This window comes from Colias eurytheme, chromosome 3 (genome assembly GCF_061535395.1).
Source record: "Colias eurytheme isolate Ceu_HAF_F1 chromosome 3, ilColEury1 Martin Lab GWU primary, whole genome shotgun sequence".
Classification (NCBI taxonomy): domain Eukaryota; kingdom Metazoa; phylum Arthropoda; class Insecta; order Lepidoptera; family Pieridae; genus Colias; species Colias eurytheme.
Genome location: NC_142982.1, coordinates 197,118 through 432,853, shown reverse-complemented (window position 1 = coordinate 432,853; position 235,736 = coordinate 197,118). Strand labels below are relative to the sequence as shown.

The 235,736-nt window shown below is 35.2% G+C and overlaps 16 protein-coding genes, 1 long non-coding RNA gene, 1 other non-coding gene and 1 pseudogene across 25 annotated transcripts; 7 read left to right on the top strand and 12 right to left on the bottom strand.

The window, feature by feature from the left end:
* Positions 1–8,058: 8,058 nt before the first annotated feature.
* Positions 8,059–9,415, top strand: LOC149909278 (ADP-ribosylation factor-like protein 16). Of its 2 annotated transcripts, XM_090117208.1 has the most exons (3): positions 8,059–8,423; positions 8,560–8,658; positions 9,091–9,415. In XM_090117208.1, the coding sequence occupies exons 1-3, from the start codon at positions 8,172–8,174 to the stop codon at positions 9,292–9,294; spliced, it is 555 nt and encodes a 184-aa protein (XP_089973334.1). In that variant the 5' UTR covers positions 8,059–8,171; the 3' UTR covers positions 9,295–9,415. The 2 variants fall into 2 exon arrangements, 1 of the variants encoding a protein (XP_089973334.1); XR_016458277.1 differs by lacking the exon at positions 8,059–8,423 and having other exon boundaries at positions 8,558–8,658; positions 9,101–9,210.
* A 344-nt stretch (positions 9,416–9,759) lies between these two features.
* Positions 9,760–13,433, top strand: LOC149909277 (uncharacterized). The gene is made up of 6 exons (XM_090117201.1): positions 9,760–9,941; positions 10,167–10,608; positions 11,034–11,202; positions 11,673–11,767; positions 12,416–12,591; positions 13,249–13,433. The coding sequence occupies exons 1-6, from the start codon at positions 9,834–9,836 to the stop codon at positions 13,408–13,410; spliced, it is 1,152 nt and encodes a 383-aa protein (XP_089973327.1). The 5' UTR covers positions 9,760–9,833; the 3' UTR covers positions 13,411–13,433.
* Positions 13,434–24,438: 11,005 nt separating this feature from the next.
* On the bottom strand, positions 24,439–27,847 carry LOC149909276 (dual specificity protein phosphatase MPK-4-like). Its single transcript, XM_090117190.1, has 7 exons — positions 27,730–27,847; positions 27,325–27,456; positions 26,931–27,030; positions 26,402–26,637; positions 25,758–26,083; positions 25,111–25,303; positions 24,439–24,565 (listed from the first exon to the last, which is right to left on the bottom strand). The coding sequence occupies exons 1-7, from the start codon at positions 27,833–27,835 to the stop codon at positions 24,462–24,464; spliced, it is 1,197 nt and encodes a 398-aa protein (XP_089973316.1). The 5' UTR covers positions 27,836–27,847; the 3' UTR covers positions 24,439–24,461.
* Positions 27,848–40,414: 12,567 nt separating this feature from the next.
* LOC149909274 (nose resistant to fluoxetine protein 6-like) lies at positions 40,415–78,464 on the top strand. 4 transcript variants are annotated; one of them, XM_090118870.1, is made up of 15 exons: positions 40,415–41,087; positions 66,485–66,604; positions 69,286–69,419; positions 70,246–70,418; positions 70,932–71,050; positions 72,280–72,384; positions 72,803–72,981; positions 73,177–73,277; positions 73,689–73,820; positions 74,223–74,388; positions 74,787–74,866; positions 75,343–75,568; positions 76,042–76,216; positions 76,867–77,009; positions 77,546–78,464. In XM_090118870.1, the coding sequence occupies exons 1-15, from the start codon at positions 40,502–40,504 to the stop codon at positions 77,672–77,674; spliced, it is 2,568 nt and encodes an 855-aa protein (XP_089974996.1). In that variant the 5' UTR covers positions 40,415–40,501; the 3' UTR covers positions 77,675–78,464. The 4 variants fall into 4 exon arrangements, with proteins under 4 accessions (XP_089974996.1, XP_089975004.1, XP_089974976.1 ...); XM_090118878.1 differs by having other exon boundaries at positions 72,821–72,981; positions 77,546–78,463; XM_090118850.1 differs by having other exon boundaries at positions 70,932–71,092; positions 77,546–78,463.
* LOC149909275 (uncharacterized) lies at positions 62,731–63,370 on the bottom strand. The gene is made up of 3 exons (XR_016458433.1): positions 63,055–63,370; positions 62,866–62,927; positions 62,731–62,791 (listed from the first exon to the last, which is right to left on the bottom strand). It is a non-coding gene; the product is annotated as an uncharacterized LOC149909275 (long non-coding RNA).
* Positions 78,465–80,631: 2,167 nt separating the features above from the next.
* LOC149909273 (nose resistant to fluoxetine protein 6-like) lies at positions 80,632–90,578 on the bottom strand (annotated as a pseudogene). Its single transcript, XR_016458470.1, has 13 exons — positions 90,231–90,578; positions 87,337–87,422; positions 86,850–86,952; positions 86,168–86,307; positions 85,196–85,946; positions 85,035–85,122; positions 84,591–84,719; positions 84,138–84,294; positions 82,773–82,982; positions 82,214–82,306; positions 81,769–81,949; positions 81,357–81,496; positions 80,632–80,829 (listed from the first exon to the last, which is right to left on the bottom strand). The product of XR_016458470.1 is annotated as a nose resistant to fluoxetine protein 6-like (transcript).
* Positions 90,579–90,958: 380 nt separating this feature from the next.
* LOC149909272 (uncharacterized) lies at positions 90,959–99,545 on the bottom strand. The gene is made up of 9 exons (XM_090118818.1): positions 99,391–99,545; positions 98,681–99,044; positions 98,399–98,486; positions 96,552–96,738; positions 95,821–95,960; positions 95,466–95,502; positions 95,292–95,393; positions 94,851–94,954; positions 90,959–91,163 (listed from the first exon to the last, which is right to left on the bottom strand). The coding sequence occupies exons 2-9, from the start codon at positions 99,028–99,030 to the stop codon at positions 91,107–91,109; spliced, it is 1,065 nt and encodes a 354-aa protein (XP_089974944.1). The 5' UTR covers positions 99,031–99,044; positions 99,391–99,545; the 3' UTR covers positions 90,959–91,106.
* A 200-nt stretch (positions 99,546–99,745) lies between these two features.
* Positions 99,746–102,972, top strand: LOC149909271 (uncharacterized). The gene is made up of 4 exons (XM_090118809.1): positions 99,746–101,169; positions 101,484–101,571; positions 101,842–101,942; positions 102,682–102,972. The coding sequence occupies exons 1-4, from the start codon at positions 99,890–99,892 to the stop codon at positions 102,761–102,763; spliced, it is 1,551 nt and encodes a 516-aa protein (XP_089974935.1). The 5' UTR covers positions 99,746–99,889; the 3' UTR covers positions 102,764–102,972.
* A 312-nt stretch (positions 102,973–103,284) lies between these two features.
* TRNAV-AAC (transfer RNA valine (anticodon AAC)) lies at positions 103,285–103,357 on the bottom strand. The gene has a single exon. It is a non-coding gene; the product is annotated as a tRNA-Val (tRNA).
* A 2,810-nt stretch (positions 103,358–106,167) lies between these two features.
* On the bottom strand, positions 106,168–107,854 carry LOC149909269 (thrombin-like enzyme contortrixobin). Its single transcript, XM_090118792.1, has 2 exons — positions 106,890–107,854; positions 106,168–106,540 (listed from the first exon to the last, which is right to left on the bottom strand). Exons 1-2 carry the CDS (start codon positions 107,708–107,710, stop codon positions 106,195–106,197), a joined length of 1,167 nt encoding a protein of 388 aa, XP_089974918.1. The 5' UTR covers positions 107,711–107,854; the 3' UTR covers positions 106,168–106,194.
* A 33-nt stretch (positions 107,855–107,887) lies between these two features.
* On the bottom strand, positions 107,888–109,247 carry LOC149909268 (U11/U12 small nuclear ribonucleoprotein 35 kDa protein-like). Its single transcript, XM_090118799.1, has 3 exons — positions 108,945–109,247; positions 108,717–108,847; positions 107,888–108,362 (listed from the first exon to the last, which is right to left on the bottom strand). The coding sequence occupies exons 1-3, from the start codon at positions 109,018–109,020 to the stop codon at positions 108,015–108,017; spliced, it is 555 nt and encodes a 184-aa protein (XP_089974925.1). The 5' UTR covers positions 109,021–109,247; the 3' UTR covers positions 107,888–108,014.
* Positions 109,248–109,785: 538 nt separating this feature from the next.
* Positions 109,786–134,886, top strand: Raf (serine/threonine kinase raf oncogene). Its single transcript, XM_090118782.1, has 9 exons — positions 109,786–110,433; positions 114,064–114,255; positions 114,480–114,580; positions 115,850–115,967; positions 116,418–116,516; positions 117,326–117,467; positions 117,718–117,830; positions 132,961–133,775; positions 134,120–134,886. The coding sequence occupies exons 1-9, from the start codon at positions 109,855–109,857 to the stop codon at positions 134,148–134,150; spliced, it is 2,190 nt and encodes a 729-aa protein (XP_089974908.1). The 5' UTR covers positions 109,786–109,854; the 3' UTR covers positions 134,151–134,886.
* Positions 134,887–140,074: 5,188 nt separating this feature from the next.
* Sec16 (endoplasmic reticulum export factor secretory 16) lies at positions 140,075–163,438 on the bottom strand. The gene is made up of 26 exons (XM_090118829.1): positions 163,074–163,438; positions 160,031–162,864; positions 159,599–159,822; positions 156,371–156,508; positions 155,886–156,056; positions 155,492–155,588; positions 154,668–154,727; positions 153,727–153,826; positions 152,832–152,985; positions 152,328–152,470; positions 151,832–151,913; positions 151,623–151,697; positions 151,403–151,507; positions 151,089–151,258; positions 150,541–150,643; positions 149,973–150,235; positions 149,433–149,581; positions 148,878–149,028; positions 148,451–148,522; positions 147,855–148,154; positions 143,864–143,968; positions 143,344–143,520; positions 141,917–142,011; positions 141,477–141,577; positions 141,133–141,269; positions 140,075–140,372 (listed from the first exon to the last, which is right to left on the bottom strand). The coding sequence occupies exons 1-26, from the start codon at positions 163,146–163,148 to the stop codon at positions 140,322–140,324; spliced, it is 6,132 nt and encodes a 2,043-aa protein (XP_089974955.1). The 5' UTR covers positions 163,149–163,438; the 3' UTR covers positions 140,075–140,321.
* Positions 163,439–163,976: 538 nt separating this feature from the next.
* Positions 163,977–165,469, top strand: LOC149909265 (apoptosis regulatory protein Siva-like). 2 transcript variants are annotated; one of them, XM_090118761.1, is made up of 4 exons: positions 163,977–164,300; positions 164,375–164,520; positions 164,745–164,890; positions 165,042–165,469. In XM_090118761.1, exons 1-4 carry the CDS (start codon positions 164,192–164,194, stop codon positions 165,079–165,081), a joined length of 441 nt encoding a protein of 146 aa, XP_089974887.1. In that variant the 5' UTR covers positions 163,977–164,191; the 3' UTR covers positions 165,082–165,469. The 2 variants fall into 2 exon arrangements, with proteins under 2 accessions (XP_089974887.1, XP_089974881.1); XM_090118755.1 differs by having other exon boundaries at positions 164,375–164,529.
* Positions 165,463–191,483, bottom strand: LOC149909264 (cytochrome b5-like). The gene is made up of 5 exons (XM_090118771.1): positions 191,211–191,483; positions 181,126–181,214; positions 179,990–180,100; positions 168,149–169,868; positions 165,463–166,090 (listed from the first exon to the last, which is right to left on the bottom strand). Exons 1-4 carry the CDS (start codon positions 191,328–191,330, stop codon positions 169,793–169,795), a joined length of 396 nt encoding a protein of 131 aa, XP_089974897.1. The 5' UTR covers positions 191,331–191,483; the 3' UTR covers positions 165,463–166,090; positions 168,149–169,792.
* Positions 191,484–205,287: 13,804 nt separating this feature from the next.
* On the bottom strand, positions 205,288–206,441 carry LOC149909263 (uncharacterized). Of its 2 annotated transcripts, none has more exons than XM_090117173.1 (4): positions 206,354–206,441; positions 206,178–206,268; positions 205,599–205,825; positions 205,288–205,521 (listed from the first exon to the last, which is right to left on the bottom strand). In XM_090117173.1, the coding sequence occupies exons 2-4, from the start codon at positions 206,226–206,228 to the stop codon at positions 205,389–205,391; spliced, it is 411 nt and encodes a 136-aa protein (XP_089973299.1). In that variant the 5' UTR covers positions 206,229–206,268; positions 206,354–206,441; the 3' UTR covers positions 205,288–205,388. The 2 variants fall into 2 exon arrangements, with proteins under 2 accessions (XP_089973299.1, XP_089973306.1); XM_090117180.1 differs by having other exon boundaries at positions 206,178–206,261; positions 206,354–206,435.
* Positions 206,442–207,045: 604 nt separating this feature from the next.
* On the top strand, positions 207,046–215,057 carry LOC149909262 (non-specific serine/threonine protein kinase Cdc7-like). Its single transcript, XM_090118742.1, has 10 exons — positions 207,046–207,321; positions 207,403–207,628; positions 207,703–207,796; positions 208,053–208,195; positions 209,690–209,789; positions 210,104–210,232; positions 210,483–210,736; positions 212,154–212,251; positions 212,563–212,798; positions 213,256–215,057. The coding sequence occupies exons 1-10, from the start codon at positions 207,180–207,182 to the stop codon at positions 213,400–213,402; spliced, it is 1,569 nt and encodes a 522-aa protein (XP_089974868.1). The 5' UTR covers positions 207,046–207,179; the 3' UTR covers positions 213,403–215,057.
* A 369-nt stretch (positions 215,058–215,426) lies between these two features.
* On the bottom strand, positions 215,427–216,629 carry LOC149909261 (protein OPI10 homolog). The gene is made up of 4 exons (XM_090118747.1): positions 216,444–216,629; positions 216,108–216,360; positions 215,919–216,028; positions 215,427–215,779 (listed from the first exon to the last, which is right to left on the bottom strand). The coding sequence occupies exons 1-4, from the start codon at positions 216,480–216,482 to the stop codon at positions 215,579–215,581; spliced, it is 603 nt and encodes a 200-aa protein (XP_089974873.1). The 5' UTR covers positions 216,483–216,629; the 3' UTR covers positions 215,427–215,578.
* A 6,992-nt stretch (positions 216,630–223,621) lies between these two features.
* Positions 223,622–226,466, bottom strand: P5CDh1 (delta-1-Pyrroline-5-carboxylate dehydrogenase 1). The gene has a single exon (XM_090118732.1). The coding sequence runs from the start codon at positions 225,981–225,983 to the stop codon at positions 224,280–224,282; it is 1,704 nt and encodes a 567-aa protein (XP_089974858.1). The 5' UTR covers positions 225,984–226,466; the 3' UTR covers positions 223,622–224,279.
* Between the last annotated feature and the right edge of the window lie 9,270 nt (positions 226,467–235,736).

Sequence of the window (235,736 nt, the reverse complement as noted above, 5' to 3'; positions counted from 1 at the left end):
ATACAACTTATATGAAAAACGATATTCACTGAAAAGTGTTTAGACTTTAGAGCAAGCAAGAATGGCAAGAACTAAATGTGATCAAAAATAAAAACAAATATTAAGTAATTATTATTAATTATGAACAAATCTATTTAAATAAATTATATTAGATTTAACACCAACTTAAAAAAGTATAACTTCACATGCTGAGCCCTTTTTAAATAAAACACCATATACCTACAAAGATTGCAATTGATGATGAAAAACCTTTAAAATAAGTTACGTATACATCAACAAGCTCTATGAACTGTACATTTTTTTTTCTTATTTATCTGTGAGATCAAAATACCTTAGATAAGAAAAGAATTTTGATTATAACCATATCGTTCTTGAAGCGTTCCAAGTGAAGCTAGGACATGACAAACGCACAAAAAAAAATACTAAAACGATTTACATGTTTTTCTGTGTGTTTGTCAACATAGTTTCTCTAGTCAATTATAATTTCCCTTCTCCTAAAAGCTAAATTTAGCACACAGGTAAAAGTGTTAAAAAAAATTACATAAGAACACTGACATATTTTCCAAGATTTTCAAAATAAAAGTCTTTAGATTAGCTTGAATTGTACCATTGAAATCGTAACTAGGATTCAATTAATTAATTCCCCTGGCAACCCTTAATACTTTCCTATTCCCAGAATCGTTCCTATCCAAATGCCAATTCACGAGAAGGTATAAAAACAGGACTTTCATTTAATCAATTGCATTACTTTTTATTTACTTTGTACTAATTTCTCGATGAATAGTTTATTATTGTTTTAAGATTTTAAAATCAAACCTACGTGCTTTTTTATTTGCACACCGGAGAGGTAGAGCTCTATTGTCACCAAAAAAAAATCAAGATCCGCTCATCTTAAATAATTTCCACCAACTTTATATAGCACTTATATAACAAAAAAGTACACCAATAGCAAGAGGATATTCCATTTAATAATTCTGGTGTAGTTGTAAGATTATTTTTTCTATTATCATTAAATAATTTGAATCTCTTGCTGAAAAATGAAAGAATTTTCCCATAAATCTAAAAGTGCTTAACAAGCTATCAAACCATTAAAGTCGAGTTTTGCCAAAATCTTCCTTAATAATTTCTAAACACACACCCACAATAACCTCTGTACCAAATGTCATGTCTATAAGTCAAGTAGATTTGCGAGATTTCGTAATTTCTGATTGAAGATCCTTTCACTTTGTAATCGAATAATAAGTTATTGATTGTAATGGTATTCGCAGCTAAAATCGATACCTACATAATAACATACCATCTTATAAAATTTTATTGACAGGGCCGGTTTAACGGGGGCCAGACAAGATAGGGCGACGGCTCCGGGACGCCAAATTTAAGAAAGCACACTACACTGTCATTAGGCTTGTGATTTCTTGCACACAACAGATTGGATTCAGTGTTCAAACAGCATTAATAATAATAAATAAATAAATAATAAAAAAGTCTTATTTCCTTACAATATTTTACAATTTGTGTTAGTTATCAGTTATTTACATAAAGTGAGACTTAAATTATTGTTAGTAGTGTTACCGTTAACTTATACTATATTTTGTTGTGATGGATCCCACGTTGGGTGAAGGCCTCCTCCATCTTCCTCCACTTATGTGTCTTTGCCACCGGATACCCATTAAAAATAGGATACAATAAAATACTCTATTTATTTGCGCGATACATAGGCAGTCGAGGCAGTAGATTTTAATCGAAACGTCTGTTCGGTTGTTTGCCAGTAGCGTAACTACCCAGTGGCTAGGTGGGGCAGTGCCCCAGGGCCTTCTAGATTGTCCCCCTCAAGTCTTACCTAAAAATCTCGTTCGAACTGAATTTTTTTTAAACGTTGATGGTTGATGTTCCGCAGGGCCTATGGGCCTTGATTACCTAGCTGCACGCCTACACCCCTTTCGATTGCCTGATATTTTATAAAATAGTTTTAGTCGTCAATTATACCACTCATGCAGTACCACCACGCATGCCGGACGAACTGTGGGCCAAGATAACCACTTTGTGGAGCCCAGGAACAGATAGAAGACGTCACGGCAGGCCGAAGAAGAGATGGCGAGATGAACTTGATCAATTTAAAAATGACCGGTTTTCTATAGGACAAGACCGCGATTCGTGGAAGCGACTTGGAGAGGCCTTTGCTCAGCATTGGGAAACGACAGGCTGTTACAATACAATACAACAATATACCACTGATTAATATAAATAAGAAATCTATGATTACGAACCTACCACGCCAGTCAAACCGCGCCCTAAACATGACAATTTGAAAAACATGACGGAAAATTTTTGAACGCGTGCAGAATCATAAGGTGCCACGTTTTCATAACTATTACCATAACATTATCATTGATGTTTGCTCATTTTGAATTTCATTTGTGGTATTTGTGCGTATTTAGAAGGAACAGAGTTGATGGTAATTTGATACTCGCGACTTTCCATCGTAGTCTGGAAATATTTCGTTTTGATGTGGTTTTGATGACTCCTTCTAGATAAAAAGGATTAGAAACAAAATATTACAATAGTTGTATTAGATAGATAACTGCTAAGTAAATCAATGAGTGCTTATGAAATCAGTTGGAAGCTGTGGTTTTAATCATCTACAAAACCATATAGAATGTCCAAAAATACCAATCAATAATATCCAATCCAATAAAAAACTTATAACAACTAAGGAGGTTTGATCTGCGACAGATTCTATTGCCTGAATAACTAGGTACTTATCTACATACTGAATCGAATTTGTTCTGTGATACAGATGTTTCATGCATCTAAGACACATCTAAGATAATGATTAGGTAAGCACTTAATGGACAAAATATTTATTATTCTAATTTACGTTTTAGTTGATTACCATGACGGTTAAAGTGGAAATATTCAATTAAAACAAAAATTAAACCATAACATTCCTTGTCAGAAATACAATAAAATTGTTAGTAACAAGATAGAGATTTTTATAAGTATGTTATTTATTTAACACTAGGGTTCCGCTTGCGGCTTCGCCCGCGCAATCAAAGAAAAACCCGCATAGTTCCCGTTCCCGTGGGATTTCCGGGATTACATCATTTTCCCGGGATAAAAAGTAGCCTATGTCCTTTCTCGGGTATCAAAATATCTCCATACCAAATTTCATGAAAATTGGTTCAGTAGTTTAGGCGTGATTGAGTAACAAACAGACAGACTGAATTACTTTCGCATTTGTAATATTAGTATGGATTGATTAAAAAATAATTAATTTCGCTCAAAGCTGTTATAACCATCCTTTCTTCTGAACCATCAAAATAATAATTATAATCTTATCTTCTTTATATATAAAAATGAATCGCAAAATGTGTTGGTAAGCGCATAACTCGAGAACGGCTGAACCGATTTCGATAATTCTTTTTTTATTATATTCCTTGAAGTACGAGGATGGTTTTTATGTAGAGAAAACGTAAATATATGTACCACGGGCGAAGCCGGGGCGGACCGCTAGTATGTATATAAAAATGAATCGCAAAATGTGTTGGTAAGCGCATAGCTCGAGAACGGCTGAACCGATTTCGATAATTCTTTTTTTATTATATTCCTTGAAGTACGAAGATGGTTCTTATGTAGAGAAAACGTAAACATGTACCACGGGCGAAGCCGGGGCGGACCGCTAGTATGTATTAAATTCCTTTCCCTTTTATTTTGTATTTTAGGCAAGTGTTCACTACTTTCGTAGACAGACTTGTCTAAACAGACTTCACTAATTTCGTTTACAAAGTATTCAGTTATATACTCAGCTACATATCGAAACATTTAAATAATTTATTAATTTATCGCCCTACTTACATATCAATTCGCTTGTATTTTATTTTCCATTTTAAAACAGCATTACACACTTAAACGGTAATTACTGCGTAATTCGTTACAATTCTCAATAATCTAAGCAGAGATTAATATAATTAGCAAAATGCACGTAAAGCCAGGTGAATAACCGCTGCTTTCACCACGCGCGGCGCCGCGTGACAGAAAGTGACAGTGTGACGTCACGTGACGTCATTGTTGCATGAATTAAGGTGAATGTAGCCTCGATGATGTAGCCAATTTATAGTAGAAGTAGGTACTTTTTTAAATGAATAATGCGTTTACCATACCCAAGGCAATCGGAAAGGACCCTGGGTAAGTAGACCCTCTCTGAAAACAGGGGCCTACTGACTAAAATCGAAACCCAGGGGTAAAAGGAAGTTTTTCTTTAGAGTATAGTTTAGGAGCTATACTGACGCAAAAGCTGCATCACTGCTATCATCAAAATCTGATCAGTGGTTTTCGCTTGAAAGAGTAACAAACACACAACTATACGTTCTTACAAACTATAGCATAAAATATGAGTAGGATTACTTACTTAATAATAGAAAATTAACAAGTATAATATTATAGTTCCTACAATTATAAATTTTAAGGAAAAGGTGACATGTCAAGTGGAAAGATATTAAGAACAATATCCAATCAAAACGCATTCATTTGTTACCTTGATTATATTTCTAATGATGAACAGCCCCTGTAGATACGTTTGTCTACAGCCTACGTCAATCTCATACATTCGTAGTCTATTCTATTGAACGCTACGCTAACAGAAAGCCACTTGACTAGGGGGGCAGGTTGATGAAGTGCCTATTTGGTGTTTTATGTAAGTTTTCTTCTTATTTATTGGGAAATTGCACATTATATTTAAATAATTAAGTCATAACAATTATTATAATTCATTCATACCTACTTTCCTGCCTAAATAAAAAAGTGGTTCTGATATTTTCAGAAATCCCACTCTGGAAAAATGATTATTTAGTCCATTGAAATGTTACATTTTTTTAGGCCTAACCTTACGTTTTTTAGAGGACGCAATTTTATTTTTTCGATGTGTAGGGTCAGTGTAAAGCTGCTGCTGGGAGCACCACCCTTGTCCCACGGCCGCCATCTTGAAAATAGCGATTGACATGGTTTTTACGGTATATCTCTTAAACTATATAACTGATAAAAAAAATGTTCACATTATTTATTTCAAATTAAATTCTGTACAACTTTGGTCCAGTAACATTTTGTCGTCAAACTATAAATAAAAAAGTTACAAGTGAAAATGTTCAGAAATTCGAGATATTTATATTTTTCAATTTAACTTTTTTTACCATTTTACGAAAAATGACATCAGCCACTTTTGTATTATTGTTTAATTAAATCAAGGACAATGGCTTGTGTTGCTACATTAAAAAAAATTGCAAGAAAAATGATAAGTAGTAGAATCGCAATTTTAGTGTTTCTTCGATTCAAATCTCAGATAAGAAAAGCGATAAATAATTAAAGATAACAAATTCACAAGCAAAATAACAAAGCTTACAGAATTAAGCTCATTGTAACATATACTTCAGTTATCGCACAATTAAATTTAATTACGTTTATGTATGATATAACGTAAAATAAAACAATAGGGAGGTCATGGATTTTCATTGTTATTGTTAAATTGTAATTGTTTTCATTTATAAGCCAAGGTTAGACCACGTTATACGCACCCTCAGAATGCCGAACGCTAAAACAAACGACTAAATATGTCTTGAAACATTAAAGTTACATTAAAACAGCGAAAAACCTACACACCTACTAAATTTAACATTAGCCACTGAAGGTCAATATGATAACTAATATAGGTAGGCCAGGCACGCCCCAATAGTCAAAAACTAGATTACGAAGAAGGACCTAATAATAAAAATTAATTTTTATTGAGAATTTCATAAGTACATACTAGGTCCACAGTTGATGATTGTGTCATGTGATTTTAATTTTTTTTATAAAATAAAAGTACTGAAGCAAAATTTCCTTTACCCATTATAAAAATGTCACCCTGACAGCTGACGTGGCGGGAAAATTGAAAATGTAGTGCACCAAGATGGCTGCGATGAGTCGACGTTGCGTAAATATGCAAACGTAAAGTTTCGCCCGGTGTATTATTTATTGATTGTTGAAAAACAATGGCGGGCGCGCTTGCTGGCAGTGAGTCAGTGGGTCAAGGGTGAGCTGTCCTACTTACGCGGCTCGCGCCGAAATTCGCGGGCCGGCTAACCTCATTGAGTAGGGAGGGGCGAGTTTATCGACTATAAAAAATATGAATATTTTATGAGAAGCTAAAAATATAAATTTAGTTTAAATATATATGCTGTCTTGTTCTATATAGCTAGTTAATACAAAGCTATTTTAATAATAAACTATTGTAATGACCTTGACCGTATTCAAGTTTCTACCAAGAAAAACTAAAATATACTTACAACGTATGTCCAAAATTAAAATTAATATACTAGGTACTATATAATATACGTCTTTAAACCGGTTTTTATAATATAGCAAATACGTAGATCACAAATTAGAAGCTTATTTTCATAAATTTAAACTCTGAACCATTCCAACCTTACAATTAACTTACATTACCTACTTATTGCCTTTACCTTTCGCATCACACGTGACATCTTCCGCCAGGTGCTCAAAATTTCATCGACAGCACACATCACTAGCGCATCTTAAAGAGCATTAGGCTAAGTTACGTAAGGCAAGTTTAAGGCCACAGCACTATGGACACACGGTGAATGCTGTCAACTCGCACGCAAGGTTGTAGTCATGGTGAACTTTTTATTACTTTTATACAGGTTTTATTACTTGAGGCTATATTCGTGGGCGATATATTGAGTTAATCATTTCGGACATTCAATGAATAAGTTTTTCGTGTACAATTCGAGGTGTCTTACGTTTGAACTGCTTTGAGTCGCCGCGGTAGATTGTGCTGCCAGAACACCAGAACAAGAGTTTTTAATTAATATTTTGTAAAAGTAAAACTTTTATAATTTATTACATCGGCTCTAACTTTTTGATCAGTATTGCATGTCGTTTGACGTTCCGCCGCAGAGTAGCGGATATCAGAGATTTGTTTAAATCCTGAATGAAATATAATACCATTTTTTTTTAGATAAATGTCTATACCTAATGTGAAAAAGTTTTACTTTTACCATGATTTCATAAAACCATACAATACTTTTTTATTTTTTGACATTTGATTTAAAATTAAGTATGTAGTTATTATAATTTTAAATAGAGAAACTCATACTAGAAAATACAACATTAATTAATATAGTATGAATTTGCCGGTTTTAAGAAAAATAATTAAACAAAGGTGTGAAATATTATTCTTAAAAAAATATATTTCTCCTTCTCTTGAGCATTTTGATAGAGTATGGGCACTGTTGTAAATCTGTTTATATTATTATTTTCATGATGATGAAAAAGGGTGGCAAATGTAAATCGAAAATATTTGAAAAAGGCGCCAAATAGAGACTTCTGAAAACTTCAAAAAAAATATGTAATATATTTTCTACCCTTAATATTGTAGATTAATTATCTATGGTAAACATTGCGATTTGCGATGTGCACAAAGAAGTGAAGAAAGAAGACCTTTTAAAAATACTTCGAGGTCGTTTTTGTTGCAACTTCTGTGTATGAATCTAACAAGTAATGATTAGAAGAAGTCTCTTTTGTTGTGAACTCTTTGTTCATTATATGCGTTTCATATATGTAAATAATTCTAAGTAAACAGTCTAGTCATAATGGGAGAGTTATGTATGTTACATGTTCCCGAGTAAACTGAATAAATTTTTAATAAATTTCGTCATCTTAGAGAAGGATGGAGGAAAGAAGAACCTATGAAAATGAAAGCGATGGCGATGATATCGTACTGGCAAATAGCCATATTACATAAGCTTTTATTTTAAATAATAATAAAATAAAATAAATCGCTGGTTATTTAGTTAGCTAAGTGTTTTTAGAATAAATAAGTGTGGCGTGCGTGTTTTTTAAAACTTTCTATTATCTTAATATTATGCACCTTCCATTTCAATTCGGTTTCGTAATCGCTTTTCATGATTTGTACGTTGTTTAATAAATTAAAAATGCAATAAATGAAAATTGACTAATTATATTAATTAATCTTTTAGTCTTGTATGATTATTTTACGCTAAAAGCAGATTTTGGTCCAACGCCATCTATTGGCGAGTGGCCGAACAATGTGTTTCTATGGCGCATTGATAAAACTTTACCTTGCACAAAGTGTAAAATTATAGTGATTCCTTCTAAATATGGACGATCCAGAAAATAAAATAACTATTCTATGCCTCGGACCGAAAGGGTCTGGAAAAACAACTTTGCTGAAGAAACTACAAGACGCAGAGGGCATAGACTATACTTACAGCCCCGTACCCACCATGGGGACTAATATTTACGATCTACATTACCTAAATAAACATGGTAAGAAGCAGATATTGACTATACGGGAGATTGGAGGCGAAATGGCCCAATTATGGAACAGTTACTTGGACGGTATTGAAAAGGTATCATGCTTGTATCATGAATAAATATTAAATACACCCGATTTCGTTAATTCTTTTATTGAGAGGTTCTTATGGAGAGGAAACACCGCTAGTGTCCAATATAATAATATTATCTAAACAAATCCTATTATTTTAGGTAATATTTGTGGTAGATACGTCGAATTTATGCCAAATATCTGCCGCAGCTGTCATGTTCTACACACTGGTAGCTGAACCAAAACTTCGAAGAACAAAGGTACCTATCACCTGCTAGATTGTGTAATTCTTATTACTTATATGACCCTAATTTATAAGGGACCCTAGTTTGCCATACGGACATCTGAGTCGCTTTTACTCCTGAAGACAATGATATTTTTTTAAATATACTTAGGTATAAAATTTGCGGATTGCCTGAAATAGTGCGACATTGTTTTTCAATAGACTTTTACTTATTTTATACTGCAATGTTAATAAATTATTAATGACAATAGTATTTAAATTATTGTGATGTGGGTCCCTGCGTTTTTTTTAATCATTATTTATTTATGTCACAATATTCACTTGTGGATTTTGTAATGTTTTGTAATGAGCTCTTTTTATTTCTATTTGTTACGTAAAGATGAATTCTGTTAGGTCAAATAGTTTTTCTCTCTTATAAAATATATTATCCAATTAATATTTCTTCTAGTTCATTTTAGTTTTAAGCAAGATGGACGCAGCATATCGCCAGATGAGGAATGAAGCCTTACTGATGTTGCAGTTTGCGAGATTAAGTAGTGAACTACCAAACCCACCGGTTTTGCTAGAAGCCTCTCCGTTAACTGGCGAAGGCTTGGACACCCTGAAAGAACATCTCATAGATACTAAACGTTCCCATGTACATAATAAATAAATTTAACCTTCATTTTTAACAACATTGACCCACTAATTTCATGCAAATTCACGTGTTTAATGAGAGATGGATAGATATGTGAATTATGTAGCAAATTGTGAAATGCCTAACAAGTGCAATAAATTAAGCCTTTGTTAATTTCTAAACATGCATAGTAACATGATAGTAATTAGTTTTGTATTATAACACAATTTACTATTTAGTATATTATTTTGTTATTGCTTATTACTTTCCTTCATTAATAATTTAATAAATGAAACTTTATCACCTGGTATGCTGTATAATTGACATGAATAAATATTCTGGCTAATTTTAGTGTTTTAATTATTATCTTGATATAACTTTTACCCTTTCGTAAAATGAAACGCAATTCGGGTAAATTTATAATTTGTTGTTTTGTCAATGTCAAATCCTATTTGACAATAATTTGACATGTTATTATAATTATTGTGTTCTTATTAAAATTTTGATGTTTAACTTTTATTTTATTATTTCACTACACAGTATATTATTATTAATAAAACAGTAATTCATTTATTATGGAAACTTCAAATTTGTGTCGCGGTTGTATGAAAGAAGTCAATATTTCAGAAGTAAACACGGACAAAAATACATTGGATATGTTTTGTTATTGTACAAATATTAAGGTATTTTTGCACCAATACTCAAGATATTGTAGTTTTTTTAATGATTTGACTATACTATATTCTCGTTTAACTTTGAGACTAGAAGGTAGAACATGAAGAACATGTTTTAGTTTAGTTAAATTTTACTTAAATATTAAACCAGCAATGGCTATTCAGGATAACTATCCTAGTAAGAGAGTAATGTTAAACTAAAATGGAATAACTAAAATAAAGTTTAATTTCCAGATTACTGAAGATGACATATTATCAAAACAATTCTGCCATGATTGTGAACTAAGCATACAGTTTTCATACAATTTCATAAAAAGAGCTCAACATGTAAATATAACTCTAAGAAATATATCATTAAGACAGTCAGCTAGTGTAATTGTTATACCAAATAAAACCAAAGATGTAAAAGAAATCTTATTACATGAAAATAGAATACAAGATTCTTTATCAATTATTGAAAGTTGCAATGAAATAGATACTAATAATTATAAAATTGAAGCTATTGAAAAAGAAATAAGTACAAATGAAACAGAATTAGTTGAAAGCGATATTAAATCAGAAACAAAGAACACATGTCCAGAATGTAAGAAAAGTTTTCTATCTATAGCTTGGTTTAACAAGCACATGGAAAATGAATGTTCCGGACGTAATTTTGAGTGTAAAATTTGTAATAAAAGTAAGTAACTTTTAATAAATATCAAAAAGTATAGTATTGCTGTAAATAATGCCTATAGATCTGAGGTTTATAGATTATTAATGTAGGAAGTCAAATGAAAATCTGAATTAAATGAATATGTTGTGTGTAACATTTATGCTTCAAACTAGCTGCGCTCCGCGGTTTCACCCGCGTGGCTCAGCTTCTGGTGATCTTAGCGTGATGATAGATAGCCTATAGTTTTCCTCCATAAATGGGCTATCCAACACTGAAAGAATTTTTCAAATTGGACAAGTAGTTCTTGAGATTAGCTCATTCAAACAAACAAACTCTTCTTTGCTTTATAATATTAGTTTAGATAAAGTAACAATATATGTTATGAATTTAGGTACTTAATAGACTAACATAAATAATTTCTTAAAATTCTCTACATCACAAATTTTCAGAGTTCCCAAAGAAATCGAAGCTAGCAGAACACACCACCATCCACTCGGAGCAACGACAGTACGTCTGCAACACGTGCGGCCGGCAGTTCCAGCGGCGCAAGCAGCTGACGTCACACCTTATATCACACTCCTCGGAAAGACCGTATACTTGCGAGAAATGCTCAAAAAGGTATTCCTATGTGTATGAGTGGGGATTAAAAAAAATGAGTTAGTTCTAATCTGCTAGATTGTATGTTCTTAAGAATGTTGGACACAATTTTTTTACTACATACAAAATATATATAAAACTAGCTTTCCGCCCGCGACTTCGCCCGCGTTTTCAGAGAAAACCCTGCATAGTTCCCTTTCCCGTGGGATTTCCGGGATAAAACCTATACTATCTCTCAAGTTGGATCGAACTGCACATGGTGTGCGAATTTTATTATAATCGGTTAAGTGGTTTAGGAGTCCATTCAGGACAAACATTGTGACACGAGATTTATATATATTAAGATTTAACTAAAATTTTCATTGAAATATAGTTTGTCTTAAATTAAAGTAACAAACAAATAATCTCTCCCCTTTAATATTATTATACATAGATATAGCTAATCAAAATTATCTATGAAGTTAAAATAATAAATGTTTCCTTTATTTCAGCTTTAAATTAAAGAGAATACTCATAGGTCACATGAAGATACATGATGATGTGAAGCAGTATTTGTGCTCGTTTTGTGGATGGAGCACATCACAAGGTGAGTTTTTATTATAAAAGATCTAATAAACAACTATTAAATCATTAGAAATAAAGCTTTTTAGAAACACCTAAAACTTAATACATGATGAAAATAAAAACACCTATAATTTTAAACTTAGCAAATGTGTTTTACGTTTTAAAGTTTCCTCAAATATGAGAATTTTAAATCATCTGCATGCGTTTAAAAATTGATATTTAGATCTGTTAGCTAGTTCATACTTAATTTACAAACAAAATTAAAAGCACAGGCCCTAAACGAGATCCCTGGGGAACTCTTGCTGGAATCAAATATTCCATAGACATTTATTACCCGCGAATCTTAACAAGTTGAGTACGATTTTGGCTATACGACGTGCACCATGACTTGTGTATTTATTATTATTTCAGATATCTTTCTTAGCAAAAATGTATGGTCCAGTAAATCAAACGCCTAGCTAAAGTCTGTAGTTATTTTATTGAAGTTTGATGTTACATTATGTTCAAATCTCATAAATGTTATTCACGCTTTGGTTTCGTTACGAAATCATGATGATATTTCGTGATTTTTGTCGAATCCTCTTCCCCTTTTGAACTTCACGTGGACCCCATGAATGATAATCACAATGTGTGACATATAGATGCCTACACGCTGCGTTATATTCCTCAGCGAACAACCTGCAAGTGCACCAGCGTTCGCACACGGGCTCGAAGCCGTTCGCATGCGAGTGCGGGTTCCGTACAGCGACCCGGTCGTCGCTGCGCCGGCACCGCCTGCGGCACTCGCAGCGGCGCGCGCACGCGTGCTCGCACTGCGGGAAGGCGTTCTACGACGTGAGCGCGCTGGTGAGAGCGGGACGCAAGACACGTAGCAGCTATAGAACAATGTCATGTTTCTGGATAACTGTGATAAAGGGGAAAATCGAAAAATAAAAAAAGACGTGTGGCACTCGGGGACTGCCGCGGTAAAACTATTGCATAGCATGCCTTCAAGCCACACCGAGCCCGTCGGAGTGGAGAGCGTGAGGTTCGCGCTCAAGGCCCGCGATAGAAGCTATGCAATAGCTTAAAAATGTATATCTATATGTAGCTCTGCTATAAAAATAGCGTATATGCCGTGCCGTATATGCAAACGGGTCAGAAGTGAAACTTCTTAAGATACAAAGATACCAAAATCGTCGCATTATTCCATGACGCGGCGGTGTTGCCATAACCTATGCCACGTATATAGAAGTTTCACTTGCTAAAATATTGAAAATTAGTTTTATTGCCTTACCTTGCCTTTCACTGCAAAACATCAAGAACAGCTTTGCCAAGAAATGTTTACCAAGCTTACGGGACGAAGACGAAGGGACGACGGACGAAGTTCCGTCATGCATCATTTTTTAAACTTTTTTTTTCAATAACACATAAAACATCTCCATTTATCCACAACACAACCACAGAAATAAACATCTCCACTTATCTATAATCCATTATCTAAAATCATTATTCCTCCCATAGGCGCGTCACCGCCGCACGCACACGGGCGAGCTGCCGTACGCGTGCACGCGGTGCGCACGCTCGTTCGCTGACAGCTGGAAACGGAAGAACCACCTTATGCGTGCGCATGGACTCGGGCTGAATGATATACCACGCATGCGCAAGGATGGGCAGCAGTATTGATGGAATTGTGCTGTACATAATAAATGTTGAAAAATTTACTGTTGTTTTCTTTAACCTTCAAATACTTTATTAATAAGTCTGTTTGTGTTTGCACTAGGATGGCAAGCAGTATTGATGCAATAAATGTTAGAAAAGTTCATTGACCTTTTATTATGTGTTCAAAGTGCGTGCGCGTTCGCCGACAGCTGGAAGAGAAAGAACCATTTCATGCGTCCGCATGGACTCGGGCTCAATGATATACCACGCATGCGCAAGGATGGGCAGCAGTATTGATGTGATTTGTGTTGTAATAAATGTTAGAAAATTTACTGTTGTTTTCTTTAACCTTCAAATACTTTATTAATAACAGTCTGTTTGTGTGTGCACTAGGATGGCCAGCAGTATTGATGTGATTTGCGATAAATGTTAAACGGTGTGTGTTGTACATAATAAATTTTAGGGAATTTTCGTATTTTTTTCATTCCCGGATAGGTTATGAAATTTAAATAACTTCGCCCGTGTTGACCGGGGATAAAGTACCTAGCCTATAATAATGAATAAAATTAATTTGGTACAGTTATTCATTTGTTGAGATACATATTTTAATATATTAATTGTACTTTTAAGGTAAATAAAAAAGCAATACTTTATACATAACTTTAATAAACATGAAACAAGTAACAAAAACATGATTTGAGAACATTCATAAGAGAGTACACTTCACGAAGACTAGTTATTGTCTTACAATAATAAAATACATTTACTGAGTATGGAATAACATCTATGGAGAATGAAGTCAACAATTAAAATATTTTAAATGTTTTAATATATGTATTGCAAATATGTACTATTAATTCTACAAAACCACAAACATTTTTATAATATATAAATACCTATCAGCAATAACAACACGAATAATGGAATAAAAGTAAACTGTAAAGTCATAATGTATGGACTACAGGTAAATTAGCTTGGAGAAATTTTTGCATATGTAGTGGTGTGTATATTACTCAGATCTTAGAGCGCGTTTCCACTATATCGTTCTGGCCTATACAAAAATGTTTCGATATCCTAACATTACTATTTAATTTTATACTTATTCCTAGCAACACTTTTGTTTCCAATAAAAACAAGTTTTTATTTGAAAGATAATGGTTTTGACTTTATAAAAAAAAATATATCATTCAATTTTACGTCCTTGAGCAAACGACAAGGCGACTACCGTGAAACAATAAAATATCGTGTCCATAATAATTTGTTTCATAATTAATATTTGACCATAATAATTACGAAACAAAACAAATAAATAAATCGTCACTTGATAGTGGAAAGTGGAAACACGCACAAAACCAGAATAAACCAGTTTACGCTGTCCGCAGGTGCCACGTGCAGTCGTTTGGTAGCGTTAGAAAGCACACATTTCATTCAAAAATTATAATTATTATGTACGTAGTTTAATTGATAAATTTTGTATTTGTTGATTGTTGTTATTATTTGTTATTATTGTTATAATATTTGTTGAAGTGAATTACATGTCCCGCAGCCGGAGGCCCCAAATGAAAACTCAGATGTACTTAAAAACTACATTTAATAGCTAAAATGAGACTTTTACACCCATGTCTGCACGATGCAGACCGGAGTTAAAGAATGAATTTATACAGTTTAATAATTATAAAGACGTAAGCTTGGATGCTAACTAAGGGAAATCGCATCCACATTCTATTCCCGTGCGAACGGCGTATTCAGCAGTTTTGTATGAAGGCAGGGCCATAACTAGTGTTTAATTTGTGTGTAAGTGTTGTAACTTTATATTGTTAATTCAATATGGCTCCAGTGTTAAAACATGGTCGAGGCAAGCCTTTGACTTCTCAAACTAAAGAATTAAACTTTAAATGTCGTTTCTTTTTCAGGTTAGTAAATTTTTCATTTTAGTAACATTGTTAATGTAAAAGTTATATGTATGTTAAATGTGCAAATATTAAAATAAAGTCTCATCTTTTTCAGAGGAGAAACACATATAGTTTAATTTAAAATCCCTTATATATATAAAATAAAAACTAAAAATAAAATGTTGTTTTATTTTATTTGCTGACCATACACTACTACAAACGCAAAAATTTCTCCAAGCTAATTTACCTGTATGTGTGGGTAGATGTCGCAGCCAATTCATTAATAGCCTAGGCTCTTTATTAAACGACCACATATTTGATTATAACTTATAACTATACAGTGCATTAAACAGTACTTAAAAATTAGCAAGTAATCCAACAATTATAATATTTAAACTAGGAAGAGCATAAGAAACATTCAAAAGACTAAAGAAATTGAAATACCAATAATTGTAAAACACACGGAAGATCAGTAAGGAAGTTTAACTATTGACCAATAGGAAATAATTTGGCAGCTCACCGCTCACGTATTTCAGCGCAAGTATTCTAACAATAAATATGTTATTGATATTAGATACATATAGATTTGTACTATTCGAAACATATAACACATATTAACTTTCATCATACGTTGACGAGATCCTTCGTGGCACACTGGGGGGATCTTTAGGATCACTTTGTTGTCCGTGTGTCAACACCCTTTTTGTTTGTCAAGAACGCGTGGAGGTATCAAGCTGAAATTTATATTGAATACTCCGGTCTACGGTCCCTTGATGCTGTGCAAAAATCAAACGTATAAGTGAACGCAATCAAAAGATAACGCAGTGAATGCTGAAATTTTTCGCAAATTTCGACATTCTCAAGAAAATCAAATCCAAATATCTAAGATTTGATCTTGTTGTGGTTTTATGTAGGGTCAGGTGGGGTAATTGCAATAACGGGGTATTAGCAATAGGGTGTGTTTACGGCCTAACTCCTAGAGAAAACTGGTGCTGCCATCTCTGATGTGTGTAAGGTACTTTTGGAACTTCGTGCCGATCAATTCGAAAGAGAGTTTGACAGATCGATGAGTGAATGAAACGTCATTAGTTGAGTGACGTCGATGCCGCGTGTTGCACACAAGTTGCACACTTTGTTAACGTAACCTTCAATCGGTTTTCATCTTTGAAAGAAACGTAAGTTTTTTAATTTATTTGTATTAGTATGTTAATATTCTGTGTTGGGAATTAATATAAATTCAAATTTTTACTTATCTGGTGAAGGTTGTTTTTTTATGGCTATTATTGCATTTACCTCATCAAATTTTGGTGTTGGGGCAATTGTAATAACATGGTAAGGGGAAAATGTAAAGTTTTATTACAATTACCCTTGTCTTTCCAGATGGTGCGAAATTATCTGAAAAAAAGGACCACCCAAATACTCTGAGGAAAAATTACAAAGAGCTCTTGATGAAATAAAAGCCGGTACGCTTACCATACACAAGGCGTCCGTTCTTTACGGAGGTCCATTTGCAACGTTGTATTGTCGTAACAAGGGAACTCGAGGAGCTATAAAAAAATGTAAAGGACGCAGAACTGCACTTCCCGAGAATGTTGAAAACGTTTTGGCAACATCTGTTAAAACACTGGCTAAATGGGGCTTTGGTCTTACTCGAAAGGAAATTATAGAGCTCGAAAGGAAATTATAGTAGGCCAGTACGTTAACGTGAATAAAATTGAAACCCCATTTAAGGGAGGCATACCAGGGGAAGACTTGTTCCTTAATTTCAAAAAACGCCATCATTTGTCAATTCGAAAGCCAGAACCATTGGAGTATGCGAGAAAAAAGGCTGCCACGGATCCATTCATCATCTATGGCTATTTTGACCTTTTAAAAAAAGTTTTGACGGATCTAAACTTAGAAGACAAGCCCAAACAAATATGGAATTTGGACTAAATCAGTCTCAGTATAGACCCGTCGAAATCCAGAATAGTAGGAGAAAGAGGTGAAAGCTCATCCAGAGTTATCATTCACTGTTCTTTATACGGTTAGTGACGTTATCACCAATACACGGACACACAAACAGTGTTGAACTGTTAAAATTTACTTTGGATTACACTGTAATGTAATTTGAGCACTTGTTCGACTTCCTGATGCCAAAAAACTTGCTGGAATGAAACGATTTTACTTGAGAAATGTGATCAGTATCAGAAGAAATATTGCGATATAATTGGACCCAATTTCTCGCTCCAATTTCTTAATGTATATCGTCTGATTCTCCCTCAATTGATGGAGACGTGGTCTATTCGCCAGCTTTGCAAAGAAATTATAACAAAATTGGGCGTGCTCGAATGTGACCTTACGGAAGTGTATACAGCGATGCTACTGTTTCATACAATTCCTGTTACTTCCGCGGCAGCAGAAAGATCTTTCAGTAAACTGAAGATTATAAAAAATTATTTAAGAAATAGCATTCGACAAGATCGCCTCCGACATTTATCGTTAATTGCAATAGAAAATGAGGCGGTATCAAACTTGGATTTGAGTGAAATTATAGACGAATTCACAAAAATTAAAGCGCGCAAGAGAGTGTGAATTGGGGGGGGAATTCTGTTAAAAATCGTTTTTTTCCATTAATTAATCTCATCTGTATAATAAATATTCTATATTGTCATGTGCGTCGTTGTTTATTTATTCCCTTTTTCTTCTATTAAACACATGGAGATTCTAATAGAGACGACGTATGGATTTAGCTTACTAGGGATAAGTTCACTTACTATTATCTATTCTTATTCTTATCAATAATTTTGAAGGCAAATATAAGTTTAAACTACGCGGAAAGAGGGGAGGAGGAGGGCCCGATTATTTCCCTATGCACCAGGGCCCTTGTCCCCCTAGCTACGCCTAGCGATGCAAACGATACATAGATGTTTTAAATGTTGGGGTCACCATTCACTTTTTAGAAGGATTGAAACTTAAAAGTGGTACATTGGGAGTTTTCGAATTGTTCGAAAGACATACTGCAGAATATGTACAACGAAGGCTTACAGAGATTCTAAATGAATGGTGTGTTTCAACTGATAAAGTTACTGCTGTTGTCACTGACAATGACAGCACGGTTATGAAAGTAAACAGAGATATGTTTGGTGAAAAAAAAATAATACCGTGCTTCGCTCATACAGTGAACTTAGCTATAGATAATCCGCTGACGAAAACCGCTGAAACCGCATCTCAGATTGTAGGCAAAGTACGCGAAATTGTTAAGTTTATTAAACGCAGTGTCAATGCGAGCGATGAGTTGCGTAAAAAACAAAGACATGACGGCTTAAAAGAAGGACAAACAAAGAAGCTGATTCTAGATGTACGTACTCGTTGGAATTCCACGTTTTATATGCTAGAACATTTCTTGGAATTAGCTACGACTATTGATGCAATATTGTTGTGCCGTTCAGATGCTCCGCCAATGCTGACATCTAGTGAAATAGGCTGTCTGCGTGAAATCGTCCATCTGATACAATACAACCTTTTGAAAGACTGACAAAGGAGATTTGTGGACAGGAATATGTCACCGTGAGCAAGGTCATCCCACTCATTAGCTGTTTGCGAGGAATGTTGGAAAACTTTTCTCCGACTTGAAGCTGCTATTTCTTTAAAGACAGAAATTCAGAAGGAGGTGATTAAGCGATTTGATAAGCTAGAACTTAGGAACTGCACTGGATCCGCGCTTTAAACTCATTCATTTTAAAGATGCAGTGGCAAAATCTAAAGTCTTGAATTATGCGAACACCTATATAAAAAATATGCAAACTATGAATTTACCCACAGAGTCTTCTGACGAATCAGAAAAAGAAGAAAAGACAGAACGTGAATTTGATATATGGAGTTACCACAAACAATTGTCACACGATAACATGAAAAATAAAACCACGGACACAAAGAAAGTGGAATCAGAATTTCACATGTTTGTATCTTCACCTGTTACCCCAATAAAAGGAGATCCGATAGAAATCTGGAACGATATGAAAACTTTATTTCTATATTTATATAAACTGGCTATGAAACATTTGCCAATAGTAGCAACTTCAGTCCCCAGTGAACGGTTATTTTCCGAAGCTGGAGCTGTTATTACTCGAGAAAGAAACCGATTGCTTGGCAGTAGATTATCGAAATTATTATTTTTGAATTCTGTATTGAAAAAGAAATAGGTTGTTGTTCGCAGCCACGTGGAGGAATGAGTGGAAAGCCATAGCCAGCACATCGAAGCACCAGACAGGCAATTACGGTATCACTACGGGCTCACTACAACAAGCCGCGCCGCCGGCACCAGATTCGATACATCAGTTGGCTTCCGCAATAAGGGACCTCACCACCGCAAGCTGCAGCAACATGGCGAATTTCTACATCACAACCAACACTGTGCTAACACTAATCACCGTAAAAAAAGAAGTACCGATGATTGGCAAATTATTGGCTCAGATACGTGATGACTCAGATGGATGGATATTGATTCAGATGGGTATGATGGAAGTCGTGAGCATTTGCGAAAACTCTTAAAAAAGATTGGATTTCGCTATACAAAAAGTAAATCCAATAGGCAGGTTCTGCTTGAAAAACCCATTATAGCACACAAAAGAGAGATGTATCTGCAAGCTATAATGGATCAGGACGGTTGCGTCACGCTTCTTTGTCCGATGGTATGAAGCACCCTATAATCATTCCGCACAAGTCACACTTTACTTACCTGCTTATACACGATGCTCATGAAAGGACTCTTCACGGTGGTCCGTGGTCTGGGGAATACTTGACGCAATTGCAGCATAGATACAAATGGAGCGCAAGTACTCCTGAACCGGAGATTGGGAGTGTGGTGTTAGTAAAGGAGGATGATTTGCCCCCAACCAGGTGGTCTTTTGGTCTTGTCGTAGACAAGCACCCAGGGCTAGACAAGCTTACACGTGTGGTCACACTTAAGTATAAAGGAAATTTGATCAAACGACCGTTATCCAAATTAATTTTATTACCTGTAAAAGATTAATTTTAAGCTTGAGTTATTTTTTTTTAAGTTGTTTTATTTGTTGTTATTTTGGCTGGACTACGTCCATGGCGGCCGGTATGTTAAATCCTAAGTTAAGTTAAAATGTAAAGTCACAATGTTCACCAATAGATGGCGTCACTAGTTATTTAGATGCCGCTATCGAATTGTTTTATTAAACCGTAATATAACATTATAGTTGTTGACAATATACGATTGATACGCCGCCGGAGATCAACCGCTACCGACGACACAGGGCGTCACCACCGCTGCCACTTCAAAGAAGGACAAATACCCACCAATAGTAGTGGACGAGCTACCGAATTGGGCATCCCATTTCAAGGAGTTAAAGAAATTATTAGGAAGGAACCCCAGTGCCCGCCCCTACGGGAAAGGCATTAGATTCATGCCCGAAGACGGAGATGAGTTTAGATGCATCCAGAAGTACTTAGGCGGGCTGAGCGATATAGCGTGGCACGCCTACACACCACCGCAAGAAAGGAGCCTGAAGATCGCAATACGCGGCCTTCCCAGTCAGACGACTCCGGAGGAGATCATAGATGCATTTAGCGAATTGGGACATAAGGCGGAATATGCACGCCAAATAAGGGCAAGGAAGGGCCGGCCCGGCTGCATATTCTTCGCAATCATAAAACGAGAAGCAGACACCACCCCGGCTATATACAGCATCAATGAAATGCTGTGTATGCCGGGGGTCAAAATAGAAGCCTGGCGAGCGAAGAAGGGGCCGGCGCAATGCCACCGGTGCCAAAAGTATCGCCACTCCTCGCACAATTGTCATCGACAAATCAAGTGCGTAAGATGCGGGGAGGCGCACGCGGCGAGAGAGTGCAGCCGCCCTAAGGATATACCGGCGACCTGCGCCAACTGCGGAGGGCCGCACCCGGCTAACAATGCCTCCTGCCCAGTTTTTAAACGAGAGGCTAGGAACAGGAAGGCCGTCCCACGGCCACTACGAGACCGCCGAAGGGGAAACCCAAGGACCCCCCCGCCCTGACGACCGTAGAACCCGTCCCACTAGGGGAACAGACGGGCGCTTCATTGATGGCCGTGGCAAACATGCCCAAAGCGGTAGCGGCGGCCACACAGGGGAAAAAGAAGAAGCCCAAGAAGAAGAAGAAGAAGAATGAAGCGCCGCCATCCAATGTAGAACCCAATGATGAGCCGCAAGCCCCCCAAATAGTCGGTCGTGCTGCAGCAGCAGCCGAAGACAAACAAAAGAAACCGAGAGCAAGAGAGTTCCCACGCCAAGCGAGACACGACCCGCCCCGTCAGAGGGAGGAGGTGGCCGTACTGGTAAAAATACTAATAGATGTCCTAGATGCGATCCAAAAGGACGAAAGCCCAGTGACGGCGGTCGTCCAGGGACTCTCCAAGATTCTTGAGCTCCACAATGGAAGATAGAGAGCTAGCGCGACTGATGCGTAGCCCTGCCCGCGCGACTTGGCCCGGGACGAAGGGGACGCGTCGCCACCACGCATGGTCGCTGATCCGCACTTGCTGGCCCTCCCGTAAGGGTCTCACCCGGTGGGGCGGATCGCCCAGCCAGCGGAAATGCGGACCCCGAGTCGCCGTGGGCATGGGCGTAGGTTGCCTGGGTGGGGGACTGCGTAGAGCTGCCTAAACCAACGCGCACATGCGGCAAAGTGAGCAAATAACAACCCCATAGATTGGGGTTAACCCAGGGACCCTCCCGTATTGGCGGGAGGCGAGAGACACCAGAGTGGGGGGGCCTAGCCCCGGTACTCTTTCCCCACATCAGTCGATGGTGTGAGCGAAGGCTCCGAAGGCGGATTGATACGCCCTCTAGTGTTTTATTTCAAAACTCTTATTGTGGCATTTTTGGGATTTATACAATAAGTTTGCCAGAAGAAATTCAGAAGGAAATCATTTACTTGGATGTAAGTTATATACATTCAAGGTATAAAGTTAAAAAATGTTGGCAGTCAATAGATACAGAAGGTGTGACTACAGACATTTCTAAAGGAAAGAGATGGATATTACATGCTGGAAGTGAAAAAGGCTTTGTGCCTAATGCTCTTTTAATCTTTAGTGGTTTAAATAAACAAGAAGATTATCACTCTGAGATGAACCAGACAAACTTCCAAAAATGGGGTTACTGAAAAACTAATACCAAATATAAGAGAATCCTCAATCATTGTTATGGACAATGCTCCCCACCGCTCAGTGGTAAAAAATAAATGTCCAACATCAGCCAACGAGGTTGATGAAATAAAAATGTGGTTAATATTCCCTTTTATCTACACCTAAGGAAACCTTCTCTTGTTCAGCTGGCAAAGAAACATAAACCAGATCCAGTATATGAAATTGATGAATTATTGGGGCAACACGGTCACCCAGTGGTAAGGTTACCGCCTTATCACTGTGACCTTAATCCAATAGAATTGATTTGGGCACAAGCAAAAAGAAAGATCACTTTGCAAAATGTTGGAGCAATAAATATTAAAGAATTGGCTTTAGATGCATTCAACTTCATTACAAGTGAAGATTGGAAAAATTGTTGTGACCATGTAAAAAAAATAGAAAAGGAAACTATAGGGGCAAAACCCTGTACGATGAAGATAAATTGATTATTCACGTTGGTGATGAGAGCAGTGAAGATGACTCAGATAGCTGTTATAGTGCTGAAGAACCAAATGATTGCGGTATGCGGTGTTTATTTTAGATTATAGTATATAGATTATTTTAGATTTTTATTCTATAGTATCAAGATCGCTTGCGTCGCAGTATCAGTGTTGCTATATGAGCGACGGTGGCGCCCTCATTTTTTGTCATCTCTTTTGTGTCGCACTGTAAGTTTCTTCAAAAACATTGTGTCATGTAGGAGAAAAAAATTAATAAATTGCATATAGCTTTTGATGCGTTATAATGAATAATATGGCATCATATTATTCATTATAACGCACGTGTTGCGCATGCAAAAGATATGATAAAAAAATTCGAGAGTTCTACTTACGAAACGATGTGTGTCGGGCTAGTGCGGGAAAAGAGGATGTTAAAGCACTACACAAAGTTCAAATGCAAAAAATTATATTTATTACAAAGACTGAGAAATTTGCACAAAAATTATGTAAATGAAATAGGCAATCAGCGTCAGCACATTCAAAAAGTACCGGCTCTTTCATGTTGTGCGTCCGGAAATCAAAAATCTTGAGGTGTGCTTGTGCGAAGCACGAAAACATGCAGTTTATGGCTAACAAATTAAAATTACTTCATTTGATACACACAGACGATTAAGACGAAATAATTTCAACATTAGTGTACGACAAATATTTCAAAACCTGCATGTATAGGAACTGTGAGATGTGTATGGATAGTAAAATACAAGAAAAGGAGAATTTTCCAGCAAAATTAAAATGGTCTGCATGGATATTACTAAATCATGAATAGAAACATTAAAAAAACCAAAAAAAAAAATACAAAGACACAGAAAGTAGGTAGTGCGAAAGATTTAATTGATACCTTCAACAAAGAATCAGCAAATTTTAATAGACATTATTATAACATCCACCACCAATATACACAATATAGGCACTGCATAGAAAATCTAAAAGAAAATGATATTCTAATACACATTGATTTCTCTGAAAATTGGACATGCAAATACTTTGAAGATAAATTAACGATTTAAACGCGATTTATTCATTATATTATTTTCCCGACGTTTCGAACATATTATTTAAACCTACAAAAACGTCGACAAGGACCCAACAAACAAGGCAATGAAACAAACAACTGACCTTATAGAAAAAAAACGACATTAAATTTTGACACTAAGTATCTTATTCCATCTTGCGTGAATCCTCCTAAAATGTATGGCTTACCGAAAATAAACAAAACGAATACTCAATTGAGACTTATTTGAGTCAAATTGATACACCCACTCAAAAACTATCACAACACATGTCTAGGGCGTCCGAGATTGAAAAGCCCGGTTATCGATAATTTAATGGCACGCGCAACCCTAATGCGAGACGTCACTGGCGCGTTTTACAACTCTGCGTGCCACGAACGTTCTCGTCGACTATAAAATACATCTTTACAATAAATGTCATATTGTTTTCATTGCAAATACCACATTTTCAAGTCAAATCATTATACAATTCATGTACATAAAGTTAAAATCTGTTCTAAACCGTAACTTGTACATTCTGTACGATGTTCGACCACTCCACTTTGGAAGGCACCAAGTAGAATGCTGGGGCCACCTTTTGACCGCATGGGCATTTGCAACCTGAAATTTGAAGTAATTAAATTTATTATTAACTAATATTTTTCTTCCGTCGATTTTAATGTTGTCAGTAGGTTATCAACCATTTTTCAACTTTATAGTTTACCAATCGGTACAATGGTTGAATACCTACTGACGACATTTTGCTGAATAGGCAACTAATATATTAGAAATTAGAAAGACACATTCTGAGTATAGCTTACCCAGCTTACTACAGCACGCAGCGCTTGGGGCATTTCAACATGCCTTATGAAATCTGCCCCATCCTCACGTACATATTAGCCAGCTGAAGCTGCCCAGTTTCATGAGGCAGTTGGGGCAGACCAACACGCACTATATCTGCCCTACATAGTGCCCGTAGTACATTTACATGTAATGTAATATTGACATGATTTTAAAAGAGCTACGGAGTTATTGCTGGTTCTTCTCCATAGATACTGCTTTCCGAATCTGTGGTACTTACGCCGATAAAACTAATCGGTAAAACTATGATAAGGTGACTTAAAACTGCTTCTAGAAGAATTGAATAAACAAATGTTTGCCCGTACCCATAAGCCAGCTGAAGCTGCCCAGCTTGGTGCGGCACTTGGGGCAGTTGAGCCTGCCCTGCGGCGCCTGCCCCACGTCCTCCATCCAGCGCATCGGCTCCACGAACCACATGAGACGGCACACTGTGGGCAGATCTGCCCGGGCTGCTATGCTTGATTCTACTAGGTTCGTTTCATGGTAGCCGTCGAGTACCTGGATATTCAAAAATTAAAAAATAATTCTGTATGAGGAGAACTTAGTTTAGCTTATAAGCTATTATATATTATATATTTTATAAAAGTATCATTTATTTATAAATAAATAAAGATACAATGCTTTTTGAGCATAGAAGAACTGCGATTAACTGAATTGTCAATTATGTTACTTGATTCTAAGCATAATATAAAAAGTAAAAACCAAGTTATTTTTTTATCAAGTTAGAAATCACTGTAGTGTAGGTATATTTCAATTGTATTTGTTTTATTTATGTACCTCTGTTATGGTATCTAGTATTGTGTTTGATAAACTTAAAAAGGTATCTGAATCGACTCCGGTGGTCCCTATATTATAATTTATTCGGATAATGTGTGTTCTACTGCATACTGTAACTTCACCCACATTAACAAATACAAATTGGATTACGTCTTAGTCTAAGGTAAAATCTCACCTGACTAGTTCCCTCGTCACCATCCTGCACCGTTACCCCACACTCATCTCCATCCATGATCTGACAGGCCAAGCTCTTCAACTTCTCAATTAACAACTGGCCATTCTCCGCACAAGTCAACCCCGTTAGCTTACTGGGCGGAGGCCTGATGCCTTTCTTGGCTAGTTCGATCTTCACTTGCTTAGGAATGTGGGGTATTATGTTACTCTGACTGGCGACGATGCGACGGCATTTCTTGCAACGGTATACTATTGGGTCTGGTCGCTCTCTGATTAAACCTGGGTCTGGTTTTATTAAGTCCGCGAATAGTTGTGGGAGGATTTTCACTGTAACAAAAATTAAATTATTTTGTCAAGTCAAATTAAAAAATTCTTACCTCTGTTCATTATAAAATAAATTTCAACACTGTATAATTCATGATATTCAGGTGAATTCATAAATAAAAATGCATGCAAAACAGAACAAAACTATGAACATTGCTATTGAAACCTACAGCCAGATAATAAACAAGAACATTTAAAATAACCAAAATATGGAAACCTTAGCCATTTTTAAATAGAACAACATAACATTACTTTAATAATAATTTGCTGATTCCCTAAGTTTTTACCAACATATAAAAAAATCAGTAAAACATGCCTTACCTTGTTTCAACTTCTGCCCAGCCATTTTCAACCTAAACTGCTTGTACCTAGGGTCCTCTCTATTTATCAAGTACCCCATATGTCCAAACAGCTTGAGTTGGGCCACAAACCCCACGTTGGGACCAATAAACCGTCTCTTACTCTTCACAAGGACAAACGCTTCTTCGTAACAAAGACCATATTTTTCCATTATATATGCTATTACTACTGCCGCTGATCTTGATACACCAAAGTAACTGTTGAGGAAATAGAAAAACTATTAATACCTGTAGAAATTTTAAGAGAAAATTAAGTTTTAAACTAAAACAAGGAAGTAAAATATTGCATTAGACCTAATTTCAGCTTTTTCATAATGAACAATATTAAAATCAAGGCACAAATTGTTTATCGATTCCAATAAGTATGTAAAAGATTTCTTTTGTTAGGAGCAGTAACTATTTTTGCTAAGATAATGATTACCTACAACTATTATATTATTTTCAATTTTAATGCTTTATATTATTATAAGAATTTGAAAGTATTATATTACCAATGGACCAGCACAGTGCCTCCACTAGCAATAGCTTGCTTGATGAACTCATTGCAATCTGGAAGTTGACTAATTAAATCCTCTTTTGGTATATCAGCCACTGAAAACAAGATGAAATGCAAATAAATCGAAATTCAATCAAATAAGTAGTCAATTTGAAGAGTATTGTATAAAATAATTGAGGTTAGTGTTAAAAATGATGATTCAAAAGTGCTTCTAGAAGAAGGCTAATTGAATAAATAAATGTTTGAGTTAGATGTGGAATTATTTTCTGGGCTTAAGTGCCCATAAGTGCTGTTTTATGTGTCTATAATAATAAAAAATTCATCAGAATCATTCATCGTCATCAAATTCCTTGAAAGAGTTATATAAATAAAAATGATCAATAACTCACATTTGACGAATTTAAAGATAAGTTTACTGCAATCCAAGACAGTTCTTGGTAGTGGTACCAGGTCGATTGTCAGCACATGTGTCACTTTGAGACGTTCTAGCGTTTTGTGGTCTCTGGCACATGCTAGGTTACCTGAAAGTAATACACACTATGTAGAATAAACAATATCTATTTGACTAATCAATAGTAATTGTTTAATTTTGAACTGTAAAACTTTATAACCCGATTTGGCCCTATATAAAAATTTTTATTGTACATTTAAAACTGCGTTTTAATATGCCTACATTAAATTACCAGCAAAGAAAGTATCAAGCATGCCTTCCAAATTATATTAGATTTATGGATTGCAAGCCTTACAGGCTCACAGTAAATCTCACTGCACACAAGTAATAGAAAAATCTTTACCTAAATAAAGTCCGTCGTCTATAAGATCAACACTGATGTCCAAATTCTCATCATCATCGGCAGTCTCGGCCGCGTGAATTTCAACTTCTGCTAGTTGTTTAGCCATTAATAATATGTAAGAGTTCCTAAATAATCAGTTACTTACTATGAAACAATCTTGACCAAATAAAATCAATAAAACGAACACTAAAAATTATTTTTTATGTTAATAAATTATTGATTGCACCGTTCAAGTTATCAGATTTAGATTATTTCGAAATTTAAAACCAAAAGGTACTTATAAAAAATACGGTTGATACGGCACCAATTACAGTTTTTAAATCAATCTTATAATATAAAAATGAATCCCAAAATGTGTTGGTAAGCGCATAACTTGAGAACGGCTGAACCGATTTCGATAATTCTTTTTTTATTATATTCCTTGAAGTACGAGGATGGTTCTTATGTAGAGAAAACTTAAATATGTACCACGGGCGAAGCCGGGGCGGACCGCTTGTTAAAAATAAAAAGATTCCAATTCGCGGGAAATTAACAAACATTCAACAAAAATTTCAATTTTTTAACACAACTGTCAACAACAGATCTCCAACTGTCAATTTTGAAATGTCAAGTCCACAGATAATAATTATTATAGTACATTTAAACTAGTGCAGCACATTTTTAACTTCTTTTAACGTAAATTGATGATTTGATTTTGCTAAAGTAAATGTTAAGCTTTTATTATAATAATAAAACATCGAACTTCAAAGTATAAAAAAAAATTGTATTCACTCTAGCATACGAAATGTTATAAGCCAGTTTTTCCCAACTTTTTACTATAATCCGCAGACCCCCAAAAAACATATTATTCTTATAAGTCAAATCTATATTATTTAAAAATAGATTGATTTCTTGCAGTTTTTGTATGAAATAGCTTAGCCACCCGTCACGTGACAGATTATTCCATCTCAAAACTGAAATATACAAAGTCCGGCCGTTGGAATAGGCTTTCGTAATTTTCTTGATGTGTCTGCGGACCCCCTGGGATATGCTTGCGGACGCGCGGTTCGCGCACCCCATGTTGGGAAACGCTGTTCTAAGCTGTTGTCGTTCACCAGATGGCGCTTAGGTCTTTGCTATTCCAACTGCACAGGTAAACAGTTCATGAGCTTTTGACTAGGTATATCAGTTTTGAATTAAATGTTTTTTATCAGAGATTTCCAACCTTAAACAGTTCGTATGTTGTAAAGATTGTTGAACTACGTTAATTATTATGAGCAACGCCATAATTTGGAGAATTATTCGATCTTATGAAATATAATGAAAACTGTACAATGTACAACATACCTACCTCAATTTATTTTGAATGCTCTAAGTATTTAAAAAGGTTATCTAAAAATAATCGAAAAGCACAGAATAATAATGCGAATTTATGTTTATAGTATTGCATAACTTCTGGGGATGTAAATATAAATTCACTTCATGAGTTCAGCATAATGGCTAAAGTAAATAACAGCATTTTAAATTTCTCCGTGATTTTCACTTTCAAATAACAATTGTATGACGTGCAAAATTATATGTATTTGTGTTAAAAAAGTTATATACATACTTTCTAATATCTTAACTCGGGCGCATGTGATTCGACGTACGTTGCAAAATTATTGCGTATATTATGCACTGGGGTTTTCTGATTACCTAAATACCTACATAGAGTAAGTAATATTATTTAGGATTTACATTTATATTTCTGGTATTATTCTGTGTTTTAATGTTTGTAATTCGTACTAAGATTGTGGAATAACCACCCTATAAGCATGTAAAACTCCGACTGCGTAAAAGTGGTAAGAGGTAGGTCTGATACTTAATCTACTCTTCTTGGATTTAAACTTTTCAAATATGTACATAATTAAATTAAATTAGTTAAATTAGTTCATTCTAAATTGAGATATCTAGAACTAGACTAAAAGTAAGCACCTAGAAAATATCGAGTTTCTGAGAAGTTGCGAAATCAGCGATACCTAATATCTGAATCAAATAAAAATGACGAAGCATCTCAAACGTGTTCATCCTACATTGCAACAATTTAATACATGACGAAGCTTCACAAATCATACGTTTTTCGCAACAGTGACCCAAGTTATGACACCGGTTAATCTTTTGTCATCGTGACTTGCGATTTTTAAAACGAAAGTATTTTCACGAAACCGGTATGTTGTTACAAACACATGTGGGCATTTATAGTACTCTAGATTGGGTATTTACCATAGTATTACTATTGAACGCGAGGAAAATACTTCATAGGGGTGATTTTTTCAAATCTAGGCATACAGTCCATTCTTTGACTAACTATGCGGGCGACCGACGAAGCCGCTGGCGGAAAGCAAGTACCTAGGTAATTTATATATCAGTTAAAAAAACTCGTGCTATAAAAAGTCATGAAATTATTGTATTTACCACTCACCCATCCCTACGCATCCTTGATCAGAACAAATTTTAAATTAAATCTGTCAAAATGAAGTCGGTTACATGCAAAGCTACAGGTGAAGCTAATAAAAGCGTGTGTGGTTTGCTGAATAATAATCTATCACATTATAATCAACTACGTCCTGTCTAGGTACTTATCAATTAAAAAATGAGCTAGCTCATTAATATTGCAATTAAAAACGGCTTTATTAGCCTCTAAAATCATTAAAAACACACCTACGTATTGCAATTTGTATAGGTAGGTAGTTATGTGTTTACTTTTTCTTGTTTAGCAAGAGCCTTTTTTTACCTCATTTTCGCAATGGTTTATAATTCTTCTCTCGTTATACAATATTTCCCATTTTCAATTTTCCAATATATTTTGCATAATTTCAATGAAGATACTTAATATAAAAGAAATTTGATGTTATAAATTTTTAAAGCTTTCCGCGGGGTCGAATCCCGCCTAATTGTGATCGAATTTTTCGTATTCTTTAAAAATGTATAAGTAGGGTAGGTATTATTTAAAGCATTATTTTGAATGCTATAAAACACCAAAAATATCAAATTCTAACTCGATTGCCTTTTTTATTTTCTTCGTGAACTTGTGAATATCTAGTGTATCCAGTGCACTGCGGTTTTCCTTCGTAATGTTATGAATCTGCCAAGTTTTCCAATGCACTATGTCAATGATTGGATACCTAAATATTAAATTGTGATTATGATAGATATTATGAATAAAGCCAACGTGTTCTGCGTGACTTCTTTGCCAAAAATATTCAAATTAAAAAATCATGTTTTATTAATAATTCCTTGATTACGTAACCATAAAATACTTTCCAAGCATACGTTAAAATTAAATAAGGAAAAAATTATTCTTGGGTCGATCGAAATCTGGGTTATTTCATCGTAAAACTTACATAAAACTTGTGAAACCGTTTACGGACACGCGTGCGTCCCACTAAGTTACTATCAAACAAACAAAATATTTTTATATGTGCAGATTTTGGAAATATGTTACCGTGACCATTGAGTTACTGTGACCTACAAAACTGAATTTGCGATAGTTAACAGAAATTATCATTGATAATAGAGGAAACTTTAGATTTATAAAGAGGACAGTATGTTCTTTGCGTTTTTTTCACACGAAACTTAAACATAACACCTTTTATTAATTACCTAACTAGAAGCAATTACGTTTATGGGCTTATAATCTGCTAAAAATTCCTTGTGTTCTAGAAATACAAAATCAAACAACCAATAACTTTGTTCGTATTAGCGAAACCGCTATTCAAATACCCTTGACATTTCTCGTTATATAATATTTATATTAGACTAGGTTTCCACCCGCGGCTTCGCCCGCGCAGTCAAAGAAAAACCCACATAGTTCCCGTTCCCGTGGGATTTCCGGGATTGCGTCATTTTCCCGGAATAAAAAGTAGCCTATGTCCTTTCTCGGGTATCAAAATATCTCTATACCAAATTTCATCCAAATTGGTTCAGTAGTTAAGGCGTGATTGAGTAACAGACAGACAGACAGACAGAGTTACTTTCGCATTTATAATATTAGTATGGATTTGAAAGGGCTACACCTGTTTGCCCCAATATAGGGACAAGGTTGTTTATTTGTAAAAACACATAAATTTAAAACACAACATTGTTTGAACTTAGTTATTTTCTGTAAGCTTTGAAACCGCGAAATAATACTAAGGTACATATTTTTTTAATAAACGTACCTTAATAATGAATAACAGCGATTTTCGCTGTATTAAAATAACAGAAAAACAATTTGTTTAGTAGATTTCTTTCTTATTTTTCTATACACTTAGGTTAAAACTACAAACAATATTAATTTTAAGAACGTAGGTAGCCTGGGTAGGTTACATATCTACCTATCCTATCAACCTTTCAGTGTTGCTGGAAAAAGTTCAAAACAACGAAAACATACATAACTACTAATATCACAGTAATTTTATAACGAAATGAATCTAATTAATTATTATTTAAAATAATAATTATAACATAATATAAATTAGACAATACATAAACAAATTCCAAAGATATAATAGATTAAGTATAACTTCTGTTTGCGAAACTAATTTCGTCAAATAGTTTTACATAGCGTTTGATCGTATCAGTTAAATTCGGCCAAACAATTATTGCATTGTCTTAGCTAACAGTACGAAATCGTATGTATTGCGATATCTAAACATCTCGACCGTAACTTTAGTTATTAATTAGAAAATTTTTTCTTTATTGTATGACAGGGAAGCCCTTGACCACGATCTCGCCTGATGGTAAGCTGATATGTGGCCTAAGATGGAGCGCGCTTCCCTAGAAGGTTGTTCCCTCTTTTCTTTAGGACCTCCATATTGTACTCGTCGGGGACGAGGGAACAGAAGTAACTCATCTGAGTGGTCGAAAACAAAGCTAAAAAGCTAGTTAAAAACGAAAATTAGTCTCAAAAGCGTTTGCATGTATATCGTACAAGTAAGTACATAAGTATGCTTTCCTATTTCGTTGATATATTATTATTTTAATTTATACTGTAATATTATAAAGCTGAACAGTTTGTTTGTTTGTTTGAACGCACTAATCTCAGGAAGTTCGATTTTAAAAATTCCTGCGTTGTTAGATAGCTCATTTATCGAGAAAGGTTATAGGCTCATCACGCTATTAAGACCAACAGGAGCTGAGCAATGCGGGTAAAACCGCGGGGCACTAGTTGATAAATATTGCCTTTCCTGTATCCTTCATAGTGATTAACATGATTATCTCTGCTCATTGAATCTTCCAATTGAGTGCAAAATTTATTATGCCCATTAAATATTTAATACATACTACAAGTATAGGTTACCAAAAGCTCTTTAATACCAAGGGTCATACGGGGTCAACAGGAACTGCCAAAAATATATTGTGCTTTAGTTGCTCAATTAAAAACATCCTCAGTCTCATTACAAGTATATATTTACTGTAATCTGTTAACCTGCACATAAACTTGACATTTACCTTTTCAGATAAGTTTTGTCTGCTGGATGATAAAATTAGTTTTTTTTGTAAAGTATGTACCGCCAATTTGTGTGTTTATTACATACTAGCGGTCCATCCCGATTTCGCCCGTCGTACATACATACGTTTTCTCTCCATGATAACTATCCTCGTTCTTCAAGGAATATTATAAAAAAAACCATTAGATGTTCTCGAGATATGCGCATCATAGGTACAGCAACAAGTAGGTATAATCACATCGAAGACATGGCAAGCGTCACGTAGGATTATATTTTGAAAAGAAAACTAACTTGTAGTGCAATCTTACTGAGACATACAAAAGTTTTTAAAAACCTGAAAAGTTTGAACAATGACCAAATGTTTTACAATTAGCTAAGCTTAACAGGAAATGTTCCAAATATTTAGTTAACTATTTATGAAAGTAGGACTTTTAAGGCTATGAAGATCCAAGATTAAGATCTCAACGCTCAAAATTCGACCTTCTCATTCTAACGCCGCTCACACCGCCACTGCACTTATCGCGATGAAACAAATAAAAACATACACACAACAAATCCGCATTGTAATACGAATAACACATAGGTACCTTTAGATGTAATGCGATATTTAAATCACTGATAGATCAAATCAAAACTCTATTGTAGGCTCTATCAGAAAAGCAACATGCGATCACATCGCTTACGGCTTGGTATTTATTATCTGTGCTACTGCTAAAGCAGCGGAATCTCATCCAGGCAACCATGCTTTACCATGTTGTCTTAAAGCAGTGTTATAGTATTATTATTTCCAGTTTGGGAAAGTGATGGTTGACGACTTAAGTATATAGTTCTAACATTTTTGACGTGACAACGTCTTATAATTTGATAAAGCCGGCTGCACGCACGAAAAAACATGACTCATGCGGCGTTACCTCGCTCTGAGGCGTTCCATGTAAGGCTTTTGAAGTGCAAGCGAGACCGCGGAACGAGCGACAAAGAAGCACAATCGGACGTTGTCACGTTCAACTATCGCTAGTAAACCGACTTTGCAGACAACCAATTTTTTCACACTGGTATTAGTACTACTTTAATACATATGGGTAACCCTTGTTTATCTTAGTTCAAAGAGAAGAGTAATATCTAAAGGGTTTCCAGGTAAGTCGGGAACAGGAAGGCACCGACCCTATTCGGTAGAGTGCACACTGCAGTGTCACACGAGATCCTTACGCAACTTGCAACGCAATCTCGATCGATAATACACGCTTCCTTGTATGCAACGGCCCTTACTGGTGGAACTCGATTCGAAAATCAAATATTTAAATATCTCGATTTTTAACATAAGGAAGGTTTTGTATCTATACATATAATAAATCTGTAGTCTATACATATAATAAATCTGTAGAAGGGTCAATTCTGTACATTGAAATGAAATGAAATGAAATGAAATGAAATGAAATTATTTATTTTGCAAGAAATGTGGTAGATTTACAGATGTTGCATAATTCATTGTTCAGCACAAATCGCCAATTGATTGGCATGCAAAAATTAACAAGAGAATGTCAATTATACATAAATATCATTTTTATAATAATTATATATGTCAACTATTATGTACCCTTTTTCACTTACAATTATATAATATATATGTCAATATGTCAATTATTACGCTTTTTACTATTAAATGTCCATTTCTACAAATACAATTTAATTTATATAAATAAGTAATTACAATATTATAATATTATGTCATATTTTGATTTTTTGAAAAAATTCTTTTAAGTCATAATAACATTTTTCAATTAGCCAGGCTTTTAAACGCTTTTTAAAAATATTAAATGGCAATTCCCTCAAAGATTTGGGAATTTCATTGAATATATTTATACACATAACAGATGCATTTTTATGGTATAAGGCCGTACGGCATTTAGGCATCAGCAGCCTTGTAGGGTCTCTATTGCCAAGTTGATGAAAATATTGAAAAAATAAATAGCAGGGGGTGTTACTGGATCGATACCAAACCCAAATATTTGATTAAAAAAATTTTTGTCTGTCTGTCTGTATGTGAAGACATCACGTGAAAACTAACGGTTCGATTTCGATGAAACTTGGTATAATTATACCTTATTATCCTGGGCGTAAAATAGGATACTTTTTACCCTGAAAAAATACGTAGAAAAAAAATAATCTTAATTTTTCAGTTTTATCCATAGACGTTGTTCTGTAGAACCGCGAACACACGTTGGGTATTATTAGCCTAGCCGTATTTGGGTCCAATAGATATTTATAAGATGTTATTGTCAGAGTTACTCAAAATGGAGAAATAAACCATCCACGCGAAGACCGACATCCGCGCGGACGGATTCGGGGGCGGAAGCTAGTTGAAAATAAATTTGTGGAAAACTGGTGTGACTAGTAAGTACCATTAGTGTAAGATAATCAGTTTCTATTGTGTAATACTAAATACCTACCCTGTGAGCATTATACGTCTTTTTAAATATATTTCAGAAAATTGTAAAATAGTGTACACACCTTATTATAGCAGGTGGTATGAACGCAGCCCAGCCTAACTATAAAACATATTATAAAATAATTGTTTATTTACCAATTGGAACATATAGATTGTAGCTTTATTTCCGCCAATTATATCATGCTGTTATATAGAAATAACATGTATTTTAAATCATGTTACACACAAAATCTGCAATTAGTTCTCCTCAAATGATACCATAAACCCACACTTCCAACTTAAAATGTCCATTTAAACTGTTACAAATAATTCCCACGGCTGTTAAATACAGATCGTACGTGTGATATTGTTCGAGAAAGTTATGTGAGTATTACAGAACATATAGTAGGGGATATCATTGTTTTCCCTAATTGCTAAGCAAAGGTTTGCCTCACATTAATGGTATAGTACTCTAAAACACAATGTATCATTGAGCATTTTGTGAAAGCGATGTAATGGTAGCAAGGAACTAAGTACACAGTGTAATGAAATAGGTAGAATATAACTCATTTAGTTTCCTTACATTTCTAGCACGTTTTGATAGTAAACTCAAATAAAGAAGTAAATGCGATTCAGATGATTTATTATTGTGAATTTAAATCGAGTACCTTTAATTATAACCCTATGTTTCAAGATATTGTAGAGCTTTTAATGCATACTATTTACGCGTTGTTCGTTACATTATATCTGAAGTTAATCTCTATGCTTTCATATTGTACAGTGCTTAGTGCTTTTAATTAATGGTTACACACATTTTTAGTGCTTAATTTATTCATCTAAATTCTAGTGTATTATGAGTTATTTACTTTAAAACATTTAAAACATAAATGTAAACAAAGATCTGCGATCATTATATCATACTAATACCGATCTGAGCATATTAAAATCGAAATCAATATCCTTCATAATAATCCGATACTCCTCGGTATAAGCACAATATACAGATACATACAGTAAGGAAACTTCATACAAAATGTTCGAAATGGCTCCCCCCCCCCATCAAGCGTGTTTACAAGGGTATTGAGGGGGATCGATAGTAGCGGGTGACACATCCACAGATTTTGAATATAGTATGGAAAAAAGTTTAAAGTGATGTCAATTCACATTAAATAAATATCGATTGTTTCACTTTGTAGCCCTTTCAATAAATATATTTGTAAATACCATATCTGACTACAAGTTAAAAAGAAACTATTTTTTAATTTCTATAGATATGGCAGTATGAGTTTTATATTATGTTGACATATTTTCTATCAAAATGATAGCTACAAATAGTACCTATTAGGAGTCCAGTCTGTTTAAAGATCGCATCTATTTTTTACGCAATCTAGAAGAGCACGAAAATATAAAAAAAGGAAACCTTAAAAAAATCTTGTTTAAATTTATGTGCATAATTACGTAAATATTAGGGAAGAAAAAGATAGATATTATAATTATTGTATTTTTATCGATACGTGGCGTCTCCACTTTGTCAAGCACTAAGCCTGTCAAACTATTTTCTTTTTCTTCCTAAAACAAAAAGGTAGAGGTTCTATGCTCGTATAATAATAATTTTAATTTATTTTTGCATATTTTGTGTTTTTAATTTAATTTAATTTATCGTTTTAAAAATAATTTAGTAGGTATACCTACATACAAGTATTGTAAATTCTGGTTTAAAATAATTATTGAATATATGTATAATACAAATATCAAGCATTATAAATAATTTAGGTACATTAAATAGCCTTCGGAGTTCGGCGTCCATAACAAAACTAGATTTCGAAATATAGCACTGATAAAAACGTATTTACTTTTACAAGCTGTATTAATTCGGATTGTTTCTTCTTGTAAATTCATATTTAGGCTACACCATTTTTGTATTTTAATGGGTTTTAATCTCCAAATTACCACAAAATCAACTGTGAAAAAAAGCAAACAGAAATATACAGGCCGAATTGATAACCTTCTCCGTGATTTTTCAAGTCGGTTAAATATCAAAAAGTAACAGCCCTATAGCTATACATCATAATTTCCTTTATAATTTCATGGGGGGGGGGCTTAGTTTCCTAACTGTATGTACGTAGTATATATCTGTCAACTGTGGTATAAGTTACAAGAAAGTCATAGCACCACAGACAATGATTATTACATAACGTAATTAAACACGTTATATAACGTCTTGTCATTTAGTGGCGAAGAAATGGGGTCTTTGGTGCGCTCTGTGGAGCACCAATGTGAGAATATTACATACCTACTATAGCATCATAAAACAAGAAAATACAATACATTTATTGTTTTCTTGGATTATCCCACCTATACTAATATGATACCTGAAGAGTTTGTTTATTTGTTTGCTTGAACGCGCTTATCTTAGGAACTTATGGTCCAATAAGAAAAAATCAATCAGTGTTAGATAGCCCATTTATCGGGATGGTCTATATTATGATTTATATCATCACGTTTAGACCAATAGAAACGGAACAATACGGGGAAAACCGCGAAGCACAACAAGTCAACTATACATATTAATGGTCATACGACCATTAAATTGTGAGTTGTATAGTCTGTCTTAATTCAATTAATGGAGCGTTTTAATAGAATACAATATGGTCATTGGTCATCATTGGTCTTATTTCCTTTAAAGCCACAATCACAGACCTTTCTAAAGTCCGTTTGATTGCGAAGTGCCAAGGCGCTAAGCCCATCAAGAAGTTGACTGCGCTTCCATGTACTTAACCTCAGATAAACAACCAGCCATCAAGTGTCACTTCTAATGACTCCTAAAGAAGCACTTTTGAATCACATTATATAACAATTAGGTATTACCGGCTGAGGAAAAGTTTCTACAAAGAGATAAATAATTTGGAAAATCCAAAAGTGCACGCCTCATAATTTTTTTTTAATAAATATTTATTAATTATTATTTTTGTTTATTTAATAACAATTAAACCACATCGAATCAGACCCTGAAAAATGAAAGGGTTCTATTCCTGAGCATACTCAAGCGTAAGAGAAAAAAAAAGACTCGATTAGTAAAGTATTTCGGTCGCTATCGTGTTAACAAGAAAAAGGATCCGCACATACAGACACACGGACGTCCAAGACAGAACTTTTTTAAACTGTTTTTTAACTAGTTTAAATAACAAAAATGACATCAAAAATATCATGAACGTTAAAAATAGTGTTTTTTCTTAATATGTGTGTGTATGTATTATCTTACAAGTGCAATGTATGATACATAAAGACATTTTAAGTTTGAAAAATCAGATGTTTTGCGCGAAGTGACAGTAGTACCCACCTCAACGCTTCGCTTAAGAGGCGTGCAATAAAATCTATTAATTATTTATGAAACCCATCAAAGCAACTTTTAGCAAATGTAATGAATAGATACAATGTATTAATTACTTTTAATAAAATGTCAAAATTACATAAAATCATCTGCCGTCTTTAATTCACAGCACAACACGAAACAATATGTCTTTATAGCAATATTTTCTACATATAATAGGCGGTTAAATGTTTAATTGTTTACGTGAAAAAAATGATTAAGAAAATTCATAAAATAGAATGTTACATACCCTGGGAAAAGCATACATAATCACCATGCATTGTTTTAAAGAAAACCTCTCGACGTGGGAATTTGATGACTATATCTTATTCGTTTGAACTGTAACGTGCGAAGTTAGGAAAAAAGCTTGTGGCAGTTGAGAAATGCTATGAAAAACAGAGCTATTTTCCCTTTGAAAAATGTAGCTACACAAAACTCATAAATATTTTATAAATCCTAGTAACTTATAGTTAGTCTCATTATTTCATATTTCACACAATGTTTTTTATACCCTTTAGAAATATTCTTAAAAATGTAATTAAATACATAAATTAGATTCAAACAGAAAATAATAGAAGTGATACAACTTAAAAATTTAGGATACATATTCAAAAATTTCATTAAAAATAATACAGCCTGGTTGAAAAATAATTTTAAATTTTTTTTCCTAATTCCCTATAGTTAAATAAAAATAAAAAATTCAGGAAATTATAACAAAGAAATATATTCAAATAACTGGCTTTTTGACCGCGATTCGAATCTGCGAATATTAAGTAATTGCTTGTTTAAGCTCAACGCAACATCCGTGTCATGAAATCGTAACAGATACCTTTGAGACAAAATAAAATACAAAAATTAAGAATGTTTGACATTAATGCAAAATTTAAGTCGTTTTAAATTTAGCTAACATGACATAGCATTTATAGCAATTTTAAACCAAATAATATATTTTGTTTTACAGAATAATATATCAAGTTCAAATCTTAAAAAAGCTTTATTATGAAAGCTTGAATACATAACTTTCTTACATACTTAAATAATTAGGAGAGCAACTATATTTCGAAGTATGATGCCTTCACATAAATAACGCACCTAGCAAGTTACTTAGATATAATTGTTAGATAAATATTATATTCTTGTACATTTAACACCAAACTACAAAAATCAAATAATTAACACACCTTTCAATTGGTTTAAAAAAATTTATATATAAGCTCAAAAAACAATAACAATACCCATTCATAATATCACTAACCAACACTAATCAAGTCATAATATTCAATCAACGCAACCACAATGAGCGTCAAATAAGGACGCTAAGCATCTTAACTTTCGACAGGCCACGTGTTAGAGACAAGTGGAGCATCAGCGGCCCTGCAAGGATGGCCGCGGACAGTGAAAGTGTACCGCCGTAACTCTTATGTCACTGCCCACATTTTCGTCTCCACGCCGCCAGTCAGCAAGACTATGCCGTCGCGCGCGCACCATTAACCCGCGTCCGAATAACATGTGCGTATAAGCCTCACTATGTCTCGTTTAGTGATCGTACTAGTTCTGAGTGCAGCCTGCGTTTTCTGTAACGAAGCAAACGACAAAGGAAGTGCCCGCGAAGAGAAACTACGGAGCGCTCTGATAGACGCTTTCCAGAATATCAAGAAAGCGTCCGACGGCCTGGAGGACGACCTCATCGGCTCCGTCAACCCTAATTCGAGTCGAAACGAAAAAGTCAAAGAGGATTCATTCGATCTGTTTGCCGATGAAGACGGATTGAGCTTCAGCGAAGGATTCGAGAAGGAAAGTCGAACGACATCGAGCACGGAGAAGTCGCACAATGTGCAGCATATTAAAACAATTAAAGCGGAGAAAACGACGCTAATTCCGAAAGATAAAAGTGAGCCGATTAGGCCCAAGAATGAGACCAGAATACCAATGAAGTTGGAGATTTCGAACGACACGGATCTCGTAGGATTGGAGAGTATGCTCCGGATCATAGACGGGGAGATACTCGTGGCCCAGTGGGGTACCCTGCGGGACACCGTGCGGGGGCAGTGCCGGGACGATCTGCAGGAGTATGTCGAAGGATTAAAGGACAGGACCCTTTGGGCGTTGAAAAGTAAGTGTATTTAGAATTTAATAAACTACAGTTTATGCTTATTACAATTTTACAGTTGAAAGCCAAACTTTCAAATATTTATATAAATTTTATGCGTGTATATTTTAAATTAGGAATTTAAATTCAATAAATTTGTTTTTTTTTGCACACTTAGTATCTAATAACAAGATGAATATACTTAATACAATGTCTTTCGAAAATATAATACAATATAATTTATTATGCACTTTATATTAAACAAAAATATAGGTATATTGAAATCAATATTGACACCTACTTTGGTTCCAAAAGCTCCACTTCCAAACATTACCCAGTCCAGTTCCATCAAGCGAGACCTTTCAAACGCTTACCCAATACCGTTATTTCAACGTAAAACAACATACCCGCTCAAAATTAAACATTACCGAGATTACGTTCCGTTCGAAGATCGTTAATTCTCGTTTATGACATAATGCCTTTCACGGCTCTTCCGTAATACGTGTTGCATAACGCCATCCACATTAACCTTGTTGTAGCTTTCTACCCCGCGGCTGTTCAAATACGTTTTTTATCCGTTTTATTTCCTACAGGACGCGAGCGAGGTTTTTACGAAGCTCGTGATGAATAAAAAATTATAAAATATACTCTACGTAATTTGGATACGGTAAAATAGTAGTACGTTATTGGAATTATTTTTAAAACACATTAACACTTAATTCTATTAATATTATCGCAATATATGAAAAAGCTTTCGTCAGAAAGCTTTGTAACTTGCATGTTTACGACGACCGTGCAAACATTTTTCCTAAGTATCTATATTTTATACAAATTGTATTTTCACGATAAGAATTATCCTGTCTTTGAATTTTTATCCGACAAAATAATTCAAAAACATAAATGTATTGTTAAAACTTTAGAACCAAATAAATATTATACCTTAGCTTCATTCCTATTAACCTCGATTCTATCGTTATTTTCTCAACTAGGCTGCTTCTTTCAAAAGCTATTTTGTATCTACAAATTCTTGCTGATTATTAATACTTAAAAACCTAGGTTATTAGATTTTATGAAAAGAAAATTGAATATAGCATTGTATGTACATAATTTTATAGTGATCAATTACAGGACACAGAGTTTATCTTATTATGAAATTAATTAAGACCTTGAAAACCTTGATAAGAATAGATATTACTATAACTTTAGTTTAAATTTTAAAAATTATACATGAAAATAATATTTTAAAGATAAAAGACGTGGTTATCACGTTTCAGCTAAAATACATCTAATTTCAAAATTATTTTAATTAAAAATATAATAAAAGTAAATCTACAGACATGTTTTATTTATTACATCTTTATTTCAAGGTGGAGTAATAGTCTACTTGATAAGTTGAAAATGGCGTAAACTAGAGATAAGGCTCTTAAAAATACGTGCGATAGCTCATTTGATTCGGAATGACGTCTAGAAAAATGTATCGGAAATGTTTATTAGCACACAAAAAATTGCAAAAGTTATAGGCAAATTAAGTTTCAAAAAAGTAGGTATTTCGTTTATTGTTAATAACTCCGAAATTATTAACATTTCAGAAATTTTGAAAAAAGATTCTTAAAGAGGAGGAAATTTCCAACGAAAATCTCCCGACTCCCGGAATTCTATCTCCATTATTTATAATTTTAATTTAACGCTGAAAATAGCCCTCCGCGCGGCATTTTTAGTTAGCGCGCGCGGCTTCAAAACCGAGCACGTCACACTAATTATTTTTTTTAAGGTATTAAATATTAATTTAAAAATTAAAAAAAATTATGGTGTATTCCGAACACTTCAAAGAATTTGCTCCCGTTGGAAATTTTACTTAAAGTTAATTTTTCAACAAATTAGACAAATGTTAACTAACGAAATTTTTTTGAACTTCCGTCCTTATTGCACATTAAAAAAAATGTTTAAATAATTGTCGGTAAAATTTTTCACTTCGTGGAGACCTTCATATAAATATCCTTAACAAGATCGCGCCATAAAAGTTTAAAAAATTTTATTACTTTGTTTATAATAATTTTTTCAAGTTAACGTAACGGCACCAGTCTTGTACAGATTAAGGAAAAAATTGAAGTTTTTTGCAAATTTCTCGTAAGTTTTTTAACTTTATTGGATATTGTTTAGTTATACCTTTAGTTCAATGTTAGTTTAACGTAACCAATGTTAGAAAAAAGATTACAATGCATAATTAATAATGAAGTTATTTATAAATTAAAAAACCACTTTTTTGCACCAGTGTTGGACAGTGAAAAATCTAATGATGGACACCCAGTTTTGGACAACATCCAGTTATGAACACCCATTTATGGACTGTACCTAATGTTGTTTCTCCAGTTATTTACACTTGGAGAAGACTTATAGTTATCAATAGAATCTTGAAAATGATGATTGGAATACAATAAATCGGGGATGTATTTATAAAATATAGTACTTATTAATTATTTTGCATACTTATAATATTTAAAACAGTCTTAATTTCCATTTTCTATGCAAAAATTGGACAAATGCATCGTTAAATACGAGTTATGTCCGTTAAGAAACACCAATATGGTTTTTTTTCTCAATAAGTCAGGGATGAAAAATATAACTAAAAAAAGTACTGCCATTCCATCCATTTTGGGACTTCTTCTTCTTCGTCATATCACTCTAGGGGGGTAGATGTTACCCGCTTTACGATGTTCCGCCATATCTCTCTGTTTCCTGGCATTCCGCTACACTCGTGAAGTGAATCGCCAATCTGAATCCGCCAGCAGCCTTAATCTGATCGGTCCATCGATATGGATCCCAAATTGTAGCACGAGGCAAAAAGCTTTTTTTAAACTGTTGTCAAGATGGTGTGGATGAATTTTAAGCGTGTGTGCTATATGGTGGTGAAATTTAGCAGCAGACAACGATCCAAACAGTTCATCAGAGAACTCTCTATGATAGATGCGTTACAATACGCATAAGTATGCGACTTTTCTACGCAGTGATAGAGAATGAAGCCGAGAACGAGTCGCACAGCACATACTTAATGACCCATTGTTCTAAAATATATTCTTCATGTTTAGATAGATATTATGTTGTTGGACCCATTAGTGTAATTTTAACAAAAAATATCAATGTCCATTATAGGAACCAAAGCAAATCCAGTCATGGACAATTGTTGTTCAATATTGGAACCCTTTGTTTGAAATGGTCGTGATAGGTATATTATTAATCAGAAAGAAAAGACAATACAGAAAAGCGCATGTAATTAATACCTTTAAAAAAAGTTTATTTTCGACATATGTCCATAAATGGATATATCCATAGAATTAAATCCAGTTATGGACACTGATGAATTTTATTTAAACAACATAACCTATCATGATACTAAATCGTGTAATATTTCGTACACTTAACTACTATAAATAAAAGTAATATCAAATTTTGCTGACATTTATACAAAAATTCTTATAACCAAAATTGTATCCTCACTTCCTTAAGGATTTTCTTAGTAAAAACGGATTTCTTCGAAACGAGTCGCAGCAACTAAACATAACGTTCTGCCATCTTCAAACGTTTTGGCCGAATAAGATGAAATGTCGTATTTTGATAGCTTATGAACCAAACTTTTATTTTAAGTATTGCCAAATTATATAACGTTAATTTTGGTCTTAATATTTAAATTTAATATTTATTTTGTCCATTACTGGATGCTTGTCCACGACTGGTGCCGTTACCTTAAGTAATTTGAACAAAAAACTAGAAATTTCTAGTTTTTTGTTAACTTGAAAAAATTATTATAAACAAAGTATTAACATTTTTTAAACTTTTATGGCGCGATCTTGTTAAGGATATTTATATGAAGGGCTCCACTAAGTGAAAAATTTTACCGACAATTATTTAAACATTTTTTTTAATGTGCAATAAGGACGGAAGTTCAAAAAAATTTCGTTAGTTAACATTTGTCTAATTTGTTGAAAAATTAACTTTAAGTAAAATTTCCAACGGGAGCAAATTCTTTGAAGTGTTCGGAATACACCATAATTTTTTTAAATTTTTAAATTAATATTTAATACCTTAAAAAAAATAATTAGTGTGACGTGCTCGGTTTTGAAGCCGCGCGCGCTAACTAAAAATGCCGCGCGGAGGGCTATTTTCAGCGTTAAATTAAAATTATAAATAATGGAGATAGAATTCCGGGAGTCGGGAGATTTTCTTTGGAAATTTCCTCCTCTTTAAGAATCTTATTTCAAAATTTCTGAAATGTTAATAATTTCGGAGTTATTAACAATAAACGAAATACCTACTTTTTTGAAACTTAATTTGCCTATAACTTTTGCAATTTTTTGTGTGCTAATAAACATTTCCGATACATTTTTCTAGACGTCATTCCGAATCAAATGAGCTATCGCACGTATTTTTAAGAGCCTTATCTCTAGTTTACGCCATTTTCAACTTATCAAGTAGACTATAAGTTTATATTACTTGAGAAATACAAAAATAAAAAATGTAAAACTTTGATATTGCATTACATTTTTTCACTACTATTTAAAACGATTTCAACAGATTCAAGTATTTTGAGGACGCCTTTTACATTATTCAGAACTATAATACTAAATTAATTTTAACTATTTAATTGAAATCAAATGTTTATTTTCATTTATATTTCATACCTACTAGCGGTCCGCCCCGGCTTCGCCCGTGGTACATGTTTACGTTTTCTCTACATAAGAACCATCCTCGTACTTCAAGGAATATAATAAAAAAAGAATTATCGAAATCGGTTCAGCCGTTCTCGAGTTATGCGCTTACCAACACATTTTGCGATTCATTTTTATATATAAAGAAGATTATCAATAAATACTTATCAAATTATAAAACACGAAACAAAGAACATTACATAAATTAATATAGATTCACTTAACAATCTTAATTTTATTAAATATTTAATTAGAATCGTGGTTTTAATTGGCATATCGATTTAAATATTTTTCTTAAATATCCAATAGCTCTCATTATGTCAGTTAGTTTCTATATCTATTATCTAAACAGCTGTTATGTAATGTTTTGCGAAAAAATTCAGGTCAGGTCGTTTCTTGGTTTCAGATTGTTTTATAATTCGAATATTTGCATATTTATTTTATAATATTAGTGTGGTAGGTATAATAGATAAATTAGTAGCAAAAGAGCTTATTTATTAATAAAAAAAAATACTTGTGGCACTCGAGGACTGCCGCGGTAAAGCTATTGCATAGCATCGCATCGCTGTGCCGGTTGGAGTGGGGGTGTTAGGTTTTTTCTTTACGGAATTTTTGCATTCGGTCGCCGCGCTCAAAGTCTGAGATAAAAGCTAGGCAAAAGCTTAAAAGTTTTTTGTGGGACAAACAAGGCCGATCACTTAGTAGTCCGAATAATGATTACCAATGAAACTGTTTCTAATCATAATTCGATAAGCGGTTAGCCGGTAACTTTAGTGAACACTGCACAATATAGATTAATAGTTATTATGTACCTATTGTATCTGGTCTATGTAATTTCTAGGATTGCAATACAGCTTATTAATATTGCAATTTAAGATGGCTGGCCGTGGTCTACATGAAACTAGAGCTTAGAGCTTTTTGTTGCATTCATTTTCTATTACAATATTCAACCGTATCGTGTTGTTGTTTGCAACAGACTTGAATGATGATAAATGTTACTGTATTTTAACTTTAGTTGTATAGTAAAGTAGAAAATGTGAATAGCTCTCGCTCAGTTTTACTATTGAATATAGAGTTAATATGTTTTTTTGTTTGCTTGGTTTTTCTTTTGTCAGGCAACATATAATTTTCTTTAGCTATCCCTTATTAAACATGCCAAATAAGTACATATATTGTATTAAATGGAAGATAATATGAAAAATAAGTGCGTATTATTGATGTTATTCCCTCATAAAGGAACGTCATTATCGATGCTTCGCAACACAGATAAATAAAAAAAAAACAAAGAGCACCATAAACCAAGGTGTAAATTATCACACCTATTCATAAATATGTTTTATAAAACGACCTCGGCACATTCTTTCATGAACAACTATTTACCGATCAAATAGAGCGTATTTGATCTGTGATATTTATTTTTAACAAGATGGCATAAGATTAACATAATTGGCAAATCGTTTGAAGTATTCATATATAGTTATTTATGGAGTGTTTCTGTGGTAACAAGCGATTTCGCAGTTAAAATATCAATAAACAAAAAAGAGCGTGTGTGCCGAGTACACGTGTCAGAAGAGAAACTTCTTTTTCATGATTCAAAGAATACCAAAATCGTCACATTACTCCATGACGTGACGGTATTAGGTACCATGACGCGGCCTTGAAATTATACTCTCAACGCGCCTAAAGAAGTTTATAGACTTTTACTGTTAGGTAGATAATTAGCACTTGACATCGTTTTTGACTCGATTTTTAACTTCTACAAACGTATTCAAATTCAAATTCATTTATTAACAGAACATCATAGGTCCACTTGGTAGTCATTTCTTAATTACTATGTTAGTACAGTATTACAAATTCTGGACCTCCAATAAAAGTAACCGACTATCAAGGAATATTGATAAAACAAACAACGGGATATTTTTAATAGAGCTAATGGTCGAATATTTGGATTGCGAATTTTCACACCGGAAGTATGAAGTTACTTTAAATAAGCTTTTGTATATTATCATAAATGTAACGTGTATATGAGAAACATACAATACTATTTACAAATATTAGACATAGTTATTTAAAGTAAATAAGCCTATAACAAATGTTATTTTGAAATCGTATCTATTGTGTGCATATAAAATTGATAACTGAGTTTATCAAGTTTTTCTATGAAAGAGCTTTAGCTACTCTACATTTTTTTACTAGAGTTAGAATTTTTAACATAAGTGGGATATTATATTGCTTATTAAGTCCAGTCTACAGCGTATCTTATTACATTTTTATAATTATTTATCACAATTATTTTAAATTGACGACTACAAAATGCATATCTACTGGTTTTGCAGAACATCTTAATTTACATAAAAATAAAGGTTTTCGTATACACACACCCAACCAAACTAAATTAATCAGTCTGTAATAGTTTCCAAAAATCTAAAGCAAAGCACTATTAATCGGTCATCAATCAACTACAACATAAATAGGTACACCGATTTTTCAATTCCATCTGTCCCATATTATGTTAAGTTTCATCATTTGATCGATACGATTGATTTCTTCACAAGGGCGTGGATCACAACATGGCTGACCTTCAAGCGAATTTCTAACTGTTTCCTAACAACGCTTCCAAAACCTTATGTAACCACTGTCCATAGACACCCATGAACACCCATGGGTAAATGAATATGTTAAAGAGCATTTAGAAATTAAAGACTTTTTAACGGATTTTAAACGCGATTTATTCATTCTATTATTTTCCCGACGTTTTAATTTCTAAATGTATAATACTCGCGTAAAATCAAACATCAGAAAATACTATGTTAAAGAGCACTTTACCCAATAAAGAGGTTTCGTACTGATTGATTATTTACCTAATATTGTTTAAGCTGTAAAATGTTCAAACAAACGTGGAATTGTTTAAAATACAAAACTAAATACTTATAACTAAATAATAGTATTATAATTATTATGTATAGATAATTTTCATCCCATCATACTTGATCATGACGACAACCTTTTATCATTATAAAGCTTTTAGTTAAAATTGACTGACTCTACAATTTTATTAAGCTATTGCATAGCTTCTATCGCGGGCCTTGAGCGCGGGGACCGAATCGAGAAATTCCGTAACGAAAAACCTCACGCTCCCCACTCCGACGGGCTCGGAGGTGTGGCTTGAAGGCATGCTATGCTTTACCGCGGCAGTCCCCGAGTGCCACACGTCTTTTTTTTATTTATTGATATTTCTCTTTTATATTCCTTCACATAGGACAAATAGATAGAATTACCAACCACATTGAGAACATCATCAATACACAATACAATCAATCATATCTTATGTACAAATATTGTGTGCATTTAATTCATAAAAGAAAGACTACTGCATGCTTTTCGGAACATCAAATAAACAAAACAATGCGACTCCACGTCACTTTTGTTCTTGTTATAACAACTAACCGGAAGGAAACGTTGATACAATGGTCGTTCGTAATATAATTACGTCACAAGATATTTTATTCACCGCAAAGTAGTGTCCCCTTTTAGGGAAAGGTTCTTATTATACTAGCTGCTGGCACTGGCTTTGTCCGAGAAAGTATTTAAACCAATTAATATAGCTAACTAAAGTCACAGACAGTTAAAAGTATCGGTTTTATAATTTTTTAGTGAATCCGTCCATGAAAATCCATGATAAAATAAAATTGCTTACATAGATTTTTACTATTGAACTACACAGCTTCTTAGTTGATATGTGTTTGATTAAATACTACTTATATTATAGTGCTTTTTTATAGACGCATATTTTCTTTTTGAAAACACTATAATTTTTCTGAAAGAATTCTATAATTGTCAAAAAAAGCTTTGCCAATTTTCACCAATTTATTAACTGTAGCTTTTTGAGCTTTTTAATAAATAACCATTAAAGCTTACATTTGTAGATATGAAAACATCTTTTTTCCCTGGTACCGGTATACACGGAACAAATATGGTCAATATTTATCTTCTCAGTTATCAACGCATCAAATATCATGCAAGATTAATTTACCTCATAATTTGCTTACAACACAGCCAAACAAGTCTGTTATATAATGTTTGAGCAAAACAGTTTCGCGAATCGGGGTTATAATAACATGAAGCTCACCTACTTGCTGAGTTTTCGGCACTCAAATGGCATATATTTGATTATTGGAGGTGGAACAGGCAAGAAAACAAAAGAAAATTTTACTGAACACAAAAAAGGAAAAACAGATGTATGAAAAGCTTCCTTATTACTAAAAAGAAGATAAAATCTTTCCGACCACCTGGTAACGAAGTTTTTAAAATAATGTCTCTTGCTTGGTAACGCAAGTTGAAACAAAAGTCTGCCCAATGATATTATATAAAGAAACAATTGAGTCTGCCCATAAAATGTTTTCACACATTTCATATATTGCTTAAGTCTTTATTAATATATGGGGCTATTGACATTTAACAAACAAAGCCGGCCTTACAAATTACAGGAAGAGTCAAAAGAGGTCACGTTACCTCGGTACTAAGATGAATAAAATCGCTTGAGAGTGCAAATTATGCCTTTTTCGAGAACCTTAATGTATAGCAACACCATGCGATTTATTAAATTAATCGTAGGCTGGTACTTGACAAGAATTGGTGTTTAATAGCATCCTTGAATGCAAAGATGTTCACCCATTATGGTATTTTTGATGTATTGCTAGAGGCAAGGAATAATCTTTCCTTACAAAAATAAGATATATAATTAGTTTTTATAACTAGGTAGACTTCTTTTGAGGTTGATTTAAGCATTATTTAACAGATTAATCTAGATAAACAAAATCTGCATTGTTAATTGCTTCACAACCTAACCTAAAAATGTAAAAGTCGGCCAACCTAAGTTTATGAAAGCCACCTAAATGTGGCTACTTGAATAAATACAGTTTTAAATTTCTTATCCAACTATGAATCACAAAGTTTCATCATACTAATTAGTGTACATTCGTCATGTGTTTTACGTCACTTTATTTTTACGTAAGATATTACGTTTTGGCGAAATTTTGCAAATCGCATGCGTTGTTTTAGTTATGGTGAAGGTTTTAAAATGATATGTTTATTGCATTTTGCGTACAGCGTATCTCACGCAACATGTGTGCTAAATATCACGAAGTTCTATAGCTGTAATAGATATTGCTTATGAACAAGTGGTAAATGAGTATTCTTCCGAGTACGATACTACTAAACCGGTAGCATTTGAAAGAATTAGGTAGTAAGACTTAATTTCGATATCTTCGAATAGTTCCATATATTTTTAATTTCTCATCATTTTATAACAAATGTCAAATATCTTGAACATTAGATTCCATATCAAAGGGTGGGCTTGACTTTGAACACTGAGTAACGTCAGCAAAACATTATTTAGTACCGTAAGCACGTATCCATTGCAACATGCGCTCTTGGTGTGTGTTGCCCAACTATATGCACTGTGAATATTATCCCGAGCTAGGATGTTGCGGCATATCTAGAAAAATATTTAAGGATATTGCAATACGAGGGCGTGTCTAAGAACCTAGCGGAAAGGACTGTGCTTTCAAAGTTTCGCGTTTCCTTACAGTTTGTCCAAAGCCATTCGAAGTGGATAAATTGATTATTGAAGTTTGTTGGTTACCAAATAAGTTTACCTATATTATAAAGGTTCATACATATATAAAGGTTCATTTTATTTTATCATTGAGTATAGAGTCATGATATAGTCCATTTTACTAAAAAATATATATTCGGTACCCACACATACACTTTTTATGTATGTACATAAAAAGTGTATGTCTGGGTACCGTGTGGGTAAGTGCAACAACCTATGGCAACAACTATCGGAAAATGTACATACATTTTCCGATAGTTGTTGCCATATATATGTACATACATTTTCCGATAGTTGTTCCGATAGTTGTTGATAGTTAGTTGCAGTTGCGTTCGTTGCAACGTACCATATCGGAAACTCGTAAATTGATAGCAAAGGTTTTGAATATTCTCCGTTAATAAATATTCAAGAGACTATCACGTGATATCTTTTTTTTTTAAACAATTACCCCAGGAACACTAGCCATAGACATTTATGGAGACCTAGACCGTACCCTTGTAATACACACAGGATGTCGCGAAACCAGACGCTCGTTTCACTTTCCTTTTTAGTTATCAGCTTGTTCACTAACTCTGACGCCATATTTTAATGTATTGCTAATCGCGGTTCTTATTGCCCAAGCTATGGTGTAGGGTCTAACTGAAATAGAGGTTTTGAAATGACCCAGACCGGTTTTTACGTATTTTCTACGTTGCAAGAGCGAAATTCCTACGCCCTTCACTTAAAAATATATGTTCATATATTTTGATTATTGATCGTCCTTCCGTAAATACAGGGTGTCCCAAAAAGTAGTGATGAACGAAAGCTGGGAGGTAGAGGACCTAGAGGGCTATCCGAATCACCCCCATGTATGTTATGCGATTTTTCGTATTTTCGGAGTTATGACGTTTTTTTCAATTTTTCACCGATCGCCGAGTACTATGATATTTTCACTCATGGTGACGTCAATTATTGCGGAAGATGCTTGATTTTTTTTGTGTGCTAAGCTGAAAGATAGGCCAATTCAGTATGGTAACATTTACTATCGTTAGATCTTTGAATGGAATAAAAAAAAGAATGAAATGCCAAGAAAGATAAAATTACTTAGTATGTTCACCACTTCAAGGGCCCGTAAAAAAATAAAACCACATAAAAAATGTTTTCTGTTTGGCTTTTAAAAACTTGCTCTATCTATCAGGAAGCTACCCTGAAAATTTCATTTTATTATTCAGAAGGCTTCAATCGAAAAATTGAAATCTAAATTTGGTAAGTGCAAAAATTGAATTAACATGATGATTAATAAAAACAAATTAAAACCAATAACAAGGTGTTTTATTACCAGAAATTTTTAAAATGACCCCGCGGTTGCTCAGTGCAAGTGCGACATCACCGTAAAAAGTTGTCTTTTAAATGTCTGTATGCCCTTTTATCATTTTTAATGGTTTCTTCTGCTACTATGAATTTCCCGGCTATTTCGTCCAAATTGTGGCAGTCTCTCGTCTTTGTAGTATCCCCGCGGAAAAAATCAATAGGGTTTATGTCCGGGGACCGTGGAGGCCAGGCTAAAGGGCAAAGATACCCTGAAAGATGGATTGGTCGTTGCAGCCTGCGCATGCGCCGGTGACGCCTGCCTTAAAGCCCGGCCTCCACGGTCCCTCGACCTAAACCCCATTGATTTGTTTCAATGGGGATACTAAAAATACCTCGGCTACTTAAGAGAATGCCACAATTTGGACGAAATAGCCGGGAAATTCATAGTAGCAGAAGAAACCATTAAAAATGATAAAAGGGCATACAGACATTTAAAAGACAACTTTTTACGGTGATGTCGCACTTGCACTGAGCAACCGCGGGGTCATTTTAAAAATTTTTGGTAATAAAACACCTTGTTATTGGTTTTAATTTGTTTTTATTAATCATAATGTTAATTCAATTTTTGCACTTACCAAATTTAGATTTCAATTTTTCGATTAAAGCCTTCTGAATAATAAAATGAAATTTTCAGGGTAGCTTCCTGATAGATAGAGCAAGTTTTTAAAAGCCAAACAGAAAACATTTTTTATGTGATTTTATTTTTTTACGGGCCCTTGAAGTGGTGAACATACTGGGTAATTTTATCTTTCTTGGCATTTCATTCTTTTTTTTATTCCATTCAAAGATCTAACGATAGTAAATGTTACCATACTAAATTGGCCTATCTTTCAGCTTAGCACACAAAAAAAATCAAGCATCTTCCGCAATAATTTACGTCACCATGAGTGAAAATATCATAGTACTCGGCGATCGGTGAAAAATTGAAAAAAAACGTCATAACTCCGAAAATACGAAAAATCGCATAACATACATGGGGGTGATTCGGATAGCCCTCTAGGTCCTCTACCTCCCAGCTTTCGTTCATCACTACTTTTTGGGACACCCTGTATAAGGTTATCAATTTACACAATATATCCTTGACACAGACTACTCGTTTGTATATAACTGAGTAATAAACTTCCTAAAAACACTATCAAAATATATCTAATAACAAAATACATTGGGAAGTATTACGATGTCTCACTTTTATTTTCAAATAAAATTTGTCGGTTGTCAAATTCCACATAAAAAGGCATAGGAAAATACTTAGCTTGCACGCGAAGGTAACATATTTAATGTAATAATATCCAATCGTGTGGCCTCAACCCCTGTAATGTGGGAACGGACGGACGGATGAGGAGTTGCACTATTGTTTTATGTAATTACCCGTATGTATGATGGTATACATGTGAATTATGGAAACTGCAGCTTATATACAATTGAATATTTCTTAATTATAAAAGAAAATGTAAATATTTATGTTTTGGATGTTTGCAAGGAATTATCCAGCGATAAGGGTCTTCCAGTGTAGAGTAAACCTTCTAGGGAAACGCATACCATGTTAGACCACATCTCAACTTAACATCAGGTGAGAATGTGGCCAAGAGCTTCCATAATCACAATAAAAATGATAAAATCCAGTAAACAGTACTATACTTATATGATTAATCTTAACAAACACACATAGTTACCTTAAAAATACTTGTAAAGGTGTAAAACATGCATGACGATGCATTTTCATATCCCCACTATTTATTACGCAATTATTCGCTTTTACAAAATGATGAATAGGACTCCGGGCTACACTTTATTCCCATAACACGAAAATGCATACAAATTAGTACAGGTAGTGAAATGGTTTCACTTTACATCGCACGAGTTCGATGCAACGTGACCACGGTCACATTGATAAATAATAATATTATAAGACACTAATTGGACGCTATTAATAGTGGTCTAAACTCTAAAGAATTAATACCACTACATAGCTGCTAGAAGAAACTTAGTATCTTAGCTTTTAGTTGGTCATAAAGGAGTAGGTTCTTAATAGAGCTTAGAGTAGACGTAGAGGTAGGTAATCTTAGAAAATTCTAAAACTGAAGAGATTGTTTGACTGTTTGCTAGAACGCGATAATCTTAGGAAGCATAGTTCCGATTAGAAAAATTATTTCCCTGTTAGGTAGTCCATAAAGAAGAAGCCCGTCATCAGTCATCACGCTATGACCAAAAGTTCGGAGCCATGCGATAAAACCGCGGAGCACAGATAGTAATGGTATAATTATACAAAATGCAACATAAATGACATGTCATTTCACAATATTCGTATAATTTAAAGAGTTACAATTATGGGAGAGACGTAAATTATACATTTAATACGCCATAGATGCCGCAATAAAGAGTTGCAAGATTGGATTCAACTCTTTCATAAGCATAGGAATGTTTAATTATCTTTTATAAACATTTTACGACTGAAATACCGTCTTCACGATTGCAACGATGAAATGTATTATATAAATTTTATTGCATATTTCTGACCTAAAATGTATTGTATAATTATATCTTTCTTAATAGATATAATAGCTCTACTTCTTTAAAATACAACGAATACACACAATTCTAAATCGTTTAGACTTTAGTATAACATGAGTATAACAAATATGTATATAAAAAATATATTCAGCCAATATTATTTCTTGAAGATCTTCCTGTTACTGAGGATTTTATTATAATTTATTCCATTTCAGATTTTTTTATAAGTAAATATAAATTGATAATATAATATAATTTTCATGGCAAAGGACAACCTCGTTAAGGTTTATTAAAAAATTAGGTCAATGTATTTTACTCTTTCGATATTATTTCATATTTTTATCTGCACGCTTTCAATATTTAATCGAAAATGTTTTTAGTAACATTGCTAAAATCAAAAGTATATTATTTTTCAAAATCAATTAAATTTTTTACTTTATTCAATCCCTTAGTTTTTCCCGCAAAAAAAGTACAAGAGAATTAATAAAGGACAGAGTACTTTATTCAATAGTATATTTTCCCGCCAAAAAAATAAGAAAATTATCAAAGGACAGAGTATAAATTCAAATATTGCCATAACAACAAGCCAGTTGCCAGTCACTTGCATAAAAGTTTAGAAAGTCAGGCTGCAAATTGATGCTAATAACAAAAATAAAATGTTAAAGGAATATAGGCATTTGTTCGGTTGTTATAAGAATTGTTATAGAATTACACAATATATTACAGGACAGAGACCCCGCTTTCACCCAGTCATAGTTATCAAACACTTGATTGTAATAAATGCACTTCAATAAATAACTTTGTGCCTTTTACCGTCACTAAGTTTTATGTGTGCTTTTAGCTCTTGATTTTTGGCCCAATATTTATTGTCATAAGACTCTCATTTCACATAATTTGATATAGTGGACATATTTAAGCATGGAAAATAGTCTTCACTTTTGTTTATTTAAAATTTAATTGCAATTTGCGTATATTGTGATGGTCATACCTGTAACTCAAGAAAAATTATCTAAAAATACTATTGACTTAAAACATAAATGTAGGCTTCTTCCGATGAATTGTATGAAATCTGCGTATGAAATATTCAATTGGCGTAGGTTCTCCCTTTAAATGTTAAAATAAAGTATACCTTTGTGCCTTTGTCATTGTTTAATTCTAAGGATATGGAATAGGTTTAATTTCATTTATAAATTGCTGAAACTGGTATTTTTAAGAACACAGGCAAGGGCACAGGTAAAAATATTAACTAATACCTACATGTGTAGTTGTTTATAAATAAGTATTGTCTGTGTAAAGACAAAGGTTTCTGATATAATGACAATGTATTCACATAGAATAACGTAAAAACATTATTGGATCGCAGATTACCTTTGACATCTCTGATTAATGATTATAAAAACTTGAAGAACAGTATTATTGTGGTATTATATTCGTAGGTAAAGTAAATTCCATAAGATATTTTGGTTTTGCTTGCATTATTGATTTTTACAGAAGCGGTGGTGATACATAAATACTAAATAGCCTATAGTACTCAGGAAACACGTATCTACATATCCAACGGTGAAAGAATTTTGGAAATTGGTCCGTTACTGAGATTAACTTGTTCAAGCAAATTAAAAATTAGCAGCAGCTTTATATTCTGAACCCAAAGCTTTTTCATTTGTCACCAATACAAAATAATAATGAATTAACAACCACAACCCGTTAAAATTGTCAATAGAGCCTCTACATGTGGGCTCTATATTCCCACGCAAGTCTTTAAAAAAATACCGTGTATCTTCCTAAGTATTATGAATTAAAGAATATGAAATTAATAATTATTTATTTTCTTGTTGTATATTTACAACCTACATTGCAACATTTACTACAGCTTATTTCGTATATTAATAACAAAGTTTAATTTTAAACTGCATCCATTATTGAGTACAATAAATACTATTTTGTTCATTCCTTCAAAAAACAATAAACCCTTTCCGAATCTTCTGCCAATCAGTGTCAACACTACGTATTGGTTCTTGGCAAAGTAGTGACCCACATAAAAGTATGCTAAACATAAGGTTGCGTTAGTGGTCAGTGAAAGTGCGCTTACGCAACACCCGCAAGTGATCAGCTGATAGCGGTCAATGTCATTTATATAAGCTTCTGGTGCTATTGATAAGGGTTGACCTTACAAACCTGTACGTAGAGACTAGATGTTTAATGTTTATGAGTTCTTGCTTTTACTATAAAATAGGTAAGAAGTTTATAGAAGTAATCAAAATTTTCTTGGAAGAAGATAGAGAAGGGAATAGAAAAGACAAGCTCATGATATGAAAATTCAAGCCGCTGTTTACATGCAAAAAAAAATGTAATCATCATTAGATGATTACATTTTTAAAAGTATCAAACACTTGATTGAATCTTTAAAATTCATGGCACATTGCAAAAAAACTTGAGGGGTGTCAAGGGACACCCGGATGGAATGAAGTTTTAAGTTAGAGAAAGGCAGAGAAACACGCGCACGCCGCACGGTTTACAAAAAGTGTCGTTTTAATTTTTTTCAACATTTTAACAACATTTCGTCTTAATTTTTTCCGTCTAGCCCCCTTTCGCAACGCGCGATAAAGAACTTCGTTCTTTATATTTATTTAATTACTTATTAACTTTACTTCAATATATAATATTAAATTAACATTCCACAAAACTATAAAAAAAGGTTTATTAGTAAAATATAAGTTATCTATTACAAATCGCTTGAACGCATGCCTTGTACCAAACTGACAACAATTTTATCTCGGTATGGCTACAACTTGTTACCGGCGTCGATATGGTTAGTGAAACCTTTATTATATTTTATTTGATTCGATTGTCACTTCAGAAATACAAAGTATAAATTATATTCAATTTGTTTATGTGCTTAATCTTAGCGGATTTATTAAATGCTTTTTTTACAACGCCTCGTGTATTTTTTTAAATATAGAATTTATTCCGGGTTCTGTGCCATGAAAAAATATAGTAAAGTAAGTGTCGAGGAATGACTTGTATTTTTTTTTTCAACATTTTTCCATTTCAGCATGCTAATAATCTTAATGAAACACGTATGTGTCTTGCATAATTTTATGCGTAAACTTTGCATGACGTAGCATAACTGGCATAACTCGTATTGATATTTATATTCACTTACAATAGAAATATAATATTATTTGTATTGATAAATAAATATTGGTTTAGTACCGTTTCCGGACTAATAACATCAAGGTTGCAAAACTTGAATGATTGCAAAAAAATGTTTTACCCCTTTGCATAATGTATTAGTACAAATATTGATAAATAACTTAAATTATTCAATTATTTTTTTATAATGGTAATTTTAGATACGCTTAAAAATAAACCATAAAAGTTCATTATCGTCATTAATCTCTCTCATTTCACATAATTTGATATAGTGGACATATTTAAGCATGGACAATAAATAGTCTTCACTTTTGTTTATTTAAAATTTAATTGGGATTTGCGTAAATTGTCATGATCATAAGCTTAAAAATAAACCATAAAAGTTCATTATCGTCATTAATAATTGTTTTATCGATTTACTATATGTTTTATTATATGTATATGATATACCATGGAATTCCATGGGCCGTATTTTATCGTAATACGTGAATTGCAAAAATACAAAGATGTGCACAAAGTACCTGCATCACCACATGTTCATAATATTATCTACTCATCATTACTAACAAAGAAGTCTGCAAGGCTATTTGTCCCACTATTATATTCCATTGACACTGACCTCGTCATATTGATATCATATCCTTTAGGTATAATCTGGAGTAACGGATAAAGGCTGTTTTTATCCCAGCTTGACATGGGCACCCTTAAAAAATACTTCTGTGTTATCCGGAGCTTCGCTTTCAAGAATCGTTTGTCACTGTTGGTTCAACCTAATCAAGTTCTTGTTTCTCTTTAATATGTAATCTATATTTTATCCTGTTTTCATCTGTACAAATAAGTATCTAATTTTTTAATATATTTTTTAAAGAATAGAAAAAATTGGATCACGAGGCCGGTTCTGTCAAAATATCTTTATTTTAAGACATAAAAGCTACCATTATAACCTCTTGCCATTTCTCAAAACACCGCTTTTGTAATAAACAACAATATTGCACATTGTTTTATAGTTTCTTGGTCAATTTTATATCGAAACAGGACTTCTAGTATCGCAATTGTTGTTACTATTCAAGCTAGGTACAGTTAGCACACCTAATGCCATTGTAATGATGTTACCCAACAAGACGTGGACATGTAGGCTAATGGTATATATTTGCAATATTATTTATAAATAATATTGTAAACGCTTGTTAATCTGACCGTTGAAATTTTCATAACCAAGTTTAGCAAATTTAGCTCTAAGAGTGGCTCATTTTTATGCGTAAACTTTTTAAATTAAGTAGATAGCCCTCATTAGCCCGATAGCGATTAGCCACTTTAAAGAAAAATCTTTATTAAAATTGTTTAATTTTAATGACCCATACTTTCCTTAAAATATACTGAATTCATCTGCAAATAGAGAATACAATAAAAATGAAGGCATCACACGTCTTTAAAATAAATATATCACTATACCAATATACATGTCACGCAGTTTGAACAATCAAGGCTGAAAAATCAGATTACTGAGGTCACAGAGACAATATAAATATATTGAACAAATAAATTAAATAAATAAAACAATGTTGGGTCAATATTGCTGACACCTTCGTACATAATGAGAGGAAATGCTTTGTTTTCGATGTGTTAATTTGATGAGCAGTTCAGTGGTTAAAAGTCTGCCTTTGATCAGAAAGGCTCGGGGATTGGCGACGTAAGGCTTCTTGATTAGCTAAATGGCCTAATCGTGCCTAAATCTTCAATCCAAAAAAAAAAAGATAATTATCTATAATAATAAATAGATTAGGAGTAAGTATCATAAGATAACAAGTTATTAAAGAAATAAAAGCATTTTCTCTTTAGTTCCTTCAAAACATGGTAGGTAATAAGTATGTAGTTACTTTTAGATAGCAAATTAATTATGATTTACTTCATACGACGTTTAACCCAAACCTGTTCAGTAATTTTTGGTCTTTGTTTGATCGATCATACTCATACATATTGTCGCTATGTACATTCGTTAGTACGTACATACATATATGTAGGTAAGGTCAGAGACCTTTTGACCTCACCTTGCGAAATTCAGTGGTAAATTATTGTAAGACGGAAATAACCAAGGTAGAGTTCAGTTAATCTCTTTAAACTTATAGTAATGGTCATCGTAGTTTTAAAACTGTTCAATTTTCCATATTCTAGAGTCTAGAATCTAGACAGTCTTGATAGTTTTAAGTAACCATTTAATTTTGTGTATTTTTTATTCTTGTAAGAAGCGCCTGTTGATAATTAAAATTAATAAAGTGAAACTTTTATTACATCGTCTCAAACTTTTTGGTCTGTGTAGCGCATGTCGCGTGTATCGCGACCGTCACCGACCGTCACGCGACATGCGCTACACAAAGCAGTGTTCGGAACCGTTCGAACAGTTTCACTTTTACCGTGGTTTCATAAAACCACACAACGTTTTTTATATTCATTCGGACCAATAAAAAGAGTGTAAAACAAAAAAAATTATAGCAATTTATTGTGGGAAATTATGACTTACTAGTATTATATTTATTTTGATAAATCAATAACCTTATAACTTTTCAATCTTGCGCACAGGCCTAATTCATTTACCTATAATTAAATAATAATAATTTACATATAATAAGTACCCTTCAATTACAACCATGGCCTCCAAATATTTGCACGAGAGAACCAGTTATTATAATAATTATTGATTTATTTTAATATATTTAATAAATTATGATGAATTATTAATATGATTTAATATGTGCCACGCCCACATACGCATGACGTATTTATAATTAGGCTTATTGACTCTTATAAATTTAAATTTATAAATATAAATTTATAAAGACTTTAATTTATTGACTCTTGTTATACTGCTCCTAGACATTGAAGCAACATATAAAATAAATTTTCATACTTCTGGTATTGTGTAAGTGAATACATAAAGAATTATGGAAATCAGCAGTATTAAGACGATACACAAAAAAAAATCCACTGCTTGGCGGGCGGAGTCTAATAGCTCGCTATCGCGAACGCGGGTGTGCGCGAAGTCATTCTTGCATACTCGCCGCGCTGCCGCTGGCCGACTCGGGACAAACATGTATGGAGTCGTCATACAGTTATAATATTGTCATACATTTATTTAATTGTTGATTTATTGGTTTTATTTTCTTGCTTATAAACAAATAATCTTCTTTTTAACAACTACTTAGACATTATTAATAATTATTATCATTTCGTAATGTTTACTTTATTACAAAATAATACAGGTTATAAATAATCTTTAAAATAACAAAAAATATTGTTACTCTGAAAAAATGAAATGGTACTCAATAACGCGGACTACTGAATTGATTTAGATAGAATTTGATGCTGACGTAGATATTACATCATGCCCAGAAATGAAAGGTACTATTTCTGAAAGAAGTTATAAACCCTAATTCTTCTCAGTCAAAGTCAAGAGTGGAAGATATCACTAATACAGTAACACTGATGCGAAACTTTGGATGTTAATTTGTATATTTTTTTGTTAGTTGTTACTTAATCACGTCAAGACTACATTACCAATTTTGATAAAATATAGCTAATTGCCTGGATTTATACATAGGATACTTTTTATCCGAACTGAACACTTCTGTGGGATAAAACAGGATTCACGATATAACCTAATTCCACGCGGGCAAAGCCGCGGTCGGAATGATATTTTTTTAACTAAAAAAATTGTTTAAAAAAACACAAAATATATTGACGCATGTATTTATTTTTTGCACTCTATTATAATTGTAATTATTCATTACAAATAATCAAAATAAAATAGCCAGCACAAAGTTAGGCCCTGGTAGGGTAGGTAAGCAGGTACAGCAATGTGAGACGAACACTGGCTTATTTATACCAATAATAATGTATTATAAACATTAAATTAAGTTTACAACAAAAATACATAATATTAGCTAATGTGAAAACGAATCAACCAATCATCCCACAACAATGAAATGTGCACACAAATATTCATCCAAATCGGTTCATGTGATTAGGAGGAGTGACTGCAGCGCCATCTTCCGGGCCCAATTGTGTTTCCAGATCACCCAGGAACTCAATTTAATATACTTACACAAAATTTTTCGAAATGAAAACTCACATTACTATGTAAATATGAATATAAACCTGTTTTAGTACTAAGCAATTTCCCGCACAGGTGTAGTAAGTATAAATGAAATAAATATCGACATCAAATTCTTTATACAACATACTTATCTACCACCTACTAAGAAATGTAATTCTTGAAATTTTTTCGTATTATTTTAAATATAATACTACTCCAATGAGCTCCTGTTCCATATTACGGCCACCATACTTCCACTAAGTTCACCATGACTTTTTATTTCTTGGCACTTTGTTGCTTTTTGCTAAAAATGGAATCATGCGATAAAACCAGTAGAGCGTTGATAACATACATTTTTGACTGAATAAAGGTACTTACGAAGGAGTGGGTTCACATTGTGAACAATCAGTGGGTTTATTTTCCTTCTGGATTCCGGATTTCTGAAAAGATTATCTATGCTATAAATGAAAAAAATCTTACACATTCGTTATGTACTTAAAACAGGGGTACATATCAAACATCGTCTATAATACAATTATCATCAAATTTAAAATAAAACCAACTTACTTCATTAATTTGTTCCAATTGTAAGCATTCTTTTTCCTCCAACCTTTATGTTTCTTCTTCTTATTTTCTTTATTGTCCCCATTTGTCTTATTGTGTTGTCACCCTTTTTTACGATGGCGCGAGCGACACAAGTTCCCCGTGTGACGGCCGTAGCGGGAATGACTCGTGCAGCGATCGGGGTAGGAAGGTACAGGGCGGCTCTCGCTATATTGGCTGGTCGCGCGCTAATTTCAAGTATTTCTTGTTTATTTCAAAACCATCGCATATTTCAAAATTCTAAAACGGTAGACGTATAGGTTGTATATTTTATAGTTAATATCCAAAAAGTCGTAACTTTACGTTTGTTATTTTGAAGATGCCAGAGATTAAAAAAAAATAACAATGAGAACTTTGTATTTTTTTTCTATCGAGTAAATATCATGGAATCATGTTTCTAAAACGGTAGACGTATTGTGTTACTATTGAACTTTCTTGTCAAGAATTTTCATCACGACAACTTTAATAATATAAAAATTACGAAGGTTTAAAAAGGGCCGTAAATGTTAGAAAAATTAATTCATCACCTTAATTGGGCGGGAAACTCCGCGTTGAAGCTTTCAGTCCAGCTTTTCCAAACAAATCTCATTAGTTTAAAGCTGGGTATCGACTTCGCGCTCCTGGCGCGCGCGCCATGAATGACCGCGCCGAGAGTGCGCTCCGCGGAGCGCGTTCCAAATAATTGAAGTATATCAACTAAGCGCGCCTGGCGCGCGTGGCAACTGTTCCAGTGTTTGACCGTTCATCATGGAAGCGTCGTGTACGAGCAGCAGCAGCTATTGTAATTATTATACACAGCATAATAAAAAAGAAAAAAACAGAAACGTCAAGTGCGTTGGTGGATAAAAGAGCTGTACCGAAAAAAAAAGCAGTATGGAGTGACACTTATAAGAGACATGCAGTTCGAAGTGATAGAAGACACAATAAAAAACTTCAAAAGAATGTCTACAGAAGATTTTTATTACTTGCATAACTTGATAGAGCCAAAGGTGAAAAAAATGGACACCCAGTTTCGCGAAGCTATTACAGTGACTGAAAGGCTAGAGACAAGCTTGCAATACCTGTTCAGAGTTTCAAAGCAGTCTATATTATCAAGGATAGTCCCAGAATTATTATTCGGAGCGCAACAAACACAAAAAATACGACAAACCCGTCTCCATTGGCGCGCGCGCCACGTTTGATGCGCGGTAAAAAACCGACACCCGACGGAACGGACCGCTCCGCGTTCGACCGCTCCAACGAACATTTTGGCGCGCGTTCCAAACTGGTATCCATTTCACGCGGCTGGAGCGCGCGCCAATGTTCGACCTCTTGGAGCGCGAAGTCGATACTCAGCTTTAGAGTTGAACCAATGTTTATAAAGGTTTCCTATTTCACATTTTTAGAGGTCAAAGGAAATTGTGTACGAATAATAGTTTTATTATACCCACGTACATATGTAAGTTTGTCTTGGAGTCTCTCTTTGACACCAATATAATTTACTAGCTTTCCGCCCGCGGCTTCGCCCGCGTTTTCAAAGAAAAACCCGTTCCCGTGGGATTTCCGGGATAAAACCTATCCTATGTGTTAATCCAAGTTACCCTCTATATGTGTGCTTAATTTCATTGTAATTGGTTCAGTAGTATTTGCGTGAAAGAGTAACAAACATCCATACAAACTTTCGCCTTTATAATAGTATTAGGATTGTGCTGTGATTGTGTCATTGTCCACGTGTAGGATATGCCAAAGGCGATTTATGTTTTTATAGTGCCAAAAGTATGAAGATGATGTTAATTGTTATATAAAAATATTATATAATGCTGTATAATTTATGATACACGTGAACAAAGGTTTTGTTAATGATCACTTCTAACTACCTACTGAGTCATTTCCCGAAACAAACTAACTCTTTCTAATTTCATTTGAACCAGTCAATCTCAAAAATGACTGGTTCAAATGGTGATGGACGGTTGGATTGTTAAGAAAAGCGATATTATTTACGTGTTAAAAGTTATAACATCCCGCAATTATATAAGTAGTTACCTATTTTTATACTTCTAAAGTTTAAGTGATAGGCAGGCTCTGGAGTCTGGGCGGAAAAACTTTTAACAGGGCAACTTGTGTAATTCATAATTCATAATTCTTTATTTACGATAAACAAGCTATAAAGATGTTACATTTGTTTTAGTTACAGTTAGTCAACATGTTTAGCCGTTATTAAAAAAAAAGCATGCAAATGCAATATAGTAATGAAACCACAAATGAAACTATACTTTCAGAATGGCATTATGCATTTAAATTATAAAAAAACTATACGATATTCCCACAGGATATTCCTATCACCCGAGCTATCACCACACCTTTCTTTTTCTTTTTGTCTATGGTCAGGGAAAATGTCACCACAATGAAAGTGACAGTGAATCCAAGATGGCTAATGTCGGCGACAGGAGGAAGTAGTTACGCATAATGCTTCCTTCTACCATATCCACTGCGGAAACTCATTTTGTCAATCGCGTTTTAATCCTATGCTATCCTACTGATAATATACATCCATGTGAAAGTTTATGTATTTGAATGTTTGGTCCAAGATAAAACTAGTTGATTCTTTTTAACTTTAGATGAAAATAATTTGTATTTTTGTACATAGGTATTTTGGTTACATTAAAAAATTGTTAGTTGTAAAATTATGATGATTAAAATATTGCTTAAAATGCTAGTTACATATTTAAAAATACTGTTTAGATGTTCTTTATTAATTTAAATATTCATTTTAATATTTTTAGCAGCGCATTTTGAAAGATCACGTACAAAGTGTGATCATTAGCATTAGTTTGTCAAAAACATAATAATTTTATTATACATATAAGAAAAATTAAAAGTTACGTTATTTAATTATCTCGTAAAATTTATTGCCTTCCGCCATTAAAATATACATTCCTTTATCTTTCGAATGTACATGATATATTACTTTTATGTTACAAGGCTTCAAATTAATATAAATAAAAAAATTATTCGTTAATTTGCAAGTTTATCTCATTAATAATAATTTTATTGAATCAATTAATCTTTAAATCATCTAAAAAACTTGTTAATTTATTAAAAGCGTGACCAGTTATAGCTTTTTTCAACTAATATTTTTAGCGACGACTAATATGTGCAATGATTAATGTCTCTGGTCTATCTAGGTTCAAACCCTGTTATATAATTATTAATGATTTTTTTCATGTTTGATTTTTATTCATTTATTTGTTTTCTATCATATATGAATTATAAAAAATTATCACGAATGCTTGATAATTTAATCTTCAAAAGCTTCATCTTAAGAGCTTTCGTTGCATTGCAACTCCGACTTAGGTACTAAATAAACTAATTCTGTTTATTGCCTTAAATTAATATCCAAATTATTTATTTCCAGTGGAGGACGCAAGCGGGAGATATACCTCTATGTTTTACTGGGGTAACAACTACTGGACCGGCTCCGCTGAACTCTGCCAGATCCTCAACGAACAGCATGCCCCACGGTCTAATAGCAACCGTAAGTTTTTTTATCTACTTATAGCACAGAAAATACAGTCAAACCAAAGTCAAACTCAAACATAATAATATATTCAACTATACTTCGTTTAGAAGCGCTTTTTAATCGTCAAAATACAGATAACAACTTTACAAAGACGGATAGGTAAGTAATAAAATTCTATAGCTTATGACTTATGTAGTTAACTATTAATAAAGTTTGTGTAAATGTATTTAAATGCAAATCGACAATAAAACCCGTTAATAATTTGGAAAATCCAAAAGTGCACGCCTCATAATTTTTTTTTAATAAATATTTATTAATTATTATTTTTGTTTATTTAATAACAATTAAACCACATCGAATCAGACCCTGAAAAATGAAAGGGTTCTATTCCTGAGCATACTCAAGCGTAAGAGAAAAAAAAAGACTCGATTAGTAAAGTATTTCGGTCGCTATCGTGTTAACAAGAAAAAGGATCCGCACATACAGACACACGGACGTCCAAGACAGAACTTTTTTAAACTGTTTTTTAACTAGTTTAAATAACAAAAATGACATCAAAAATATCATGAACGTTAAAAATAGTGTTTTTTCTTAATATGTGTGTGTATGTATTATCTTACAAGTGCAATGTATGATACATAAAGACATTTTAAGTTTGAAAAATCAGATGTTTTGCGCGAAGTGACAGTAGTACCCACCTCAACGCTTCGCTTATGAGGCGTGCAAAAGCTTCTAAAAGTTATAGACCAGCGAAAGTAAGGAACAAGGAAGTAAGCGAAAAATCTTAGATAATTAATTACAAATTAATGTAATCATATTGCCACAGATCATAATATAATACTATAGGTCAACTATAGGTACTAATATTACCATAATATTAGACGTCAATCAAGCTTCAACACCTAATTGCTCGCCTAATTGGATTTGAATAAACAGCTAGCTGGTATCTGTTCTATTTTTTTTTTATTATTTATTCATAGAAACTCTAGGTATATTCTTAAATAGGCTGTAAGCTAAACTGACAAACATGAAATTGAATCCTTTTGGCTTTGAATAATTACTACAATTCTTTGTTTTGATTGTAACACGATACAAAATACAATCACTTGTCCATCTAACAGCTTAAAGCCTTGGCCGGTGATTGTCTCCATTTAGGTTAATATACAACGAGCGTATCGCTAAAGAAATCTTTACTGTGATCGATATTGCTCAACACTTTTTGCTCTTGGAAAGGTCGTTGATCTACAGTTTTGTTTAATTAAGAACAAATAACAAACAAAAGAAAAAAGCTCTTATAGTGTTAGGAAACTTATACACCATCTGTACCTAGTTTTAAATTTAATAAATAAAGGAATATAATTTATATACACTCACATTAAATATTTTTATTAAAGTTCAAATTAATAAATGACAATAAAAATTAAAATAAAATCACAAAAAATATTCAATTTGCTTATTTGAATAAAAAATCTGTAAGTATGACATTTTATTAAAAGAATTTTTGACATGTAATTATTTAACTTTGTTCACCCTTGAACTACAGAAACGATGACATGCTATTTATAAAACTTGCGCGACCTTTAAGCTTCCAAAATAATTTGATATATCATCATTAATTAAATTATTATAATCGTGTAGCCATTTTTTATTTTATAAATTATCTATGCAAGTGTCAGAAAGCGCGCGCTTTTTATGACGTAATGGACAGATTACAAATGCTGTAACATTTCTTAACGTCTGTGCAATGCGTACATTCCCTCGTGGGCGCGCCGCGCGACTTTGTAAATTTTCCTCAACCATTTCTAAATCACACCTTAATTATTTACGGATATGGTGATTCATTAGTATTTTGCAAAAATATCAACCTAAACAATCCATCCTATAAATCCTAATAAAAGATGCAAACAACATTGGCTATATTTATTGGCGCGCAGCAATGACCATGCATTTGCCTAGATGAAATTATTATAAATGAATATTGAAATAATGAAAACCGTTTATCTCGAAAATAGCAACTTATTTTGGAATTTTTGTTTAAATACTTTATGCACGAATATGCTTAAACCTTATTGTGCTACATAACTTATAATATTTTTTCTGAATATTATTACAATAATTCATCTTAATTGGCGGTTATCAAACACAAGGAAATCAACAATAAATAAGTTTTCAATTTTATTATAGAAATTTAATCACAAATCTGCAGTCATTCATGCATTGAATATTATACTGGTGGCCGCAGAAATTTCGATTTCACAATATGACTAATAAACTTTTACGTAATTTACGAATATTTGGAGCGTGGAGAGACGAAACAAGTGCTTGAGAGTAATTGTTAATTACTCATTTCATTAATATTTAATTTGCTGTTCTGTCAAGGTTGTATTTCACAACTTATGAATGGAGAGATTTTTAATTTGTCTATTTAGATTTATAATGGAATATTTTTCAAGATACTACAAATGCATTCACTTCTTACAATTCTTCATAATTAACATTCACGTTCTAATAATATAATAGGCATTTCTTTTTATTAAAAGTACGATATAAATTCGTAATAATGTACCATACATCAAGTTAGGCTAAATGTTTAGTAAACTAAGGCTACAGTTAAGACAACATTAATTAAATAAGCTTCGTTGATTTCATTCCAATTTCAAATAAACTTTTATAAACAGACACATGTTATGTTTCAGGCAGTAGCGGTTCACAGATATTCAACGACTGGCGCCAAGATGTATCGATGTCAGGTCTGGGCCCGCCCTTTGACACCGCCTTCTACAACGTGCGGATGGCCGTTACTACTGACCTGCACGATATTATTAAAACTGTAAGATTTTTTGTAATGTTGATAAAATTTAGGAATAAAAATAGCTACAATTCAACACACTCAAAAACCTATCTATTTAAGGGCTGGCACTGCCTCATATTTAGATTGTTATTAAGTACGTACAATCTTAATATTTTAAATGACAGACTTAATTAAGTAATTTTTCGTATGAAAATTAACTTTATTTGCTATTCAATTGTGAACTTAATTCATCAAATAAACACAAATATCCCATCAAACTGATCTACGCTAGATTAATAAGTTACCTATTTTTCAACACCATTGGGCAAAATTGCTAACCACACTAATTCCAAACACCATATACCAACATTCAAACCATATTGCACGCCTCATAAGCGAAGCGTTGAGGTGGGTACTACTGTCACTTCGCGCAAAACATCTGATTTTTCAAACTTAAAATGTCTTTATGTATCATACATTGCACTTGTAAGATAATACATACACACACATATTAAGAAAAAACACTATTTTTAACGTTCATGATATTTTTGATGTCATTTTTGTTATTTAAACTAGTTAAAAAACAGTTTAAAAAAGTTCTGTCTTGGACGTCCGTGTGTCTGTATGTGCGGATCCTTTTTCTTGTTAACACGATAGCGACCGAAATACTTTACTAATCGAGTCTTTTTTTTTTCTCTTACGCTTGAGTATGCTCAGGAATAGAACCCTTTCATTTTTCAGGGTCTGATTCGATGTGGTTTAATTGTTATTAAATAAACAAAAAAAATAATTAATAAATATTTATTAAAAAAAAATTATGAGGCGTGCACTTTTGGATTTTCCAAATTATTTTCTATTATTCCAGCGTCGCACAATCCACCTCGGCCTCTGCCTCCCGCGCGCCTGCACGCGTGAACAAATAGCCGACCTGGTGGGTGGAGTACACGCACCCCTCCTGCACCATACCGTGGTCGCTGTCCGATCTCCAGAACATGGTGGCTACTCGTATATAAACGATCCCACCTTCCAGATCTTACTGTGAGTGCTAGTGGTTAACAACGTCTTGGAAGACTATGAAATCATCTAAATAGGGTAGATTGTTTGTGTATTAGAAGATGACTTAATTTTAAGAGTGGTATTTCTCAGTGTAAGAACCATAGATGTGGAATAAAATTTAATGCTTTGTGCAACATGTGGTACAGAAAATGTATACATATATACACTAAACAGCTGTGCAGTCCTGAGCTATTGATATTTGGATATAATATGATAAGGCGAAATCGAAAAGAATGCTTATCCCACCAAAAAAGTTCATTTCCATGGTTATCACTCAAATCAATGAAGAAGCTACGTGTTCTTTGATTAATCCCCCCTTTGATTAATCTTGCCCTTATCTACCATCCTAACAACAATTTTACTATATCTATTGTAGCGATAATCGAGTATACTGGTCGGGAAATCTACCTTTCTTCCTCCACATCTATAAATAAGCATTTTATTGACATACTAATTTTTATAATAAAGATAATTAATATACATTTTTCTGTACAGCGGAGTATCCTGCCTAGTCACCATACTACTCATCACAGCCACAATCTACGACGTGATGATCGCGCGGGAAGTCCGCGCGCGCCGCCGCCGCGTCAACAACATGGCCGCCGTCGAGAACGGTAACACGCTGACCGGACTTGACGCTATTACTGTCGCTAAAGGTATCCGACCAACTACTGACAAACTACTAGTTACTACTACTAATCTGGAATGTTACTTTCGTAGATAGGTGTGGTTTGGAAGACTAATTTACCGTCCTAAAAGTTCATAGTAAAAGATTTTAGTAGACGGCCTTATCAAGTACTTAACTATCTGCGAACATGGACGTATAAAAAAAGACGGACGGTATATCGCCTAAATATTGAGTGAAGCCTAGTAATGGCGGCGAAACATCCATGCGTGTGTGCCAAGTTGCCATGTTGCCATGGCAACAGCTGTGTTGATGACAATGGCGGCTGTATTTTTTTCTATAAATTTTGCCGTAATAATTTTGTCATTAAAACATAAAAGAAATAACTTGCTTCCCTGTGGAATGTAATCCCTTGTGTTTTGTTATTTAAAATTGTACTGTTGCGACACCATCCACGCAAGACGGCATTTTAAATATTTTTTGTGAAACAGTGACGCAGTTAATCAGTCGGTAGTTCACGACGTAATGGCGGCCGACTAGCTTACTATGGTGAGAGTGTGTGCGTGTTTATTGTCTTTACGCGATCGCTAGCTTACTATGGTGGCTTCACGTTGTTTGTTCGTAATACGGCGTCCGTCTTTTTTTATACGTCCATGTCTGCGAAAATAAAAATAAGTTATGAAAAATTTAAAATTTAGTATGAGCTATAAAAGCCCAAATGGCATTGATTGATAGAATATGGTTTCTTATTTACTAAGTATGAGTCGTTAGCTGCAAGAAAATCATGAATTGATAGGGCAAAAGATGCTGCCTACAAATCTTGTCGTCTATATTTTGCTTTTCCCTTTGTGAGGCCCGACTAACTCAAGTAGCTTCATGAAATAACAGCATGACTGACTGTTTTACTAACATGGACTTGTGGTGACATTTGATTTAAAAAAAACTTACACAGTAGAACTTTTACTTAATTAATTATTTGAAGGTAAGTATTTTTTTTTTTTACTTTTTTTTTATTCAATTTTTATACATCTGTAATCAATGTATGTATACTATGTACCTACTATGTAATAACTACTTTTTTAATTCTAGGCAGACTAAGAAACAAATTTATTTATACAGATTTTCAAATAAAGTTCAAAACAAAATAACTAGTTAATAATAAATAAATAATAAATAACTAATAATATACCTACATAACTTTAATGATTATCTCCTCAGGCAAATCAATGTACAACGTGAACAACAACATTGCAATAAACAGCAACAACTCTGAAGAGCGACTCACCGCAGAAACCGCGTCTACAGATGAAGAAATCAAACTCAGTAAGTTCATAATCATACTTTACTATCAATGTTTGCACCTTTGTATTAAATACTTACTTTGATTGCACCATTCCGCTTAATTTCACAATTAATTGCACTGTTCTTTACGTAAATATTTTTTTTTATAAATTTATTATTGAAGTATATGCACTTTTATAATAGACCCAATGCCATCTAGTAAGCTTTTCATAATTTTACGACTGTATTAGTACAACATAGTTAATTGGTCACATTGTAGTTGCATTTTAATGTTACACCCTTTACACTGCAATATCTATAAGTACTAACAAAATATTCTCCATAATTATTATAAATGTTTAATTGGTCTAGTTTAAAAGATGACAACAGCTCTATGACTTTAAAATTCCTAGCCAACAATTTTCCAATGAAAGAAAAATCCAAAAATAATAATAAATAGATGTGATTCCCTCCCCAGGCGTCTGGTCGGAGCTGCTCCTCTCCTTCTCTATGAAAGCGAACGTCCTGCAGATCTTCGACCAATCGGTGGGGTCTGATACTGTGCCCGTTGTGCACGGTTTGAGATCATTGTCTATGGTCTGGGTCATTTTTGGACACACCTGCATCGTTGTTTTTAAGGTGAGTGTGCATAAATTTACAGTGCGCTTTAGATACGTCACTGTCTTGCCTTTGCGAATATTTCATAAGGAATCTTGCTTCAGAAGTTTTTGAATAAAGTATAGAAAAAAATACATTATCATTAATTTTGCAATCAAATTCGACTATATTACGTTTCAGTGTATATTTTTAATAATTTTTGGTTACTAATTTCAGTATGCTGACAACACTGCGCTCCGAGCCATTCTGGAGAAGAGCTTCTGGTTCCAGCTGATCATCAGCGCGGTCTACAGCGTCGACACTTTCTTCTGTCTTGGGTATTTCATTAGAAACAATAATAAACGATTATTCGTTTAAGTTACGTAGCTTTGTATTTATAACTAAAGGTAATATTTTGTTATTCGATTTTCTGCAAAACAAGAACAAAGATATGGAATGAAGGCAATTTTATTTGTCTGAGAGAATATATTATCTCGTTGTCTTTTATCAATTGTAATGTGATAGAATTGACTCACTCATTTTTAAAGCTAAATTAATTATATTTTTTGTTGAAGCATAACATTTGTAAGATTTAAGTTTTAACTTTCCCAATACGAATCAGAGCTGACACAAAATCTTATACATTTTAAACATAACTCACAAAACTTTTTTCACAATTTCTAAACTCATCAAAATAACTCACAAAACTTTGCTCACAATTCCCAAACTCACAGTACTATGTCCAACAGTGGCATGCTGGTCACGTTCCTGTACTTCCGAACTAACGCAAAGGGCAAGCTGGACCGACTCACGAAGGGACGAAGGAAGCTCACTGCAGGGCTCCTGCAGTTCTTTGGTCTGCTGGGATATAGATTCGCTAGGTAAGATTCTGGTTGCAGCTTTTCGAGTTAATAATTGATATATTTAAAAAAAATTGTAAAACACGTTTAAACTCATGAAATTATTATATTTTCTCCTACCCCTGATAAGTGTGCGAAGTTTGAAGTAAATCTGTCCGTTTAAAATCTAAAGTAGTCGTTTACATACAAACATGTTGGTTCCATACAAACAAATACAAAAGCGTGTCAAAACTTGTTTAGTTATAAACTTCTTTAAAAATTTTCAAGTTACAAAGAAGAAAGATACCACCGGTTCCTATAGGTAAAACAGATGTTTTGGTAGTGCTATGAGAATTTTAGAAAGCTTTACAAAAAATATAGAGCTTTTTGTTCAAGATAATATAGACGATTCACGACACTAATATACAAACCCTAAACAAACAGACTGACCGCACCGTACCTGTTCATGCTGGGCGTGGTGGAGGTGACGATGAAGTGGTTCGCGCACAACGCGGTGTTCGAGCCGCCCGCGCTCGACCACGAGACGTGCCCGCGCTACTGGTGGCGCAACCTGCTCTACATCAACACGCTCTTCCCCGTTGATCAGATGGTGAGAACTATGATAATTAATAACCCCGCAAAAACGACGGGTCACTTATCGCATAACTCATGATTTTTTTATCAGCCCCCGACGCAAAACGACGGAATGTAGTTTCTATTAGTGTTTAAACTTAATTTCAAAAGGTATTTGAAAGAAAACTTAGTTTGAATGAAGATTCGTATCACGTACACAGTACATATTAGGTACAATGAATATACATATATTGTAATACTGTGTTCGTATCCTATCCAATAGGTAATTCTTAATTTGTTGATTCGTATGTTTTAAGCAGTAAAGTTTTTTGATTAACTGAATGTATATTTCAATATAATTATTTAATACATATTATTTTAGAAGTGAATATATTGGTAAACAGTAGAATCTAAAATGATATTATTGCTTTCCAGTGCATGTTATGGAGTTGGTACCTCTCAGACGACACCCAATTCTACGCAGTTAGTGCGATCTTACTTATCCTAGCAACCAGGTAAGTCTTTCTTACTCTGTATTTATTATTAATCATTTATTAGTAGCGCGAACATTACATTTAATTATACTGTTGTAATTAATAAATGTGCGGTAGGACCTGCTTCTTTTGCACGCACTATAATAATAATCAATTCCATGTCCATTTTGAAACAAGAGTCATCTTTTCGATCGATTTCTTTATGAACAGGGGCCTTAGACAAAGTAACAATTAAAAAACGATAACGAAGTTAGAAAAGGCAAAAATGTATGGGATTGACATACGCCGCGTTAGATCACGTGGTCTATCTAATGTCAATCCCATACATTTTTCCTTTTCTAACTTCGTTATCGTTTTTTAATTGTTACTTTGTCTAAGGCCCCAGGTAATTGAAAAAGGCATCATGTTTTGCTAAACTCGTATCAAATCTCCACACTACAACAAATCTGAACAAACGACACGATCATATAATACCAAAAACAACTTTTATTTTCTAGCCACTTCAAACTCTCAGTGATCCTGACCGGCGTTTTCTTCGTATCATCTCTATTCACAACTGGCTACGTATCATGGAGCAGTGAACACATTCCTAACAGTGAAGACCCGTTCACGCAGTTTGACAAGATTTACGACAAGCCCTGGACTCGACTGGGACCTTATCTCGTTGGCATGGCAACCGGCTGGATCTTGTTCAAGACTAACTTGAAGATTAGGATGGGCAGAGTGAGTAAAAGTTTAAAAAATCGTTTTCAAAAATATTACGCAGTTCTATTTCTTTTTATGAATAAAGTAATGTTTCCGTTTAGCAAAATTTTATTTTTCCAGTATTTCAGGTAATTATTCTAAAGGGCCATTCCAACTTTCCATCCTAAATATTATACAATACCCTACATACCTTACTCGTTGTCAATCATCACACACACTTGGTACGCTACGGCTTTCAACTCTACATACCTGCTAATAGAGTATACATTGCTCTTCCTCTGACCACAACTTACGACTATCAACTCTACCTACCAACTATTAGAGTCCAAATTCCAGATATGGGTCCCGGTAGGTTGGGTAGCTTATACGAGCCCGCTCATCTCCTCCTACACCTCATCTTCGGAACAATTTATACATGATTATCAATTTACATACACCATTTTTTTTCTTTCTCTTTTACCCTATACACCTAATAAAGTCCATTACCCCAGATATGGGCGACAGTGGGCTGGGTGGCATGTACCAGCACGTTACTGCTGCTAATCTTCGGTCTGTACCGCGCGGAGCTGAGCGCGGCGAGCGCGGCCGCGTACAGCGCGCTGTCGCACTCGCTGTGGGCGGCCTGTATCGGGTGGATCATTATAGCGTGCTCTACTGGTTATGGAGGTGCGTACATAATTTTTTTTCTAAATATACGTAGCTCTACTAGTTACAAAAGTATAGGTATATGGACATGCGTATTTTGAATCTTAATCTTAATACTATTATAAAGGCGAAAGTTTGTATGGATGTATGGATGTATGGATGTATGGATGTATGGATGTATGGATGTATGGATGTATGGATGTATGGATGTTTGTTACTCTTTCACGTAAAAACTACTGAACCGATTACAATGAAATTTAGCACACATATAGAGGGTAACTTGGATTAACACATAGGATAGGTTTTATCCCGGAAATCCCACGGGAACGGGAACTATGCGGGTTTTCCTTTGAAAACGCGGGCGAAGCCGCGGGCGGAAATCTAGTAAATAATATAATTTAAGATGTGACAACTTTCTCCTATCGTACAGACGTAACCTGTTTCAAAGTACATAACTAGTACTACCAAGTTGCCTATCCATTTAACATCACAGCTAATGTAATAATTATTTTGGATTACCGCAAGCTATTGTTTTTCGATATATATTCAAAACGTACATCACAAAATCAAGCAACACGTTAAAAGAAAAAGAAACAATACATGCCACTTTATTTCATAGCATCACTTCAATGAGTAATAGGTATAAATAAAAACTAACACCTCCATTGCAGGCTGGGTACGACCGCTCCTCTCCGCGCCCGTGCTGTACCCGTTCTCCCGCGTGACGTACTGCGCGTACCTCGTGCACCCCGTCGTGCTGCGCTACGTCGCCATGCACCTCACGCACCCCATACACTTGGGCGAGATGCTCGTGGTGAGTGCACACACATACACACACATACACACACAATCACATATACACAATATTTAGCAGTATTTTCCCCTCTATAAATAAAAAACACACACAAACGCAAACACACAATATGAACATAAACAAACACACACACAATACACATTACACAAGCGAGCATACATACTCTGAATACAGAAAACAACACATAACTATATATTAACACACATACGTTTGCTGCTCACTTTACATCATATACAGTCACAAATCATAATACACTGCACATATTATACAGAAACAAAATAAAAAATACAACCACACATACACGTACATTGCCCAATTTACAATGCATACACATATTACATGTACATGGACGCACACACGCGCACACCGTACCGAACTTACAAATATGAAAACAGTACAACAGTACACACATTAAAAACAAGAAATTCCAGTACATTTACACATATTGCATACAGTACCTACAAATATAACTTGTAACAATTTTTTTTTGTATATTTCAACAATACTTATTAATTTCCTCTCCATTTCATTTCCAGTTTGTACTATTCCTGGGACTGACTGTGATATCCTACTTCCTTGCGTTCATCATCTCAGTGGCTTTCGAAGCGCCGATCGTCACCATGCTAAAAATTGTATCGCCGTCGAAGAAACCCCACAGAGTGTAGTCACAAATACTTTAAAATACATTGCTTTGTATGTTAGAAAATCATGTTCTAATGTAGATTTGTAACTTACATGTGAAGCAATGTATTGTTTAATCCAAAATAGTCGACTAAAGTCGAAAAGTCTTAATTTTTTATCGTGTGATTAGAATAAGTTAAGTTAAGAGAGAATTGACTCGTGTATATGAAAGATGTGTGACGTTGTTTTTTATATTTATATGTTATTACAAAACTTTAAAATGTTTAAAGTTAGCCCAAGTGCACGCATGTCGCTTTTCAATGCACTGAAATGAGTCTCAAAAAATAATTTTTTGCAAAAATAATATGCAGTTCAGAAATTTTGTCACTTTCAAACTGCACACTTTCTGCGGATTTTATATCTTGAGGATTAATGAAATTTACATACTTTGTAAATTAAATAAATTACTTCATATTTTGATTGATTTAAAAAAGGGAGATCCCATATTTCATTTTTGTCACTTGCCTACTTGACTTGATTTTTCCTGATGTGTGCAAAATATTAGTAATGTAATACTCGATAGAGTCGTCTCATGTGTTAAATTAAATTATAAAAATAAAACTTAGATTGTAAATACATATACATATGTACAAATATTATAATTATTGTACAATATAAATCTGTATAGTTTCTTAAGTTTCAAGAAATCAGAATCTAGTTGACAATGTGTTGAATTTTTTAATCTATGGAAAAATGTGTAATCGAACAACAAAACAAAAAGATAAATAGTAATTAATGAAACATTCCTATGTATATTATACATATACACTTATAACAAGTAATTGTTAATTTGGTAATTTGTTTATATAAATATTATTACATAATTCCAAAGACAAACGGACATAAGATTATGTATTCTTCCGAAATTATCTGCATGAATTGGATAAAAAGTATGCTTTCTTTCAAAAAAGAATATGTTTTGCTCAAATTACTGTTTTTTAATTATTATATAAGTACTTGTGTTCACTGTTTATTGAATGACAATTATTATTATTTTAGTTATAAGTTCCAAAAATGTAAATAGGTTACCGCTATGTAAATATGCTGTAAATATTATCTAGTGTAAGGTTTGTACGATTTGTAATAAAACACAATTTTATTATTATTTCGTTTTATTTTGAGGTAACAATTGATTCTTACAAATAAATAAATAGGAATACTTATTCTAATAGCAAAAGCTATTATACCTATATTAAGAAGAGCTGGAACGTCAACACATTTACACATTGCACATGTTAGGCCGGGAGATACTGACATAAAATTTCGGGTCATTTGTAACAGGATGGCGGTCTAGAGGGGTCTGTACGCAATGACAAAAAGAAAAATGATGGTCAGAACGCTGGTACCGGTGGACTAGTCGCGTGGGCGTTAGTCACACTCGTGGGATAAATAGCGAAAGTCCAACGATTTGTAACACAAAAATTTTAGGATTTACCGATAGCCCTTAAAAAAGATGTAGGCGGTAGTGTCATGCCATACTTTTACCATGTGACTTACAGTCCGCCTTACCGACGTGAATGCGTTGATTTAAAAAAACAATTCAACCATTTGTACCGGGCTAACTTTTGCACAGGTAACCATCGTCGTGCAGCCATTTACTAAAATCGCCATGCCATACTTTTCGGACGATTCCAAATAGTCGCCATACCGCGGAAAATCTGCAAATTTTTTATTTTTTTTTTCTCGCCAAACGATTTGTACCACCCTACATTTTTTTTTCAACAACTCCTGAATGATTATAAATAGAAGTGTGATAATGCCATACCTGTGGGAGGTGGCGAATGTGTATAAGATTTTTTTCTTATCGTAAGATTTTATTCGTAGTTACACCGGAAAAGTATGGCATGACACTACCGCCTACATCTTTTTTATGGGCTATCGGTGAATTCTAAAATTTTTGTGTTACACATCATTTGACTTTCGCTATTTATCCGACGAGTTCGACTAACGGCCACGCGACTAGTCCGCCGGTTCCAGCGTTCTGACCATCATTTTTCTTTTTGTCATTGCGTAATAAGACCCCTGTAGAACCGCCATTCTGTTACAAATGACCCGAAATTTTGAGTCAGTATCTCCCGGCCTATGTGTAGCTTTTATTTTGCAATTGTTTATAAATACAGGGTGATGTAATTGGTGTAGTACGAATATCTAAAAATCTATGAAGAATTTTGTGATACAGTAAATGGAAGAATTATAGACTACTAGATTTCCGCCCGCGGCTTCGCCCGCGTTTGCAAAGAAAAACCCGCATAGTTCCTAGTTCATAGTTTCGCGTACACGTGTTATTTGTATTGTTTTTATGACCTGAAATTTAATTATTATTTGATAATTGAATGATTATTAATACTTTTATCCAATTGATTATTATTAGAATAAATATAAAATAATTAAGTTCATCAATTGATTTACTTTTTAATTAAAATTTTACAGGTAAATTATGAGAGCTTTCATAATTATATTTGCATATATTTATCTACAACGCACCATTTTACAATTCAAGTCTAAAATGAAATGAAACTAGAGTCGCATTTATTTTTGAACATACTGTAAGTGAAATTGCATAAGTGTGAGTACTGTGAACATGCCAGCTTTCCTTAATTGACCGATACAATTTCTGATTAGTAACTATCATAATGTCCTTACCGACTAAACTAACGACTAAATTTACAGAATCAGTCAAATTGGAGTATTTTCGATACATCTCTATACTTTACACAGAATTGTTTTATTCCAGTAATAAATGACTGCATACAATTTTTGCTTTCGATTAGAAATCAAATAATAACATTCACAGTAACATTTCTGAAGAACAGAACAAACTGATTTATTGGAAACAATACAAAATTAAAAACACACTCTTTCTTTTCTCATGTAGTTGTTAAAACATTTTTCTCTTTCAAATACTATTTGAACGATTTTTTTTAATCCTTCCATATATTCGATTATTGAAAGAAAAAAAAAACAAATGTCAAATAATCAATTTCGTATGAGCTTGTAGCACCTAAGATTTACAAGTCTATCGTCTATACACATAGTCCGAGAGCCTGGTGAGGAAGGCGCAGGTCGGCATCTCTACCAACACGCACAGACAGAACGCGCACAACAACGTCACGGCCGTCACGCCCAGGTAGTAACACAACTGGAAATAATTGAAATATTTATTTATTTTTATTTTAAACACTTTATTGTGCTGCCAATATAACAATAAATAGTAGGTACAATAAAAACTTAAGCTAGGACATACAACACAGAAGGCGGCCTTATTACTAATAAGTAATCTCTTCCAATAAATTGAAGAATCTCAGAATGAAACTGTATTGGTATGTGATGGTGATGACAACATTGCTGATAAAAAAAGATTGTTAATACCTAATGCTTTCACATAAATTGGTAAAAAATATTTTAAGCAAATATTAGCAGCATATAATATGTTATTAAGCAGATATTTAAATAAACTATTTTTATTTTTAATTTTAATTTTATAAAGATTGTGTCTTATGGGTTTTTAAAAACCCGTTATCAGCATTTTCTGAATTAAATTAATGTATTCTCATAACACGCAAAATATGTAAATCGTAAGCGGTTCCGGGTGTGCATATTGTGTGGGCCAGTGTGTTCTGTGTCTGTGTGTAGTGTATGTGTTTGTATCTGAATGTGTATACTCACCAGACACGCGAAGCTCGCACACAGCGCAGTGTCAGCTGCGAGCAGCGCACGCGCAAGTGTCATGTGCAGCAACAATGCGCAGTAGCACAAGCGACTGACACCACACCACGCTCGACTGTCAAGTAATTGCCGCGTTCGGTCTGAAGGTTTATATGTCCTTCATGTTAAATTAATGGTAAATACACAATATATATAAAATTTAATAAGTAGAGTTAATTAAGCAGAAGCGTTAAAAAATCTGTGATAAGTATAAAAAAAATATCTGAAAATGATAACACAGTGTCTATTATCCGTAAACGCAAATTGAAACAAAAAGTATTCACAATCTCATTAAAGGTTTTTTTATGTCAAAAAAATGATCTCTTAAACAGTCATACGCTACATGCATCTTTGCACAGTTTACAATACTCACACGCATACTTAGTAGAGCAGACCACCGCGGGCCAGATCCCCGCAGCGGGCCACAGCAGGTGCAGCCACGCGGTCACCCAGCCCGCCGCCACCGGCCCCACGCCCCACGACCCCGCCCAGGGCAGCGCCCATGAGCCAAGCGCTGCACAACATGACCATATCCACAGGGATACTGACCACATCTGACAAATTATAAACCATTTTAGTCAGTATCCACTATCCATGTTTCAACAATATCAATCATTATTATTTTATATCCGTGTTTAAATCTCTGGAAAATACGCCATGGTCAAGAAATCACGGTGAACATATTCAGTCATATTATCATTGTAACCGTATATTTCCACTCTATAGAGTAGGGTGTGTGTTCTTTACTTTATTCCAAAGAGAGGACTTACCTAGTGCTACTTAAAAGAAAAATGATATTTTAATAAATGTTCCCTTACCTTAGGTACGGTAAGCAGCCCGTCTATCCGATGTACTAGCCAGCCGGTAAGCACGCCCAGCACGTATGGCGCCGCGTGGCTCCACACGTGTCCCTCCCATGCGTACCCCGCACTATTTCTGGAAGATATAGTTTTATTCTTACTTTTAATAATACCTACATAATTCAATAATTTTAATTTGAAAATTGCATTCCTATAAAGGTGAAATAAGGGTTGCTAGTTCGTTTAAAACTTTGTTATATTTTTTAATATTAAATTATGAATTGTCATCTTCATTCCCATTCTCAGTCATTCATTCTCCTTCATCCTCATCCTCACGTTCATTTTCGTCTTCATCATCATCATCTTCATCTTCATCCTCGTGTTCATCTTCATCTTCATCTTATACTGAACCGATTTGGATGAAATTTAGTACAGATATAGCTTGGGACCTGAGATGGGACATTGAATAGGTTTTATCTCGGAAATCCCACGGGAAAGGGAACTGCGGGATTTTCTTTGACTACGCGCGGCCACGGCCGTGACAGCTAGATTCATATAAAAGACATTATTTTGTTACATCAATTTTAATTAAATAAAAATACTTTCTAGAAACTCACACAAAATCATCCGTATAAGTAGCGATGACATCGAACGCAGTGCTCGCGAACAGCAACAGCACCGCGAGAGAGAGCACGAGCCGCTTGCGCGTCGCGAGCAGGGCGCACAGCACCGCGCCGCACGCGTGCAGCTGCGTCTCGGCAGAGAGGTACCACGAGATGTGCATGCACTGCAAGTTGGGATATGTGTGTGTGTACTGCAAGTGGATTGTGCTCAGTGCTCGCGAACAGCAACAACACCACGAGAGACAGCACGAATAACAAAATGAAATAACTGCATGAATGACATAACAACATATTTTTACTGTCAAGACTGAAAATAGATTCAATTTGACAGCACAATCCCCATCTCATACAAAGTTCACTTTGTCAGCACAATCCCCATCTGGTAGAAAGTTCACTTTGTCAGCACAATCCCCATCTGGTAGAAAGTTCACTTTGTCAGCACAATCCCCATCTGGTAGAAAGTTCACTTTGTCAGCACAATCCCCATCTGATAGAAAGTTCACTTTGTCAGCACAATTCTTATCTAATAGAATGTTCACTTTGTCAGCACAATCCCCATCTGATAGAAAGTTCACTTTGACGGCACAATCCCCATTAATAAAATAATTCACCATTTATTGAATTCATTTGTTACAAATAATGTAATAAATGAAGAACCATTCTACCGATTTTGTACAAACTTTACATAAACCATCTACTAAATGGGCCGTATCAAGTCGTTCTTGAGTTATAAAATTATAACGGAAGAGGCATTGATTTTGATACACTAATACAACTTATATAATTTATGATGTCTATGGAATACCAATAAATGTAAGTTCGAAAAAAAATATTTTTAGTACTTCTTTTTACGCATTAACATTCAGCATACATGCACTAAATTGGTGCTCACATAAATACTATAATAACGTGTCACAATCCCCAACCTATAAAACAATAATAAATCAAACATAACCAACTACAATTATTACTTATTTTTTAGGGGCATGATCAATATTGGGAGAAGCAACTGGCTCGTGAATTCGTGATACAGTGTTTAACTAAATAACTAGTTCAGGAGTTCGGGTTCATTGTTTTTATACTACACTAGAGGTTCGCCCCGGCTTCGCCCGTGGTACATATTTCGCAATAAAAGGTAGCCTATGTCCTTTCTCGGGTATCAAAATATCTCCATACTAAATTTCATGCAAATTGATTCAGTAGTTTAGGCGTGATTGAGTAACAGACAGACAGACAGAGTTACTTTCGCATTTATAATATTAGTATGGATTACTAATATGTCAATAAAGATTTTTATTATTATTTATTGGTTACAATACCTGTTCCTCCCGTGGGTACAAGTTGGTGATATACAACAAGTTCCGCCACCAGTACGTGTGGCACGTGTCAGTCCCGCTCCCGAGCGTCACGCTGGCGTGCAGGGCGCGGGACACCACTGAGGACGTGAATATCGCGAACACGTAGGGGGGGAGTAGCCTGGGGGGAGATGTTTATTTCAGTGGATTATTATTTTTCCATTTTTTTTTATAAAAATTGCAAGAATAGAAAAAATTCGAACGCTAGGCGGGATTCGAACCCGCATCTTCTGCTAATCCTGTTTGATTCAACTAAACTTTTATTATATTTTTATTATTTCAAAATTCTCGAAAAAAAATAAGTGAGTAGTACTTAGCTCTTATTAAAAAAAAATCACGAAAAATATACGGTGCAATATCTCCTGCGTTAAAAGGTGTCATCATCAAACAAAAAGCCATCATCAGCCCCCAACCTACCGTATGGCTCGATTAATGATAAAGCACATGAGCTGAGACAGCTGGCCACATGGTCCAGAACACCGCAGCACCTCCTCGCTGCAGTAGCGCCCCTTCAGGTAGAAGAAGTGGTGCGCGCTGAATATGCCGCTGCAAATAACAATTCAAAGAACAGGATAGAAAATAAATACGGCAGAACGGAACAGAAGAGAACAGACGGAACTGAACGGTACAAAACAGAAAAATATAGATCAGAAAAGTATAAAGGAAGAATAGAACAACTTTTTTGAAGAACTCGTCACAGGCCAACTTATTAATAATAATAATTAATAAGACTTTGATGTTTCAACCCAATGTGTTAATTTTAAGCTTGCCATTAGGAAAATATTTTGCATGCTAAATGGTTTATATTAATTTATGAGTGATTAAAAATGCTTTAATTTGATACAACCTAAAAATACTGACCTCACAAAAAACAGAGTATCAAACGCGAGCGTTCCAGTTGCCAGTATATTATAATACATATTACTGGGATCATTGATATCCCCGCTATCTGAAAAACAACAAATGCGTCACACAATTATTATACTACCAATTAAAATAACACCAGAAAATATCAGACTCACTTGAAACATAGCTAACAGTGACAGCTACGTGTATAAAAATTATCCAAAACGTTGCGATAATTTTAACAGCGTGTATCACGGACAGATCCTTGTTTGCCAGATTCGTGTTGAAGACCCTCATCCAGCTGTGCTTTATCGAGAAACTCAGCAACAGATCCTTCATTAAACCGTTAGTTTTCTTGACTTCTGTGTTCAAGCTTGCGCAGGAGTTGTATTTCATCCTCGGACACGGCGGGAAATTGTCAAATTGTCTCGAAATAGCGCACTGCTTCCTATATTTCCCGCATCGCCTGCAGTTCCCAGTCCCCTCCATGTTTACTACGCCCAGCGTAATTGAAGGAGGTAGTTTTGGATCGCACAGTTTTAACGTCCCAGCATTACTTGCGTTCTTCATTACTGCATCCACTATCACTGGCCTTGTGATTGTTTTCCTGTCAATTTCTTCCTTATTCATGGGTTTATTTAGGTTTAACGTTTGGTGGCTTGCTGCGAAGACATCTAGATCTACCAATGTTGCTATTACAGATAGCAATATAAAAATTATCGTGATCAGAATGGTCAGGACAGCGACCACGTCGTCTTTAATGTCGTAACCTTGTATTTGTCTAATGGATGTGATTTTAACCGATCTGCTGAGGGAGTTGTTGTACTTCAAGTGATCGTTGAGCATAATCGAGAAGTTTATAATGGAGACAATATCTTCAGACGCACAGGATCTTGGCAAGCAGACGCCCAGTATCACATCGTATGACTGTAATGTGATAATGAAAGTGTTAGACACAAGAAAGTAAGTTATTTTATATGATGTTAAATTTAAGCCATTTTTCGGTACTCGATAAAAAATAGACATTAATTAATTTGAATAAGTGAAACGTAATAAGTTTGATATTAATTTTATATTTTCCATGAACTTTCTATAGGTGTCAGAGTAATTAATAGTGTTGCGCAGAATTTCTTATTTGCATCCCTCACCTTAGCCAAAGCCAAGCTGGTGAGGTTGAGCTGCAGCCGCAGGGCGGAGTACCCGAGGGCGAAGGGCGGCGCGTTGTCCGCGCGGACCAGCCGCCGCACCAGCTCGTCGCGCTGCACTAACGCGTGCCAGTCTTGCTGGTCTGCGTTATTATCATATTTTATATTTATAAATAAGTTTATTTTAACCAAAATCTAAATCTGAATTTGTACAATTTGAATTCAATAATAGTCAATAGTAGGTATGTAATTTATAAATTACATTGCAAAGCAACTAAATCCTTAGCTGTGACATTAACAAAAAATTCATACGCTTTCAGAGTACAGTTCTGAGATAATAAAATATAATATTCATTTTACAAAATATTGCAAGTTTCACACAACAATAAAATATAATTTTCGTACGTATGATAAATATAGTTTAATGCACGATAAACGTGTATAAATGTACACTAAATAATAAGCATTCACGTCTAGCTACAAGATATGGTCGTTTTTTATACTTTTTTAGGTACTGTAAAATTATATTGAGGAGACGAAAAGATGTGAATCACGCTTGATGCTATTAAAATATATATCTTCTTTTTCATTTTGATTGCATTTTAATTTTCTATCTTTATATTACATAATTTAATTCTTGAAAGATGGCCTAATACCTTATCCTAAATCAATAAAAAATACTTACTCCGACCAAAATTCGTGTTCCCCTTGAGCAACGTCTTGAGATAGTCCCCACTATAAAACTCTCCCCAAGTTTGATCTTGCTCTTGAGACTCGTATGCATTGTTCTGAAATATTACAATATATTCATTATCTGGCTGTGCTCCGCGGTTTTACCCGCAGTGCTCCACTCCTGTTGGTCTTAGAGAGATGATATATAGGCATACAGCCTATAGCCTTCCTCGATTGAACGCGCAAATCACAGGAACTACTGGTCCGATTTGAAAACATTTTCTTTCAGTATTAGATAGCCCATTTATCGAAGAAGGCTATAGGCTTACTTATATATCATCATTCATCACGCTAAGACCAACAGGAGTAGAGCAATGCGGGTGAAACCGCAGGGCACAGCAGTCATTCATAATGAGCAACAGCAGTTAGAATACTAAATAAAAACAGAAAAAGATGATAAAGAGTTTAAATTGCTTCCATTATTAACAACTAGAACGTACCAGAATTTGGCATTGTTGCTTTGACCCCAACCAGAACTTGTTTCCCGTGAAGAATGATGACGAATATCGGCCTGATGCATCTGCAGCTACAAATTGAAAAGCCCCCTATTTATGAAAATAATTCTAATGGATTTAGGTTTGAAGTGAAAAATATAGGTAACTACATAGTTAGTTATTGTACAAAAATAGACTTATAAATTTATACAAATAAATTTTATAACACTACTATCTGTACAGACAAACGTTGTCTGCTTGCCATAAGGGTATAAAAAATAAATATGTTGCAAAATTTCATGAGAATCAGTTCAGCAGTTTTGGAGTAGTATTGTTACTTACTCGTGTTACAATATTAATAATTGTCACACGAGAACTTTATATATAGAGATTTTTCCTATGACTGGTTATTTAATATTATCCGTAGTTTGTATTAATTATGTATGTCGACAATTTGAAATCATTACTTTTTGGTTTGGTTAGGGCATGGGTTACTTAAGGTATTTTATTTATTTTAAATTAGTTTTGGAATAAGCAAACTGCAAATCCTAAGCATAACTCAAATTGCGTTTATAAACTGTCCGTTTTTGAACGACAAAATTATACGATTTGCCTGCGACATATCAATCGGTTCATTTAAAAATTGTGTTAGGTATTTACGCAAATGCCTATAGTAAACGGATATTACGTAGTTCAGTTAAGTTGTTAATAAATTCCAAAATGGATTAACTGTATCTACACACAAACTGGATTAAACAATGAATTACGATTTTACGCATCACTAGATTATAATTATTTTTGCGTAGAACAATTTGTATTTAAACAGCAACCTTGTTCCTAAAGTATACGTGCGACATATTACATATTGTAGATAATAAATAATAATAAGTTTTATTTTTATTATTCCCTGAGATTATTCCTATGAGTAAAATTAAATAAAAGGCTCGTAATATAAATATTGCCCGTGTGAAACAAACATTTTATACCTACCTACTTTCAGCCGGGAAAACGTTGTTGCGCTATTTATGAATGTTAATTTCATCAAATTAGTTATTATTTCAAACTTATCATACTTATCATATTATTCAATTCGTTTAATTTTTAAACGCGTTTCTGCCCTAGCAAAATTCGTTAGACAATTTTCCATTTTCAAATATCCAGATTCATTTTAAATTTTACTTTCAAAAAGTAGCGTTCATTGTTGCCCATTTAAATATACTGATAAACATTTGAAGATAAACAAAATAGAAATTGTCGGCACGTTAGTTAAAACACATAATTGCCTTAATGACTGAGTATTATTTCATCAAGTTTTTACCGCAATCACGAGATGCTCTCGCCGTCTGTCACGCAAAAATAGCCTTTATTATAATAATGTCATAAACCTCAATATTTACATTTTTGAAATAAAGAACTTTTCATGACAAATAAAGGTACTAACCGCAGCAAAACTTAAAAGCAAGAGTATGATTAAGTACGGTCCATTATTTTCTAAATCTCTGTTGAAAGTTTATAAAATATGGAAGTAGTTAGCATTAGCAGATGGGCCTTTTTCGACCCCAACGATCTAAAGTTGTTTTATTAATTTAACATATGCACCTATCTTAGATCTATGTGATATGTCTCTTCTGTATCTTTTTAGAGCGAGCAGAGAGACTTCAGGCGTCCAGATCGTAGCACGAGCCAAAGTGCCTAACAAAATATTTTCATTGAACACATTGCTTTGTTCATAGATCATCATGATGTTGATAAATAGCAGAAGTCATGGAATGGAAATAAATTCTTGAAACAAGAATTAAAAAATATATCTTTTTTTTTAATTAAAAATAATGCGAAAGCCTCGATCAAAAATTACCATTAGAACTTTTGGCTCTACATTTAATGCCGGCTCTACATTTCACAACCGGCGCTGATAGCAGGATTAGCTGAGGTTTTCTTATGGAAATTGGAAATCCTTGTTTACCGAGATGTTTTTCCTAGTGTTCAATAATAATTACTAATAATAGAAGTAAGCGTCTTTTAGCTTTGAATTCCTTTACTGTATTTAGTTTAAGTGTATTTTTTTTAAATATGGGCTTCAGACTGACCAGCAAATCTTCTTATATATAAAAATGAATCGCAAAATGTGTTGGTAAGCGCATAACTCGAGAACGGCTGAACCGATTCCGATAATTCTTTTTTTATTATATTCCTTGAAGTACGAGGATGGTTCTTATGTAGAGAAAACGTAAACATGTACCACGGGCGAAGCCGGGGCGAACCGCTAGTTGTTAATAATTTGCAGTGGACTTCCTCAATTTTTTTATTTTATTTAATTAGTTTGACAAATCTTTAACCTAATAACTTGCTAATACCTACTTGAGGAATTAATAGAAATCTTAAAAACAGGGATTTCTCCAATTACAGAGTAACAATATTAACTTTTTATTTACAGTAGTTTAATTATTCTCATTTATCTGAAATGTCATTGACAGTGCATCATCTCACGAGATGCGCTGGCGCGTGACACTTTTGCTTTCGATGCGTTTATATTATCATAATTACGATCTTCCTACGAAACGTTGTTTACTTCTACAAGAGTAATCGCATGTAAACATTATGACTGATTTTATAATTTTATGTGCGTGGAAATAGCGCGAGATTTAAATTTAAATTTTAACAATGTTACTGTATTTATGCTAATTACTTTCACATCTTAAATGACGTAAACAAAGTTAAAATTAGTTATATACTAATTATTCTAGACCGCTAAAATTTAAAAAAAATATACACCTATTTTTTACTTTACATAAATTAATTCAAAAATACATAATTTATATTATTACGTTAATTGCATAATGCTTATTCTTAACATCATAAAAAAATTAGTCTTCTATAATATTATACTAACAAATACTTACTTTTATATGCCCAAGCGTGACCATCCAAATAATCTTTGAAAAACACACTCAATTCGGTCCAACAATACCTATCCAAACTCAAATGTACACCATTCTTTATTTTCGGCCACACGAGCGCGAGAAAAGAAGGATCATAGATAATAAACAAATTGTCCATCAATTGTTCATGAACTTGTATACTCTTTGACTTTTCGCGGGAATCTTTTTTCGAATATGCATTTTGGCGCGAAATTACATTTGCACAATTTGTGAAACTTAAAAATATCAAAGCAACGAAACACACTCTAAAATACATTTTACGTAATTTGTATAACTTGTTACACGGATTCGTTTGAGCGTGCGCGTCGGTTGCGATCACAAACAACAATAAATACAAAATCCTTAGCGACGCACGCATACGTTTAAGAATTAATTCGTAAAGCCAACAACCGTTAATTGCACGTATATCATTAAACATTATGAAAGGGGATTGCCAGCTAATTGTAAGTTGTAGAAACAATGCATTTTTATGTAAATTGGTGCAATTATTTGCATATGGGCTTAGTATGTGTTATTGTTTCCCACGTGTACGAAATAGTATTTTTTTATTCCTCTTGGGTTAGAAGATAGAATCTCTGTCGTAGTTTTGCAATAATAATACTCAAATTATTACATTTTTCTTTCATATACCATTCCTCGTGTAGGCAATTAATTAAGGGATTTCTAGTAACCAAAAATAAAACAAGCAATGTTAGTAATCATTTCATTTATTAGCTGTCAAAAGACAATAGAATTAAATTTATCTGTGTACTTAGTAAATACAATTGGCTAGATTTATCCGATACAGTCTCACACACACACACAACACCGACGCACGAGTCCTCACACTGCACTATGTTACATTTGCCGGAGCCGCTTGTTCGGCCGCTGACCGTCGTTCATGAACGCGCCCTGCTGAAACAATACAATTGTTTTATATTCTGTAAATACTGTTTTTTTTTTATTATTTTCATATGAATGTTGATCTAATCGGGCCCTGTTTAAAAATATAACACGCACAATGCTCATCATTTAATAGTAAAAGGACTGTTCTTATTCGAGGGATTGTGTAATAAAATTGGTGAGACGGTTTTCTATTTTTATTATTAAAACAAATTATCAAATCAAATAATTTAACTTATTATTTAATATCGTAATCATAATTCACGACATTACAATATTAAATAATTTCATGCAAAGGGAAATCAAAACTTTCGTGTAATTACTATTGATATAAAAACGGGAAAGTAAACTGTTAAATATAGTACAATATTTATATAGAAAGTTAAAAACCGCGTATCAAAATGATACGCAATTGACCGTGAAATCTTTAATGATCATGCGTCAATTAAGTTTGTTAGCAATTATTTTATTGACTTGAAACATCTTCTAATGTTGAATTTTACTATTTGGGCTAAAACATTGACGGCAATTAATGTTTTCAATTATTGCGATTGCAAAAAAATTAATAACACAATGTGGTATAAGCATAACATATTTTATGAATGTGATGAAAAGTAAGACACACACTGAATATAAATTAGAGTTATAGGGAAAGATAGATATTTATATTTTATGAAGACTGTTTGTATATAATATAAAACTGTCTGACTGTTTAAATTTTCATATATCTGCAAAGACTTAAAAATAAAGTATCCCAGAGTATGATCTTCCTAAAAGATCGCGTTTTCCTCTAAATGTTAGAAATGTTACAAGTTCTAAACTACCTATAACCCCAATCCACTATACAACTATAATTTCCCGGCTTTCCCTTGTATATTTTTGTTAGTTTATCATCAACTAGCTTTCCGCCCGAGGCTTCGCCCGCTTTATCTAAAACATAATAAATTATATACTAAAACCTTCCTCTTCAATCACTCTATCTATTTAAAAAAAAACCGCATCACCAAATCCTTTGCGTAGTTTAAAAGATTTAAGCATACATAGATAGGGACTTAGGGACAGAGAAAGCGACTTTGTTTTATACTATGTAGTGATCAAGCAGTTTAAAGAACATAGAAGGGTTATTTTTACAAAATAAAAATGAAAACAAAAAAATACCTGCGCTAGTCGATCTGTCTACAGGTAGCTCTGAAAAGAATGCACAGAAAATATTAACGCAAAGAACTTGCAGAGTTTCCACCCCACGTACATTTTGTGTTCGCTGCATTTCTTTGTCGACTTTTCTATGCACTCATTTCTTGAAAGCGACATGCGTATGAAAAATAAAATAAATCACAAAAAATAAAACTTGGATTTGTGCCACAACTACTGGGAATTCGGTTATTTTGAAGCATGAAATGTTTGCAAAAAAATACAGTGAGTGTCACCATGAAGTAATAAAATATTGAATATGTACATGAGTTATTAATATTTAATAAATGGTTTCTTAAATTCTCACCCCATTATCATTAAATATATAACAGAATAGTGTTCTATTATAAAGCTATGTGTAAAGTTACGTTATACATATATGTATATAGTTTGAAGACATTGTTTACTGTTTTTTTTTAATACTTCATAATGACAACAGATATCAAGAATTAGAAAATTTATGAAGATTACAATTAGATTGAAAATTTGTTGCAATTACAGGATATGTGATCAGGTGCATGCATTTGAAAGGTGATTTATTTATGTCTTGCTTTTATAAATGATGATTGGCGATAATAACACACAATAAACCTACTTCACAATTAAAATATTACATACAAAAGAAATCCTTAATACATGCAAAACCAAGAAATGAAATATAAACTAATACATTGAATAACTGCACATTTTGTTGTTAGTTTATAAGTTCTCTAAATATAGTTATATAAAGAGTAGAATAGTAGTAGTATGTAGTATACGGTTACAATACATACTATGTGGTTATTTTTTGTAATATTTGTCTCATACATCTTTTACAAGTGTAAGTATAATTATTATTTGCAGGTGCATGTACAGATCGCGCGGCGAGAGTTTGGCTTTGACCGTTATTGCGCAGAAATCAGAAATTGGGTATCAACGGGCAATTAGCGGGGCGCGGGGCGGGGAAAAGTATTGTGTGCGTTGCGCAGTAATCCCCTCCACCCGAAGGTCAGAGCCAAACTCTCGCCGCGCGTACTGTAGTGTCGTATTGTGTGCGATGTTTAGTATGTGCGGTACAGAGTGGTCTATGTTGGATACGGTTATATATAAATTTATGTGCACAATTTTCCGTGTTGCATGCTGCAAGCAGTGCACAATGTTACTGTGTTATGTGCTGTTTTGTGTTTTGTGCTCTATTTATTTACGTGTTACATTACATCTATGTGTTATGTTTTGTTTGTGCTATCTATTCTAGGTGCATATATGTTAGGTGCAACATCCACTATGTACTCCGTGTGTGTGTGGTTTTGTTATCTATAGCACATATTCTAGATGCATATATGTTAGGTGCAACATCCACGTGTGTGTGTATGGTGTGTATGTACGTACCGGGCGGCCCATGAAGCCCTGCGGCGGCAGGTAGGTGTTGACGGGCGCGAAGTGTGTATGGTGTGTATGTACGTACCGGGCGGCCCATGAAGCCCTGCGGCGGCAGGTAGGTGTTGACGGGCGCGAAGTGTGTATGGTGTGTATGTACGTACCGGGCGGCCCATGAAGCCCTGCGGCGGCAGGTAGGTGTTGACGGGCGCGAAGTGTGTATGGTGTGTATGTACGTACCGGGCGGCCCATGAAGCCCTGCGGCGGCAGGTAGGTGTTGACGGGCGCGAAGTGTGTATGGTGTGTATGTACGTACCGGGCGGCCCATGAAGCCCTGCGGCGGCAGGTAGGTGTTGACGGGCGCGAAGTGTGTATGGTGTGTATGTACGTACCGGGCGGCCCATGAAGCCCTGCGGCGGCAGGTAGGTGTTGACGGGCGCGAAGTGTGTATGGTGTGTATGTACGTACCGGGCGGCCCATGAAGCCCTGCGGCGGCAGGTAGGTGTTGACGGGCGCGAAGTGTGTATGGTGTGTATGTACGTACCGGGCGGCCCATGAAGCCCTGCGGCGGCAGGTAGGTGTTGACGGGCGCGAAGTGTGTATGGTGTGTATGTACGTACCGGGCGGCCCATGAAGCCCTGCGGCGGCAGGTAGGTGTTGACGGGCGCGAAGTGTGTATGGTGTGTATGTACGTACCGGGCGGCCCATGAAGCCCTGCGGCGGCAGGTAGGTGTTGACGGGCGCGAAGTGTGTATGGTGTGTATGTACGTACCGGGCGGCCCATGAAGCCCTGCGGCGGCAGGTAGGTGTTGACGGGCGCGAAGTGTGTATGGTGTGTATGTACGTACCGGGCGGCCCATGAAGCCCTGCGGCGGCAGGTAGGTGTTGACGGGCGCGAAGTGTGTATGGTGTGTATGTACGTACCGGGCGGCCCATGAAGCCCTGCGGCGGCAGGTAGGTGTTGACGGGCGCGAAGTGTGTATGGTGTGTATGTACGTACCGGGCGGCCCATGAAGCCCTGCGGCGGCAGGTAGGTGTTGACGGGCGCGAAGTGTGTATGGTGTGTATGTACGTACCGGGCGGCCCATGAAGCCCTGCGGCGGCAGGTAGGTGTTGACGGGCGCGAAGTGTGTATGGTGTGTATGTACGTACCGGGCGGCCCATGAAGCCCTGCGGCGGCAGGTAGGTGTTGACGGGCGCGAAGCCGCCGCGCGGGAACGCGCCGCCGCGACCCGCGAACCCGCGCCCGCGGGCTCCTAAAATACAAAACATTATTTAACCCATTGCATAGGTTTCGACATTAACATAAAGAGATATCAGTCCACACATTAATGTGTCTATGTATGTATTTTTTCATTTAAAAATTTCATTTCATCCGTTTTGAAAAGAACATTTTCTAATACATACTTATTAAAATAGAAAATCTTGTGTAATTTTTAATTACTTATTGTATAAGATTTTTTATACATTTTATTGTAGACAAAACGCCCCTATTTTAAAAAGAATACTTCGACCCTTTATTATACAAATTATCTTTGTTATCCAAACTTAATAAATTTAACCCTTATAAATCAGACATAGCGGTAGTCTCACCTCTAAAGTTGCCCCTCGCATTGAAGGCCGCGCCGCCCCTCGGGCGGAAGGTGTTGTTGCGCGGCGGGGCGGCGCCCCCCGCGCCCCCGGCGGCGCCGGCGCCTGCGCCCCCCGCCCCCGCACTCGCCCCCTGCCCCCCCGCCCCCTGCCCCCCCGCACTCGCCCCCCCCGCGCTGTTGCGGCTCTGCTGCCCGTGCTGCCGCTTGTTCGCCTGCAACATCACACTATATTATATGTGAAACATTCGCAACATGCGGAATACGGAAGGTAATCAACATCTCAGATGTCAGCACGAAACTTTTAATTCAATTACAATTTACAATCTTTATAGTTCATGAAACATTTTTTGTTATTATTTTATCACTGTTACGTACATTCAATAACATATAATATTATAAACATGTGTTTTTTTTTAATATCATTTTGATAATTTGAGAAAAGTTCCAAGGCCTGTGATAAAAAGGACATAATTTGAAACACATTTTTGTACAGAAACCTCACATGAATATCTAAAAAATATAAAGTTTACCTTATTGCTGTTAGCATGCGCCTTCTGCTCGTCATCGTCCCGGTACTTAGTGACGGTGACCAGGAACCCGTTGAGGCGCAGCTCCCGGTCCAACTTCAGCGCCTTCTCAACTGAGGCCTTCTCTTGGAACGTCACGCGCACTGCAACATGCGTTCATATAATCCATACTTCCATACTAATATTATAAATGCGAAAGTAACTCTGTCTGTCTGTCTGTAACTCAATCACGCCTTAACTACTGAACCAATTTGCATGAAATTTGGTATAGAGATATTTTGATACCCGAGAAAGGACATAGGATAGGTTTTATCCCGGAAATCCTACGGGAACGGGTTTTTCTTTGAAAACGCGGGCGAAGCCACGGGCGGAAAGCTAGCATATAATATATGAAAGTGCAATTACTATATTATAATAATTACACTAGTCAATATACATTTCGTGAAACATATGTTAACAGATACAAAAAAGAATTGTCGATTTCCAAATAATATTGCACAGGAAAAATAAAATTTATACCCAAACAACTTGAAACATCCTAAAAAAAATGTATGCGTGTACTAGAGTACACACGTAAGAAGTGAAACTTCTTTATGACCTTAAAAATGTCACGAGTATGGCGTAACGCAAAAATGTCACGCGTACGGCGTAACGCAAAAATTTTAACACTAAATTTTTGTCCAACCCCGATAAAGAAGTTTCACTTCAAAAATTTCATCCATTAAAACACTCACAAATCTTAAACTTAGTCTTGCTGAACTCGTGTATATGTGCAATCTCCCCGCACTGTCCAAACAGCAGCTTCACATACTCGGTGGAGGCCTCGTAGGGCACTCCCACCAGCACTGCTGTCTCCGCAGACGACTCAACCACCACTGAGATCGCGTTGCCCTCTAATACTGTACCGTCCTCTGTCAGCGCCTGCAATGGGAACACACTTGAGACCCTGCCGTGGGCCAGTTTGCCTAGCTGTGACAACTTAAGTGATGTTGAAAAGATGATGATTTACATATTTATATTTATTTAAAATTGCATACTTTTGATTTTGGTTGCTTATACAACTTACCCCTTCGAATTTATAATTCAAATATAACAGCAAAAGTGTGAATTCTTCACCTTTTTAGCTGTTAAGTCTCAATTATTTGTACAAGACCTAAGAAAACTTATAATATTGATTTAAGTTTACAAGGGTGTGAAAGAAAATTTCATCCACTTAATAATAGGCATGCTTTTAAAATCAGCTTCAATTATAGAAATAGCATAGATACATTTTTACAAATATTATCATTTAAATAGTCTTAAATAATAAAAGCATGCAACTCTTTGTTGACAAGGACAACACAGCAATATCTACTGTATAACATATGTATTTATAATAAGCAAATTAACTAACATTTACTATACCTATAATAATAATTTTGTATCATATTATTATCGTCAGCCTAAGAACATAATTTCTTTATTTATGAATTACAGTAATTCAATACTATACATTAAAGAAGATAGGTTAAAAAATATATATATGGAAAGAATCATAGAGCCTACCTATGAAATATACGGATACTTAACCAATAGAGCAAACACTGTGCTGTGTTACTATTTAATTAGAATAGCTATAACATAATGCCAAAATATCTCAATGTGTTAACTTTATACACTTCACATCTTCAAATTATCACAACAATTTATTTTTTAAAGTGAAACTTTTATTACATCGTCTCAAACTTTTTGGTCTGTGTAGCACATGTCGCGTGTATCGCGACTGCCGAGTAGGTATACCTACTCGGCAGCCGACCGTCACGCGACATGCGCTACACAAAGCAGTGTTCGGAACCGTTCGAACAGTTTCACTTTTTTCACTGTTTCATAAAACCACACAACATTTTTTGTTCATATGTTTTACCAAATGTTTGTTATATTAACTCAACAATATCAATTTTTTATCTTACTTTTACCTGTTAATGCCCCACACCCTGTTTGCACAAAAAGCTGTATAGAAATATTATTAAATTTATAATTCAAATATATAAGATTGATATGATATACCCATTGAATCAGTTAAATGTATTATGTCATATGGTGGTCATAACAAGGTTGTAAAAATGTCCCAATATATGATATGAATGTTCAGTGAATATAAAAGGTGTTGGTGATTTGTCATTCACAATGGGTAGTGTTCACACATGTGTAACTACTTATATCATGAGTCATCCTGTATGTGCAGTATTCAATTGAAAATACATACAAATCTATAAATAAAATACATATAAAATTATGGTATACACACACAAACACCACAGTGTAGGAAACATTGGGCTGATCTACTACTGTCATTGAAAAATAAAATTTTGCACTTTACATATTCCATGTCAAAATAGAAGCCAATAAAAACATTTGTGTAGAAGACCAGCCATTCCAAACATTCAAATAGTCATTCTTATTTGCTTTTAGGGAAATTAAGGAAATTTGGAAAAGTCTAGCTTTACATGTCCTGTTGGGATCACTTTGATCCACAGCAGGCGAGGTCTAATTATTATCTAACTAAAGAAATTAAAAATAATGTTAATAAACTTTTGTTTACCTTTTCCAGACACTCTTTGTTTTTGAATTCGACTATAGCCGATAATGTCGGAGTTGTGGTCAATTCAGTTACAATGATCGGACCACGTCTAAAAAGAAAGAAAATTCCTTTTGTTAATACTCCGCTTCAATCAGTTCCAATTGCAATTTGCAATACAGAACTTATCATATTTTTTAAATATAATTTTCAACTTAATTCTTAGGAAAAAATCGAACTGATATTTGAATGTTAGCAAGTTTGTGTCGAAATATTAAAACTTATGAAAAATAATGAATAACTTACTTTACGCTGTTGATTTCTCCGTGTTTCGAGAAAAGTTCTTTCAGTTTATCTTGGTAATCAAATAGGTAACTCGATGGGAGATTTTCAACGAGCAGTTTACCAGATTCCACTTTTTCTTCTTTCGGTTCTTCTGGTTTGGCTTCTTCAGTGCTCTGTGCCTCCTGCTCTCCTTCCGCCGGTTCCGCGGCCTCTTCGGCCGGAGCCTCCTCCTGCGCCTCGGCCTGCGCGTCACCGTTGTTCTCTTCCGTAGCCTCCATCGCCTCCGTGGGCTCCGGCTCCGGTTGGCTCACTTCTTCATTAGCTTTTGCCTTTTTCTGAGCTGCCCCACGACCTCTCTTCGGCGCTACCATTTTCGACACTTGACCTATAAAATTTAAATGTTAGCCAAAATTCCTACGTTCGGCGTCATTTACGTTCCAATAGTTTCCCGCCTATAGTTATGACATTCAATAACATATAGCCGCTAACTATATTCAAGGACAAAGTTTATCACCCGCTTAAATGTCAGAAAAGCTAATAAAATGCAAAGTGTCCGGTTTTATGGTGCTTTTAGCTATAACATGATATGGTCGCAAAAACATCAATACTTGGGAAAGGCGCCATGAGGGCATGGCGTTCAATGGAAAATTCACGAACCTTTACATATCTATAACGTAATAACAGAAAACCTAACAAATTTTGGGTACATAATAAAAAAACCTATGACTTACCTCAAATATTTTACAAATACACAAAACTATAAAACCTTTTTACAAAAGTACGCTGAAATTATTGCAAAAATAACACAACCGGCACCACACAAGCGAATCCGCCATTAAATTATAGTGTTGTTCGATGAATCAGAATTGGCGTCACTAACCGTAGAGATGTAGCTTCATCAAAAATCGATATATTTTTACCTTTTTATTTTCCACTTCATACCTTATGCGGAAATTAAACGTTCATAAATATGATAAATACGGATGTGTTTTAACTTTTAAGACACTGAAAACTTATTTGAAAAAATCTGGAATAAAATACCAATTTGTTACATGTTCCCCTTTCGATTGACAGTTCTAATAAATGACGTATAGTCTATGGACATATCCACATATGACATAACCTCAAAATTTGAAAACAAAATCGAAAGCGGTGTTATTTACATTTTTATAATTTAATGTTAATTAATTTAATTTAATATTAACTTCATGTGCCAAGTTAATTGCAGCAATGAAATCTAAAAACTTGAATCTTCCACGAAAGGCTACTGAAAAAGAAAAAACAAACAAAACATATGAATTTGTAAAGTATTACAGTACATCAGATGGAGATTCCGTTAATATAAAAGACAATTTAAATAAAAATGATCCCAATGATCATGTGAAAAAACCAATAAAACGACGGCAAAACCCTAATAAAATGAAAACGAAGGGTGGAATTGTTAATATGTGCAAAATAGACATAGATGGTACAAATTTAAACGCAGAATCAGGTAACCGATCGCCTTTAAATGAATCCAAAACTATGTCGACACCTAACGTTAGTAAAAATAAAAATCCTTGCGTGAAATCAATCTTGAAAGGCACCTCAGCCTATGAAAGCGTAGATATTTCCAATGTTCCCAGGATCAAACCTAAAAAAAGAAATAAATCGGTAAGCCTTATGCTGGAGGACAATGAAGTTATTATTAAGAAAACGAAATCAAATGATTCTCTAATGGCTAAGAACCAAGATAAAGTTAAGACCAATTTAAAAAAGAGTAAGCCTAAGAGTAAACCGATAATTAAAGAAGATAAGGAGAACAATAATTTAAAAGAAAATAATACAGATAATCAAAAAGAAATAACTAAAAATAAAAGGAAACGACCAGGAAAGAAAATTAAAAAAATACCAGTTAAATCAGATCAAGAAACAGGTGGTGGTGACAATAAAAATATTGTAGATGAGAGCACAAAGGCTATAGAAGAAAAAATAATTGTTAACACAATGACTGAAAAAGCTACTGAAATAAAGAAGAAAAGAAGAAAGCGATGCAAAAAACTAAAACCTACAGCAGACTCTGAAATAGAGAGCACAGAAGACAATGTAGTACTTGATAAACAGAAACTCAAAAAAACACGGAAAAATAAACATACTATGGAAAGCTCTGAATCTGAAGAACCTGCAAAGAAAACTAAAAAGAACAAACCAGAGGTGATTGCCAAAGGTATTGAAAACCTTAACATTGGTGATAATGCTCACACATTGACCAACATGCTAGATGAGATGAGTGTCGACAAGAAAAAAAAGAAAAAGAATAAAGATAAGCCAAAAATTGTGGCTTCTACTGAATTGAAGCTTGAACAAAACACTGATGAAGTGAAGAAATCAAAGAAGAGAAAGAATAAAAAGAAAAATCGTAATTTAAATGCTGCAGTACTTGTACAGAATTTGCCGTTTTCTATAATTCTCAACTACCGGCAATTATTGAAAGAGCACTTTTCCAAATTTGGAAATGTTCAGAATATTGGGTAAGTCTAGGACTCTATTGAAAACAATATAAGAAATATAGCAAACTAGTTTTACTGTGTGTTTTCACCAGCAGGCAAAACCAAGTATTTCTTTAGCTTATGTGTTCTTCTGGTACATAAGCAACATCACTCCCAAGAGTAGTCAAAATTTATTTAGTTGTGTTCCTGTGAAAGAGCAACAAACGAAGATACATGCATACATCCTCACAAATTTTCATGTTTATAATATTATAAAGATACTAATAATTATAATCGAGATACTAATACTTTTGTTACTAATACAATTATATCTAATGTTGTTGTAATGATTTCAGAATTGCAGACTTGAAGTGTGATGGAGAGGATCCAAAGCCAATATTTACAACCAGGATATTCTTCACAACTCCAAAAGAAGCACTTGCTGTATGTATTGTATTATAATATTTCATATGTATTCATTTCATAATATTTTCATTCATTATAGACCGGGGGATAGTGACAGAAATTATTGGGTCATTTGTACTAGTATATGGTTCTTCATGGGTCTTGGTACGTAATGACAAAAAGAAAAATGATGGTCAGAGCGCTGGTACCGGCGGCCCATTCGCGTGGGCGTTAGTCGAACTCGTCCGTTAATTACGAGTGCCAAACGATTTATTGCTTCTAAATAAATTATATCAATTTGAATTACAGGCTGTTGCAGAAGACAAGACAGTTTTTGAAAACAACATAATACGCGTAAAGAAATACGTAGCGCCTGCAGAGAGACGAGCCACCTGGGTAAATACCATGAGGTAGGTACTAGGCAACTTATAGGATGTCGAATAAATTTTTGTCAATACCCTTAAGTACAGATACTACCTCTCGAGATTTTCAACTTGCGCACCCTTTTCGATAACTCTCTCGCTGTAGATAACCGCTTATGTTATGTTGCAATTTTGAAATATCACAAGGGAACAAGATTAAGAGCGTATACGCACTATGCTTGTTCGGAACCGTTGCGTCGGTATGCTAATGCTAGGCGTCCACTAGGCGGATCGGGCCGGGCCGCATCGCAACGCAAAAATACGCCGGCCTATGTTTTGTATGATACATCGTCCATTAGCGACGGATCGGGTCGGAGCGGGCCGCAACGCATTGGCGGATATCGCTTCGCAGGCGGATTTCTGCCGGCGGTGCGCTGCCGCCCGGCCCGCCCCGACCCGTCTAGTGGACGCAGGCAGGGGGATGTAAGCGGCGAGCGTCTGTTAGATAAAATCCGCCTAGGCGGTCCGCCGCGCCCCGTACAGGTGGACGCAGGAGCAAACAGCGCGTCCATTAGAGACGGCCCGTTGCGATGCGACCCGCCCCGATCCGTCTCTAATGGACGCCTAGCATAATAATAATGCTAGTCTAACTCGTTCTCACCTGATGGAGTTATAATTGTAACGAACTTATTAAAAACATGCATTTTGTTGTTGTTTGTTTTCCTACATAAAATTAAAGTAAACGATTTTATTTTTATAAATCAATTTAATAAATATTGTTTTTCAGGTATAGGAAACCGGGAGAAAAAGATCAAACAAAACCTGAGCCTGAGAAAATGGCGCCCGAAGTTGGCAGTGACAGCGATTAAGTTGGCGGGAAAATACATGGAAGATTGTTACTATTCATAGTTCTAATAATTTTTATCATGTGAAGTGTTTTTATTAATAAAAAAAAAAACGTTTTTAAGTATTTTTTTTATGTTTCATTCAGTTTAACTTTATGCTCTAAGAGCAATAAAGATATTTAAACAATCTGATTATTATATCCGAATTGGTCGCATATTATTACTTGTACTTTATTTATCTACTCAGAATAATAATATATGTATTATGTATATCTATACACACTTATACATGTTCTATTATAGATATAATAATCAAAATGTTAATCTTATAAAGCTGAAGAGTTTGTTTGTTTGAACGCGTTAATTTCAGGAACTACATTTTCTATTGGTGTTAGATAACCCATTTATCGAGGAAGGCTATTGGCTATACATCATCACGCTAAGACTAACAGGAGCGGAGCAATGCGGGTAAAACCGCACAGCATAGCTAGTAGGTAAATAAAAAAAGTTATTTTAAAAATTATTTAAAAAAAATGTAAAAACATTGTTTCCGCCCGGGATCGAACCGGGGACCTTCTGCGTGTTAGGCAGATGTGATAACCGCTACACCACGGAAACTATACACACTGCCTCGAAATATAGAAACAAGTCGTGATGTGATAATTATTACCTGTTTATTGTTTAAGGGGATTACTTTGGTCAAAACCGGAAAACACCTTATACATATTGAATTTTGTTGAGGAAACTGTTGGTACGATTGTCTTAAAAAAAATATATGTGATACTCAAGGATATAATTAACAAAGTGTATTGTTTACTTTTCAGTTTAGAACGGCCTAAACATAAAAAAAAATACATACAAATCAACCCCTTTTTGAACATAAAACGCATTTTGTTAGGAAAACGGCTACATATTTATACATGAAATTTATACCAAAAAATATGTTATGATATTTGTAACAATTTGTATTGATTGTTTTTTCAATTTTCATTATTATCGTTAAATTATCAAGAAAAAACTCGAATTTATAATAAAACCCACATAAAACCTCACCTCTATTGCATATTTTCGACGAAATTTGACGGTGTCAGTTCGACTCGGACGGGGGACTGTACGTGCGGTTTTTTTTGCAAAATAACGCTAAAATTCACCGAATTGAATGTTTTGTTAAATTAAACCAGATTGTAATAGGTATTTACATGAGCAGTTCATGAAATGAAAGTTAAAAATAGGTATGTAAAGATATAAAAATCTGTTTGTAAATTAGTTTTGTTTTTGAAAGGCGTCATTGAATAATATCCAGTGTTGATAATTTTTGACAGTAAAATATTATCAGAAAACACATAACTACCTATAAAACAGTAACCAGATTTTCCCTGTGCCTTGAATATTTTTTAAAAAAGATTAATTGCTGTTCTATCGTATATTTTAAGGGTCCAAAACAATCCAAAGCCGGGAGATACTGACACAAAATTTTGGGTCATTTGTAACCGGATGGCGGCTCTACAGTGGTCTTAGTACGCAATGACAAAAAGAAAAATCATGGTCAGAACAGTGGTACCGGCGTCCGGCAGACTAGTCGCGTGGGCGTTAGTCGAACTCGTCGGATAAATTACGGAAGGCAAACGATTTGTAACACAAAAATTTTAGGATTTACCGATAGTCCATAAAAAAGAAGTAGGCGGTAGTGTCATGCCATACTTTTCCGGTGTAATTTACAGCCTACAATACCGACGTGAATGCGTTGATTTAAAAAAAAATTCAACCATTTGTACCAGGCTAATTTTTGCACAGGTAATCATAGTCCAGTTGCCATGTACGAAAATCGCCATGCCATACTTTTCAGACAGTTCCAAATGGTCGCCATACCGCCGAAAATCAGCAATTTTTTTTAATATTGTATAAAATCATTTAATTTTATATTATTGTATAAAATCGTAGGAAAGTCAAAACTGACATAAACGTATAGCAACATTTTTAGCCGACGCCATTATAGGACAAAATTCTCAATTCAACTGAATTTTTTGTTGGTTCCGTTACCTCCGCACTTTTAACTGGGTCAACCGATGATTTCTTCTACACTAATATTATAAAGAGGAAAACTTTGTTTGTTTGATTGTAATGAATAGGCTCATAAACTACTGGACCGATTTTAAAATTCCGTTCACCATTCAAAAGCTACATTATCCACGAGTAATATAGGATAGGTTTTATCCCGGAAATTCCACGGGAACGGGAACTATGCGAGTTTTTCAAAAATTAACCCCGAACTAACTACAAAATACATAACAAGTCGAAAAATACGTGATTTCTTGTCCGTTCCCCTATTTTTTTCGGTGTGTGTAGGTTGCATGCATATATTCCTACTAGGTATGAAGAGATATACAGAGAACGCTAAATACATTTGCCTGGTCACCATTACCATTCGATACACCATGACATGGTAGAGGCCGTTCTATAGAATTACGTCAAATAATCCATCTTTTATATCTCTGTAGGTGAGATGTTCTCCACCCTAGCCATCATCAGGTCTCCAGAATGTAGTAGAGTCCGTGTTGAATAAAATTAATTTCTAAATCGGTGTTTTCTTAACTGTTCCCACCTCTAGAACTTATAATTACTTGCTTAATGCTTAGTCATCTTAAGGTCTCCAGAATGGGTCATGTAGTAGAGACTATGCTTATAACGGTTAATGTTGAAAGATGAGTCTTCCTACATTACATTTACAACATACATAGTACACAATATTTACTATTCATAAAATATGTAATATGTTACTGCCTCTCAGAGAAAACATAAATTAGGTAGAAACCAACTAACACATTACGATACAATACGATACAGTATACAATTCCATAATCTTTGGTCACTTTTACTTCAACAACGATGTATATTTATAGAGGGCGGTTAAAAAAACAAATTCAAATGTAGTGACAGAATCATTAAGGTCGTTGAACCGTGTAATTGCCTTAAACGAATCGTATAAATGTATGTAGGGAATTTTTGTAGGGAATCTATAAAATATTTAAAAAATTCTATAAAATATTTTAAAAAACAATAAACATTCGGAATAAATGAAAAATATTCGATTTTTCATTTATTCCGAATGTTTATTGTCATTTATGTTAGTGCCGCGGGTCTCGGCAGCGGCCGGCGAGTGCCAGAAGCGAATCGCTTTTTAGAAAAGAAACAATTATTAGAATAATATAGAAAGATATATAAATATAGTTATAGGATTTTAGACGCATTTTTTTTTAGAATATATAAGATATCCGCAGTTTCCATAGTACCCAAACCTCTTCGTCGTAAATTCTTTGCGGCTTTCTTCATATTGTAATTAAACGAATTACCTATGAAGTTTTTAACTGCGATACCAATAATTAATGTTTACGATCTTTACGATCGACAATTAAAATAAAACCATAGACTCGTACAAAAGTATTTTATTTCCATCCTCAATCCACTTTAACAACAGAATCAATCCAATCTCTGAGCTCCGCTACATTAACATACAAATTCGGTTCACACGCCAGCCCGCAGTGTTGGTTATCGCCCATGACGCCCAGAACCACCCGACCCCTGAGCATGGGGGTTCCCGCACAGTAGTTGCAGGGGGTTGTCCTCCCTGTTAGCACCCCTGCACATAGCTGGGTCACCCCGCATCCCTCCCTTAGCACTTCCCCCTCCGGGACCAGGTGCCGCAGCGCCCAGCTCTCGTCTCCAGCCTCGCACTGTTTGAGAGGCAAAATGTTCACGGTTACGCTGTGCACGGTACGCGATAGAGGGTGTTTGTCTATGCTCCTGGAAAGAACATTTTAAAATTAAGTATGTACCTATCAAAATAAGGCATTTGGTAACCTATGTTATAATAGTGTTCGCTATAATGGGTAAAAAGCAGGGAATTATCTTCAAAAGTAAGTTATGAATTTTCATTGAAATTAATATCTTGCTTTTTTGCACTAATGCTCAAAGTAAATTCAAGCTCTAAGAAACCTCAATCAAAATAATATTTTTTGGCAAAACTACAAACATAATAAATTTCACTACTTACTACTTATTGAACTTTTTCAAATGAACATAAAAAATGTGATTTTTAAATGGGGTGCCAAGTTCACATAGACTTGAAAAAGGTACTTTACTAAACTCTTACCTAAACTTTCCAAAACCCAGAATATCCAAGTTTTCTCCTAAAGTGATCAGCAAATAATCAAGTATGCTTGCCAGTTTTGCAACATTACCAGCATTCAATCTATCTTCAGACTTTAAGGCTGCCAAATCGTAACTCTTATTGGTCCCTTGGTACAGTGGGTGGATCATCACATCAGACACCGCATGAATTGGCCCATGCCTCTCTCCAAACTTCTCCATCATAACAAAAGAGTCCAGGGAATCCACCTCTTCAATTGATTCTATGCAACTTGCTGCAGTGATTGTCCAAAATTGATTGACTACAGTAAGAATACAACCAAATACAACATCCTGAGGAGGTTTTATCTTCACCAAAGCCAGGACAAAATTTTTCCTTTTCACTTCTGTAACACCATCACTTTCTGTTACAAATACATTATTATCTTTTTTTATGTCTCTCCCTTTAGTTGTATTACCTAATGCCAATTTTTTGTAATCTGTTTCAAAATTTTCATGTTTTGTATAGTAATAATGTGTAACAGCTTCAGTTTTGTATGAAGGATCCCAAGTGCATTGTACATTTTGTGGTAATGTATATCTTGGTAATATTGTCGTAGAAGTTTGAATTTTTGATGTTGACTCTGTTGTTTCATTAGTAACATTGATTGGTACAGAATATTGCTGTAATTCCTTCTTATGACAAGCAATTAAGTGTAAAATCAGGAAAGTTAGGAATGCAATGAACCCTGCAAGGAGGAGACCTTGAGCTATGGTTAGATACACTTCTGTTTTTGTAAAGGACTTGCACCACCCTTTAAACTGTTTACAAAACACATAACACATGATGTTTGACTACATGCTTCATGGATGTCATGTGACCAACTAGATTGGTCAATGTACCATGTGCCTATTATAAAGGTATTGAAATAAATACAATACAATTTTTAATCTCCACACAAAACTTAATATTTTGATTATATTATGTAGTTTGGTTTTCAAAATACATAAAACATAAAATCTAAAATTATGATATTTTTCCAATATTCCTGTATTTAAAGATGAATAGCATGGCAATGTTTTAATATTGTTATGGATCCATGGAGTAATAAGAAACCTAATAATGCTGCAGCACAAAAAAAATATTTAGTCAATTTCTACTAGTTCCTGGTTCATTCTTTGGTGTAATAACAAAGGGTTTTCTGAAAGGTCTATCTCTGCATCCAAATCTCAGCTGCCCTGACTCCTTCCTACCACCAAACCCTCCTCCAAGCCTCCGAGGCTTCCATCCCTGGAGGCGTCTCTCGGCCTCCTTCTCAACAAGTATTTCAGAGCCATCAATATACGCCCGATGCATTTCTTTCAAAGCCCGTTCCACACTGAGTCTGCTTTCAAATTCTACGAAGGCATATTTCTTAGATTTCCCAGTGACAATATCTTTGACGAGCCTGCATTTTATTATGTTGCCGCATTTGGAGAATTCTGACTCAACTGTATCCTGAAATTTAAGTGCAAATAACTATAAATATTGTGTGATTTTATTACTTAATAAACAATACAAAAAATGGATGTAGTTTATATGCTCCTATTAACAATAGGTCAATACTCAAGCAGAGAGGGAATTTAAATTTTAGCAGAACAAATAATTTGTTTATGCTGTTTTCTTGTAAATTCTTAACATAGGAGAAACATTCTAAAATATTAGTAGATTAAAAGAAACATACTATTCAAATGTACTCACTTACCTACATGAATATAATTAAAAAAAAAATCATTAATCTGACCACTAGACCAGCCAATGCACTATGTTGAGTAGTTTAATTGAATTTGCATTGTAAAAATTATTAATTACCTGTGTTGTTCTGGGATTAAGCCTTGTAATAAATATTGTGTACTCTGGATTTCCTTGCACCAATTTATTTGGCACATACTTTGAGCATATGGCTCTAACAATAGCTCTGTCATGTGGTTCTGTATCCGTTTCTGTAAACAAATAAATACTTTAAATCAGTTTTATAAGATAATGAAAAAGTTACTGTTATTGTAGGTATTGTAAACATGTCAAAATTCAAATACTCACTATCTATTGAGCCCACTTCGATAGGGTCGTACACATCAGTCACATACTTCCCGAAATCAAAGTCGTCTCTGGGCATTGTAAGCTTAATATAAAATGATCAAATAACTTTAGAAAGCACAGGCACAGTGGATAGCACAATTGGTTATATTATATACGTTTGTATACAGGGAAAAGTTTAAATCAACACACACAATAATAATACACATAATAGGTATGTATTATTAATATACATAGCCTCTTAATTAATACTTATAATATTAAAAAAATTTAATATAGGTACCAAAAAATATCAGTGATTACGGTCGCGGGGGCGGGTCGACACTCGACAGCCGGCCTTTTGACAATTTATTATTGACTTTGACGTTGACGGTTGACCACAACTTTGACAAATGAAATAAATGAGTTTATTGACATTCTAATCTCCATTCTCCACTCACCCACTCACCCACTCAAAAAATATTTTTTTTTTGTAAATGTTTGTCTAGTGTCTATCTATCGATTTTAAAATTGAATAAAATTCAAGTCATAAAAATCACTCTATCTCTTCTTTAGCGTGTACCTGCAGGCTGCAACCAATATAATTCTATAGAATGAGGTTCTTTCACGGTTCTTGATGTTTTTGAGGGTTACACACAGCCGACACCAGGGCAGGGGGTTACATAATATATTGCCCCACGCTGGTATGCGTTAAAAATATATTTTAGAGTGTCCTATCCTCGCTATGTCCAATGCTACGAAATTGTCAACAAATAATAAGAATTTTACCACAAATTTTCTACGAATTTTACAGATGTTCATCGACGAAATTTAAAATTATCTATTGAAGTATTGAGGATGGCAACAAACAACAACTGTCTAGACTGCGCGAGTGTGCGCGGAGAAAATTGGGAAAAAAATAAAAAGGAAAGAAATGGCAGTTACTAGAGAGAAAGAAAATTGTTCAAGAAAAATTAATGGAAATATACCTGCGCTATCTCTCAACAGTGATAATATGTCGACATCTACCGACAGTGACGACGTAGCGGATCCAACATATGAAATTAGGAACATTCAAAGTATTATAAACGTGACCCGTGAAAACATCGATGCTCTCAACGCGAAATTTGCTGGTTTACAGCATCCCCCGTCGCTATATCTCACGGAATATCAGGAGTTGACCGCGAAATTGCATAATTTAGAGCTTAGGGAACGAACTTTAAGGGAGTTATTGCAATCCGAGTCGCCGGATAGGAGTGAAGAGTATTCGTGGCAGGATGAGTCCAAGAAATACGACACTCTCACCCGGCAGCCCAAGGTGTTCCTGCGGGCGCACCTGCCCAACCAGCAGCGTACTAGTGTGCAGGTGAAGGAAGGTGTCAGTTTACGCGAAGCGCTCTCCAAAGCGCTCAAACTTCGGAACTTGACTTGTGAAATGTGTGAAGTGGTGAGGACAGGGAATGATGAAGTGATACCGTGGGATATAGATATCACAATGATCGACGCCGAGGAGGTCAGTGTCTTTATTTATTCTTGTATTGTGCAACTGTCACAAAGTTTGATAACAGCTGTTTACTTTGCTTGTTACAGTATATTTACATTTGATCTGTAGTTCATCAAAAATTACCTTATTTTCATTTAAATATGATTTATAGAATAAATATAAATAATTTTGTCAAACTTAAATAATTCATCGCAAAATAAAGAAACTTTCTACTTTATAATTTTGGTTAGCAATTTAAATGTTTTTGTTAACAATTACTACAGAATTAATTACAGATAATTATGTAATATTAAAAATATTATCCCATTTTAACAGTGACACAGAAAACTTAAAAATGGGTTTCCTCAATATCTTTGTGAGTATTTTATTTGTTGCAAAATGTTAATAAAAGAAAATTGTGGTTTACGCATAGTACTTATAGTAGAATTCCGATTATCCGAATTAATTGGGACCGTTGGGTTGGTTCGGATATTTATTTATTAAAAATTCAGAATTTTGTAAATAAACAACTGTATATAGTAAGCACTGCAATAATTTGTGGAGAGATTATTGTTACAAGCAGTTGGAGGTCTGTTGGATTTGACTTAATGTAGAAATGTAGAAATAAAAATATAAGAGGTAAGAAAACTTTTGTATAAAAAACAATGTCTTTAAATTTTCGAATTAACCTTTTCTTTAAATTATTTATGATACTATTATTAAAATTCCTCTTCTTTATACATTCAATTAGTTTCATTTTAAGTGACCGTTAAAATATTAACAAAGAATTTGTAATAAATTGAAATTAAAGTAGTTTTTTTTTGCTCAAATTTCTGTGCCTCCAGTGAATAAGGGAGTAAGACGAGTTATTCCCTTTGGTTTTTATTGCACCATTGGATTCAGCTCGTCAAAATACACAACATATCAAAAGGTCATATCTCTAGCTGCGTCCTAACCCATTTTTTCGAATGACCCAAACGGTATAAGTAGGGTGTGATTAACGGTATAAGTTACCTTATCCATCATTTTAGGCAATCGCAAAGGAACTATTCGTCTCGAGTCAAAAGTACCCACGAACACAAAGACGTATGTGTAGTTGTACTTTTTGAATAAAGACTTAATTCATTTTGTTCCATCAGTCCTTAACACTATTTTAGTATAAACGCATTTGTGTCATTTTTCTAACATGAGCATAAAGGAACAACTCTTTTAGTGTCATTGGTTCAAGTGACGACATGAGACAGTTTGGCATTAATGCCGTGTTGCTATTGGTCTATCAATTGAATACTGCACGGAAACAACACACTCTATTCCTTATTATTTTTAAATCGTTTTTTCAATAAATCTCCAACAACAAATCTTTATATTTTTTAAAAAAGGTATTTATCAGTTAACTTGGGATACTAATATATTTCTATGGAAATTAACTATTTTTTGCAATAGATATTAAAAATACAGTTAACACATTAAGTGCATTTAATGATCTTATACTCTTTGTTTATATAAATACAGAACGATAATTGAATCATCTAAAAAAAACCAACAAAAATGTTAAACTTATATTTTCTTCTTATAATTGGGTAAGTTTTTAAAAAATAACTCGTTTTTAATCTTTTTTTAAAAAAATTATCTAACTACAATAATCAAGACAATAAATATTATAGGCTATAATAGTCGCATAAAAAAAGTATTTATAACCAGTCTTGACAATTATGAATATTGTTTTCTCCGCATATAGCGTTTTAGCCACTGTGCTTTGGTAATTTGCCTTTTTTATAGGAAAAAAATCCGCAATATCGATACTTCTTTGGTCCTGCATTTTCGTAAACATTTTATGGATACTCTGGTATCACATATTTTGAAAAAATTGGGCTATTGTCACGTAGAGTCTCTTCAAAGTGCGTGCCCCAAGTCGTATTTGCATCCAAGGCACCTTCAAATCTGTGCTTAATTTTTTCATAAAATCTTTGCGGCTCATTGTATTTTCTTTATTTATCTACATTATTTTGATATTATATGATATAGAAATTGTTAAAATTCTATATCATGCCGTAAAAAATCGCCACTGACCACCTATAACTTTTCCTGTATTAACTGAACATACAGGAATATGGTTTTCGGGCTTCTCTTATCTCTTTATAGTGCTTGTATCCCCAATGTATACCACCATGACATTGTGGCGTTGCCACTTTTATTATCTATATTTTACGAAACGGAACGCACTTGATCGAATTTTAAATTGATTCGACGATTAATTTTCACTAGGACAATAGTTAATACGCAAAACGCAATACGCAGTTGATACGTATTTAATACCAATACTCAATGATTGTCTCCTGCTAACCTGTATAGACTAGACTCATTGTGGTGACTGGTGAAACATTGTATAGCATTAACAACATAGTACTGTATTATTGAAAGATCGATTAAACGTTTATTTTACAATCTACGACTTAAATTATACATGGGTAACAAAATCCCATAACATATTCGGTTTTACTCCGGACAACATCTTCAGCCACCCAATCCCCTTGCTTGAAGTCCAAATCCAGCGGAGGACAATAATCGTCATTTACTAAAATTGAAGGTTTTTCGTCCTAGTATAAAAGTTATCTGGATCCCATTTTATACTCAATCTATAGTATAATACTATAGATATCATGTGAAACGTGACTTGGAAAAAAATTATTCAAATAAATCACAAAATAAAAATTTGAAACAATCTTAAAAGTTACGAAAAGCCCAATTATACGTCAAAATGACGCACAACATCATCTTTACAACCAAATGGCGGAATTTACCTGGATGAGCCAACTATGTGCTGTTAGGTCTCGACGGCTAATAAGTTGGTTCTGGATTTTGCAGCGATTCGATGGTAAATATAGAAGAGTTCATACGTCAAATTTACGTAGATTGGACTTCTAAGGTTAAATGCATAAATACCTAAATGTTGTTTTGTTTTTATTATCTAATAACGATAAAAAAAACCCGTTGATTTCATTCGTTTTTCAAGCTACGTGTATAGTTTTTCCACTAAAATGCCTCAATTGAGTCATAAAGTACACAAATTTCAAGCATAATAAGTCACATCATTTCTATAAAACCAAAACTGGCAATAATATAAGTCGTGTTGTGCGATTATGAACATAGTGCATAAGGGCATAAGTCGTTATATTGCAAAGAGTAAGAAAAAAATTATGTGAATAAATTGAGTTATCCCATGAAGTACTCGTTCATAAGGCCACAACTACAAAAAAACACGAAAAAAGTATATTTATGGGGTTGTTACAATATGTGTTCATATGTAAAAATATAGTCTAACATCATATCTTACACATACAAGCTTATAATTTTGAATTAATAAAGATTTAGTATTGATATATAGTTTTTTGTCTCTCCTGAAAAGTGCTGTTTTTGAGTTATTCCCTTATTCACTGGAGGCACAGATTTGTGAGTATTACTGTACAAAATATTGTTTGCATGTGCTTAAAAGGTATGTGTATATTTCATACATGACTTTAAAAACAAAATACAATTACAATTTTCTAGAATTATACACCTGAAATCATGATTACAATCTTACCTTCCTGCTGTACCCCGTTTTTCATATTTCCACCACCAACTTGAATAATGAACTAACAAATAGACCACATGTTCCAGGTGACAGTGCGCACGCTAGACAAGCTGCCGATAATGTCGCACATGTCGCACCAGTACACTCGTAAGACGTTCTTCACGCTCGCGTTCTGCGAGTGCTGCCGTCGGCTGCTGTTCAACGGCTTCCTGTGCACACAGTGCAATTTTAAATTCCACCAGCGGTGTGCAGACAAGGTGCCCAGTATTTGTCATCAGGTGCGTTGAGCGTGCATTTATATTCAGGTATTTATGATAGATACAAATAAGTGAAAAATTTGTAAAAAAAACGAAATGGTACACTATTTATAATAATCATATTCAAGGGTTATTAAAAAAATATTTTTCTTAATTTATAGTATTTATGTGCTAAAGCAGTAGCTATAAATCCATGTTTAAAATATTTGCATGATGAAGATAATAGTAAATATTGTTTTCTTCAGGTCCGCATGCCCGACACGTACTATGCGGCGTTACTAGCTAAGAACCCAGACACGCAGCCCGGCTTGCTGTATTTACCGCCACAATTCGGCTTTCAGAACAAGTTGGTATATGCTGTGTATTAGGGTTTGGTTTTATGTTAATGTTGGAAATTAATGATATTTTAACGGCTTTAACAGGTGATTTTTTTGGTTTTATTAAATATATTATAATCTTTCCAAAATTAAAAATTCAATAAATTAATGGAAATATATGGAAAATATTAATTATTAGCTTCACCCGCAATGCTTCGCTCCTGTTGGTCTAAGCGAGATGACGTATAGCCTATAGCCTTCCTCGATAAATGGGCTATCTAACACCGTAAGAATTTTTAAAATCTGATCAGTAGTTCCTGAGATTAGCGCGTTCAAACAAACAAACAAACTCTTCAGCTATATAATATTAGTATAGATTTTCTGGCGCCTAATTTTGTCTTCTACCTCTGTTCATTCTACAAATGTTAGGTATGCATAGATCCTTAGAAGTTGATGCTCAAGTTGAATTCAATAGAAACAACATTAATGCATGCTATGTCCCAGGTCTGTCTCGCCAGCAAAGAAGAAGGATTACGATATGAACTGGTGACTATTCACTTAGATATCAGCTTGCGTTCATTACGTAAATAGAACATTGACGCTGTATGCTGTTTGTTTGCTTACATTTAGTGATTTAGTTTCAGCTAAAGCCTCACTAATGATAGATGTAAATAACTTAGATGTTCTGTCACTTTAGGAGCACTTGTTTATCAAATAATAATATTAATTAAAAAAAAATAGTCAAAAATAGGTGTAATAATATTATGTTTCGTTTTTCCCAATTAGTAAATGTAATTCAAGTGCAGCTAAATCAAATTAGTCGTCAATAATTGCTCATATTGAAACAGTTCTAAAAAGTAAACCGTACCGACCATCCAGGGTCTTAGTTGCATATTGTTTTTATTTCATAGAAGAAAAAAGTTTTATTCTAAAGACACTTTATTGTTACTTATTCAACACACTGTTTATAACGAAAACTTGTTTAAATCCAAGAGCAAGCGTTCATATCTTAATCGCAAATTATATCGCGAATTTATCTTTAGAAAATTTAGAGAAAAAACATCTAGCGCTATTAAAAGCAGAGTTCACGCACTTTGCCCATATACTGCTATTATTATTTCTCATTGACACTCACGCTAAGTTTTCAAATTGACACCAAATACTTGAATACAAAGTATGTGACACTTACACCAAAACTAATCACACACCAATCACTTTACACTGCCTGTGACACTTACACCGAACCCTTTCGCACCGTTTTCAAACACTTTACAACGTGTGTGTATGTCTGTGCGCAGGCAGCAACACCCGCGTTCGCTGAACCACCAGGACCGTTCTAACTCGGCGCCCAACGTGTGTATCAACATGGTGCAGCGGCCCATGACGCTCGCTGAGCATCAGCGAAAAAACAACCAGGTGACTGAGCTAGTATTAAATAAATTAAAGATACAGCAATAAATATATTAAAAAAACTAATTACATTTCCCGCAGCCGGAGGCCCCAAAAGAAACTCAGAAATACTTAAAAACTACATTTAATAGCTAAAGTGAGACTTTTACACCCATGTCTGCACGATGCAGACCGGAGTTAAAGAATGAATTTATACATTTTAATAATTATAAAGACGTAAGCTTGTATGCTAACTCAGGGAAATCGGACCAACATTCTATTTCCGTGCGAACGGCGTATTCATCAGTTTCGTATGAAGGCAGGGCCGTAACTAACTTAATAACACGGTTTAATAAGATAAACTTATGAAATTATTGTATGTATTGTCACTGATCCTAGACAAGTGTACAAAGTTTGAATTAAATCTGTCTGTTTAAAGTGGATTAAAAATTAAAATCGACTTGACAAAAATTTCAGAGTAATAATTCCCCACAATCGTCGAACTACCTGACGTCGGGGCGGCACTACAAGGACGACAAGGACAGAGGCGACCAACAACACAGTCAGAGTACACAGGTCAGTTGTTATCTATTACCAACTAGCCGCTTACCCCGGCTTCGTTCGTGTTCACCTGGGATAAAAATTGAGTAAATGTTGTTCGGTATTGATATAGCTTTTTTATTGTTAAAATTTTTTTTCATATTGGTCGAGTAGTAGTGGTTTTGAGATATACATCATTTCCTTTAATTGGGCCCTTTGAGCCGGATTCTATGAGTGGACTGTGAAATTTTTCGTAGCGTGGACACAAACTGTTCGCGAGCGTCGTGAAATGAATTTGTTTGAAAAGAGTTCAAACAAATTCATTCACGGCAGTTTGTTATCGAGTGTTGAGTTATTAAATTTATTTAAATGTTTAGAAATAAAACCGGTCAAGTGCGTGTCGTACTGGCGCACGAAGGGTTCCGTAAAGGGGAATTTATATAATCCCTTAATATACTATATTTTTAATTTTTAGTAGGTATTTGTTGTTATAGCGGTAACGGAAATCATACATCATTTGTGAAAATTTCAGCCTCCTATTTTACCGTTTCGGTACAGAACCCTAAAAAAGTGCAGTTACATGCTCAGTCTGACGTCAGTTTAGTCCATCAGTCTGCTCAAAATGACGGGAGAATTATCGTCTAACCGGTTGATTGACGGACTGATGGTTCAGAATACCCGTGTTTTTCATCCATCATTCTGGCATCAGTCTAAGCCGGATCAAACTGACGGACTGAACTGACGCCAGACTGAGCGTGTAACCTTTGAATATTGATTGTTTTGATAATTTTTTTTCGCTGTCACGCTATTTATATTGTGGTTTAAATGAGTTGTGCCGTTTGCAGGCGTCCCCGACGGGCACGCTGCGGCCGCGCCGCGCCCGCGCGCGCTCGGCCGACGAGTCGTGGAAGCACGCGCTGTCGCCGCGCGAGAGCTACGACGACTGGGTCATACACGCCGACGAGATCCTCATCGGCGCGCGCATCGGTGAGCGAACCGCGCACACACACACACACACACGCACACGCTCACACAGCACACACAGAGATAGCGTCATAATAACACGCACGTTCACACTACGCGACTGCGTATATCTTTTATATTGTGTATGACATTATTCAGGATATTTACGCTCACAGCACCATCGTCAGAACGAATTACAAATCACATACCATGTCCAGCAATAACTTTTACGGAACCGGATGTTATATAATAAGAAGAATTTATCCAATCCCAGGTTCGGGCAGTTTCGGGACAGTGTACAAGGCGCACTGGCACGGGCCCGTCGCCGTCAAAACGTTAAATGTGAAAACACCCACTCCTGCGCAACTACAGGCGTTTAAAAATGAGGTGCGTGTATATTTTTTGAATTTGTAAAAAATTCTTTTTAATATGAACCTTTTTAATTTGTGACTAAATATTTATCTAAAATGAAATTTTTACGTATGTTTCAAGCAGAGGCGGCTCGTCCTCAGGAGCGCTGGTGCAGTGAACTCCCATAAATAATTATAATAAAGTTATACCTGCTCATTATTTAAAATCTATCGTAAAAAACTCCAATACTAATATCAATAAAATAAGTACCTTTACACATTACAAATAAAATACATTACATACACTTGTTCATTTAATAAATAACGCGCGTAAAGGAGCTTACGGAACGCTCTCGATTGCGCTCCTATGAAACAACATTCAGTAAATTGCCTACATACGAAATCCAATAAGAATGAAAGAGAAATTTCGCCACAGTCCTGCGCGTGAAACAAAAGATTTACTATGGAAAAATAGCTATTTTCGGAGCGCCGCTCTCAGGCGACGTTGCGCATCGCATGACAGCAGCAAAATCGCGCGACGTTGCCACTCCTACATATATTATAAACAAACACTATGAATACGCTCGCGAATGCAAATTCGGGGATTTTCTAATTTTGCTAAATAATAATTGAATTCGTTTTGAAATACTTTATAATTTTTAGTGTTTATATAGACACTAGATTTCCGCCCGCGGCTTCTCCCGCGTTTTCAAAGGAAAACCCGCATAGTTCCCGTTCCCGTGGGATTTCCGGGATAAAACCTACCCTTTGTGTTAATCCAAGTTACCTTCTATATGTGTGCTAAATTTCATTGTAATCGGTTCAGTAGTATTTGCGTGAAAGAGTAACAAACACACACACACACATCCTCACAAACTTTCGCATTTATAATATTAGTAGGATTAAAACTGCTTTGTACATTATCTCTCTGATTAAACTTTTTTAATGTATCTATCAAATTAAATACTTAATTAAATAAATAATAATATTACCTTCACAATCGCCTAACAACGCCGAGCAATCTTCCGTATCCTCTCCCATCTCACGGAACCGTTGTATTAAGTTCTCTTGTGAATTATTTCTGAGAAACACGAAATATAAGTTTATTTATTATGCATACCATGTTTAAATATAAATTTATAGTTGAATCGTTTCTATCGCCTTAAATACGTATTTTATCATAATTTATCTATGTATAATAATATTTTTATTGACTTATCGAAATTTTTCTGACTTATAGAAATTTTCCCCATAAAGAGAAATTTTCCTGACGTATAGAAATTGTCCTGTCTTATCGAAATTTTCCCGACTTATGGATTTTTCCTGACTTATAGAAATTTTTGAGGCAAAGAGAAATTTTCCTGGCTTATAGAAATTTTCCGGACTTATAGAAATTTTCCTGACGTAAAGAAATTTTCCTGGCGTATAGAAATTTTCCTGGCTTTGCTAGCTTAAAGAATTTTTCCCGACGTATAGAAATTTTCCTGACGTATAGAAATTTTCCGAACTTATGGAAATTTTCCTGACGTATAGAAATTTTCCCGACAGAAATTTTCCGGGCTTATAGCAATTTTCCGGACTTATAACAAATTTTCCTGACGAGTAGAAATTTTCCTGCCTTAAAGAAATTTTCCTGGCTTATAGAAATTTTCCTGGCTTATAGAAATTTTCCGGACTTATACAAATTTTCCTGACGTGTAGAAATTTTCCTGGCTTATAGAAATTTTCCGGACTTATAGTAATTTTCCGGCTTATAGACATTTTCCGGACTTATACAAATTTTCCTGACGTGTAGAAATTTTCCTGGCTCATAGAAATTTTCCGGACTTATAGTAATTTTCCGGCTTATAGACATTTTCCGGCTTATAGACATTTTCCGGACTTATACAAATTTTCCGGACTTATACAAATTTTCCTGACGTAGAAATTTTCGAGACATAGAAATTTTCCTGACGTGCAGAAATTTTCCTGACGTGCAGAAATTTTCCTGACGTGCAGAAATTTTCCTGGCTTATAGAAATTTTCCGGACTTATAGTAATTTTCCGGCTTATAGACATTTTCCGGACTTATACAAACTTTCCTGACGTGTAGATATTTTCCTGGCTTATAGAAATTTTCCGGACTTATAAGTAGTAATTTTCCGGCTTATAGACATTTTCCGGACTTATACAAATTTTCCGGACTTATACAAATTTTCCTGACGTGTAGAAATTTTCCTGGCTTATAGAAATTTTCCGGAGTTATAGAAATTTTCCTGACGTGTAGAAATTTTCCGGACTTATACAAATTTTCCTGACGTAGAAATTTTCTTGGCTTATAGAAATTTTCCGGACTTATACAAATTTTCCGGACTTATACAAATTTTCCTGACGTGTAGAAATTTTCCTGGCTTAAAGAAATTTTCCGGGCTTATAGAAATTTCCGGACTTATACAAATTTTCCGGACTTATACAAATTTTCCTGACGTAGAAATTTTCTTGGCTTATAGAAATTTTCCGGACTTATACAAATTTTCCGGACTTATACAAATTTTCCTGACGTAGAAATTTTCGAGACATAGAAATTTTCCTGACGTGCAGAAATTTTCCTGACGTGTAGAAATTTTCCTGACGTGCAGAAATTTTCCTGACGTGCAGAAATTTTCCTGGCTTATAGAAATTTTCCGGACTTATAGTAATTTTCCGGCTTATAGACATTTTCCGGACTTATACAAACTTTCCTGACGTGTAGATATTTTCCTGGCTTATAGAAATTTTCCGACTTATAAGTAGTAATTTTCCGGCTTATAGACATTTTCCGGACTTATACAAATTTTCCGGACTTATACAAATTTTCCTGACGTGTAGAAATTTTCCTGGCTTATAGAAATTTTCCGGAGTTATAGAAATTTTCCTGACGTGTAGAAATTTTCCTGGCTTAAAGAAATTTTCCGGGCTTATAGAAATTTTCCTGGCTTATAGAAATTTTCCGGACTTATACAAATTTTCCTGACGTGTAGAAATTTTCCTGGCTTATAGAAATTTTCCGTACTTATAGTAATTTTCCGGACTTATAGTAATTTTCCGGACTTATACAAATTTTCCTGACGTAGAAATTTTCTTGGCTTATAGAAATTTTCCGGACTTATACAAATTTTCCGGACTTATACAAATTTTCCTGACATGTAGAAATTTTCCTGGCTTAAAGAAATTTTCCGGCTTATAGAAATTTTCCGGACTTATACAAATTTTCCTGACGTGTAGAAATTTTCCTGGCTTAAAGAAATTTTCCGGGCTTATAGAAATTTTCCGGACTTATACAAATTTTCCGGACTTATACAAATTTTCCTGACGTAGAAATTTTCTTGGCTTATAGAAATTTTCCGGACTTATACAAATTTTCCGGACTTATACAAATTTTCCTGACGTAGAAATTTTCGAGACATAGAAATTTTCCTGACGTGCAGAAATTTTCCAGACGTGCAGAAATTTTCCTGGCTTATAGAAATTTTCCGGACTTATAGTAATTTTCCGGCTTATAGACATTTTCCGGACTTATACAAACTTTCCTGACGTGTAGATATTTTCCTGGCTTATAGAAATTTTCCGGACTTATAAGTAGTAATTTTCCGGCTTATAGACATTTTCCGGACTTATACAAATTTTCCGGACTTATACAAATTTTCCTGACGTGTAGAAATTTTCCTGGCTTAAAGAAATTTTCCGGGCTTATAGAAATTTTCCTGGCTTATAGAAATTTTCCGGACTTATACAAATTTTCCTGACGTGTAGAAATTTTCCTGGCTTATAGAAATTTTCCGGACTTATAGTAATTTTCCGGACTTATAGTAATTTTCCGGACTTATACAAATTTTCCTGACGTAGAAATTTTCTTGGCTTATAGAAATTTTCCGGACTTATACAAATTTTCCTGACGTGTAGAAATTTTCCTGGCTTATAGAAATTTTCCGGACTTATAGTAATTTTCCGGACTTATAGTAATTTTCCGGACTTATACAAATTTTCCTGACGTAGAAATTTTCTTGGCTTATAGAAATTTTCCGGACTTATACAAATTTTCCGGACTTATACAAATTTTCCTGACATGTAGAAATTTTCCTGGCTTAAAGAAATTTTCCGGCTTATAGAAATTTTCCGGACTTATACAAATTTTCCGGACTTATACAAATTTTCCTGACGTGTAGAAATTTTCCTGGCTTAAAGAAATTTTCCGGGCTTATAGAAATTTTCCTGGCTTGTAGAAATTTTCCGGACTTATACAAATTTTCCTGACGTGTAGAAATTTTCCTGGCTTATAGAAATTTTCCGGACTTATAGTAATTTTCTGACTTATAGTAATTTTCCGGACTTATACAAATTTTCCTGACGTAGAAATTTTCTTGGCTTATAGAAATTTTCCGGACTTATACAAATTTTCCGGACTTATACAAATTTTCCTGGCTTAAAGAAATTTTCCGGGCTTATAGAAATTTTCCGGACTTATACAAATTTTCCGGACTTATACAAATTTTCCTGACGTAGAAATTTTCTTGGCTTATAGAAATTTTCCGGACTTATACAAATTTTCCTGGCTTAAAGAAATTTTCCGGGCTTATAGAAATTTTCCGGACTTATAGAAATTTTCCTGACGTAAAGAAATTTTCCTGGCGTATAGAAATTTTCCTGGCTTTGCTAGCTTAAAGAATTTTTCCCGACGTATAGAAATTTTCCTGACGTATAGAAATTTTCCGAACTTATGGAAATTTTCCTGACGTATAGAAATTTTCCCGACAGAAATTTTCCGGGCTTATAGCAATTTTCCGGACTTATAACAAATTTTCCTGACGAGTAGAAATTTTCCTGCCTTAAAGAAATTTTCCTGGCTTATAGAAATTTTCCTGGCTTATAGAAATTTTCCGGACTTATACAAATTTTCCTGACGTGTAGAAATTTTCCTGGCTTATAGAAATTTTCCGGACTTATAGTAATTTTCCGGCTTATAGACATTTTCCGGACTTATACAAATTTTCCTGACGTGTAGAAATTTTCCTGGCTCATAGAAATTTTCCGGACTTATAGTAATTTTCCGGCTTATAGACATTTTCCGGCTTATAGACATTTTCCGGACTTATACAAATTTTCCGGACTTATACAAATTTTCCTGACGTAGAAATTTTCGAGACATAGAAATTTTCCTGACGTGCAGAAATTTTCCTGACGTGCAGAAATTTTCCTGACGTGCAGAAATTTTCCTGGCTTATAGAAATTTTCCGGACTTATAGTAATTTTCCGGCTTATAGACATTTTCCGGACTTATACAAACTTTCCTGACGTGTAGATATTTTCCTGGCTTATAGAAATTTTCCGGACTTATAAGTAGAAATTTTCTTGGCTTATAGAAATTTTCCGGACTTATACAAATTTTCCGGACTTATACAAATTTTCCTGACATGTAGAAATTTTCCTGGCTTAAAGAAATTTTCCGGCTTATAGAAATTTTCCGGACTTATACAAATTTTCCTGACGTGTAGAAATTTTCCTGGCTTAAAGAAATTTTCCGGGCTTATAGAAATTTTCCGGACTTATACAAATTTTCCGGACTTATACAAATTTTCCTGACGTAGAAATTTTCTTGGCTTATAGAAATTTTCCGGACTTATACAAATTTTCCGGACTTATACAAATTTTCCTGACGTAGAAATTTTCGAGACATAGAAATTTTCCTGACGTGCAGAAATTTTCCAGACGTGCAGAAATTTTCCTGGCTTATAGAAATTTTCCGGACTTATAGTAATTTTCCGGCTTATAGACATTTTCCGGACTTATACAAACTTTCCTGACGTGTAGATATTTTCCTGGCTTATAGAAATTTTCCGGACTTATAAGTAGTAATTTTCCGGCTTATAGACATTTTCCGGACTTATACAAATTTTCCGGACTTATACAAATTTTCCTGACGTGTAGAAATTTTCCTGGCTTAAAGAAATTTTCCGGGCTTATAGAAATTTTCCTGGCTTATAGAAATTTTCCGGACTTATACAAATTTTCCTGACGTGTAGAAATTTTCCTGGCTTATAGAAATTTTCCGGACTTATAGTAATTTTCCGGACTTATAGTAATTTTCCGGACTTATACAAATTTTCCTGACGTAGAAATTTTCTTGGCTTATAGAAATTTTCCGGACTTATACAAATTTTCCTGACGTGTAGAAATTTTCCTGGCTTATAGAAATTTTCCGGACTTATAGTAATTTTCCGGACTTATAGTAATTTTCCGGACTTATACAAATTTTCCTGACGTAGAAATTTTCTTGGCTTATAGAAATTTTCCGGACTTATACAAATTTTCCGGACTTATACAAATTTTCCTGACATGTAGAAATTTTCCTGGCTTAAAGAAATTTTCCGGCTTATAGAAATTTTCCGGACTTATACAAATTTTCCGGACTTATACAAATTTTCCTGACGTGTAGAAATTTTCCTGGCTTAAAGAAATTTTCCGGGCTTATAGAAATTTTCCTGGCTTGTAGAAATTTTCCGGACTTATACAAATTTTCCTGACGTGTAGAAATTTTCCTGGCTTATAGAAATTTTCCGGACTTATAGTAATTTTCCGACTTATAGTAATTTTCCGGACTTATACAAATTTTCCTGACGTAGAAATTTTCTTGGCTTATAGAAATTTTCCGGACTTATACAAATTTTCCGGACTTATACAAATTTTCCTGGCTTAAAGAAATTTTCCGGGCTTATAGAAATTTTCCGGACTTATACAAATTTTCCGGACTTATACAAATTTTCCTGACGTAGAAATTTTCTTGGCTTATAGAAATTTTCCGGACTTATACAAATTTTCCTGGCTTAAAGAAATTTTCCGGGCTTATAGAAATTTTCCGGACTTATACAAATTTTCCGGACTTATACAAATTTTCCTGACGTAGAAATTTTCTTGGCTTATAGAAATTTTCCGGACTTATACAAATTTTCCGGACTTATACAAATTTTCCTGACGTAGAAATTTTCGAGACATAGAAATTTTCCTGACGTGCAGAAATTTTCCTGACGTGCAGAAATTTTCCTGGCTTATAGAAATTTTTCGGACTTATAGTAATTTTCCGGCTTATAGACATTTTCCGGACTTATACAAACTTTCCTGACGTGTAGATATTTTCCTGGCTTATAGAAATTTTCCGGACTTATAAGTAGTAATTTTCCGGCTTATAGACATTTTCCGGACTTATACAAATTTTCCTGGCTTAAAGAAATTTTCCGGGCTTATAGAAATTTTCCTGGCTTATAGAAATTTTCCGGACTTATACAAATTTTCCTGACGTGTAGAAATTTTCCTGGCTTATAGAAATTTTCTTGACTTATAGTAATTTTCCGGACTTATAGTAATTTTCCGGACTTATACAAATTTTCCTGACGTAGAAATTTTCTTGGCTTATAGAAATTTTCCGGACTTATACAAATTTTCCTGACGTGTAGAAATTTTCCTGGCTTATAGAAATTTTCCGGACTTATAGTAATTTTCCGGACTTATAGTAATTTTCCGGACTTATACAAATTTTCCTGACGTAGAAATTTTCTTGGCTTATAGAAATTTTCCGGACTTATACAAATTTTCCGGCTTATAGACATTTTCCGGACTTATACAAATTTTCCAGACGTGTAGAAATTTTCCTGGCTTATAGAAGTTTTTTTTTATTTATTTATTTGATTTACCAACGTTTCTTTACATCACAGATAAAACATCAAAGTTAAAATACAATTTTATATGATCAATGTAGAAAAAACACTTATAGGTAAACACAGCATGCGTAAAGTAAGTTTAAAAGTATACAATAAATGAATTAACTACTAAGTATCTTAAACAATGAAAAAAATTGTAATATATATTATGCACATCTATTTTAATCGTTAAAAAGGGAATTAAAAATTTTGCGGAGTTTGTTGGGAGAATCTGTGAAAATATCAAACAACTCACTGTAGTCATTTACAGTTTTACAAATTCTCGCAATGGGTGAGTTTCGACCCGATACGGTTCTGCGTTGAGGAGGACACAGCGGCAACAAAACCTTACGAGGGTATCTAGAAGGCACCTTTAAATTAAATTTTTGAAGCAATTGGGGGCAATCAATTTTACTATTGAATAATTTCAAGGCAAAGAGTAAATCAAGAAGTACCCGACGATTATCAAGAGATGTAATTTTGAAGTGACATAGTTGCTTTTTATATGATGGTAACTGTTTCTTTGATTTTCCACTTGCATAAACAAGGTGCAAAAGAAATCTTCTCTGTATCCTTTCCAATCGTAAGGAATGGCACGCATAGTGAGGTCTCCAAACCACAGAACCGTATTCCAATATACTGCGCACCAGGCAGTTGTATAATGATATCTTCGCCTTGACATTATGTACATGTTTAACATTACGTATTAAAAATCCTAACATTTTAGCAGCCCGTGTAACAACTTGATTTATGTGTGGCACGAAAGTCAATTTATTGTCAAAAACAATTCCCAAATCTTTAATATGATAGAGCTCTTTGATACTCTCAGAGTTTACATTGTAATTGTATTGTATCAAGTTTCCTTTGCGTGCGAACCTTACCAAAAAACACTTCTTAGGATTTAAATCCATTTTGTTAGAGTCGCACCAAGCAACAAGTTTATTTAGGTCACTTTGCAGCTTATGAGTATCGTCAATGTTGTTTATTGTACGACAGAACTTGAGATCATCAGCGTACATGTAACTCTGGGAGCAAGACAATAAATCAGGTATCTCATTAACGAATATATTAAACAATATAGGGCCTAAGTGAGAGCCTTGCGGGACGCCGGAAGTTATATTTTGCGTTTGAGAACGGAAACCATTTACAACAACATAAAAACTTCGTTTCGTTAAGTAAGAATCTATCCATTGCAAAAATTGATTTGAAATACCGTGCAAAAATAGCTTTTTAAGTAATATTTTATGTGAAACCTTGTCGAACGCTTTACTAAAATCCGTGTAAATAACATCAATCTGTTCATTGCGATCTAGGGAACTAGAAAGATTTTTGCAAAAATCTACCAAGTTAGTAGAAGTAGACCGAGATGGCATGAAACCATGTTGACTGATATTAAAAAACTGTTTAAAATGCTATCATTTTAAACAGTTTTTGTGTGGGCCAAGCTAAGTGTTGTGCACATTCAACTATGAAAATAGGGGGTATTCCGTCAGGGCCAGCTCCTTTCAATTTATCTAAACTCTTTAATTTTTTAAGAATTGTGCGACAATCTAGGATAGGAATAGGTAAATGTAGATTATGACTTGCCAGTCGATGAGAGATGCTAGAAGTGTCTGTGCAAAAATTGTTAACGTTACTATCTTCATCACCATCATCTATATTATTAGTATAAACCGAAGCAAAGAACCTAGAAAACATATCACAAATCTGATCTCCATCAGAGGTAGTTATAGGTCCGTTCGTCATAGATGCAGGGTAGGAACTACTGCCACCCCTTTTTGACTTAATGTAAGACCAGAATAGCTTTGGGTTACTCTGAAATTTATTTTCTAGGTCCTTCATGTAACGGGTATAGTTATCCTTAGCCATTTTAGTGCATCTAGAACTGAGAAGTTTAAGCTCTAACTCATCTCGAGGATTTTTATAAATTTTGAAACGACGTCTAACGCGGTACTTTTCATTTAGAGTACGTTTTAAATTAGTATCAAACCATGGAGGAAATTTTTTAGATTTAAGTATTTTATGCGGTACGTTATCTACAATAATTTTATTTATTACATCGTAAAAAACTTCGACCATATCATCAACATTTCGAGAATTTGCAAATATAGTGTCCCAATTGCATTCTTCCAGTATTTTAGATATTTTTACATAATTAGCTTTACGGAAATTGAAGTAATGTGTATCTGAATTATACATAAGATTTTTATCTATTTTAAATGAAATATTAATGTCTAAAGGGGGGTGTAAAACATCTATCGTACTTAAAGGGTCAGTGGACTGAGATACAACGCAAGAGTTCATGTTTGACATTACTAAATCAAGTATTCTTTTAGATGTGTTGTATACATTGTTATGCTGTCTCAAATTGTTCATGTAAATAAAGTCAACCAATGGCTGGCATATACTAGGAATATGAAATTCAGCTGTTTCATCCCCCAACATACTCCAATCTAAGCTACTTAAATTTAAGTCACCCATTATACAAAAGTGGTTAGGGCGAAAAACCTCCAAAAAGTTATTACAATTGTCTAGAAATTGCTCCAACAATACACGACTAACTGGTGGAGGCAGATACGTGACGCAAAGTGCCAACTGTTGTGGAGGATTAGAATCCGTTTTATGTGTTTCAATAAGTACCCAAAGATTTTCTAAAGATGACTGTCCACAGAAAATTTGTTTTGAATTTAGTTTTCTAGATACTGCTATTAAAACTCCGCCTCCGTCACGTTTGCAGCACTTTGAGTCACCTCTGTCTCTTCTATATACAATATATCGGGGATCAAATAATTCACTATTATTCACTGAACTTGATCAGCCAAGTCTCAGTTAGAACTATTATGTCAAATTGATTACACAGAACTTGTCTAGAAAATGTGTGAGTTTTCGTTCTTAAGCCGCGAGTATTCTGGTAATATATATTTAACATTATGATTAAAATAATCCATTACAATCGAGAATCTTAATCTACACGTTAATTGATTTTATTTAAAATGTCCAAACTTTTAACAAAGATGAGCTCAGATCCTTCATTTTTCCTCAAATAAATTCTTCCATTCCTAATCCAAACAAATTTATAACCTTTGTCCTTTGCTTTGATCCTGGTGGCCGCATGTATCGCCTTATTAGCAGGGGAAAGGTGCTCGCTGACATAGACTGGACTAGAGGCCCCCGAAATGCCCAGATGTGTGCTATTTAATTTATTTTGCGGATTAGATTTATTGTATTTAGATGTTGAAGCGAGTAATTCATCACGAACCTTAGCCGATGATAATTGAATTATTATAGAGCGAGGTCTATTACTAGCTCTGTTGGCTTTAGCAGTACGGGTACAGTGAAGAATGTCTTTTTCATTGATATTAGATTGAATAGTGGTACATAAATTATTCACGATTTTGACAAGATCTTCGTTATTACGCTCCGGGACACACTGTAATTCTACATTATTTTGACGGAGCTGCTGTTCAGACTGATTTATTCTAGACTGTAAATCATCAACAGCATTTATCAATCTAATATTCTGATATTCTGATTTAAAATAATTAACATAGATCAATATGGATTCCAAAAAAAGAAATCGACTACTCTAGCCACTTTTTCACTGATACAAGAAATATTAACTGGAATCAATAACAATTTTCTGACAACATGCTTGTTTTTTGACTTATCAAAAGCATTCGATTGTGTATCACATAATTTATTATTAGAAAAACTTGACAGACTAGGAATAAGAGGATTAACCCTCCAGTGGCTCTCATCCTATATAAAAGATCGGAAACAATGTGTTAGAATTAGTAAAATTGACAAAAATAATGAAATAACATTATATACATCTAGAGAAAGAGTAACTAAATATGGAGTACCACAAGGAAGCGTCTTGGGACCAATTTTATTTTTGTTATACATTAATGACATTTTTAATATTATAAAACATAGATGTATACTATTTGCAGATGACATCTCAATTGTCGTGACATCTAATAAAATTAATTGCACTATTAAAGATCATGAAATTGACATAAATTCTACAATTGACAAAATGATACGATGGCTTGAAAATAAAAATTTATTTATTAACCTTAAAAAATCAAAATTCATACAATTTAATAAATCTTCTAATAAAAAATTTAACATTGCTTTAGACATAAACAAAATTGACGCATTACAAAATATTAAATATTTAGGTATTACAATTGATGATAATTTGGACTGGAAGGCTCACGTAGGTGATGTATGTAATAAATTTAATAGATTCGTCTACGCGCTTAGACGGGTTAAAGTTACCACAAATTTAGAGACTGCCGTGACAGCATACCGTGCCTACGTAGAATCACACCTTCGCTATGGATTGGTAATATGGGGGAACAGTACTGCTAGGGATAGAGCATTCATTGCGCAAAAACGATGCATGAGAGCCATCTGTGGAATAGCACCCACTGAATCATGTCGACCCTTATTTAAAAAGCTTGGTTTATTACCCCTACCTTGTTTATATATTTTTGAATTGTGTATGTTTGTTTTTAGAAATAGTAGTTTGTTTAAAACATCCTCCCAACTAAACTCGAGATCACGAAGGGATCCGAATAAATTAATTTTACGAGAGAACCCTCGTATCGTCAAATACAGGGAAAGTTGCGTGGGGATGGCCGTTAAAATATTCAATCATCTGCCAAATAATCTAAAGACGTCTAATGATTATAAATTTAGAAAAAATCTTCTTAATTGGCTTAAGGAAAAAAACTTCTATACCATAAAGGAGTTCATGGAAAGTTCAACCCGAACGCACCATTAATTCCTTTATGGTAATTATTTTAATTTTGCATGCTTGTATTGGCTGAACATGTTTGTGCTTTATTAATATAATTGTATCACCATTGAATACCATGTTTAAAGCAAAATAAAGATTTTATTATTTTTATTATTTTATTATTATGTTTCTCTCCATAATACACGGGTACCACCAGAAGGAAGGTACCCGGTCCTTTGGGAGGCTTACGTGGGGACACAGGTCCAACACGCAGAGGCCCTTTAGAGAATTTTAATGTGTTGTGGGACACCAGCCGCAGCCTGCCCATGACTGCACTATGGAGATACAGCCCTGGGCAGTCCGCGGCCGATGCAGGACTATTGTAAAATATGGAAATTAAAAATCTGGGTTATGGAAGGAGGTGTTCAGTGGATCGGTAGGTTGGGTCTATGGGGACTATGGACGTCTGCCTTTTCAATATTAAAAATTGAAAGTGATGGCAGACGGTGACTCGCCAGCTCGGTCGATGGGCTCCCAAAAAGGTTACCGAAAATGGCAACAAGGGGGCAACATCAGCTGAGCGGCTAGGGGTGTAGAGAGGTGCGGCACCGGTTTCACCATCGCGGGCCCGCAGGCCCGGAGCGGGTTTCCCCGCTATTACGCCATTAGACACTTCCACCCCCGAGCATATAGCTCTGGCGGCTCCACTCTGGGCGGCCAACAAAGGCAAGCCAGAGGTGGGGGATCCTGAACCTCGTCATTGTTCACTCCGAACTGCCACTGGGACAGTCCAGAGGTGAGGACAGGGACCTCCCCCGGGAGCGCTCGGTTCCCGCGGGGTCGCTACTCCCCGACACCTCGCCACAAGGTGCCCTGCGGGGTGACTGACTGCACGGTTGGGATATCTATTGTAGATATGCCAACCGGGGGCGATGGGGTCGTCACATCCCTACGCCTTTATTATTATTATTATTATTTTTCTAACGCTAAAACTTTGCTCTTATATGATTCAATATCTCTTTTGAATTCTTCGTATGAACTATTGATAAAATTCATAGAATCCTTCAATTGGGACAGCTCCTCCTTAATCGGCTTAAACTCCTTTACGATCGCAGCCCTTATGTTGTCGTGTATTTTAGAAAACATTTCTTTCATATTTTCTTTTATTGCTTCATCAACGACTTCTCTCACAGAATCACGTATGATTAGTGAATGTTCTGGGTCCATCGGAGGAGAATTAAGCGCTTGTCTTTTGCTACCCCTAGTGGTGGATATATTACGGATCGGAGTGTTGTCATTTTTATTACTCCTAGGAATAGACCTTACGCAGTCGGGACAGCTCCACACAGCTTTCATTTCCGAGTTGAATAACTTATCATCAAGGGACATACATGCGAAATGGTATTTTTTATTGCATTTTAAGCACAAAATAAAACTTTCATCATCCTCATTTTCCGGGATACAGCAACCCCAACGTGAATTATTATTAGCCATGTCGTATGAATATTTATAATTAATTTATAAATAACGACAATAGGACAAACTGCCTTTTAAAATCAATATCAAAATTAATTATTCTCAATAAAATTTATATATTCCCAAAAATTCATATATACAACGCAATTCTTTATGCGCGTGTAATATTCATTATTGCAAAATGAAGCGATGCAGTTAAAATTATTTCTAAGCTAAGCAGACTGCTTGGCGCCTAGGCCGTTCAAGGTGAACAAGTTTCAAGCAAGGTCGTTGTGCGATAAAGAGCGACAATTATAAGATGCGGCAGTTAGCGCGTACGCAAGCGGGATGGACGATGCGGTCAGTCAACCGGTTTGATATCGCACAGCTGTCCACTAAATCTTTATACGATTTAAAAAGTTTATTTTATGATTACTCACGTATTTACTGCACTATATGAGTAAATTTAACACTACTACACGGGTCTTATCACAAGCTTTGAAACAATATGCACCACTTGTTAGTTAAACTGTAAGATACTGATCTAATTTTAATAATTTTACGGAGCTGATACAACTGTGTGCACGCGCGGTGAATGAAGGTATGTTTTCCGGGCTTATAGAAATTTTCCGGACTTATACAAATTTTCCTGACGTAGAAATTTTCTTGGCTTATAGAAATTTTCCGGACTTATAAAAATTTTCCTGACGTGTAGAAATTTTCCTGGCTTATAGAAATTTTCCGGGCTTATAGAAATTTTCCGGACTTATACAAATTTTCCTGACGTAGAAATTTTCTTGGCTTATAGAAATTTTCCGGACTTATAGAAATTTTCCTGACGTGTAGAAATTTTCCTGGCTTATAGAAATTTTCCAGACATACAAATTACATTCAAAAAATTGACATAAAAAAATATTCAATCTACAGTTTTGATTTTCTTACGATTTTATTAAATGAATAGATATTAAAATAACCATCACATAAATGCACCACATGCCTTTATTCGAAAAATAAATTATTTACTGAAAAATACTTTCGGCGTGATTGAGTAACAGACAGACAGACAGAGTTACTTTCGCATTTATAATATTAGTATGGATTTATAATGTGGTGCTCATTTTTTTTGTCATAAATTATCCTGCTGCGTTACTATTGTATTTTCGTTGTTTTATTTCAAGTGAACACCCATACAATTTTGTCACGAGCCGCCTCTGTTTCAAGAGCTGTTATTTATCGTAAAGTGTTCGGGTTCGCAGGTGGCGGTGCTCCGCAAGACGCGGCACTGCAACATCCTGCTGTTCATGGGCTGCGTGTCGAAGCCGTCGCTGGCCATCGTGACGCAGTGGTGCGAGGGCTCCTCGCTCTACCGGCACCTGCACGTGCTGGAGACGCCGCTGCCCATGCTGTACCTCATCGACGTGGCGCGCCAGACCGCGCAGGGCATGGACTACCTGCACGCCAAGAACATCATCCACCGCGACCTCAAGTCCAACAACATCTTCCTGCGCGACGACTGGTCCGTCAAGATCGGCGACTTCGGGCTCGCCACCGCCAAGGTGCGCTGGGCCGAGGGGTGCGGCGCCGGCCGCTGGCAGCAGCCCACCGGCTCCATCCTGTGGATGGCGCCCGAGGTGGTGCGCATGGACGGGCCGGCGCCCTACTCGTTCCGCTCGGACGTGTACTCGTACGGCGTGGTGCTGTTCGAGCTGCTGGCCGGCGAGCTGCCGTACGCGCACCTCAACAACAAGGACCAGATCCTGTGGCTGGTGGGGCGCGGGCGGCTGCGGCCCGACGCGCGCAAGGTGCGGCAGGACGCGCCGCGGGCGCTGCGGCGGCTGTTCGACGAGTGCGTGCAGTTCGCGCGCGAGCGGCGGCCGCAGTTCCGCCAGATCCTGGCCGCGCTGGAGGCCATGCTCCGCGCGCTGCCCAAGATCACGCGCTCGGCCAGCGAGCCGCTGCTGGCCGCGCGCCTGCACGCGTCCGACGACTGCCTCGCCTACACCTGCGCCTCGCCCAAGACGCCCGTCAACTTCCACTTCGACGCCGACACCAGCTTCCCCGCCTTCTACGGGTGCGTACCCATTTCACTCATTTCTATCCGCTTGCACTTGCGACGAACGTAAAAGATGTATTTTTTTTAAATATTATGAATTATTTTTGTAATAAAATGCCGAATACTCTAAACTATGATGACTATATTTAGTGTCGCTAAAAACATAGTGGATTTTGCGGCTTTACATGTAAAGTGAAGTCGAAAATGACACTCTCGGACGAAACTTATTTACGATAGAAATTTTCATTTAGCTTCCGTGTATGAACGACGAACATTTCGAAGATATAAATATTTTGAAATTGAGTTTAAACGTTCTGGATATTTTTATATATAAATTATTTTCAATAATTTTTATCTTTCAGAATCCCAGTTCCGAACCCGAGACATACGTAGAAGCGGTTGAACCCCGATCTCACCCATCCACATTGTGTCCACTCGTGCCGACGCTTCACCCGCGCGACTGCACGAGCCGACTCATTGAGGCATCGTTGACGACAAAGTTTACACTCTTTGGCGAAAAAAAGACGAACATGTTGCTCATATTGCAATCGATAATATTTTATTTGACATTTTCTCGGTCCGTGAAATTTAAAAATAAACTTATGCGACTCGCACGTTTTTGTGATTTACGTATAGGACTACGAGTAAATATAGACATAACGCGTAAGTGTGTAAAAAGTATGAAATTATTAATAATAACGTTTTGAAATTTAAGTTAAAGCGTTTTAAAATGTTGTCCGTTAGTCTGAGTTATTGATAAATTAAAATATGATGTAAATAATTTTAACGTAATTTTGTAAATTTAATGTGAATTTATCGTAAATCGTTTATTTATTGCAACTTTTATAAATTAAAATTAATTTTAAAAGACGTAAAAGGATTCTATTAAGAAGTGATATAGAATATTGTTGGTGGACTCAGTCGCGGTCGAGAAGTACACTGCGTTGTACAGCCGATTGTCTCATAATATTGAAGTATTATTTATGTAAATTAGGAATGTATTGTAATTTATTGTTATTGTAAATATTATGTAACTACAGTAGGACTTATGTTAAGGAACTTGTGTATACAGTGTAATGCATAATATCGATTTTAAGGAACACAATAAATTATTGTTTCGATTTAAAAATTTTTTTTCTTGCTTGCCCTCCTATGTCCCTGATCCCTGTATATTGAAGATAAAACTTTTAGTCATAAGATGAGCCCTCTGTCATAATAAAATTAATTTTTACAAATTCGTAAATCATGGGCAGTATAAATTGTTCTCTCCGATAAAAAATAGCCCTTTGTATTAATATTCAAACAAGCTTTCAACAAAGGCTCAAAGTCCAAAGAACAGAGTTTCGCATTTCGTATAATAATTACAAAACTCTGTGCTCTATTTTTTTTTTGCTCATTTCATGAACGATCAAATCTTCGATACTGCCACGACATATCAATGGTATCTGCCATAGAAATAAATATTGAGTAATTGTAAATGCATGTGAGAACGCAAGCGATGCGTTACATTTTCTGGATATTTTATGAGGCAACGATACCACAGTATTACCATATTTCCTACAGTAGTGCGACGAATGTACTTGTGCAGAGAAACGAAGGGGAACTGGCGGGGGGACGGGCGACGCGGGCCGCGTAAGGCAAACACGCTTAGTTTGCTTTACCTAGCGCGAAAGGACGACGCAGTCGTATTTTTTGTCTAATAATTATTTTATTATGCATAGGTACTTACATATTCTATTATGGCGCGCACAAACTGTTCCGTTTACGGATGTAAATCTACATTGAAATCCCAGAAAGATTGTATTAATTGTATCTGTTGAATTAAAATCAAAGCTATGTATATATTGTCCTCATTATTTTTTAATCAGATTGTACATCCCAATGCGAATGCATTACTTAGTTAAATGTTATAATATACAATTAAGAACATCCAAAAATAAAGTGTCCACGTAAATAATATTTAGCAGTGCAATATCTGTAATTATTTTATTTATTTTATTTATTATACTTTATTGCATTGAAAATACATAAATACATATAACAAAGACAATACTACAGAAACAGCAAAGGGCGGCCTTATCGCTAGGTAGCGATATCTACCAGGCAACCATAGAAATCTAAATAACAAGACACATAGAAGTGCTATAATGTCATAATTCGTATGAAAACCGCTGTCGCCAAAATCAACACATTTAAACCGATAGCTAAACAGTACACACAAGTAAACTATGCCTTTTATCGGACAGCTTGATTTTAGTGAAAACTAACTTAAATATTAAATTAAGCTTTTTAATATGTATCCTAACGCACGAATTTACGGTTTATTTTAGAATAACATCCCTAAGTATATGAGACGTTTTGTTTCTTTTTGTTCCAATACGAAAAAATTCGGCTTTTCTACAACAGAAGTTGTCAATTTTCAATAGATATAACTTTGAACATAAACTCATAGAAATAAGGTTGAAATTTGTGTTAAACGTGATAATAAGAATGGTAGACTGTGTCATTCATTGTTATTTCGATTACTATGGTGACACTCGTAATACTTGTAAATATTCTATAATTTTAAGGAAAAACGGCATTATTTCTAAAAAAGAAATATTTACCGATGAAATATTATTCCTTTATTAGTATAATTACAACTTGTGGAAGAATTTCCGCAATGGGATATGCTGAAACACACCATGTTTATACACATACGTCTCCAGAGCAGCTGAACAGTGACGAACACGCTGGTGTTGTGAAAGTCACCTGAGTGGCGACAAGGTCACGCGCGCTTACGACTTCTAGTGTCTTGTTATTTAGATTTCTATGCAGGCAACCCAACTATCAGAGGAAATTTAACAATATGATGTGGGTGAGCAAAAATAAGGCAATACTAACACATTGAAAAACGTATAAAATAAACATATACAAAGCTAACTACTTACTAATAGTAATATAAAATACATAAAAATAATGAAATAAATAAATACATAAATACGATAATACTTATAATAAGTACATACACTTACATACAATACATACAATAAATACATAAATACATATACAAATATATATCCATAGCACACATATATACATGATAAATATTAGTAACTATGCAGAAAAGAAGGAATCAGAAAAATAGAATAAAACAAGAAATAAAAATAAACGTAAATACGACAGCTATACAAAATTACACAAGAGATAGATAATAATTTTTTATTAAAAATTTAAAAGCGTTCAAATTTTGAGCACATCTAACCTTAGTGGGGAGAGAGTTCCATAATTGAACCGCACGAACTGCAAACGAATTGTGAAAGAATTTTGTTTTGTGAGCCGGAATCAGAAGTAAAAGGTTAGTAGAGGAGCGTAGATTACTCGAGCTCAAGTATTTGAATTTCTCTCGAAGATAGCTTGGAGCTTTTGGATCTAACAACACACAGTACAGCAGATGAAGGATGTGGGAGTTTCGCCTCAGTCGGATAGGGAGCCATTTCAGTCTCTTACGGAAGTTGGAGACGTGATCAAATTTTCTCAAACCAAAGATAAATCGGATGCAGAAGTTTTGGAGTCTTTCAAGCCTATCCAACTGGGCTTCAGAAAGGTCAATTTAATAATCGCAATTATTTTCAATGCACATATGAATAAATGATTTCATAATAATATTAATAATCACAATTGTTTTATTTCCCATTTGTTGCAACCCTAGCGTATTTTCGTGTGGCAGCGTAAGTACCTACGCTGGCGGCGGCATCGCGCGACATCAAAGGCGATTCCTTACTGTGGGAAATAATATTGTAATACTGTGACGATACCATCAATATTGAAAATAAAGGAATTAAATTTAACTTAGAAATCGATAAAATATTATACTTAGATGATAATAGCATGTTAATCATCTATACTTATATTATGAACCTGAATAATTTGTTAGTTCGGTTGGTTTAACGCGCTAATCTCAGGAACTACAGGGTCGATTTGAAAAAAATTTCATAGTACATTGTCTATTTATCGAAGAAGGCTATAAACTATATCATCACACTAAGACCATTAGGGGCGGAGTAATGCGGGTAAAACCGCGGGCCATAGCTAGTGTATTATAATGGCACCACATGCTACCTCTTTTCATTTTTATAAAAGTACAAATAAATGAATGCATTGTCTATAGATTATGTCTTTGTCAATACCACCAAAACATATGGCGGCAAAGTGCACATTATTAAGTATATTAAAAGTATGGCGGCAAACAAGGGATTGATAGCTTGTTCCGTGGTGATGGCCCTGATGGTGGCAGGCACACTCACAGTCTCCATCGTTCAGTTTATCACAGCCGCTGGGAATTTTACTGAAAATGATATTTGAGGACACGACCGCTCACAGGATAGTAATAATTTAGTCTGAGTAGTTTAATGAAGTTAAGGTTGTAAAATAAATAGCATGAAATTCGCTAAAGCTTGCTTTGAATTTTACAGTTTCCCCAGTATATTTTGTAAATGCATGATTAAATGCAAAACCAAAATTAGACCCTTTTCATGTGAAAAAGCTATAAAAGGTTCGTACTTATGTATAAAGCAAAGTACGTATTGCTAGTGTGTATGTAAATATATGGAGATATTTGTTTCTACTTCAGGTAAACTTATCAAATATATGTACTTAGTTAAAATTGGTATGCATATATACTAGGCAGCCACTTATTTCATGTGTGTGATATTTTTATTAAGCGATCTGGTAGAAAATGTTGAGAAAGAATTATGTATTTCTTTGATATTTTAGTTATAGTGTAAAATTCAGGTTACTCAAAGTCTTATTCTAAAAATGGGTAAAATAAAACAAATCACAAAGCATTAACGTAAACAATTTATTTAAATATTTTGATAATATTGAATCATTATAATACATTTCTGAATTGGAATACATAGCGAGTCCAGTCATCATATACAGATTACATCCTACGTCGCCGTCCGTCCCGCGACAAATATACAACCATCTTACTTTACATATAAAACCATTGTCTGTACATCTCGCTAATTTATACACGAAAATAAAACTGCTACGATACTCAATAGCGATGGAAAATGATTGCACCTCATATATAATATTATAATTATTGCCCAATACAATTCATTAAATTTCATTCCCATTGAATTACCAACATTGATGAAGCTGCAGAAATCGATACGTAGAACACAAACTATGTCAATTCGTCACGAATCGATTTCCCAGTCGCATCAATGCTATTAAAATCGAATAATAATATAATACTAATTGTTTCACAAAAATCACAAATTTATTCTAATTTCGTCTAGCAAGCTTTGATAAATAATAATATTATAATACACAGTATTCTATGAGCAAACTATTGTCCGGTTTCTATCTATCTGAAATCTCTCAAAGAGTGACTTGACGATGTTATTTGTACAAAAGGACAAACTTTGGCGACTAATTGAGAGTTTCGATAGAGACCGGACTGTATCGATATATCGTCGACCCTTCGTTACTATATCACAACTAAACACTTTAGTTGCCAAGTGTATAACGCGGCACCTCGGGACAGTACAAAATGTATAAACTACGCCTCACCGCACCTTACTGTGGCCTAATTGTTAACCTTTACACGCAACGCCATTTTGTTTACAATTCTAATTATTACAACTATGAACTAATCTATCTTGAATATCTCAATATAAAAAACGGGACATATATGCGAAATTATTTAATCTTTCGACACAAATTCCTCGGATATATTGAGTAATTAAAGATAGATTGAATTAAGAAACCGATTGTAGTAATAACTGAATAAATTTTGAACAAGTCAAACTATAAATGATATTTAAGGAATATAGGTTCATAACTAGCTCGTCTATTGTCTCAAATTTATTGTAATATCATCATTTCTTATTTATATTATCGTTGATATTTTAAAACTACGCTTATATATTAAACATTGCTGTCATTGTCTTTTATATGATAACTAAAGATACAGAAATAGTCGAAAGAAGAGGAATGTTGAAATATAGGCACTTGATATAACCTAACTATTGCAATAAGTTTGATTGAAAGATTCGAAGTAAAAATAAGAAAAACACGTCAAAATTAAAGATTATAATCACATTTCTGCATTTCATTTATAATTAATAAGATGAAAAAGTATACAGTATAGTGTAGGAACTTTAAAACTAAATAACGGAAGTGAATAGTGGATAAATTCTAACATTTCTATGAAAATAACATACGTTTGTATAGTTAGATATGGATCTGTATGGTCTCTGCAGTGAGTGATCAAGGAGTAGCAACTCCTTGATCTCTCACTGCAGAGCAACGTTGCAAAGCAGCGTTGTATTATTTTGCTGATAATGATTTTATTTATATGTAAGAAACATATTATTCTAAATATGTAATTTAAAACAGTAACTGTGTTCAATCATCTCTCACCAAAGACACATTGTAAGGATAAAGTTCAACTTAACAAAATGCTATACATCTGTACATGTGCAAGCGAGTGTGTGTGTGTGTGTGTGTGTGTGTTGTGTGTGTGTGTGTATAAGTGAGATGCAGCGATGTGATGACGCGTGTGTGACGTCACTAGATGGCGCTGCGCTCCGGCTCCATCTGGCTCGGGTCGTAGATACCGCTCTGAAAATTAACATTATTTATATTTTAATAATATTTTATCATAGGAAAGACAAGAAATGTGCCAATTTCATAGTATGATAGTCAATAATAGATAAGTTTACTCCGGGAATAAAAACCGTAAGGCATAAGCTGTTGTGGTAAACACTACAACTACAACAATGCGCTTATAAAATTATACAATAACTGAATATTATAAATTACCATATCAGTGTCCGTTAGGTACGGTTTCTTCTTCCTGGTTGCGTGAAATAAATACAATTTTGTTTCATTAAATCATTGCAAATGTCATATCAATTTAGCTACCTATTTTTTTACCTACTTTTGATTCTATTTGATACCAAATTAAATGATTAGTAGGAATACCTGAAAATGTTTGGGTGTAGAAGGTGGGAGGGGGGAGTCTTCAGGAGTGGGGGGAATGGACACGTGCACCAAATTGCTACGCTGACAAAATTAATTTTATACATGTGTTTGTTAAAATGATATTAATTCTTAATGAATCTAGATGTTGCCATGCATGTATAATTTTTTTTGATGAAATTGTTATAAGACTATTCATACAATTAGATTTCAAATTAATATTGAATACATATAGAGTAGATTAGTTTCAGTTTACCCAGATACATTGAACACCATTGTAATAAATTGTATGTAAAAAACTTCACGTGTACACATTAGTATATTTTGGGAAGGGAAAACTGATGGAATTGGTTAATTATACTCAGGTATAAATTATAATATTAGTGTAGTGTATGTGTACTTGGTTGACGGGCGGCGGCACGAAGTAAGCGGGCGTGGCTGTGGGGGCGGGGGCCAGCGGGGCGAGGGGCGCGGGGGGCGGGGCGCCGGCCGCACTGCCGCCCGGGTTGAACACGTCCACGTAGGATTTCTTTATGTCTGTAAGTAAATTGTTAGTAATGAGTGGGGTGGGTTGTCAGTGTGATGTGTGTTTTGAAGTTTTCGTGTCAAAATTGCGTGTTAAACTTATTGTATATTTTTAATACGATACAGTAATTAACTTGACGAATTAGGTACCCTTACTATTTTATAAAAAAAAATATTTCATTTCCATAACTATTTTATTTTTTATACAAATATACTTACTTCTACCCCTCTGCATTCTTAACATATTGCCCCCGGCAGCTCCGGGCACGCCGGGCACCAGCCCCGACCCCCCTGGGGACTGCAGCGGCGTTGATGTCGTACTGCATGGATAAAGATTATTTCATATTTAAGATTTTATTTTATTTGATTGTTGCCTAAACATTAATAATATACCAATGAAAACATTCAAATCTATTAGTTTTTATTAAGTTGCAAAAAAGCAAGCAAAACCAAATTTTTAAAATATAGAAAATAAATCGACCACGAGGCGAGATTCAACCCCGCGTCTTTCGAACATAAAATCGAAAGATTAGTAGATCGATTGCTCAACCGAGATTGTCGAGAGGCTAGATGTTGCCCTGGAGTGACAAAAGACGCGGGTTCGACCATATTTTTACTATTAAAAAAAAAACATATTATATGATTATGTAAGTGCTCACGGTATGGCCTTGGGCGGGGGCGGTAGGGGCGCGTCCCCCCCCCGCTCGGGCGCGTCGCGGTTCACCCACCGCTTCGTCGCCTCGTCCCACACGATCTGACACATTACACAACATATTATATATTACGATACAACATTATTAATATGTACATAGATACAGAGAGACATTATTTCCCAATAATATTACTAGTAAATTAATACTAAGTAAGAAAAATGTGTACGCACAACAATGCAAACGTACACGTTAAACGTACGTACGTTACACGTTGGCGCAAAAATACATATACCATTTTTGTATGATTTGTGCGTTTTATTTTTTTAACTTGATCTTGTCTTATAAGTGTATTTAGCAAACGAGAGCTAGTACATTCAATGTTTAAAATTCATTGGGTTAAATTTTTAGTGTACAGTGTACTTATTTTTAAATGAAATCTTAAATAATAAGTTAATAAGTATAAAATACAAATTTAATAAAACTCTTTAAAAAGAGCAAACCAAGAATAACACTTCATCACTTTATCTATAGTAATAATAATATAATAAGTCACCATGCCCTAGGTTAAAAGTCAAATTATAACAGGTAACAATATTTTATTCATTAATCCTAATATAAAATTTAAAGACTTTCAATATGCATTCAGCATAATAACAACTAGCCCAATCCATACTAATATTATAAATGCGAAAGTAACTCTGTCTGTCTGTCTGTTACTCAATCACGCCTAAACTACTGAACCAATTTGCATGAAATTTGGTATGGAGATATTTTGATACCCGAGAAAGGACATAGGCTACCTTTTATTGCGAAATATGTACCACGGGCGAAGCCGGGGCGGAAACCTAGTAAGGAATAAAAATATGTATCAACAAAAAGTGACTGTTTTTAACAACAATCAGATAACTTGAGCAATGTACGTCATAATTCTGTAGTATTGCTCAATTTGCGTTCTAGGGAATGTAAGTGGGTATTGATTCCATGTTAAAATAAAAACTCAAAAGAAACGAGGACTTTTATTAAATAAAACATCTAGATATACCACACAATAGATAAAGCAAGTACACAGAAGCGAAAGAAAATATAATTTATAAAGATATTGATAATATACTACACACATATACATATAAAATAAAATATTTAATACAGTACCTATAACGAGTATCATTTAACATACAATACAATATTTTGAAGCCTTTTGATAACATTTAACAGCTTATAATGTCCCATAAATATGTAAAAATTAAAATTTTATAACGAAATATAAAATAACATTTTACTGTGAGTTACGGAAAATAAAAGCTATGCAGAGTCTCAGAAAGAAATTTCTATAAAACAGGCAAAGTAAAGAAATTATATTTTAAACAGGGCAAAGTTGCCCAAAAGTTCTACAACAGCGTGGGCATAGGCCGATGCCGGAGTGTCACACTCACCGAGGGGTTCTTGTCGTCGGGCAGGATCATCTGGTTGGGGGCTCGCAGGGACAGCTTGGTGAGGATGCCGCCCAACCACCCGCTGCCCTTCTTCTCCTTGTCACTCCTGTCGCCCTTGCTGCCCTCCTGTTTGTCCTCCTTGCTGCTGGACGTGGTGTCACGGTCCCGGTCGTTTTGCTGGGGAATATAAAAAAAGAACATTTTTAACAAAAAAAAAGATGTTTTTAAAGATATTGGTAATATAAATTGAAATATGTGACTAAAAATAAAGAACCAAAACATATAAGTTGCTCAAAATGTATTTTACGAGATATTTTAAAGCATATTTGTAACCAGTTTTAGTAAATTGTTAGTACAATGAAATTTCAGACGCCATAGAAAAAACAGATAAAAACGGTGTCTAAATATTCAAGTCCAAATTTCCTCACACTTCTTCTCTTTCACTCTTCCTAACATACAAAATACAAACGATCACAAATATTGTCTTTTACCAGGAATAAATAAACAAAAATAAACTCACATCAGCGTTATTAGTGCGATCGTCATCAAAGTCGTTGTAGAGCGCGGGGCGGGACGACGCGCCCGGCATCGTGATACCGCGCGGCTCCTCTCCACCGTTCTGACCCTGGTGTGCCAATGGAAAATATACCTTAAGTCGAGTTTTATTAAGTATATTCGTAAATAGCTAGCGTTAAATTGCAGTTATATAGTCGTATGGGTGAGTGCTGTAAATGCTTTGGTTAAAAGATATAGCCGCAAGTTTGAGATAGATTAGTCTCGAGATCAAAGCATTAAATATTCCGTTATTTTCTGGGATTCAGATAAGCAATTGAAAATATTTTTTTTATTTACGTAGCTCGACTCGTATGTTCGACTTTTTTTTATATTTTACTATTCTTCTAAAATGAGGTCAATCATCCCCATCGGCGTACACACTACACACTCTCCCATAAATTCTATTTCACTCCTAAAAAGTGAACATTTAGTATTAATGTTAAACATTTTCTAAATGTTCTCACTGAGATTACTGCATAATGTACTTCATTCACAATTAACTGTTCCAGTCATACATTCTTGGAGTTTTTAATGTACCTATGTTTCACATTTCTATTACTTTTGATGCAATTATGAATTCGCAGGAGGTTTGTGTAATGTTATTTTATTACAAATAAAACACAGTTCATCACAAACAGTTATTTATTTCATAATCAAGTGTAAAACATGACGCGACAGTGCAAATTAGACAACATTGATATACCACCGTCATTATCGTTAAACAATATTGTAAAAAGCTATGCTAAAATGTCCTGTAAAATTAATCAATTAAAAACCTTATTCATATAAGAAGTAAGGGTCCTAGTTACTTAAGTCAGTGGTTCTGAAATATTTAGGAACGAATAACCAAACATTTTTGGGATAATATTAAAATTATTAAATGTCAATTTTATAATTTGTATTTTTTAGATTAATTATTTATTGCGTAGTTTAATTTTAATTTTTATTTAATTTTTCTGTGATTTTATGTATTGATTATTATTATTTGTGACATGTCAATTTTTATATTTTATGATTGTGAGCTTAATTTTTTATATGTGTATTTAGTGATTTTTGTGTATTGTGTGTAAAATGGGTCTCTGTTACTCTTAAATAAAGAATTTATTATTATTATTTATTAATCAGATAAATGTAATGCAATACGGATTACATTATACTCTATTTTGCTCCTAAAAGCAATGATGAGAATTGAGAACGCGTGTAATTTGTCTACATTATGTACTTTAAAATAGGAATAATAAAACCAGATATTAAATATCCCTCAAACGATGCAAATCTTGTAATGTGCACACTAGATAATGAAATATTTTGAAATAAGTGACTATTATTTAGCGAAAAAATATGACACTAGAAAAAGCTTTGACAAAATCCTACATTTTATTTCCACTTTTTTGTGGACCACATTTTAAGAACCACACTGACTTCAGTCAAAATAAATACAATCTCAAATAAAATATATGGCTCAGACGTACTCTACAATACATTTTTGTCATAGAAATTCTTATAAATAAGATCACAATTCAGATCAACAAATGCTATACTAAATTAAAATGGACAACACAATACATTAATCTTTGTAAAATAATTTTAAATTAAATATCACTTAAACCTGAAAATCAATTTTTTGTACTAATCTATATATGGATAAATGCATGTTTTTAATTGGACCAGCATTAACTAACAACAGCTATTGCAATATAAATGGTATTTAAATGCAGTTAAATTCTATTTTGTGCTATCATTTCATATACCTATCATATACATACATATAATTTAAAAAAAACTGAATTCGATTAAAGATTTTTTTACAAATTATTCTCCAAGCAGATAAAATAATATATTTTTATACATGGCAATTTGAATAGACGGCAGTATGGTGTTAGTACAATTATAATGATTAATTCTAATATAATCTATCGACTCCGAAACAAACGATCAACTTTTTACGTTAAATGTTATCTCAATTTTAAATTGTGTCCTATGTAATCAGCATTATAGGTTACATTCGCTTGTATAAAATATGTAAAAAGCCTAAAATAAAATTTAAGGGGGTAATACTTCGTAAACATTAAAATTATATTTTCATCAAATTATAATGATTTTAAACAAATATAATACTATACTATAAAAGAATGCTATTACAGAGATCACCCTTTTGCGACTAAATTACTATGAATTTTTATTTTCTTGGGAATGCCAATTTCTAAATTTTTGTGGTCATAAAGTCAACTAAAAAGGATGTCACACACTTGCATGTATAAAACTGATTATGAATATATTTTGAAACGTAAGAAAGTGTTCATTTATTTCGGAGTCGATAACAAATAAATAAATGTTAGTAAACATCAACCAGATCCAAGTATCACAGAGGGGAAGAAGCTAGACTAGGCTCAACAATACTCTTATAAATACTGCTTACTTAGCTCAATGCAAAATTATATGAATTCCTAAAAAAGATTTGAATTTTAATTTTTCATGGAACTTAACAGAAAGTACAAAGGGTAATCGTATTTTGTGTAAGGTTAGATTTCTAGTCAGATTCGTAGAGAACTAGTTTTTACTTTCTAATAATGTTTATTTTTCTGTATTATTATTCAAAATCAAGTACTTACAAACTCTACCTACTTTTAAACAAGCTACGTTTGTTACAATTTTCACGTTTATAATGGAGCAAGATAAATACTATTTTCTTAGGAATTTCATAATTTTGCAAAGAAATAAGTTCAAGTACATACAAATACAAGCTACTACTAAAATGCTCAATTTATTATACAATCTATTTAATTTCAAATTTGTACACGTTATTATCAAAAGTTTTTGATCGGTCTCGAAGGACCATTTAACGAAAAATATAATTAATGTCATGATAAGACTTATGTACGACTGTGTGAAGAACATTAATTGATATCGAATGTGTCATGACTACTGTAAACATTTAGTATCGTAACGAAAAATAAATATTTTACTTTGGGAACTTAATACGAAATTTACTTTTCATCTTCAATATAGTTTTGCTACAAATCGATACATACTATAATGAAAGATGGTTTCATGGACGTGAACATAAAGTATGGCACCTACCTAAACACAAACATAACGAAATACTGATACCTCTCCTACCTACACTACTCAATGATGAAGGGCTCATCGATATCGTAGGTCTTGGGCCCGGCGACGTAGTACCGTGCGTCTCGCTCGTGGAAGTACGCGTGCGGCGGCACGTGGGCCGCGTCCAGCGGCTCGTCGATGTCGAAGGTGTCGGGCAGCGGGGTGCGGCGCGGGGGGAACATGTTGGCGCGGCGCGACAGCATGGCCGCCAGCGCGCGCCACTCGCCCGCGTGCGCCCCGCCCGGCGGCTGCGACCCGACTGACGAGCCCGACTCCGAGCACGGCTCGTCGATGGGGAACGTGCCGCCGAACACCAGCGGCTTGAACAGCGGCGAGTGGCCGGCGCTGAGCGCGGGGCGGCGCGCGGGGGCGGGGGGCCGGCGGGCCGGGGGCGCGCGGCGGGCCGGGGGCACGGCGAGCGGGCTGGCGGCGGGCCGGGCGCGGCGCCGCAGCCCGCCCGCCTGCCCACAACACGCGTTAGCGACACTCATACACAACACATACACTACGCGGGACTGCGCGGGCTCACGACAACATTTTTTTAAAACGCGATTTTTTTTTTCATTTCATCGCAAAAGCCATTCGATTTTAAATTAATTTTTGGTGTACAAAGTGTACTTGTAAAAATTAACGAACTAGATTTTCTTAATAATGTACCAAATATGGGATATTGCTATGCATATTTTTAATATGAATGATCAGACCCTAAACGACATGTTAATTCAACATGGTAAATGTATTGTTTTATAATATTCTATTTACAAATAATAGAAAAAACGCGATATAAATTTCATCGTATACATATTTAGGGTCCGCAAACGATGCTATCCTACAATGGCTGGACTTACCTCGCCATATCCATACTGCGAGTCGGGTTGCCAGTACGGGTCAGCATACTGTCCAGCGTCCTCGTTTTGCCAGTCAGTATTATACGTTTGCTGGTTCTCAGCATTATACGTTTGCTGATTGTCAGCGAATCCCGGAGTTTCCCCGTAACTAGGCTGCGTTTCAGTGTACGCTGGCTGACTGTCGATATACGAAGACTGACTATCAGCCGTCTCAGCGGAGGGAACTTGAGGAACTTGCGGGTACGCATACGCATTGTAGTCGGTTGTATCTTGTGGAGCGTATGTTTGAGGTTGTAGAGTCTGAAAAAACGAAATATACATTATTTTTAACTGAAAATAATATATAATACATAATAATTTATTCATTTATTCAAGCTACCAGGACTCATTTTATTAGTAACAATTATTAATAACTTAAAAATTAGATCTCATATCGTTATCAAAAAATTACTATTAGGAAGTGTTTATTTCATACATCTTTTTTTGGTTAGGTATATAAAGAGACTTATTTTTTTTCAACAGAATAATTAACTCAGTTAATGAGTATTAGTAAAAAATATGAAAAGAGTGAAAAATATAAATAAATGTGCTAGTACCTGGTCCCCCCACGTGTAGCCCGGCGGCGGCTCGCGCGCGGCGGGCTGCGGCGTGTGCTGCGGGCTGCCCACCTGCAACATATACAAACGGTGAAATAGCACGCTTATCATACAACAAACATTCAGTTATTATTTTTCTAAATTATTTATTTTTATTTATTTATTTGATAAATAAAATTATATTTGAAGGAAATTTCGCAACGCATAATAAATTGTAATATGTCACATCCGAAGTTATATCCCTTTAAAAATACTCTATAAAAATTTTCAATGCAAACCGACCCAATTCCAATATATAACCATATCACAAGGGAAAAATTTAAAATATGTCGAACGGAATAATTTTCTCGTTGCTCGTAAAATGTTGAGTGTCGAAACATAGCATTACAATTAAATTACACCTTCCATACAGAAAATGCTATCTCACCTGCTGCACAGTAGTAAGCGCTAAATTCTGTATGTCTTGTATCCATCGCGGCGTCTCGAACGGAGTGCCGACCTCCCCCTCCCCCTCCCCTACGCCCTCACCTTCCACGCCCTCCCCTTCACCCTGTAGCGCCGGGTCGAAGTACTTCAACCTGCAATAGGAAATAGCTATTTGATCAATATTGTTCCAACATTTTTAGGCAAACAATTATTCATGATCAGTGGCCATAAAATAGGACATCCTATTAGAGTTACTAAGACATTTTTCTTTATTAATGTAATAACAGCGGTAATAAAATGGGAAATAAACATTGACCAGAATTAAATCGTTAAATAATGAATTGCTCGTACATTAAATGAACTTTTTTTTTTAATAATAATCGTAAAACATAACGCAACATCATAATAAAATTATTTACTCATATAACATAGATTTTTCCGTATGCACGTGTACATGAACGTTAACATGTGTGCGTGCGTGTGCACGTATATGCACGTTAACATGTGTGCGTGCGTGTGCACGTATATGCACGTTCACATGCATGTGTGTACGTACCTATCGGCGAGCGTTGCTATCGCGGCCGCAAGTCGCGGCGCAGGTGTTGCTCTAGCGAGCAGCGCACGCGCAGCCACCTCGCAGTAGCGCAGTGCTCGCTCACATTCACCAGCCTCCGCTAGACGAGTGGCTAACACTAGCTTGTACACCTGTATATGTTCAAGATTGATATTGTTAAAAAATTAAACTTTGGGTCTGCTCGTTTCTAAAATGGGTAAAATATAAAGATTAAAATAATTATTACTTATGAAAAAATTTAAGCGTTTATACCAATAATGCAAACATACAAAAAGATACAAAAAGATCGATGGAACAGTTCCACAAAAATAACAGCGTAAGATTACGAAATATATTTATCACGAACTATCAAATGGTCCTTCGAGTATAAAAAATTACATCTTTGACATTATTATGTATTTAAGTACAGGGTATATTAAAATTACTATATCAAACGAAGAAATACAACATTATCATGCTTCATTCCTTTCTACTTTCTTTTTCAAAACTAAATAATTCTATAGTCACGTTAAAGGCACTCACTTGCAAGTCATCAATCACGTACTCCTGGTTCAGCGACACCGCGTACTCGTATATCTCGGTGGCGAATATCGCGGTGTCGGTCGCGAACTGCCCCAGCGTGGGGGCCTTGCTGTCCGCCAGCAGCAGGGACAGCCGGGGGGCGGCTGGGGCCCCGCCGTGGGGCTCGGCGAGCGGGGCCAGCGGGTGGGGCCCGAACGGGACGCCCGCCGTCAGGTAGCAGAACTGGGACGAGAAGATCAGCCCGCGGGACGCTAGCGAGTCGCCTGTGAGGAGGGTAGTTTCATAAATGTTTGTTGCAAGAAATACGTTCGGAAGCTTCACTGTTAAAAATATAAAGTTCGAATTGCTATTAAAACAAATATTTTATATATAAAAAAGAGCGTGTGTGTCGATCGCACGTGTTAGAAATCAAACTTCTTTGGCAAGATTCAAAGATACCAAAATCGTCGCCTTACTTCATGACGTGATGATATTGCCATGACGCGACCTTGAAATTTTACTCTCAATGCGTCTAAAGAAGTTTCACATCAAAATTCTATATGTATAAATATATAAATGTGGCACGTACCGAGCTGCGTGAGCGTGCGGCGGTCGTGCGGCGCGTGCGCGGGGTTGGCCAGCAGCATGGCCGCGTGCGGCCGCCAGTCCGCCCAGCGACCGTCCGACACGCACTGCAAAAGATGTTAAAATAACATTTTACCAATTTAAAAAAAATTAAATTCAAATGTGTGATTTATTTTCGTGTTAGTTCCTTATCGCGCGTTTCGAAAGCGTTTCGAAAGAAAAAATTAAAACCAAAAGTTGTAACGACATTTTTTCCATTTGCTATAGTTAATGATCAAGGGACACTTTGCCCTGACATACGGATCCACTGACACCTTTCAAGTTTTTTTGTTTCAGATGCGTCTGTATGCTTCTGTGTCTGTGTGTGTGTGTGTGTGTGTGCGTGTGACTCACGGTGGCGGCGGGCGGGGTGCGCGCGTGGCGGGTCGCGTACAGCGTGTGCAGCGGGTCGGCGGCGGGCAGCGCGCGCAGCCAGCGGGCCAGCACGGCGGCCCGCACGCGCCGCTCGCCGCCCGCCGCCAGCGGGCCGCTCTGTGTGTGTGTGTGACTCACCGTGGCGGCGGGTGGGGTGCGCGCGTGGCGGGCCGCGTACAGCGTGTGCAGCGGGTCGGCGGCGGGCAGCGCGCGCAGCCAGCGGGCCAGCACGGCGGCCCGCACGCGCCGCTCGCCGCCCGCCGCCAGCGCCAGCGCGTGCCCCCACTGCCCCGTGCTCATCGCCCACTCTGCAAAATATTACTTATAAGTCAAACATACTTTTCTATAACAAAAATGTTTCGTTTCTCTTTAAAAAAATATTTTTTGAAAAATTGAAAAAAAAATATTGAAAAGAGCCTATGTGAATTGTGAATAAAAATTAAAATTCTCACCGAGTGCCTCCTGCTGGTTTCCATACAGCAGCAGCTCTCTGAAGCGGTCCACCGCTTGCTGCTCATCCACCACGGTTTCTGGTGCCGCTACTGCCTCAGTCACCACTGCAAATAAAAACACATTTTATTTCATGTTACCTTGAACGACTACAAGGTATAATAATGTATATATAATAGTTAATGCAAATTATTGATATAAAAATAATATAATAATACGTACGTGCCGGATCTGCTGTTTCAACATTCCCCGCCTCGTCGTCACAGTTCAAACTGGCGGAAGATGCCACGCGAGAATCTGGATTAAGAATAAAATATTGATAAAAACACATTTAAGTTTCGGTTCCACTTGTTTACAAGGGCATTTCATCTAAGTAAAAAAGAAGAGCTAATTTTTTTAATGAATAAAATATAAGTCAAGTTATATCTCACCGCTGGCGACAGAGGGCGGCTTGTACTCGTACTCCTTCGTGTTCTTCATCAGCAGCTCCGCGATGTCTGACCCCATCACCACCTGTTGGATAAATTATTTTTATACATATTTTTCGTTAGTATTCATTGTGTGAGCATGAGGTATGACATGTTGTTGCGTATGTTAGTGCGTGTTGTTGTGAGTGGAAGATTGGCGTGTTGTTACATCTGATATGACGTGATGTTGCGTTGGGTATGACAAGATATTGCATGTGATATGAGGTGTAATTGCGTGTATTATGTCGTGTAGTTGCGTATGGTATGACGTGTTGTTGCGTGTGGTATGTCATGTTGTTGAATATGTTATGGCGTGTTGTTGCATGTGGTATAACGTGTATTTGTATATTGTTGCGTATGTCATGGCATGTTATTGCGTGTGGTATGGCGTGTTATTGTGTGTGGCATGGCATGTTGTTACGTGGCGTGTTGTTGCATGTCGTGTTATTGGCGCACTGACCCCGTTCTGTCGCAGCAGCAGCGCCAGCAGGTCCCACAGCAGCGCGTGTCCGGCGGGGTCAGCGGGGTCAGCGGGGTCGGACCGCGTCGCCGCCCGCGCGCGCCCCAAGCAGTAGTCTATCACGCTCTTCTTGTGGGTCACACCTGGAAACGAACCATTTTAGCCATTATTATATGTATTGTTAAATAGCTGTGTGTGAATTAAAAACGTAATATTTTTTGAAGAAAATCACATTATACATGCGATGTTTATAAAATAATGAAATTTGACAAATCAAGTAAATACTTGGTTTGTGTGTGTGATTTATAATTTAAAATATAATTGCACGCTCAACTACGAGCAGAATGTTTAAGAACCTAGGTATGTATATAATTTGTACCTCCGTTTTGTAACTACTTTCAGCAAATAAAGACGATTTGTGTCGATATGTATGTGTGTGTGTGTTTGTATGGATGTGTCTGCGTGTTTGTGTGTGTGTGTGTGTGTGTGTGTGGTGGGGCTCACCTCTGACGAGCGGGCCGGGGAAGGCGCGCAAGCGCTGCACAGAAGGGTCGGCGTGCAGCAGCGCGGCCAGCGGCAGCAGGCGCAGCGGCGCGGGCCGCCCGTCCGCCGGCCACGCCGCGCGCACCACCACCAGCGTGCCCGCGCCCAGCGTGCCCTGCGTACACGTCACGAGTATTACCAACCAGAAAACGTGTGTACCGAGCACGCGTCAGAAGTGAAACTTCTTTGGCAATATTCAAAGATACCAAAAACGTCGCCTTACTCGATGACTTGACGGTATTGCCATGAAGCGACCTTGAAATTTTACTCTCAACGCACCTAAAGAAGTTTCACTACAAAAACACATTAAAACAAGTTTTTTCCCTGTTCGATCACTTCAAAAACGACGACGCACAACAGAAAATTTAAAAATATACAATAATCTGTTTGTCCCTAAAAATTCTTAATTTCTTCCATAACAAAAACCTCAACAGAAATACTTTCAGATAATAGGAAAATTTGAGGCGTAATTCAAAACTCAATTTGATCCATTACTCTCTGTACGAGCAAGCACGTCCAAAGTGCAATAAGGCGCTTTGCTTGCATATTGCGTAACTCAAATTGTTTCCAATATTTTAAACTTTATATTATATTCAAATCAGTTCATCGTCGACGGTCATTAAGAGTACCTCGCGTGACTCATCCATTTTATTACAAGTTTCCGTTTAATACAAGTTTCAATAGTCTAATAATTCTTTTATTTCATATTACATTAATTAATTATATACATACAAGTACGGGATAGGCCCGTACACTCTCAAACACTAACCATTAAATTATGACAACTTATTATTTAATACAAATCATGAAAAGATATTTAAATTAGACAAAACAGTGCAATCAGAAGTGGAATCACCTTGATATGTGCAGTGGAGTACTTGAAGGGCGTCATCCGCTCGGAGCGCACCGTGGACTCCTCCAGCTGCAGGTTGAGTGACGCGTCCGTCGTCAGGTCCCTGCGACACAACACGCTATACTACCTGCTCTGACGCGTCATCACCACGTGTGATACTTACAAATATTTTAATTGCAATAATTGGTAATTAAATTGTGAGAAACATTTACTGTCGATTAAGTTTGATAAAACAAGAAACTTTATATACGACCAAACACATAGAAGAGAAAATACAGTATTTTCTGACACTTTAGCATATTGTATTAGATGACACTTTCTATACAATTTTTAGTTACTAGCTAAAACAAAAATATTCTTACAGTCACCCGCAGAAATTAAACCCAGAACCTTACAACTGTAAAGCTTACGTGCTAATCACTAGTCCTTTAACGATTTATACCAAGTTAGAATTAGTTAAAAAATATATATATATATATAATATGTTTCATGGTGCAAAATAGGCATGATAACCAAATAAAAGACAATTATTTGTGCAATTTGTACTAATTCCAATAAAAGCAAGCATTAATTTTATGAAATGATAGGTTAGTTATGTATAAGTATACGATTTTCAATGATTTAGAACTTAGGTCATAGAACAACCAAATTATTTAAAATACACCTTATTTTCTTGCAGTTAGAGCACATTTTTAAAAATCAAAGCTATTTTTCTAGAAAAATGTTTAAAATATTCTGGGGCCGTATTATGACCTCTTTTTTAAATTCATAATATTATTATCTTAACAACCAGCCATGGTTATTGCGATCATAATTTGAATTTGCCAGTTATTTCAATTCACGGCATAAACTGTATAGCAATAAGAGGTCATAATACGGCGCCTGCTGAAAAAATTGGATAGTTCTATGACGTAGATTACATTTGAATGAATATCTGATGGTACCTGTCAGAGAAATCAGTCCTTAGCGAGAGCGGCGCCCGCAGCGAGCCCGCGCCGTAGTACCTACACCACACCACCACTTATTGCACTAACCCTTTACTCTCACACGCACAAACCATCCCTACTAACTTTTATTTTACAATAAAGGATACAAAACTAACCCTATAAGAAAGATTTCCCCTTCGGAAAAAATAAATACTATGAAGGTGTGCAGGGATATATCTGTCATTGAGAAATTTTTAAAGAATAGAAAAAAAAACTCGATCTTTCATCGTGTTTGAACACCGCCTCGAGATTGAATTTTTTCTGTTCTTTAAAAATGTCTCATTTTTAAGCCTTTGAATGCAATCAAATAGATCTATAAATTATTGTTAGTCTGAATGGTTTGTGAATGAATAATGTAATTGTTAATTGATTTCCAAACAAAACATTCGAAATCGAATCAAACCAACACAGTGGACACTTTCACTCGCAATCAGGTGAAGTAATGTACAAAATTACGGTGTTCGTAATCAATGCTGTTAATTGAAGACCTTTAAATGTATGTATGAAGCAATTATTGGTACATATTTAAAAACATCAGGACTTTGTGGTTTCATAAATCATCAAACATATTTTGGTGATTTGACGTTAAACGAAAATCAGTAATCTAATTACTTACTCTTCAGTATTAGGCAATCTACTAAGATTTTTATTTAAAATTTCCTATGTGCATGTACCTAATTTGCTTTTAGCATCAAATCACATTCTTGCTGCAATGAATGTTATTAATGTGTGCGTGTGCGTATGCGTGCACATGTGCGTGCGTGTGCGTGTACAGTACGTACCCGTCGTGCCCCTTGAGCCCGTTAGCACTGGAGCGGCCCGAGTGTACGCTGGCACGCTCCTCCGCGCGTACGTCGTACCCGGGCGCTACCGGGTAACCTGAAAAACAAGAATTAGCGTTTTACTAAATGCAATTTTATCTTTTATTTGAATTTTACCTTGAATATAAGTTGAATTGCACTTTTTCTCAAATAGTTTTTTTTTCTTCGAAATTAGAATATCATAAGGTTTCGAATTCCTTTTATGTATGATCGGTTAAGATATTTGCTTAGATTATCAAATTATATTTATTTATTTATTTATATATTTCACATTTTAATGCATTATATTGCTCGAGTTTTAAAACTTCATTATTTATAAAGCATTCTAAAACGTTATCTTCGAGGCAGTATTTACCGGGATATCTGTAATGCGGTTGTCCCGGGACGGCGGGCACCGCGGGCACGGCACCGGCCATGATCTGCTTGTAGAGGCGCATGTAGGCCGCCGGGTCGGTGCGCCGCAGCCGCTCGTAGTACTCGTACTGCTGCCGCTGCGCCGCGTACGGGTCCGCACCGTACTCCGACACTGCGACAAAAACTATTTGCTAAAAACATGGTACAGAGAGATGTCCAAAAAATATAAAAGTATAAGTATGCCATTTGTGTATCAGAGGAATAGTAGTGGACCGAGTGCGGTACCTTGGGCAACTCTATGACATTTTTGTAGTGAAAATTTAGAGTTATTGAATTGGATATCTAATTTTATCGAGCATTGGGTAAATTTTAAATACCTTTTTGTAGAATGTATCATTAAAAAGAACACATTCAACTTGTGTTACTTGATCAAAGGGCTTTTCAAAGACAAAATATTTTTATATACGTATCGACAAACAGTCTCACCATCGTAATAAGGATCCGGTCTGGTCCTGTGCCGGCGCCGTTCCTCGCGGTGTCGCCGCCTCGGCTCGTCCGCGTCCTCGTCCGTGGCGGTCGCCTCCCGCGAACCCGCACGCGAGCCGGACGAATACGTGTCTCCACCTTTTGTAACGTGTATATTTACAGTAATAACTAAATCGATAGAAGCCGAAAGCAACACATGAGTTCAATTATCTGGATGCTTATGAATGCTTGACTAAAAAATATTGAATATCATTCACTTCTGATGTAAAAAAACAGGCAAATGAATGTCAAACCGATTAGTGCTAAAGCGCATGAATACTTTCTTATTGGTTTTGGATTGTTTTCCTATTGATTACTGTTTCAATCTTTTCCACTTCGTAAAAAATGTAACCAAGTTGTAAATACACCCAATGTTTACGTATACAACTACATATAAATAACGCTTCTAAATAATCAACTATTCGAATCGAATAAACTGGATCCATTGAATGCTAATTATTAAAATGTATGTACACATTTACATAATTATGTCTTTATATATTTGCTTAATGAGCTGAGTGAAGCCTGGCCTAAAACGTATGTTAATTCGTTTCTAATAACATTTAATCCTAAATTAAATACTTGACTACTTGTACTGTTTCAGTATATGTTGCTATCGAAATTTATACAACTTAAATATTTCTCGTACAGATTAATCTATTTGTTTAATTTGATAAAAGGAATGTAAACAAAAAAGATACTAAATTACACATCAATTAATTAAATCTATGAGCAAAACTTCATTCACGTTATATTAGAGTTCTCAGTACAAGTCTTATCTATGTTAAAGATAAGATATATCAATATCATTTCATCTCATGAAATCGATAAACTTCACACCGCTATTGCATCATCTAGCTTGGAAAGCAAATCGAATGGAAATAGAAAAATGACGATATTAAAATGAAATAAAGTCTTGTTATTTGTCACACATCAACACTCTGATTAATAAGCCATAAATCGATGATTTTCTTTCATAATTGTATGCAGCATGCAATCTGGGCCACCTCGTTTGTGTTGACTTTGAAACCGTATCTATTTTATGAAAATAAAGTAAAGTAGGCATTCTTGACTATGTAGGTTAAATTCCTGATTTTAAATTCCTTCTGAATTTTAATATAAGAACTGTTGTAGTTGTATGTACATACATATATCAAAAATGTTTGTATGTATGGTTTCAGAGTGTAGTACATAGTTGAAATGTGTATTTAAACTTATTGTTAAAATTAATGTAATTTTTTCGGACAGTTCTCACCAAATCATATAATAAATCACTTTTTCGATAACATACATTCATCCATAACAATTTTATCTGTTTATAATCTTAATTTTATTTTGATTAAATATTAAGGATTATCTATAAGACATTTAAAAAAAGTACAATAATCGCGTTTTTTGCAAAATCCAATCAAATTATTTATACAAGTTCTGATTTACAAAATAAAAACCTATTAAAAATATAAAATACTAATGTGCAAAACGATAAATGCTAGATAACATTTAAGCTTGCAAAAAAAAAACCTGTTTTAGATACAAAAAGTGCAGACATTTATATACAAGTGATTTGTTTCACCATTTTCCTATACCTGAAACTTGATATTGAAAAATATTGTTTTATTATACTGTGGACAAGGATATAAGAATTTATGCTAAGATGGACAAGTGTGTGTATCTCGAAAATTACAAGACCTATTTTTTGGAATGTTTCTTTTCTTAGTTAATGTCTGATCTCATATCAGAGATATTACTTTGTATCTAATAAATAAGAATAAATCCTAACTATGCAAGTATTTTGAGTCGATTTAAATATATACTATAGAATGGTACAACTCACTACACTACTTACTTATAAATTTTTGTTCCGAAAAAAATAAATTGTGTCCATAGAAAAAAAAATGTCAAAAAATATGTACATGTGTAAGAGGTAAGCCCAGAGCAACACGCACACGCTACCTTTGCTAGATTCCGACTTAGCGTCGCCCGAAAACGTCACGACTGAAACAAACGCGACACAGCGTCACCAATACATATAGATAGGTCTTTTTGACGAGCTCGTAAACTTGGCTATTAAATGCCTAATGACTTTTAAAACCCGTTTTTAATAACGAAAAAAATATATAAAGAATCCGGCTGTGTTTTCAATTCTGTCAACCTTTTTACACTTTCTTTAATTTCCTATTTAATGTAAAATTGAAAGTAACAGTAAAGACACTAAACGTCCGGGAGGCTAAAGCAGATCTGTATCTGTACATCTATACATAACACAAAGTCAGGGATTTATGATATAAATTTAGATCTGAGTAACTCGACTATTGGGTAGATTGTAGTTCATACATCCGATCAATCTATTCCCGAACCAAAACATATAGCACGCCCCAAACATCAACATAAATTACGGTAATGCTGTAACTAAATAAGTCAGTGGCCTCGAAACAGCTTAGCCTGAACTAAAATACGCTACGCAACCACATTCTAGAGCACAGCGTGAATACATCAACATACATTTACCTTTCACAATGTTTAGTGCAGATCAAATACGCTACTTGAAGATAATCTTAAGATGATTATTATTTACTAGATTTCCGCCCGCGGCTTCGCACGCGATTTTAAAGAAAAGCCCGCATAGTTCCCGTTCCTGTGGGATTTCTTGGATAAAAAGCCTATGTCTTATTCCGGGTCATCAGCTAGGTAGCTCAAACCAAATTTCATTGTTTCAGTAGTTTTTACGGGAAAGAATAACAAACATCCATAGTCACAAACTTTCTTATTTATAATAGAATGTTTTTTTTCACTGTATTGTTAATTGTGGTCGAAAAAATAATTTTGTTGCATGTTTATATTGCAGCTAGATATTGCGCAATATTATGTTGATCAACAATGTAAAATGGCTACGAAATTGGCTGATTGACTAAGTGGCCAAATTATGTTGGGTCCAAGGTCGCAAATTAGTTTTTTGTAGCAACAACCCGGTGTCTTCGAAATATGTAATGTACTTTTGCAAGAAGATCTATTAGCTTAATTTAATTTTTTACATTTTACGTCTTGGAGTATTTTCTAACTGACAAGAAATTTGTTCTGCCAGAACACAGGTTTAAGAAAGTTTTAGACCCACAAAATATTTCATGAAAATTGGTCAAAGGTATATAAATGATTCCTATCTCTTTCGCACGCGCGAGTGTGCATACTGACCTCTCCTGCGCTCCTCGTCGTCCCGCTCGCGGCGCGCGGGGTGCTTGCGCGTGGGGTCGATGTCCCGGTAGCGGCGCTCGTAGCGGCGGCTGCGGCGCTCCTCGTCGTAGCGCCGGTCGCGCTCCAGCGTGCCGTAGCGCTTGCTACGCTCCCGGTCCTCGTAGCGCCGCTCCTTGTCCTCGCCGCGCGGCGGTTTGGACGTGTGTGAGCCTTCGCGGTATCTCCTGTGGACGATAATATGTTCTGAGCAATTTTGTAAACAAATTAATTGCTCACTATATTAAAATTATATTATAAAAACAAACAACTGCGCACTTGTGTACCTAATATTAACAATGTTATTAATTAAGGACATTTGTATAATATGTATTACATTTTGCAAATAGCACAAATATAGCAGCAGTAAAATATAATATGTATAGTTTATTATACCTGCGTTCTCTCTCCCTATCGCTGTAGTAGTCCGTGTCCTCGGTCTCGTAGCGGTGCGAGCGCGTGGAGCGGCGGTGCCGGCGCGCGCCCGGACTGTCGTCCCGCTCGCGGCGCGCGGGCGGCTCCTTGTCGCGCCGGTCCCGCTCCGGGCGCCGCTCCTCCCGCGCCGACCGCCGTTCGGGTTCTCGTTCGTATTTTCGATCGTCTCGCGGGTATCTGCCGTCCTTGCTCCTCTCCTTGTCGCGGCTCGACGCTTTGTGTTTATCTTTCCGCGACGACGCTTTGTACCTCTCGCCCTCAGATTCTTCTCCCGACGTACGGTTCACTGATTGTCTGCGGGAATTGTTGGACCCGAATTCCATAGAGATGGCCGCCTCGTTCCTCTCTATACCGGAATCGACGTTGACGGCAGTGCTGTCGTACGTGTGGTCTCTGAACGACATGTCGGCCGACGACACGACACTCAAGTCTTGCAAATTTTCACCCTCCATTATTATTTCCCTCTGCTGGTCGTCCACCGAGACGCTGTAGTCGGGAGACGTAGCGTTGCTCACTTCGCGCGCCCCGATCACGTTTCTAGAAGTGCTCCTTACGTTTGGTTCCGTATAGTCAGATCCGTCAACATTTTGCTCGCGCACTTCCGATCGTCCGACGTCTGGTAAATTTGGGAAGTTGTTATCGACCCCGGTAACGACTCGTTGTTCACTCGCTGCCCCATAATTTGTATTGGAAAACTGTGAATAATCGTCGTTACTAGGTTCCCCGGGAACCATCCTGTCTAAACCGACAGGCCTTCTGTCACTCCCTCGGCCGGGTGGCGGTTGCGCGTAATTATCTGGCGTCTGTTGACCGTCTGCTCGTCTGTACGGTCGACCAATGTTGTCAGTAGGTTGACCATCAATATGACGATCCATATAAACTTCGCTAGGTTGATTATAAGCATTATCTGACTCATTCTGTTGACCCGGCACCATGCGGGATAAGCCCGGAGGAGGTTCCTCTCCAGACATATTTAAGTTCTGATTATATTCAACTTCTTGTTGGCCAACTCCCATTCGTCGGGGACCCGGTGGAGGTGGTCGACTGAAATCAGTATTCTCCCCATAATCGCTGCCAGACAAATGTGCCGTTTGTAAGTATTCATTTCTATCATTCTGTGGAGCAACCTCCAAATTTTCGGGTACTTGTTGAGGAACAGAAGAAGATGATCTGTAGGCTGCTGGTGGAGGCTGATCTGGTCTCTCTGAATTATCAGGCATTGTCTCTAAGTTTGCGCCGAAACCCGCAGGCATTCTTTCATGTTGCGTTACTTTGCTCACCACGGCTGGCGATGTCAAACCGGTACTGGACGGTATGGATGGTACATTTGGTTGCGGAAGTGAGTTGTTCTGCGGAACCTTGGTCACATTCTTATGTGAAAATGGCCCTACACTTTTGAAAGGATTAGATGAGGATGTTGAGAAATTCATGGGAGGAGGATGAGTAGTTGCCGAAGATGGCGGAGGAAGAACAGATGCTGGAGGGTTGCCTCGATTATTGGTCGGTGGTTGGTTATAGTTAGATGATACAGAAGACATGGGCACTGATTGGTTTGCTGTTACTGGTGGTGGAGGAGGCATCGGAGACTGGCGTTTATTAACATTAGCACTTGGAAGAGGCATATGAGGAACTGGTGCAACATTTGGTATAACATTTTCACTATCACTCTCATTTACATTTCTAGGTCTTTCCGCAGGAGGTTCAGGATACTCATAGTTATTTATATTCATTTCTCTCATTGATTGAGTTAAGTCCTCAGGTTGGGCAATGTGACTCGAGTCACTTTGTGCTTTGATGTCTGGTAGTTGTTCATCACTGGCCTTGGTAAACTCACAAATCTGATTTGTGAGATCATGTAAAGCATTCTGTGAATAATTAAATGTTGTTGATTCAGCAGTTATTCCTGGACTACTCTTATCTGAGTTTCTAGATTGGTTTTCACTTCTGTGAGTGCTGTGTGTACCTTCGGAGTGAGTGAGAGGCCCATCACTGGAATCTTGAGACATTTGTGACTCAATAGACCACTGCGGTGTGAGGTTTTCCAAGTTGATGCGCTTGCCCAACGCCAAATTTGGGATATGTTCCTTCACTACTTCTCTATCATTAAGTGTTTTTACATCTTCAGCGGGCAATAATTGTGCCGGGCTGTTATTCAGATAGTCTTGACTTCCTCTTTGCACTGTATTAGTATTGATTTGATTACTACTTGAGAAGGCAACCTCTCCACTATTTTGCACAGGTTGTTGTTGGGGATGTTGAGATTGTTGTTCTTTCTTATCTTCCATTGACCAATTCCAATTATCATTAGATGAAAAGCTCTCTTCAATTATATTTGCATTAGTATTTACATTAACATTTGCATTTGCATTAGAGTTACTATAAAGGGGTTGCTGATTGGCAGGTTGGGTAGAAGGCACTTGACTAACTTGCTTCTGAGCCTGTTTGGATGCATCATCCCATCCCCACCCCCAATTATCTTCCCAAGAGTCAGCATTTGGAGCATTCTGTGTATAATTCTGTTGTTGAGCTGGCACATTTTGGTAGTAGTTTTGTGTATAGCCTTGTTGCATATTGTCATAGTTCTGATTTGTGTAGTTATATTGAGGAGGCTGCTGATAGAACTCATTTGAATTGTTCCCAAAGCCTTGCTGTGTGTTGTAAACAGCACCATACTGTTGTGGTTGTTGGCTATATTGTGGGGGTGGCTGTTGCTGTTGCTGTGGCCACATTTGTTGTTGTTGCACTGGTGGACCCCCCTGATAATTAGGGTACATGTTTGGTTGACTGCCATATGGCTGCAAAATGGAAAATGATAAATAAAAAACAAGATCAACAAACTTCCTATTTTTATAAATTTATATCAAAGAAATCGTATCGCAAATCTCAATTAGTACTTGTGTATAGTTATATTATTGATGAACTGTAGCAGAAATGTAAGAAAGCAGTTGGTCCACGTCATTGTTTACGTCTGAGTCGACATAACCTGTGCGAATATTTGGCTCACCTGATTCGCGTTGTAGCCCTGGGGATCCGGGCCGGGCGGCGGCGCCCCGGGCTGCGGCCGCTTCATCCACGACATTTCGCCCTATCGCCGCTTACGTAACATTCGCAAGAGAGCCCCTTCACATATGTTAACACCAACAAACAGCTTCGTCACTATCATAGAATTTTATTTTAAATTTCACTTTCACTGAAAAACACTTGTTTCAGATTAACGAACTGAAATCAAGATTACAACTATTGCAATAAATAACGAACAATCTATAACTCCCTCAAGGATATACCTGTATTTTAATTAATAAATATGTTTTTCTAAATATTTTATTGACAGCAACCCATCGATCGAAGGTGCCCTGTTGGCAGTGTAGCCATGTCTATTTTAATTTTTATAAATTTAATCGGATACAGTCACAGGATACAGTAGTATTTCAATTGGTACACAAATTGTAAAATCTTTATTTGGAGATGTTTTATATAAAATTATCGTTTGCAATGTTCATTTTAAGAACACTGAACACTTAATAACTATGTCAATTGAAATACTTTCATCAAATTATTGTTAAAAAAAGATGCATTGCATTTCTTTGCGTATGAAGTTTACGTGTACCTCCCTGTTGCAATTTGCATATTTTGTTCCTGTATATAGTACGTGAGCGAAGAACTAAAAAACACCTAAATATCTCATTTCATTAATTATAATTTATATCCGATTTTAATTCATCCACAGTTCATCTTTGTTTTGTCCTGTGTGTCCATGGCTGTTATTCCTCTGAGATGGCTGTTATAAAATTAACTGTCATAAACCTATGTCAATGTCATTATTTTCCTGGTTTCAATGTCAATAGTTGTCAAAACTCAAATTTGTCATCGTTTTGTCATCAATAATTCGATATAAACCACAGTCATCAATAATTCAATTATTGTTTTGAGTTAATTTTGTTGACCAAGCCACGACCAAGCGAACCACACAAATTTTGATAATAATTTTACAAACAAACAAACATAAGAGAGTCAATATTTCGGGTAGAGTACAAAAGTCTGTAATGTCTGCTAAAATTTAAAAACTGGTAAAAAATATATTTTCTAAAAATCTTATAAGAATTAAGAATTCTGCTTTCGGAAATGGCAAAGAGAGCGAATCCCTTCATTGAAGACTTTGTGCAGCAAAGAAAAATTCACGTTGGATTAAAACAATTTAATAATAATAACGAAAGGCTTGAAAAAGTTTACAGTAAGTCTCTTTCAACATTTTCTTTTATAATTTCGGTTAAAAGTGTACTAACTACCCTCAATAATTATTTACAGAAAAAACGCTGGATATATTATTTAAGGGTGCCAAGAAAGCCCAGCAAGATAACAACAAAGTAGAAGTGGAGGTCAACACCAAGAAAGATGGTCTCAAACAACTGTTCTTGTCTGCTGATGGGACACTCTTGCATTCTGGTGAAATGGTAAATGATGTAAGTATAGTTAATAAACTAAAGTGTTATTTTCCTGGAGATCAAATTTTTACAAATGCATAAAATACATGAATAAAGACTTATTAAGTTAATTTTGTTTTGATTAAAAAAACAAGAATTTCTTTATCTTGTAATTTATATTGTTAGAGTAGATAAATCTGTAATGAAATGAAAATCAAATGAATAATATTTTTAACCACATCACTACATTTCAGGTGAAGGTTGCTGCATCCCTTTCATGTGCATGTGGGGAGGGCACAACAGATAAATGTGCATATTGCGAGGCAGCCCTGTGTGCGCGCTGTGAGCGGCCGTGCACGCGCTGCGGTCATGTGTACTGTGCAAGATGTTCTATATTTGAGTATGTATCTACACTCATATTGAGTGGAATGGTTTGTTGTTTAACAAATAAAATTATAAGTAATCAATTCTTTACAATTTGATTTTTGTTTTATAGCATTCTTAAAAATTATAATATTAAAAATTTACAAATGATTTAAAATATTTTTCAGGGCTGAAGGAACAGAAGTATGTGTGTCTTGCTATGGCTGAAACATTGATTTAAATGTACTTGTAAGAACATGTGGGAGAAAAAGGACAATGTTTCCCAAGATAGTGATATAGGGTTTCATATGTGTGGATTTAGTCACAGGGTTTTTATTATAATAGCTAATGAATAGGGGTCAGTGTCCAATACTAGCTGATATTATGTATAAGATGATGTTGTGAAGTGAGATTATATTTTTGTTCTAAATAACATGTTGTAAAGTTGTGTTTGAGGCGGGAACTTCTACTTTTAAATAATTTAATTTAATGTTTTTAAGTTTCATGTTCTAATATTTTTGTCTAATTGTTGACTATGTATGTATGTATAAACTAATGTGCATTATAAAATATAGGAATATAATTTAAAATGAAATAAAACAAGTTACATCCACAAGTATCATTTTATTTAAATATTGAAAATAATTCAAACAAACCCAAATTTAATTGATAGCAAATCTATGACCTTAAGAAATATTAGAAGGCATTTTACTACACTTTATTATTATAATATATATCTATAGTATAGAAAATACATAATATACCTTTATCTACCTATATATTATTATAGCATGGGCCTTCCACTAATAAATAACAGATTTGGATAAAAATTTAAGATTCAAAGTTATTTCCATTTTCCAATTGTGTAAACATAATTCTGAAATTTAGTACAGAAGCAATACGTAAAAAAATCATATAAGTATAAAGAATACAAAAGTGAAAAAAATTACACATAAACCACTTGAAATTACTTAGTTACATAGAATTAAAAAAAAGAACTTTATATTAAACTCCAAATACAAGGTATAGCCATCTTTCCTTATTTAATAATGTAATCATAAACAATATTTAATCAAAACATTCAGATAACGACCGAGATTTTGTCAATATTAAAGTCAATTTTTCAAATTGTCTCCGTCAAATACCATCAACTGGTAATTCGCTTCAAACCTTTATGTTTAAGCACTTACACTTAGAATAAATGCACTTTAGCAGAAGAATTGTAGCACCTAACTACCTAGACTACAAGCCCGCATAGGACAAAAATATGGGTCAAATGAACCACCAGGGGACACATCTAGAACGATAGCAGAGCAAAAAATAATAAGATTCATCACTATGCCGTCACTTGTAAGCTGTCCAACTGAGTGCAGATGAGAATTGAAAAGTACAGGTAGACTCGGTAAATTTTGGTCATATATTTTTGTACGGCATTCTTAACCATCGATAGATCCATTAAAAATAATAAGAAACCGCTCAGTGCCGTACAAAAATGGTGGTCCACCAAGTCGGAATTTTTATTTAATTTCCGAGAGTTACCGGGGGTAAATTTGGTCATTTGACCATGTACGGCATCTGTGTCATACTATTGCTATACTGCTTTTAATCCATTATTCCGCAACGCCGTACAAAAATCATGGGGACAAGGGGAAAAAATCGAGAGTTGCAATCCCCTCTCTTTCCCCACTCCAGGGGGTCATTTGACTAAGTACGGCTTCGGTTCCAAAACATTATCTAGCACTCAAAAGTACTATTAAAAGCAATGCCGTCAAAAAATAATTGTTCTTTTAAATGTATACCAATAATCATCTTAATTTCATCGAATTCTTGATATAAAGAGCTGTAAGGTCATTTGACCCTGTACGGGAACTTTTTTTTTAACATGATATTGTAAAATTCAATTGTTGTATAGTATTGCCGTTCAAAAGAAACCGTTCTAAAAAAAGTTATAGAGAAATGCAAAACCAGAAATTTTGTTAAAGTTTAAACATCGTAGATTAATGAAATATAATAGTTTTCTACACTTTATCCGTTGTTTTAAATAGTATTAACATAGATAAATTAGGAAAAAACGATGCCGTACATTTTTGTGCAGACCACATCTTTTAGGCTGATGAAAGCGACGAAAGCTACAATTTTAAGGGTGCTTTATGGCCATTTGATACAGTACGGCATTAACATATTTTTACCCAACTACGGCAAAGCAAAAGGAGGGTTATGGTTGTTTACAGGTCATGTATGTATGTTCATCTATTCCCTCGTAACTTCTAAACTACTTATCAGAATTCGACAAATGACATATCATTAGAAGCGTCTGAATTGTTCACTGGATAACCAGCGACCAGCTAGCTAAAGGCTATATGGGGTTTCACAAAATCTAATGTGGCGCCCTCTAGCGGACAAAACATACAGAGTAAAAAAATAAAGTTAAGATAAATATGCAGTGTTTGGTATCATTTGAAAGCGCTTTACTTGTACATTTTGAATATGTATATATTACTAGCATTTGCTTGTGACTTTACCTGTATTCATTGACTGATTGCATATAATTCACATCTTTTCGTTCATAGTTTTTTTATTAGTTCATCAATTTAACGGAGTCCATTCCACCTGACTCCGACTTTCCAAGGTGATAATTAACCACCTCGAGCTTCTTAATATTAATGTATATTTATATTTTATTATAAAAATATAAAGCAAACATTTCGTTATATGGATTTTTTTCTTTTTCAGATTTTTCCCCTTTGAACCAACGAAAATGTACGGCACATGAAAAAATGTTATCTATGCATAAAATACTTTAAAAATAAATTTATTTCGTGTTGTGTCAAATGACCCCCTGGAGTGGGGAAAGAGAGGGGATTACAACTCTCGATTTTTTCCCCTTGTCCCCATAATTTTTGTACGGCGTTGCGGAATAATGGATTAAAAGCAGTATAGCAATAGTATGACACAGATGCCGTACATGGTCAAATGACCAAATTTACCCCCGGTAACTCTCGGAAATTAAATAAAAATTCCGACTTGGTGGACCACCATTTTTGTACGGCACTGAGCGGTTTCTTATTATTTTTAATGGATCTATCGATGGTTAAGAATGCCGTACAAAAATATATGACCAAAATTTACCGAGTCTACCTGTACTTTTCAATTCTCATCTGCACTCAGTTGGACAGCTTACAAGTGACGGCATAGTGATGAATCTTATTATTTTTTGCTCTGCTATCGTTCTAGATATGTCCCCTGGTGGTTCATTTGACCCATATTTTTGTCCTATGCGGGCTTGTAGTCTAACCCTAAATCATTTATGCTCACCATTTTCAAGCTCTCTTTCCCATTTTACAACCTTTTCCAATAAATAACTCAATAAGGGTCCCTTTTTACAGTACGAAACCCTTAAAAATGACAGAAACATACAAACACAACATAAATATTATAAAGGTAACGCTCATGCTCATTACAATGAACAAGATAGCACGCGTTCACTTGCCAAAGCACAAGTGAGAAGGCATGCTAGGCGCCATAATTTGTATTTCGATTCTTTATTTGCGCGGAAAATACAATGCTTTGTGTTTTATTATTATTACTATTTCATAAAATTTCATTGGGACGTTTCAGAAAAAAACAGATATGGTCTTATGTATGGTATTGAAAATGTTAACAGGTAATGTACTTATTTTAAATATTAAATATCAGTCATTTATGGTATGTATGCTATAAGCGGAAATAAAAACAATAGATAATTTCTACCAATGTGGACTTAATTAAATTATTTTCTCTTAAAATAAATATAGTATGTTACAGATTCATTAAATCAAGTATCATAGCCACATTTCGTCTATGAACTAATTTGTTTTAAAACTTTTAATTCCTATACCTTTCAACTTAAAAGACCGTAAATGTATAATATTACGGACGTAAACAATATACATAGTTAGTGAAAGAAATCTATTATTTTGCAAATGCTTAGCTACAAACACACCAAAGTAACAATTTTATAACAATTAAGGGTTAAATTTAATAACAATCTTCATTAGTCATTTGCTTAGAGACCATAAAGCTATAAAATTTGCAGAATACATAGCAAAAAACTTAGCATTATTTTTCAAATTATACAAAACTAGAATTACATATTTAAGACTTTACTTTTCATGTCAATTTTCCTGCAGTCATATAACTAATAAATTATACAACACAAAGTTTAAATCGTAGTTATCTCTCACCCATCAACGTTTTTTCATTCTTTAGCTTTATTTCGGCCCATTGACGTTACGACTACATTGTGTCACATTTGACTTACATCTGTAAAGCGTGAATAGCTATATTTATATTTCATACACAAAGAATGAAGGTGACAAAAATATCATAGTTTCCTACTTACTAAAGAATGCATCGATATTCTGATAATATTGCCGTCCTACTCTGCACACTACAAACATTATTGCCTAAGTCACTCACATTAAATATATCTATAGATCATCGCAAAATGTTATGAATTTGTTTTGTAAACGGTCATAGCACATAATATAAAATATAATATTATGTACTACCTACACATAATTACAGTTAACATTCAGCACTTATATAGGTATTTGTAATTTGTCCCATTAGACAATAGTCCTTAGTACTTTGGAATAGATCTCAAATTTAGCTATACAAAATGAAATAACAATCTGTACATACAGTGCGTGTAAAAGAGATAGCATGATAGGAAAGTAAAAAGTGGCAAATATTGAAAACCGCACAACGGTTACTTTTAGGTATGTTTGCGCGTAACCATAGCAACGTGGCAAAGATTGTCAATCGAATTACCATTTCACTATGAACTTCATTTAGTAACTAAACCTAGTTGATCCTCACAGAGGATCGAGTCCATACATAAGTGTGCACTGGTACATGCGTGTACTCATGTGTTGTATGGAGCGGGGTCGAGTGGTGACTACAAGAAGAGGTACCGGTACAGCACGGTGGCCGCCACGCCCAGCAGCAGGGGGATCGCCCAGGAACTCCATGAGCTGAAACATTCGGGTTGTGGATTAGCATTCAATATTACAAATATCTCCTACACCTGCAGCAATGTATTATGATAATTTTCTTTGTTTACAATTTTTCTATTGTCTCGGTTTTCATTTACAAACAAATCGATCCGTTGTTAACAAATAAATAAGAGCGGGTGTGCCGAGCACACGAGTCAGAAGTGAAACTTCTCAGGCAATATTTAAATACATATATACCAAAATCACAGTATTACAATATCTATACAGTACGGAAACGAATGTACTTTTGCAGAGAAACGGAGAGGAACTGGCGGGGGGTCGGGCGACGCGGGCCGCGTAAGGCAAACACGCTTAGTTTGCATTACCTAGCGCGAAAGGACGACGCAGTCGAATTTTTTGTGTAATAATTTTAACATAAGTACTTACATATCCTATTATGGCGCGCACAAACTGTTCCGTTTACGGATATAAATCTACATTGAACTCCTTACTGTAGGAAATAATACTGTAATACTGTGCCAAAATCGTCGCCTTACTACATGACGCTGACGTGACGGTATTGCTACTTCACTTCAAAAATACATAGGTATTTGTTTAGTACAAGGTTCACTTAGATTAGAAAATGAAGTAGGTAAGTTACAAAAACAAACGCGACAACGAGATTTAAACCTATTTCTATTTTCTTCTATACTTTAATCTCGTTTAAGTTTAAAACCTTTTCTAAGTCTGAGGTGTCTGATGCTCTTTCATGTATTAAAGTAACAAGATTATGATCTATTGTGCGTATTATATTTTTTTAATAAATAAATGAAATATGCATATAAATCAGGATTAGACCTCTGTTTTAATTCTAGACTCTAGTATTACTATGTCAAGACTCAAGATACATAACAATACAATACTGACAATTTTAGTAAGTAATATAATTGTTATTCTGTTTCTATATTGTTGCGGGTACTTTGAGAATGTCGAACACGTGTACACTGTACCTTCCTTTTAAAATCTATACAAGCATGTGTATTGGTAGTGAGTAGTGACTAGTGTGTCTATTATGCCCGTAAATCTATACATATAATAAATCTGTAGAAGGGTCAATTCTGTACATTGAAAATATTGCAAAAATAAATAGCAAGGGGTGTTACTGGATCGATACCAAACCCAAATATGTGATTTAAAAAATTTTTATTTGTGAAGGCATAGCATGTAAATTTTAGTGGGAGTCGAGCACTGCTTCGGCACGAAATGGGTCAAGCTCGCACCGGGGAAGTTACCACACCCTCACAGGAAACCGGCGTGAAGTGGTGGCATATTAACAGTATGCCACCGCGTTTCGTACGGTGAGTGAGGGGTCCGGAGGCCCAAAAACAACAACCCCCAAATATGAACGCGGCATTATTAGGCAGAATACCCCAGGAGGGTACCGGCACCTGCGGTGCAGGAGAATCCCTCCCGCAGCGCCTGCGCTGCGGCAGCCCGTCGTATTCTGGGGCGGGCATAATTCCGCTCGGTCATGTGCCAAGGGGTTCGCAGAGCAAGCAAAAAAAATCACCCCCCTCCACTCTCACGGTGGACTTTTGTAACATACGGGGGCTGCACACTAACTTAAACGCCGTCCACTACCATCTTGAGACGGCTAAGCCGGCCTTGCTCTTCCTGACTGAGACTCAGATATCAACTCCGGCCGACGTATCTTATCTCACATACCCTGGTTTTAAGCTGGAGCATACTTTCGCACCGCGTGCCGGGGTATGCGCATACGTTAGGGAGGATATCTGTTGTCGACGTCTTGGCACCCTTGAAGGTGAGGATCTGTCTATTATCTGGCTGCATATTGACTGCGGTGACCACCCTCGCATCTATGCTTGCCTGTACAGATCCCACAGCGGGAATACTGGTACCGACCGATTATTTGAGCACATCCAAGAGATGATCGACACTTTGCTTGTACAGTTCCCTTCTGCAGAGCTCGTGGTTTTAGGCGATTTCAATGCCCACCACGTTGAATGGCTCGGGTCGCGTACAACTGACCACGCGGGACGAACTGTACACGATTTTGCTCTAGCCTATGGCCTAACACAGCTGGTCTCATCGCCTACGCGAATACCGGATGTGGAGGGCCATACTCCCTCTCTTTTGGATCTTCTGCTGACCACACATCCCGAGAACTATCAGGTCTCCGTCGTGGCCCCACTGGGGTCATCAGACCATTGCCTGATACGGAGTATGGTGCCACTCATGGGCTCGAAACAGCAGACACCTGCAGCTCGACGCCGTGTGTGGCACTATAAGTCGGCAGACTGGGACGGAATGCGTGGTTTTTTCGCTTCCTACCCATGGGGGCCTGTTTGCTTCTCCTCGGAGGATCCCAACGCTTGTGCTGAGTCTATCACTGACGTGGTACTGCAGGGTATGGAACTATTTGTGCCATACTCTGTTGTGCCCGTTGGTGGTAGATCTAAGCCTTGGTTTGGACGTTCCTGTAACATGGCATCTCGTCAGAAACAGGAACTTTTTCAAGCCTGGGTTGCAGCAACGGCATGTCGCGATCCAAGCGTTGGTCTCATCAGGAAGAAGTACAACTCTGCCTCCAGATCCTACAAGAGAGAAATCGCTAGGGCTAAATCTAGTTACATTGGTGCACTTGGCGATAGACTAACGCGACTTCCTTCGGGAACACGGGCGTTTTGGTCCCTCGCCAAGGCCATCCAAGGTAACTTCTGTCGTTCATCCTTTCCACCTTTGCACAAGGACGAAGACTCTCTGGCCCATTCCGCTAAAGAGAAAGCCGAACTCTTGGGCGCTCTCTTTGCTAGGAACTCGACTCTTGATGACAGGGGAAAGACACCGCCGACCATCCCGCGGTGCAACCATTCAATGGCGGATATACGTTTCACACAACGTGCCGTTCGAAATGCTCTCTTTTCCCTTGACATCCATAAGTCGACAGGGCCGGATGGAGTCTCCCCTATTGTGCTTAGGACATGTGCTCCTGAGTTGGCACCGGTTGTAACGCGTCTTTTTCGGCTCTCTTACGCCAAAGGCATTGTTCCGAATTCGTGGAAGACTGCTCTTGTCCACCCAATCCCTAAAAAAGGCGATCGCTCAAATCCGTCTAACTACAGACCGATCGCCATCACTTCTTTACTCTCCAAAATAATGGAATCCATTATTAACTGCCAGCTCATGAGGTACCTGGAGGAGAACCAGCTGTTAAGCGACCGGCAATACGGTTTCCGTAGTGGTCGCTCGACTGGTGATCTTTTGGTGTACCTCACTCACAGATGGGCGGAGGCGGTTGAGAGTAAAGGGGAGGCATTGGCTGTAAGTTTGGATGTAGCGAAAGCCTTCGATCGGGTCTGGCACAGGGCACTTCTAGCGAAATTACCATCTTTCGGACTTCCTGCGAAGTTATGCGATTGGGTTGCCAGCTTCCTGGAAGAGAGGAGCATAAAGGTCGTTATCGACGGTTCTTGCTCTAAGCCTCTTCATGTGAATGCTGGTGTCCCACAAGGCTGCGTGCTATCTCCTACACTGTTTCTTCTGCATATCAATGATTTGTTACAAATCAGCAACATTCATTGCTATGCGGACGACAGTACGGGGGATGCTCTTTATCCCGGCCGTGCAAACACTTCAAAGGAAAGCCTTAATGAGAGCCGAAACAAACTTGTGTCTGAAGTCGAGTCTTCTCTTCAAGAAGTCTCGGATTGGGGCGAACTTAATCTTGTCGAGTTCAATCCCCAAAAGACACAGGTTTGCGCGTTCACCGCTAAAAAGACCCCATTTGTCGTAGAACCTCGGTTTAAGAGTACTCCCCTTAGTATATCGCCGAAAATCGGAATCCTCGGAGTTGAAATCTCGAGTGACGTTCAATTCCGCAGTCATTTGGAAGCGAAGGCTAAATTAGCCTCGAAAAAGCTTGGTGTGCTCAGTAGATCGAGACAGTACTTCAAGCCGGCCCACCGACTTCAGCTGTACAAGGCTCAGGTGCGACCGCATATGGAGTACTGTTCTCATCTCTGGGCCGGAGCTCCACAGTACCAACTCCTTCCTCTTGACCGCATCCAACGTCGAGCAGCTCGAATTGTCGATGACCGTAGGCTTTCCGATAGGCTCGATCCTCTGTCAGTGCGAAGAGACGTTGCGTCTCTCTGTATACTGTACAGAATCTACTATGGGGAGTGCTCTGAGGAATTGTTCCATCTACTACCAGCCGCACAGTTCCACCACCGGACAACACGCCGTAAAAATCTGTTCCATCCGCACCATCTGGATGGTTGGCGCTCCACCACTGTCCGCTTCACCCGCAACTTCCTTCCGCGTACGGTGAAACTGTGGAACAATTTGCCACCTGCGGTGTTTCCGAACAACTACGACATTGGGGCCTTCAAGAAAAGAGCTTATTTGTCCTTAAAAGGCCGGCAAAGCACCTGCAACACTTAGTGTTGCAAGTGTTTATGGGCGGTGGTGACCACTTACCATCAGGTGACCCACCTGCCCCTTTGCTTGCTCTGACATAAAAAAAAAAAAAAAAAAAAGGCATCACGTGAAAACTAACGGTTCGATTTCGATGAAACTTGGTACAATTATACCTTATTATCCTAGGCATAAAATAGGATACTTTTTATCCCGGAAAAATACGTAGAAAAAAAATCTTATTTTTTCTTAATTTTTCCGCGCGGACGGAGTCGCGGGCGGAAGCTAGTATAATATAAAGTGATGGTAGTGATAATTTTATTGTAGCTCACGAATCACGATATGATACTACTGGGTATCAATTTATTTATTGCATCATGTTACAACATCAGGTGATAATAACAATATCAGGTGACATTACATCTAACTATAACAATTATTTATTACAAATGATACCTTGGTGGTTTTAAATACACTAGCTGCTAGCCGGTGGAATAATGAATTACATATCAGCATTTCATAAGAATGTAAGTTATTCGCTACAGTTGACTTCCGCAGTGGAAGCCGTTCCCTTGAACCGCTCGATGACATGATAAATTCATGTTATTTTTTATTTTAGGAAATGGACAAGACGACCAAAATAAACAATGTGACCTTGTCGGAAGTGTTCTACGTCTCGAATATTATTGATTTATTAATATTCGCCGTACAGATGTACCACTTCGAAAATAATTGGCCTCCAAGTTCCAACACATTGAAAAATGAAAAGCATATTTGGGCATATTGGTAAGTACTGTTACTAACTGGTTATTGGACTCTTTTCTATTTTAAAATACCAAGTAAAGCAACTAGATAACTAAATTGTAAACAACAATATCAATATTATTCTTAAATAAATGTGAATGCATGCAGACTACATTGCAGTGGTTGTCACCGAATATTTTCTTTTTTTAATTTCTTCAATTGTTAGTTTTCCTGTACCTATATTATATACGATTGCTTGAAATAATTTTATATTTACTACAAAGACAGTGTTCTCATTCAGACTATTGAGAATATATTTGTCTTTCAACTAAATTCAAATACTTACTTAACAAATAACAAGTAGAAGGGCAACAACAGAAAAAAATATTATTTAGATAAATCTAGAATATTTTTGAATAGCTCGAGTGCCGGAAGTTTTTCATTTCACTTTCCAAATAAGGTAAAGCAATATTTTAAAGTTAAATTTTGTTTATATTATAAACGCGTGCACAATAATCTTGTTACCTCCAGCCACTATAATCGCGATTACACTTGACGGTGACACCTGTGTCTAGGCTTACATCGCGAAGGCGGAAGGCCATGGCCACCTGCCATTACAGGTGCAGTAAAAATTTATAATACGTATGTATTTCGATTACGTATGAATATTGAATTATGATCATTTATAAATTTATATTTATCACCATTGTATAAATAAAATTTGCACAATACATATCTACCTATGCTAGGCGTCCATTACAGGCGGATCGGGCCGGGCCGCATCGCAACGGGCCGTCTCTAATGGACGCGCTGTTTGCTCCTGCGTCCACCTGTACGGGGCGCGGCGGACCGCCTAGGCGGATTTTATCTAACGTGCTGGCCACGGACAATTCGCTATAGCGAAAATTCGCGCGGCGCGACCAGCGGCGCGTCTTGCGAATGAATCAAATGTATGGAAATGTACTGGGCATGCCACGCGCAGCGGCGACCAGCGAGACGACCGGCGAATTTCCCCGAGCGAATCGCGCGGCACGACTAGCGATCGAAACAAATGTATGAGTTATTACGGCGCAGGCCACGGAGTCGAGCGGCAGACGCGGCGACTACTCCCGGAGCGAACTTAATTTAAAATAGTTTGGTTTTTTTTCGCGAAAATGGAGACGGAAGCTTTTATTGCAGAAATTCTAGCTAGACCAGCTATTTGGAAGTCTAGCCACCCGCAACATAATTTTTCATCATGCCTATATTTTTCATATTTTTGGTGGAATTCTCCGTCTGTAACACGATTTCTATTTAATTCGTGTACTCCACTAAGTATATCTTCCAAACATTAAATCTTGAGCAAAAAAGCTGCTACTCTCCAAACAACGTCGAGCTAACTTTGATAAAGCCATCTCGTCTCCTCGTCTACACTGGTCGCGGCGGCGAACGCAACTGCCCGTGGCGTGCTTACCGCGCCGCGCGAATTGCCGCGCCGCCCGTCGCGCCGTCGGTCGCGCAGCCGGTGTCCGTGGCCAAGGTGTTACAGACGCTCGCCGCTCACATCCGCCTGCCTGCGTCCACTAGACGGGTCGGGGCGGGCCGGGCCGCAGCGCACCGCCGGCAGAAATCCGCCTGCGAAGCGATATCCGCCAATGCGTTGCGGCCCGCCCCGGCCCGATCCGTCGCTAATGGACGATGTTTCATACAAAACATAGGCCGGCGTATTTTTGCGTTGCGATGCGGCCCGGCCCGATCCGCCTAGTGGACGCCAGCCATAAATAAGAAACATTCTCTTAACGTGTATATTTTTCAATAATTTTTGTTCAAAGTTAATACTTATTGGAAAAAACGTGGCGAATAGTATTCTTAATTGTTACACCTACCTACACATTTACATTTTATCGCTCTAAGCTTTATCCAAGTACGGGTAGCCCGTACAGTATCAATATTTAAGTAATAAAAATTACCATAAACCGGTAACAATATTTAGATTATTGTTACTAGTAATTTTATTTCTACTAATATGTATTATAATTATGCAAAAGTTTGTGAGGATGTGTGTGTGTCTGTTCATTACTCTTTCACGCAAATACTTCTGAACAGATAACAATGAAATTTAGCACACATATAGAGGGTAAGTTGGATTAACACATAGGATAGGTTTTATCCCGGAAATCCCAGGGGGACGGGAACTATGCGGGTTTTCCTTTGAAAACGCGGGCGAAGCCGCGGGCGGAAATCTAGTAATCTAAATATTCATGTTCTAAGCGAAGAATAAATTGAAATTAGCTGCCCTATCTCATACTAATGGTTGTTATTTTAGTATTTACCTCGGTATAACAAGTAACAACTGCAATCCAATTTGAAGACCCCTTCTAGGTATAACATTTTTGTAATACGAATGTAGGTAAATCATTGACTGTTTGTAATATTATTATAGTTAGTACATAATTGAAAATATCCATATATCGCCTATAGGACGACTATTTATAATTGAGAAGGTTCTAACTGGCATGAAACTTATATTAAGGAATACTTTATTTTTGCAGAAATTTTGTGAGTGCCAGTGTATATTTCTCCGGTCCATTACAGCAGCACTATTCGTTCAATATTTCGTTTTAAAATCGCCATTCAAAGTAAACAGTGATCAAGTCAAATTTTTTACTATTTACTTAGCCGTGACTAGCTAATATTTGGCATGGAAACGTCATTCATTAAACAGTTAAGAACTTTGGACCTAATAAAATATCAAAGCATGAAATGATCGAGTACTTCAAAATAAGTCCACTTGTCCAAGATCATCAGCTAATCAGATCAGGAGCTAATCAGGAAAAAGTATCAATAGAGGATTATATTTTATAATTTTCCTTAGGTTATTCTTTTTCAGATATGTACCTACCTATTCAATAATTTTTCAAAGACATGATGACCCTAAGACAAATAATATAAGAAAAATAATAGCGAGTAGGTGCAGTTTTAATTTAAGAAGTACCTAGCAATCTTGAGGTTTTTAGAATGACCATATCGTTTTTGAATTATCTTAAAATATGTGTAATATCTAAGTACCTAGTAAGATTCTGAATGAGGAATTTGTACATTGTATTTTTTTTATTTAGTTTACATATTTTGTTCTGTTAGTTATTCTAGTCTGCAGAATGCAGCTAAGTGTCAGGTGGAATTTAAACTAAGATTATATTTATTATCTATGAATAATTTTTGAATCGATACTCTTATTTCGAGTCCTACCTTTGATCTATCTTGTGTTAAAAACAATACTTTTGATAAAGGTTTATTCATTTCTCAAAGTAAGTAGAAATAATAAAATTTATTTCAATTCCATCGAATTGGTTGCTGTTCTACTATAATATTTAAGGCATGAAATGAATTGAATTATGTAGTTATTTTTACGATAATTATGCCCATAAATATAAAAGATAGCATTTAAGTGTTTTCTTAATGACATTTCATTAAGCATATTATTGTCGTTAAGTTGTATTAGCTGTTGATTAAATTATGCAACAAATATAGTTTCACTGCCATGACTTATGCGACAGCCTTGACAAAGAATACTGTGTGTGTTCTGCAGATTTATCGTTACGTAAAGGTTTATTCTTGTAAGGATCATAAAGCTTCACTTTTGGTTCTCATAACTTCCAAACATATGCCCAAAGTATGAGCATGGGCAGACCGATCACTGATACATATTTGATATTACACACACACAAGCACATGGATCTGTGTTAATAGAGGAAACAGAATGGAAATAACAAACCGCATATTTAAATATACGCTTTATTCGAGAACAATTACAAACATACTTAACCATACATTAGGTACACAAAGGAAGCACCGTGGATTACATAAATAAATAACCGCAATGTATTATTCTACTTTAAACTATATAAAATATAAATAAGTTGTCGGTGTGGCGAAGACCGTAAAGTTATGTCTGGGTTTAATGGACCTATTCAATAGAAAAAAAAATCTTTTTACATATTCCAAAAATAATGAATATGATGAAAGCAGGTCCTTTTATGCATTAAGGTCAGAAGTAAAATAATGAATTTGTTTATAGTGTTATATGTTATCAATTGCTATGGGGAGAACACTGGATAGGGGAAAAAATGGGAGCACTTTAATCATTATGTAGGCATTAACAAGTGTTATATTTATTCCCTTTGACTGGGCAAGAGATGGATAAATAAAAGGACGCAAAAGTCGCTCGAACTTTTCTGCAGACTTTTTAACTTTTTCGGCCTTCACTCGATGAGATTAGCGATATTATCACAGGACACAATAATGAGGAAGCTATTTTCCATAAATGTCTTAAATAAATAGAATATAATATACTTAATATAAAAATAAATCCATTCCAATAAGGTTACAAAATATACATATAAAAAGCTTAAATAACAGATCTTGAAAAATCACAAGTTTTTATAGTTTTTGGTCTCGTTTAAGTACTTAATGAGCAAATAAATATACACAGAACCATGTGCTAGTGCTAGCTAGCTAGGTAGTGCTGGTACTATACAAGTGGAATGATCGTAGAAATCACCAGATGCACTGGTAATATATGTTGCAGATCTTAAATGAGTGCGGGTACTCGGAAGATTCGCATTAAAATCAGATCTTCATTCGTTAATCTACGTTCGTCGAGAAAGGACGTGTTCACTGTTCTTTAAAAGGAAAAAGGATCGTAAAGTGTGCACATAAGTACCGAAGCCTACAATATTGGGTATACAAAGATAGCTTAAATCACAAATATACATTTAAGAATCACACTATAAAATGGTAACTATAACGAACTACATCTATGTTATTTGTGACAATGTTTTGGAAGCACCTACTTAATTGTTAAATGACTAAAGCTACACAATTGCAAAACAGACACGATACGAAATGAAACCCGGTGAGAGTCTGTGACTACGATCTAAATCTTGTGTGGTTTTCTAAGGGCTAGATATATGAGTTTAGAGGTCTACGCGATTACGCACTTGCCCTGCTCTTGCGGCTGGTCGTTGCTCCACTGCGGCGAGAAGGCCGCCTTGGTCTGCGTGCGGTCCGCCTCAACCAGCTCGCCGATTTTGTATTTCTTCATCAACGCTCTGTTCGGAATAATAATATATAAATTGAGCATGCACTTATACATTTGAAATCCTAGACTTCATGCTGAAATACATACATATAATATGGCAGGTAATTGATACCCATTACAGATAAGATGACGACCGCGGTTTCGTATGCGCTATTAAGTTTTCCTGTTTACGCATACTGTTTATATATTTTAGTAAATACTGATGACAAAAGGTGTTTTTCAAAAATGAAGACTTAAAATCGGCCCACCAGTTTCAGAAATTATCAATATCTACGACCTACATCCAAACATACAAACTTTTTTAGAATTAATTACTTATTAGCATAGATACAACCGGTCAAGCTGTGTGAGTGACATTTAATACAATTGATCTATAACATTGTTACGTAACAAAGTGTAATTGCTGTAACATACGAGCGTCACATGTTGATTCACTCTTATCTGCCGATCGTGAACCGTGCCGTACTCGTGTTATATGATCGAATGAAGTTAATTATTTAATTTTTTACACTAGCTATCGTTTCCTTCAAAATATTTAAAGTATACATAACAATCCGATTCTAAAAGAGGTATTTACATTATCTAATGGAGAAATGGTTTCCAAATGAGAAACTGCGGCAACTGGCAGGTGCATTTTACAATAGCAAATGCATCTTTTTCTGCAACTGGTCGCCTATCTCTACCACTATTTGTTTCTCAACATCAACATTGAATGTTGTCGTATACTTTTCAAAGAACGGGAATCGAAACCAGAACCTAGCGTTTGTTACAAAGAGAAATAAAAATGTGAGTTGGTAACACCAAATAAGTTTGAAAAATACTTATGAATATTATCACCAAAACAAAAAACCAAGGCCACCTTCAAATAAGCAATGAAGATGACCGAATCAAAAATTACGTTGTCATTGTCATCATTATTTACGAATTCGGACAAATATGTGCGTCGTTAATTAGCGCGAAGTGACGAATGTACGCGCAACTAATTTACATAAAAATGCTAAAATTATCTGCATTCAATGACGTTTCTTTTCATACCTTGCATCAGAACTGTGGCTGACGTCTTCGAAGGGCTCGGTGGCTTCCTTGCCGGCCAGCTCCATGAGCACCTCCAAACCACCAGGGTGCTGTAGAGATAACCATTCGTTGTTTGAGCTAATCTTAGTTTAACATACTATGGGTTTAGAAGTAGGTCAAGTTTGTTACTCGAACATCATCGGGGCGGAATTGGAGCGATAATATGATTTGGTAGTAGGAACATGGGACATCCAAAGTCTGTGATATGTGGTATAACGATTTATTTACATATTCTGGTTTACTTTTTTGATTAGATATTTTTTATTGGTTACATTGATACAAAAAATAGATGTAAACTATATTTATGGGCCTAAAAAATTTAGGTTAAGTAGGTCACTAGTATGTCGTTAAGACGAATAGAAGATAATATTAAATTCATATTTTCACTTTTATAGGTCATCAATATGAGATAATAAATTATATTAAAAGAACGAAAGAAATATTTCATTGAAATGAGTTTTACGTTTAGGGAAATATCGTCCATGTTCACATCGATACGCGCAAGCGATTTTGCATTTCGTAATATTAACACATTACTTATTTCCGTAATTTATCTATTTTTGGCGTAAAAGTTCTTGACGACCACAGGTACTAGAATTTTACAGAGGATCTATAAATTAACATAGAATTTAATAACTATAGTAATTTGTAAATTTTATTCCATTTACGCTTATTGAAGGCCCGTGCGACGTGTCCCACTAGTGGGAATATTATGGGCTCATAATGATGAATACATTAACTTATATACAAAATTAATGGAAATTTTGCAATCCGCTCCTCTCATGTCAACGCTAAAAGCTGTAACTCGCTTCTTATTGAATAGTAGTTTTTATCTGTTCGTCAGCCCGGCCTTGGAGGATAAATCATAATGGAGGTCGAGTTCAAAGTTTGACCCCAACCTTAAGTAAGTACACAATTTTATTTTATTCTTATTCAATTTTAATATATAGTCTTAGTAAACATATTAAATACCTATTTCGTCAATGTACTGAATGCCTCTACAGTCTACATGTGAGTACGATCTACTTGTAGGTTGAAAATGAAAGATATAGTTTTACTTTTTTGATACCAATCTTTTACGGTTTACCTTGATGAAGATCAAGCTAAATTCAAATCGATTTATTGTTGGCTTGACTGACTTTTAAACTGCCCAGAAGTATCGTCACTATTGCGTAACACAGAGCGAGATGAAGGAAATATTAAAATATAGGTACAAAGTTTATTATTTTTGCCTTAACCCTTTTATATTCAGCCATTATCACGATGACTGTCGAATTCGATATTAAGTACTTGAAATGGCCTACGCGAGTGCTCTTATCAATATAATTAAATTTTCGTGATGTCAGAAATAATATTGAATAGATACGTTTATATGTACCTATCCATTCGCACACCAAATTAATATAGGAAGGTACTTAGGTAATTCATGCTTATTCAAATATATCTATTAGTTCAGGCGTAGTTACATTCAGTCTTTTTTTTTTAATTTTAACGTCCTTAAATTGATTTTAAGCTAAGCTCGTGTCTGTTTATTTTCTTAATAATATCCTCAATCAGTTATCACCATTACATTTCAGACCAGAAGGATCTGGTCATCACAATTGCAGATATTCCCGATTCATAACAGAAAGTATTATATCTTAGAACCGTGATATAAATCATTTATATTTGATAACAAGGGTGGCAGTCACAAACGGTCAATCAAGTGTGTCCAAGTATAGACCTTGATGAAATCATGTCTCGGTTATTGCAAGCATTGTTACCTAATACAAATTGAAGACTCAATCAAGACCCTATTTACAACTCATCCACATTTTTACATTTGTATTGTGTGAAAAATCTGTGTCAATTAAAAACTATGTACATAATTACATCTTCTACATTTATCATAAGAGTTGAAGTTACGCAATTTTTTAATATTTTTTACCATCACCTACGTAAAATAAAAGGGTTGCTAATTTAGGATTTTTATGGGAGTAATACTCGCACGCCCTCGCTCCTACAGATAAATTGATGTTGTTGCGTTTATAGTGTCTTCTAAATACATTCAACCACGCAAAACACGTACCGTCAATTTATTTGAAAAGCGACGCGATGGGTGGCGAATGGCGATAGGGTGGGTCAATATAATGGGGTAAATAGATGCCGTCAGACGCGCTCTAATGAAATTCCTAGCGAGCATTCTAAAGATGCCTTTATTCCTGCATACCGACTTATTAAACACGGAATATAATAATGTGCGTGTTATGAATTATTTATGAGGATTAAAGACACTTTTCCTCATTTTCATATAAAATTTTATCATAACGGAATATGTTCAGTGGATATAGATCCTTTTTCCTTTACTTTGGCAGGAAGTTATTTACAGATTTACTTAAAAATTGCTACAAAATAAATGAAATAGGATTGACAATTTACAATATTTTTTCGGTATTTTAGAATTTTTGTTTTGTGGACCTTAATTTTTTTTTGACGTGACAACGTCTTATAATTCGATAGCCGGCTGCACGCACGAAAAAACATGACTCATGCGGCGTTACCTCGCTCTGAGGCGTTCCATGTAGGCTTGAAGTGCAAGCGAGAGCGCGGAAGGAGCGACAAAGAAGCACAATAGGCCATTGTCATGTTCAACTATCGTCAGTAAACCAACTTTACAGACAACCAATTTTTTTCAATATTTGTGAATGCAGTTCAGAATATTTTAAAAGTTATGATGATCTCCTAGGAACATTTTCCTGAAGCATAATAGCTACAGGAAAATGTTTCTAAGAAAATGTTAAGGTACCTGCCCATACTGAGGTGTCTTAAAAATCCATCCTGTTTAACTATTTTATAATCATGTACAAGGAATCATAAAATACATACACATTAGAATAATAATGAGTTAATGAACATAATATGAGGAAATATACGTTATTTGGTAATGGAAAGAAGAATTTGTAATTTTCTGAAGCACAAAATAGGGAAGTTGGGTCCTAATTATAAACAAATTTTAAATACAACATATAGGGTCAGTGTACCACTAGCTGACCAAGCGCCAATACATGACCGCAATTCAAATATACGCGCCAATTAAGAAAATACGGCAGCCCCAGATGATAGTTTATTGTTTTTTTTGTATAGCAACATCATCTATTAAAACGACACGACAACTGTAGTAAAAAATGGTTTTGCCAAGTGTGGAATTTATCCATTTAACATTTCTGCAATAGACTTTATGAGATGTATGGACCACGAAACTAGAAAAGTTGCGCCTGTCATGCAATCTACATTGGAGACTGAAGTTGGCGTAGAGATCCTTTTGGCTTTTATTGATAGAATATAACATTTAATAAAAAAACTACAGACTTTTTTTATTTATTAAACAAAACTAATGTTCGAAAAAGGACATTTGATTCATTTTGAAAATGGTCAACTTTTAGAGTAATGATGGTCAGATATTGGTGATCAGTGGTCAGGTAATGGTACTTTTATCAGAAGTAACTTTCAGAGTAGTTTTCATAAAACCTTTAAAGGTTATCAAATTGATACTAAGAACAATAGTTGCAGTGAGTATTCAATTATCTGTGTCCCAAAAATAACATTGAACGTAAAACAAATAAGCCGTTTTTTATATATAGCTAAAGATAAAACCGCTTAAATGGTCAACTAGTGGTACATCCACCCTATTTTGTAAGCAACATTGTCTTTCTACTAGCTGCGCTCTGCGGTTTCACCTGTGTGGCTCTGCTCCTGTTGGTCTTAGCATGATGATATATAGTCTATAGCCTTCCTTGATAAATCGGAAACTACTAGTCAAATCGGACCAATAGTTCCTGAGATAAGCATGTTCAAACAAACAAACACATTTTTCAGCTTTATTATATTAGCATAGATTACATTGTTTATACTCACATTTGTTTATTAGGACTTGGATCCTTAATTGTAGAATTGAGAAAGAAATGCTGCATGCAGTATTAGTTTAACAATTTATCATATAAAAACTTATTTACTTGACAGTTGAAACCTCTATCTTTGACCTAATAATAAAAATATATATTTAAATTCTATGACATTAGCTTTAATTAGAAACTTTATATTTATAAAAGCAAAGGGTTTACAGTATAATATTATTATAGATGACACAAAAACAAGTATTTGTTATGACACAATTACAATAATGAATATATAATACTTACTTAGTAGAATACTGATCTAGTTAAAGTTCAAAGTGATTAATCTAATAATATATGCTAATGCAATGAAACCATTAGTTTTATTTAATTACAAAATAGGTTTATTTATTTATTTAAAATTATGTGACTTCTGAGTTTAGAACAAGACCTGTGTTTAGTTTATACATCAAAATATTCAAGGTTTATACAAGGTTTATACATCAAAATATTGTACATCAAAATATTCAAGGCTTGGCTAGCAAATTATTAGAAATAGAATTATTTTTAAATCATAATAGTATAAAAATATTTTGTGTAACAGAACATTGGCTTAAACAATGTCAGTTGTTATTAAATATTGATAATTATAAATTAAAAAGTATATACTATAGGGCACATGCTATTCATGGAGGTTCTCTTATTTTTGTACACAATAGTGTTAAATGCAAAGAACGAACTGACATTGTAAGTCTTTCTGTAGAACGCACCATTGAACTGTCCTGTGTTGAGCTTGAGCGTTATATTATTGTTTGCGTATACAGACCTCCTTCCAGCGACTATAATATGTTTGAGACAGTCATGGAAGAAACATTAAAGCGTTTAGGCAGGAGTAAAAAGAAGGTAATAGTATGTGGTGATTTTAATATTGATTTACTTTCACACACACAGACGGCAACACGAATAGTTAATTTGTTTCACTCATTTAATCTGTATAAAGTTTTTGATGAACCCACACGAATTACACCTACTTCTGCAACTTGTATTGATAACACGACTCAACAAAAAAATTTTCGTTCTTTGTCCTAAAGTTTATACTATTATTTTCCAGTTAGTTATACACAAAAACGAAAAGAAAATACCTTCTTTCGGTATAAAGTTTGCTTTTGTGATAGTTATAATAATAATACTAATTTTTCAAATTTTTCATAAATTTTAATTGATTTTAATATTTTTAAAAAGACCGCGCGGTGAGAGTGGGATATTAACGTTTACACTGTGCCGCTAGATGGCACCCGAGTGATAAACAACCATCAGGTATTATTTACAAGCCCAGAATAACTTAAAATGTCGTCACGAAAGTGCAAATACGATGCTGATGCATTTTGTTTTATATGTGGTCAATTTATTAAAGTTCGAGACGTGAAATATGAACTAAAGACATCTCACGTTCTCTGTGAAGCCTATGAAGCATATTTTGACTGTCCTGTACGGAATCAAGATAAGCCATGGGCTCCACATGTTGCTTGTAGATATTGTAAAAGGTGTTTGGAAGGAAAGGCAAATTCCAATTACAAATTTTAAGGCCATGGGCTGCAGGATGTCATTAAAAGTACATATGCTGCATGCTCATTTGGATAAATTTAAAAACAATATGGGAGCCTATTCCGAAGAGCAAAGAGAACGTTTCCATCAGGACATCATGAATTTTGTACAACGCTATCAAGGCCAATACAATGAAAACATGATGGGCGACTATATTTGGGGTTTATAGAGAGAAAGTAGCTATGAACATAAAAGAAAAAGTAAAAGTGTGCACTTTTAAGTTATTTTCTACTTCTCTGTAAGCTAATTTGATAGTAAAACTTAATAAAAATAATAAACATTTTTATTTCAATAGTTTTATTTTCAATAAAAAATTAAAATCCGAGATTTTTAAAAATTTCCTTCAATCAGTCTTCTAAGCACAAAAGCAAAGTTTTTCATGCCATATATTTTTTTTCCGTCTAATTACGACCTAAACTAGGAAATTTAATGCTTTGCAATCAAAGTCAAATTTCATGGTGACCCGTTGTAATATATACTGTGATTGCAACTGTCTAGAAAAAAATATCCTCAATATACTGACTTCAGATCACTGTGGCCAGAAAGTAGTTTTGGAATGGGATTGCATACCTAAGTTTAAAAGAATTAATGTTAGGCCTATAACTAAAAAAGGCATTGATAAATTTAGAGATAATATTAATAATAAACTGCCTAACCTGAATGATCAATCCTTTTATAATAATCCTTGTGAAATGTTTACAAATCTTTTTAATTTAGTTCATAATGAGTTTAAAAAAATATTTAAAGTTAAATCTTTAAGTATCACCAAGGATTTACCATTTAGTCAATGGGCAACACCTAGTATACACAGATGCAGGAACATTCTATATGAGTTATATGGCATGAAGCAATATAACAAAGACTTGTCATTCCATAATTATGTTAGAAATTATTCAAAAACTTTTAAAAAAGTTTGTTTCACTGCCAAGTGTCTATATGTCAGAGATAAAATACGCAACTCTGATAACAAAGTTAAAACTGTTTGGACAATTATTAATGGTGAAATGGGCAAAAGCCGGACAAATAGTACCATAAAACTTGTAAATGCTGGCAGGGTAATTGACAAAAGTGCTGATGTTGCGCTTGCTTTTGAAGATTTCTTTAGTAGTGTCCCTGTTAGTATTACTAAAAAATTAAATTCATCATCAGTGCTTGCGGAGTCCTATTTGAGGGACCATGTTGCGGAGTGTAATGTATTATTTGAATTGCGACATGTGACTGCAGATGAAATTGTTAAAACTTTTAAAACATTAAACTTAAAAAAAACATGTGATCTCTGGGGAATGTCTGTGAATTTAGTAAATAATATTATAGAAAACATTGCCAACCATTTAGCGTTTATATTTAATCAATGTTGTGACTGTGGTATATTCCCTGATTTATTAAAGTTTAGTAAAGTTATTCCTTTATTCAAAAGCGGTGACCAAGAAGACTGTAATAACTATAGGCCTATTTCTATTTTACCAACTTTGAGCAAAGTCTTCGAGAAATTGATTTTAAACCAATTATGTAGTCATTTTGTTTCAAATGGTTTACTGCACGCCAAACAGTTTGGTTTTACAAGGGGGCGCTCTACCACTGATGCTGGAATAGCTCTTTTGTCACATATATATAAAGCATGGGAAAATTCAAAGAATGCTTTGGGGATATTCTGCGACCTTTCTAAGGCTTTCGACTGTGTAGAACATTCCACTCTATTACGGAAACTAAATTTTTATGGTATCAAAGGTTTATCTCAGGACCTCATAGCTTCATATCTTCAGAACAGGGTACAGACCGTTGTTGTTAATGGAGAGAAATCTTGCGGTGCGCCGATTAACATTGGTGTTCCGCAGGGATCTATCTTAGGACCGTTTTTGTTCTTAGTGTATATTAATGACCTACCTTATTATTTGCAGGATATGTGTGAAATAGTACTGTTTGCAGATGATACCTCATTAATATTTAATGTGGATAGATATGACACAAATGTTGACGAAGTAAACTCTGCTCTTTTACGCATATCTAATTGGTTTAATGCTAATAATTTATTATTGAATGCAAAAAAAACAAATTGTGTAGAGTTTATCCTTCCAAATGTAAAAAAGGTCAAAAGGGATATCATTTTAAACGGGGAGGCATTATACCCTGTCGAGTCTACTGTTTTTCTTGGTTTGACACTAGATGAGAAGCTACAATGGGGGACCCATGTTGCCACCACCGCTGCTAAGCTCAGCTCAGCTGCATATGCAGTTCGAAGAATAAGGCATCTCACCGATGAAGATACGGCTAGATTGGTTTATTTTAGTTACTTTCATAGCATTATGTCCTATGGAATTCTACTATGGGGCAGGGCTGCAGATATAGAAACTATATTTATATTACAGAAAAGAGCCATACGCTCTATATATAATTTACGTGCTCGGGACTCACTAAGAGATCTCTTTAAGAATATTGGTATCCTCACTGTACCATCACAGTATATATTTAATAATGTTTTACATGTACACAAAAACGCGGACTTACACACAAAAGTAGGAGATAGACACTGTTATGGCACAAGGAATAGAAATAAAATTGAAATGCCATTTTATAGGTTAGCTAAAGTTAAAAATTCATTTATGGGCCAAGGTATACGTTTTTACAATAGAATTCCTCATAATATTAAAGAGTTTAGTAGTGTTAAATTTAAAACTTATTTAAAAAATGTATTAGTTCAGAGAGCCTACTACAGCATTAAGGAATATATGGAAGATGAAAATCCATGGAGGGTTGTCGCGTAAGAATAACAGGACAGTTCTTTGGCATATTATGATAATATATAATATTATGTAGTTAGATGTAAGTAACATGTAATGTAAAATTATATTGTATATGGACATGACTTTAAAAGAGCAACTATGGAGTTTCTTGCCGGTTCTTCTCCATAGATACTGCTTTCCGAATCGGTGGTAAATTTAAAGAATGTAATGACGATTCAAAAGTGCTTCTGGAAGAAGTCTAATTGAATAAATAAATGTTTGAGTTTGAGTTTTGAGTTTGAGTTTATATGAAAATTGAATGGATCAAATTTTTGAACACATACTATTTAATATTTATTAATAGATTAAATGAACTAAAACAAAATTGTATGGTAACTAGACATGGCCATTTATATAATCCAGTCAAATTATCATTAAAATAATGGTCAAATAATAATAATGTCAAATGTTGGTTGCTGTGGTGTACCATAAAAAAAATAAAGTTTTCAAAATCCGATCAATCCTGTGTGTGCACTTGTTGCACTTGTAATTAGGGGTCAAACTACTTACTTGTAATTAGGGGTCAAATTTAGGTCGAAAATTGAGATTTTTCTTATAAAGCCAAAAATGGTTGTCGTGATTTATTTCTGAAGAGTTACCATTACTGAGATATTGCAATTTAAATACAACATATATTTTGAGAAAGAGAAAGAACTAATCTATTAGCCAAATCGCCTCTTACTTGTGCATTTCGTACAATTAACGAATTGCACAATATAATAGATATGTTTTCTTGTAGTTTGAGCGAATTTTCAAAGGTACTACTAAATATATTATGCTATCAGCAGAAATGTTAAGTTTATAAATTATTGAGGCTTAAATAGGCTATTATTGTGTTACAACGTGTTTATTTTTATATTTTTATGATATATATTTGTTTTTCTTAATTTATAAAAGAACTCTGTCGAATTATGTTAACCTGTAATGATAGTTAGTTCTATGTGTGTGTGTGTAAATAAATAAATAAATAAATAAAATAAATAAATAAATTTAAAGAGACACATTCTACATCTTGCGGATGGCCAATGTTATCACCATTTTTAAATGGTACCTATTGAGTAATAATTGTAATATTGGCTAGCTATTGGAAACTGCTACCTTTTACTGAAACTCAAAGAAACCATAACTCTTTTATTATTACAGATTTTCAGCTGTGACAAATATGTACATAAAAATATAATTGCAGGAATGAGATGAATAAGGAAGCCTGTAGCATAACAATTTCTTCTAATAAAGTAGACATACCTATATCAGCTGCGAAAATAAAACTTTGCCTAATCTGTCCAAAAATTTCATAGATATTATGAGGAAAAAAAATTCACATTATTTACTCAAATTCAGTATCTTCATGTTCTTAAATAAAATATATATTTATACCTACAGCATTAGTAATTTATATGTTAATAAATAATAAAACCGGAATTTAATATTATGTATCAGCAATGTTCAAAGTCTAACATTCGAATATGCATTTATTTTTTAGAATATTTTATGATTTTCATAAATTAATATACGCTGTGCCCCGCGGTGTCACCCGCAGACAATAACATGGAGAAATAGTATTTCAATAATTGATTCAAACTTTCACATTTCTTATAATTGTAGGGGTTTCTAACATTTTATTTCTTTAATACTACGATAATTCGTTTCAAATAAGTTCAGGCTCTTTGTTGTTTTACAAACGTGATACGGTCTACGTTTATAACCTAATTTAAACTAAGGTTAACTTGACCCCAATGCAATGTTTAACGACGGAACTAGTATTTGTATTCACATGATTGGTACATACCTCTTCTAAAAACTGAGTGACGTCGTAAACACCGTTGTGGATTATAAGTATGCAATCTTCGCGACTATTCCGACACTTCAGCTCTTCGCGGGTAAATAATTTTACATTTTCTTCTTCCATTTTTAAAGATGGTATTTAAGTTTATACGAATTTATTACACGTTACCACTAGGACAAGTTCTCTCTGAAGAGTGATGATTAACAATAAATCTCAATTTCACGAGCCACAAATCGACGGCGATTCACGGTAGAAATTTTGTACTGACACTGACACTCGAGTTTTGCTTGACAGCGAGTTTTGTAAGTTGTAACTGTCAAGTGACAATAATTGACGAACTCAGTTGACGAACCACGTAGAGTGAGAACGTAGAGGGAGAATGTACTAGAGATCACATCGGCGTATACCCGAACGAGATGGCGAATCCTTACGTCAATGTTGCCAACTATTACAAAAACTTTTTATCCGAAAAACTGGCAAAATATCTATAAATGTTTGGGTATTTTTTTGTAAGATAGGTTTATGAAGAAAAAGACAGATTTGAAAAGATTTTGTTATTTATTAACTTAACTAGCGACCCGCCCCGGCTTCGCACGGGTGCAATGCTGATACTGAATAGTAAATACACTACAGAAAAATTATGAACGTTGTATATAAAAACATAGCGGCCCGCTCCGGCTTCGCACGGGTATAAAATATATAGCCGGGCGGCTGGCCGGTACCGCCGCAAACGCTACGTCCCGCAATTTTTAAATCTATACTAATATTATAAAGAGGAAAGGTTTGTATGTATGTATGTATGTATGTATGTATGTATGGTTTTCACGCATAAACTACTGGGCCGATTTTGATGAAATTTGGCACAACCTTTTATTGCGAAATATGTACCACGGGCGAAGCCGGGGCGGACCGCTAGTATATATATATATATTCACTGTTGTATTGTATTGGTTCTTTTTCCACACCACCTGTGAGGTAAGAACCTTAGGTGCGTTTTTTTTAAAGAGGTATCCCCAGTAGGCCTAGTCCTCCTTTTTGGCATGCATCAATATCTGGAATAAATCGGACATTAGGTACTTTATATTATATCTTATTATATAATTATTATATATAATTATAATATCTATTTATATTATATAGAAAAAAAATTGGACTTTGTATGGAAATCTGTCAGCTGATTAGCGAAGTTTCCTTACAAAGTCCAATTTTTTTTACGAATTCAGCAAAGTTGTAGAACAAAAGTTGTTCAGTTTCATGAGTAGAAGCTCCTGTCTAAATTTTTCAAATGTCTTACCTTTCACCTTGTATATCTATATCAAATGAACAATGTATTCAAGGTATTTAATTGGTTAAGTATTAATGCTGTATTGGTTAAAATCGCTTCGAAAATTAGCCATTATTTGTCGTAAAAAGTAAATGACAAAAAAGTTATTGTGGGTTATCCATAAGAGATAGACATATACCATCGCGGACTTTTCTGTAGACCTTTTCAATGTGTATAATACTTAGTACATTATTTTGATAAAACTCGTAGGGTTCAGCCAGCGTTTGCAATGTAAGCGGAAAAATGTAAATTTTTACGACATCACATTAGAAACCTCAAAAATAACAGTACTTCTCCACTATTTAATGGGTGTTATTATACATATAAACCTTCCTCTTGAATTACTCTATCTATTAAAAAAAACCGCATCAAAATCCGTTGCGTAGTTTCAAAGATTTAAGCGTACAAAGGGACATAGGGACAGAGAAAGCGACTTTGTTTTATACTATGTAGTGATGACTAATACAAACATAAAAAAAATCTTATAATTAAGAGTTAAGGATGGTGTTGAATCCTTGACCTTCAAAATTATTGACCTTTAAATAAAATTAACTTGTTATAAAAGTTGCGTACCTTGTCATCCACCTCAGACATTTTTTTTGTTGCATAGTGCATCCTAACTTTTATATATTTTCCGCAGATGGATTTAATTAAAAGTGAATAGTGACAGTCTAAAAATAATTGATTTTTAAAATGATCACTTATTCTTGAAAAAAGATTTTCATTAAGGCATCTTTTGAGACATTCTTGAGAAATAGTATGAAAATAATTTTTCTTACTCATATCTCTATTTTGACGGAAAATTTTCTCACTAAATGTACAAATGGCAACTACATCTTTACTAGGATATTGCAGTCCCCCCTTGTCTTTTTTATACAAGAAACTTTTAAATTTATCCGCAGTCAAAACTGACGTACAATCAGGACACTTAAGTTCTTTTTTCAGTTGACTTACAACAAACCCTGCGATATAAATAATAATTTGTTTCGAAAATTCGGTCAGTTTACTAGGATCACTTAAATAGTCGTGGTCATCCATAGTGCGGATAAAATCAATGTCACGTATCTCAGAATCATCAGTTTCATCTATTAGTTTAATTCTTTCTGTGGTTTTATTTATTGCAATTTCCGGTTTGGTATATGTTAGTATATTTATTTCCTGTAGAGGAATGCAATTACCTGTAGTGATGTGTTTAAGTTCACCATGGACTAGCATCCGTTTGAAAGCGGATTTAAATTGTTTGGCTGTAGGGTTATTGTTAAATCCACCTTTAGCCCTAATCGCGCTAAAGAAATACTCCAAGTGATCTTGGCTAAGCTTATACGTACACAGAAATTGTAAGGATTCACTTCTGGCATAATTTTCGTATAGAAAAATTATCCCTCGTATACAAATCATAAAGCCCAAAAATCCAGTCTTTCGGTTTGTATTAAGGATGGGCATGCCACCTAAATGTAACTTCATTAAATATTGATATATTTGTTCAAGAATCAATTTAGTATTTAAAAAGTTTCCCTCGAATAGAGGTTTTTTATGTGTATATGCATTCATATTTCTTGAATTTAATATGTCAAACAAGTCATTTATATTTTTAATAAATTCTACTGTAGCCTCCGAATTTGAGAAATTATCTATTTTAAGTTCTTCGTTACAAAATTCTATGGCATCAGCAACAGAATTACTGAAAGTCTGAGCAGCCAACTTTACTTTCATGATCTGTTGCCTAAAATTCATATGAGATCTTTTCAGTTTATTAGCTAGGTGAAGTCCTTCATTTTCCTGCAAGTCAATTAAATGTTTGATGTATTCCCAGGAAATAGTGCGTCCCTGCCTATCAATGATGGGTCCTTTCTGAGCCAAAGTATTCCGTACTAATTTAAGCATATGTGATGGATCTGGGTATATAATAATTTTTTTGTCACCTACTTGGAAAGTAGGATCTATTTGAGTATCTTGTAAACAACACCCTAATAATTTAGCCATTGCAAAGTTTGTTGGACAGCCATCGAATGTAAGTGATAAAATTTCTACTCCACATTCATCATGAACGGTTTTAATACAGGTCTGAACTAAATTGGCTTTTTGGTATGCCGAAATACCATCTATTAAAAAGTACCCTAAAGGTATTTTCCAACTACCATTTATAGCAGTTAGCATAAAGACAAGGGCTTCCTTAGCTAATTGACCACTACTTATATTATTGCCACAATCTACAAACCCTATACAGTTTTGACCATCAAAATCTACATGCTTTCTAATAGCCATTTCATCGAAACATAGGGCGCAAAATAATTTGCGAAATGGATTCACTATACTATTAGCTAATTTGAGTAGTTTTATTGCTTCTAAAGATTCTTTACTGATCCCTGGACTACCGTCTATACACTGGTACCACCGTGAAAGAGTTCGTGGGTGAGGAAGGCATGTATTGAAATATTTTCGAACATGATCGTAGGCTCTTGGACTTATAAAGTGGAGAGTTAATGCAAATTTTCTTAACTCTACAGAATACTTCCTAGGTGCGGATTCTTTACAAATATATCTTTTTAAAAAGTCCTTATTTGCCGTTTCTATAGATGACAAAACATCAGCAGATTCTTGATTTATTAAACATCGGGCTTTTAAATCTTCTAATATGCTGCACAGTTCTGCATTCTTTTTCTTTAACCGCCACGCCCTTGTCCTCAATACTGCAATTTTCTTTTTTCTTTGCTCGGCTACACGTTCTTTATTTATTAATTTTTTTCTTAATTTGATTTTTCTCGGTGTTTCCACCTGGAAAAAAAAATATTAAGTTATTTTTTGCAAACTTGAAACAGAAATATATAATAGAAAAAAAATCTTTAAATAAAAAGTATTAAAATAATACAGTTTATATATTTGGGGAAATTAAAGCATGTATTAGTTCAAACTTCAAAACTATGTTACAGGCTTTAGATTCCCCTCACAATTATAGTAGTAGATTTGATTCCTTTTCCAACTTAAATAATTTTACAATTTTAAAAAATATAAGACCACACAGATGTACCTAAATAAGACAAAATATACTACTTATACAAATAACTCTAAACAGTTACAGTGCTCCCACGGTAACTCTTCAAAATATATTTTTTGGTCACGCTATAAAACCACGCTGTGGCAACATTTCCTATACGCCATTAAAGATATCACTTCGGCTGTTCTTTAACATTTGCTACGGTTTTAGTTATTGCGCGAGCACTATATAGTTTCACAACGGCGGCTCCTGCTCCTGGCCCCGTGATCGGCCACAAGCACTGTCACCATGCGCTGGCACCGGCGTGATGAAATTATTACTATACTCTACTTCATTGTTTCAGAAATAAATGTATTCATTCATTAATTTATTGTTGTATATGAAATAATGATATACCTCAAAACTTGGTTCAGGGGCTTTCGACTGTTTGCTAGTACTAGGTAGCTCAATAATATCCTGTAAAGATAAAGTTTAACCTATAAAGGTAAACCAGAAAATTCAAATAACATAAATGTACAAAATGTACCCAAATGAAATTATTACTAACTAGCTATGTCCCGCGGTTTCACCCGCATTGCTCCGCTCCTGTTGGTCTGTTGAGATAATATATAGCCTAAAGCCTTCCTCGATAAATGGGCTATCTAACACCGAAAGAAATTCTCAAATTGGACCAGTAGTTCCTGAGATTAGTGCGTTGAAACAAACAAACAAACTCTTCAGCTTTATAATATTAGTATAGATATATATTTCACCATAATTTTATAATATAATCAATTTACCTCAAGACTTGGTTCAGGGGTTTTCGACTGTTCTCTTGTATTAGGTAGCTCAACAACATCCTGAAAAGATTAAGTTAGTTGAATCAGATAATACTAAGAACATCCATGTACAAAATAAAAGGTGTAAAAAAACCGGTGACTAATCCAGGCTTCACACATTCATATGAGCCGTGTACATACACAACAACACCTCATAAACTTCCTCTCCACGGTATGTCGTGCAGTTCTAAAATAGTGCAGTGTTGTTGCTCGTGGGAAAGTGCAATGAAATTATTAATTTACCTTAAGACCTGGTCCATGGACTTTTGATTGTTGGGCAGTACTCAGTCGCTCAGCAATAATATCCTAAAAAAATAAAATTTGATTTAGTATAAATAGAAAATATACCCCTATAAAAATAAATTAATAACTTGTTTTGTTTATTATGTAGACGTAGCAACAAAATCGGTCTATGAATATTTAAACTACAACATTTAAATCCAAACTAAATGCATCACAAAAATTACTCACTGTTGTAAAAAGTGTTGGAATTGCATTGGGCATCAAATAGGTTTTTTTTTTCGTTTTTCGAAAATAACGCGACTCAAAATGTATAGAACATATTCTGTGACTTTTTCCTGGTAACCAGTTCTTCCTTCCGGTAGCTCGAATCCATCTGTTTAATGTACTTGTTTCTTTTGGAAACCTAAAAAACATATTTAATATTAAAAAAACATTTCACGATTTTGGGGAAAATTTTACCCTGTACTGGTATCCCTAATGTTAATCACATGATTATACCATAAATTTGAAACTACGTAAAAACAAATGGCGTCCTGAACAACAAGAACACTTCGTAATTTAGTCGGATAACACAAAAAAATGTTTACGTCTATTTCGATGAAAATATTATATATTTGTAGATAATTTCACATTAGAGTTAATGAAAATGTATCAACTATATCCAGTTCTATAAAACAATATACTTCAAATAAGTTTACTTACGTGTGAAAGGTAATATTTGGTAATCTTCGTTCCGGCCGATTTTTACAACCAATCACACTACAACGCACCATATTTTCACTTAAAGTCGGATTAAAACAGATCACTGTCAACGTTTATTAAACTTTGAAGTCACTTAACAGCGAGAAAAAACAGAAAACTAGCAAAACAATGGACTGTAGCCGCTTGTTTGGGACAAACTGCCTTTGTCCCCAACAAAAGAAATCGCATAACATGAGAGAAACAAAAAACAATGTTTCTGTCTCGCTTGCTCTTAGCTTTATAGTCATAAGTGTATTTCTCTCACGCATTACTTGTCATTTTAGTGCCTCCTCTATGGTTCATTCTCACTCTACGAGTGAGAATGAACCATCAACCCTCCATCAACCAATCAATTGCGAATAAATGACAAGTTTAAAATTGCAAAGATAAAATATAAACTTTCTCTGTGTCACAGATTGTAATTTGTAAATGCAGAAGTGAGCTTATGGTAAAGCCACAAAGTAGGGCTGTTTTCCAATTACAGAGCATAATGCGACTCAGTGCCGCACAATGCCGAATTATGCTGATGCTTAATTGGAACATGAAACGCACCAGCAGGTTGCGCTAAGTTCAGTGTTGAAAAAAAAAATATTCATAGAGTTAATAACCTCATTATTGTGTAAATAAAGTGGTATGTACATAATATTTGGTTGAAAAATATTTACGGTTATTGGATTTTGATTATATTTCATTAAATTTTTTTCAATGTTTGTACCTTCATCCATACTTATATTTATTTTTTTAACACAATTTGAATTAACTTTGATTATTTCGAAAAAACTACAAAGAAACGAAAGCTTTAAAATTTTTTCCAACAATTAATAATTACTAACGATAAATCGATTGCACGCATCAATTCACGCGCATTACTTTTTCTAGTGCTCGATTGTGCGAAGCGTTGCTGTAGTTGGAACATTCAACGTTAAGCATTATGCCGCATAATGCGCTCTAGTGCTGTAATTGGAAAACGGGGTAGGTACCACGTCCACAAGGTACTTTCAATAATAATGTGGGTTCAGCAGCGTAGATTATCTATTTATTACTGCTCAGCAGTCAACTGTGATGAACGGGATTGTCATCTTCTTCTTATATATAAAATTCTCGTGTCACAATGTTAGTCTGCATACTCCTCCGAAACGGGTGGACCGATTCTCATGAAATTTTCTGTGCATATCGGGTAAGTCTGAGAATCGGCCAACATCTATTTTTCATATGTACGGTTTACGTATTACATCGAATGTGGACTGTATTTAGGTCGCGTTATAAGCTGCTAATAATGCTATGATATTATGGGACAACTGGGAACACTTTAATTATCGCTAATATTGCTTAGTAATTCATTATATTCTTGTTGTATAATTTTATTTGCTCCGACAAAGTTCGTGCCATTATCTGAATATATATGCTTTGGGGTTCCGCGTCGTGCTGCCATGCGTCGCAGAGCCGCTATGAAAGTTGTGCTGCTGAGGTCGGAAACTATCTCTATATGTACCGCTTTCGTAACCATACATATGAATAACGCTATGTAACCTTTCGTGGTTTTAACTCCTCGACCTTTATTAATCTTGACGTTGACGAATCCTGTAAAATCAACTCCTGTATGATAAAATGGAGGAGCTGGATTAACACGATAGCTAGGCATATCTCCCATTAGTTGATGTAATTTCGTAGGCTCTCGCTTTTTACATGTGATACAGGTACGAAGTTGCTTCTTTGTTGCTCGATATCCCTTAACTATCCAGTATTTTTGCCTTAAAATTGAAATAGTAATTTTTGCTCCACCGTGAAAAGAAAGTTCGTGTGCTTCGTTTATCAGTAGTTCCGTTAAACGTCCGCTATATGGGATAATTATTGGATATTTCATATCTTCGCTGATGTTTGCATTCTTTAAACGACCTCCAACTCTTAAAATACCATTTTCATCTAAAAATGGATTTAAGCTTAATAATGCACTATTCGATCGTAATTTATTTTCCTTTTTTAATTGCTCTATATCAGCTGAGAATTCAGTCGATTGAACATATTTAATAATTGCCGTTTTAGCTTTTCTCACGTCTTGTAATGTGAGATACGTCGGCCTTTGTTTTAATGACGGTGTAATCGCTCGTAATATCCATGCTAATACTCGTACTATTTTTAATAATGAACTATATTTGTTTAATAAATTATCTATTATGCTTGATGTGTATGTTTTTTGAATGATATTTACTTGTTTTCTTATTTCTAAATTTGTCGTATAATTAGTGTGCTGCTGCTTATTTTTAAAATCTGAACTCAATAACCATTCTGGACCTTGCCACCATAATAAGTTTTCTTTTAATTGTAATGCTGTTTGACCTCGACTCGCTGCGTCAGCTGGATTTTCTTTCGTTTTTACATAGCGCCATGATTGAGGTTGCATTGTTTCGTGAATTTTCTTTACTCGATTTGCTACAAAGGGCTTCCAACGGTCGGGGTTGCCGTTAATCCAACCAAGGGCTACCATTGAATCGCTCCATCCATAAATTTCAACTTTCGTGCTGCTGATGCTATTTTTTATTTTATTCATTAATTTTGCTAATAACTCCATGGCACATAATTCTAATCTAGGTAAAGATACTTCCTTTTTATTTGGCACTAATCTGGATTTTGCTGCTATTATTATAGTTGAGATTGCGCTATTTTTTGCGACTCTGGCATATATGACGCATGCATAGGCTTTTATTGAGGCATCGCAGAACCCATGTAATTCAATTATGCTATTCTCATCACATTTATACCATCTGGGAATTTTAATACATTTTAACGTATTTAGCTCCTTTTTTATTTTTATCCATTCGCTTTTTATATCTTGGGAGACTGGATCACGCCATTCAAGATCTGCTTGTAACCATACTTTTTGAAATAAAATCTTAATTTTTGTTGTAAGCGGCGTCAACCATCCTAATGGGTCAAATAGCTTAGACATTTCCGATAATAATTTTCTTTTCGTTAACTTTGCTGAATTTTCATATAATACGCTATCATAGTCGAATACAAATACGTCACTAATAGGGTCCCATCGTAGGCCTAATGTTTTCGGCGTGTTTTCCGTTTTGAACATAAATGTTGATTGCTCATCTCGTTTTCTGCTGTTTATGTTTTCAATGAGGCTCTTATCATTTGCAATCCATTTTCTCAAAAAGAACCCTGCTCCGCTAAGTACATGATTCACCTCCGCTATTTTTTGCTGACCTTCGCTAATTGTGTGTGCTCCCGAAATGTAGTCATCCATATAAAACTCTTCTTTAATGCTTTTTGCTGCTTTTGGGAAATTATTTTGCTCATCTTGTGCTAGCTGATTCAACGTCATAATTGCTAAGAAAGGTGCTGCTTTCGTTCCGTAAGTGATAGTTGTTAATTGATACGCTTTTATAGGCTGGTCTGGGCTTGATCTCCACCATATTTGTTGAAGTTTTTGGTCTTCTTCTTTTACTAATATTTGTCGATACATTTTTTCAATATCAGATGTATAGGCGTAACGGTATAGTCTCCAATTGATAATGATACTTTGTAAATCCTTTTGCATATTGGGTCCCTTGTGCATAACGTCGTTTAAGCTGTAGCCTGTCGTGGTTTTTGCTGATCCGTTAAATACGACTCGTAGTTTAGTGGTGCTGGATGCTGCTCGCTGTACCCCATGATGTGGTAAAAAACATTGTACGCTTGAATTTAATGCTGCTAGTTTCATGTGTCCCAGTTGTATATATTCGCTCATAAATTGCTTGTATTGCTCCGATAATTCATGCTGCTTATTAAGTTTATTTTCTAAATTCTTAAATTGTGCTAACGCTAGTTTTTCAGACGATCCCAATTTTTCTAACGCTTGATCCTCCATAGGTATGCTTACTTCATAACGTCCGTTTTCTAATCGCTTTGTAGTTGCTAAGTAATAATCTAAACATTGCTTATCTTTCGCTGACATGTCATTTTGCTCCTGTATATCCTCTATTTTCCAAAAATCTTGAATTGCTTGTATATGATTCAAAATAACGTTGCAGTGGAAGGTATTTATGCTGCCTCCACATAATAACCAACCCAATTGCGTCTGCTGTGCTAGTGGTTGTGAGATTTCGCGGCCTCGAATGATCCCATCTAACATAATGTACGAATAAATATCTGCTCCAAATAAAATATCTATTGCTCGGCTTTTGTTAAATTCTGGATCTGCTAAGTTTAAGTGCGCTATACATTTCGACCAGCCGGGTTTTTCAAACGATCTATTAGGTAGATTTTTTATAAGATTAGTCATAATGAATGTATCGACGTTGAAGGTAAAATTGTTATATATAGATTGGCAATTAATCTTGAGTTTTCCACGACAGTTGTTTTCTTGGCCCCCTACACCAAGGACGATCCCTTTGCTTTGTTGACGTTTTAAGCCCAGTTGCTGTGCTGCTCGTTCGGTTATGATGCTAATTTGAGACCCTTGGTCGATCAGTGCTCGCATTATGTGCTGTTTGCCATCTTCAGCTGTTACCTTTACCAATGCGGTGGCTAAAAGTACTTCAGAATCATCTTGCTGAGACATATTCGATTGATTTTTGGGACTGTAATAGACCTGTCTTTGGGTGTTGCTACTCATCAATTTTTTATTTCTAAAATTTTCGCTAGCTTGCTGCTTAAAACATTCGTGTAATAACGTGTGATGTGCGCCAGCACACACATGACACCGCTTATTCGAAGTACATTGACTTCCATTGTGATCAAAAATGCAATTAATGCAAAACCGTAGTTGCTTAACCGTTTGTAGTTTATTCATAAATGATAATTTAATAAATTGTGGACAATTAGTGAGCGCGTGTTCGAAATTGCATAAGGGGCATTTTTTCGCTGAGGCGTGCATTGACGTCAGTGACCTCTTTACTTGATTATTAATATTAATTCTATTTGAATTAATATGTATGGGTTGTCTGTTCGTTGCTAATAATTGGTTTGATGTTCTATGATATCTTTGTTCTGCTGCTGAATTTTGGTTTCTTCGTGATGATTCAAGCGATGTAAATTTGTTTTCAAGAAAATCCAAAAATTCTTGTAGTATAGGGAGCTCTCGAGAGTTTTTTAATGATTCTACGTATTCAGAATAAGTTTCGCTGTCTAATTTTTGCGATAATAAATGTACCAATAGCGGATCCCAAGTAGTTATATCTACGCCCAGGTTTTTTATAGCGTGCAAGCTTTCTAATGTGACGTCATGTAATTTCTTGATTGCTAGATATGATTGCTGCTGTATATTAGGTAAATTGAGAAATATGTTGACGTGCGATGTAAAAATTAGCTTCTTGTTATCAAATCGATGATTAAGGATGTTCCAACAAACTAAATAATTATCGGAACTGATAGGCAAATGCTGTATAAGGCGCTCGGCTTCCCCGCTTACTTTAGCTTTTAAAAATTGCATTTTTTGCGCGTTCGATATTGATGTATTTTTATGTATAGCTTCATTGAAAAGGTCTTTGAATGATACCCACTGATGATAATTGCCAGAAAATGTCGGTATATCCATCTGCGGAGTTGATTTATCTCTATGACTTGTTGCACACATTTTTGAGTTTATAGCTCTCTTTGTATTAATATATATTTTTTCATGCTTAGTAAAATTAATTTCGTACGCTTCATCTTCATCTCCAAGTTCACCAACTATCTCCCAATGTATATTTTCCACCGCTGTCCATCGATTGTGGAGAATACGAAGGGAGTCTTCATATTCCCACTTCTCCTCCAAATTATTCACATCAATATTGCTTACTGCTCTGATAAATGCTTTAAAATTGAGTTCCTGCTTTCGAGATAAATCGTCTAATTTGCTGTTGGTCCCCCGTGATTGAAATGTTGTAGACCTAGGCGTCGTTTGAGATTCTAAACCGGATCCTCCCGCTTTCGGCTCTAGATGGGCTTGCTTTTGTAATAAAAAATTATCATATGCTTCACTGATCGCTTCCTTTGCTCGAATATAAATGTCGTGAATGTTAATAAATTCTTCCCGCATAAAATATTGATGCTGTGTCGATTCATATTTTAAAAGTTTTTCATGATTTTTCTGGCATTCATCCCATAAAGATTCTAATATATCTAAACGCTGTCTGCAATATTCGATACTCTTACGCTCTGCACTATCTTTTTTAAAATTCGCTAATAACTTCTTTATTTTGTCCTTGATCTCTAGTTGGACCGTATATAAAGCTTCCATTGTAATATAAAATAATCAAACGGTAGAAATAAAAAATAAAATGGAAAATTCTTACTTGGCTGTCTCGGATACGGTCGACGTGGCTACGTCCCCGGATACCTTAGGTTGCTTGCTGTTGCTGGCTGACGTGGCGGTTGACGCGTGGCGGCACGTGCTGCTGACGTAGGCGGCTGGCTTACGTCTTGCTGGTTGCTGGTTGTTGATTCCTTGTTGCTAATTTCTGGTGGCTATTTGCTGCTTGCTGATTGCTAGATGCTAATTTTTGGTCACTGATCGTCTGATGCTAATTGATAGTTGCTGATTGCTAGATGCTGACTGCTGAATGCTCGATGCCAATTGCTGGTCGCTTAATGCTGGATGCTAGATACTTGATGCTAAATGCTAGTTGCTGGTCGCTTATTGTTGCTTGCTATATGCTAGATGCTGGAGGCTAGATGCTAAGTGCTAGATGCTAATTGCTGGTTGCTAGATGCTAGTTGCTGGATGCTAGATGCTAGTTGCTGGTTGCTAGATGCTAGTTGCTAGATGCTGGATGCTAAATGCTAATTGCTGGTTGCTAGATGCTAGTTGCTAGATGCCTTTTGCAGTTCACGCTACTTGCTACTTGCTATATGCTGGTCGCTGAATGATAATTTCTGGTTGCTACTTGCTATATGCTGGTCGCTGATAGATAATTTCTGGTTCTGCTAATTCTGCTGTTCTGATAATTTCTATTCCGCTCGAATGCTGCTGCTAGATATTCTAATAGGGGGTTTTGCTGCTGGCTGGCTGTACTTTGCTCGGGGCGATGCGCGTGGCGACACGTGGAGCTGACGCAAGCTCTTTTATGGCTTGAAAATGCTGGATTTTGTATCTCGTTAAAATGCTAATTTTGGCTGCTGTTGAATGATATGCTGCTTGCTTGTAGTTATAAGATAATACGCTGAATAGATATCACGGGGGAAGAAGGGACACGTGGATTTCCGGTTCCACGTCACACTTTACACTCGCGACGCGGCACACTTTTTTACGGTAATCCGGCTCGAAAATGTACGGTTTACGTATTACATCGAATGTGGACTGTATTTAGGTCGCGTTATAAGCTGCTAGGAATGCTATGATATTATGGGGCAACTGGGAACACTTTAATTATCGCTAATAATTATATATAATTCACGCGGATTCGAGCGGATAGATTAGCACTCGGGCGCTGCTATGGAAGAACTGCGCTTTCCGGCCGGCTCGGCCGTCGCACGATAATAATGCTGAGGCAGCTTGACCTCATTTACGTATTGCTCAATAATTGTCATTAATGTAATGTAACTATGGATAATAAGTAATTTAAAATAAAATGTTTGTTCGCTGCTCGAACCATGGGCGAAGCCGGGGCGGGCCGCTAGTAATAATATATTTTTTAGGCCCATCTGCTTTTTTTTTAATAAAAGAGCAGCTAACTGAGCAGATGGGTCACTTAATGCGGTGATCACCTAAAGAAGAACAATCTATGTATGTACTAAAACTGATAATATAAATCTAGGAAGTTTATTTGTTTAAACTATTTTACTGTTTTATGTATGGGATTCCCAAGTACTGGGCATTTATAATATGTATCAAGAGTGGAGCCGAGTGGCCACATTTCAAATAGTTTAAACATTCTGAAATAAGTATTGTGACTCTGTAGTTAATTATTTTACTGAAAATATGTAAAAACCTAAAACAGTTCCATTATATAATATGATTTTCTTTGATTAACCAACAATTATAGACAAATATCTCTGTTGTAAAATGTTTTATTTTTTCTTAATCTGTTAGTAACCTAAACTCTAATATGTTGTAAAACTAAATAATATTCTGTACAAAGCATAGGTACATTTTACAGTCTGATAGTGGTTGCTTCTTGGATTTCCTTCTGTTTGTGAGTTCCATCACAGAAGGGCCTATTCTTGGTCTGTTTGCAGTTACACAGCCAGTAGTCCTTTGATTCTGTCACTGTAAATCTAATTGGCCTGGAAAAATTATAACTATTTAAGAATCTGATTCAAAAGTATGATATCAATCAATTTAATATTAAACTTAACCATACTTTTCTGTAATTTTGAGGTATATGTTCCTATGTGTTCCGTCACAGAATGGCTGGGACTTTGATCTTCCACATAAACACCAGCTATAAGTTTTACCAGCTTCTAATGCTATTTTAAAGGGCTTCTTATCATAAACAATACCATTTGTTTTTTGATGAGTAGCTGAATAAACAGAAGCTAGTGGATTTGTTGGTATTTCTGGCTTGGGTGGTTTTGTCACATAATTTGCCTAAAAAATATTTTTATAAAAGTTAGTTAAAAAAGTTGATATCAAAGTTTTATGACAATTTATTTACAACTAGCTGCGCTCCACGGTTTCACCCGCGTGGCTCCGCTTCTGTTGGTCTCAGCGTGATGATATAATTATAGCCTATAGCCTTCCTCGATAAATGGGCTATCCAACACCGAAATAATTTTTCAAATTGGACCAGTAGTTCTTGAGATGAGCGCATTCAAACGAACAAATAAAAAAACTCTTCAGCTTTATAATATTAAGTATAGATCAAATAATTTTTGAAGAGAACATTTAAAGGTTAGGTTAGTCTTTTAAAATGAGTTTATGACGTTAATAATCAACTAACCGTTCTAATTCCTGGGCCAGTTATTCTTTTTGCAACTGTTCTACAAAACATTTTGTAAATGTTTGAGGAACTTCTTATGAGAACCTGAAATCTGTGAAGTTTTATTTTAGGATGCTTTCAGATACTTAAACTATCACAAAAATATGATAAAAATGCACTTTACAATTTTAACTCACATAAGGTATTGATAATGTATTTAGGTCGCTTAAATTATGTTTTTTATATAATATATGTCTTAAAATTATCAATCGATTTAAGAATTATAAAGATACCTTGGCCCTTGTTGACATTTGTGGTTGACATTGACATAAGTCATAACTCATAATTTATATATTCTTTTTTTTTAAGATTAAATGCCTGGTTACAAAATCTTTAAGCACAGCCTTTAGCTAATACAGTATTATAATGCTAGGCGTCCACTAGGCGGATCGGGCCGGGCCGCATCGCAACGCAAAAATACGCCGGCCTATGTTTTGTATGAAACATCGTCCATTAGCGACGGATCGGGTCGGGGCGGGCCGCAACGCATTGGCGGATATCGTTTCGCAGGCGGATTTCTGCCGGCGGCGGTGCGCTGCGGCCCGGCCCTCCCCGACCCGTCTAGTGGACGCAGGCAGGCGGATGTGAGCGGCGAGCGTCTGTTAGATAAAATCCGCCTAGGCGGTCCGCCGCGCCCCGTACAGGTGGACGCAGGAGCAAACAGCGCGTCCATTAGAGACGGCCCGTTGCGATGCGACCCGCCCCGATCCGTCTCTAATGGACGCCTAGCATAAAGAAGCTTTGATTTGTACAAAAAAATTGTATGCATCAACTGTCACTTACGTTATGTCAAGTGTCATTCTGTTAGTGTCAAGTATTTTGTTTTTACTTTCATTTCTTGTATTTTAAATGTTGCTATGAATTAGGTTAATTTCTTTTCTTTCTTTTTCTTTTTAATTTTCCTTGTTTACTTTTTTCGTTGAATACTAGGAATATGAAAATTTGATTCTTTATACAAAAGTTATGTCTAGAATAAGAGGTATCGAGGCTAAAATACTAAAACTTCAAAAAGAAGTTCAAAAACAACAATTAAAACGAAATGGGATCAACGAAGAAGATAAAAAGAACAGAGAAGATGCTTTGTGTACCAAGGATGATCCGGAGAGTGGGTATTGGGTTATAAATATGTATTTTTTGAATTGAGTAAATTCATCAGTTTAATTTCGTTTTCTTTATTCAATTACAGAGGAACAAATAAAGGAGCTTGTGCATAAGCTTCCTAAACTGGACAAGATTTTTCAAGTACATCGAAAGATAGGAGAGGGCACTTTTAGTTCTGTGTATTTAGGTTCTTTGCGCCAGCACTCTGACCTGCCTGATGCACAGAAGCGCTGGTTTGCCATCAAACATCTGGTGCCCACGGCTCATCCTGCGAGGATAGAACATGAATTGAGATGCCTGCAGGATATGGGGTAATTATTTGTTATAAAAAACGGTAATTGAACATAACCAACATATTCATTTATCAATTTTGTTTATTTTCCAGTGGAAGGCACAATGTTATTGGTGTAGAGCTGTGCTTGAGACATCTGGATACTATAGTGTTTGTTATGCCGTACATACCTCATAGAAAATTCTCAGTAAGTTGCAATTATTTCAATATGTCTCTACAATTATTCTCTTAGGTAGTAGGGTATGTGTTCACTTACAAATAGTATATTGTGGCTTAGATTATGACATATTTTCAATGAAATTTTGTTAATTATAACTATTTGCTGAATTTAAATTTCTTAAACCTTATGTTTATTTTTACAAGTAATGCAGTAAATACATAATTAGAGGTTGTTCTTGCTGAATGCTAATCAAGTATAATATAAAATGAATGTGTAATTTTAGGAATATGTAGGAGACATGAATGCAGAGGAAGTGGCGAGGTACATGCATGCCCTCCTGGTGGCCCTGCGACATGTGCACTCTTTTGGGGTTATACACAGAGATGTCAAGCCAAGCAACTTTTTGTATGATCGAGAAAATAGAAGGTAAATTATTTTGGGTTAAATTGTTTGTTAATTTATTTAGCAAGGAAATATTATTTCGCATAATTATATGTGTATTAAAATTATTATTATTAGACATCGGATTATATGCATTTGCATATTTGCATATGCAAATGCATAAAACTCGCTAATTACGGCGTTAGTGCATATTTTAGCCTTTTTCCCCAATAGTGCATATTTCGTAAAGTAACGGGAGTTTTTATTGGTCGACTAACCTTTATTAGCCAATCAGAACGCTCAGGGAGTAAACAAACCCTATTTTGGCATGGTAAAATGGCGAAAAATTACAAAATGGGCTCCATTTTAAGTAAATTTTGAGCTATTCAAAATAGGGCTAGATTACCCTAAAACTTAAAACATGGGTTGAATTCCAAAAAAGGGCTAGATTTAGCCCGGAAAGGTCTAAGGTGGCAACACTGGGCTCGCGGGTGACAAACGTCACAAATTTGCGCTCGAAAATTAGGTAAAAATGCCTAATTGTATATTGGCACAAAAACTATACTAAATTTCATGAAAATTTCACTGTATTTATACAATCTTTGATTTAAATATATAAAATAATAAAGGTTTTTTGATTTTGTATTGTGCATATTTTAGGCATATCAGTCGTTTTTAGTGCATATTTCGGCCTTTTTTAGTGCATATTTGCATGCATATTTTGGCATTTTGTTAGTGCATATAATCCGATGTCTAATTATTATTGTCTTTAACCTTCATTCTTTTCATAAAGTATTTGAGACATTTAATAAAATATGTTTAATAATAATTATAACAAATTTTGTCTATTAATAAACAACAAGCAGTTATAAAATTTCATAGTAAAGTGAATTTCTAGAGAGAGAGAGAGAGAGAAGTAACTCAACCGTAATTTACTATGGGGAGTGCTCTGAGGAATTGTTCCACCTACTACCAGCCGCACAGTTCCACCACCGGACCACACGCCGTAAAAATCTGTTCCATCCGCACCATCTGGATGGTTGGCGCTCCACCACTGTCCGCTTCACCCGCAACTTCCTTCCGCGTACGGTGAAACTGTGGAACGATTTGCCACCTGCGGTGTTCCCGAACAACTACGACATTGGGGCCTTCAAGAAAAGAGCTTACTTGTCCGTAAAAGGCCGGCAAAGCACCTGCAACACTTCTAGTGTTGCAAGTGTTTATGGGCGGTGGTGACCACTTTCCATCAGGTGGCCCACCTGCCCCTTTGCTTGCTCTGACATAAAAAAAAAAAAAAAAAAGTAATTGATGAGACAAGACATATTTTATATGAACTTCCACAAATGTTTCTATCATCTCTGGCTTAAAAGTAAAGGGAATATAAAATAGGGTATTGATGTATAACATGTACCCAACCTTTTTTATTTATTATTATTTTGCTCATGTAAAGAATATAGAACATGTGCAAAATACATTCCATAAAGTTTTTAAATTTAACACAGGCATTAAAAATCAGTTAAATGAATAATTTGTCTGTAGGTACTTGTTGGTGGATTTCGGTCTGGCGCAGCGCGTGTGCGCCGCGCCCGAGCCGCCGCCCGCGCACTCACAGAGCACAGCTAAACGGTTGCGGGAAGAGGTGGGTCATTTACACATTAATAAAACCCAAATGAAATAAAAGCTGTTAACTAAAAAGGCATTACTTATTTATTAATTCTTAATTTACAATCTACAATTATTGGTCTTACAAAATAAAGGTAAAACAAAAATAATCATAAAATAAATCGTACAAATAATAAATAACCATCAAGAATAAAGCAATAAACCAACATCAAAATTATTGCAAAGAATCCTCTTCAAATTTTGTTTATTTGTATCTTCCAGATAACCACTTATAATTTTGTTAATAAACATCAGAATTTAAATTTAAATCAACAATATTGTTACTGGCAGGAAGCGGACTCGTCCCCGGGCGCCAAGCGCGTGGCGCTGGACCTGTCGCTGGGCGCGCGCGCGCACCGCGTGCCCGTCTCGCGCCGGATCGACACCAAGCAGCACGCGCTCAACCAGACCCTGCCCAGGGTAACGTGCTTTGTCTTAAGATATTACTGCTTTCCTTTTGTTTTTTCTAATAATAGAAATTTCCTTGTTAATTTTATAATATGAGGCCATGTAATATATTTCGTTTATTTTAATAACAGGGCTTAATGAATATTAATATTTCTCTATTTGAAATAAAATCTTCGTTCGAAAATGTGGAAATATTTTTAAAAAGGGTTTACCTTCGTCGATTCAACAACGACTGAACATATAGTCACGTTCCGTTGCGCAGAGCGCGGGTGCGGCAGGGGCCGTGGTGGCGCCATGCGCATGCTCCGGGCTGGCGGGCACGTGCGCGGCGGGCGGGCCGGCGGGCGGGCCGGCGGGCGGGCCGGCGGGCTGCGCGCGGCGCGGCGCGGCGCGGGCGGCGCGCGCGGGCACGCAGGGCTTCCGCCCGCCCGAGGTGCTGCTCAAGAGCCCGCGCCAGGGCACCGCGCTCGACACCTGGGCCGCCGGCGTCGTGCTCGCCTCCGTGCTCACCGCCAGGTACCCCCGCTGCACTGTACTGCACCGTCACTGACACGACACTTTACTGCACTATACGGTGCTGCATCGCCCTACACCAAACCACACTACATTACATTACACTACATTCCAGTCTCCACCACACTACAGTTCACACAACACACTTTTACAATATTCCGCGCACTGCACGGTGCTGTATGGCAATGCACTACGCAACATTACACTACAATTTACTTAACGCACACACAGTACTGCATCATAATACACTACACAATTATTATCCCTATAAATTTACTTACAAATAAATAATAACTATATTTGAGTATAAATGTACGTAGTAGTTTTATAACTATATTTTGCACAATTCTGTTATTGCATTTTATCTTAGATCATTAAGTAATGGATGGAGTACGCTGGCAAATGTTCTAACTAAACTTTCTGCTGATTTTGGTGCGGGGAGGGCAACTCACACTATTGAAACACAATCACACATTCACAAAAATAATTTGTGTCACGAAAGTCGTAAAAATTTACGACCTTTTAAGCGACGAGTTTTTAAATTCAACTCTATCCCTAAGTTCATAAAGATTAAATTTGTATTTCATTCCAAGTTGTCTCGTGGGGAGTGTGGTTCAATATCGCATTCTAAATTCAACTTTATAACTTAGATCATAAAGATTAAATTTGTATTTCTTTAAAAGATAGTCTCGTAAGGAATGCGGTTCATTATCGCGTTTTAAATTCAACTTTCTCTCTTAGTAGATAAAGATTAAATTTGTATATTTTCTTTCCATGATAGTCTCGTCTCTTTCTCTCTCGAAACATGACTCGATTATTTGTCTTGATCATATCGCTAAACGATACATCGACGATTATTAGAAATTGCATTTAATTAGAAATGTACGTTCAAAAATAAAAAAATATACACAAATTAAAGGTTATTCCATCTTTTTTAATATTCGACATGTTTGAATTGCTTCTGCAAGACTTGACAGTGCAAAACGGCATTTTTAGCGGAGCACTTGCAGACGTCCTTTCGATGTTTTACGAATACGCAGAGTGTTTGTAATCGATTACGCAAGTAGTTTTTATGAAAGCATAAGATTTTTCGATTCGAATAATCTTATACCTCAGCAAAAGGGGAAATGCCTGCGAGTGTTATCCATTACTTAATGATCTAAGCATTTTATTAACAACCTTAAGGCTTAAATAATAAAAAAATTGCACCATTGCCGTTTTTTTGACTGACAACATTCGAAATAAACTGTATTTTTTACAATTTACGGTAAATAAAAAATAAATTTCTTTCCTAGTAGTGTATATGTCATATGTGTCATCTGATTAAATCTGCCATTGCAGATCCAGATGACTGCGAAGTATACAAGTTGATTAATATTTATTGGGTAATAACTAATAATACTTTTCCTTATGCTGACAGGTACCCGTTTTTTCGCGCGTCAGACGACGTGTCAGCGCTGGCGGAGCTGGCCGACCTGCTCGGCACGGAGCCCATACAACGCGTTGCAGCTTCGCTTGGTAACTATATTGTTGGGACTTTTATTTGACAAATTCATTAAATTTCGTAAATTCTGTTGTAAAATTATGTTGGTTTACAATACATTTATTTTTTGTTTCCTTGCAAGCTTACAAAGCTGTACATGGTAAGAATACTGTGTTTATATATTATTTGAGCCTAAAGAATCAATCATTTTTGTCTAGGGATTTCTTGTTTTTAAGATTTTGAGTGTATAATTGTTGCAAATAATCTGTAATAACCATTTAAAAATTCCATTGTTTTTAATGTCCAAAGTGAAAAAAATATTGTTTAAAAAAATTTGTCTCCGCAGGTCGGCGTGTAGTAGTATCGGGTAAACGCAGCGGCATTTGTTTGCGCAAACTTGCGCGACGTTTACGAGGAGCTCCTCCCATACCACCAACACCTGCTGCACCACCGGCACATGCGGCACTATCGGCACCTGCCTCACATGCGGCACTAGCCCCACCGGCTGCACTATCGGCGTCGAACTGTCTACGCTGTCGGCTTCCCCAATTGCAGTGCCTGTGCGCTACAAACACTACACCCGTAAGTTGTTCTAGACGTAGACCTACTGTTTATTTCAAACTCATACATTTATTTATTCAAGTAAACTTCAGCTTCGTTAAGAAGAATTTCAAATCGTCAAAATACAGGATAATAATGATGTACCATTTGCAAATAACTGCAATTTTTATGAATAGCATGTACATTGTACATGTTAAATATTGTTTGTTTTACAAATATGTATTGTCAATTAGTTTGCTAAGTAATAAGTACTAACTAAGTATTATTAATTATTTTAGTTTCAAGAAGAAAAAAAATACCTGATGCTTTTCTTAAAGAACTACTACTACATTAGTTTTATTTGTATACGTAGTATATTATTATTAGTCTGTGGTTTTATCGTTTGTTCGAAATTTTAATTTTAAGTCATTTATCCATTAATTTATTATTTATACCTTTTAATATTTATAATTATTTATAAAATAAAAAATCATTCCAGAGCACGAATCCCGACGACATAGTGGTGGCGGATTTCCCGGAGAGCGCGTTCTCGCTGGCGATGCGCCTGCTCGACCCCGACCCGCGCTCGCGGCTCTCCGCGCACGACGCGCTGCAGCAGCCCTTCCTGAGGCACCTGCCGCACTGACACACTGCACTGCACTACACCACACCGACACACTACACCACACCACACCGACACACTACACTAAAACACACGTCCAAGCTCAACACTAGTAACACACCAACACACTACACTACATAAACTATAGCATGCTGCACCACAATACATTACATTACACTACACTGCACTATACCTACCTACACCACACTACACTATAACACACTACACAACACTGCACGACATTACAATGTACTACACTACACCATACCACACTACTTGCATGAAACTATACTACACTACTCACCTCTGCACTACATTACACTACAGCATCTACAGCTTACGCAACTTACGTTGACATGCCCAAATGAGTGTTTTAATAGCTTTTAATTATTTATTTATATATTTTGATCTTTAGAATGAACTCTTCAGTGTCCTAACAAAATATTCACTAATACAGCCATAGACACTGGTCATTGTGTACCTATGTGCTCATATGTTGCTTATGGATATAGTGGATATAGCTTATATCACGCCAATATGTAATATCGTATGTAATATGGAACTTAATCAATTTTATCACACGACATGCTACAAATACACGCAATATTGTCTCGTAAGTCGTGCGATACGCCATATTATATTTTAATTCTTGCATGCACTAAGACAAATACGTTTTTAATACAAGTCTTGTAACACAGTATATCATCGTTTTTCAAAGATAGGACATGATTCTGTATATTCCAACTAGTATTTTATAATTTGACCCCCATTTCTTAGAGTAGTCATTTTACTTTTTAACTGTTACCATATCAGCCAAATAGTTGATCGACATTAAGAATCTATTTCAATAAAAAATAAGTTTTTAATGCGCACAAAATTAATTGGGTGCTCTATTATAGTATAATTTTTCGTATTTTTTCAAACTTCAAATAATTAAACCCACCATTTAGGTATGTTGTGAGTAAAATAAATATGTTCTGGCTGCAAAAGTCCATGTGTGAATGGCAAATTAATTATAGTAGTAGAAAATAAGAAATTTGTTGATTTTAAAGTAAATTTTTATTTTTTATTCTTGAAATACCTGTCAATCAAATAAATTATTAAAATGTAATGAAATATGTAATGATTGCATGCAGCTAGTATTTTTACAGGGAGTATTATTGTAATGACTATGTGATGTAATGATTCTAATTAGTAGTTAACTTGACTCACATAATGATATCCTGGTAATTAAGACAATACAAAGATTGAATAGTGTCTTATCTATTCAATATAATAAGTATTTTATGAACTGACAATATTTTTCTTACATATTGTTTCAATGAAATATGAATACAAATGAAATTAGTAAATCATCAAGCAATTATTTATAGACTTCAAGAGGGTGCTCTAATGCCAAATAGAATACAGCTATGTCCTCATATAAGATCTTCAATGAATTCATATTTAATTTTTTTTTAAATGTGATAAGTGTGAAGATGAAATGCTGCAGAAGGCAGTTGTTTTGTTAATTAGTTTTAATGTGGATCTCAGTTGTTTTATGAGTTAGTCTTTGCGGGATGATAAAGTTGTAACCTTTGTCTTCCTCACATATACTGACATTTACCATTAGCGATAAGTGCCTTATTGTTACTGAAGTCAATTCTCTTGTTGTGGTTCTTATTTAAATAAATGTTATAAAAGTTTATTGTTCTTTTTATTTTTAAAACTTGTTGATTCCTCAAGAAATTAATAATTATTCATGTATAAATTTAAGGATTTTAATATTTTAATGTAAAAACAATAAACAGAATATGTTAGAAATTAATTTATTATATTATAAAAAAATATAAATTCATAAGCAGTCTTGTATGCCAGCTTTTTAAATAATACACCATACTTTTCTACAGTCAATTTAGTATATTACCAATAACCATACCAAATTCAAATATGAAGCGAGTGGCAGTGGCACTTTTTTATGATTTATGCTTCATGCACAATAACCAGCACATGCCACTCAGAGCTAAAAGAAATGTGTCAGCTGTGTTTGTTTCTATTAATAAATAAATAACATTGCAATTACTTTTAATATCTGTTTTTCACTTTCCGTACAGTAACAAGCTGTTTAAACTATTCTTTACATTCTCTTGCAATAGACTTTACTTAACACTATTGTCACAAAACACATTATTATGCTTAAGAAATAAATGCAGTCCATGGGCTAGTTCTTCCAAAAGTTGGGGTTCTGCTGCAGCCGCCGCTCGAAGTTCTGGTACCAAGTGTGCAGCGTGTTGAGGGGGATGTACGACACCCCGGGGGTGGGGGTCATCTGCTCCTGGGTCACCGAGTATGACGCCACAAAATTCACTAAATTTTCTAACATCTTCTGTGCAAACGTTACATAAGTATTTGCTTGTTGAGTCTGAAATTAAATTAAAATTGAATTTAATCATTTTGATAACTATATAAGAGTCAATAATATTTCATCACATTAGAGGTAATTATACTATAAAGCGTAAGAAATAGTGGTCTATTGAATAAATAGTACAGTAAACACTTACAAGTAATGGCTCTAGATGTTGGGCATTAGTCTCTGGCTCTATGGATATACCGATCTGTGCATTGTGGCAGATTTGCTGCTGCCCAAATGCATTCATAAATTTATTTTCACCTGTAAATAAACAGGAAATATTAAAATAACTACACTCACACAATATTCAGAATTAAACTGATAAAAACATTTCACTCACTGGATAATTCATGCAATTTTTTTAAATTGTGTATTTTAAATATAGCCGATGGTTTCGCATTAGAAATGTGACCGAGCGGCTGCCAGTTGGGCGGCGCGTTGGGGTCGGGCCAACTCCAGTACACGATGGCCACAGTGCCCGCCGGCAGCGGCGTCGTGCCCGTCAGAAACACTACGGCGTGGTTGATCGAGTCCACGTCCAGAATAGTAGTCACCAGGCTCGTTTCCGACACCGGCGTAAAGTCCGTTTGAACCTGGCCAAACAGATACGAACGCGTAAATCACGATAGAAACATAAAATGTAAACAATGTCTTTATCTTCATTATTTTGACTTACCAGTCGCCCGGACACTATTAAACCGAATACGTTAGACATTTTCCGTTATAATTTGTTATTTTCACGAATAAATGCCCTGTAGTTATCTTTATAAAAATAAAATTTTGAGCATGTTTCTAGAAAGAACTTCAAATTCTATGCCATTCTATACCGCTTCGCAATCCACTCAAATTATGCATTTCTGTCACTGTCAGATGCGTATTCCGTTGACATTGTCATTTGCCAATTCTGCTTTTTTTTCTGGTTTGGATTCAAGTCTTTTTATATATAATATTAAATCGTTTATTGCTTCTCACATATCCTTAGATCATTAAGTAATGGATGGAGTACGCTGGCAAATGTACTAACTAAACTTTCTGCTGATTTTGGTGCGGGGAGGGCAACTCAGACTATTGAAACACAATCACACATTCACAAAAATAATTTGTGTCACGAAAGTCGTAAAAATTTACGACCTTTTAAGCGACGAGTTTTTAAATTCAACTCTATCCCTAAGTTCATAAAGATTAAATTTGTATTTCATTCCAAGTTGTCTCGTGGGGAGTGTGGTTCAATATCGCGTTCTAAATTCAACTTTATAACTTAGATCATAAAGATTAAATTTGTATTTCTTTAAAAGATAGTCTCGTATGGAATGCGGTTCATTATCGCGTTTTAAATTCAACTTTCCCTCTTAGTAGATAAAGATTAAATTTGTATATTTTCTTTCCATGATAGTCTCGTCTCTTTCTCTCTCGAAACATGACTCGATTATTTGTCTTGATCATATCGCTAAACGATACATCGACGATTATTAGAAATTGCATTTAATTAGAAATGTACGTTAAAAAATAAAAAAATATACACAAATTAAAGGTTATTCCATCTTTTTTAATATTCGACATGTTTGAATTGCTTCTGCAAGACTTGACAGTGCAAAACGGCATTTTTAGCGGAGCACTCGCAGACGTCCTTTCGATGTTTTACGAATACGCAGAGTGTTTGTAATCGATTACGCAAGTAGTTTTTATGAAAGCATAAGATTTTTCGATTCGAATAATCTTATACCTCAGCAAAAGGGGAAACGCCTGCGAGTGTTATCCATTACTTAATGATCTAAGCACATATCACGAGGACATATTATGGTGAAATTAAAGACTCATTAATGGATTATAAACGCCTTTTATTTATATGTATAACCCGACGCGGACGTTCACAACACTTTACTGCGATCGGTCACGGGCAGACACGGTCACGGGCAGACACTGGACCTACCCGTGACGCAGTTTGGGACTGTATAGTTTCATGTACATTTTTTTTTATATTAATTATTGAAGTTAATCTTCTATAGAGCGCTTTGTGAGTGAAATTTCAAGGTCACGTCATGGCAATACCGTCACGTCATGGAATAAGGCGACGATTTAGGTTTCTTTGAATCTTGCCAAAGAAGTTTCACTTCTGATACATGTGCTCGGCATACAAGCCCTTTTTTTCTATTAAACTCGTACATATTTCAAGCTTTAAATTAGAATTGGAAAGTTTTATTTTTAATAGATCTAGTTAACTACTTTAGATTTAATTATTATCTATGTAAGTAAGTATGTACTTACTTACATAGATAATAATTAAATCTAAAAATTGATTAATAAAAAACTGTTATCAAAGTTAAATCCGACCTAAAAAACTATAATACAATAGTATAATTTATTATTTAATACATAGAGTGGTTGAGCTATATATTCCCTTCATATACCTACGCTACGTACTATTGTTGGTTTCAGTCTTGTTTCAGTGCAGTTGCAGTGGGATGCGTGACTGTCTAAAGCTAAACATAGATCTTATTTTTTTACGTCTCATATTCCTAATCCATAATATTTATATAAATATTACATAAATAGGATAATTTAAATAGGATTTAAGGATAATCAGGTCAAGGCTATATGAGGTATGATCGATGAATAAGAAAAAAAAAATGTTGTGTGGTTTTATGAAACCACGGTAAAAGTGAAACTTTCCGAACACTGCTTTATACCTACTCGGCAGCCGACCGTCACGCGACATGCGCTACACAGACCAAAAAGTTAGATTAAATTAGGTATATCATATATTATTTCGATGTTGCCGAGAGCTTAAATATTATATCGTAACAATAAAGTTTACGAAATCCAAAATCCCTTGCAGTTTTTGAGTGAAACCCTGAAAACAGACAGCGAATTCAGTATTAGGTAGATACATGATAATGACTATGAATTTATTAATCTCCGCATAAAAGTAAAATGTAAGTACATAAGTTAATGACTTAACTAAAACAAGCGTCTTTCGCTCCCAACAAAAGAGATAAACAGATGATATGATACGATGCTGTAAAAGTTATTGTTGCATTATTAAAAATAAACAATCTTGGAATCTTATCTTATCAGCGTGTCTAAATTTCAGTGAGGTAGGTATAGTCAGCGGAAATTCACAGGAACAAATTTGAATTGTATTCATAGAATACATGTTTTCATTCAATACTAGCTGTGCCGCGCGGTTTCACCCGCATTGCTCCGCTCATGTTGGTCTCAGCGTGATTATACATAATATGTATATAGCTATAATAGCCTTACTCGATAAATGGGCTATACAGGATTTTTCAAATCGGACCAGCAGTTCCTGAGATTAGCGCGTCAAACAAACAAACAAACTGTTGAATTTATATTTTTGGTTTTATGGCATTCAAATGCTTTATAAATATAAATTTATAAAGAATAGAAAAAATTCGATCACGATGTGGTCGATCACGCGGTGTGTCCCTTCAGACACATAAAACTGAAAGAATATAATAAATTCGATTGCTCTGGCGGGTCACTGGCTGAGTTGGTCAGGCATCCGCCCCACGGAGTGAATCTTCAGTTTTTCCACGTGAGCACAGACACATAAAATGCCATTTTATTGGTATGTGCACGTGAATTAAATTAATATAAAAAATTTAAATTTCAATGAAAAAAAAATTCATAGTTAGCTTTTTACGAGGTATTCCGACTAGGGACGTAGTTATAGTAGTGTTGAGTCTAGAAATACTTTTTAACGGATTTTAAACGCGATTTAATCATTATAATTATTTTCCCGACGCAGGGCCGCGCCGACCCCCGGCAGCGCCTGTGTGCGAAACCTATGAAGCGCCTCTTTTTTTATAAAAATTCAATGCGCACCTTACACACACACACTTCTCAATCAAATGATTGTTCATTTGTTTTGTTTTGCCTTAGCTATCTCGTTCGTTAAAATCGGGGAATACCCATGACCCCACCCCCGGGCCCCGCTTGCGTCGCACGCATCGCATCGGGTTGCGTTCAGAAACTCACTCATTCATGTCCACTCATTATATACATTTAAAAAAAAAGTGAATTTGCGCATCTAATTTTTTGATATATTGTAGGGATACCCAGAAAAGCTTAACTTGAGTTTTTCGACCAAGATTTCCTATGAGCTTTCGCCGCCATCTTAAAAAAAAAGGTGTAAAATTTGTTTTTCGGCAATAACTCGGCTATCCGATGAAATTCGGAAATCACTTATGAGACACTTTTTGTTCCTTTTTTATGCTCTACAATTAAGTCTAGACCATTTTTTCCGTATCATGCATCGTTATCGAGATATTGATCGATAAAGTAAAAAAATGTGTGCGTGTACTAGTGTACACACGTACGAAGTGAAACTTCTTTATGACCTTATTTTTCAAAAAATAATTTACTATATGCAACTTTACAGAAATACGTCGAATCACGCGTGGTAGGGATAAGAAAAAGATGGCGCGTAACGGAAAAAAACACGCGTAACGAAAAAATGTTACACTCAATTTTTTTCCAACCCCGATAAAGCAGTTTCACTTCAAAAATTCAGGACACATTTTTAGTTTTTTGTTTTTTTTTTGTTTAGGACATAATACATATATACCTACATTATGTATAATATGTATCTAATACATATACATGTATTTAAAAAATCGTAGAATTCGAACTTGTAGAGAATATTCAGAACTACAATTTTATTTTTGGAGTTTTTTAGTTGGACAAAAATTACGATCTCCAGCGCGCCGCAGAGTCGGTGAATTCACGCTCACCGTCGAGCGAGCTGCTCGCTCGGTTGTGTTCGCATGGCGAATCGAATGGGAAATTGTTTAGGAAATTGATGGGATAAAAAATAAGTACATAGACCAGACTTTAGAACAAATTAAAGATCACACTAAAGTATATTTTTTAAACAAATAATTTGTTTGTGCAGTAAAAAAAAAGTTGAACTGTACATTTGAGCGAAAAAAAGTACAACACACGGTAAAATGAATGAAAAATGGTTTCAAGAAAATTTTGTAATTGAAAAAATGCAAACACACTCGTCAAAACGGATGCCAGGTCTTACAATAATTTTTTACTTTATCGATCGATATCTCGATAACTATGCACGATACAGTAAAAATGGTCAGGACTTAATTGTAGAGCATTAAAAAAGGAACAAAAAGTGTCTTATAAGTGATTTCCGAATTTCATCGGATAGCCGAGTTATTGCCGAAAAACCAATTTTACCCCTTTTTTCAAGATGGCGACGAAAGCTCATAGGAAATCTTGGTCGAAAAACTCAAGTTAAGCTTTTCTAGGTATCCCCTACAACATATCAAAAAAATAGATGCGCAAATTCACTTTCTTTTATTTGCCATTTTTTTTCGGACGAAATGAGTGGACTAATTTCATACTCATACAAACTCGGCGCCTCTACGGTTTAGAATAACTAGTACTTTTTCTCTTGTTCAAATAACTGCCGCCGTTTTAACGTTGAGCTCGTAAGGAATGTAAACTAAAACCCTAAACGTAAAATGAAACCATAAACGTGAATAATAATAAACATTAAATATTGAGAGACTTGTTCAATGTTTTGTTGTTTACAAGGCCTATATTGCGCCTATTGTACCTACTATCTTGTCGATACTCCACTACAAAAAACAATCATATAGGTAACAAAAATAATTTAGGTGGCAGTGGCGGCGCGGCGCCCCTATTGTCTTGGCGCCTGTGTGCGCCGCACACTTCGCACACAGGGGCGGCTCGGCCCTGACCCGACGTTTCGAACATTTTACAGCGAGCGTGGTCACGGGGAGACTGCACTGAGACAGTTAAAAATTCTTTAATTTCTAAATGTCTAATACTCGCGTAAAATCAAACACTAGAAAATACAGTGTTGAGTCTGCTATAAATCTAGTTACTTATTATATATAGACTCTAATTTAATAATCACCAGTTACTTGAGCAAACGCAAACATTAACTATTGAAAATTTTATTCAATGCCAATATACAAAACCAGTCACGTTCGGCTTTTATTCTACTATGAGTAGGTTTTCATCTTACAAGTCTAGAAAAGCTTTTGTGTAGGTATAGTGTAATGTGTCAACAAATGTGATGAATTCTTTTGTTTCAGCTTGCAATTGTTACACAATTATGTACTAGAATCTGGGAAGACAATATAGTTGCTTATAAAGTGTAATTTTTTTTGTTTAATAGAGTTAAGTAGTTAAAATAATCAAAGTTTATTTTAATTCAATAAATAAAAAATATGCTGCCTTTCTTAAATACCTACATCTCAATTTCATAGGTAGGTACTTAAATTAAAAGATTTTTCCATAAAATAGAAAAAAAAACGTAAACAAAAAATAACACTCAGCATGCTCTAAGCTCTAGTTTTTTTTTATTTAGGTAGGTAACTAGGTACGCAGGTTACGAAATCCGGTTTTGTCGAGGTTCGTGATAATGTTGCAAATTAATTCTTCAAATATAATAATGGGAAGTGTGCTGTGTGATGTATCATGGTTTGCTATTCTCTGAAATCTGAAGTTATATAAAGTAGCCGAACGCATGAACTTGTACTTAGGTATTGATTTTCTCTTTGGTGCAATGGCTGCGCGCCTGCGTTGTTCTTAGGTCATGGCTTCGACTCCAATTTGTAAGGGTTAATCTAGGGACTTTTTTTATTGATTTTTATTTTATTTTATTTGCAACACAAACAAATATAACAATTTAGACCGTACAATACTTATTTAACATAAAACCTTAATTACTAATTGTTATGTATTGCAATAACATGTGCTGACTACTAGACTACAAATTACAATCGCTTACACATAAATAAAAAGTTAAGTATCAAATATCAATATATGTACTAACTAACAGATAATAGGTAATTTAAAAAGGGAAATGATATAAAAACTGCGAGATAGATTGTGGGCATTACTTCATAAATTTACATTTCATGTAGTTACCTACCTACCTACTAATAATTAAAATTTAAAACTGCAAATTGCTGAGAATTTAATTAAGTATTTAAATATTTTTATACTTAGGTAATAGATATAATAATACCTATGCTATAGGTAATCAAAGTCTTTACCCTTTTACTAAGAAGAATTTCAAACAGTTAGTAACTAGTGATTTATGTAACAACTAGACGCTTTTCCTGGCTTCTCCCGTAATAAAAATTAAGGCAGCTTTTTTTTTAAGTTGTATCTAAATAAATAGATCCAAAGGTAGAAAAATAAAAAAAAATATGAAAAAAACTAGCTTTCCGCCCGCGTTTTCAAAGAAAAACCCGTTCCCGTGGGATTTCCGGGATAAAACCTATCCTATGTGTTAATCCAAGTTACCCTCTATATGTGTGCTTAATTTCATTGAAATCGGTTCAGTAGTATTTGCGTGAAAGAGTAACAAACATCCATCCATACATACAAACTTTCGCCTTTATAATAGTATAGGATAGGATGGAGTATTTTTCTTATTTAATACTTAGTAAAAACAAACAAAGTTTTCTAATGGTGCTGATGATGTAAAATTTAAGTAAGTCTTGACTCTTAGAATTGCCAAAATCCTTCAAAATTTAAAGCGGTTACATAGTTAAAATATTATGAACTCCATCCGGATGTACAATATGTAGGTACATACATAGGGCTTACGTCTTGCACTGAGTTAAAAACCTTATCTAGATAAATATTATTATCTTATCAAAAATCGGTTTAGCGGCTTATTCGTGAAAAGGTAATAAAGTCAAATGTTTATGAATGACTTAAAGAGATAGGCAAAATAGAAGACATTTAAAATCTATTTCATGATCATGAGTCACGATAGCGATAGAGAGAGTTCATTTTGTATCGTTTTTGATAAGGGAAAAGAAAAACCACAAATCATAATAATAATTAAATTTATTAACGAGCATCAATTAACAGTGATATTAATCACAACTAGATATAAATATAAACACACAACACAAACATTACTAATATTATTCGAAAAAATCAGGTCGTTTTAGAAACAAAACTTCATATACTTTGTTATAGTTGAAGAGCATAAATGCATTATCTCGAGAGAGCGGAGGCAGATAGTTCAAATAATTAGTTTAAAATGATAAGGGAACAAATAAAATAATTAGATAAGAGCAGTTGTGACCGAGGGACGAGCGAGTACACATATTTTTATATTTATCGTAATTAATTAATTTATCACATCAAGAAGCGGATTTTCCCAAATCGGGAGCTACACCTAGCGCAGGTAACATTTCATATAACCTCTAATATTATTGCATCGCATATTATTGTACTGCTGTACTTCATCAATGACCCTTCACAATAAATAAACACAATATACAAATCACTCTTCCATTACTACTACTGTATAGTAGTGCTGAGAATAAATAAATACTTTCTTTTCTTTAATACATTGACAGTTAAATACAAGTTCACTAGAATAGTACCTTTAAAAACAAGCATAATACTATAACTATGATAGTTATTGATAGATCATTATTGTACTGTTACATTAAATTGGATATTATCTCATCTCTGCTTAATCTCTCATGTATGGGTAGTCAATATCTTTGAGGGGGACAAAGGTCTCCTTGATGGATTGTGGAGTCGTCCACCTCATGACGTAGTTGGGGCCGCCCGCCTTGTCGTTCGTGCCGGACATGCGGCCGCCACCGAACGGCTGTTGTCCAACCACTGAGCCCGTCGATTTGTCATTGATATAGAAATTACCAGCTGTCATTTTCAATTCTTCAAAGGCCTTCTCTAAAAAGCTTTGATCCTTAGCAAACACAGCTCCAGTTAAAGCGAACTTTGTTGAGCTTCCAACGAGGGCGAGGGCTTTCATCACATCTTTGTCATCATACACATAAACTGTCAGCACGGGACCAAAGATTTCTTCAGTCATCAACTTGTCGTGAGGATCGCTTGTCTCAATGATAGTGGGTTGCACGAAGTAACCCTTGCTATCGTCGAACTCTCCTCCTCCGAGGATCTTGTTTTTGGGGTTATTCTTAGCATTCTTTATGTATCCTGTTATTCTCGCGAATGCCTTGTCATCAATAACTGCACCGGTGAACACTTTAAAGTCAGTAGGATCTCCTATCTTTAGTTTAGCTCTCTCCTCGAGCAAACCTTCTTTAATGGGTTCATAGAGAGACTTTGGAATATACATTCTTGAGCAAGCTGAGCACTTTTGTCCGCAAAATTCGAATGCTGATCTAATTGTACCATTTACGACTGATTGTATGTCAGCAGTCGGGTGAACGAAATGATAATTTTTGCCTCCACATTCACCGATCAGTCGGGGATAGTTGCGGTACAAGTTTAAGTTCTTTCCCACCTCATTCCACAACCAGTTGAATGTCGGGACCGATCCCGTGAAGTTGATTCCAGCCAGATGCGGCGAGGCGGTGATCGTGCGACCGAAGGTGGGGCCATCTGCTGGCACAAAGTTTACAATTCCTGATGGAAGACCAGCTTCTCGCATTATGTTAAAAATGCGCCAATTAGAAAGAAGGGCAGTATCGGAGGGCTTCCACAACACACCGTTTCCCATGAGTGCTGGAGTGTACGCAAGGTTACCTCCAATCGCAGTAAAATTGAAGGGACTTATAGCAGCAATGAATCCATCCATACCTCTGAACCGGAGAGAGTTGCGAGTGACAGAGGGGTCTTCAGAGATAGGCTGATATTTAGCGTTCTCTTTTAAGAAAAATACATTGAAGCGGAAGAAATCTATAAGTTCAGCGGCAGAGTCAATCTCCGCTTGCACTACAGATTTTGACTGGCCCAGCATGGTCGCGGCGTTGAGGCGCTGGCGATGCTCTCCCGCCATCAGATCCGCAGCGCGTTGCCAAATCTCCACCCGCTTGTCCAGTGGAGTGCGGTCCCATCGCTTCTGCGCTTCGGCCGACACTTGGATAGCTTTCTGGATCGTTTTCTCGCTCGCGTAGTAGTATTTGGCGATCTTACGGCCGTGGTCGTGCGGCATGACTTGGAATTTCGGCTCTCCCTCTTTGATGGTTTCGTCTCCGATCACGATGGGAACCTCCTCAGTGACGGCTGCGGTGCGCTTCAGCTCGCTGACGAGCGCGTTCCGCTCCTGGCTGCCGGCGCGGTAGCCCAACACGGGTTCATTCTGAACGCCGAAGTCTTGGAATTTCGGGAGCTCGACCACGCTCGAGGCGTAGCGCTCGAGCGAGCGTGCGCTGAGAGCAGTTCTCGTACATATCGCGGACAACATTTTGACGATGCTAGTCCAGCTGTTCCGTTATAAACACTAGATACTGATAAGATAGTGCGCTCTCAGTTTCGACCAAGATACGTGCGGAATCTCGTGACAGAAGGTCGTTACGTAAATCACGGCCGCTCCGCGCTCGGACGCAACTATTACCGATTTGGTACGGAAAAAACGTAATTGGCAACAGCCAACAGCAACACTCCTAGCGCGACCTTCACATGTAACTAATTCACATTTTGTGTTGTGACAAATTGAGATGGAAGTCAGAACTGGGAAATGTCAAATTGTAACAAAAATATAGCGTAGATGGAAATTTTCAAATTTGAATCTTTGTGGTTCCTATCCAGTGTAGATTCCTCAGTCACTTTTCTAGTATTCACTTTTTATAGCATTACAATAGGTACTTAATTTATTGTAAAATTCACTTTAGTCCTAACAAAAAAAACATTCTCATTTTTTAAGTAGTCGTTTGGTTTCAAGACTATTGAATTTGTGTTGTGTCTATGAGTAGCTCAGCTGTTGCAGGCCCATAGACTAGTTAAGGCAAGTTAAATTTTGCGCATTTGCGACCAGTTGCGACCACAGGTTGCGACTTGCGATCAGCCACAGCGATCATCCCTTTCATAACATTTTGCGACTTAATATTCTGGTCTTATTTATGTCCTAACATCATACTATCTTAATATTAAAACATAGGTACATTATTTATAAAAGATTTATCTTATTATATATAAAAATGAATCGCAAAATGTGTTGGTAAGCACATAACTCGAGAACGGCTGAACCGATTTCGATAATTCTTTTTTTATTATATTCCTTGAAGTACGAGGATGGTTCTTATGTAGAGAAAACGTAAACATGTACCACGGGCGAAGCCGGGGCGGACCGCTAGTAGTTTATATTTATATTTATTTAATGTTAACTACGTATATTTTACATAGCAGATACAAAATTTTATTTTGAGTAGTTTTAATTTAAATTTTAAATTCAAATAATAAATGTATAAATTAACATATGTTTTTACTTTACGTTTTTAACACGAAACTTCACTACAGTTACAAATTTACTGGAAAATGGAAATTAATATCAGTAGGGGGTCTACCCAACATGGAGAAACATGGCAAGGGGTCTAAGACACAAAAAAGTTTATATAAAATAATGATTATAATAAAAAGCTATGTAACTAGTTAAAAGTTCTGAAATAACAGTCGACGATACGCAGACCACCTATCTTAAAAATTGTAGGGCGCAGGCTCCGTAAAATGACCTATATTCTGCAAACATATTGGCATAAGGCAGACGCATAATTTAAACAGCCTTTTAAAAAATGACATTTTACCTTACGTAGTACCTATTTGTATTCTCTTTGCATTATATATAACAAAATACTTAAGTATATATACTTACTTACATTACTTACTTAAGTACATTCTTATAAGAGACATATAAGAATGAGACGATATATTTTGTGCTGTTAGTAGGTATATCTCATATCTTTTAAATTTCATGCCAGTACAGTTCTATTAAAAGAGTTCCATAAAGTTGGTGGAACCACGGTAGAACATCTTTCACAAAGTTTAAATAAAAATAAGATATAAAAATAATCAAACCGGCAATCGAGTTTGAATCTGTCTTCAGGATTATCCTGTTTGTTCAACTGCTTTGTCCTGCGCAACATGACAAAATGATAAGATAGAATGATAATTGAGATAATTTTAATTCACGTAACTTGTTAGTTAAATGTGATAACATCTCAGAACTAAACAAAATATTAGAACAAGATTAGAACATTTATAATATGATGTAACACAGACACAGATATTGTCACACAGTTGCCACACTAGACCCGATACTAGACCCTGTGTCTAGACCAGACCACTGACCTCTATAACTATGACCAGACGAACAAATGAATTTATTAACGTTTTTTTGTTATAAATAAATAAACTAAAATAATTATCGATAATTATAATTGTTTGCGAAATGGATTACAATAATATGTACATGATATTAACTAAGTGAGAAAATAAATCTTATACGAGGTTTTTGAATCAGGTAGATACTTAGGGTAGGTAGGTATATTTATTAGGTTTGCTAATTTGGCTGAAATCTGGGATTTGAAATTTTAAATGAACTTGTCTTAAGTTTCTTGTTCTTGCAGTATTCCACATGAAACTAAACTTAATAAGAATCGATTTGATTGTGTGCGTTACCCAGGCAAAATGTTTTGCTTTAGAGAGATGAGACTTAAACAAATAATTAGTGTATCATGAGGAGCAATTTGTTTACTAATAGCAAAATTTGTTTGAATTGTAGTTTTTAAGTTATTTAAGAAAAACAAATTTTGCTGGAGTAACGTTTGAAACGTTACCCAGGCAAAATCGTCTTTCAAAAATTAGTTTCAGCACGGAACCAAATACATGAATAGATAGCTTTTGTTGCGTAGTAAATGTTTATAAATAGCAAAATTTGTGTGTGGTATAGTTCTTTAGTTATTTAAGATTTTGCTGCGGTAACGTTTTGGGATTTCCCAGATCTCGAAAACGGCTCAACGCAGAAGTTTGAAAAAAATACCAATAAAAGACCTCAATTTGTTTAAATTTGTTTAATCATTAGTTTTTGATTTGGTTGACGTAAACCAATGTAATTAAATGGTTTCAAAAATCAGAAGAAACGGGTTTGCAAGTAAACCAATACACTTATAACCAAATAAACAGCTGTAAAAAATACCCGTGGTTCGACGCTTGTTTACATCAGAAATATTAGATTTCATACTTTACACATTAAGAAGATAAAAACAAATTTGATTTATTTTAGACTGGTCGTACTTTAGCGATCAAATACGCAGTTCCCATAACATTAAGAAACATGGCATACTTTAAACAAATTAAAATGATTCCTGAAAATTCCTTCCTGTTAATTGCAGCTTTGAATTACGGCTCTAATGAAAGTTATCTCAAAAACAAGATTATGTCAGCAATTCTCTAATGAGCCGACCAAATTGAAAAGGTCACATAAAAGCGACCGCACCATACATAAGCGCAACCATCTGAAATGAACAGGATAATATAGATGTTTTGTTAGTACAGTTGAATACAAAAGTTTTCTGGTCAGGTTAGTTAAAATAAACGCGCTGCTCTGACTAGCATCAAGAACGTTAAAAGTTAAAACGTTTTTAGCGTGGCTTTGCGTTGTGGTATCAAAATAAAACATTTGGTTTAACAGAAACAACAAATTAAGTACTAAAAATATAGCTACATGTATATATGTTTGTATTGTTTTAAATCACACTATAAATTATACACTATGATATTACACTTTTATTAACTAGTAAAAATTGTGTAATATGGTACTGCACTTAAAAAATATTAAAAAATCGGCTTCACGAATAACGTTTTTCTGCTTAACTGTACAAAACATCGGTTACCAAGCTGCTAATTTGCGAAGATTACCCGTACGTACGGTGCAGTCGCTTTTACGTGACCTTTTCAATTTGGTCGGCTTATTAGAGAATTGCTGACATATTCTTGTTTTTGAGATAACTTTCATTAGAGCCGTAATTCAAGGCTGAAATTAACAGGAAAGAATTTTCATGAATCATTTTAATTTGTTTAAAGTATGCCATGTTTCTTAATGTTATGGGAACTGCGTATTCGATCGCTAAAGTACGACCAGTCTAAAATAAATCAAATTTGTTTTTATCTTCTTAACGTGTAAAGTATGAAATCTAAAATGTCTGCTGTAAACAAGCGTCGAACCACGGGTATTTTTTACAGCTGTTTATTTGGTTATAAGTGTATTGGTTTACATGTAAACCCGCTTCTTCTGATTTTTGAAACCATTTAATTACATTGGTTTACGTCAACCAAATCAAAAACTAATGATTAAACAAATTTAAACAAATTAAGGTCTTTTATCGGTATTTTTTTCAAACTTCTGCGTTGAGCCGTTTTCGAGATCTGGGAAATCCCAAAACGTTACCGCAGCAAAATCTTAAATAACTAAAGAACTATACCACACACAAATTTTGCTATTTATAAACATTTACTACTCAACAAAAGCTATCTATTCATGTATTTGGTTCCGTGCTGAAACTAATTTTTGAAAGACGATTTTGCCTGGGTAACGTTTCAAACGTTACTCCAGCAAAATTTGTTTTTCTTAAATAACTTAAAAACTACAATTCAAACAAATTTTGCTATTAGTAAACAAATTGCTCCTCATGATACACTAATTATTTGTTTAAGTCTCATCTCTCTAAAGCAAAACATTTTGCCTGGGTAACGCACACGATTTGATTCCATTAAATATAAACGTGCACATCACATAATGATTCCAACAACGTCTCTCTTCATAGGTAGACGCATTCTAATGACTTTAGTCTAAGGGCTGATTGGAATAATAAATGTAGATACCTACTTGATATGTTGAGGATCTATAGACGTTTTTAATGTAGCAAAATCAATTTTGTTATTGTGTAATGCTATTACAGTACCTAAGTACATAAATTAATGAACACACTTGTGATGTATTGCACATGCTAGCAGTAGCTTCCTGTTATTAAATGTATTCAAGATCAATTAAGTGCAATCTAAAGTTATAATAATACTAGCGGTCCGCGCCGGCTTCGCCCGTGGTACATAATATTTACGTTTTCTCTACATAAGAACCATCCTCGTACTTCAAGGAATATAACAAAAAAAGAATTATCGAAATCGGTTCAGCCGTTCTCGAGTTACCTATGCGCTTACCAACACATTTTGCGATTCATTTTTATGTATAAGACTAGCTTACCGCCCGCGGCTTCGTCCGCTTTGTCTAAAACCTAATAAATTATATACTAAAACCTTCCTCTTAAATCACTTTATCTATTAAAAAAACCGCATCAAAATCCGTTGCGTAGTTTTAAAGATTTAAGCATACAAAGGGACATAGGGACAGAGAAAGTGACTTTGTTTTATACTATGTAGTGATTAATAATATAATATTATGATCTGTTTCCTTAGTTGGATTAAAAATTTAGTATTCAATCCAATGAATGTCGGCTTCTCTAGGAGAACACTAGTTCAGCAGTGGAAAAAGAGGGATTCCTGTAGCAAAATAATGAATAACAATAACATACAAAATTTACTGCATCTTGTCATTAGCAAAATCGTTCCTGGTGTAGGTAAGTAGGTTCCTACTTCCTACTATACCAATAGTAGGAACCTACTTCATGGCATGTCTATGAATTTTATTTTAAAACTCACTTTTAACTAAGTATTTAATAGGTATTCAAATGAAACACAGAATAATTTGTATACAATTTTATTGCCGTTTCAGCTTCAGTACAGTAAACAATACTCGTCGGACGCATACAAAGCGCTACACTATCTCCGCAATGCATATCGGTCAATTAAGGAAAGCTGGCATGTTCACAGTACTCACACTTATGCAATTTCACTTACAGTATGTTCAAAAAATAAATGCGACTCTAGTTTCATTTTAGACTTGAATTGTAAAATGGGTGCGTTGTAGATAAATATATGCAAATATAATTATGAAAGCTCTCATAATTTACCTGTAAAATTATAATTTAAAAGTAAATCAATTGATGAAGTAAATTATTTATTCTAATAATAATCAATTGGATAAAAGTATTAATAATTATTCAATTATCAAATAATAATTAAATTTCAGGTCATAAAAACAATACAAATAACACGTGCGCTCACTCCCAACATACACCAGGGCCAATCCCTTCCAAAATGATAAAAACCTAAAAAAAATAGTAGTAGGATGAAACCCTGTGTTAGAAAAGGAGGAGAATGTGATAAAAATTAAAGGAAAAATAAATTACAGACAATTTCGAGATCGGGAAGGGGGAGGGGGGAGCTTTTAAGGCTAAAAAATGGTTTCTCTTGATTTCCAACAAAACTACAAGTCCTATGGAAAAAAGTTCAATGGCAAAGTTGTAGGTAATAAAAAGTACAAAAGTTGTACTTTTGTATTAACAATTTTTTCACATAACCTCAAAATTTAGGTGAAATATTCAAAAAACCAAGTTATTGGTTTTTTATTACTTTTTCAAAAAAAATTTTTTCTACTATATTTGGTGAAAAGTTACCTTATTGTGTCTCAAATACACTGTAATTTATTTGATTGAAAATATTTATTTTTTCGCCTTATTTCAACTTAATACCAAAAAAACAACCTAATTTTCAATCGAAAATTCTGACGTCGAAGTATCAGCTTTTTACAAAAAGTTTGGGGGCTTTTTGTTCGTTGAAATATCTACTTTCTAATGGTCTAAAATATAATATACATTACCATAGTAAATTTACTCAGAAAATGCATACAAACAGTGTGATAATGAGCTTTTTTGGCAATGGCAAATTTCTCAAACGACCTGAAATGTTTTTATCGACATCATTTTGTTTATGTACATACTGTCAAATGTTAGCTGTGGTATCGTTACTTTGATCCATGCTTTGATCAGATGAAATTTTTTCTTTTGAAATGTTACCGAAAAGCCGATACAAGAGAAAATATAGAGTTCGAGAAGTGTGCCTGATTTAGTAAAAGCTCATTATCACACTGTTATTGGTAAAAATGCCGATTTTAGTCAAAATTTATATTGTTCTAACAAGATCCTTATCATCCAAATTTCCACCTTGGTGAGAAAAATTGACATTTCTAATGAAAATGAACAAAAAATTAAATGATTTTATTAAATACTGTAAAATAGTCTATAAGTAATTCTTCCATTTACTGTATCACAAAATTCTTCATAGATTTTTAGATATTCGTAATACACCAATTACATCACCCTGTATTTATAAACAATTGCAAAATATGACACATACATAGGCCGGGAGATACTGACACAAAATTTCGGGTCATTTGTAACAGAATGGCGGTTCTACAGAGGTCTTATTACGCTATGACTAAAAGAAAAATGATGGTCAGAACGCTCGTACCAGCGGAAAAGTTGCGTGGGCGTTAGTCGAACTCGTCGGATAAATAGCGAAAGTCAAACGATTTGTAACAAAAATTTTAGAATTTACCGATAGCCCATAAAAAAGATGTAGGCGGTAGTGTCATGCCATACTTTTCCGGTGTAACTTACAGCCCCCCATACCGACGCGAAAAAAATCTTCAGATTCAGATTTTCCGCGGTATGGCGACCATTTGGAATCGTCCGAAAAGTATGGCATGGCGATTTTAGTAAATGGCTGCACGACGATGGTTACCTGTGCAAAAGTTAGCCCGGTACAAATGGTTGAATTGTTTTTTTTTAAATCAACGCATTCACGTCGGTATAGCGGACTGTAAGTCACATCGTCAAAGTATGGCATGACACTACCGCCTACATCTTTTTTAAGGACTATCGGTAAATTCTAAAATTTTTGTGTTACAAATCGTTGGACTTTCGCTATTTATCCGACGAGTGTGACTAACGCCCACGCGACTAGTCCGCCGGTACCAGCGTTCTGACCATCATTTTTCTTTTTGTCATTGCGTACTAAGACCCCTCTAGACCGCCATCCTGTTACAAATGACCCGAAATTTTGTGTCAGTATCTCCCGGCCTAACATGTGCAATTTGTAAATGTGTTGACGTTCCAGCTCTTCTTAATATACCTATACCATTGGTTTGTCCCGGGGCGCGCCATCTCGCACAGAGTCCTCCGTGAGCCAATCTGTAGACTGTAGCGTTCAAATTATTTTCTTTTGCCGTATAAAAGTATTTTGTTTGTAAAAGTTATATAAGGCAACTTTTTATTCATTGGTTTAAATAAATTATCTGTTTCAAAAAGCGCGCCAATTTATCGTTCTGTCATTTTCATTTTTGACAGCGACATTGGCTCACGGAGGCGACGATATAGCGGCGCAACCCCGGTTCACGTCGCTAACCTATCTAACACTAAATGCATTAATATAAATGTCATAATACGCATAAGATACAACTAGGCATTGGCAAGTGTCGGCCGGGCGGCCTCCCGTACACGGAGCCCTAACATTGCACCGTCGTCGCGTGTACGGAACTAATGTACAAACAATATAATATGACACTCTTAGAGCGTGCCTGATCAGCTACTCGACTAAAGCTAAAATTAACTAACGCGCCCTTCGCACACCACGACGCGCTCTTTGTTACATACATTCATAACATAAATACATTTCTAACGAGTATGCGGAACCATATACTAAAATATAAAAAAATACCAAGAAAAGACGCGACCGTTGTCCCTACGTCAAAGAAACTTTAAGACAAATATTCACTAGATCTTTTTATAATAATAATATAATATCGCAATTGATTCAAATGAATATTGGGTTTAAAAAATCATACAATTTTTGACACCATAGGCGCTGGCTGTTCGAGATATTACATTTATGTTGAGTTCCTGCGCCAGGGGTCGCGCGTGTTGTGCGAAGGGCCAATATAAATGCTCATGAGCCACTCACGGACCCTCGGGCCCGGCTGAGAGACGACCTAACGTTACACATAACATACAATAAGCGGATTACACGATACTCTTCCTGCAGAAGCGGCCGAAGTGAACACTTTAAAATTTAAAATTAACCGACTTCACTTCCCGGCTCGTAATATTGAACAAATTTGGCCTCGATCTTTGTATAATGGAATATAGTTTACCCAAAAATATATTTGACACAGTCGAGCGAATTGAGTTCGATCAAAAATGCTATTATAAAAAATGCGTTTCCCTAACGATGACCGCGGTGACGTCACCCCGCTCCACATTTGTACCTTGTTTAGAACAGTACAAAAGTTCAGTTTATACCATATTATACGCTACAGTTACGAACGCTTGTAAAAGTGTAAAACTCCCAAAATACATCCAATTCGGAATGGCGATAGGAATGGTTGAAATCACATTTCTTTTTTTTATAGAGAGACCCTCTGTTGACATATCGCATTTATTGCTAATTACAGTGAAATATCAGAAATAGTTCTGTAAGAAAATAGCTCGTAGAAATGGTATAGAGACAGTAGAAAATGTTTATAAAAATTATGTGAAAAAAGTGAATTGACGAAAATTTTCAATAAATACGATATGTTTGGCAGGATGAAACTATTTTGACTTAATTTAAGCGAGCGAATCCGTATGTCACAACTTATACTATGAAAATGCTTCAAAGACTTGATATTTACAGCTAATCAGTCCGTCCGCACATAAGTACTTATTACCTCTGTATACATTGAGCAATTTTTGATGGGTTTCTACCGCATTAAAGATTTACAAAATACCTTTTATAACGATATATCTTAGCTTATGAGTGGGTTTCATGTTTCACAATTTACATGTTATTGCAATTTTTGAATTTGTTCAGTGATTACTGTTTATTAACACCAATTAGTATTTTTATTACAGACAAAATTCAATTGTATAAATTTTTTTAACATAGTTCAAATGTTTATTTGAAACCGTACCTGCGATTTCCAACCATGTGTATAATACAATAAAAATCAAACTTCCTATTTTTAAACGAAATCTAGGCGAAATACATTGAACTCATAATCAAGCACATATATAAACTGTAACCACTGAGCCACAGCTACATCCCGGAACACTTTGGGGCGTTGCGTGTATCACAGTTATAACAACACTACACTCACTTTACCATGCAGTTATTTTTGTAACTAAATTAATTTTATATTGCATACGTGCCTTTTAATGTCACATAAAAAGTTAAAAGGTCGTATAAATGTCAATGATTAAGCATGCACATTATTTTAACTTATTATAAC

What these genes read in the sequence shown, in the direction of transcription:
- LOC149909278 (XM_090117208.1), top strand. Translation starts at nt 8,172, where the DNA reads ATGGACGATCCAGAAAATAAAATAACTATTCTATGCCTCGGACCGAAA. An exon ending in ACTTGGACGGTATTGAAAAG is followed by an intron (nt 8,424 to 8,559) that starts GTATCATGCTTG and finishes CTATTATTTTAG; the next exon opens with GTAATATTTGTGGTAGATAC. An exon ending in CAAAACTTCGAAGAACAAAG is followed by an intron (nt 8,659 to 9,090) that starts GTACCTATCACC and finishes TATTTCTTCTAG; the next exon opens with TTCATTTTAGTTTTAAGCAA.
- LOC149909277 (XM_090117201.1), top strand. Translation starts at nt 9,834, where the DNA reads ATGGAAACTTCAAATTTGTGTCGCGGTTGTATGAAAGAAGTCAATATT. An exon ending in GTTATTGTACAAATATTAAG is followed by an intron (nt 9,942 to 10,166) that starts GTATTTTTGCAC and finishes TTTAATTTCCAG; the next exon opens with ATTACTGAAGATGACATATT. An exon ending in TGCGAGAAATGCTCAAAAAG is followed by an intron (nt 11,203 to 11,672) that starts GTATTCCTATGT and finishes CCTTTATTTCAG; the next exon opens with CTTTAAATTAAAGAGAATAC.
- LOC149909276 (XM_090117190.1), bottom strand. Translation starts at nt 27,835, where the DNA reads ATGGCTAAACAACTAGCAGAAGTTGAAATTCACGCGGCCGAGACTGCC. An exon ending in TATCTTTAAATTCGTCAAAT is followed by an intron (nt 27,031 to 27,324) that starts GTGAGTTATTGA and finishes TCTTGTTTTCAG; the next exon opens with TGGCTGATATACCAAAAGAG. An exon ending in GGCACTGTGCTGGTCCATTG is followed by an intron (nt 26,638 to 26,930) that starts GTAATATAATAC and finishes TTTCCTCAACAG; the next exon opens with TTACTTTGGTGTATCAAGAT.
- LOC149909274 (XM_090118850.1), top strand. Translation starts at nt 40,502, where the DNA reads ATGTCTCGTTTAGTGATCGTACTAGTTCTGAGTGCAGCCTGCGTTTTC. An exon ending in AGATGAAGAAATCAAACTCA is followed by an intron (nt 72,385 to 72,802) that starts GTAAGTTCATAA and finishes AATAATAAATAG; the next exon opens with ATGTGATTCCCTCCCCAGGC. An exon ending in TTACTTATCCTAGCAACCAG is followed by an intron (nt 74,867 to 75,342) that starts GTAAGTCTTTCT and finishes TTTATTTTCTAG; the next exon opens with CCACTTCAAACTCTCAGTGA.
- LOC149909272 (XM_090118818.1), bottom strand. Translation starts at nt 99,030, where the DNA reads ATGGTAGCGCCGAAGAGAGGTCGTGGGGCAGCTCAGAAAAAGGCAAAA. An exon ending in GGAGAAATCAACAGCGTAAA is followed by an intron (nt 98,487 to 98,680) that starts GTAAGTTATTCA and finishes CTTTCTTTTTAG; the next exon opens with ACGTGGTCCGATCATTGTAA. An exon ending in TGCGAGGGGCAACTTTAGAG is followed by an intron (nt 94,955 to 95,291) that starts GTGAGACTACCG and finishes TTTGTATTTTAG; the next exon opens with GAGCCCGCGGGCGCGGGTTC.
- LOC149909271 (XM_090118809.1), top strand. Translation starts at nt 99,890, where the DNA reads ATGAAATCTAAAAACTTGAATCTTCCACGAAAGGCTACTGAAAAAGAA. An exon ending in GGAAATGTTCAGAATATTGG is followed by an intron (nt 101,170 to 101,483) that starts GTAAGTCTAGGA and finishes TAATGATTTCAG; the next exon opens with AATTGCAGACTTGAAGTGTG. An exon ending in CTCCAAAAGAAGCACTTGCT is followed by an intron (nt 101,572 to 101,841) that starts GTATGTATTGTA and finishes TTTGAATTACAG; the next exon opens with GCTGTTGCAGAAGACAAGAC.
- LOC149909269 (XM_090118792.1), bottom strand. Translation starts at nt 107,710, where the DNA reads ATGTGTTATGTGTTTTGTAAACAGTTTAAAGGGTGGTGCAAGTCCTTT. An exon ending in CTGGGTTTTGGAAAGTTTAG is followed by an intron (nt 106,541 to 106,889) that starts GTAAGAGTTTAG and finishes TGTTCTTTCCAG; the next exon opens with GAGCATAGACAAACACCCTC.
- LOC149909268 (XM_090118799.1), bottom strand. Translation starts at nt 109,020, where the DNA reads ATGCCCAGAGACGACTTTGATTTCGGGAAGTATGTGACTGATGTGTAC. An exon ending in CGAAGTGGGCTCAATAGATA is followed by an intron (nt 108,848 to 108,944) that starts GTGAGTATTTGA and finishes ATTTGTTTACAG; the next exon opens with AAACGGATACAGAACCACAT. An exon ending in TTAATCCCAGAACAACACAG is followed by an intron (nt 108,363 to 108,716) that starts GTAATTAATAAT and finishes CTTAAATTTCAG; the next exon opens with GATACAGTTGAGTCAGAATT.
- Raf (XM_090118782.1), top strand. Translation starts at nt 109,855, where the DNA reads ATGGCAGTTACTAGAGAGAAAGAAAATTGTTCAAGAAAAATTAATGGA. An exon ending in CCTCATCGGCGCGCGCATCG is followed by an intron (nt 117,468 to 117,717) that starts GTGAGCGAACCG and finishes ATCCAATCCCAG; the next exon opens with GTTCGGGCAGTTTCGGGACA. An exon ending in AGCTTCCCCGCCTTCTACGG is followed by an intron (nt 133,776 to 134,119) that starts GTGCGTACCCAT and finishes TTTATCTTTCAG; the next exon opens with AATCCCAGTTCCGAACCCGA.
- Sec16 (XM_090118829.1), bottom strand. Translation starts at nt 163,148, where the DNA reads ATGTCGTGGATGAAGCGGCCGCAGCCCGGGGCGCCGCCGCCCGGCCCG. An exon ending in AGGGCTACAACGCGAATCAG is followed by an intron (nt 162,865 to 163,073) that starts GTGAGCCAAATA and finishes TCCATTTTGCAG; the next exon opens with CCATATGGCAGTCAACCAAA. An exon ending in GCACCCCACCCGCCGCCACG is followed by an intron (nt 150,644 to 151,088) that starts GTGAGTCACACA and finishes CATCTTTTGCAG; the next exon opens with TGCGTGTCGGACGGTCGCTG.
- LOC149909265 (XM_090118755.1), top strand. Translation starts at nt 164,192, where the DNA reads ATGGCAAAGAGAGCGAATCCCTTCATTGAAGACTTTGTGCAGCAAAGA. An exon ending in AAGGCTTGAAAAAGTTTACA is followed by an intron (nt 164,301 to 164,374) that starts GTAAGTCTCTTT and finishes AATTATTTACAG; the next exon opens with AAAAAACGCTGGATATATTA. An exon ending in CTGGTGAAATGGTAAATGAT is followed by an intron (nt 164,530 to 164,744) that starts GTAAGTATAGTT and finishes ACTACATTTCAG; the next exon opens with GTGAAGGTTGCTGCATCCCT.
- LOC149909264 (XM_090118771.1), bottom strand. Translation starts at nt 191,330, where the DNA reads ATGGAAGAAGAAAATGTAAAATTATTTACCCGCGAAGAGCTGAAGTGT. An exon ending in AGCCACAGTTCTGATGCAAG is followed by an intron (nt 180,101 to 181,125) that starts GTATGAAAAGAA and finishes TATTCCGAACAG; the next exon opens with AGCGTTGATGAAGAAATACA. An exon ending in CAGCCGCAAGAGCAGGGCAA is followed by an intron (nt 169,869 to 179,989) that starts GTGCGTAATCGC and finishes CGAATGTTTCAG; the next exon opens with CTCATGGAGTTCCTGGGCGA.
- LOC149909263 (XM_090117173.1), bottom strand. Translation starts at nt 206,228, where the DNA reads ATGTTTTGTAGAACAGTTGCAAAAAGAATAACTGGCCCAGGAATTAGA. An exon ending in CTGGCCCAGGAATTAGAACG is followed by an intron (nt 205,826 to 206,177) that starts GTTAGTTGATTA and finishes AATATTTTTTAG; the next exon opens with GCAAATTATGTGACAAAACC. An exon ending in TACCTCAAAATTACAGAAAA is followed by an intron (nt 205,522 to 205,598) that starts GTATGGTTAAGT and finishes TAATTTTTCCAG; the next exon opens with GCCAATTAGATTTACAGTGA.
- LOC149909262 (XM_090118742.1), top strand. Translation starts at nt 207,180, where the DNA reads ATGTCTAGAATAAGAGGTATCGAGGCTAAAATACTAAAACTTCAAAAA. An exon ending in TATGATCGAGAAAATAGAAG is followed by an intron (nt 208,196 to 209,689) that starts GTAAATTATTTT and finishes ATTTGTCTGTAG; the next exon opens with GTACTTGTTGGTGGATTTCG. An exon ending in CTAAACGGTTGCGGGAAGAG is followed by an intron (nt 209,790 to 210,103) that starts GTGGGTCATTTA and finishes TGTTACTGGCAG; the next exon opens with GAAGCGGACTCGTCCCCGGG.
- LOC149909261 (XM_090118747.1), bottom strand. Translation starts at nt 216,482, where the DNA reads ATGTCTAACGTATTCGGTTTAATAGTGTCCGGGCGACTG. An exon ending in AAAATTGCATGAATTATCCA is followed by an intron (nt 216,029 to 216,107) that starts GTGAGTGAAATG and finishes GTTTATTTACAG; the next exon opens with GTGAAAATAAATTTATGAAT. An exon ending in AACATCTAGAGCCATTACTT is followed by an intron (nt 215,780 to 215,918) that starts GTAAGTGTTTAC and finishes ATTTAATTTCAG; the next exon opens with ACTCAACAAGCAAATACTTA.
- P5CDh1 (XM_090118732.1), bottom strand. Translation starts at nt 225,983, where the DNA reads ATGTTGTCCGCGATATGTACGAGAACTGCTCTCAGCGCACGCTCGCTC.